The sequence below is a fragment of the Lynx canadensis genome, chromosome A1 (genome assembly GCF_007474595.2).
Source record: "Lynx canadensis isolate LIC74 chromosome A1, mLynCan4.pri.v2, whole genome shotgun sequence".
NCBI lineage: Eukaryota > Metazoa > Chordata > Mammalia > Carnivora > Felidae > Lynx > Lynx canadensis.
In genome coordinates, this window is record NC_044303.2 from 200,352,756 (window position 1) to 200,596,548 (window position 243,793).

Below are 243,793 nucleotides of genomic sequence, written 5' to 3' on the forward strand. Positions count from 1 at the left end.
TGAAGAGACTGACAGCAATAGACATCTGCTGATGGAACCCCCAGCAGCTGGAACCATAGGTCCTTCATTGAAAAGGCATCTGGATGGTACATTATAGTATAGTATAGTATAGTATAGTTCTACAAATCACATGTAGAACATAGCTATCAGTGTCAAGCAATCAATGAATCAATCAATAGCTGGTCTATGCATATAGTAGGTATTTAAGGAAATGGACTTTTTTTTTTTTTTTTAGTCACTTGATGATTGAATTTTATGTCTCTCTCTCTTTCATTTTTAAGCTGGGAATGAAATATGCAAATCAGTTTGGACTGAAATGCCAACAGCATACACGTCAATTCTTTGGAAATCACAATTAGCTAGTCCAAGAATCCTCTCACCTAAATACCAACACCCTTATTAGGACTAGGAAGAAAAGCAAAATGAAGCCAATAAAAGCTCTTCTGGGAACATTCCTGATCTGAAGAAGTATGAGCTCTTCAGGATGTGTCTCAATCATGTTGCATCTGCTTTAGGTGTTCAGTAACTGAGCCCATGTGAGTTTGAGTAAAACTGTGATAGGCAACAGCTCTTCTGAATCTGGCCTAGGCTCACTGGTGCGCAAAAGGCATGGTGAGCTGGCTGGTGAGGAGCACTTTATTTCTTTGCTTTTTTTTCTTTTTCTCCCTCTTCTCATTTTCTGTAACCCTCCCAACAGTATGTTGTATTTGAGAAACTGAAACAATAACTCCCAAATTCTGATTTGTGTAATTTTCAGAATATCTTTAAAGAAATCCTTAGAAGCAATGCCAAACTAAATAAAATTTTTTTCTCCTTCTGGGCTTCATTTGAAATGATTTATACAGAATATCTTTCAATAGTAATCTTTATGTTTCAAAGACTGAAATATTTATTTTGGTTTTGAAATAGTCTCACAGTCTTTGTCTTCAGAACTAAATGTCTTTGCAAATGTCAAATATTTTGCATAAGGCTTTTCCATATTTTATTAAACACTAAATATGTATGCATGAATAAAAACTTTACATTACACTTTGAAGTTATTAAGCTTTCTAAAATTTTATTTCAAACATACTCTGGATGTTAGTAGGCCTGATATACATGTGGTCATTTAAAATAACTTCTAAAACAGAATCATAATCAAATTCAAGACTTCCCAAACCACAGTATAAACTTGGATATAAATGTAAGCCAGATAATTTGCTTTTTACAGCTTCTTTATAGCAGGTTTGCTCTGAATCCTTTATTCCACTTTATTTCTTTAGGTGTGGACTTACGTATTTTTATTTTTAGTTCGAATGCCTCTGTTAGTTAAGAAGAAATCATCTTCGACAGGAGAAACTATTATATTTCCTCCATCTTATAGTTTGCATGAGCTAATTCCTTTGTATTTCTATTACCTTTGCAATCCAGACTACTTATAAACTTTTATCAACCAGCAGTCTATTATTAAATGTTTAAAAAGTTAAAAATAATTAAAGCAGTTTGGAGTGTACATTTCTCTTTGTGCTTGGATTCACAAAGTATATTTAAGGATAGTTTTGTCTGTTCTGCTCATCTAGTTACGATACAATAGTTGTTATAGTCATTAATCCTTATAAAGACAAAGAGAATGAAAAGGTTGTATTGATTGGATACAAAACTACAAATTAAATGCCAGATCAAAAATCAAAACTTGTATGCCATAGGACATTGGGAGATGATTTTATTTAAGTATTTGACTTAGATTTGTCATTAGCCTGAATTATAATGGGAGTTTAGGGGGCAGGGAAACACTGTTAGAGAATAGTTTCAGAATGGTGAAAGTGAATGACAAACAGAAATCACTCACCTCTTAAGTTTTATCAGGTGCAAGGGCAACATTTAAAAACGTATGACTGTTTTACAGCTCCAAAGTTAAAATAATTTATTACTTTACCAGATGTTACGGAATGACCATATCCGTGTCATTCCCTTTATTCATTTATTTATTTTTTCATGCGGGGAAATGCCAGATAAGTTGGGGGAAGTGAGCCTCCTATCCTACATAATCAGTATTTGTGGGGGGAAGAGGAAAGAAAAGATTTACTGATGACCATAATTTCACTACGAAATCACTAAGAAAATATTTCATTTCCAGGAACACTAACATAAAAAGAGAGCAAACTCATATATTGCTGATGATTCAGTGTTGGCAAGGAAGACAACAAAGGCTTTTTCTAACAATGAATCATACGATAATGTCATGTTAGGTGGCAAATAACTTAATTACTCTTATTAAATTACAATTCCAGTGGTCAGCTTATACGTTGCAGATGTGAGATACATAAAAACACATTTCGTATTATCACACAACATTTGGACAACATTTAGGTTTGCTTTTTCCATAAAACCTGAATGTTTTTCTCTGTTTTCTGTGCACTGGAGTTGAGTTAAAACATCTACTATTTCGTAATACTCTGTCTTCAACCCCTGTCTTAGTCTGCTTGGGCTGCTATAACAAAAATACCATAAATTGGATGGTCTTAAACAACAAACCTTGATTTCTCATAGTTCTGGATGCTGGGAAGTCTGAGGTTAGGGTGTGGACAGATTCTATGTCTGGTGAGTCCACTTCCTGGTAGTTCTCTTCTTGCTGTGTCCTCACAAGGGAGCTCTTCAGGATCTCTTTTATAAAGCCATTAATGAGAGCTCCCACTCATGAGAGCTCCAACCTGATGACCAAATCACCTCCCAATGGCCTTACCTGAAATAACATCACACTGGGGATTATGTTTAAACATGTGAATTTGGGGGAACACAAACATTTAGAAAGTAGCAGTGGATATAACCACTTTTTTTTTTTTACTCTTCACCAGAAAATATTTCAAACAATAAATTAAGATTGTTATTTTTTGAGGCACTCTCTGTAGATCACCCCTCCACTCCAGTTTGTGTTTGCAAATCTGTTAGACGCTGAGAAAATGTAATAGAATTAAAACATATGTTTCCTATTGGGGCTTCCTATAGCCTGTAAAGATTCTTTGTGCATATTTGAAAAAGGTGCCCCTTCCTCTGGCAGCCACAGCCCTGCACCAGGTCCCAAGGCCAGAGGGCAGAATGCAGGCCAGATTTCAGTGCCAGCTCAGCCTTCCTCTGGGTGCCTGTTTGGCATGACCTGAGCAGCAACATACAGGGCCTTGTTTCTACCTTCCTTTCCAGAGTTGGGGAGAATGACAGCCAGTCAACAGCTAGGACACTACATTACTATTTACATTTGGTAAATGCGAGATAATACAATATGAACTTGGAATAGAAACCCAAAGAAGATGAAAAAACACAATAGAGAGGGAGTCTGGGTTTACACTCTAAGTAAGTTTTATTTTATTTTGAAAAACGTAAGTCCACTTGGGTCTTGCTAAGTGTGGCTCAAGATAACCCTGGCTACCACTCGTTGAAAAGCAGAGCCTTCTTTCTAAAGTGTATGAGCTCTTCAGTTTCATGTACTCTCCAAGAAAGAAGAAGGGGACTTTCCAAATGGCTGATATCAGACTTTCCACCACACGTTGGCAGATGGAGGTTCAAGCCAGATCTAATTAAATCTGACAAAATCAAGAAATGCCAGGCATTATGCTAAGAATTTAACATGCATTTGCTCAAATGATCCTCAGAACACCCTATGAGGAAATTGCTTTTCATGTCATCCTCGTTTATAGTTGGAGAAACTGAAATTTAAAAGAAGTCAGTAACTTGTCCACAGTCACCAGCTGTTAAATGACAGAGCCTGAATTTAAACTGAGGCAGCGATCACAGGTATCACCACCTGGCTACACTGCCTGGCTTTGTCAGGTCTTATTCCACAAATCTTTGACTTTATAGTAGGCTCAGCAAGCAACTCTATGACCCAGCAGTTCCAATGTAAATCAGATGGACTTTCATTAAAATATTGGTATTATGGGGGAGCCTGGGTGGCTCAGTTGGTTAAGTGTCTGACTTCGGGTCAGGTCATGATCTCGCTGCTTGTGTGTTTGAGCCCTGCATCAGGCTCTGTGCTGACAACTCAGAGCCTGGAGCCTGCTTTGGATTCTGTGTTTCCTTCTCTTTCTTTGCCCCTCCCCTGCTCATGCTCTATCTCTCTCTGTCTTTCAAAAACAAATGGACATTTAAAAAATTTTAAAAAAAATTGGTATTATGAATAAAGTAAAAATAGTAATATATCAACATCAATCATATGCTTGTTATTTCTTGAGGCGGACAGATACTAAATTGGGTTTAGTTATGGTATATAATGCAAGATAAGCTTATGTCCGTATGACAGATGTGTAGCATATCATCAACGCATGCTAATGACAACATCTATAAAAACAGTTCAAATGTTTTTAAAAGCCCTTAAGGACTTTCCTGATCCTGTTTGTTAATTGGTGATCTTTTGAGTTAACATTTATTTTATGCCTTTTTCACATTACTTTCCATTCACACCTGCTATTCATGCCTTCCTTCTTCTCTAAGCGGGAAGAAGTCATGTGTAGGGGTCTGGGTAAGAATTAGGTATTATGTTTGAAGCCTGGGAACCCTTCACAAGAGCCTATAGGAGGTGATACTTAGCCTCATGGAAGGATCTTGCTGGTATGGGTAGAGAGTCTGAGGTGGGGGCCCTGAGGCATGAACCCATGAAATTCATGCACTGTAAAAGGTAGGAAGAGAAGGCCTCTTAAATGACTGGTATTGGACTCCACATTGATTTCTGACAGATTTATTTTCAGATTGGTGTTAATTAAATCTGAAAGAAGAAAAATGAAGAATGTGAAATTATCTCCACCCTGAATATCATAGGAAGGGGGACCACAGAATTTGTAATACAAACTGAGATCCTGTTGAAGGTAAAAGGACATTCTGTTGCTGTAGGCATGAACCGTGTCTGTCCCAGGTAAACTAGGAGTGCAACTCATATCTGCCATATCCATAGTTATTTGTCTTTGTTCAGTATTTTAGAGTTTGGTAGCATATCCATTACCATATATAGAATATAATGCCTATTTCACTCTATGCATTTGTATAATTTATAAAAATAATTCCCTGAGCATCAACTACCATAAGCTCAATTGAACAGCCATCTCCTTCTTTTTGGGTCCTCCTTTAAAAAATATTTCTACTTGAAGTTTATCAAGAGTCTCTCAACCTCAGAAATATGTACTTTAGTCTGTTTTAGAAATTGAGGTTATCCAAAATCTGGATCAGAAAGTCAAAAGTGAAAGGAAGAGCTAATCAGTGAAGTCAAGTATAATACGCCGCTCTCCCAAATAAACTCCTTAAATGCACACTGCTCAGTTGGGTCTTTAGAGCCCTTGATAATGTATTCATCTAGCCAGTATTCCTCCTGCTTTTTTGTCATCTCAACTCCTCTGCTCCTCCTCTGCATTTACCATACTTACCTTAATCTGCCTACTAATCTCCAAAATATCCTTACTTCTGCATTGGACTTTTGATCAAACTGAGAGGTACTGGAATGTCCTTCACTCCAAACCTCATCTGCCCTATATATGCCTAGCAGAAAACTATAAATTCTAGTTCAAATGATCAAATTATTCTAGTAAGATTATCTTCTCCTTCCTAGATGCCATGTTTCTGTGTTTCCTATACTATTTACCATAGGCTATTTACTATCTAGTCTATGGGTAACCATGTAATTTATTATCCAAATCTGGATATTTTTGAAAGTGAAACAATGTGGTAAAAATAATCAACAGGTAGTAATTGATGTATAATAGGCACGAAGCAAGTGAGATGTGTTATCAGCCGACTGGAGATTTTTAGATGTGTGCCTATCTGCTCCCACTGGAATGTGAGCTCCAAAAATGCAAGTATATTGGTCAAGATTGGTTAGGTTTATACTTTAGTAACAAACAATGCCAAAATTTCTGTGGCTTAATTTAAAAAAATACACAACACACCATCACACTTTATGTCCAGCATGAGGCAGTGGAAAGAGCTGATCCATACAGTTACTCAGAATTCTGGTTGGTAGAGGCTCTATCATTGTGGCACTATACCATCTAAAAGAACTTTCTTGATTGTCAAAGAAGGGGAAGAGCAACAAGGAAAGTAATGAGCCAACTCTTTCTATCCTTTGGGTTTTCTTTTACTTACAGATCATTGGTAGAACAAGTCACATGGTCTTGTCTAATTCTAAGAGGGCTGAGAAATGCAAGAAAGCAGATCAAATGTTTCATGAGCACCATTTCCTCTGTCAGAGAAAAGATCCTCAAGCGCTATATTTTTATATATTCGTATCCCTACAGTGCCAATCGTGGTGCTCCATGTGTAGAAAACACTCAACAAATGTTTGTCATATTGACTTTGTTGAATGGTTTGACTTGACCCATTTTGCTTTCCTTGTGTATGTTGTTTGCCCACTTTAAGAGGAAACCTGATTTTTGAAAGGTTTATGTCTGGAAAACTTACCTCTATATATCAGAAACAAATGTTTTAAAAATAAAACTGAAAAATAAAAAAGATAAGGAAAGGGTGGGAAGTGGTTCTCACCATGAGATACTGCCAGTCATAAACATATGGAGGCTCTTCTCTTTGCCAAAACATCTGTTTGCTGTTGTGTAGACATGGCCTCTTTGATGTGATCTATATTTAAAAAGTATGTTATTACATATTGATCTATGACTAAAGGTCACACGTGGAATCTTGTGAAATTTACTGATGGCTTTATCACTGGGAGGTCGAGAGTAAAATTCATTCAAGTAACTCTCAAGCTGAATTTTTGAGATTGTGCATAGAGCTGGGGATAGAAACATATATTTGTTCTGTACACAAAGCAGAGGTATTTCATGTGTGGTGCAAGACTTTTGGAGCATCTAACTGTGAGCAGACTTCATCTATGTCCACTCTGTATGAGAAGTAGGGAAGAAACTATCTTTGATATTGTTGACAGCTTTTAACTCTTTGGTCTTTGAATTTTTTCCTTTTTTCTTCTATGACTTTCTCCTTTCTACTTCTCCTCTTACCTCTGTAATTACTTTCTTTCTCTTTCTTTCCCTAGCTCCTCTTCCTCCAACTTCCAATTTAATATAGTCCTCAAGAGAAGTTTATCAACTTGCATGGTTTTATATGTCATCTTTCTGCAACACATCCAATCTCTATTTACAAACAATAAGTGAAGAATTACAGTTTCCCAGTGCTCAGTGTCTAGGAGATATCAGTATAAATTTAAGAAGGCATAAGTCTGGTTCTGGCCTTGGCATTATCTCCCAGCATGGACTTGGGGCAGATTAGTTACTGTCTTCAAGTTGTTGCCTTTTGTGTAAAATGGAAATTTGCTGTGCTTGTTTTTACAGAACTATAGTGCAGGTAAAATGTGAAAATGGTGAGAAAATACTTTGTTTAATGTATAGAGCTATTGAAAACATCACTGTAAATATTACCAAGGAAAACAAATCTAAAACTGTAGGCCTGAGCACTCTCCATAGCACCAATTCTGAATTTGCATCTATTTGCTGGACATTTATCTCCACATGGTTGTCTTCCAGGCACCTCAAATTCAACATTTTCAGAAGCAAATTTTCTGTCTTCTTCCCATGTTATTTCTCTTCCTCTTGTCCTCTGTCTCCTGAATTTCCACTATTAATTCAGGCATTACCATCCACCCATTTTTCTCAATTGGGAGCCTCAAGGTCATCTCTAACTCATCTCTCTACTGAACATACTTGCTTCTCCAATCAGTTTGTACATCTTGTGGATTCTTCCTCTAAAATGCCTGCCACAATTTCCTTCAGACTGCTGCCAGTCTTCTGCCCTGTTCAGATTCTGATCATTTTTCTTTCTCCTTTCAATCTGTCAACAGTGTATTACCTCTAGACCAATTATAGCTTGTTATTGGAGAGGATCAGTGGATGTTTCTGGGTGTATCCTTTTGCCAGTGCCTATAGACACAACCTATGGGATATAAGATTGATCTGGTATTTCAGTTCATTCTGATGTCACTATGGGCCTCAGAGTCTGTAGTTGTGGTATATTTCAGCCAACTGAAATGTATTCCCTTAAACAATATACAGAGGCATCCTTGAGGCCCTGGTCCAGGGGATTTGGTGCATAGTGAATCTTCTGCAGGAAGAAGTGGGCTGGTACCTTCCCTTAGTGCAACCGAAAGTTTACCTGCAAACAAGGACAATAATTATGGGATAGCAGCAATGCTACAAATCCCTACTGGTGTCACTTGTTTCCAAATTACTAATGTCCATGAATTACAATGGGATTTTTTGGTTGCTTAAGTTCAGGCAATGGTCTCTACATCCCATGTCTCAAGCTGTACACCTTTGTACCCTGAAATATATGTTTCATGTCAGAAAAATCTTGTGTTTACTTTGTGAGACAAGAAACAAATGAAGATAAAACAAAAACCAGCCTCAGAACGTTTTATTCTGTTTATTCTTCATCTGTATGTCTCCTAAAAACCCTTGTTTTTCTTATATAAAAACTTGTGAATCAATTAAAAACAACATTAAGTCTCACATGCAAACAATAGAGTTGCTCTTTCTTCTCCGCGTGTTTCAAATTAGTTCACTTGTTCATCAGTGAGAAATAAAGCAGTAGACTGAGATCCTGGCAGAGGCTAATCTAGAAGTATCAACATATTGAAAGATTAACACAACATTAAAACTCACAGTCAATAAATTTCTTTTCCTGGGAATTCATTTGAGATCTTCCACAATGGTGTATCTTAGTATTTCTGTAATGCTGTTTCTTTTACTTTCTGTTTGAGTGAAAGACTATAAAGACACTGACATTTCCAGTTTTATATTATTGAGTATATCAAGTTAAGAATTCATTTCCAAGTTAAATTTATAATCTTGGGATTAGTTTTGTTTTCTACCAAATCACAAAATTATAAAAATCAGTTATCACTTTAAAACTTCTTAGACAATTTATTCATTTACTTTCAAAAAGGCTTCTCCTCTTTACTAACAAAAAAGAGGTGATAAAGTTTTAAAATAAAGAATACTTACATAGCTCTGTGTAGTCATTGTTCTAAGCCCTTTACATATGTTAACTCATTTAATAGTCATACTAACTGTATGAAGTAGACACCATTATTTTGCACAATTATTTATGAGGAAACTGAGGCAGCATAAAGAAATGGAAAAATGATGACTCCCGATCTTCTATCCTGTCTTGTTCCAACATGAAACTCCAAAGACCCTCCAACTTACTCACTACATTTATTTATTCCTGTGTTCATTTAGAGTTACTGAGACATCATTCATTCATTCTACAAACATTTTTAAGCACAGGCTGTGAGCCAGGTCCTAGGTAAAACTGGAGAACAAAGATAATGGCACAGACCCTGCCATAGAAGAGCTCATAGTCCAGTGAGAAGAAAGACAAGCTAAAGGACAACTGCATGAGTGAGATAAGAGTAAAAAGAGCATGTAAATGGGACCCTCATGCCAGGGGTAGGAGTCAGGAAAGAAGATGAAGTGACCTATAACTTTGAGGTCAAGGGTGGGAGGACAGCTGGTACAGGAAGCAGACCACAGACAGCATGGAAACAGGAAAAGGCATTTGAGTAGATCTGTGTGGCTGGAGTATAGGGGCATGAGAAAAGAGCTTGAGCTTTGGAATCCAACTGAACTTAAGTCTTCTACTACTTATTTGACAAGTAACTTAGGACACTTATTCTCACCCTCAGTTTCCCTATCTATAAAATAAGGGTAATAGCTACCTCAAAATGTCATGAGGATTAAATAAGATAACACATGTATATTTGTTTCTTATGGCTGTTGTAAATACCACAAATTCGATGGCTTAGAACAACAGAAATTTATTCTTTCTTGGATCTGGAGGCCAGTAGTTTGAAATCAGTATCACTGGACTGAAATCCAGGTATCAGTATGGCTGCACTTCTTCCAGAGGCTCTGGAGGAGAATCCATTCCTTGTCTCTTCCAGCTCTTGGGGCTGCTGGCATTCTCTCGCTTTTGGCCACATCCCTTCAATCTCTACTTTTATGGCCACGTTTGTTCTCATCTTCTGTATCATTTCCTTCTGCCTCTTTCTTATGAAGACACTTATGATTGCATTTAGGACTCATCAGGATAATCTTCCTATCACAAGACCATTAATTTAATTTCATCTGCAAAGAACCCTCTTCCACATAAGGTAACATTTACAGGTTTCAGGTTTTGGGATCTGATATCTTTAAGGAGTCATTATTCAACCTACTATAATATGTAAAAGATATATTGACACATTAGAGCCCCTCAATGTATGCTAATTCCAACCGTCCCTATGTTATGCTTTAGCTGGGCCATTAATGGGTCCTAGTCTCTATGATAAGACTTTGTACCTGCTGGCCTTTCTATTTCTAAGCAAAGGTTAGACAACTTTGGTCTCCCAGACAAGCCTGTCACTATAAAAATAAAAGGAACCCAAAGATTAATAGCTTTGTGTTAATGCAGGAAATAATTCTTGTTTATTTTGCTAATGTAGTCCAAACCATTAAGATTATTGTGTTGAGGACCCAGTGGTACATTTCAGAGAGGGCTTTTCTTCCACGTTTCATTTTATCAGGCATGGAAATGGGCTTTGTACATGATTAGAGTAGATATATATTGATCTTTTTTTCTCCAAGCATTACTCATTCTTCTTTTTCCATCAGTGTATAGAGAGAATAATCACTGCAAAGGTCAAGTAGCACTTAGGAACAATTTAAGAGTCAAAGCACTAGGCCATGAGCTTTGGGATAATGCTCAAGTTTACACAGACTCATCAACTCTTACATTTATTTTGACAAAGAGACAAATATTTTCATAACTCACCAACCCTAAGTCAAGAGTGCAGACCACAAGGATTTAATAAAAAAATATTTATTGCCCTGAAAAAGTAAAAATTTGAATTCACTTACAAAATTACTATTAATGGAATAACGGAACAATTGGGTATCTAAAACAAATAATGACTAAAAGGATATATAATGTCAAGGATGTGACCTACTCCAGGTTCCAATAGTTGGCTTACTTGAAATTCTTTTACTTTGGCCACTGGGCCTAATTTTCCACATTAACAGTTTAAAAGTCATCTGTTTACTCAAAACTGTGTCCCCCAGTACATTTATTGCCAGTATATTTATGCCATATTGGTAGTCATCTTTATTACTCCCTTTTTTTCTTTTACTTGGATTATATCAATAAATATGTCTTAGGTATCTTCATGTGCTAGAGACATTAAGCTTGCCTCCAAGGAACTTTTAGTCTTAGCCTGAGTTTCCCCCCAAAAATCTGCGATAAGGACTGGAGGACAAGTAGTTTATGTGAGCAGTTGATCCCAAGGAACAGGAGTGTTGTATTACGAAGTTAAGATAGGAACTAAGGGAATACAAGTCTAAGAGTTTTGATCAAGCTGTTTACTGCTCTGGGCAATTGAGACTCAATCTTTGTTGGGACTCCCTAGGAGTTCATGAAGAATGTGCCTTGGAATTTTGGGCTTGGGAGACAAGAAAAGGGAATATTTGTTCATTGGTTCCTGTCCCCCACTGGTCAAGGGTTCCTTGTGCTTCCAGGTTTGTTCATGCTTCAGAATGTCTGACTGGCTTCCTACAGCAGGGATCCCAAGTGATGGTGGCAGAAAGGCACTGGGGAAGAAAAAGAGAGAGTTAGTGTGCTTAGCTGAGATGAATGAGGTGCTTCCATGTTACACTGGCAATAGATGATGGCTGCACCAGTGTCTGGACTGAAAAGAAAGGCCATGAAATGTGAGGCTAGGCACTATTCCCAATATCCACATAGCTGAGAATGCAAAAGCATGTGACAGCTAGGAACACAATATTACAGCTGATGCAGAAATTATTGTCAAAGGAGTAATAGAGATAGAAAGTATACTTAGGAGTTTATTGTACAGTTTTTTCAGGACTGCATATTCACAAAACTTTAAAAAAGGGTGGGTTTCAACCTAGGTCTTGAAGGAGGAGTAACATAGTGGACATCAGTTGTGTTTGCCGCTCAGCATCCACTTGCCCTTCCTCTGGTAATCAAATAAAGTTCCTTCTAAACAATGATTCCTGGGGTGCCTGGGTAGTTCAGTCAGTTAAGCATTGGACATCGGCTCAGGTCATGATCTTTTGGTTTGTGAGTTCAAGCCCTGCATCAAGGCTCTGTGCTGACAGCTCAGAGCCTGAAGCCTGCTTCAGATTCTGTCTCCTTCTCTCTGTTCTCCCAACTCTGTCTCTCTCTAAAATATAATAAACATTAAAAAATTAAAAAAAATAACTCCTCCTTTGCCCTTAGCCCATGTGCTTTGGCTTCCTCTAGCCCAGGGGTGGAGCATATGACAGGAGCCTATGTAAATCAGAGCATCGTGCTCCCTGGCCATTAAGATTGAATATGAGAGCGGTTACAATGAAGTGAGACTTGTCCTGAAATTTCTGGGGGAAAAAAAAAGATTTGTTCTTATTTGCTGGATTTAAAGTTAAAATGATGCAAGGTATAGACATTTGATATCTAGTACTTCTATCATGTGGAAGAAAAGTACAGTAAAACTACAGTATTTTTCTTTATATGCCTACACTGACCTTATAAATTTGTTGTTGGCTATTTATGAAAACTATGAAGGTTGCAATGTCAACAAAGGGTCTAAACCAGACTATCTCTGAAGGACCTACAGTTCCAAGCAAGACAAAAAAAGTAAAGATGAATTTGCAGAAAGAAAAAAAAATTAACCTGGATGCCAGGAAAATCTCTAGACAATGAGATGGTTACTTATTTATTTATTATATTTACTAGATTTGCCCATACTTATTAGCTTATGTCTAGCACAGTTGTGCATCAAACATCTAAAAGTTTGAATGAATGGCCATGTCTCACATTATAGCTCACAGTCTATAGTAAACATAAAAAGTGAGCTCAAGATGCAAATACAATTTCAAATAAAGCCAAACCAAAGCCCTAGGAAGGAAATTGGCTGTGGCTGTGCTGATTAAGATGCTGAGTGAAAGGCAGCCCCATCAAGCTCACTGTAATTTCAGATTCTGAATATGAACTGGCAATGCAGCTACTTTTGTATTCAGACATTATGTTTTCATCCGAGTTACCTAAACAGTTAGTAAGCCATGACCACATGTCTACACAATCCTGGCCCATGTCCTCTTTAATAGACTTTACTCTTAATATGCTAGGAATTATTGAAATCACATGAGCAGCCATTTGTGCTGATCACATTTATAGTCTGTATCTTACGGAAAACCCATATGGGATGGTCATTATTCTTGCTGGAAGTCATATTAGAAGTAGGACTATTACATTTATATATCTACAGAGTAGAAGTTAAATTAGAAGATTGAAGCTATTACCTTGGATCCACAACCTTGGGACAATCTGGTTTGAAGGTCTAAACTGTCCAAATCAATCCCTATCCATCCTTTCTTTACCCATGTTAGGTATTTGTGCATACTTAGAGTGCAATATGTATATCTGAAATAAATTAATGATGTAAAATGTAAATCTTCTTTCAGTAGCAGAAATTCACTTTGTGTCCAAGGACTGAGTAACACATTTAATATTTAATTTCTGTTATGTTTTACAATTAGATGATAAAGAAGCTATTTTAGAGATAATATCTTTGATCCCCAAACCTGATGTACAATCATCTAATGTATCTCCAGTTATACCAGTATGAACAAGAAATGATTTCTGCAACAGAGTAAAATTTTATTTTATTTCATTTTTAAAATTTTATTTTTTAAAAAGGAATGCCATGCCGGGTGCCTGGGTGGCTCAGTCGGTTTAGCGTCTGACTTCGGCTCAGGTCATGATCTCACAGTTCATGAGTTCGAGCCCCACATCAGGCTGTGTGCTGACAGCTCAGAGCCTGGAGCCTGCTTCAAATTCTATGTCTCCCTCCCTCTCTGCTCCTCCCCTGCTCATGCTCTGTCTCTCTCTCCTTCAAAAATAAATAAAAACATTAAAAAAAATTTTTTAAAAAGGAACACCATGCAATATTTGGCATAAAAATTGTAGGCGGTCACAAGATCAAATAACATGCCTCCCTCTAGCAGAACAAAGAATCATGCCCTGAACTAATGAGGAGGTGGCTTGATTAAACAAAAATATTTGGGTTTATTTTGGATTGGTTTAGGTTCTCAGGAATACCATGTTAACATAGGGAGTCATTTTGAAGATGATTTGGGTATGTGAAATTGCTCACTGAATACCTTAAACCTCTTCTGATGGGACATTTCACTACATCTGAGACAAGTTTGATTTTATTAAACTCCCGAGTCCCGTGTTTGGCCACATTGACCTGAGAGCATGATTAGAGTTAGAAAAGCAACTCTGTAAAAGCTGTCACCTTTCTACTGAACCATATCTGCGGCTCCCCATGTGTCTCTGGATCACATCTGTTTACCGAGAGGTCCAACCAATGTCCTCATTCACTCACATGCAACATCGGTGAGGGTTGCGTGTGTGTTCTGCCAGTATATGTTGGCCCCAAACACAAATTGTACTACTGTTAGCCTTGAAGTCAATGCAAAAGTGACCTGGATTCTATCTACTCAACTCTGTACATCAAAATAACTCCTATCCAAGTTCCTATCCCTGCAGCTTTACCTTCATGTTGGTAGAAAAAAACAAATACTGCATTAGAATTTTATTTTCAGATCTCAAGGCTATTTTAAGCTCGCTGAAATAATAAAGTTAGTATTTCTAGAAAAGTAAGCTCTTTTGGCAGAGAAGTTAAAATTTATTGGGTAAAATTAAAAGTCTTTCTTTCTCCAGAAGTGTATAAAGGTACATTTCTTCATAATTTATTTTCCCCACCAGCCCTTGAGACCCACAAATAGAGTTAATTTTTTTTTAAAGAGGAGTTAAAAAAGTAAGTGTGAGATATTGCCTTATATAATTTCAGCACATTATAGATAAAGAATATAGTGTGTTCGAATGATGGTACATACAGAATCCTACCCTTATTTACAAATAAATAGTTTTGCTTAATGTGCTTTCTTTTTGATAGCTAAAAATAAGATCATGCCTTTTCCTTTTAAGACTGGCATAAATTTTCTCTGCTTTGGTAACTTTGTCTAGTTTTAAAAAAGGATATCAACAGGGGCGCCTGGGTGGCTCAGTTGGTTGAGCGGCCGACTTTGGCTCAGGTCATGATCTCACGGTCCGTGAGTTCAAGCCCCGCGTCGGGCTCTGTGCTGACAGCTCGGAGCCTGTTTTGGATTCTGTGTCTCCCTCTCTCTGACCCTCCCCCATTCATGCTCTGTCTCTCTCTGTCTCAAAAATAAATAAACGTTAAAAAGATTTAAAAAAAAAAAAGGATATCAACATGTAACTATATAACTTTACTTTCACCTGAAGAATATTGCTGCAGAACGGCAGTGGATACACAATGATTAACATTGTGGTGACCTAGTTTGAGCCAAATTCTTTCTTTCTGCCTCTGAGGAAGAGAGAGGTCTGCAAATTACCACAGACCCATGGGAAACAAATGTAAGCAGAAGTCAAATGACAGCTTGTGATTGCAACCAGGACACCAGTCACACACCAATCTTTGCAAACACATTTATTTACATAGGAAGTAAAACAGACAGAAATATCTATTTTCAACATAGTATTTCTAAGCTAGAAATGATGTGGTACATGACTGGTATATACATTGAAGAGTAAATCAGGAATTTTGTTAGATGACTGAGCAATTTTACTTTTCTTTGGTTATCTATTTGTTTCTCAAAGAAAATGTGAACGTCTTAAGGCTAGGTACCATGTTGCTTCATCATCTAGTGTGCAGATTACTGTTTAAGGAATCCAACCTATGCATTCATTCAATGTATTTTTATTGAGAATCATTTACACTATGTTAAGTGATGAAGATAGAGTAGTGAATAGGGGGATGAAGAAGAGGAGGTCCCTACCCTAGGCAATGAAGTTGTAATCTATTTTATAAATTTGGAAGGAAAAGAGTCATTCTCCTGGCCAAGAGCATGAGATATTAGGGGCCTATACCTAGGAAGGGAAGCCTGAAGTTTCCCACCTAATTACTGGATAAGTAAGAGTCCTGATTCTGGAATGAAGTATCAGCATGCCTATTTTGTCTTATGCCTAAGATTTTTTTCTCTCAAACATTATCATCATTCAAAAAGTTAACAATTTATCTGCCTGACTTCTAAGTCTATCTCTCACTTGGTTCTAAACTTGAGTGTATAAGAGAAAGGTGATAGTATTGACCTCTTAAAAACCAAGATAGACTATTTCTGTCACTAACCAGCAGGATGACCTATAGTAAATTACTTCACTTCTGAATTTCTTTACCTGAAAATAAGAGTAGGAAGTGATTTCTGAATTCCCTGGCTGCTCATATATTCTGTGATTCTATGATTATGGTAAAAATTGTTTCAAAATGTGATTGATTAAAATTACTTTTTTATTATTGAGAGCTTAGAAAATTTGTAGCTTGAAAACTAGTTATTGGTTGTGCAGTGAAGTACTTAGGACTATGATCAAATTTGGGGAAATACCTGTCATATAAAGTTTATTTTACTTATGAACTGTTCCATATATACTTGCTCTTTGTTGCATTGTTGTAAGTTATGCCCTATAAACACAAGAATTCTGGGAAATTTTATTTTGTGTGATTTCTATAAAAAAGTATGACATATTTATCATATTCACACTATTATATTTTATTTTATTTTATTATTTATTTTACTTTTTAGAGCAATCTTTTTTTAAAATTTATTTTTAAATTTATATCCAAATTAGTTAGCATATAGTGCAATAATGATTTCAGGAGTAGAGTCCAGTGATTCATCCCCTACGTATAACACCCATTGCTCAACCCAACAAGTGTCCTCCTTAATGCCCCTTACCCATTAAGCCCAAGGGATATGGTGCATGTGCCCCCTTTGAAACAGCACACCTATATCCCTTGGGTAAATACCTAGTAGTGCAAAAACTGGGTTGTAGGGTAGTTCTATTTTTAGTTTTTTGAGGAACCTCCATACAGTTTTCCAGAGTGGCTGCACCAGTTTGCATTATCACCAGCAGCTCAAAAGAGATCCTCTTTCTCTGCATCCTCACCAACATCCGTTGTTGCCTGAATTGTTAATTTTAGACATTCTGACTGGTGTGAGGTGGTATTTTTTTATTTTATTTTTTATTATATGAAATTTATTGTCAATTTAGTTTCCATACAACACCCAGTGCTCATCCCAAAAGATGGCCTCTTCAATGCCCATCACCCACCCTCCCCTCCCTCCCACCCCCCACCAACCCTCAGTTTGTTCTCAGTTTTTTTTTTTTAACGTTTATTAATTTTTGAGACAGAGAGAGACAGAGCATGAACCGGGAGGGTCAGAGAGAGGGAGACACAGAATCGGAAACAGGCTCCAGGCTCTGAGCTGTCAGCACAGAGCCCGACGCGGGGCTCGAACTCACGGACCGCGAGATCATGACCTGAGCCGAAGTCGGCCGCTCAACCGACTGAGCCACCCAGGCGCCCCTGTTCTCAGTTTTTAAGAGTCTCTTATGCTTTGGCTCTCTCTCCCACTCTAACCTCTTTTTTTTTTCTTTTTTTTTCCTTCCTCTCCCCCATGGGTTTCTGTTAAGTTTCTCAGGATCCACATAAGAGTGAAAACATATGGTATCTGTCTTTCTCTGTATGGCTTATTTCACTTAGAATAACACTCTTCAGTTCCATCCACGTTGCTACAAAGGGCCATATTTCATTCTTTCTCATTGCCACGTAGTACTCCATTGTGTATATAAACCACAATTTCTTTATCCATTCATCAGTTGATGGACATTTAGGCTCTTTCCACAATTTGGCTATTGTTGAAAGTGCTGCTATAAACATTGGGGTACAAGTGCCCCTATGCATCAGTATTCCTGTATCCCTTGGGTAAATTCCTAGCAGTGCTACTGCTGGGTCATAGGGTAGGTCTATTTTTAATTTTTTGAGGAACCTCCACACTGTTTTCGAGAGTGGCTGCACCAGTTTGCATTCCCACCAACAGTGCAAGAGGGTTCCCGTTTCTCCACATCCTCGCCAGCATCTATAGTCTCCTGATTTGTTCATTTTGGCCACTCTGACTGGCGTGAGGTGATATCTGAGTGTGGTTTTGATTTGTATTTCCCTGATAAGGAGCGACGTTGAGCATCTTCTCATGTGCCTGTTGGCCATCTGGATGTCTTCTTTAGAGAAGTGTCTATTCATGTTATCTGCCCATTTCTTCACTGGGTTATTTGTTTTTTGGGTGTGGAATTTGGTGAGCTCTTTATAGATTTTGGATACTAGCCTTTTGTCCAAGATGTCATTTGCAAATATCTTTTCCCATTCCGTTGGTTGCCTTTTAGTTTTGTTGATTGTTTCCTTTGCTGTGCAGAAGATTTTTATCTTCATGAGGTCCCAATAGTTCATTTTTGCTTTTAATTCCCTTGCCTTTGGGGATGTGTCAAGTAAGAAATTGCTGTGGCTGAGGTCAGAGAGGTCTTTTCCTGCTTTCTCCTCTAGGGTTTTGATGGTTTCCTGTCTCACATTCAAGTCCTTCATCCATTTTGAGTTTATTTTTGTGAATGGTGTAAGAAAGTGGTCTAGTTTCATTCTTCTGCATGTTGCTGTCCAGTTTTCCCAGCACCATTTGTTAAAGACACTGTCTTTTTTCCATTGGTTATTCTTTCCTGCTTTGTCAAAGATTAGTTGGCCATACTTTTGTGGGTCTAATTCTGGGGTTTCTATTCTATTCCATTGGTCTATGTGTCTGTTTTTGTGCCAATACCATGCTGTCTTGATGATTACAGCTTTGTAGTGAAGGCTAAAGTCTGGGATTGTGATGCCTCCTGCTTTGGTCTTCTTCAAAATTACTTTGGCTATTTGGGGCCTTTTGTGGTTCCATATGAATTTTAGGATTGCTTGTTCTAGCTTCAAGAAGAATGCTGGTGCAATTTTGATTGGGATTGCATTGAATGTGTAGATAGCTTTGGGTAGTATTGACATTTTAACAATATTTATTCTTCCAACCCATGAGCACAGAATGCTTTTCCATTTCTTTTTTTTAAAAATTTTTTTTTCAACGTTTATTTATTTTTGGGACAGAGAGAGACAGAGCATGAATGGGGGAGGGGCAGAGAGAGAGGGAGACACAGAATCGGAAACAGGCTCCAGGCTCTGAGCCATCAGCCCAGAGCCCGACGCGGGGCTCGAGCTCACGGACCGCGAGATCGTGACCTGGCTGAAGTCGGACGCTTAACCGACTGCGCCACCCAGGCGCCCCTGCTTTTCCATTTCTTTATATCTTCTTCAATTTCCTTCATAAGCTTTCTATAATTTTCAGCATACAGATCTTGTACATCTTTGGTTAGATTTATTCCTCGGTATTTTATACTTCTTGGTGCAATTGTGAATGGGATCATTTTCTTTATTTGTCTTTCTGTTGCTTCATTATTAGTGTATAAGAATGCAACTGATTTCTGGACATTGATTTTGTATCCTGCAACTTTGCTGAATTCATGTATCAGTTCTAGCAGACTTTTGGTGGAGTCTATCAGATTTTCCATGTATAATATCATATCATCTACAAAAAGTGAAAGCTTGACTTCATCTTTGCCAATTTTGATGCCTTTGATTTCCTTTTGTTGCCTAATGGCTGATGCTAGCACTTCCAACACTATGTTAAACAACAGTGGTTAGAGTGGACATCCTGTCGTGTTCCGGATCTCAGGGGAAAGCTCTCAGTTTTTCCCCATTGAGGATGATATTAGCTGTGGGCTTTTCATAAATGGATTTTATGTTTAAGTATGTTCCTTCTATCCCGACTTTCTCGAGGGTTTTTATTAAGAAAGGATGCTGAATTTTGTCAAATGCTTTTTCTGCATCGATTGACAGGATCATATGGTTCTTATCTTTTCTTTTATTAATGTGATGTATCACATTGATTGATTTGCAAATGTTGAACCAGCCCTGCAGCCCAGGAATGAATCCCACTTGGTCATGGTGAATAATTCTTTTTATATACTGTTGAATTCGATTTGCTAGTATATTATTGAGAATTTTTGCATCCATATTCATCAGGGATATTGGCCTGTAATTCTCTTTTTTTTACTGGGTCTCTGTCTGGTTTAGGAATGAAAGTAATACTGGCTTCATAGAATGAATCTGGAAGTTTTCCTTCCCTTTCTATTTTTTGGAATAGCTTGAGAAGGATAGGTATTATCTCTGCATTAAATGTCTGGTAGAATTCCCCACGGAAGCCATCTGGTCCTGGATTCTTATTTGTTGGGAGATTTTTGATAACTGATTCAGTTTCTTCACTGGTTATGGGTCTGTTCAAGCATTCTATTTCCTCCTGTTTGAGTTTTGGAAGGGTGTGGGTGTTTAGGAATTTGTCCATTTCTTCCAGGTTGTCCAGTTTGTTGGCATATCATTTTTCATAGTATCCCCTGATAATTGCTTGTATCTCTGAGGGATTGGTTGTAATAATTCCATTTTCATTCATGATTTTATCTATTTGGGTCATCTCCCTTTTCTTTTTGAGAAGCCTGGAGAGAGGTTTATCAATTTTGTTTGATTTTTCAAAAAACCAACTCTTGGTTTCGTTGATCTGCTCTACAGTTTTTTTTAGATTCTATATTGTTTTTTTCTGCTCTGATCTTTATTATTTCTCTTCTTCTGCTGGGTTTAGGCTGCCTTTGCTGTTCTGCTTCTATTTCCTTTAGGTGTCCTGTTAGATTTTCTATTTGGGAGTTTTCTTGTTTCTGGATAGGCCTGGATTGCAATATATTTTCCTCTCAGGACTGCCTTTGCTGCATCCCAAAGTGTTTGGATTGTTGTATTTTCATTTTTGTTTGTTTCCATATATTTTTAAATTTCTTCTCAAATTACCTGGTTGACCCATTCATTCTTTAGTAGGGTGTTCTCTAACCTCCATGCTTTTGAAGGTTTTCCAGACTTTTTCCTGTGGTTGATTTCAAGCTTCATAGCATTGTGGTCTGAAAGTACGCATGGTATGATCTCAATTCTTGTATACTTATGAAGGGCTGTTTTGTGACCCAGTATGTGATCTATCTTGGAGAATGTTCCATATGCACTTGAGAAGAAAGTATATTCTGTTGCTTTGGGATGCAGAGTTCTAAATATATCTGTCAAGTCCATCTGACCCAATGTATCATTCAGGGCCCTTGTTTCTTTATTGACCGTGTGTCTAGATGATCTATCCATTGCTTTGAGTGGGGTGTTAAAGTCCCCTGCAATTACCACATTCTTATCAATAAGGTTGCTTATGTTTGTGAGTAATTGTTTTATATATTTGGGGGCTCCTGTATTCAGTGCATAGACATTTATAATTGTTAGTTCTTCTTGATGGATAGACCCTGTAATTATTATATAATGCCCTTCTTCATCTCTTGTTACAGCCTTTAATTTAAAGTCTAATTTGTCTGATATAAGTGTGGCTACTCCAGCTTTCTTTTGACTTCCAGTAGCATGATGAATAGTTCTCCATCCCCTCACTTTCAATCTGAAGGTGTCCTCAGGTCTAAAATGAGTCTCTTGTAGACAGCAAATAGGTGGGTCTTGTTTTTTTATGCATTCTGATATCCTATGTCTTTTGGTTGGTGCATTTAGTCCATTTACGTTCAGTGTTATTATAGAAAGATATGGGTTTAGAGTCATTGTGATGTCCGTAGATTTCATGCTTGTAGCCATGTCTCTGGTACTTTGTCTCACAGGATCCCCTTTAGGATCTCTTGTAGGGCTGGTTTAGTGGTGATGAATTCCTTCAGTTTTTGTTTGTTTGGGAAGACCTTTATCTCTCCTTCTATTCTAAATGACAGACTTGCTGGATAAAGGATTCTCGGCAGCATATTTTTTCTGTTCATCACATTGAAGATTTCCTGCCATTCCTTTCTGGCCTGCCAAGTTTCAGTAGAGAGATCGGTCACGAGTCTTATAGGTCTCCCTTTATATGTTAGAGCATGTTTATCCCTAGATGCTTTCAGAAGTTTCTCTTTATCCTTGTATTTTGCCAGTTTCACTATGCTATGTCGTGCAGAAGATCCATCCAAGTTACGTCTGAAGGGAGTTCTCTGTGCCTCTTGGATTTCACTGCCTTTTTCCTTCCCCAGATCAGGGAAGTTCTCAGCTATGATTTCTTCAATTACACCTTCAGCATCTTTCCCTGTGTCTTCCTCCTCTGGAATACCAATTATGCGTAGATTATTTCTCTTCAGTGCATCACTTAGTTCTCCAATTTTCCCCTCATACTCCTGGATTTTTTAATCTCTCTTTTTCTCAGCTTCTTCTTTTTCCATAACTTTATCTTCTAGTTCACCTATTCTCTCCTCTGCGTCTTCAATCCGAGCTGTGGCCGTCTCCATTTTATTTTGCAGCTTGTTAATAGCATTTTTTAGCTCCTCCTGGCTGTTCCTTAGTCCCTTGATCTCTGTAGCAATAGATTCTTTGCTGTTCTTTATACTGTTTTCAAGCCCAGTGATTAATTTTATGACTATTATTCTAAATTCACTTTCTGTTATATTGTTTAAATCGGTTTTGATCAGTTCATTAGCTGTTGTTATTTCCTAGAGGTTTTTTTGAGGGGAATTCATCCATTTTGTCATTTTGGATAGTCTCTGGAGTGGTGCAGAACTGCGGGGCACTTCCCCTGTGCTGTCTTGAATAACTTGCGTTGGTGGGCGGGGCCACAGTCAGACCTGATATCTGCCCCCAGCCGATGCTGGGGCCACAGTCAGACTGATGTGTACTTTTTCTTCCCCTTCTCCTAGGGGCGGAATTCACTGTGGGGTGGCGTGGCCTGTCTGGGCTAATTGCACATTGCCAGGCTTGTGGTGCTGGGGATGTGGCGTATTAGCTGGGGTGGATCAGCAAGGTGTAGGGGGGCGGGAAGGGTAGGCTCAGCTCGTTTATCCTTTAGTGATCCGCTTTGGGAGGGGCCCTGTGGCACCGGGAGGGAGTCAGACCCACCGGAGTGATGGATCCGCAGAAGCACAGCATTTGGTGTTTGCGGGGTGCAAGCCAGTTCCCTGGCAGGAACAGGTTCCTTTTGGGATTTTGGCTGGGGGATGGGCAAAGGAGATGGCGCTGGCAAGTGCCTTTGTTCCCCACCAAGCTGCGCTCTATCGTCAGGGCTCAACAACTCTCCCTCCCGTTGTCCTCCAGCCCTCCCGCTTTCCAAGGACAGCTGTTAACTTTCCAAATGTTAAGTCCCACTCGCTGTCCAAACACACTCTGTCCGGCCCCTCTGCTTTTGCAAGCCAGACTTGGGGGCTCTGCTTGGCCGGCAGGCCACCCCTCCACCCCGGCTCCCTCCCACCAGTCCGTGTAGCACACACCACCTCTCCGCCCTTCCTACCCTCTTCCGTGGACCTCTCATCTATGCTTGGCTCTGGAGAATCCGTTCTGCTAGTCTTCTGGCAATTTTCTGGGTTATTTAGGCAGGTGTGGGTGGAATCTAAGTGATCCGCAGGACGCGGTGAACTCAGTGTCCTCCTATGCCGCCATCTTCCCAGAAGCCTCCTGAGGTGGTATTTTATTGGTGGTTTTAATTGTATTTGGTTTTGATTTGTATTTCCCTGATGATGAATGAGTTGAGCAATTTCATGTGTCTGTTAGCCTTTTGGATGTCTTTAGAAAAGTGTCTATTCATGTCTTTTGCCCATTTCTTCACTGGATTATTTGTTTTTTGGGTGTTGAGTTTGATAAGTTCTGTATAGATTTTAGATACTAGCCTTTTATCTGGTATGTCATTTGCAAATATCTTCTCCCGTTCTGTCAGTTGCCTTTTAGTTTTGCTGATTCTTTTCTTCTCTGTGCAGAAGCTTTTTATCTTGATGAAGTCCCAATAACTCATTTTTGCTTTTGTTTCCCTGGCCTCTGGAGATGTGTCAAGTAAGATGTGCTGAGGACAAACAGGCTGTTATCTATTTTCTCCTCTAGGATTTTGATGGCTTCCTGTCTTACGCTTAGGTCTTTCATCCATTTTGAGTTTATTTTTGTGTATGGTGTTAGAAAGTGGTCCAGGTTCATTCTTCTGCATGTTGCTGTCCAGTTTTCTGAGCACCATTTGTGGAAACTGTTTTTATTCCATTGGATATTCTTTCCATTTGTCAGGGATTAGTTGGCCATATGTTTGTGGGTCCATTTCTGGGTTCTCTATTCTGCCCCATTGATCGAAGTGTCTGTTTTTGTGCCAGTACCATACTGTCTTCATGATTACAGCTTTGTAATACATCTTGAAGTCTGGGATTGTGATGCCTCCAGCTTTGGTTTTCTTTTTCGGGATTGGTTTGGCTATTCAGGGTCTTTTCTGGTTCCATAGAAATTTTAGAATGTTTGTTCTAGCTCTGTGAAGAATGCTGATGTTATTTTGATAGGGATTGCATTGAATATGTAGATTACTTTGCATATTATTGACTTTTTAACAGTATTTGTTCTTCCAATCCAGGAGCATGGAATCTTTTTCTGTTCTTTGGTGTCTTCTTCAATTTCTTTCATAAGCTTTCTATAGTTCTCATGTATAGATTTTTCGCCTCTTTGGTTAGGTTTAGTCCTAGGTATTTTACGGGTTTTGGTGCAATTATAAATGGGATTGACTCCTTGATTTCTCTTTCTGTTGCTTTATTATTGGTGTATAGAAATGCAACTGATTTCTGTCCATTGATTTTATATCCTGAGACTGCTGAATTCATGGATCAGTTCTAGCAGTGTTTTGGTGGAATCTTTTGGGTTTTCCATATAGAGTACCATGTCATCTGCGAAGAGTGAAAGTTTGACTTCCTCCTTGCTGATTTGGATGCCTTTTATTCCTTTGTGTTGTCTGATTACTGAAGCTAGGACTTCAATACTATGTTGAATAACAGTGGTGAGAGTGGATATCCCTGTCGTTTTCCTGACCTGAGCGGGGAAACTCTCAGTTTTTTTCCCATTGAGGATGATATTAGCAGTGGGTCTTCCATATATGGCTTTTATGATCTTGAGGTATGATCCTTCTATCTCTACTTCCTTGAAGGCTTTTTTCAAGAAAGGATGCTGTACTTTGTCAAATGCTTTCTCTGCATCTATTGAGAGGATCTTGTGGTTCTTGTCCTTTCTTTTATTGATGTTATGTATCACATTGATTGTTTTGAGGTTATTGAATCAGCCCTGCATCCCAGGTATAAATCCCACTTGGTCATGGTGAATAATTATTTTAATGTATTGTTGGTTCCAGTTGGCTAGTATCTTGTTGAGGATTTTTGCATCCAGGATCATCAGGGAAATTGGTCTGTCGTTCTCTTTTTTAGTGGGGTCTTTGCCTGGTTTTGGAATCAAGGTAATGCTGGCTTCATAGAATGATTTTGGAAGTTTTCTTTCCATTTCTATATTTTGGAGAAGCTTCAAAAGAATAGGTGTTTAATATTTGGTAAATTCCCCTCGAAAGCGATCCGGCCCTGGACTCTTGTTTTTTGGAGAATTTTTATTACTAATTTGATTTCTTTATCTTTATGGGTCTGTTAAAATTTTCTATTTGTTTTTATTTTTCAATGTTTATTTATTTTTGAGAGAGAGAGCATGGGCAGGGGAGGAGCAGAGAGAGAGGAAGACACAGAATCAGAAGTAGGATCCAGGCTCCAAGCTGTTCAGCATGGAGCCTGATGCGAGGCTCGAACTCACAAACCGTGAGATCATGACCTGAGCCAAAGTCAGAGGCTTAACTGACTGAGCCACCCAGGTGCCCCTTCTATTTCTTCTTCTTTCAGTTTTGGTAGTTTATATGTTTCTAGGAATTTGTCCATTTCTTCCAGATTGTCCAATTTATTTATTTATTTATTTATTTATTTATTTTAAATATAATTGATATCAAATTGGCTTCCATACAACAACCAGTGCTCATCCCAACAAGTGCCCTTCTCAATGCCCATTACCCACTTTCCTCTTTACTCCCCCCATCAACACTCAGTTTATTCTCTGTATTTAAGAGTCTCTTATGGTTTGCCTCCCTCCCTCTCTGTTTGTAACTTTTTTTTCCCCTTCCCTTCCCCCATGGTCTTCTGTTAAGTTTCTCAAGATCCACCTATCAGTGGAAACATATGGTACCAGATTGGCCAATTTGTTGGCATACATTTGCTCATAATACTCTTGTTATTGTTTGTATTTCTGCAGTTTTGGTTGTGATCTCTCCTCTTTCATTCTTCATCTTATTTATTTTGGTCCTTTCCTTTTTCTTTATGGTCAAACTGGCTAAGGGTTTATCAATTTTGTTAATTCTTTCAAAGAACCACCTCCTGGTTTCATTGATTTGTTCTAGTGGTTTTTTTGGTTTTGATAGCATTGATTTCTGCTCTAATCTTTATTATTTTCCATCTTCTGCTGATTCGGGTTTGGTTTTGTTTTCTGTTCTTTTTCCAGCTCTTTAAGGTATAAGGTTAGGTTGTGTATCTGAGACCTTTCTTCCTTCTTTAGGAAGGCCTGGATTGCTATATACTTCCCTCTTATGACCGCCTTTGCTGCATCCCAGAGGTTTTGGCCTGGGGCGTTATCATTTCCATTGGCTTCTGTCATAGACTCTGAGTCTAAAGTTCTCTTTTGTCTAGCAAAAGGGCGGACGCAGGATTAAAAAGAGAGATGGCTAATGTCTGGGAAAAAGACAAGAGCCCCAAATAAGGGTCCTTGCCCCATAATTATTCAGATTTATTCAGTTTGTAAGAAGGCTTGCAATCATGTAGGCATATACAAAGAGACAAACTAGGAACATTGACTTGTGGATGTGTGGGGGGAAAGGGGATTTTGAAGATATATAGTGTTTGGGGTTTGGGTCAATATAAAACAAAATCCAGGCTCCAAGCATATGGGTTGATGGTTGTTAACAGCAGACAGGAGGCGCCATGCTTGTTTATCTTTGCCAGCCTAGAGGATGAGACAGACGGGGGAATAACCTCAAGGTTAACAAGACACCTTTTCTTTGTTACTTATCTCCGCTCCAGGCTGCTTTGCCTGCAGTGCAGTGGTCCAAAGTTCAATTCACCAATTTACCTAACCTGGCCCTATTCTCCTATGAAAGCAGATTTCTGCTATAGTATTAAACTTGGGGTGCTTTCACCCTGAATATCTAATATTATGATTCCTATGTATTGGGCACCTTTGCACTGATTCTATTTCAGGCCTTTGCCTCTATCTCTCTATTTTGGGTGTTCATCACCCCTCACCCTAACCCTCCCTATTTAGGGGTGCCTTTGCACCTCCCTATTCTTGGCACCTTTGTGCCTCCCTATTCTTGGAGTGCCAATCTGGTTACCCAAACTTGGGTGTGAGCATTTTATGACTTTGTGTTTCTTTATGCCTTGTTAACCCATTGGTGTAGGCCCAGGGGATTCCTAAGCTTATCCCCCACAGGCTTCCATGTACTTTTTAATTTCCTCTTTAACTCCTTGGTTAGACCATTCATTCTTTAGTAGGATGCTCTTTCATCCCCAAGTATTTGTTGTCTTTCCAAATTTTTTCTTGTGGTTGATTTTGAGTTTCATAGTTTTGTGGTCTGAAAATATGCATGGTATGATCTCAATCTTTTTGTACTTGTTGAGGGCTGATTAGTGTCCCAGTATGTGATCTATTCTGGAGAATGTTCCATGTGTACTCAAGAAAAATGTGTATTCTGCTGCTTTAGGATGAAATGTTCTGAATATATCTGTTAAATCCATCTGGTCCAGTGTGTCATTCAAAGCCATTGTTTCCTTGTTGATTTTCTGTTTAGATGATCTGTCCATTGTTGTAAGTGGGATGTTGAAGTCCCCGACTATTATAGTATTATTGTCAACGGGTTTCTTTATGTTTGTGAGTAACTGATTTATATATTTAGGTGTTTCATGTTTGGGGCATTAATGTTTACAATTGTTAGATCTTCTTGGTGGATAGACCCATTAATTATGATATAATGCCCTTCATCTCTTGTTACAGTCTTTATTTTAAAATATAGATTATCTGATATAAGTATGACTACTCCAGCTTTCTTTTGGTGACCATTAGCATGATAGATGGTTCTCCATCCCCTTACTGTCAATCTGAAGGTGATTTTAGGTCTAAAATGAGTCTCTTGTAAACAGCATATACATGGATCTTGTTTTCTTACCATTCTGTTAACCTATGTCTTTTGATCTGAGCATTTAGTCCATTGACATTTAGAGTGAGTACTGAAAGGTATGTATTTATTGCCATTATGTTGCCTGCAGAATTGAAATTTCTGGTGGTGTTCTCTGGTCCTTTCTAGGTTTTGTTGCTTTTGGTGTTTTTTGTTTTGTTTCATCTTTTCATCCCTCAGAGAGTCTCTCTTAAAATTTCTTGCAGGGCTGGTTTAGTGGTCATGAACTCCTGTAGTTTTTGTTTGTCTGGGAAACTTTTTATCTCTCCTTCTAATTTGAATGACAGCCTTGCTGGATAAAGAATTCTTGGCTGCATATTTTTTGGATTCAGCACATTGAATATATCCTGTCACTCCTTTCTGACCTGAAAGTTTCTGTGGATAGGTCTGCTGTGAACCTGATCTGTCTTTCCTTGTAGGTTAAGGACTTTATTTCCCTTGTTGCTTTCATGATTCTTCCCTTGTCTGTGTATTCTGTAAATTTGACTAGGATATTCCTTGTTGAAGGTCGGTTTTTGCTGAATCTAATAGGAGTTCTCTGTGCTTCCTGGATTTTGATGACTGTGTCTTTCCCCAGATTTGGAAAGTTTTCCACTATTATTTGCTCAGATAAACCTTTTACCCCTTTTTTTTTCTCTCTTCACCTTCTGGGACCCCTATGAGTCTGATGTTATTCCTTTTTAATGAGTGACTGAGTTCTTTAATTCTTATATCGTGCTCTTTTGCCTTAGTTTCCCTCTTTTTTTTTTCTACTTCATTATTCTCCTTAAGTTTGTCCTTTATATTGCTGATTTGCCACTCTGCTCCCTCCATCCTTGCCACTATGGCATCCATTTTAGATTGCATCTCAGTTATAGCATTTTTAATTTCATCCTGACCAGATTTTACTTCTTTTAGTTCTGCAGAAAGGGATTCTATGCTTTTTTCAACCCCAGCCAGTATTCTTATTATTATGATTCTAAATTCTGTTCAGACATCTTGCTTATATCTGGGTTGATTAAGTCCCTGGCTGTCATTTCTTCCTGTTCTTTCTTTTGGGGTTAATTCCTTCATTTCATCATTTTGAAGGGAGAAAAAGAATCAATAAAAATTTAAAAAATAAATAAAAATTTAAAAATTAAAGCAACACACAAAAAATAAAATAAAGGATGCTAGATCCTAGGTGTGTTGTGGTCTGGTTGTTGAAAGCAGCTTTATAGAATAGAGAAAAAAGGGGATTGAAAAGAAAAGAAAAAAAGGAAAACGTTTGAAAATTTAAAAAATAAATAAATACAAGAAAATAGAATAAAGTGAAATGATAAAAGTAAAATTGAATTTAAAAAATTTACAAAAAATTTAAAAATAACAGAAAAAAATTAAAGAAAATATTTTTTATAAAAACAGTAAATAAAAATAATTTTTTCTCTTTCTGTTTTCTCTTTCAAGAATAAGAAAAGAAAAAGAAAAAATTGAATGATGGACCAGTGAACATTATGAAATACAATTGAAATTACATCCATTTTCCCCTGAAAGTTAAACTACGAAGCACTTCATAGTCCATAAACTAAGCAGGCGGAGAGACTTGTGGTGTTCCTTGTGGCGCAGTTGGATGGGGCTTGGTGTAACGGTTCTGTTCTCCAGTTGATGGCACTGGTTAGCTTACTGGGGTGGATTGTTGTGCACATGTACTGCATGTACATGCATGTGTTGGAGGGGTGAAAATGGAGTCACCCAGTCACCCGGTCTCTAGTATCAGAACTCTGCTCTCACTAACTGGCAGTCAAGCATCCCTCCTTTGTTTCTGGCTTCTGTCCAATCCCTACTTCCACTGTCTGTAACCAAGCCATCAGCCTTCCAGGTGGCACCTCCCTCCCAAGTTTTATCTTAGATGGGTCTGTTTCTAAACCCCTCATTTCAGAGGGCCCTGTGGCTTTGACCTGCTCCAACCCTCTGGGGGAGGGTCTTCCCAAACAATGGTCAGGTGCTGGTCTGCCCCCAGGAACATTCACATGACTGGGCTGCTACAGATTCCCAGAGACCACAACTGGGTGCCAACCTGCCCCAGAAAAAGTTTGCATGATCATGTAGCAGCAGCGTTTCGAGGATTATGGTAATTCACAATACATATCTGTTTCCAGGCTTCACCGTTAAAGTCCTTGTTCCAACACCAGCAAACGTGGTTGTTCTCTGGGGCCCAAGGGACCTTTGCCTGTGGGGAGGCCACACAGCCTCTATCAAATGTCCTCTCAGCAGTGAAACCGCCTCTCCCTGTGTGGCCTGAGGACCCCTCAGACCTTGCTGTCTGCTCCTGGGTATTTGCCCTTCCCACCAGAGCTCTGCCAGGTGTCGAGCTGTGGAGTTTCAGACTGTGTGCTCCCCTGTGTATAGTCTTAATGGTATTTAAGCCCTCTCCTTTCTCCTTTCTCCTTTCTCCTTTCTTCTTTCTCCTTTCTTCCTTTCTTGTTAAATTCCTTATGGGTGTTTCCACTCTTTCTTTTTCTCTCCAGCTGCTTTCAGGGAGAGTGCTTTTCCTGTACTCTCCCCCCTGTCTCCATCCTTTGTAAGCAAAAACAGTTCCCTACCCTCTTCAGTTTCTTTCTCCACCATTTCACCTCCCTGTGCCACATATCTGCTGAATTCTGTGGTTCAAGTTGTGCAGATTGTTTGTATTAATCCTCAGATCAATTTTCTAGGTGTGCAATGTGGTTTGGTGTTGACATAATTGAATTTCAGGTAGGAGAGAGGCAAAAAAACTTCCATGCTGCTCCACGACCTTGGCCCCTTGTCCTCTATTATTTTTTTAAAGTTTATTTTGAGAGAGAGAGAGAGAGAGAAAGTGCCTGAGTGGGGAGGGGGCAGAGAGAGAGAGGGAGAGAGAGAATCTCAAGCAGGCTCTGCGCTGTCAGCACAAAGCCTGACACTCAAACCCAGAGACGTGAGATCATGATCTGAGCCAAAATCAAGAGTCAGACACTTAACCGAATGAGCCGCCCAGGCACCCCTCTATTTTTTAATATATTCCTAAAGAAAAGAACCTCCCCTTTAATAAAGGATTGATAAGAAACAAATCTTTTCACAATTTACATGTCCGATGATTAGAAAAATTTCCCACAGGCTAGCTTCTTGGTCCTCCTCCATTGTCCACATACTACCAACTGCCATTGGAAATGTGTGAAATTGACCTTCTTGTGAATAGAAGAGGATAAATATGTAAGATGAGAGGCTTAAATTTATTAGTTCAAAATAATAACTTTACTCTAAAAGGATACTTACATGACAAAGCCATATTATGATACTCTTTGGCCTGGACCTTTCTACTATGACGTCAGGTGGTAAGAATATTCCTGGAAGCCATTCCTGTACTAATATATGTAGGAATAATTTAACTACACACAAAGTAATTATTAAATATATCAATATATACCTCTAAACTCAAATTAAGTATATCTTCAAGTTGGGTTCCCCTTAGCTAGATCTCAAGTATGCCCAGGACCACTCCAGTGCCATGCAACACAAGGATAAATATGAAAGATGGTGTTATGGACTGAATTGTATCTCTTAAAAAATCATATATTGAAGTCCTAACCCCCCAATGTGACTATTCTTGAAGATAAGGTTTATGAAGAGATAACTAAGATTAAATAAGACCATAAGGGTAGGCCAATAGGGTAATCTAGTAGGACTGATGTCCTTATAAGAACAGGAAGAGACACTAGGGATACTTATGTATATATAGAAGATATGCCATGTGAAGTCATAATGAGAAAGTGGCCATCAGCAAGCCAGGGAAAGAGGACTCAGGAGAAACCAAACCTGCCAACACCTTCATATTGGATTTCCGACTTCCAGAATTGCGAGAAAATAAATTACTGTTGTTTAAGCCACCCAGTCAGTGATATTTTGTTATAGCAGCCCTAGCAGACTAAGACAGGGGGGAAAGCTAAGTGGAAAGAGTCCATGATCTTAATTGATTTTAATTAAAATATCTTAATTCTAAGTTTTGCACAAATATATGACTGAAGTTCTGCTTCCACTCAAAATCTAGCAAGACACAAGAAAACATTGACCCCACCCAAACAATGAGAGAAATATGTACAACCTACAAACTCACAACTTTTCTTGAGCCTATCAGAGAGTGAGATTGCAAGGCAACTAGGTGGATTGAATTCCAAAGGTTGGTAAGCCCCTCCTGTGAAACATGGATATAGGAAGTATTTCACCTTTGACAAAGCATTGGAGGAAGAGACAGCCACCATAAAAAAAAAAAGGGTAAGAAGAGGGGAGCCTGAGTGGCTCAGTCGGTTCAGCATTCAACTCTTGGTTTCAGCTAAGGTTAAGATATCCATGCTGAACATGGAGGCTGTTTGAGATTCTCTCTCTCTCTGTCTCTGTCTCTCTCTCTCTCTCTGCTCCTCCCCCACCCTCTCTCTCTTTCTCTCTCTCTCTCTCTCAAATAAAGAAATAATTTGTTTTAAAAAAAGAGGGTAAGAAGAAAACAGCTGAAAACTCAACAAATTCTCAATAGCAAAGTCCAGGTTAACTTGATGGTTTAGAGAAGGGATCAACAAACCCCAACCCATATGCCAAATCCATCTTTCTGCTTATTTTTTATACTTTTAAATCACTGGGAAAAACTCAGAACAATAATATTTTGTGATATATGAAAATTACATGAAATTTAAATTTTAGTGTTTATAAATAGCTTTTTGGAACACAGCCACCTCATTGTTTACTTATTGTCTATGTCTGTTCTTGTACTACAATGGGAGAGTTCGTTAGTTGCAATAGACTGTATATTTTGCAAAGCCTAAAATATTTACTATCTGGATTTCTATAGGAAATGTTTTTTGACCCCTGATTTAGAGACCTATGAGCCCAGGACAAAAAGAAGTTGCACTTACTTGCAGGCTCTTTTCCATGCCAGGTCTTTACCATGTTCATATGAGAAAGATTGGGGCAGGGCAGGAGAATAGAAAAGTCCCTTGGCGAAACACAGATATAAAACTTCTTCCTCTTCCCCAGAACTTTCTCTCATATGAGACAAAAGTGCAAGTGCCAGGGGAGTGCCAGGAAATCCTTCCTCCTTCCAGGTCAGGAAAAGATTCAGTACCTCTGAGGGAAGGGTAGAAGTAAAACTCACCCAACACTACAGGAGATATGGGAAACTTTTCTACTACCTCAGTCTCTGATCTTTACTGAGGAAGAGGCAGAAGCAAAAGGCATCTATTGCTTTTGGAGAGTAAGGAAATACTTTCATGCCCTGGATTCTATACTTAAACAAAATAGAGATCTGCTCCCACTGGGTGAGGACTAATAAATTCCTCTTGCATAATAACTCTGAGCTATACATGAAGTGTTAGGCTGCAATAGGGGAAGAGATAGAAATGCCAGGTAAGTCTGTCTTCTGTGATACAGATGCACAGAGCCTACCCAGACTGAGGCAGAACTGGAACAATAGAGAATTATGCCTACCCACCATGAGCCTCATACTAATGATTAGCAGTAGCAATCTACTAGTTGGGGAGAGACAAGAACATACAAAGAGGCACTCTATATGGTGTAGGTGTATAAGACTTGCTGAAAAACATTGGTTGATCAGGTACACTGGAAAAGAAAAACCCTCCAGCTCTACAGGTCATGCATTAGGTACAAAATAGCAGCTGACCACCTCTGGAGGAATTTGAAATTTGTGGTGCGTTGAAAGTAACTCAATCAACAGCAAGCCCAAACTCAGTTCAAGTATCAAGTAAATTGACTTAACTCGCTACATTAACAGTGTTTCAGAAGAGGTATGTTCTCTTCCAACCATAAGTACTGTTTACCTCAGTCTCTACTGGTTTTTGTTGAAAGTACTACAGAAGGTACTTCAGAAAAATATTGAAAGTACTACAGAAAAATTCGAGACATATTTAAAAAGCAAGGGAAAAAAACTTGACCTATTGTCAAGAGAAAAAGTAGTCAACAGAAGCAGATGAAGAGATAACTCACATGTTAGAACTATCAAAAACTTTAAATAATTATAATCAACATGTTGAAGGCCTTATAGAGTAGATGAATAAAATGAATAAACACCTAAGAAATTGCAGCAAAGAGCTGGAAACTTAAAAGAAAAATAAATGGAAATCCTATGAATAATTCAAATAATAGAATTGAGTAAGTCCTTTGACAGGTTAATTAGCAGACTAGACACAGCAGAAAAAAAAATCAGGGTTGGTCAATAAAAATTATCTCAATTGAAACACAAAGAGAAAAAAAAACAGTAAAAAAGTAGAAAAGTGCATCAAAGAGATCTTGCCCACCATCAAATTGGCTAACTTGTGTAAATGGGAGTTTCAAAAGGAGAACAGAGAGAAAGAGTGAGGTGGAAGAAATATTAGAACAGTTAATGGCAAGAATTTTCCCAGATTAATGAAGACAACAAACCACAGATCCATGAAACAGAAAAACCCACAGGGGATACATATAAAGAAAAACACAACTGGGCATATCTTAGTCATACTGCTGTAAACCAAAAATAAAGAGAATATCTTAAATGTAGCCAGAATGAAAGAATTCACTGCATACAGACAAACAAGATAAGAACAATAGTAAACTTCTTGTCAGTAACTATGCATATCAGAAGACAATGGAGCACGATCTTTTGAAAGGTGGTGATGGGAGACCTCTCATGGCAGAGAAGACACAAATTACAAATTATGAATGTGAAGCATGAAAGAGAAGTCATTGGTTTAGATAGTACAGACATGAAGAGGATAATAAGAGACTATTTTCTGTCTTCTCCATTACTACTTCATGTACATAGATTTGACACCTTAGATGAAAAGGACAAATTCACTAAAGGCATGAATTCCCAAGCCCTTTCAAGAAAAAAAAAATAGATAATTTGAATAGCCCCATAACTATTAAATAAATTGAATTCATATTTAAAAAAAATTTATTGTTGTATTTTGGTAAACATTTAAGGAAGAAATAATACCAACTTTATATAAAATCTTTTAGAACGTAGAAGAGGGAACCCTTCCCATCACATTTTATGAGGTCAGCATTCCTCTGACACCAAAGCCACAGGTCAATATTCCCCATGCACAAATAAACAAAAATCTTCAAAATATTAGTAAACCAAATCCTACTATATATATTAGATGTGGTGAGGTTTATCCCAGGTATGCAAAGTTAGTTTTAATTAAATAATAAATCAATATAATTTACCATCTCCATATACTGATAAGAAAAAAACATATGTTAATCTCCATAGATGCAGGAAAACATTCAACTAAGTTGAACAACCATCAGTAGTAGAGGCTGCAAACTAGAATGCAAGAAAACTTCCACAGCCTGATGAATGACATCTACAAAACACCTGGAGATAACATCACATTAAATCATGAAAGAATGAATACTTTCTCTCCAAGATAGGAAACAAGGCAAGGACGTCCACAAAGGCATACAGGTAGGAAAGAAAGAAAAAAAAAGTCTTTATATAAAAATGACCTCATTATCTGTGTGGAAAAATCTGAAGAATTTATGAAAAAATTAAAACTAATAAGTGACATTAGCATGGTCAGGACACAGTTTTGCAGAAGAGCAAAGTCAAAGTCACTATACTGCCTGATTTTAAGATTTAATGTAAAGCTACAGTAATAAAAACCAGTGTAATATTAGAGAAAGAATAGACATATAGGTCAATTGAACTTAATAGAGAATCCAGATGTACCAAGTCAGAATCTGCATTTTAATAAGATTCACAGGTAATTCACATGTACACTCAATTTTCCCCTTTTCCTTACCCCCTCCTCCAAGATCATATCGAGTTCTGTCAGTTCGTACCTCTGAAGCAAGTCTCAATCCATCCATGTCTCTATTCCATGGCCACCTTATTCCAAGACACCACTTTCTCTCCTATACTACTGTGGCCTCCTGACTTTTTTGATTCTTCTTTTTTCCCCTATAGGCAATTTATAAAACAGCCAGAGTGATCTTCATGGAGTTTGTTTTCTAGTGGAGAAGACAAAATAAACATGTAAGTAAATAAATGAAAATAATCATTATTAACTGTAATAAATGCAAAGAAGGATATCAATATATGTGATAAACAGAGAGGAGGCTACTTGCCTCCTGTAGATGGAAACTATTTAAGTAAGCTTGGGTTGTCATAACAAAATATCACAGACTGTGTGGCTTGAACAACAAAACTTTATTTTCTGCCAGTTCTGGAGGATGGAAGTTCAAGATCAAAGTTACATCAGGATTGGTTTCTGGTGAAACCTCTCTTCCTGCCTTCTGGAGAGTTATTTTTTTGCCGTGTTCTCATCTGGTTCCTCTGTGCCCATGCAGGATGGGGGTCAGGGAGCATACTCTTGTATCTCTTCTTCTTCTTATAAAGATACCAATTCAATCAGATTAGGGCCCTTATGACTACTTAACATTAATTACCTCTTTATAGGCCCTATAACCAACAGTAATATTGAGGTTAAGGCTTCCCTACATGAAATTGGGTAGGTGGAGATACAATTCAATCCATTACAGGGAGATTGGGAAGGCTGGTCTGTAGAAGTGGCATCTGAAGATCTGAGATTTGAGGTGGAACCAACCATGTAAAGAATGAGGACAAGACCATCATGGGTAGAGGGAACCCATGGACATAGGACACCTTTACGTATTGGAGTTTTGGATTATCAGGAGGAAAAGTAAATCCAGCTGTTTCCATTCTGGTCAGAGAGGAGAGGTTACAATCAGACCTGTAATCTTCATATTTCTATTCAAAAGTCACTCTACCAGCATTTGAAATTGGCATTTGGACAAGGACAGAAAGAAAACAAAAAGAAGAAACCAATTACAGGCAGGTAAAAATTATACCTTTATTTGCAGTCCAGAGCTAACACCTCTCCCTGAGACTGGTTCACTTAAAAGCTGTCTCGGGGAGCCTGGGTGGCTCAGTTGGTTAAGCAGCCGACTTCGGCTCAGGTCATGATCTCGCGGTCCGTGAGTTCGAGCCCCGTGTTAGGCTCTGTGCTGACAGCTCAGAGCCTGGAGCCTGTTTCAGATTCTGTGTCTCCCTCTCTCTGACCCTCCCCCATTCATGCTCTGTCTCTCTCTGTCTCAAAAATAAATAAATGTTAAAAAAATTAAAAAAAAAAGCCGTCTCAATGAAGGATGACTTCTTGGGACATTTCATTAAATATTTGATGGCTATATGCCTATTCCACTGGTGGTGATTTAGAAGCATTACCAGTGGTGCCTGGGTGGTTCAGTACGTTAAGCTTGATTTTGGCTCAGGGCATGACCCCAGGGTTGTGGGATGGAGTTCTGCATCAGGCTTCTGGCTGAGCATGGAGCCTGCTTAAAATATTCTTTCTCTCTCTCTCTCTCTCTCCCTCTCTCTCTCTCTCCCTCTGCCTTGCTCCCCCACTTGCATTCTCTCTTTCTAAAATAAAATAAATAAAATAAAATAAAATAAAATAGAAAATAAATAAAAGCATTACCATGAAGGAAAATGCCTTAGACAATTCTAAAATTCTCATTGGCTGATGTACACGGAAATTCTTAATCTTAGATTAAGTCAACTGAAAAGTATTTGACATCACGTGTCAGCAAAAACTTCTTATTGGCGCCGCTTGCAGCTTTCCACTGTTTACCTAAGCAGCACCCAGCAGACTATGCTTGAGACGTGCTCCAAGGCAGGAATAGGGAATGTGAAACACTGAAATTTTTCAACATTTATTCAACCACACCCCATTTTCATTATCTCCATGCAGGGAGGTGAACAGAGAGAACTACCAAATACCACAATAAGCGTGATTTGTGCCTGATTCACTCTTTCCCCACTCAGTGTAACTGTCAACAGCATCACAGTGATATAAATAAACATTTTGCTGAATTCAGACCCAAGGGAGGGTTTCTTTCATGGCAGGTCTTTAAGGGATTGAAGTCTTAATTCACTCAGACACTCCATAGACTATCCTAGTATTACTTTTTAGCAACCATCTGACCAAAAATCATATTTGAAAAAATTATCTTAAATATTACCATAGTGCATAGATTCTGTAGTTTGTTAAAAAGAAATACACAAAAATAATACACACTATATGTTCTATTGCCAATGGATAAGTTGTATTCTTTCATAGATTCTATCTTGTATTCCTTTGCTATACAGTGTCATTGGTTGGTTTCTTAAAGGAACAGCCAAAGAAAATTAAAATTTAACTTTTTTTACATTGCACTCTGTGCTTACTCTACTTATATAAATGATAAGTAGAATAGAACTATGTTGCTTATGTAGTTTTCTGTGGCTTTATTTGTACTGTGGTTTAATTTGTACTTAATTGGACAAAACTGAAAGAGGCCTAAAAAAAAAAACTCTGAAAATCATTTGATTATAACTATTACAATCAAACAGAATCTTACACTTAAGATCCTGTGATATGTAAAAATACAGTTACACATGAACCTGAACTTTTTTTTTTTTAATTTTTTTTAACGTTTATTTATTTTTGAGACAGAGACAGAGCATGAACAGGGCAGGGGCAGAGAGAGAGGGAGACCCAGAATCCGAAACAGGCTCCAGGCTCTGAGCTGTCAGCACAGAGCTGGACGTGGGGCTTGAACTCACAGACTGTGAGATCATGACCTGAGCCGAAGTCGGACGCTTAACCGACCGAGCCACCCAGGCGCCCCTGAACCTGAACTTTTTAAAGTCTGTTTATGTATGTTAAAATGCATGTTTATTTCAACTCAGCTTCTTTTTAGTGAATATCATTTTTCTATTTCTGTTAAAATCACTAACAATCATTTAACTAATTATTTAGTGAAGCAGATTATCTTAAAACTAATGCTGTGGATTGATCAGTTTTAGGTGACACTTATTTAGTTGAAAAATCCACTTGCTGTAAATGTTTTCAGCAAAACCTGTATATTCTTCTTGGTTTTCTCCAAAGACCAGTTTTGGGATCTTTTTCTGTTTTGGGTTTGTCCTAATAATTTTTTTCTTACAAATAATTCCAAGTTTACTTTATTACAGATGGTATTTGTCTATAGCCAAAAATACTTTCCAAAATGCACCCTAGCTCAATAAACTAGTTTAAAAAGCATCTTTAATGAAAACAAACAGTCAAAACAGATTAACAATAATCAAAACCCCTAAGAGCATTGTAACTGGCTATTTGCACCTCACTAGTCCTAGGTTTTTGTTTTTTAATTAATCTAGGATACAAATGTGTAGGAAATAGAAAATCGATTGTGTGACTATATACGCAATTTAATGGGACATGGTGAGTTGAATGGCTGCCACCCGTATTGTGTTAAAAACAGGATTTTGCACATCTCTCTAAACTGCACCAGATAAAACTGACCATTGAGTTTACTACAGTTTAGATCACCAAATATGAAATAGTTTTGGCTAAAACCCTGGACAGTTGGTTGAATAAGCAGAAAAATTAATTTTTCTACACTCAGAATTTATCTTTAGATTTTTATATCACCATAAAGCTATGTTTTTAAAAAGATATCTTGAGTGTCTACTACTTATGAGTCACTGATGTAGATATCAGGGAACAAAATACATATGATATATTCTGTATTATATTAAATGCATGTTACATATATCATATGATATATATTTTACATGTAATGAACAAAATATTATATGGTTTCTCCAATCATTAATTAAAATATATAAACATCTGAAAGATAGTTTCATTCCTAATCTTCTTTTGTCAATTTTATGGGCAATGAATTGGCTTTGTGAAAAGATTGTTATCAGAATTTAAGAAAATGAAATAAAAATTCCATTTAAAAAATAACGTGTTAAACCAGCAGTGTTAAGTTGTTCTGAACATGTACTGCCACCCAATGGACATGTGCTCCAATGGCACTAGTATGTAGGTTTGGAGACCATATATCCTTTTGTGAAAGTAATACCATGTGCAAATCATTCATTGTGGTAGGTTTTTTAGTTTAGAATGAACTAGATTGCCCTTGGGGAGGGAGGGATGGAGAACTTTAGCTAGAAATGTTTTCTTCTCTAAACCCAGAAAAAAAAAAAAAACCTATTCAAAATCTGATCTGAGGTGACTAGTGAAATAGTGAAATTGCCTATAAATATCTTCAGTGATATCAAGTACCAGTGACTATCTCATAGAAACATTACCGACATGCAAATAGTAACCTTTTCGTGTTACGTAGAAGTTGTATCATGAATTGAGGCTGGGAAAAAACAATGGAATAGACCATAGGTCTTCTGCTGTAGGTCTCTAAATTTTCAGCCTGATCCTTTTATTTTGTATTTTGTATTTTGTTTTTGTTTTTGTTTTGTGGAATCAGACTGGTTTTATGTGCCAAAGATAGTTTGTAAAGAGTTCTGACTGCTCAAGAGAATGAATGGAATAGAATGTCCCTCAGGGTCCCTTCCACCTTCATGATTACATTTTTTTTTTTTTTTTTTTTTTTTATGACATTTATTGACAAATTGGTTTCCATACAACACCCAGTGCTCATCCCAAAAGGTGCCCTCCTCAATACCCATCACCCACCCTCCCCTCCCTCCCACCCCCCATCAACCCTCAGTTTGTTCTCAGTTTTTAACAGTCTCTTATGCTTTGGCTCTCTCCCACTCTAACCTCTTTTTTTTTTTTTTTCCTTCCCCTCCCCCATGGGTTCCTGTTAAGTTTCTCAGGATCCACATAAGAGTGAAACCATATGGTATCTGTCTTTCTCTGTATGGCTTATTTCACTTAGCATTACACTCTCCAGTTCCATCCACGTTGCTACAAAGGGCCATATTTCATTTTTTCTCATTGCCACATAGTACTCCATTGTGTATATATACCACAATTTCTTTATCCATTCATCAGTTTATGGACATTTAGGCTCTTTCCATAATTTGGCTATTGTTGAGAGTGCTGCTATGAACATTGGGGTACAAGTGCCCCTATGCATCAGTACTCCTGTATCCCTTGGGAAATTGCTCGCTCCATGATTACATTTTCAATGTCATTGTTCAAGCCTTTGACAAAAAGTATTTAAAGAGGGAAAAAATATAATTCACCTCAAAGGTTTTTAAAATGACTTGCATTAGATGCCTTTTAAAAGTTTTGTATAGGCATTTTCACATTTTTATTGACCCAGAACTTGAGATAACCAGCATATCGTCCCTTGGTAAATTTTTAAATAAAAAGGTGTGCTGATGCAGAGGCTTGCTTTGTTTAGGAAATCCATCATTCAGTAATTTCAAGTTCAATGATAATGTTGCTCTGAAGGCTCTTTATGTTCAAAATGCCACTTCCATTTTTCACGTAGGCCAAAGTAACAGAGAGGTTGGGGTATTGGATGGGACCTTGGCACGTAGGAACCAGAACTTCTTTTTTTAACTTTAGCTATTAAAAAGATCTTAGCTTAATAGTATCATTTTGGGCTTGCTGCAACATTCTCCAAAGCAGCAATTGCATTACTGAATTTATTGTTTGATTACTTTAGCACCCTAGCATAAAGGGAGTAATTATATAATAATGCATATTATGTGACTATTTAAGTTATAATATGCAATGTGACAATAGAGATTACATTATTTTAATGAAAAATGTTATGTTAAATTTCTTGTATAGATTTCCTGAACAAGTGATTGAACCTGGGCTTTGTGTAGGCTTTATAGAATTTTTCTGTTTATTGAAGTGTCAGAAATGACAAACAGCACTGAGTCATTCAATAAACATCTGTTGCATACTTATTATGTTCTCTGTGTAGATATCTTGTGGATATCTGTACATATGTATATAAAAATAAGTAACAAGACAGAACCTCTGCCCTGATAGGGAGGAACACTATTATGGTTTGGTAAGCAAGCGTTGATTTATAGCCTAAGACAGAAGTTAGTCCAAAATATTAATCCCATGTACTGGATGCAGAAGTGACGAGACATTACATTAATTGATCATCAAGTGAATTGTTACATTGTTGCTATAATTGAAAATGTCTCTGTTCCATTAAAAAATAACTATTACATTTTTACAAAAGTTATTCCAAGGATAACATCTTTTAGCCAGAACAAAGTTTCTGTGACCAAATCAGGTGACTTTAAGAATGATAAGGTACTTGGGGCGCCTGGGTGGCGCAGTCGGTTAAGCGTCCGACTTCAGCCAGGTCACGATCTCGCGGTCCGTGAGTTCGAGCCCCGCGTCAGGCTCTGGGCTGATGGCTCAGAGCCTGGAGCCTGTTTCCAATTCTGTGTCTCCCTCTCTCTCTGCCCCTCCCCAATTCATGCTCTGTCTCTCTCTGTCCCAAAAAAAAAAAAAAAAAAAAAAAAAAAAAAAAAGAATGATAAGGTACTCTACTCAAAAAGTTATAAATGTTGTAAGTATGTAAGATACATAGTAACACTCTAATGACAAATTAAACACATGGGAATACAATTACTTTGCTGGATCCTCATTAATAAATTTGTCTCAAAGGAAGTTGCTAAACCCTACAGGGGAATCTAGATACCTACTCAAGATAAAGGGCCACAGGGAAATCTAGATGCCTACTCAAGATACTCTTCTGTCTCACTTGCAATTCACTGGGATTGAGAATCACTGGAGAAGTACATGTAAATCTTGACCCTGCTTTTGAGTTGCTCAAGTCACAAAAGGATCTGTCCTACCCCCCTATTTATCTTACTTAGTCAAATTCTCCCAAGTGCAGAAATCACTTCCATTTTAATTCTTACAAGCTCCTCAGAGTACTAGTTAAAAAATTCCCTTTTACATTAATAGCTCTCAAATGACCTTGGAGTTGAAAACTTTCTGAAATTGCCCAACTGACTCCCAGAGAGTAATTTATGAAAAGGAAGTTACTGGTTTTGATCTGTGTGGGGCCCACTGTGTAGGTCAGAAAGTGAGTGGACTAATAAATATCTTTAGACTGTTCATGTTTTGGATCTTTGTGGACTATTCATATTTACAGGATTAGAGTTAATTCAATTTGCCTAATTTTTTTCTATTATCTCTAACTTTGACTCCATAATTAATAACATCAAGTACACATCCACTGTTTGTAGAACCCTGTCTTCCTTCTAGTTTTCTAATCCCTTTTAAGGGAGATATTTTGTTTTTTGTTTTTTGGGGTTTTTTTTGACAAAATTTGTATCTGTTCTTCTCCCATCCAATGGACTGAGAAAATGAAGTGTTTTATGGGGGAGAAATATTTAATGTGAAAAGATATCTGTTCTGTGACCTCATCTGGATTTTCTAATTTGGACAGTATATAATAAAATTGATTATTTTGGAGGATAAAAAAGACTGTTTGGATTCTTTTAATAAATCAGTCCTTTATAAATGGGCAAAAGAACACAACTAGTTAATGAAGGAGTAGCAGTGTTTCAAAAACATGTCATACTTCATGTTTATTCTTAGTAACAAAAATGAAAACATTTTGAGTATCTTTCTCCAGAACCACACTTATCTTCCACTCCCCACAGATGCACTCATAGAAATCACTTTTTCCTTTCTTTTGATTCTGGGACTTTATCTGTATCTTTAAGACCATGTAATGTTTCTTGTTTGTCTGTTCCTTCCCATGGTCATTACCCAATGACACCAGGTCCAGCCAACTTCCATCCACAAGGATCTGAGTTTGCCCATAGCTTATGTCTTCCAACTGTCCCTGATTTCTGTTCTCAGTTCTGTTCTCTGTGTCCTCAGCTGCAGCTTGTCCCTGGAACTTTTCCCAGTTTTAGGAAATAGCCAAGAGAAGCTGACCTACAAGATGAGAGGAATAGAAAAGAGATTTCCTCAGCTGTCTCCAATTCCCTGGACCTGTGGGGCTGTTGTGGTAGGCAATAGGAGCATGTCAACTTCTAGCAATGTCCTTCCACTCTAATTATGGGCATTAGTCCCTTGAATCTTCACAACAACTCCATAAAATAGATAATTCTTTTATAGATAAGGAACATGAAATTTCAGGAGGTTAAACCTCATACTCACAATGGTGCAGCTAGTAAGAGAGCCAGGATTTGAGCCCAGTTGCACCTGACTCCAGGAATCATGCTCTTAATCACTACAGGTCACTGCATTCTAGACACTCAAATGTATAATCAGCACCTATAACATTCAGCTTTACCAAGTGAAATACAATACAAATGACCTAATCAATTATATTTTATTTAATATATTTGGAGTTTAGAGCCTCTTAAATTTAACATATGAATATATAGTAGCTCATATTTTTGTATAGTTTTTGTGTGCCAAGCAAGGTACTTTACATATAGTTGATCATTTAAGTCTCATAACCACCATGTAGAAAAGCAGGTACTATTATTCTTCCCACTGAAAAAAGTTGAAAACAGAGGCACAGTATACTTAGATAATTTTCCCCCTATCAGAGAGCTGGGAAGAACTGAGAGTTGAACTAGTTATTTCTTTTCCACTGTACATTACCACTTCTGATAGAATTTTATGATTTTTATTATAAATGCTTCCTATGAGTAGATATTGTACAAAATATTGTTTATGTATTATGCATTGAGTTTTCATAGAAACCTGGAGAGGTGGTACTATTATCTACGTATTACAGCTGAACAAAACAAGGATAAGAGACTTTTGGTTATGTAATGGTAACTGGTAGAACTAGGATTTGAACCTAAATCTGATTGATTCAGAATTGATGTGTATGAGAAATAATCTGAAAAATAAGAGGGCAGTCTAAAATGGTGGCATAGGCAGACCCTGAACTCACCTCACATGGACACACCAAATCTGTACCTATATATAAAGCAATTCCTCCTAAAGAAGACCTGAGGGTTGATTAAACAGCTTTTGCACAATAAACAATAGAAAGACCATGTAGAGAAGGGTAGAAGAGATGGAGACGTGGTAACAATGGGAACCCCACCCTTGACATGGCACTTTGCAGTAGGGAGGGATATCACAGAGGGGCCCATGAAAAGAATTACCTTGTAGCACAATGGAAAAACAGTAGTTTGAAAAACAACTGTAAGTGAAGGAAATCCATTTGCTAAACCTAGTGCATTAGCCAAATGGGTGGGGAACTTCTAGAACTCTCTTTGTAGTCAAAGGTGCTGGTGAAGGCCACTTTTTATGTCTGCCTTCCACCTTGATAGTGCCAGCAGGAACAGCATCCACATGCTCTAAGTGGCCTGGTAGGCTACCCCAGCATGCCCTTGTCCATTGACCCACACCAGTTCCATCCATTTTGCCAAGGTGGCCCCAGCACAGTGCACCCTCGGAACCACTGGCCCATGCCCACTCTAACTTCAGCCATCCTGCCAGGGTGGCCCCTGCGTGGAATGCCCATAGGTCTCCTGAGCTATACTTGCTTCAGCTCCTGCTATCCTGTCAAGGAAGCCTTGGCATGGCATGCTGCAGGAATCCCTGGCCCACACCATCTCCAGACAGCCTGCCAAAGCTACCACACACACACAGTCTACACAGGTGACACCCTACACAAGGCCACTCCTTTAAGATAGGAGAGGTAGCTGTTTCACCTAATTCGTGGAAACAAACATAGAAAGTCCATTAAAATGAGGAAACAGGGAAATGTTTTAGATGAAAGAACAAGATAAAAACCCCAGAAAAATACCCTGATGAAATGGAGATAAGTAATTTACTTGATAAAAAGTTCAAAGTACTGGTCATAAAGATGATCACTGATCTCAGGAGAAGAGTGGAGGGACATAGTGAGAACTTCAATAAAAAGTCAGAAAATATAACAAAGAACCAATCAGAGCCAAAGAATATAATAACTGAAATGAAAAATATACTAAAGGGAGTCAATAGCAGATTAGATCATACAGAAGAATGGATCAACAATCTGGAAGATAGAATATGGAAATTACCCAAACAGAATAACAAAAAGAAAAAAGAATTTAAAAAAAAAGATAGTTTAGGGGACCTCAAGGAAAACATCAAACATACTAATATTCACATAATAGAGGTCCCAAAAGGAGAAATCAGAGAGAAAGGAGCAGGAAACTTATTTGAAGAAAGGTGCCTGGGTGGCTCAGTTGATTAGGTATCTGGCTTTGCCTCACATCATAATCTCACAGTCTGAGTTGATCCCCACACCAGGCTCTCTGCTGTCAGCCCAAAGCCCACTTTGGATCCTCTGTTCCCCTCTCTCTCTCTGCCCTTATCCACCTTGCTCTTTCTCTCTCTCTCTCTCTCTCTCTCTCTCAAAAATAAATAAACATTAAAAAAACTTATTTGAAGAAATAAGTGCTGAAAACTTTTCTAGTCTGGAGGGGAAACAGCTTCCAGGTCCAGGAATCACAGAGTCCCAAAGAAGATGAACCCAAGAGAGCCACACCAAAATCTATAATAATTAACATAGCAAAAGTTAAAGACAAGAAGAGAATCTTAAAATTAGCAAGACAAAAACAAATAGTCACATGCAAGGGAAACACATAAAACTATCACTGATTTTTCAACGGAAACTTTGCAAGTCAGAAGGGAGTGGCAAGATATAAAATGCTGAAAAGGAAAAACTTACAACCAAAAATACTCTACCTGGCAAGATTATCATTCAGAATTGAAGGAGAGATAAAGAATTTCCCAGACAAGCATAAACTAAGCAAAAATTCCAGAGGAGTTCATCACCATCATAGCAGTCTTACAGGAAATGTTCAAGGGTCTTCTTTAAGCACAAAAGAAAAGGCCATAACTGGAAATAAGAAAATATATGAAAAAAAACTTACTAGTAAAGGCAACTATATAGTAAAGGCAGTGGATTGACCATTTAAAAAGCTAGTATGAAGGTTAAAAATAGTAAAATCAACTATAACTACAATAAGTAGTTAAGGGATGCACAAAATAAACAAAAAGATGTAAAATATGACATCAAAAACATAAAATGTGGAGTAGTAGAGTGAAAATGTCATACTTTTGTCAAACTTAAGTGGCTATCCGCTTAAAATAGATTGATATAGACAGATGGATAGATAGATAGATGATAGATAGATAGATAGATAGATAGATACCTCATGGTAACCACAAACCAAAAACCTACAATAAATACACACACAAAAAAATAAGGAGAATGGAACTCAAATGTAAAACTAAAGAAAACCATCAAATCACAAGGGAAGAGAGGAAGAGAAGAAGAAAAGAATGAAGAACTACAAAACCGCCAAAAAACAATTAACAAAATGACAATGTGTACATACCTATCAATAATTACTTTTAATGTAAATGGACTAAATGCTCCAATGAAAAGATAAAGGGCGGCTGAATGGGTTAAAAAAAAAAAAAAACAAGACCCATCTACATGCTGCCTACAGGAGACTCACTTCAGATCTAAAGACATACAGACTGAGAGTGAAGGAACAGAAAAAGGTATTCCATGCAAATGGAAATAAAACAGAAGCTGGAGTAGCAATACTCCTATCAAACAAAATAGACTTTAAAACAAATACTATAACCAAAGACAATAAAGGGTATTACATAACGATGAAGGGGTGAATCCAAGAAAAGTATATAACATTCATATATATTTATGCACTCAATATGAGCAACTAAATGTATAAAGCAAATATTAACAGACATAAAGGGGAAAATTTCCAGTAATTAAAAAATTTTTTAAGTTTTTATTTTATTTTTGAGAGAGAGAGACAGAGTGCAAGCAGGGGAGGGGCAGAGAGAGAGGGAGACACAGAATCTGAAGCAGGCTCCAGGCTCTGAGCTGTCAGCATAGAGCCTGACCTGGGGCTCGAACTCACTGACTGTGAGATCATGACCTGAGCCGAAGTCAGGCGCTTAACCGACCAAGCCACCCAGGTGCCCCTACCAGTAATTAAATAATAGGAGGGGACTTTAATACATCACTTATATCAGTAGATAGATCATCCAGTCAGAAGAATCAATAAGGAAGCATTGGTCTCAAATGACTCATTAGGCCATATGGACTTAATAGGTATATACAGAACATTTTATCCAAAAATTGCAGAATGCACATTCTTTTGAAGTGCACATGGAGCATTCTTCAGGATAGGTTATGTGTTATGCCATGAAACCAACCTCAAATTCAAGAAGTTTGAAAACATATTAAGCATCTTTTTGACTACAGCAGTATGAAAGTAGAAATCAATTACTAGAAGAAAACTGAAAAAACAAAAAAACACATGGAGACTAAACAACATGCTTACTGAACAACCAATGGTTCAGGGAAGAAATTAAAGATGAAATAAAAAAATAACTTTGGACAAATAAAAATGAAAACACAACAGTCCCAAATCTTTGGGACCCACCAAAAGCAATTCTAAGGGGAAAGTTCATAGCAATACAAACATACCTCAAGAAGAAAAAACTCCAAGTAATTTAAACACAATCTAACTTTACATCTAAAAGAATTAGAGAAAGAAGAATAAACAAAGCCAAAGGTGAGTAGAAGGAAGACATTAGTAAAGACCAGAGTGGAAATACAGGGGGAAAAACAATAGAAATGATTAATGAAACTAAAAACTAGTTCTTTGAGAAGATAAACAAAATCAATAAATCTTTAGCCAGACTCATGGAGAAAAAAGAGAAAGCCCCCAAAATAAAATCAGAAATGAGAGAGAAGTTACAACTAACACCACAGAAATATAGAGGATCAGAAGAAACTACTACTAATAATTATGTGTCAACAAATTGGAAAACCTAGAAGAAATGGATAAATTCCTAGAAACATACAACCCACCAAGACTGAATCACGAAGAAATAGAAAATCTGATAGACCAGTTACAAGAATGAAATTGAATCAGTAATTTAAAAACTCCTCAAAATAAGTGTGAGACCAGACAGCTTCATAGGTGACTTCTACCCAAATTCAAAGAATTAGTACCTATACTTCTCAAATATTCCAAAAATTGAAGAGGAAGGAATGCTTCCACACTCATTTTATGAGATCAACATTACCCTGATACCAAAACCAGATAGGCACCGCAAAAAAGAAAAGTATAGGCCAATAGCCCTAATGAACATAGATGAAAAAATCCTTAACAAAATATCAGCAAACTAAATTCAACAATATGTTAAAAAGATCGTGCACCATAATCAAGTGGGATTTATTCTAGGAATCAATTATGGTTCAATATCTGCCCATCAATCAATGTGATATATCACATAACAAAATGAAAGATAAAAGTTATATGATAATCTCAATAGATACAGAGAGAGCATTTGACAAAATTCAACAACTATTTATGATAAAAACTCTCAACAAAGTGCATATAGAAGGAACGTACCTCAACATAATAAAGGCCATATGTGACAAACCTATAGGTAACATTATACTCAATGGTGGAAAGCTAAAAGCTTTTCCTCTAATATCAGGAATAACACAAGGTTGCCCACTCTCTCCACTTTTATTCAACATAATTTTGGAAGTCCTTGACATAGCAATTAGGCAAGAAAAAGAAATAAAAGGGATCTAAATGGGAAAGGAAGAAGTAAAATTGTCACTATTTGAAGATGACATGATACAGAAAACCCTGAAGACTCTACTAAAAAAACTGTTAAAACTAAAACATGAATTCAGTACAGTCTCAGGATACAAACTTAACATGCATAAATTGGTTGCATTTTACATAATAATAACAAGCTATTAGAAAAAGAAATTAATAAATCAATCCCATTTATAATTGCATCAAAAAGAGTAAAACATCTAAGAATAAATTTAACCAAGAAGGTGAAATACATGTATTCTGAAAACTACTAAGATGTTGATGAAAGAAATTGAAGACAACATAAATAAATGGAAACATATTTGTGCTCATGGATTGGAATAATTAATACTGTCACAATGTCCATGCTCCCTAATGTAATCTCCATTAAAATACCAAAAGCATTTTTCACAGAGGTAGAACAAAGAATCCTAAAATTTGTATGGAATTACAAATACCCTGAATTGCCAAAGGAATTTTTTTAAGTTTATTTATTTATTTTGAGAGAGAAAGAGTATTTATTTATTTTGAGAGTGCGTGTAAGCAGGGGAAGGGGGGAGAAAGAGGGGGAGACAGAGAGAATCCCAAGCAGGCTCCACACTGTCAGTGCACAGCCTGATGCAGGGCTTTAACCCATGAACTGTGAGATTCTGCCCTGAGCCAAAACCAAGAGTCAGATAGTTAATTGACTGAGTCCCACAGGTTCCCCATCAAAGGAATCTTGACAAAAAACAAAGCTGGAGTTATCACTCTCCCTGATTTCAAACTATACTACAAAGATGTAGTAATCAGAAAACAGTATAGTACTGGCATGAAAACAAACATGTACATCAATGAAATAGAATATAGCCCAGAAATAAACCCACACATATATGGTCAATTAGTCTATGACAAAGGAGGCAAGAATATATAATGGGGAAGAAGTCTCGTCTATAAATGGTGATGGGAAAACTGGACTTTTGCATGACTACATGCAAAAGAATTAAACTGGACTACTGTTTTACACCATATACAAAAATGAATTCGAAATGGATTAAAGACTTGAATGTGATACCTAAAACCATAAAACTTCCAGAAGAAAACATAGGCTGTAAACTCTTTAACATCAGTCTTAGCAATGTATGCATATTTTTGTCCAATTTCCTCAGGCAAGGGCAAGAAAAGCTAAAATAAACAAATGGGATTATAGCAGACTAAAAAGTTTTTGCACAGCAAAGGAAACTATCAAGAAAATGAAAGGCAACTTACCGAATGGGAGAAGATATTTGCAAATCATACATCCAATAAGGGATTAATATCCAAAATATAAAAGGGACTTATACAACTTGACATAAAACCCTCAACAACTCAATTTGAAAAGATGGGCAGAGGTCTTGAATAGGAATTTTTCCAAAGAAGACATATGGATGCCTAACAGACACATGCAAAGATGCTCAACTTCACTAATCATCACAGAAATGCAAATCAAAACCACAAAGAGATGTTACCTCACTCCTGTCAGATTGGCTTGAAAAGCCTTGAAAAGATGGTGCCTCCTTTGCAAAACATGAAGAAACATTAGAGACACATAGATAATTGTCTCCCAACACATATAACCAGTCTTGTAACAAACTAAATTTGTTGTTTACAAGGGGAAAAGAAAGACAAAAAAGAAGTATTGGTAAGGATGTGGAGAAAAGAGAATCCTTGTACTCTGTTGGTGCAATGTAAATTGGTGTAGCTGGTATGGAAAACAGTATGGAGGTTCCTCAAAAAAATAAAAATAAAACTACCATATGATCCAGCAATCCCACTTATGAGTATGTATCTGGAGAAAATAACACCAATTTGAGGAGACACTTGTACTCCTCTCTCTATTCATTATAGCATTATTTACAATAGCCAAGATATGGAAGCTATCTGAATGTCAACCAATACATGAATGACTAACAAATATATGGTATATAACACGATGGAATATTTCTCAGCCATAAAACAGCATGAAATATTGCCATTTGCAACAACGTGGATAGAACTAGAGGGTTTTATACAAGTGAAACAAGTCAGACAAAGACAAATACCTCATGATTTTATTTGTATGTAGAATCTAACAAACAAAACGAACAAACAACTAAGCAGAAAGAGGCTCATAGATAGAAAAACAAACAGAGAGGGGAGAGGTTGGGGGTGGGTGAATCAGGTGAAGGGGATTAAGAGGAACAAACTTCCAATTTTATTTTTTTTAATTTTTTTTTTCAACGTTTATTTATTTTGGGGACAGAGAGAGACAGAGCATGAACGGGGGAGGGGCAGAGAGAGAGGGAGACACAGAATCGGAAACAGGCTCCAGGCTCCGAGCCATCAGCCCAGAGCCCGACGCGGGGCTCGAACTCACGGACCGCGAGATCGTGACCTGGCTGAAGTCGGACGCTTAACCGACTGCGCCACCCAGGCGCCCCCAAACTTCCAATTTTAAAATAAATAAGTTATGAGGATGTAATGTACAGCACAGGGAAAATAGTTGATAGTATTGTGATAAATTTGTATGGTGACAGATAGTAGACTTATTGTGGAGATCATTTTATAATGTGTAAAAATATTGAATCACTGTGATACACACCTGAAATTAATAGATATTGCATGCCAATTATACTTCAATAAAACATAGTAATCAGTCAATTCCCCCAAATAACTTTAAAAATTGCTGAAGAGGAGATTTCAGAAAAACCTCCTTCATTCCTCTGGCAAGTCCATTCATCTTGAGTTTCACTTGAGGTCTTGCTTTTGCTCATGAGCAGTACTATTTGGAAGATGTAGTGTTTGAATCATAAAAAAATATTTATTGGACTGATTTCTGCCTATTGGTCATAGTTATACAGTCATGACATTAGCATTTTATTTTTACCTTACATTTGAGGGATTATATTATTCATTTTAATGCTTTGAGTCTTAATTGCTCACAGGTTGACTGTCACAGGCAAACCATTAAAATGCATGTCACCTTCCACCCACTTTATCTTCCTGGAGTCCAAAAACCTTTCTAGTGTGAGTGGTGTCTAGTCACCTGAGGCTATTTAATAGACCTGTTAATGCAATTCTCCTGGCTTTTCTGGAAGTGCTACCAGCTCATTCCATGGTGCTATTAAAGTGGCCTTACATGGTTATTGACCTGATGTGCCCCTCTGTGGTCTTGTTACAACCCTCTCCACTACACACTTTGGCTTTATAATATTTGCAAATATGTAAAGTTTCAATCTCCACTCTTGGAAGTGGCAGATTGTATTTGGGAATGAAAAGTACTGTGATTTTTTGTTACTTGCTCTTTTTTTTTTCTCCCTTCAGGCCAAATTTTGGACACTTTTCCTGTTTCATATTATAACTCCCAATTGTATCTACATTCTTATTTCCAAGTTGAGTTTCATTTCACAATTTTTTTTGCCATATTTCTAGCTCCTCTTTTTCATGGTGCATGATATCGTCTATCGTTACAATTTTAAACAGCTGCCAACTTAACACATTTATCAAACTAGCAGGGGATAGGGTTTACACCCCGCCCTTTACCAGACCATGAATAAAGATATTAAAATAACCTGGTTCCACTCCAATACCATAGAGACCTTACTGGACACCTTCCCCTGTCCAGGGATGGCTATTTATCACTGCTTTTGGATGTGGTACTCTGGCTTATTTTCAGCTCATCTGACAGGGCTTCCATACGAATAAATCTACTTCAAGAGAGATTTTTGTGTTGCAGTATATTAGCTGTGATATTAAAGATCAGTTCTATTAGGTTTACTGCATTCTTTCCTTCACAATGATCTTGGTAGTTCATTCAAGGGGGATTAAGTGTGCCTGGCATTATGCACACTGCATTTTGTTTAGAGTTCCATTACTCCAGATGTTCAGAATAAGGAGCTATGGGTAGTTCTGAGCAGAAAAGTAAAATATTCCCAGGCATCCCATGATGTGTACATAAATGCCAGAAGTGGTTGATAACTATAACTCTATATGTATATATTCATACATATGAATTTATATGTGTATATTCATATATGTTCTCTGAGAGAGCATATGGTAGTGTGTGAAGCAGAACTATGAAAGAGGCAAAGCACTAAACAGGTTGTCAAGAAATGTCTCTTCTACTTTAGGCTCTGATGCTGTATAGCTATTTGACCCAATTTAAGACAATGATCTTGTAAAGTCTCAGTTTCTACATATGTGAAATGTCTAGGTGGATCAAAATTATTTCTTTTTGTTTTTAATTTTTTTAAATATTTACTTTTGAGAGAGAGAGACAGAGACAGAGTGTTAGCAGAGGAGGGGCAGAGAGAGAGGAAAACACAGAATCTGAAATCCGAAACAGGCTCCAGCTCTGAGCTGTCAGCACAGAGCCTGATATGGGGCTCCAACCCACGAGCGGTGAGATCATGACCTGAGCTGAAGTCGGACGCTTAACCGACTGAGCCACCCAGACGCCCCAGGTCAAAATTATTTCTAATTCACAATGTGGCATCTAAATATAGCATTACATACTCTTTTTATCTTCAATTTTAATATCAGGGCAAACAACATCCTTTGAGATAGCCTGAGCAAACTCATGTTTGCCCATTTGACTCATGCCCATTTTACATTTGGCTTTTTTTTTTTAACTCTAGCACAAGATTAGGGGATTCAGGTTTTCTTGGCCCATAAGCAGAAAATAATTTGATTCTGGAACTAAACTATAGACTGGGAAGAAATGAGGGAAGTTGCCAATACCATTACTGGCAGAAAAGATGAGCTGTATTACATACCCTGGGATGGAAGATTCACTTTTAAGTTTGCTCCTAACGGTTCCTGAGAGTAAAATGGAAACTTCCTTGCCTTTGCAGAGCTTCTGATTTAGAGACTCACAGAATTTTACATCTGGGAACATATTTGAAGGTCAGCTATCTAGGCCTTCATTTTAGGAAACCTAACTTCTTATAACTCCCAGTGTAGGGCTCTTTCCTTACAATACAAGGGAGGAAAAATTAAAAGTTTATAGTAGAGGGGTAGCCCTACCTTCAAGTTTCACTTGGAACAGTACTGGGGACCTCCCACCTGCAGCTGGGTAAGCAAAAGTTAAAAGGAGGTGCCTCAGGCACCCTCTGAGAGGGAGTAGAGAAGAACGACAGGGTCAACCAACCCATCCCCACCCTAAAACCAGAGCAGAGGGCTTTGTCCTTGGATTTTCATGAAGTCTTAATTCACAATTTTAAGACAAATGGTCATGACTGCTCAACTTGGTGTTTCTCTGAGAGTTTATATGTAGTTCAGTGAAAACAAAGGTGAAGCAAACACTAAGGGGACATGCCTACCCTCCACCCCTAACCAAAACACAAGAGTTGCAAGGTTATTTATTCACAAAAGTACTAAGACCAAAGGAGAGTCTGTACTTTATTTAATCAAATGCATGTTATTTGCAAGCCAAGTTTCCCAGAGTAAATTATGTCCATTTCTATTACCAGTGAAATTTCTCTATTCTTTAATTAAATCATCTGTAACACATGAAGTTATGAGATGCTGAATGTTTCAAAAATTATACAAATACTTTGCCATTACTGGATCTTAAAAACAGTTTCATAAACTATTGAACATACTAAGAAAAAAGAAATAATCACCCATTTTTATAATAAATGTGTAACTGCATAGAGAGGTTACTGGGAGAATGCTTACCAAAGTATAAAGTGTTTATCTCAGGGTTTTAAAATTTTGGATAGTTTTTACTTTCCCTTTAAACTTTTCATGTATGGTTTAAACAGAATAAGTAAAAATTATTTTTTACTCTAAAAACACAAATCTTGGGGCTCCTGGGTGGCTCAGTCGGTTGAGCGTCCAACTTCGGCTCAGGGCATGATCTCGCGGTTTGTGAGTTCGAGCCCCGCAACGGGCTCTGCGCTGACAGCTTGGAGCCTGGAGCCTGCTTTGGATTCTGTCTCCCTCTCTCTCTGCCCCTCTCCTGCTCATGCTCTGTCTCTCTCTGTCTCAAAAATAAATAAACATTAAAAAATTTTAAAAACACAAATCTTACCTCTTTGAAAAATATTAATATAGGGCTAGCTTCAGGTGTCTACAGAATTTTGAGCTTCTGGTTCATGATAGGTACTTCCATTTCCCATACATTCAATCTCTTATTAAACCTTCTTTATTTGTTCCTCTTACAAATGAAACTCTTTTTTGAATGTTACTAATGATTTGCCCTTTTTAAAGACCTGATGTGTTGGGGTGCCTGGGTGGCTCAGTTGGTTAAAAGCATCAGATTTCAGCTCAGGTCATGATCTCGAGGTTCGAGCCCCCTGCTTCAGGCTCTGTGCTGGCAGCTTAGAGTCTGGAACCTGCTTTGGATTCTGTGTCTCCTTGTCTCTCTCTCTCTACCCCTCCCCCACTCACGCTCTGTCTCTGTCTCTCAAAAATGAAAAAAACATTAAAAAAATTTTTTAAAGACCTGATTTTTTGTGTGTATCTTAATTCCCTGAATTTTCTATAATCTAGGAACCAGCTGGCTACATATTCATTAAATATCTCTTCCCATAATTTTTAATGATACTGAAATCTTCTCCTCCTCTTTCTTCATCCTATGTGAACATTCCTCTATACTATCACTGAACTGTAGCTATATTTTTTTCCCTCACTTCTTTAGTGAGCCCATCACCTTCCATGATTCTAACTATTTAGGATTCTACCACATGGAAATTGATAGCCACTAGATGCCAGACATGGTGCTAGATGATGAAGATTCCATCATAGATAAGACACAGTATCTTCAAGGAACTCACAAAAAGGGGAGAATATTAGATTATCCAGCTTGTTAATTTTAAAGATAGAGTCAGACAGGGAAATGCAAGGAAAGAGTACTTAACCCAGTCTAGAAAGTGAGGAAAGTCTTCCTTAAAGAAGTGGTTAGTCATTTTAGAAATAGAACACAGCTCAATCAAAGGCACAAAAACATGAGACAGCACAATGTGCATGTAGAGCTATAAGCAACCTGGTATTGATGAGCCTGCAAGGCAGGGATGCCCACAGAGAGCAGACCATGGAGGGCCTTGTGTGATGTGCTGTGGACTGACTGGGTTTCCGTAAAATCCATATGTTAAAACCCTAACTCCCAATGTGACTGTATTTGAAAATAAGGTCTTTATGGAAGTAATAATGGTTAGACAAAGTTGTAAGGGTAGGGCCCTAATACCATAGGATTTGTGCCCTTATAAGAAGAGATACCAGAGAGTTTGCTCTCTTTTTCTGCGCCATGTGAGGACACAGTGAGAAGGCAGCCATTTGCAAGCCAGGAAGAATATACTCACTAGAAATAATTATGCAGGCACCTGATCTCGACTTCCACCTTCCAGAACTGTGAGAAATTAAATTCTTATTGCTTAAGTCCCCCACTGTCTGGTATTTTGTTATGGCAGCCTGAGATAAGACAACTAGGGAGTTTGGACTTCATCCTGCAGACCAGGGATTCTTCACAGAGAAGTACGGCTGCCAGGGGCATTTTGGAAATTTGAGAGAGGGTGTTATTTTTTGGTTGTCACAATGATTGCCAGGTGCTATTGGCATTTACTGGGTAGGAGACAGTTGTGGTAGATGTCTTACACTTCGTGGAGCATTTTCATGCAATTAAGAAATGTCCCATGTACAAGAAACATTTATGTAGGTGAAAAACCTATTTATCATTATCTGGGTCCAAACCAATCTCCATTTTACATGAAATTACCATGTTTTTATATAATACAGTATGCACTGAAACTTTCAGGAAGGCCACTGACCTATAAATTGAGAAAAAATGTATTTTAAAAATGTCCAGGGGTGCCTGGGTGGCTCAGTCAGTTGTCTGACTTGTGTTCAGGTTACAATCTCATGGTTCATGAGTTCAAGCCCCACGTCTGGCTCTGTGCTGACAGCTCAGAGCCTGAAGCCTGCTTTGGATTTTGTGTGTGAGTGTCTCTGCCCCTCCCCTGCTTGTGCTCTGTCTCTCTCTCTCAAAAAATAAGTACCAAAAAATAAATAAAATGTCTAAACATTATGCATGATTTCAGAAAACCATGTTGCCACAATAGAACCATTCTTGGTATTTGTCTTTCCAGTTTGTATACCTATAGCAGTCAACATATGTAATTGCCACATATGTGGTATCTCAACATATAGGTGTAAGCCTAAGCACTTTATTAGGTCTTTTAGTGGTTTTGTGCCTAGGCATTTACTATTGAAAGATATTTTATTATGTTACTTTTTAAAAATTCTCCTTCATAATACAGCTAGAAAAAATTCTAGTTTTTTACTTAGTTTTGTTTTAAATGTGTATAAAAAATTATACATTTATGTAACTGTATTTGAGGATAATGAAAAGGACATGGGAAAATATTTGTCATAAAAATGGGAGGATTAAGATCTACTGCTCTAGAAGATGGGATCCTTGTGAAGAATGTTAAGACAGATTTATATAAATCTATTCAGAGCCTTTACTTTTTTTCCTCTATCCCCAAGGGTTCAGAGGTGGAAAAGACACAGAAGTCCCCTTTATTACCTCCCTCTCACTCCTGGTACTGTTCCCATAAGAAATTTTTTTCAAGCTCACACTTTGAAAGTTACTGGATTGAGCCTTGGACTTAACTATTAGTGCCATAGACCAAACTTAAGTGGAAGCCACCACTTATTTTAAAATTACTTCAGCCAACCTCACCAAAACCCTGCTCCCTACTACTGCCAATTTCAGAGGGATCATGGTAACCCAGAGAACCTTCTGTCCCTTCTCTTGAGGATGCACTACTTCAGGGTGAACCAAATTCTGGAATCATAGTAGCCATCTTGGTTTTGTGCTCAGTGAGGGTAACAAAATGATCAATGTGTCCTTCAGCCACACTCTGTCACATACCAACAGCTCTGTGAGTTGAATATCAATTCCATCTGAAGGTCTTGTGGAGATCAACTCCCAGTTACACTATATAATTCAGCTTCTTTGCCCAAGGTCTGTGAAAGCTGCTCTGGGAAAGTCTTAGGGCTGTTCCATGCAATGAATGCATAATAAAAACTGAAAACATCACTTCTGCAGGCTGGTGGACTTTGCCTTGATGTCAGATATGAGACTGGCAGAAGTATTACATTTTATTCACCGTCTCTCTCATCCCTACAAAGAAGAATATGTCTGATGCTGGTGGTTCTGGCCCACCATCCTCTCATTGCTCCCTAAATCCTATAGCTGGAACCAATTCTGCTGCATGTTATGCTTCAGATCACTGATGGGGGTGTTACAATTTAGTGGATTTCCTGAAGGTGGGGGTTTGCTCCAGTTTGTGACAATAATGGATTCATTGGTATGGACTGAACCTTGATTAGTATGCCAGTCACTACATTGCTTGAGTAAGTGGTATATCCTCCAGACTACCTCAAGAGTCACTACCTCAAGGCTCTACCATTTGAGATGTACAAGAATGTCTTCACTGCTTGGTGGATTAGTGACCTAGGAGACCACATTCATTGAGAAAGATGTAGGGAAAATTCTGAGATGCTAAGACCATTGATCATGAGCTCCCCACATTAAACTTCAGTCTTTACCTTCTGGCTACAAGTTCCTAACTTGCTCTTCTTGTAAATGAGCTATACCTTCTGCTTTTCTTTAGAATGCTTCTGCTAGTGTTGTCTAGGTTCTCCTACAAAGCCCCATGTAATCCCTTTGCCATAGGATGTGAGTAAACATGCCACTTATAAGGAAGCATATTCCCCAGTTCTGGTGTCTTTGCCCCTATTTTCATCATGAGTAAAATTTTATGATAGACCTAAGGTCTATCTTCAAGCAAGAAGGTAGATACCACATCATCTTTTAACTGACCTCGTTTAAGCTTTTGCAATTTCATTGACACAGATTTAAGACAGATTTTCATGGGGCTCCCAACTACAATTGTAAGAGACATAGTATTTTGTGTGAAAAAAATGTTTGAGATGCTCTTTTCTGGAAATAGACTATGGCTTAAACGTGGTCATACTCTTTTAACTGGTATCAATTTCCCTGATTCCTAAGCCCTTGGATCAGATTGTCAGATGTCCTCCAGAGATTTTTCAACCTCATCTAATTTTGGAAAGGTGATAAATGGAAGGTCTTGCAGACATGCCTTGTCTAGTATGAGTATACTCTAACACTATGTGTAGTGGAGGCTGCAATGCCCCACCCAGATTCCCCTTCAGGAATGAAGGATTTATTACCCTAGCTGCTGGATGTGCTATCAAAAATAGTTTTGGCTGTCCGCCTTCTTCAGGATTTGCCTCAGCTGAAGAGAACAGCCTTAGTGCCATAACCCCTTCCTGGGGTGGACAATATTCAGTGTGAGGTCCCCAACTTGGGACTTCTAAGGGATGATACCATCTTCAGAGTAATCCAGAGGATAAGCTGAGGCTTCTATTGAGGCTGTATCCCAGATTGGCTTTTCCATTTGACTGGTTTTGCTTCCTCCCTTCCTTTTTACAGGTCTTGATCCCAAGAGCACTACCCACTAACATCCTATATGCCAATCTTTGTCTCAGAGTCTGCTTCCCAGGGAGAACAAACTTCAGTAGTTGGTTCCAGGAGAGAAAGCAGATGCTGAGATGTGATTTTGGGGCTGGGTCACCCACCATTGTCCTGAACTGGGAGAGTATGCATTAGACTTGATTCTGAGAGTACTGATCAAGAGAGAAGGAGCATAGGTTGAAAAATGGAGATATTGTTAATTTGGGACTACATTCCTAGGATACAGCATTTAATACTCTAGAGGTGGTGCACACTAGGGAGGTGCACACTAAGATGAACCATAAAAGCATGGGAAAGTGATGGCTCACTCTAAGTGAGTGGGATGCTATGGCTGATAGGAAAGAAGAGATTGAAAGGCACAGAGAAATGGGCATTCCATATGGCAGAAAACCCACTATGACTGGGTTGTACAGGAAGGCTTGGAGGATATACCACTTACTCAAGCAATAAAACGTGTGCTGGTGAGCAGGGAATTAATATCACTCAGAAGCTTCACTGGTGGCAAAATGATGGTAAGAGATGCTATCACAGAACTAATCTCAAAACGGTAATGTGGATGACAATACTGAAATAATATAGACCAGGTGTCACCACTTTACCAACAGACTCCAAGTGCATGCAATGACTATAATGAGTGGAAAGGAAGGATAGGGTGGCTAAACCAGACAGAGTTATGAATATGGTTAAAAGAACATGTGCCCCTAATGGCAAAAGAAATCAAGGATAGGTAATCAAGAAATTTGGCAATTTACCAGTTTTCAGATGTGAGGCAATTCTTAGAATCAGAATCCTCTGACAAAAAAATTTGGTACCCAGGAGGAAGGATTTGCAATGGTGTAACAAACATACATAATCATAATTCCCTAGTCCTTCCTAAAGGGACCTGCAGCCATATAATCAGGTAAATGTACCCTGGGATAAGGGGAAAACACATACATTTTGAGGACTTTTGGATACAGGGTCCAAGTTGACAACGATATATAGTAACCTGAAGAGTCTTCACAGGCCCTGGTTAGAGTGGGAGAATGTTAGGTGTAGGTAATAGAGACCTGGTCCTCATTTGGCTCCCAGCTGGGTCTCCTGGATCCATAGACTTTCCTGTGGCCATTTCCCCAGTCTCAAATGCGTTACTGAAATAAACAAATTGGTACTTGTGACAACCCATATTGGTTCCTGGGCCTCTGAAGTAAAAGTGGTCATAGCAGGAAAGGTCAAGTCAACCTCTGAAACTATCTTACTTACACCAAGAGAGCAAATAAATAACAATATCATAGCCTGGGGTTAAACCAAAACTATCTTTAAAGATCTAAAAGGTGCAGGGGTAGTGGTACCCATCATGTTTCTGATTAATTCAGGAATTTTGTTCCTACAAAAATCAGATAGAACAAGAGGATAACAGTAGAGTACTGTGAAATATAGGAGATAGTAGACCCTATCAGAGCTACTGTGTCAGATGTAATATCTTTTGCTGGATCATATTAACAAAAATCCAAGAATGTGGTAATTTGCCATTCATTTGCTGAACGAATCCTTTTTCATCCTTATCAGAAAAGAGGTTCAGAATTGGTTTGCCTTATTTGGAACAAGCCACATATACATCTTCAGTCTTGGCTCAGGGCTATATCAACTCTCTGGGCCTTTGTCATAATATAGTCTAAAAAGACCCAGGTTTAGTAGACCTCGTGCAGAACATCACATCAATGACATCATATTAATCAGACCATATGAGTACAAAATGGAAATACATTTGAAGGCCTTGGTAAGTTACATGTACTTCAGAGGGTGGGAGATAAAACTTACAGAAATTCGGGGTCCCACCATCATTTTAGGTATCTGGTTATCTAGGGCATGCTGGAATATCCCCTTCAAACTTGAAGCCACATATATTGCTTATTGTACCTCTCACGCCAGTAACAATTCTACTCCTATTAACATTGCTCCAATGAATATAGTTGGTGACACAAATACTGTCATATTTGAAAGGGGTCCAGCACAGGAAAAAACTTAGTCTCAGTTCCAAGTTGCAGTGCAAACAGATCTACTGCACTAACCATTGATCTGTAAGACACTGTGTTATTAGAAGAAGAGCTGGTGGGGAAAGACACAATATGGACTTTATGGCAAGCTTCAGTGGGGAAATCATAGTGTAGACCTCTTCAGTTCAGCCATGCCAACTGTAGTATAAAATCATATATTTTTCAAAAAATAGCTTCAGGTCTGCCATTGAGCCCTGGTCGAGACAGAGCACCTAACCACAGGATATCAGATGACCATGTTGCCAGAACTACTCTGAGTATTGTTAACCCTCCTAAACCCAAAAGTCAAGTGGGCCCAATATCAATAAAACTTTTTTCTTCTTTTAAAATTTTTATTTAAATTCAAGTTAGTTAACATTACAGTACAATATTGGTTTCAGGAGTAGAATTCAGTGGTTCATCATTTACATACAACACCTGGGCTCATCATAACACGTGCCCTCTTTAATACCCTTCACCCATCTAGCCTATCCCTCCCCCCTCCATCAACCTTCAGTTTGTTCTCTATATTTAAGAGTCTCTTATGGTTTGTTTCCCTCCCTCTCTTCCCCACCCACCATATGTTCATCTGTTTTTGTTTCTTAAACTCCACATATGAGTGAAATCATATGGTATTTATCTTTCTCTAAGTGACTTATTTCACTTAGCATAATACAGTATAGCTCCACTAACATTGTTGTAAATGGCAAGATTTCATTCTTTTTGATTGCTGAGTAATATTCCATATTATATATATAAAACCACATCTTTATACATTCATCAGTCAATGGATATTTGGACTTTATAGTTTGGCTATTATTCAAAAGGTTTCTATAAACATCAGGGTGAATATACCCTTTCAAATATGTAATTTTGTATCCTTTGTACTAAATACCTAGTAGTGCAATTGCTGGACCACAGGGTAGTTCTATTTTTAACTTTTTGAGGAACCTTCATACTGTTCTCCAGAGTGGCTGCACAAGTTTTCATTCCCACAAACAGCATAAGAGGGTTATGTTGTTTCTTGTAGTGTTAATTTTAGCCATTCTGATAGGTGTGAGGTGGTATCTCGTAGTTTTGATTTGCATTTCCCTGATGATGAATGATGTTGAGCATCTTTTCGTGTGTCTGTTAGCCATCTTGATGTCTTTTTTGGAAAAGTATTTACTCATGTCTTCTGCTTATTTCTTAACTGGATTATTTGTTTTTTGGGTGTTGAGTTTGATAAGTTCTTTACAGATTTTGGATACTAACCATTTATCAGATATGCCAATTGCAAATATCTTCTCTCATTCCATAGGCTGCCTCTTAGTTTGGTGATTGTTTCCTTCACTGTGCAGAAGCTTTCAATCTCAATATCAATAAATCTTAGTTGGAGGTGGTACCTCCAAGAAAAAATGCAAGTAGAACCAGTAGAGGAAATGCAAGTGCTGTGAGCTGGTAGCCCAGACCTCCATGTCATCTACCACTGTTGCTCTTGTGCCTTTCTCAGTTTACATCTATGGGGGAAATCATTTATTACCATGGAATGAAGGAGGAAAAAAAGGTCTGAACTTGGTTTGCAGATACATCAGGTTAGGAATGTGAATGCAAGCCAAAAATGGATGGTAGCTGTACTACATCCTCACTCAAGTGTGGCTTTGAAAGTCAATGGTAAAGGAAAGTCTTCATAGTGGACAGAAATTCAGGCAGAAGAACTGGTTATTTACCTTATGTAGACAGAGAAGTAGCCTGAGGTTAGAAATTACATAGTATACAGACTTAACTGGCAGTGCCAAATGGTTTGGCTCCATCTTCAAGAACGTGGAAATGAGAAAGTTTCAAGCTATAGACAAGTGAACTTATGCGAGTGGACATAAAGTGTGAATATCTTTGTATCTTAAGCCACTGGCCAAAGAAAACAGAAGAGGAACATAAATATCAGTTAATCAAAATGACTTAACAGTAGATATCAGCCAGACTGTGCCACTGGCTTTCCAATGCTGTCATAACGGACACATGAATGGAGCACATGAATGGACATGTGAATGTTGGCAAGAATGAAGGGTATGTCTGGGCCCAATAGCATGATCTTTTGAGGCTGAACTATTACAAAGACCAGTGGTGAATCCCTGATAGATTGTTAGATATGTGTACCTGGAACCTAGGAAAGGAGGGTAGGGTGATTGTATACACTTGGTATTTTATTAAGTATAGGGTTAGTATGTTATGGGCTATGATCAGGAGAGAGAATAAGGTAAAACTTAGGAACTAAGAATACTTAAAGGTCAGACAAAGGAAGAAAAATGTAAAGGGAGGCTGAAAGGGAAAAGAAATAAGTCAAAAGCCAAGGGAGGAGAGCTTCATATAGAAAAAATATGAACAGGGGCGCCTGGGTGGCGCAGTCGGTTAAGCGTCCGACTTCAGCCAGGTCACGATCTCGCGGTCCGGGAGTTCGAGCCCCGCGTCAGGCTCTGGGCTGATGGCTCAGAGCCTGGAGCCTGTTTCCGATTCTGTGTCTCCCTCTCTCTCTGCCCCTCCCCCGTTCATGCTCTGTCTCTCTCTGTCCCAAAAATAAATAAACGTTGAAAAAAAAAATTTAAGAAAAAATATGAACAGATCACGTAAGAAGTGGATTAGAAAATATACTTTGGTTTTAGCAACAAAGAGGACATTAAAATTTTTGGTTGAGCAATTCAAAGGAAAGTAGAGAACAAGGGACTTGAAATATAATTGGGAATTGAAGAAAGGAATACACTGAGTGTTGGTTGAGTTTTTAAAGCAATGTACTACTGTGGGAAAAGAACAGATAGGTGGTACATAAAGAGGAAAGTATTAAAGCTTTGAAATAGCCATGATAGAAAAATAAGTCAGCCAACTAGTACACAAATATAGTCATGCGGTGTTAAAGTGAAGCTAAAGTTGAAGTCCACAAATCTGCATCAGCACCAAGCAATTAGATTTATGTGCTTTTTCACTGGTGCTTGGCTTCTAAAGGTGGGGATCCACAAAGCACATGTTTGGATTATCTAGGAATTGCTATAATGGTAAAAGTTTTTACAGTGCATGTAGTGGGATAAGAAAAATGGGTCAGAATGTTCAGGGTGCTGGCAAGTGAGATAATAGTATGATGGTAAAACAAAAAAAGAAGGGAAACCGTGAAGAGGTAATGGAGGTGATGGTCTAGGAAGAAGAGGGAGGGTCCAGATGTCTAAGACCAAGAATTCTGGAAGCCAGGGAGTGAAAGAGATAGAGGGATGAGAGGTTATGGGCAGATGTGGTTGATACACTGGAGTTTATGCTTTCATAGGTCATTCAGTTCAAGCTGATGGTAATGTCTACCTTGAGATAACAGTACACCATGAAGTAGAGCGTTTGAAAGATCACCAGCCTGGGTAGCCAATGGCTAAAGTGCAATGAATCTAAAAACTATTAGAAGTTAGGAAGAAAACACAAGTTGAATACGTCTTCAACATAGATGCTAATGACACCCAGAATAATGATATTAGTTAGCTTTGAACATCCCGGCAGCTAAGGCACATGGAAGATCCATTATGTTCTTATCTTTTTTTTAAATTTTATTTTTTATTTTTTAAAATTTACATCCAAATTTGTTACCATATAGTGAAACAATTATTTCAGGAGTAGATTCCTTAATGCTCCTCACCCATTTATCCCATCCCCCCTCCCACAACCCCTACAGTAACCATCTGTTTGTTCCCCATATTTATGAGTCTCTTCTATTTTGTCCTCCTCCCTGTTTTATATTATTTTTGTTTCCCTTCCCTTATGTTCATCTGTTTTATCTCTTAAAGTCCTCATATGAGTGAAGTCATATGATTTTTGTCTTTCTCTGACTGACTAATTTCACTTAGCATAATACCCTCCAGTTCCATCCACATAGTTGCAAATGGCAAGATTTCATTCTTTTTGATTGCGGAGTAATACTCCATTGTATATATATACCACATCTTCTTTATCCATTCATCCACTGATGGACATTTGGGCTCTTTCCACACTTTGGATATTGTTTATTGTGCTGCTATAAACATGAGGGTGTCCCTTCAAAACAGCACACCTGTATTCCATGGATAAATGCCTAGTAGTACAATTGCTGGGTGGTAGGGTAGTTCTATTTTTAGTTTTTTGAGGAACCTCCATACTGTTTTCCAGAGTGGCTGCACCAGCTTGTATTCCCACCAACAATGCAAAAGAGATCCTCTTTCTCCGCATCCTTGCCAACATCTGTTGTTGCCTGAGTTGTTAATGTTAGCCATTCTGACAGGTGTACGGTGGTATCTCATTGTGGTTTTGATTTGTATTACCCTGATGATGAGTGATGTTGAGCATTTTTTCATGTGTTGGTTGGCCATCTGGATGTCTTCCTTGGAGAAGTGTCTATTCATGTCTTTTGCCCATTTCTTCACTGGATTAGTTGTGTTTTGGGTGTTGAGTTTGATAAGTTCTTTATAGATTTTGGATACTAACCCTTTATCTGATATGTCATTTGCAAATATCTTCTCCCATTCTGTCGGTTGCCTTTTAGTTTTGCTGATTGTTTCCTTCGCTGTGCAGAAGCTTTTATTTTGATGAGGTCCTAGTAGTTCATTTTTGCTTTTGTTTCCCTTGCCTCCGGAGACATGTTGAGTAAGAAGTTGCTGCGGGCAAGATCAAAGAGGTTTTTGCCTGCTTTCTCCTTGAGGATTTTGATGGCTTCCTGTCTTACATTGAGGTCTTTCATCCATTTTGAGTTTATTTTTGTGTATGGTGTAAGAAAGTGGTCCAGGTTCATTCTTCTGCATGTCGCTGTCCAGTTTTCCCAGCACCACTTGCTGAAGAGACTCTTTATTCCTTTGATATTCTTTCCTGCTTTGTCAAAGATTAGTTGGCCATACGTTTGCGGGTCCATTTCTGGGTTCTCTATTCTGTTCATTGATCTGAGTGTCTGTTCTTGTGCCGGTACCATACTGTCTTGATGATTACATTAAAAAAAATTACTTACCATGACCAAGCGGGATTTATTCCTGGGATGCAGGGCTGGTTCAATATCCGCAAAACAACGTGATTCATCACACCAATAAAAGAAAGAACAAGAACCATATGATCCTCTCAATAGATGCAGAGAAAGCATTTGACAAAATACAGCATCCTTTTTTGATAAAAACCCTCAAGAAAGTAGGGATAGAAGGAGCACACCTCGAGATGATAAAAGCTATCTATGAACGAGCCAACACTAATATCAACCTCAATGGGGAAAAACTGAGAGCTTTCCCCCTAAGGTCAGGAAGAAGACAGGGATGTACACTCTCGCTACTGTTATTCAACATAGTATTGGAAGTCTTAGCCTCCACAGTCAGACAACACAAAGAAATAAAAGGCATCCAAATCAGCCAGGAGAAGGTCAAACTTTCACTCTTTGCAGATGACATGATACTCCATGGAAAACCCAGAAGATTCCACCAAAAAACTGCTAGAATTGATTCATGAATTCAGCAAAGTTGCAGGATATAAAATCAATGCACAGAAATCGGTTGCATTCCTATACACCAACAATGAAGTGACAGAAAGAGAAATCATGGAATCGATCCCATTTATAGTTGCACAAAAAACCATAAAATACCTAGGAATAAATCTAACCAAAGAAGTGAAAAATCTATACACTGAAAACTATAGAAAGCTTATGAAAGAAATTGAAGAAGACACAAAAAAATGGAAAAAGATTCCATGCTTCTGGATAGGAAGAACAAATATTGTTAAAATGTCTACCCAAAGCAATCTACATATTCAATGCAATCCCTATCAAAGTAACACCAGCATTCTTCACAGAGCTAGAACAAGTAGTCCTAAAATTTGTATGGAACTGGAAAAGACCCCAAATAGCCAAAGCAATCTTGAAAAGGAAAACCAAAGCAGGAGGAGTCACAATCCCAGACTTCAAGCTATACTACAAAGCTGTAATCATCAAGACAGTATGTTCTTATCTTTTTTTAATGTTTATTTGTTTATTTTTGAGAGAGAGAGGGAGAGAGAGAGAAAGGGAGAGAGGGAGAGAGAGAGAGAACAAGCAGGGGAGAAGCAGAGAGAGAGAGAGTGAAGGAGACACAGAATCCAAAGCAGGCTCCATGCTCTGACCTGTCAGCACAGAGCCCGACACAGGGCTCGAACTCACGAGCTGGAGACAAAGTCAGATGCTTAACCAATGGAGCCACACAGATGCCCTGGTTTTTATCTTTTTAAAGAAAGTATCATATTGGTCTGACAAGATGCTAAATTCTAGAAAGAATGCATTTGGTGAATAATTTTAAGTATGACTAAATGAAGCTGATAACACTGCTTTAGGAGCGGCACCTGAGTTCTATAACAGACCAGGAAAGTACTACTACTATTCCTACCATGCCCAGCAACTAAGAATGCTCTTATCTTCTTTTCAAGTCAAAGTGTAAAATTGCTACTCTCTTAAAGTCCCCAAAAGACAATAGTAGGGATGTGCATAGGGGTTGTCAATCATGTGGCTAAGATGTCATCATAAGCCTCTCTGCTGCTTGAACCAAATTCCACGGTCAGTGGGAATTCAAAACCTTCCCAAGAGTTTTTCTGATTCCACAGGTTTTTTGTTTCTCTAGCCTCCCTTAACTCTTAGATTTCTCACTCACCCATAGTTTTTGACTCCAAAGTGAAATTCAGTCCTTTCCGTAGTTTTTGTTATTAAGGCAACCACAAGGAGATTTCTCAAATTAACTATTATTTTTTTAGTCAAAACTTATAGTTTACAGCATGTAATGGGTGGCAAACCAAGAAATAGCACATAGAATGCCATCTCAAAAGAGCCAAGCCATAGCCTGAATAAAGTTTTGCTTTGTCAATTCTGATTACATGTTTCTAAACTCTAAGACTTCATCATGACCATGATGATATCCAACTTTGTCAATTTTTTTTATCACTTGGTAATGCAAACAGGAACTTCTTTGCCTGTGAGTAGGAATTTTGTACCTACTGGTTGAAGGCATAAATATATATTATTTTGTTACTAAAAGGGGAATTTATAGGCCAGACTATTTATAGGCCAGACTATTTTTCTATCTAGCCTGAATAAACAGGAGAGGGCACACTGAAGATGCTGTGTATTGGCATAATAAAAATTTGCTATAGGGGCAAGAGAACTTCACTACATAAAGTAATTATAGCTACTATCTTTAAAGGAATTGGCAGGGGGCGAATAGCTGTCACAACTTGATTCTTCCAGTTTTATAACAGAAATGATCTTCTTAGGGACTACCCATTGCAGCAGTACTTGATATTGTTTGCAGAGTGCACATGTGCTTAGAGAGTGGTGGTGTTCCCTCCTATGTATCAGGATAGATAAGCAACTAAAGTATGCTATGATGAAGAGAAAATCTACCTATTTGCCAAGTGCATATTGCTTTCAACTCTTGTCCTGATCAGATCCCCCCCCTCAACTAATCAGTAGTACTTTTATTAGCTTACGTAGGTGGATGCCATTTGGCAAATTATGAAACAGTTTGTTATGCTTTTTAAAAAGTCAATAATACAACATCTGATTCTTGTTAACAAAAAGTTTCTTCCCTTGAATACTTTCATTACTTTTGACTGTGGATTTATAACCAGTTGTTATTTCCATTGACTAACCCAACTTTTCTAGTCTCTGGTTCTGTGTAACTGGAGCCCAGTAGACTTAATCACATTTAAAGATGACTTAAGTAGCTGAACTTTGCCTTAGCTTGAAACTGTGAGTTTAACTGTGCCTTGATATGCATTAGCTGCCTAATCAATCACTCAGCTGGCTACACATTGTACTGTAGGAGAATTTGTCTGTATGTTCATGTGAAATATAATGGAAATCGGTTCAGAAGAATACCCAATGGACTCTCAAATCATTAATTTTTGGATTAGGCCTTTACTTTGGCAACATGTGTACAAATAAACAAGCATGACTGAAATTAATTTATTGCATTCAAGAGACATCTGTAATTCGGCAGTTACTCGGCGAGAAAGAATTAAACAATTTCAGCTTTGACCATATCCCTTTTTATTCCAGCTAAACAAACCTTGCCTTCCTAAATTACTCAGATCCTCTCTTCCAGCTGATAGGAAAACAAAGGGCCTCATAAATGAGCCTTTCTTTGTATTTGTAAATTTTAATACAAATAAAAACACAAGGATGGCATTAAAGTGTCATGAAAGACCAGTTTAGAGATAAATTAAAGACTAATACTAATTGCCTCAAGTAGATCTTGGGCATCTGTGCCAAAGTATTGCAGCACATGCTAAGTGAGAGAACAGGAACTGAGCTCATCCCCTTTCAGTTCTGAAATGTGAAGGCTGGTGTACAAATCACCTCTGAATATCTCATGGATCCTGGAGAGGCATATTCAACAGGATCTTATTTCAGATTTTTTCCACTATTTTAATTTAGTTCCCTTAAAAAGGGGGGGGAGCTATTACCAAAGAAAGGTGAAAATGCAGTATGTAAGATTATCATAGTGCCATCTTATCTCATTTAGGAACACTCTCACCAAAGCTGTCAGCTGGCTAAGGGGTGAGTTGGCCTCTTCTGATCCAGGATAAGTAACCAAAAGCTAAAGGGCAATCAGAAATATGTCAGGATAAATGACAATCCTACTCCAATGATTGACAACTTAATGTTCCAGTGTATTTGAGAGTTCTGCCAGATTAGCAAACTTTTTTTTTTAGTTTATTTATTTTTGAGAGAGAGAGAGAGTGCACACGAGTGGGAAAGGGGCAGAGAGAGGGAGGGAAAGAGAGAATCCCAAGCAGGCTTTGCCAGCACAGAGCCCAACACAGGACTCAAACCTATGAACTGTGAGATCATGACCTGAGCCAAAAACCAAGAGTTGGGCGTTTAACCAACTTGAGCCACCCAGGTGCCCCAAGATTAGCAGACTTTTTAATCCCAGATGACTGACTGGGGAGATGTGTTACTGGAAGGCTTGCAGGAAGAAGGGAGAGGGAGAGAGAGAGAGAGACAAAGATAAATCCAGGTGGTAGGATAATGGAAGAGGAGGAGGAGGGAGACATTTAGTGATGATGGAAAGAAGCCATCAACCTGTGAAAAATCAACCTATAGAATGGGAGAAAATATTTACAAACCATGTATCTGATAAAGGATTAATATCCAAAATGTATAAGGAACTCATACAACTCAGTAGCAAACAAATACATAATCTGACTTTAAAATGAGCAAAATACCTGAATAGATACTTGTCCAAGGAAGACATACAAACAGATGTATGAAAATGTGCTTAACATCACTAAGCATCAGGGAAACACAAATAAAAACCACAATGAGATTAGCATTTAACACCTTTTAGGATGACTTTTATCACTTATGTACTCTGGCTGGGGTGGACAAGAAGATGAAAAGATATTAAAAATGCATTTTTTCTTTGTACATAAGAATCCTTCTGTCACTTGGTATTGTTTTGAGAATTTTGTGGAAGTAAATTGAATGGAATAAGTTCTAGTTATTGAATACCCACTATGTATTTGCTCTTACAACAACATTATAAGGACACTTATCTGGATTTATCAGGAAACTAAACCTCCAAGAAGTTAATATGATAAGAGATTTGCTCAAGTCGTACATATAACAGAAGTAGAATTGGGGTTGACTGAACCTGGATCTGGCTTCAAAATCTCAAGATGTTATACTGCCCTCTCCAAAGTGCCAAACTTCCCTGACTGCAGATTAAAATCTCTGCATTAAGTATTTAATCATTCAAGGAGATTATGTTTCTTTAAGAATGAATATTTCATTATATGAAAATGTCATCTTCTTGATATGGGTTCTATTCCACAGAAAATTATTTTCTAGATTCAGTTAGGACTTGGATTATAACAAAGCAATGCAGAAGGCAGACGTAAGGTCAGAAAATCCATTTAGCATTGTTTGGACAATTTCATGGCACATAATTTGTGCTTTTATTTTAACTTAAAATGTTAAAAATATGAAATGATTATTGACCTATGAAGTTCAAACTAATTTGTAATCCATTTTGTCTAGAAAGGATTTCAGTTCACTTGAATAGTTAGCTAAGTATTTTTTACTTCATCTCTCCTAACTAGATTGTTCTAATCTTTGGGGCCAGAGAATATCCTAGCCATCTTTATTTCTCCAGCAGTACCTATAGTTCCTGATACGGTAAGTGACCAACATTTGTTGAATTATTCCTGCTGAGATGACTTAACAATGGAGTGTACAAAGAAGGGCTTCTAAGAAAAGAACTGTGCTGATTGTCTCTCAAAAGAAATAGAATATTTTAGAATCAAGGCTAGGTGGAATGATTCAAGATGGACACTCTTTACAGATTAGTAGATGACCCTTTCGAGTCTTCAAATATCAGTAACTCCCATTGAATGAAAACATTTTTATATTTTAAATTTATCACTTTATGAATATGTTTCCAGGTCAGCAACAATTATTGTACACTTATATTATAATCGGTATTATTATTTCTGCTCTTTTATAAGGGAACAAAAGAGACAGGTGCACTGAGGATGCACACAAGCTGTATTTATTCCTGGGCCCTGCTTTTATCTGTTAATAATTGTATTGGCTACCTTCTGCTTGTATTTTTCTTGCTTTTCATTTGTTAGCAGCACTTGTTTATACTTTGAGAAAATAAAAAGGGTGCCTCATAGAGTTTGGTTTTACTTTATTCTTATATTTTCACTTGCACAATATGAGTGCTATAATTCAAATGGCAATTCAAATTCCATACTACATTATATATATTTAATACCATATTACCTGTGATGGTGAAAAACACAAGGTGAGAAATTAATAAATAATGATGGATTAAGAGTTCACTTGCTGTTGACTTTTGACAAGTTATATCACCCATCTAGATTTCAATTTTAGCATCTGAGAAATGAAGAGATTAAAGCAAATGATATACAAAGACCATTGAAACGTTACCGTCCTATGAATGACTGCACAGTCTAGATTAGTTCATTACCTCTGTTTTTCCACTAGGAGAGTCAAGTTACTTGTATCACGGGGTAGATGAGTTTAGAATATAGCTTTTGCATTTCTGTTTTTCTTAACCAGAGGCCAACTTCAGGGTAAATTATATTAAGGTATTTTTTGTAGTAGTATAAATACTCTTCCTTCAACCATTTAGGATAGGCCTAGAAAGATATTGTTTTTGCCATGTCATTTCCCTAATGGGGCAAAAGCTTTCAGGAGTATTACTGCTCTCACTGATACTCAAGCTATTCTGACTATTACAAGAATTTTTTAGCTTCCTAAAACTGCCCAGTAGGGTGAAGAAATAGCCAGAATCAATCTAACTTTAGATGAAATCATATACTAATCCAAACACAAGTTAACTTGGAAGAGATTAGTCTTCACAGTGAACTTCTAGACAGTCTGTGAAAGTAGTTGCTATTTTTCCTAAGGGTATTGGGTGGGGAGGCTACCTAGCTACAAATTATACGATGAGAGCTTGTGAGTCGGTAAATTATATCTAAAAGATTATTCGTGATATTCTTTTGTTACACAGAACAAATTTCCAGCAAGAAAATTACCAGGGTTGATATCTGATACCCAAGCAAGTTAAATGACAAAAAGAGAGAGAGAGAGAGAATGGGAAACCTTTTATAAGTGCCAATAAAATACTCACTGTTTCCCCTACTTTAAATGTAATTTCTTTTACTTTTTTTCTTTTATGGGCTTCACTTTTCTGACTCTGGTGATATGTAATCAAAGATGTAATATGCTCCAAAGATGGAGATGGATTGCAAAAGCCAGCCAGGGAATTTATGTTAATATTTTAGGCTACCCAGAGGATTAGAAGATATGTCTTAGGTGTCTAGGGTTTATGAAATAAATTTGGATTATGTTTTTAGCAATGGGTAACTAACACTTTGCATATACTCCTAATATACACTGATATTTTATTGAGATATAGAAAAATCTCTAAATATCCCCTCAGGTATCTGCTTGCTCCAGAACACTCACTGTTGCTTCCTTCAATTAGCAATGAAATAGTTGATAATCACTGGCAGATGACACTAATCAACTCTGTAAATATGTTTTAAATTCATTTGAGTTTTATATGGAAATCAGTATGTCCTGAGTTGTTACCTTCCATCCAAAGTGTAAGTACCCAACTTTGAAATTAATGTTTAAGCATATGCTTATGTATTAATATTTAGATTTTTTAAAGAAAATTTACATATAGTTTAAATTAAAAATGTCTCATGAATGAATGAATGATTTACTGTTTATATCTTATTTTAAGAAGTTTTGCTGTAGTCTTATAATCTGTTCCAATATTGTGTGCTACTGTTGAAAGAGAACAATGAATATTCAGAAATGTCATTGCCTTCCCCAGACAGCCTGACTTTTAGAGATTTTTGTTCTTGAAGGTTATATACAATTCTGGAAGTTTATCCCATGAGGAGGTTATGGCCTTTGCAGCCTCTCAAATACAAATAAAGACCACTTTCTAAACTGTGGTCACAGAGATTTGCAACCACTCAAGTCTGAAGGGCAGGTTGAATTGATGTGCCATTAATTAGCTGACTCTCCATACTCTGCATTTATCAGACAGCCCATACTGACCTTGACTCAAAGAGAAGAAGGGTGACTGGCATTTACAGTGTGATTTGGATGCCAATGGATCATTTTAGTGTGCAAAACATTGGAACTTGGTAAATAGAGAAAGATTAGTAGACAGGTAAAGAGATGTATAGATAGATGGACAGAGATCACCAGAGATGGTTTTTATGATATTGATTTAATAAACCACAATGAGAAGTAATTATTTTTTAAAATACCTCCTCCAGCCAATCTGTAGTTTCTGGGTTTTGGTAGAAATAATAGGTGCCTGGGACTTTTCTATGCCCTAATGAGTGTCAGATGTTAGGAAAATCACCTGAGTGAAGTTGACAGGTCTGCACCAGGAATTCTGCTTGTCTCTAAGAAACTTCCCAGGTTGTTTGATACCTGTAATACTGTTATCAAATTGTACTTGAGTTCTAAGTGCTAGTTTGATCTGAGGCATAGCTTCTTCTGTTCGTAGTGATTTTATTGTGACTACAGGAAAATCACGATTGAAGATTATGTTGCATGCATCTGCTTTGTATAATGCTTTATTTCACTTGGAAAAAGTTCAAATGTTTGAGTGACCATAATTTTTGAGTGTTATAGACAGACAAATGAGGCTCTGGAACTTCAAGAGATAATAAGGAAGTGTTTCATGTTTTAGGGATAACTGAAAAACATCCCTCTATTTATATAAGATGTGGTTATCTTAGAGGGCACACTTTGTTTGCTTTCTCCCTACTTTGAGCCAACATACACATCACTCTGATTTCCTGGAGTTTCTTCACTCCTCTTCCTGCCAAATTATATCCAGTCTCCTTTCAAAACTATTTGTAAAACACACATCCTTCAGGGAGCTTTCTGGTCTAACCCCACCAAGTTCCAGTCACTCATAATATTCCTGTTGAGTTTTACTTTTATTTTTAAAGATTCAGTCATTCATTTATTGATTCATTTACTGATTCATTATATGCACTATGCTAGGCATAGTTCTAGGCACTTGAGATATATTAGTGGACAAAAAAGATTTTGTTCTTCAAGAAACTTGTATTTCAGTTAAAGAGAATATGGTGGTTAATTTCATCTGTTACTTTGGCTATGCCATGGTACCCAGATATTTGGTCAAACCAAATGTTGCTGTGAAGGTATTTTTATAATGAGATTACTCAGACTTTGAGTAAAGCAAATTACCCTCCATAATTTGGGTGGGATCCATCCAGTATTTGTAGGCCTTAAGAGAAAATGAGTAAGGTCTCCTGAAGGATGAAGTATATTTCTAGACTGCCTTTGGACATCAGCTGCAACATCAAATCTTCCCTGGGTCACTAGCCTGTTCACCTGACTTGCGGAATTCAAACTTGCCAGCCCCCACAATCAGGTGAGCCAATTCTTTATAAAATTAGTCTCTCTCTCTCTCTCTCTCTCTCTCTCTCTCTCTCTCTCTCCACACACACACACACACACACACACACACTGTTGGTTTTGCTTCTCTGGAGAGCCTTGAATAATACAGAGATACATACAACAAATAATAAACATAATAATTAACTTATATAGTGTATTAGAAGATGATAAATGTGAGAGAAAAACATGAAAAAAGTATATCAGGGTAAGGAGGGCTGGGAATGTTGAGAATGAGAATCAGGCTGTTTTATTAATTATAGGAGTCCTCATTGTGCATATGAGATTTGAGAAAATATCTGGGATATTTAAGAAGATACTGGGAGAGTTAGCCAAGGGTGTCTCTATGGAAAGAGCATTTCAGGCAGAGCAACTAACTGGAGCAAATTCTTAAAGGAGGAGTGTGTCCGGTGTACTCAAGAAATAGCAGGGACGTCAATATGGCTAGAATGGAAAGCACAAAGGCTGAGTAGTAGGAGATGTAGGCAGGGTGGTAACAGAAAGCCAGATGAGTTAGAGCCTCACAGCCCACTGTAAGTGAGCCATTGTAGAGTGTTGAGCAGAAAAACGTGGTATGATTCCGATTTATGTTTTTAACCAAGTTATTCTTGCCTTCCGTCCTAAGAATAGGCTTTAGAGACCAAGGGTAGCAGCAGGGGCATGGGTTAAGTAGCTATATCTGTCAGCTATTGCTCAGTAACAAACCACCCCATACTTTAGTGGCTGAAAACAAGAACCATTATTTAGCTTACAATTATGTGGGTTGGCAAATTAGGCTGGGCTGAAGTCAACTACAGGTCAGCTGGGTGGCTCTGCCTCAGGGAGCTGCCTAGCTATTGGCTTGGACAATAGGGATGACTGGGCCATGTGCTTATTCACATGATGGCAGCAAGGTTTCAAGGGAACAAGCAGAAGTGTGCAAGATCTCTTGAAGCCTAGGCTCAGAACTGACACGCTATCACTTGAGGGTATATTATATTAGTTGAAGCAAATCAGGAGGTTTACACAAATTGAAGAATTGGAGGAACAAATTCTGTATCTTTCTAGGAGAAGCTACAAAGCCACATTACAAAGGGGCATGCTATAGAAAGGGGAAAAATTGCTGCCATTTTTGCAAACAATCTACCTGGAGGTTATTTTGGATATCCAGGTGAAAGATGATGCTTGCTTAGGCTAGGGTGGTAGCAGTGGAAGTGGTGTGATGTGGCCACAGCCCATTTCTGTTTTCAATACTGAGGCAACAGGATTTCTTGATGGATGGTAGAGAGGAGGAAAAGAGAAGAGTCAAGGGTGAGTCAGAGATTTTCAGCCTAAATTACTAGAATGATGGAGTTGCCTTAACAGAAACAGAGGAGATTGTATCTGGGACAGAGTTCTGAGAGAAGATCAGGGCTTTCATTCTGCCATGTTATTTAAAGTGTCTGTTAGACATCTAAGTAGAAATGTGAAACAGTTTGATCCTAAGACTAACACTTGAGAGAAAGGTTTAAGCTGGAGTTCTCAGCAAGTAGCTAATATTTAAAACCGTGGGACTGAACAATATCACTTCAGGAATGACTAAAGATAAAAGGAAAGGACCACGTATGGAGCCCCAGAACTAACACACTAATACAAATACAGTACTTATACTAATACTGTAGTATGTTAGGAGTTCAAGAAGAAGAGGAAGAACTGATAATGGAGGCTGAGAAAGAGCAGACGTTGACATGGGGAAAAACATCCCCAAAGAGTCCAGTGTCCTAGGAATCAGGAGAAGACAATGAATTGGAGAGTTTAAAATGATTGTGCCAGTTGCTCCAGACAGATCACCTGAGATTATTACCAGACAGATCATTTGAGGACTGTTGCAAGAACAAGCTTTGGGACCTTTTCTGCTATATTTTCTATCAAGAAAATATTTCCATCTGGACTATCACAGGAGTGGCGGTGGTAGTAGTAATAGTAGTACTAGGAATGTCATGGTGGTGGTAGTAGTCATAGTGGTAGCAATGGGAGCAGTAGTGTAGTAGCAGCAGCAGCAGCAGCAGCAGCAGCAGCAGCAACAGCAGCATGCTCTGGGTATGTGGGGAAATAGGTTCTACTTTACATAAATGGGTTGGGGAAAAGCTTAGGGTGGAAAGCTGCCACCCTGGGGCAAAAGTTCACGAGGTTAGCTAGCAAGATATCGTAATGGGATCACGAGTAACTTCCTATGTCACCTGTGGGAAATTACTTTCTCTCTGATGCCATGATATGATTGTGCTTTGATCACAAACTCCACTCACTGCCCAGACCCTTTGCTTATTACACATACAAGTTAATGACTACTGTCTGATGGTTTTCTCCGCATTCACATGTGTAAGATCTTGTTTTCTTCATGTTCACCACGTGGGTAATACCTTGTGTGCTGAATAAATATGGAGATGAAACCCCTGTTCGGGGCTCTTGTCTCCTTCCGGACATTAGCCTCTCTCATATTTAATTCTGTGTCCGCCCTCTGGCTGGACAAGAGAGAACCCCGGACTCATAGTCTGTCACATAGGTAACTGTTCCATGTGCTTCGTGTGGATTATCTCAAATCTTCACAATAATTCGTTTCTTTATGGATGAGGAAACTGAGTCACAGAAAGTTAACTAATTTTTCCAGAGTCACACAGCCACAAGTCACACATAGACATGATTCCAGAGCCTTTTCCCTCACCACTCTGCTATAGTGACACTCAGGAATTAGGAGCAGTGGCCTCCTTGGTGCTGTGGTTACAACAAATTACATTTTAGGCATCAGATTCAATCATCATGTGTTATAAAAGCTAGGCTCCTGGTCCTATAACCATTCTTCTAGCATATCTTGTTTTATTTATTTAATTATCTCCATATCAACCTAAAACCAATTTAAAGCAGCTTGTACAAACTATTCAATATAACTAAAGAATAAGCAATGGGTTGGGGCAGACACCTTGCTTCCATCAGTCATCCTAATACCTGGCATACTTGTGGTAGGGAAATGATCACTTTTAATTGCCTCAAAATTTGCTTGCCAACGGATTAAGAAGGTAATATGTAAATTTTGATGAACTCTTTCATAATAGTCCATGTTTTTCATAGAATGAATGGTAAATGTCCTTTATCATTAAGTATAAACAGCATGTCAACTTTTTGTATTTTATATAATCAAAATATTATCCTTGAATTATAAACACATAGTTGTGATGATACGAAGAATGAATAAAGTTTTTTTCCAATTCAAATTTGTCCTTAGAATCACTTCTATTTCATATTTCTCTAAAAGAGATGTTTCTTCCTATTCTTTCTAATAATATAAAATTCTTTGACACAGTACAAATATATGCCTTTGGCCATATATTATTTTTGTCATAGTGACCATTTAATTTCACTGTAGGAAGTAATCAAGCAGAGGTGATGGTGGGGTATCCAGGTAGAGATGTCTGTAGGCGAGTAGGTTTGCATCCATAACTTTGGTCCAGTGTTACCCACCTATAGCACAGTGTGGTGAACAAAGTGTGATTTTAAACCCACTCAAAGCCAGGAGAAGAAAACTGACACAAACTCACATTCCTGTCATCAGACTCTGCCCCACTTGGAACTGAATACATGTTTAAAACGAGACATGTTCTTAATCTTTCTTGTTGCTTCCAGTCTTTCAGATCTCAAATTCACTCATTTTACCACCACCAGATCAATCATATTGAAACCTCACTCTGTGTTGTTTCTTTTCTGAAAATCTTTAACAACTGTCTATTGCCTATAAGACCCATACACTCCCCTGCTAGTTTGGGAAGGTGGCTAACTAAGGCATCAGCCATCCGCAACACTTTTCTTCTTTGCCGTCCCTACTATAAAGTCTGAAAAGCAGAAACCTTTTTCTCTGCCTCTCTTTCAGCTGGAAGCTGTGGATTCATTTTTAGACAATGAGATAAAAGACTAGTAGGGATCCCAAGAAAGACTTTGCTTTTCTGATTAAAAGAAAATATGTGGTGGTTACTACTCTTTCTTTCTATTTTGTGCCCTCAATGTAAATATAATGCCTGGAACTTCTGCATCCATCTTGTGACATTGAGGAGACAAATATAAAGACAAAATGTCCCTAAGGATGGCAGAACAGAGGTATAAAGATCCTCGTCCATGAGAACTCCGTTGAGCTGTTGACACAACCCTCAGATTTCCTGCTTCTAGATTTCTATATTAAGAAAATAATAAATGTCTATATGTTTTCATCAGGTTTTCTGTTTTCTGTCTGTAGATGACATTATTCCTAACTAATACAGCTTGGCATTCAGACACCTACGCTATCTGATTTAAAGCTATCCTTCCATACATATCTACCTTTCCTACTTGATCCCTGTGTTTCAAAAAAAATCTTTACTAGTCTCCATTCCCAGAACACTTCCTAGCCTTTCCTGCTTCAGTGACTTAGCTGATGTTATTTCTTCCACTTGGAATTCCTTTTTTTGTATTCTTCCACTAACACCCCCCTCCATTCCTTGTCACTAGTCTTGCTATATAGTCTTGGATGTCCAGCTCACTTGTCAGCTTTTCCATGAAAACCTTCCTGATCTTTCTGGAGATGATAGCTCCTTTCTTTAAATTCCAGTGAAAGTTGACCCTGTCTAACAAAGATCATACCAAGCCCCAAAATATAATGACTTATGTACATGTCATCTTCTAACTTGTAATTGTTCACTAAAATTTGACCGATTGTCATTATTTCCCCTGAAGGTGGGGGGGGCGGTTTAAACTTAGGTGTTCAATTTTTTTTTTTCCTAAATGAGTAGATGAGTGAATAAAGGAAATGGGTTCTCAGTCTCTAAATTATAAAGTAGTTTGTAGCAACAGAATTGAGAAGTGATGATATAGAGAGGACTCCCTGGATAAAGCCAAAGAGCTGAGTATTCCTTCCCCTGTAGAGGCCGTGAGAAGTTCCATCAATTATGGGACAGCCTAAGTGAGGTTTTGGTCAATTGCAAGAAATGAAGCAACTCTTTGGTCTCAAGTCCTATTTTGACTGTTGGGTGGTTGTACTTTTCTGCATCATTTTTGTTACATTTAATGAGAATTTGGCACATAATTCTATATATTCTACAAGGAAAACTGGGCCCATAAAATATTCTAATTAAAAATTGTATTCTTTGTGGTTTTATTCACATGTTTTCTTTGTATTATAACCTAATATGCTTGCTTAGAAAAACACATTTCATTGTTTTTGAGTCATTTCTCCATCTTGAGTTTATTAAACTTGAATTAAAAGTATTCTAAAAACAAAGCTCTGTTTTCTACACTGGAACTTGAAAAACTTTTGAAACTAAATAAAGTTAAAATTCAAAACACTAAGCAAATATAAGTTAAAAATGCTAAGGCCTTGCCCATCTCAAATATAGACATTTATTATAGTCATTTTGTCCCTTGGTCTTTTCCAGGTGAGGCTGATTAATGTGATGTTAAATGCCTAATATTAGGTAATGAATTAAGTTACTTGTCCTATGCCTAGCCCCTTCCCACCCACTTTTAGCAGCAAAGGGTGGCTGAGGATAAACAATTATGTGAGTGGAAATAAATATACTTACACATGTGTATAGACAACATATCCATGGCCTTGAAGAGAAAAGGAGAGAGAGAAAGAGAAAAGCTTTGGGAATAAAATCTTTCCAATATTTGCTTCTCTCTCCCCATCATGTTTCATAAATATGTATTACAGAAGAAACAAAAATGCTTAGCAAATAAGGAAAGCCCGTTAGCACTCCCTAAGGGCTGCTGTCACTACTAGATCTTGATGACAGCCAGGATTCTGAAGAAATATATCTAAATCATGGACTTTTTTAAGTTAAGAAATCCAGAAAAGTCATAGGTCCTGATTACAGATTCTGGCATGAGCTCAGTAATAGTTTTTAGACATAGTGTCCTTTCAGTTGTAAACTCACATATGGGTCCTTTACTGGCCAACTTCAGAGCCAATTTCTTCATGCAAGCCTGGAACTCTTATCTATTCCTTTCAGATCTTTCAACAGTTTTTAAGGAGTCAGCCTTCCTTCTTTCCAGAAAGCAACCACCCATTCTTTCAACTTCATGTCACTAACATTACTCATCACAGAGGAGGAATAGACAGGGGTAATCATATTTTTAAAAATATTTTGGAAACAGTCCAAAGGTTCCAAATTTCTTTCAGAATTTCTAAGTAGTTCCCTAGTCTGTGGCTGTCACTTTTCCCAGACTTTATCGTAAGTTTTTTAACTTTGTTTATTCATTCATTCACTTCTTTATTCACCAAATATTTGTCAAGCACCTACTATGTGGCGGGCACTGTTCTGGACTCTGGGAATACATCAGGAGACACAATCCTAATGGAGTTTGCATTCTAATGGAAAGAGATGACTATAAGCAAATGAAAAAAAAACGATATACCAGGTAATGATAAGTAATATGAAGAAAATAAGCAAAATTTTGGAAAAAGAGAAAGCTGAGTGGGAGGATCGCTACTTGCATTGTTTGGCCAATTAAGGATGCCTAATAATGGGTACCAAGCAGGAAGTAAGGGGTGCACTATGCAGATACCTGGGAGAAGAGCCTTTTAGGCAGAGCAAACATGAAGTGCTAAGGTCCTGAATACGTTGATGTGCTCAGGGAATGGCTGGAAGCCAGCATGGCTGGAGCAGAATGGGCAAGGTGTGTGGAACTGGAGGAAATGACATTAGATATGAGATGGTTGAGGCCATATCAAGACCTTTCATCCATTTTAAGGGTTCTGACATGTATTCCAAGTGAGATAGGAAGCCATGGAAGAATTTTTAGGAGAGGAGTGATATGATTAGATGTAAGTCTTTAAAGGATTAAAAGGATCACTTTGGCTGTATATTGAGAATGGACTGTAGGGATCAAGTTGAGAAGAAAGTAGACCAGTTAGGAAACTACTACAATAATTCAAATGCTAGATGTGTTCTTGTCTTAGAAATTTATATATCCAGCCCTGTCTGCATTAGATGTTTAACCAACATGCTCACCTCACAGCCAGCTTCTGGGTTGTAGCATTTCCTCAGAAAAACCATTCATAACCTGCTCAGATCTCACTTCTGTACAGGGACCAGCATCCTTTTAATCTACCTACATTCAATTCAGCTGTGTGATACTATCCTAGGCAAGGAACACATTCAGCATTTTGGCCCTCAAAGGTTCTTCCTCTGGGCTTTAAATGTTTTTGAAGGAGCCTTGCATTTGTATCTTTCTCCTCTTCCAAAGTGTCTTTGATACCTCCACTTTTTATTTTATTTTATTTTATTTTATTTTATTTTATTATTTTTAATTTAAATCCAAATTAGTTAGCATATAGTGCAACAATGATTTCAGGAGTAGATTCCTTAATGCCTCTTACCCATTTAGCCCATCCCCCCTCCCACAACCCCTCCAGTAACCATCTGTTTGTTCTCCATATTTATGAGTCTCTTCTGTTTTGTCCCCCTCCCTGTTTTATATTATTTTTGTTTCCCTTCCCTTATGTTCATCTGTCTGATCTCTTAAAGTCCTCATATAAGTGAAGTCATGATATTTGTCTTTCTCTGACTGACTAATTTCACTTAGCATAATACCCTCCAGTTCCATCCACATAGTTGCAAATGGCAAGATTTCATTCTTTTTGATTGCGGAGTAATACTCCATTGTATATATATACCACATCTTCTTTATCCATTCATCCACTGATGGACATTTGGGCTCTTTCCACACTTTGGATATTGTTGATAGTGCTGCTATAAACATTGGGGTGCATATTCCCTTTGAAACAGCACACCTGTATCCCTTGGGTGAATACCTAGTAGTGCAATTGCTGGGTCATAGGGTAGTTCTATTTTTAATTTTTGAGGAACCTCCATACTGTTTTCAAGAGTGGCTGCACCAGCTTGTATTCCCACCAACAATGCAAAAGAGATCCTCATTCTCCTCATCCTTGCCAACATCTGTTGTTGCCTGAGTTGTTAATGTTAGCCATTCTGACAGGTGTACGGTGGTATCTCATTGTGGTTTTGATTTGTATTTCCCTGATGATGAGTGATGTTGAGCATTTTTTCATGTGTTGGTTGGCCATCTGGATGTCTTCCTTGGAGAAGTGTCTATTCATGTCTTTTGCCCATTTCTTCACTGGATTAGTTGTGTTTTGGGTGTTGAGTTTGACAAGTTCTTTATAGATTTTGGATACTAACCCTTTATCTGATATGTCATTTGCAAATATCTTCTCCCATTCTGTCGGTTGCCTTTTAGTTTTGCTGATTGTTTCCTTCGCTGTGCAGAAGCTTTTATTTTGATGAGGTCCCAGTAGTTCATTTTTGCTTTTGTTTCCCTTGCCTCTGGAGACATGTTGAGTAAGAAGTTGCTGCGGCCCAGATCAAAGAGGTTTTTGCCTGCTTTCTCCTCGAGGATTTGATGGCTTCCTGTCTTACATTGAGGTCTTTCATCCGTTTTGAGTTTATTTTTATGTATGGTGTAAGAAAGTGGTCCAGGTTCATTCTTCTGCATGTCGCTGTCCAGTTTTCCCAGCACCACTTGCTGAAGAGACTCTTTATTCCATTGGATATTCTTTCCTGCTTTGTCAAAGATTAGTTGGCCATAGTTTTGATACCTCTTCCATCCTTTGGTCCATTTTTTTTTTTCTTTTTAGTACTCTTGGTCTTACCCAAAGCACATTCAGCATATATATGTTACTGTATGCAGGATCAGACTTTAGTTGGAGCTCATCTTTTTACTGTTCTCAGTGTGCCTGAAATGAGTCTTTTTGTAGCTGAATTGTGAAGTGCAGCAAATGCTCATCATAGGAGCACCAGTGCCTCATTCTTTAGCATTAGCAGAATTTGTCCTGCTTCCTCTACCCCTCAGACTTCCTACAAAGTTCCTATTTCCAGTCTGAGAGATGCCTCTGGTCCAGAGCTCATTTTAGGAGCAGTAATGATTGACAGGCCCTGAGCCTTCATTCCATGTTTCAGTTCAGACCACCTTCTCTCATTACCTGTGCCAGAGGTTGCTGGCAACCCACCAGCCATATCAGCTCACAGATGTGTTTCATTTGGCCCATACAGTGCTGTTTAAAAATTTTGAATAATTGCCAACACTTAGAAATGATGAGACTTATATAAAAACCTGAATTTTTCATTTCTCTTGAAAAACTGGAAGGCTCGGCTAAAGTAGGTATGTACACTCACATAGCAACAGTAAACTGGGGTTGAGTCACAGCTGCATCATTTGATGAGGCAGTTCCCCACCCAGCCCAGCCCTTTTCACTGGTCACATTCCCTGCTTGCTGGTCCCTCTAGATATTTGAGTGCAAAGCCTCTTGTTCTCCCATATCCCACTAACCTTTCCAAAAATTATTCTAGAGATCTCCAGTGCCCTTGAAGAATTTTTAAGGATGAGAGTAATCATTTAAAATTATACCTTGAAATAAAATTAACAACACCTTTCAACATAGAAAAGAATAAGAGATAGAACTTTCACATGGGAAAGTGGCCAGCTTCTTGTAGCTTCTCAAAATAAAAATCTAAATTGACACCTGGCTAGTTGTCCAGTTTAATGCAATCTGTATAACCACTGGACATATACCTTGACCTTCCCCTTGCCCTAGCCCTTCCCCACCCCATTCTAGCAAAGTCTCCTGAAATACAATTTATAGAAAGACCAACAGCGCAATGCAACTGTAAACAGATATACTGGTGCTGGATTTGCCATTGCTACTTCTGACCTAATGCCAAAGTTTTTATTGCCCCCTTGATCCATTTTCAGGTGTCTGGATAGTGAAGGCAGAATTCTCCAATATCCTATCCGAGTTACTGGGCAGGCTCAACTCAAAAGGTTTTATTTCTTCCAGTCACTGCCTTCAGCCATGCTTCATTCGTTTTCAATTTCTTGTCACTTAATACCATCTGGGATAGGTCCCATAAATTTCCAGTCACTTTGAGCCATTAAAACTCAGTTATTTTAAAGTATCAATCTCAAATTTGATTTAAATCCCTTCCCTTCTTTGTGATCTTTCTTGTGTGGTCCATATATGAGTCCTTCAGAGGAGATCCAGCCTGAAGTCCACCGCTTCCACCTCCCATTTGTTTATACCACCACTCTACAGGCTTTTGTTATTGGAGGCCCCTTGCCAGGAGGTCACCACCGTGAGCACAGTAAGATGCCTAAAGCTGCTACTTTATGCAGTACCCACTTGACTCTCAGTCAAATCGCTCATCTTTGCCACCAAACAATAGTAGAAGAAACTGCTCTCTCTCTCCCTTTTGCTCTTTCTCTTTAGATGCTTTCTTCCCACTCAGATAAGCTCAAGGAGAATTCAGCCAGTTCACTGCCTAAGCAGACATGTCACCAGGGCATCCAACCATTTGGCCCCATGCTCTGAGCTGTTTTTTTGGAGCCTCCTGGTCTTTTGCCTTGGTGACAGGAGCACCCTTATCTTCTCTTTGGTGAAGGAGGAGTGATCATCTCTCATCGAAACCCTATAGTTTCCCTGAGTGCAAGGAATCCATTGACTCTCAGCCTTTCCTCTGCCCATCAGACTGGAGGAGGGAGGCAGTCATATGCGGGAGGGTCAGTTCTGCAGACTCTTTGTAAGTCCCGAGGGAGGTGTCTGGCTGCTCTCTTCAGAATGCAGGGACTTCATGATTTCATATGTGTTGTTCTTTGTTCTGAGACTTGCTGCCAAGTTAGGGAAAGCCTGCTTAATATCCTGCTACACAGTGTTGTATTTGAGCTGGCTGAACCGGCTAGGGCACCTCCAGTTATGAATGACAGAGAAGCTGACTCCAAATGGCTCTGCCAGTAGGAAGTGTATTGTCTCACATAACTAAAAATGTCAAGTGGAAAGACCTGGCTTCAGGCCTTATTGATTCCTGACCTCAGTGGTATCCTCAGCATCCCTATCTCTACTCTGTTTTCTCTGGGTAATAAATGGTAGGTGGAAGAGTCTTAGGGATCTTATAGAGACCCACTGAAGGCTTACACCATTACACACCCCCAGAGGAGAGTCTGCTTGCCCAGTTGCTCAAATAAAAATCCTGAAATGTGGTTTGGGTCGTGTGCCCATCCTTGACCTAGTAACAGTGTTCAGAGATGGCTGATGATACTTTGAGAGCCAGTTAAAATTTGGAAATAACTTTCCTTCATCTCTCCCACTTCCTATGATATCCATCAAAGGAGACTATAGATTTCCCAGATCCACCCTTGTCCAAACATAATCTGAGAACACTAGATATACTCTAGGACCTGAGTGCAAGGTGTAAGCCTGGCAACATCATGGAGTTAATGCTGGGTTTCAGAGAGACGTGAAGAATAGTGGTTAAAAGTTTAGGGGCTGGGAATATGACAGACCTGCATCCAAATCTCAGGCCTATTAGAGCAAGCAAATCTTCGGGAAGTACTTAATTTCTTTTCAACTCAGTTTTCTCAGCTATTAAGTGGGAGTATTGATAATACCCAAGTTATTGGGTTGCTAAGAGGATAAAATAAACGTGCATGGTACAATTATTATTGTATAATGACTGACATGATTAGGTGCTCAGTAAATATAATTTGTTTTGCTAAGTACTTCCTCTTTTGTAGATAGAGGCCTCCACTATGGAAAAACATGCTAAATTATGAAAGTTCTCGGCAGTTACTAGAAAGGACCAATTTGAAACTGTTATCCCAGGGAGTATACAGATTTTTCTGCCAATTCTCATGTTATTCTTTGCACATAGCAGGTGGAGGGCTCAGCGTTAAAGATGAAGGTGGAACAGACCTAAGCACATAAATGTCTTAACTATTGAGTGTGTGTGTGTGTGTACTAGGAAGTTCATGCTAGGATTGAACTAGCAAAGAATTACTGGTCATTTCCAAAGAGCAACATAGGATATGTTGGAAGATCTGCCAATCCTAATTCATCTATGAATTTAGCAATACTCCCAAAGCAGTGCTAAGGCCTTCTACTCTTAGTTTTTTTTTCCACAAAAAGGGGAAATTCAGGCATTTTTGTTGTCACTTAAAGCAAGCAATCTTGCCAAATTTCACTTTTGAAGCAAATTATAAAAATATTGATAGCATGAATTCATATTTCTAAAATGCATTTTAATATTTAAAAAAAATTAATAGTGGACTTTAACATGAAAGATTTCTTTTTTCTATCTACTAGGAATTGCACCTTTCTGAAACTTAAAATGTTATTTTCTTGAGAGACGGTGACAGTGAAGGCAAGCTTCCCAAGTATACTGTGTGAATTATGTTGAAATATTTTGTGTAACTACATAAATATAAAATATAACAATGGCCCATTATTTCAAACTGGCCTTCCATTTATTCTGAGAATAAGATAGCAATTGGTGCCCTCTTGTGGAAGTGATTATTTTAGGTGTTGGAAAGGAAAATCTATATACTATTGTGTTATACCTATCATAGATGTGTTTTTTTTCCCAGGCACTTTTGATTACTTGAAATTAATATGTACTTTTGTTTATCTCTGACGTTCAGGAAATGCTTTTAACATGTAGCATAATTATGGTCTTCGCAGATTTACACTGTAAGACTATTTTTTCTTGAGTAGATCTTGATCTGTCATCTAATTCACCTGTTCTAAGAGCTTTAATCAGAGCTCCTTTATGTACATTTACACTTTACCTCAAAAAGATGAACCAAATAAGTGTATGAAAATACAAATGAATGTGTTTTTCATAGTCTTTAACCCTGTTGTGTCTCCATCAGTCTATTTCCCTCTAGCATCTGCCCTGCCAAAGTTTCTCTTGATGGTTTTCCTCCAACGATAGCTGGGGTAGCTGACCCAGCTACTGAACAAGTTCTGATCAAGTGGGAAAGCCTCTGCAAACTTCATGGCCATGGCCACCTCCATCTCCTTAGTGGGTGGTCATCCTTGGCGTAAGTCATCATACAAAGGAGAACAGTTAGACTGACCCAAGAATTAAAGTGATTCCTGAGCTATAGGATTCTCTGGTATTCAAGGAGTAGCTGGCCAACTGCTGAGTAGGCATATGGCAGAAAGCATTCAAGCTTAATTATTTGAACTCAGTGATCTTCACGGTCTCTTTCAACTCTAAAGATTCTACAGCTCTTCTTTTTAACCTGATGGCCACCCCCACTGAATGAACTAACCACTTCAGTGGCTCTTCTTTAGTCTCAAGGTGGCTATATAGATTTGAACCTACTCCTCACAGCATTGGTCTGTACATTCCTGTGGAATTGCTCTATCAAGTAAACCCTCAGAACCTTTAAAGGACCAATTAAAGTGTATGTTAATCAGGGAACCAGACCATAATAGAGATATGAAACCCTTTCCCCATTAATTTTAAACAGTTATAATCAAGGAGTGTATAAATTACCTCTAGCAGGAAATCGTAAGGCATAATTATAGGTGGGATGCTGATTCAGATAGGAAAACAGGCAATGTAGAAAGTACAGGTGCATATATTCAAGGGAAATGAAGCATCCTGGGGTAAAGGTCAATGTGTGGGCTTTTGTGCTTTGGGGCACAAAAAACCCAGGTACCAACTCTAGCTCTGTTACTTATTAGACAAATGATACTAGGTAAATGTCTGAGCTTCCTTCATCTGTAAAATAACGAGTATACTGACATCGAAGGCTTGTGGTAAGAATTAAATGACATAAAAAATGCAAAGCACAGAGAGTGGTATTTAGCACATAGAAGACTCTTGCAAAATGCTATCTATTTTTATTTTTGAAAATTTTTCAATATTCTTTTATTTGTTTTGAGAGAGAGAGAAAGAGAGAGAGAGAGTACAGCAGGAGAGGAACAGAGTGAGAGAGAGAGAGAGAGAGAGAGAGAGAGAGAGAGAGAGAATCCCAAGCAGGCTCCATGCTACCAGCGCAGAGCCTGACTCAGGGCTTGAACTCATGAACCACAAGATTGTGACCTGAGCTGAAGTCCAGAGTTGGACACTTAACTGACTGAGCCATCCAGGCACCCCTAGCTATTCTTATTAAGGGGCAGAAATAACATAAAAGGTGAAGTCATGGCCAGAAAGGGCCCTGGATGTTTAAGGCCTTAATAGGCATGGAGAAAAATCACTAACCGTTTCCTGTATATAACTAAATTGTGTTCATCACTGAAGATCTCTGATAGGCTTACCTTATAAATCAGCAGACTATGTCTCCATCTTCCCAAATACTTTATCTTTGATTATTGACTGGGGCACATTTTAATCTCTTAGCATTTGGATTCACACAGTGTAAGCAGTCTTAGCTGACTCAGAATTATATATCTATATGAGCAGAACACTGTAATTTGTACCTTGCTGGGCTTTTCATTAGGACATTTCTGAAATCTGAGAGCTAAACCTTTTAGGAAACAACAGCTTTAGGTCCCCAGAGTGAAAGATCTATGTAGAAGTTCGATAGATGAGTCCTGACTCTTCGTTAGTTCAAAATCCAAACTGTAAGATTGGTCAGCTTTATAAATTGGGTGATTACAATGTATTCAATAGAGGATAATTTCAGAAGGCTTAGTAGCATTCAAAGGATGCATAACTTGAGACAAATTCTATTGGGAGGATGGTATTTGTAATTATTAGCTAAAATGGTGCCATCATGTGGCAAGAGCAAAAATAGCATGCACTCAGCCAATTCTGAAAGTAACAATTTTTGATTGACTTAATTAATTGATTTTGATAATTGGATTAATTGATCTTAATTTCAGTTTAAAATAATGATATTTTAAATATTATACTTTGATACAAATGAAAACTTTATTATTGTTTTTTAGTTGGATGACTTTAAATACACATAATTCAAATGTGCATAAAATATAAAAGCCTTTTAATTTAATTTCTGTGATCTGAACCTAATGTAGACAACAAATGATAATGTTGACTTTGAAGCTAAACGAAGCATGAATAAGTCTGGCCTTGGATAATGTTAAATAAATATTAGATTGTTTTGCTTTACTTAAAATTCTACTAAATAATTCAATTGATTCCCTGAGTAAAAATAAATATATAGCCTGCTAAGAGAATTGACCAGCATTAAAAATATAAAGGCAAGGTTTTGTGGTCAGCATGGCAGGCTGACTGCATAAAGTTGACAGCATTTGAAATGGATACATTCTCAATGAGTAAGAGAGAGAGACAGAGACGGAGAGAGAGACAGAGAGAGAATGAATGAGGTATCAGTGAATACCTGGAAGAAAAAGAGCAGGTGGAAGACTGGTAACAAATGGGGCAGAATAGAAGGAGTTGTAACAGGCTAGAATATCTAAGATGGATAAAGGTGAGGAAGTTTAGATTAGGCCTCAGAAAACTGGAGCGGAAGAAAAAACCCAATGGTGTATGGAAACGAGAACACAGAGCAAAAACAAGATTTTCAAATTAAAGTCTATACTTAGAAAAGTTGACCCCTAAGTTCCTAGTCACCACCCTCTCTGTACGCACAGAACTCCGGGCCGCCAGACACTTATGCCCCCAGAAACAAATTGGTACGTATCCTTCTGGCTTCTATTACAAAATGCTATGGAAGAAGCCTCTTCTGGCTAAGATTAGTAATATGGGCAATATTTACCCTTCCAATTGAAACAGCTAAAAAAGGTAGACAATATATATGAAAGAACAATTTTCAGGATATGGAGAAAACCTTAAAAACAGAGGGGGCGAAAGGCACAGTAGGTATGGATAAACAAAGGTAAAGTAACAGAAGATACAATAAAAACTAGAATGCCATGGAGAAAGGGTTTCAAAATACCAAAACAAAACAAAACAAAAACCCAACCTCGAATTATGCAGTTGTTGGATATAGTGTTCTGTGTGTCAGTGAGATCAAATTGATTAATTGTTGTATCCAAATCTTCTCTATTCCTACTGATTTTTTTCTGCTTGTTTGTGTGTCAGTTGGTAGACATGTGTTGATAGACGTGTGTTAAAAATCCCCAACTATGATTGTGGATTTATCTACCTTTGCTTTAGTTCTGTCAATATTAGCTTTATGTATTTTAAAGCCATGTTATATGGCATATTACAATTTAGGATTGTGATACCTTCCTCTTCAGTTGAACTTTTAATTATGATGTAATATCCTTCTTTATCTCTTACACTTCTTACTTTAAAACCTGTTTTTTCCTGGGGCACCTGGGTTTCAGCTCAGGTCCTGATCTTACGGTTGTGGGTTCGAACCCCGCATGGGGCTCTGCTCTGACAGTGCAGAGCCTGCTTGGGATTCTCTCTTTCTCTACCTCCCTCTCTGACCTTCCCCTGCTCTCTTTCTCTCTCTCTTTTTCAAAATAAGTAAATAAACTTAGCAAAAATCTATTTGGTTTTTTGTGAATATAGTCACACTAGCTTTCTTCTGGTTAGTGTTTGCACACCATACCTTTTTTGTTCTTTTTTTTTTTTTCTGATCTGCCTGCTCTCTTCTTGGGGTCTATTTCCCTGAACCAAGGTTTGGAAAGTATCTTCAAGGAGAAAGCTGGAATGAAGGTGAAGCTTACCACATGTGCTTTCCTTCCCTCAATGACCTTAGCTTTTGCAATTCAGTGCTTGCAGACAGTTGTTTACTGTATCTTTCTAGAGTTTAGATTTTTGTGAGAAGGTAAGCCTGAATCCAGCTACTCCATCGTGACCAGAATTGGAATTGTCCCATCTACTATGTAGCATCCAACATTTTTCTTTTGCTGTCTTTCTTATTTTCTTTTTCCCTTGTGGGTTTATCCCCCCCCCCCCGTTTTTCTTCCTTTTACCATAATTTTTCAAGGAAGAAGACTTGTTCGTACATATTCAACCTGCCAGGTTTAATAAGAAACTCTTACCTACGTTAGGCTGAAGTTTTACCTGAAATTGGATCCTTGCACACTTGCTTGCCATCCTTCCCATCCCCCATTTTCCCTTACTTCTTAACCAATAGTTTCCTAAGATCATTTCCTTAATAAAGACATGAATCCTCATTTCAGCCTGTGCTTCTGGGGAACCAGGCCTAAGGTATTTTATTATATGGTAATATTTACCTCATCAATTAAAATGTATTTATATTTTATGACCATAGAGTTTCCATGATTATTTAAGCTTGGTTATATATTAAAGTGGATTCAAAGTTTGCCACCAATCTTTTTTCACAATGGCTTTCATTTTATTTCTTCTTTGATTAGATTTTATTTGGAAGAAGGTTTTATAATATGGTACTATGTATAATATATTTCTCCAATTCTTTCATTTTTTTTTTTTCCAATTCTTTCATTTTTACCTGTTGTCTTTATCGTTGAATGACAATATGTCTGAATGTGAAAGATTTTGGGCTCAGTTCTTTCCTTTAGCAGCGGTCCATGTCTTCTGACACTAAATGTTACTGTGGAGAAATCAAAAGGTAGTTCAATCTTCTTCCGCTTCTAAGTAACTTAAAAAAAAATTCTTTTTGAATACCTGAAGAGATTGTATCCTTAAAACTCAATAAAAACAAGAAACTATTTTTTTGTCCATTATGATGTTTCAGAATTTTATTAAAATACACTGTGCCCTTAGAATCTGTAGCACAAATTCCTCCTTTATTTGGGAAAATTATCTTCTATTATGATTTAGAATTCATGTCATGTTCCTTTTGTTTAGATTTCTCATTCAGGAACACAGCTTGTCTTTATGTTCTGTGGTCTCTATACCTACCTTATATTTATTATGTTCGCTGTAATTGTTTAGCCTCCTCTTTTTCTCTGCGTTCCTTATGATATGTAATAGTCTCCAGAGTTTTTTCTAGACCTACAGTTCAATAAATAGCTACTAGCCATATGTGGCTATTTAAATTTAAATTAACTGATAATATTTTAATGTAAAATTCAGTTCCTTGATTGCACTGACCACGTTTTATTTAAGTGTTCAGTAGTCACTGTGGCTACTGTATTGGATAGCACAATTATAAATCATTCCAATCATTGCAGAAAGTTCTACTGGACAGTGCTATTCTATACCCATATTTGAGTCTCTGCTGCTTGTTGTATTTATCCTCTTTCTTACATATTTATTGCTTTGTTCTGTACTGGTCACATGTTAGTCTTCATTATTTCCATATAACCTTTATATATATATATATATTTTTTTTTTTTTGAGAGTGAGCACATGCATGCAGGTGGGGGAGGGGCAGAGGGAAAGGGAGCTAGAGAATCTTAAGCAGGCTTCATGTGCAGCACAGAGTGCCACGTAGGGCTCAATTTCACAATTTTGAGATCGTGACCCTGATATCATGACCTGAGCCAAAATCAGGAGTCAGTCGCTTAACTGACTGACTGAGCCACCCAGGTGCCCCTCTGTTTTGTATTTTTAACTTATCCTTGAAGTCTTACAGAAATGTGTGTCCTGGTAAATTCTCTCATAGTGTAAAGTACTCTGGGAGATTTTCCCTTTGCAAGGGGTTTGCTTTCTACTATATGTTTTCATCTATCATTTGCATGCTACATTTTTTCATATTTTAATGTTTGCTGAAATATATTTTCCCTTGTTTTTTATACTTTGTTTTCTGTTTCTCATTTTACTGATGCTTAATGTGAAAAGATTTGTCTAAACGTATTTATGCTGATTACAATGAGGCTAAATTCTCCTTTACCCCACCTCTATCTTTTCCCCTCATTTTATGAACAATAATACAAGGGTCAGCAAATTAGGCCTGTGCTACAAATTGGCTCATCTCCTAATTTTGTAAATAATTTTATTAAAGCAGAGCCACACTCCTTCATCTATTAGTGTCACTGGCTGCTTTCCTGGTGCAATAGCAGAGTGGGGTAGCTGTGTGACAGAGATCACATGGCTTGGGTGGGTTGTCTAAATATTTACTATCTGACCCTTTACAGAAAGGGTTTGCTGACCCCTAAGGTACAGAGAAAGAAATATCAATAGCCTGAGGGTAAGGGGTGGAGTGAGTAAAGAGATTTTTCTCAGCTAGGCCTGTATGCAGCCCCTACTGATAAAAACCAGGCTCTGAGTTTTTAAGAGTCTCTTATGTTTTGGCTCCCTCCCTCTCTAACCATTTTTTTTCTTCCCCTCCTCATGGTCTTCTGTTAAGTTTCTCAGGATCCACATAAGACTGAAAACATATGGTATCTGTCTTTCTCTGTATGACTTATTTCACTTAGCATAACATCCACGTTCCATCCACGTTGCTACAAAAGGCCATATTTCATTGTTTCTCATTGCCACGTAGTATTCCATTGTGTATATAAACCACAATTTCTTTATCCATTCATCAGTTAAAAACTGAAAACAAACTGAGGGTTGATGGGGGGTGGGAGGGAGGGGTGGGTGGGTGACGGGTATTGAGGAGGGCACCGGTTGGGATGAGCACTGGGTGTTGTATAGAAACCAATTTGACAATAGATTTCATATTAAAATAATAATAATAATAATAATAATAATAATAGAAACATTAAAAAAAAACAGGCTCTGTTCTCTCTTGCAGTTTTATTCAAGGTCTTCATCTGGGTTAACTTCATAATGCCCAGGATATCCCTTTACATCCAGGGATGAAGTTGGGCTTCAGATCCTCCTCAACTTCTAGTTGGATTTGGGCATCTGAAACTTGTGCCACTTTTAAGGAGAGGCATCCCCACTGTGGTTTTACCTTGTATTCAGGCAGTGGTTTCTACTTTCAAATTGCTCACAGTTGTGTGATGGGTGAGGTTGGCTCTCTTCTTGAACACCTTTAAGACAAGGGTTCTGGGCTCAGCCTCTTCCTGCTCCTGCAACTGCCTCAGATCAGTATATATATATATTTTTTAATGTCTGAAGGGATGGGTTTCCTATTTTTATAAAGATTTTTGATTCACCGACTCCCCTTTGGTAAGATTTTTCAAATTATTGCTTTCCTCAGTTGTCCCTCTTAAAGAGTATTAAGAAAGTGAGTATTAGGAGCTCTCTAGAGCCTACACCATGCTCCTTAAAAGAGCCTTATATTTTTTATTGGCTAACAACCCCTGTGTGGTGTCTCTATTTTTTTTTTTTAAACTATTTGTTGTGCATATGTTAGATTATGCAGAAATGAAATTTGGAGATCTGGTTTTGGTTTTCCTCTGCCACCTAAAACTGACAGATTGGATTGTATATTGGTTTTAGAATATGTTCAGTGAAAAGCTGACCATTTGCAAAAAGCTCTTTTGTATTTACTTTCCACATATAATGTGAAGGATTTGCAAGTGGAATACCTAACCACAAGGGGGCGTGATTTTTTGACTTTCATTTCTTTGAATAAACTAACACCGTGTATATATATATAGTGTATGGCTGGGTTTTATGTTTTCACTGAAAGCAACCAGTGACTATAATTACACAGAAGAGTGTGATATGTTGTGAATAATTTCATTCAATTGCAAAACTGCATCAACAATATTTTGTATACCTACAAGGTGCAAGGTACCCATTAGTTGGGCAACCTGTTAAAACAAGTATCTCCAGATGACTTTATGTTGAACTAGGCTTTCAAAAAATAACTACCGCATTATTAATTTAAAAAAAAAAGTTTATTTATTTTGAGAGCGAGCGAGCAGGGGAGGTGCAGAGAGAGGATGAGAGAATCCCAAGCAGGCTCTGTGCTAGTAGTGCAGAGCCCAATGAGGTGCTTGAAGCCATGAACAGTGATATCATGACCTGAGCTCAAACCAAGAGAAACCAAGAGTTGGACGCTTAACCCACTGAGCCACCCAGGTGCCCCTGCATGGTCCATTTTTATTTTTTTAATTTTTTAAAATGTTTATTTAGTTTTGAGAGAGAGACACACAGCGTGAGCAATGCAGAGAGAGAGAGAGAGAGAGAGAGAGAGAGAGAGACAGAGAGAGAGAGAGAGAGAGACAGAAACCGAAGCTATTAGCACAGAGCCCACCACGGGGCTCAAACTCACGAACTGTGAGATCATGACCCAAGCGGAAGTCAGAAGCTTAGCCGACTGAGCCACCAGTTGCCCCCGTTTGTTTTTAAATGAGAAGTTCAAATACCACCAAAAATATATTAACGTTATTAGTCAAGTGTCTACAGATCTCAAACCACACAGTTGAAACTTCCTCAGATATTTTCACTTTTCACAAGTTCCATGCATATGGACTCAGACCTGAAAATCTATTCCTTCTATTTTTTTAACATAGTATATGAATATAGTCTTCAACTTGTTTAAAGTCACTGAAGGAAGTAGCATTTCATGAGGAGTTCCTGATAATGGGGTAAAATACATGACCAGATACCTAGGACTAGATACTATTTAACAGCTGAAAATTATGACAGAAAATATTTGGGAAAAATAAGTAATTTATTATCTCACATAATTAAAAAGTCCATGGATAAGGCTTCATTGGTTTCCTTTTTAAACTTATTTGTGCTCAGCCTCCTCAAAATGGCTCTGAGCAGATGCAGAATCATATCTTTAAGTGTGTGTACGGGGCACCCGGGTGGCTCAGCCGGTTAAGCATCCGACTTCAGCTCAGGTCATGATCTCACTGCCCATGAGTTCAAGCCCCTCCTCACCGGGCCCTGTGCTGACAGCTCAGAGCCTGGAGCCTGCCTCGGATTCTGTGTCTCCCTCCCTCTCTGACCCTCCCCCATTCATGCTCTGTCTCTCTCTGTCTCAAAAATAAATAAACGTTAAAAAAAAATCTTTTTTAAAAAAGTGTGTGTATGTGTCTTTGTGTGTAGCTTTCCACTGAAAGTAAAAATCCAAACTGGTCTTCGGGATCTCCAAGGATCTGTATGTCCAGTTCCATTTATTCCCTTCAAAATCATCTCACCAGGCTCTCTCTTATTCATTCATTCATTCATTCATTCACATTTGATTCATTCATTCATTTAACATTCAGCCACAGTCCTTTCCTACCCAAAGCCAGGTTGCCTCATTCCCCAGCACTGCACAAGGCTGGCTCCTCTCATCCTTCAGGTCTCAGCTCAGGTCAGGTGATGTTCATTCCCCTCTGACCCTAACAAACCTGCTCCTTGTAGAGTTTGCTCCTTGAGCAAACCTGCTCACAAACTGTCCTTACTTGTTTTTTTTACATTTAGTGTCTTCCTAACTAGGATGTAGGCTCCATGAGGCAAAGACCTTAATTTTATCGTTCACAGTTGTGTCCCTGGTGCTTACATAACAATAAGCATTCAATAAATATTTATAGAATAAACAAATTACTTCTAAAAATCAAGCAACATAGAAACTTACAAAGAAGAAACCAGAAGTATTTTTTAATCCATCCATAATTCCGCTACCTGGATACAGTAACTATTATCACTTGGTGAATGTTATTCCATCCCTTTTCCCTGAGCATTAAAGTTCCATAGATATAATCGTTAAATGCAATAGTACTATGTACTATTTTTCTTTATTAGGTTTTAATTTTTACTTGAATTTAACAACAAAATTACTCAGGTGAAACTGAAGGAATTACAAACCATCAGATCATTATTTATTCACAAGATACAACTCCCCCTAAAAGATCCTTCTAAAATTCAGAAACAAGATTATGAAAAATATTCAGAGTCTTGAATCGATATTTTGTAACTACATTCCAATTTTGGGCAGTTTTATATAACTTTTTTTTTATTATGTCGGTGTTATTTACATTTTATTCCATAACCATAATATCTCACAATTGACCTCTTTGTTTAATAACAATTAAAAAAAATGTTTATTTTTGAGAGACAGAGCGCCAGCAGGGGAGGAGCAGAGAAAGAGGGAGACACAGAATCTGAAGCAGGCTCCAGGCTCTGAGCTGTCAGCACAGAGCCCGATGCAGGCAGGGCTCCAACTCACGAACCCCGAGATCATGACTTGATCCAAAGTCAACTGATCGGTCAACTGAGTCACCCAGGCGCCCCTATTTAATAAAAATTTAAATGGATTAAAATCTCATCTTCAATTGCTTTGTTTTTACTGTTAACTTCTTTAATACTGAGTTTTTAGTTTCATTGTTCTTTTGATTGACTGGATTTCTGCCTGACTATAAGGATGGCTCTTGAATATTGTATTTTTTTGAGTTTTTGCAGATTTAGGAGTATTAGGCTTTGGCCTTTTACAACACCCACGTGGCTCTATGCAACATTTTGGGTCATGCTTTTATTCTCAGCCTCTTTTAGATATCGCACCATCCTCTGGCATTAGATTTCACAGAGAAGTCTAAGGCCCTTGTCGTCATTCCCTGTTTTCTGGTTTAGCAACTTTACAGGAATATATGTTGGTGTTAGTTCTTGTCAATTTGTCCTGCTGTGGACTACCACCTGGTATCTCCAGCCTCATTTTCAATACTTCCTTGCAGGGGGCATGCCCACCTTGCCAACTTTGTCCTTCTATGACCTCATGATGCCGCTCTATATCCCTCTGACTTGGCACAGGTTAATGAAATTCCCTCATCCCTACCCTTACTCTGCCATTCACTGCTACTTATTCTAGTTGATTTAGCTCAAGCATGCCTTCTCGTGAAGATTTCTAGACTACATTTCTCAGGTGACCAGCCACCTTCCCCTTTCCACCCCCATGAAATGTTACATGTACCCCTGGCATTACTTTTGGTACACTGAGTTACCATTAATGGTTAATGACTGTGTCACATTCAGCACTGTGAGTTCCAAGGGGAGGGGCGCCTAACTTATAGCCACAAAACTATGTAAGCGGTTTAAAACAGAGATCTTGTTGATTAAAAAAAAAAAAAATTGGAAAGGTTGAACGGATACATGGCAATTGAACACATTACTGAGCAGCTAGTAAACCGTAAAAGTGTAAATCTGATACAGTTCGAATACTCTGATAAGCTGAATGCTATGCCTTTAAGGGACATTAATCGTATACCGGACGTCGGGGTAGATAACGGGTGTCAAAGTCAAACCTACAGGTGAGTGAGTGGGAAAGCCGAACTTCCGTAATGCAGGTGACAAGTGTCCAGTATGGTCCGGTGTTTGCTCTCCCGCACCTCGGTCTCTCATCTAAGAAGATGAGTTTGAACGGCCAGCCCTTCCCCCATTTGGTGATACCTACAATTGAAGCTCGCCACCCCTCCCCACCAGCGAGTAACAATTGAATTTTTCTTTAAGCAGTCCGCGGCTCCAACGCAGGAAGGCGAACAGCAGCGCAGGGATAGTTTTGCGCATGCCCTGTAGGGGCGGAAAGAGCCGTCAGGTTGCGCCTGCGCTCTCAGTCGACTTTACTCCGCCTCCGTGGCCGCGGTACCGGTTCAGGGAATCCTGGCGGAATGGTGTTGCGGTGCCAGGTAAGGGTGGGCGCCTTTCCAGATGCATGAGCCCCCTTTTCTTCCCTTCACAGACCCGGCCCTGCTCAGCCGGATCCCTGCCGAAACCACCTTGGTCGAATCTTACGTCCAGGGCCGCAACCACCACCACCAATGTGGCCCCGCCGGGCTTCGGAGGCTTTGCTTGGGCTGCCTTAACGAAGGTCAAGTTCTCTCGCGAACTCTTGGTCTCCGAGGTGCCGGCGTTAGAGGTTTCTAAAGGCACCCTCAGAACCTTTGCCTCCATGCTTCTCAGATTATACGTTTTGGCGAAGACAGTTTTCAAATTAAAAATGCACTTAACTGAGAATTCTTGTAAAAAGAAAAAAAGGGGCTTCATATAAGCATTTGCAAGCCTCTGATTATTTCATAGAGAAAAATTTGCACAGTGGAACAGGTGGGTCATTTTACTTGGCCAGATTTCTTAGATACCAGGCTGACGGCATAGGTTTGTCCTAGGAAATACCAATTTATCTTGTATTTCAAACCCACCTGCTTTTACAAATGTCCGGGTTTGTATGTTGCATAACTTAATCCTTTGCAGCTGGGTTCAGTGTAATGTGGACTTGAATCAAAGGTCCTATGACAACTGTGAAAGACGTGTGTCGCTTTTTTTTTGTTATTTATTTGTGTAATTTATCGCTTGACTCAGACATCTGTTCACCACTAAGGGTTTATAAAGGGTGCTATAATTTTATGTGGAATAAAGACTAACTTCATGGTTTTTAAGAAGATACCGTTAGGGTTTTAGTTGTGGCAAGCTTACATTCATAAAACTAAAAATCATCTGGAAATCAGTCTGAATTGTGCTTAAAACATAAAGAGTTTTCAAAATTTGAACTTGTAGTTATACTAACATTTTTACGGATGATTTAATTTTCTCTAACTGAAAATTGGTCTTTGATTCAAGTGATTGGAAAGCAATAGAGCCCACCGAGACAGAAAAGGTCTATTATGGTTATTGTTAAAGGCATTTTCTCTCCTTTTCAGGTTGAAGTGTTGTATTTTGCAAAAAGTGCTGAAATTGCAGGAATTCGCTCTGAGACTATTTCTGTGCCACAAGAAATAAAAGCATTGCAGCTGTGGAATGAAATAGAAGCACGACATCCTGGGTAGTTAAAAATTTTAGAATGTTTATGATTAACAATTTTTAAATATTTAAAAATGAGTAAATGATTAGAGAAAAAAAGCTGATTTTTATTTCCATGCACAATTCAGAAAGGGTCATTAGTTGTATTTTTCTGCAACTACTCCAAAAATCTTAAATTCTGGTATCTAAAAATGCATAATTTTTTAAGGTTAAAGGTATTTTACTAAAAAATCCACAGTGAGCTGGGATACTGCCAAAGGGACATGATTTTATTTGCTTATATAATTTACAAAATACTAAAAATGTGGATTCTGCATTTTTATAACATTAAATGAAATTGTTACAAATTAGGTTGAAAACGTGTGCTTTGAATTTTATGTCCTGCCCCTTCTTTAGAGAACTCAAAGTAGAAATTTCTAAGATTAAAAGAAAAATGAAAGATCACAGACCTTAGCTACTGTTGAATTTGCGTTTTTGCAATGTTTAATATTTTTCTGGTTCTTGAAAATGTGTAATTTACTGCTGTGGTTCCTACCTCAAGTCCTTTTTGCAACAAAAATGTACTTACAGCTTATTTAAAGGTGTTCTAGGAATATTTTGTCATTTAAGTCTGTATAGATTTTTAACTAGCAAGTCTTAGTGTAATGTAAAAGATAGTCCAAAGTGTGGGTTTATAAGAGAAAATTACTTCTTGATTTCATGTCTTTTAACTTGCTCTGAAAGTGTCCTGATAATCATTGAAATGAGGTGGGGCTTCTGTTCTGCTTTACTTTTAACCTTTTACCTCTTGAGAGAGACCTGGTTTTGTAGGAAAATTCTGAGATACACTTAGTATACTTGTATACTCAGAAGATCTCCTGGGGAGGGCACGTACTGATTAGAAAATTTCTTTTTCTCTCTCTCTTTTTTTTTTTTTGACCTGGTCTCAATGTTGTCTAGTCTAGTATTTTGGGGGTAGGGGGGTTTGTTTAACTCCCCAAGGCACATAACCTCCATTAAAGAATAGTTAGCATTTTACTGTGTACTTTGTGGTGAATAAGTAGGTTCTTCAGTGAGTATGTGCTTTCTCTGCAGAGTGTGAATTGGCTTAATTAGTAACTTTGCAGGTGATGCCTCATGAAGTAATATTTATGGCTATTTTTAGTTGCAGCTGAAGAGATTGGAGATCTAACACTGCATTGATACTTCCAATTACGCTTTTTCCCCTTCAGATTGGCTGATGTCAGAAATCAGGTGATATTTGCTGTCCGTCAAGAATATGTCGAGCTTGGAGATCAGCTCCTCCAGCTTCAGTCAGGAGATGAAATTGCCATTATCCCCCCCATTAGTGGAGGGTAGTGCTCTTGAGCCACTTGGGTGTGTGAGGTATGTTTTTCTTAACCAGTCTTGTGGAGAAGGATCACAAAGGCGATAGTATACTCTTGGTAAGTCTGCCTACACCAATAAAGAGTTGGTGCAGACAGACCTGTGCATACCTGCCTTTCATCTCTGCATCTGTTCTCTTGTAAGCACTTTAATATAAAGTCAGTTTGATATGTTCATTCTGTTGAATTCAGATGGTTTATGGAAACTATATTATGTGTCAGGCACAGCGCTGGATGCTGGAGTATTAATATTCCTATTTTGCAGAAAGGAAAACTGAAATTCAGAGAAGTTAAAAAACTTGTCTACACTCATAGCTACACCATAGCTAAGAGGTGGCAGAGCCAACATTTGATTTCAGATTATTGGATTCTCTGTACTTTTTCACAAAGATGCTTATTAATCCAGGAAAATAGCCCTCTTGGGCACAGAGAAATGTGGAAAAATTGCATAGCCAGAAAGTGAAAAGATCACTGTGCTTAGTAAGAAAGCTTACCATTTTCCAGGTAGAAAGAAACAGCTTTATTATGATAGCTGTGTTGCAGGTAGCTCTGGGACCCATTGCGTCTTGCCATCTTTACCAATAATCTAGAAATTAATGATTATCTTCAATTAAAGAGTTTTGGCGAGTTAGGAATGAAAGAAAGCTTTCTTAGTTTAATAGGGCTTTTCTCCAGAGTCAAGAGTAAATACCATACTCATTGGCAAAATCTTGGCCTCACTAAAGAACGAAGCGTACCCAGGATGCCAGTTTTTTTTTTTTCTTCACCTGTTTTTTTCTCCACTTTGCTGGAGAGCAGTGCCCCAAAAAGTGAGGAATATATATTGCAAAGCAAATTGCCCACAATACTGATAAAGACTGGATCTTTCTTAGTCCTCCTGTTTGGAAATAATGGAATTTCTTGATTTGTATCTCAGTTTTACTTGGAAACTGGTCACCATATCACTACCATGATTTTAGAAAAATGCCATTTTTCAGAGTTTGGAATTTATTCAGAAACAGTATGCTGCCATTAAACTGTGTGTGTGTGTATGTATGTGAGAAAGAGAGATGGGAGTTCTCTGGAAATAGGAAGATTACTTAACAGCATTGTGTATTGTTTGAAGGTGTCTGAAAGGATTTGTGACATGGTTTTATTTATTTATTTTTTAATATAATTTATTGTCAAATTGACTAACATATAGTGTGTAAAGTGTGCTCTTGGTTTTGGGGGTAGATTCCCATGGTTCATTGCTTACAACACCCAGTGCTCATCCCAACAAGTGCCCTCCTCAATACCCATCACCCATTTTCCCCTGTCCCCCAACCCCCCATCAACCCTAAGTTCTCTGTATTTAAGAGTCTCTTACACTTTGTATAAGAGGGAGTCCCTCTCTCTCTCTCTTTTTTCCCCTTCTCTTCCCCCAAGGTGTTCAGTTAAGTTTCTCAAGATCCATATATAAGTGAAAACATATGACATCTGTCTCTGAGTGATGTATTCCACTGTGCATAATAGCCTCCAGTTACATCCACGTTGCTGTAAATGGCATGATTTCACTCTTTCTCATTGCTAAGTAGTATTCCATTGTATATATAAACCACATCTTCTTTATCCATTCATCAGTTGATGGACATTTGGGCTCTTTCCATAATTTGGCTATTGTTGAAAGTGCTGCTATAAACATTGGGGTACATGTGCCCCTATGAATGACACTCCTGTATCCTTTGGATAAATTCCTAGTAGTGCTATTGCTGGGTCATAAGGTAGTTCTATTTTTAATTTTTTGAGGAACCTCCACACTGTTTTCCAGAGCAGCTGCACCAGTTTGCATTCCTACTAACAGTGCAAGAGGGTTCCCGTTTCTCCACATTCTCGCCAGTATCTGTTGTTTCCTGAGTTGTTAATGTTAGCCACTCTGACCGTTGTGAGGTGGTATCTCGGTGTGGTTTTGATTTCTTTTTCCCTGATGATGAGTGACATTGAGTGTTTTTTCATGTGTCTATTGGCCATCTGGATGTCTTTGAAAAAAGTGTCTACTCATGACTTCTGCCCATTTCTTCGCTGGATTATTTGTTTTTCGGGTGTTGAGTTTGGTAAGTTCTTTATAGATTTTGGATACTAACCCTTTATCCAGTATGTCATTTGCAAATATCTTTTCCCATCCCGTTGGTTGCCTAGTTTTGTTGATTGTTTCCTTTGCAGTGCAGAAGCTTTTTGTCTTGTTGAGATCCCAATCTCAACATTTTTGCTTTTAATTCCCTTGCCTTTGGAGATGTGTTGAGCAAGAAATTGCTGTGGCTGAGGTCAGAGAGGTTGTTTCAAGCTTTCTCATCTAGGGCTTAGATGGTTTCCTGTCTCACATTTAGGTCTTTCATCCGTTTTGAGTTTATTTTTGTGTATGGTGTCACAAAGTCGTCTAGTTTCATTCTTCTGCATATTGTCCAGTTAGTTCTCCCAGCACCATTTATTAAAGAGACTGTCTTTTTTCCATTGGCTACTCTTTCCTGCTTTGTCAAAGATTAGTTGGCCTTACATTTGTGGGTCCAATTCTGGGGTTTCTATTCTATTCCATTTGTCTATGTGTTTGTTTTTGTGCCAATACCATACTGTTTTGGTGATTACAGCTTTGGGGTAGAGGCTAAATTCTGGGATTGTGATGCCTCCTGCTTTGGCTTTTCTTTTTCAATATTACTTTGGCTATTCAGGGTCTTTTGTGGTTCCATACAAATTTTAGGATTGTTTGTTCTAGCTTTGAGAAGAATACTGGTGCAATTTTGATTGGGATTGTATTGATTGTGTAGATTGCTTTGGGTAGTATTGACATTTTAACAATATTTATTCTTCCAGTTCATGAGCACAGAATGTTTTTCCATTTCTTTGTGTCTTCTTCAGTTTCCTTCATAAGTTTTCTATGGTTTTAGCATGCAGATTTTTTATATCTTTGGTTAGGTTTATTCCTAGGTATTTTATGGTTCTTGGTACAATTGTAAATGGGATCAATTTCTTGATTTCTCCTTCTGTTGCTTCATTATTGATGTGAAGAAATGCAACCGATTTCTCTACTTTGATTTTGTACCCTGTGACTTTACTGAATTCGTGTATCAGTTCTAGCAGCCTTTTGGTGGTCTTTCAGTTTTCCATATAGAGTATCATGTCATCTGCAAAAAGTGAAAGTTTGACTTCTTGTTTGCCAGTTTTGATGCCTTTTGTTTCATTTTGTTGTCTGCTAAGGCGGGGACTTCCAACAATATGCTAAACAACAGCGGTGAGAGTAGACATCCCTGTCATGTTCCTGATCTCAGGGGGAAAGCTCTCAGTTTTTCCCCATTGAGGATGATATTGGCTGTGGGCTTTTCATATATGGCTTTACGATATTTAGGTGTGTTCCTTCTATCCCTACTTTCTTGAGGGTTTTTATGAAGAAAGATGCTATATTTTGTAAAATGCTTTTTCTGCATCTATTGACAGGATCATATGGTTCTTATCCTTTCTTATACTAATGTGATGTATCACATTGATTGATTAGCGAATATTGAACCAACCCTGCAGCCCAGGAATGAATCCCACTTGATCATGGTGAATAATTCTTTTTACATGCTGTTGAATTCAATTTGCTAGTATCTTAAGTTTTTTTTGCATCCATGTTCATCAGGGATATTGGCCTGTAATTCTCCTTTTTTGTGGGGTGTCTGTCTGGTTTGGGAATCAAGGTAATGCTGGCTTCATAGAATGAGTCTGGAAGTTTTCCTTTTGTTTCTATTTTTTGGAACAGCTTTAGAAGGATAGGTATTAACTCTGCTTTAAATAAACTCTGGTAGAATTCCTCTGGGAAGCCCTCTGGCTCAGGACTGTTATTTGTTGGGAGATTTTTGATAACTGATTCAATTTCTTCACTAGTTATGGGTCTGTTCAAATTTTCTATTTCTTTTTGAGTTTTGGTAGTGTGTGGGTGTCTAGGAATTTGGCCATTTCTTCCAGGTTGTCATAGTATTCTCTGATAATTGCTTGTATTTCTGAGGGATTGGTTGTGATAAATCCATTTTCATTCATGATTTTATCTGTTTGGGTCCTCTGTCTTTTTTTAGAAGTCTGGCTAGGGATTTATCAACTTTGTTTATTTTTTCAAAAACCAGCTCTTAGTTTCATTGATCTGTTCTACTCTTTCTTTGAATTCTATATTGTTTATTTCTGCTCTGATCTTTATTATTTCTCTTCTGCTAGCCTTGGGGTGTCTTTGTTGTTCTGCTTCTAGTTCCTTTAGGTGTGCTGTTAGATTTTGTATTTGGGATTTTTCTTGTTTCTTGAGATGGCCTGGATTGCAATGTATTTTCCTCTTAGGACTGCCTTTGCTGCATCCCAAAGGGTTTGGACTGTTGTGTTTTCATTTTCATTTGTCTCCATATATTTTTTAATTTCTTTTTTAATTTCCTGGTTGACCCATTCATTCTTCATTTTTTTAAATATGAAATTTATTGTCACATTAGTTTCCATACAAAACCCAGTACTCATCCCAACAGGTGCCTTCCTCAGTACCCATCACCCACCCTTCCGTCCCTCCCACCCCCCATCAACCCTCAGTTTGTTATCAGTTTTTAAGAGTCTCTTATGTTTTGGCTCCCTCCTTCTCTAACCCCCCCCCCTTTTTTTTTCTTTTCTTCCCCTCCCCCATGGTCTTCTGTTTCTCAGGATCCACATAAGAGTGAAAACATATGGTATCTGTCTTTCTCTGTATGACTTATTTCACTTAGCATAAGGCTTTCCAGTTCCATCCATTTTGCTACAAAAGGCCATATTTCATTCTTTCTCATTGCCACGTAGTATTCCATTGTGTATATAAACCACAATTTCTTTATCCATTCATCAGTTGATGTACATTTGGGCTCTTTCCATAATATGGCTATTGTTGAAAGTGCTGCTATAAACACTGGGGTACAAGTGCCCCTATGCATCGCACTCCTGTATCCCTTGGGTAAATTCCTAGCAGTGCTATTGCTAGGACATAGGGTATATCTATTTTTAATTTTTTGAGGAACCTCCACACTGTTTTCGAGAGCAGCTGCACCAGTTTGCATTCCCACCAACAGTGCAAGATGGTGCCCATTTCTCCACATCCTCGCCAGCATCTATAGTCTCCTGATTTGTTCATTTTAGCCACTCTGACTGGCATGAGGTGGTATCTGAGTGTTTTGTATTTTGTGGTATATGAGTGTTTGTATTATGACTTGTATTTCCCTGATGAGGAGCAACGTTGAGCATCTTTTCATGTGCCTGTTGGTCATCTGGATGTCGTCTTTAGAGAAGTGTCTATTCATGTTTTCTGCCCATTTCTTCACTGGATTATTTGTTTTTTGGGTATGGAGTTTGGTGAGCTCTTTATAGATTTTGGATACTAGCCCTTTGTCTGATATATCATTTGCCAATATCTTTTCCCATTCTGTTGGTTGCCTTTTAGTTTTGTTGATTGTTTCCTTTGCTGTGCAGAAGCTTTTTATCTTCAGGAGGTCCCAGTAGTTCGTTTCTGCTTTTAATTCCCTTGCCTTTGGGGATGTGTCAAGTAAGAAATTGCTGTGGCTGAGGTCAGAGAGGTTTTTTTCTGCTTTCTCCTCTAGGGTTTTGATGGTTTCCTGTCTCACATTCACATCCTTTACCCATTTTGAGTTTATTTTTGTGAATGGTGTGAGAAAGTGGTCTGGTTTCAACCTTCTGCATGTTGCTGTCCAGTTCTCCCAGCACCATTTGATAAAGAGACTGTCTTTTTTCTATTGGATATTCCTTCCTGCTTTGTCAAAGGTTAGTTGGCCATACTTTTGTGGGTCTAATTCTGGTATTTCTATTCTATTCCATTGGTTTCTGTGTCTGTTTTTGTGCCAATACCATGCTGTCTTGATGATTACAGCTTTGTAGTGAAGGCTAAAGTCTGGGATTGTGATGCCTCCCACTTTGGTCTTCTTCTTCAAAATTACTTTGGCTACTCCAGCTTTCTTTTGATTTCCAGTAGCATGATATATAGTTCTCCATACCCTCACTTTTAATCTGTAGGTGTCCTCAGGTCTAAAATGAGTCTCTTGTAGACAGCAGATAGATGGGTCTTGTTTTTTTATCCATCTGATACCCTATGTCTTTGGTTGGAGCATTTAGTCCATTTACATTCAGTGTTATTACTGAAAGATATGAGTTTAGAGTCATTTTGATGTCTGTAGGTTTCATGCTTGTAGTGATGTCTCTGGTACTTTGTGGTCCTTGCAACATGTCACTCACAGAATCCCCCTTAGGATCTCTTGTAGGACTCGTTTAGTGGTGATGAATTCCTTCAGCTTTTGTTTGTTTGGGAAGACCTTTTTCTCTCCTATTCTGAATGACAGACTTGCTGGATAAAGGATTCTCGGGTGCATATTTTTTCTGTTCATCACATTGAAGATTTCCTTCCATTCCTTTCTGGCCTGCCAAGTTTCAGTAGATAGGTCTTCCACTAGTCTTATGGGTCTCACTTTATATTTTAGAGTGTGTTTATCCCTAGCTGCTTTCAGAAGTTTCTCTTTATCCTTGTATTTTGCCAGTTTCACTATGATATGTCGTGCAGAAGATCGATTCAAGTTACATCTGAAGGGAGCTCTCTGTGCCTCTTGGATTTCAATGTCTTTTTCCTTCCCCAGATCAGGGAAGTTCTCAGCTATGATTTGTTCAAGTACACTTTCAGCCCTTTCTCTCTCTCTTCCTCTTCTGGAATTCCTATTATACAGATATTGTTCTGTTTGATTGCATCACTTAGTTCTCTAATTCTCCCCTCATACTCCTGGATTTTTTTAATCTCTCTTTTTCTCAGCTTCCTCTTTTTCCATAATTTTATCTTCTAATTCACCTATTCTCTCCTCTGCCTCTCCAATCTGAGCTGTGGTCACCTCCATTTTATTTTGCACCTCATTTATAGCATTTTTTAGCTCCTCCTGACTATTTCTTAGTCACTTTAGTCTATCTGTAGCAATAGATTCTCCGCTGTCCTCTATACTTTTTTCAAGCCCAGCGATTAATTTTCTGACTATTATTCTAAATTCTTGTTCCTTTATATTGCTTAAATCGTTTTTGATCAATTCGTTAGCTGTCGCTACTTCCTGGAGTTTCTTTTGGGGAGAATCCTTCCATTTCGTCATTTTGGATAGTCCCTGGGGTGGCGCAGAACTGCAGGGTACTTCCCCTGTGCTGTCTGGAGGAACTTGTGTTGGTGGGCGGGGCCACTATCAGACCTGCTGTCTGTCCTCAGCTCACCGCTGGGGTCACAGTCAGACTGGTTTGTACCTTATCTTCCCTTCTCCCAGGGGCAGGACTCACTGTGGAGTAGTGTGCCCCCCGTCTGGGCTGCTTGCACACTGCCAGGCTTGCGGTGCTGCTTTGATGGGATTTGGCATGTTAGCTGGGGTGGATCTGCAAGGTGCACAGGGGTGGGAGGGGCAGGCTTAGCTAGCTTTGCTGTCGGTGGTCACCTGCGGGAAGGGCCCTTCAGCACCTGGAGGGAGGCAGACCCATTGGAGGGATGGATCCATAGAAGCACAGCATTGGGTGTTTGCTCAGGGCAAGCAAGTTCAGTGATGGGAACTGGTTCCCTTTGGGATTTCGGCTGGGGGATGGGCAAGGGAGATGGCGCTCGCCAGCACTTTTGTTCCCTGCCGAGCTGAGCTCTGTCTTCCAGGGCTCAACACCTCTCACCCCCGTGTCCTCTTGCCCTCCCACTCTCTGAGCAGAGCTGTTGACTTATAACATTCCAGATGTTAAGTCCTGCTGGCTGTCAGAACTCATGGAGTCCGGCCCCTCCGCTTCTGCAAGCCAGACTTCAGGGGCTCTGCCTTGCCAGGTGGGCTGCCCCTCCACTGCCCCGGCTCCCTCCCGCCAGTCTGTGTAGCATGCACCGCTTCTCCATCCTACCCTCTTCCGTGGGCCTCTTGTCTACACTTGGCTCCGGAAAGTCCGTTCTGGTAGTCTTCTGGCGGTTTTCTGGGTTATTTAGGCAGATATGGGTGGAATCTAAGTGATCAGCAAGACGAGGTGAGCCCAGTGTCCTCCTGTGCCACCATGTTCACACCCATTCATTCTTTAGTAGGATGTTCGTTAACCTCCATGTATTTGGAGGTTTTCCAAACTTTTTCCTGTGGTTGATTTCAAGTTTCATAGCGTTGTGATCTGAAAATGTGCATGGTATGATCATTTCTTTTATATTTATTGAGGGCTGTTTTGTGATCCAGTATGTGATCTATCTTGGAGAATGTTCTGTGTGCACTCGAGAAGAATGAATATATCTGTCAAGTCCATCTGGTCCAGTGTATCATTCAGGGCCAGTGTTTGTTTATTGATTTTATGTCTGGATGATCTGTCCATTGTTGTAAGTGGAATATTAAAGTCCCCTGCAGTTACCACATTCTTACCAATAGGATTGCTTATGTTTGTGATTGTTTTATATGTGTGGGTGCCTCTGAATTGGGTGTATAGACATTTATAATTGTTAGCTCTTCTTGATGGATAGACCCTGTAATTATGATATAATGCTCTTCTTCATCTCTTGTTACAACCTTTAGTTTAAAATCTAGTTTGTCTGACACAAGTATGGCTGCTCCAGCTTTCTTTTGACTTCCAGTAGCATGATAGATGGTTCTCCATTCCCTCACTTTCAGTCTGAAGGTGTCCTCAGGTCTAAAATGAGTCTCTTGTAGACAGCAGATAGATGGCTCTTGTTTTTTTATCCATTCTGATACCCTGTGTCTTTTGATTGGAGCATTTAGTCCATTTACATTCAGTGTTATTATTGATATGAATTTAGAGTCATTGTGTTATCTTTAGGTTTCATGCTTGTAGTGATATCTCTGTTCCTTTGTGGTCTTTGCAGCGTTCCACTCACAGAGACCCCTTAGGATCGCTTGCAAGACTGGTTTAGTGGTCATGAATTCCTTCGGTTTTTGTTTGTCTGGGAAAACCTTTATCTCTCCTTCTATTCTGAATGACCGGCTTGGTGGATAAAGGATTCTTGGCTGCATATTTTTCCTGTTCACCACATTGAAAATTTCCTGCCACTCCTTTCTGGCCTGCCAAGTTTCAGTAGATAGGTCTGCTACTATCCTTACGTGTCTACCCTTATAAGTTAAGGCCCGTTTATCCCTAGCTGCTTTCAGAATTCTCTCTTTGTCTTTGTATTTTGCCCGTTTCACTATGATATGTTGTACAGAAGATCAATTCAAATTATGTCTGAAGGGAGTTCTCTGTGCCTCCTGGATTTCAGTGTCTGTTTCCTTCCCCAGATTGGGGGAAGTTCTCAGCTATGATTTGTTCAAGTATCCCTTCCTCCACTCCTTTCTCAGTCTCTTCTTTTTCTGGAACTCCTATGATACGGATATGATTACGTTTCATTGATTCAGTTAGTTCTCTAATTCTCTCCTTGTGGTCCAGAATAGTTTTATCTCTTTTTCTCAGCTTCATCTTTTTCCATATTTTTATCTTCTGTTTTACTTATTCTTCTCTCTGCCTCTTCAGTCCTCACTGTTACTGCCTCTAGTTTATTTTGCACCTCATTTATAGCAGTTTTAAATTCATCATGAGTATTTTTTAGTTCCTTGATCTCTGCAGCAATAGATTCTCTGCTGTCTTCTATGTTTTTTTCAAGCTCAGTGATTAATCTTATGACTATCATTCTAAATTCTTGTTCAGTTATATTGTTTATGTGTTTTGATCGATTCTTCAGCTGTCATTTCTTCCCGGAATTTCTTTTGAGAATTATTCTGTTTCATCATTTTGACTAGTTTTCTTTTCTTTCTCTTTTTTTTTATTGATCAAAGTCTATTGTAAATTTATTTTTTTTTAATTTTATTTTTAATTTTTTAAAATTTACATCTGAATTACTTACCATATAGTGAAACAGTGATTTCAGGAGTAGATTCCTTAATGCCCCTTACCCATTTAGCCCACCTCCCCTCCCACAACCCCTCTAGCAACCTTCAGTTTCTTCTCCATATTTATGAGTCTCTTCTGTTTTGTCCACCTCCCTGTTTTTATATTATTTTTGTTTCCCTTCTGTTTTGTCTCTTAAAGTCCTCATATGAGTGAAGTCATATGATTTTTGTCTTTCTCTGACTAATTTCACTTAGCATGATACCCTCCAGTTCCATTCATGTAGTTGTAAATAGCAAGATTTCATTCTTCTTGATTGCCGAGTAATACTCCATTACACACACACACACACACACACACACACACAGACACGCTACCTTTTATTTATCCATTCATCCATCAGTGGACATTTGGGCTCTTTCCATACTTTGGCTATTGTTGATAGTGCTGCTGTAAACATAGGGGTGTCCCTTCAAAACAGCACACCTGTATCTCATGGATAAATGCCTAGTAGTGCAATTGCTGGGTGGTAGGGTAGTTCTAGTTTTAGTTTTTTGAGGAACCTCCATACTGTTTTCCAGAGTGGCTGCACCAGCTTGTATTCCCACCAACAATGCAAAAGAGATCCTCTTTCTCTGCATCCTCACCAACATGTTGTTGCCTGAGTTGTTAATGTTAGCTGTTCTGACAGGTGTAAGGTGGTATCTCATTGTGGTTTTGATTTGTATTTCCCTGATGATGAGTGATGTTGAGCATTTTTTCATGTGTTGGTTGGCCATCTGGATGTCTTCCTTGGAGAAGTGTCTATTCATGTCTTTTGCCCATTTCTTCACTGGATTAGTTGTTTTTTGGGTGTTGAGTTTGTTAAGTTCTTTATAGATTTTGGATACTAACCCTTTGATATGTCATTTGCAAATATCTTCTCCCATTCTGTCGGTTGCCTTTTAATTTTGCTGATTGTTTCCTTCGCTGTGCAGAAGCTTTTTATTTTGATGAGGTCCCAGTAGTTCATTTTTGAATTTTGGCTAGTTTTCTGTCCCTTGTGTGTTTTAAAAGCTTGTTATGTGGCCTGCACCTGTGAGCACTACTGTATTAAAGAGGGATCATACGTTGTCCAGGGCCTGGCCCTTCAGGAGCTGTTTTTTGGAGTGTTACTTGCTCTCTGTTGTTGTGACTCTGGTTGCATTTTCTCCCTACTCGTAGTGATCCTTTGGACCCTCCACCAGGTGTGCTTTGATTTGTTCATTGAAGTAGCCCTCGAAAAGAAAACAAAGAAACAAATACAAAAAGACAAAAAACATCAGCTATAACAAAACAACGGGGTTGAGGCATTGTTGATGGAAGAGGTCTTATCCCATACAAAGAGAGAAATGACAGCGGCGGGGAAGAAGAAAAGAAAAGTGAGCAGGCAGAGAAACTCTACAGCTTATTCCAGAGAGAGAGGAAAATAAAGAGATATAGAACAGGTATAAAGAGAATAGATTAAATATGTCTGCTTAGATAAACCAACAACCAGAATAACCAGACTACAGGAGAGAAGAAGTAAGAAGGAGAAAAGGAAGAAAAATAAATAAATAAAATATATAATATATACATATATAATAAGAATTGTCCAAGAATTAAATCAGGCAGTGCAGTACTGCTGGGTGCCTTGGAACTGGTGGCAGTGCTGATCTGGAGGAGCAGCTCTCTGGTTTGTTAGTGTCAATCCCGCTTTGGTAGATACACAGTTACCAGGTATGGAGGGGCATGGTTTGGTGTAGGCAGCTCCCGCCTCCACTGTGGGGCCCGCAGACCGATCCCTGAGGACCCATCTTGGTGGTGATGGGGAGAAAAACGGCGACACCACAGTCTCCGCTCCATCGTCCGGCTGTCCCAAACCACTCTGTTCAGACCATGTTTGCAATGCTGCAGGCACGAACAAGGCAGTTTGTTCTGCTCCCCCGACCCCATGCCTCCCTGGCGCTCGGCTGGGACTTAAACCCCGATGTTTTACAGATTCTTTCTCCATACACCTGGGATCTGGGGAAGTGCCACTCGGTGCCACCGATATATGGCTTATGGCTGGTGGGCGCAGGCAGTCTTTGTCCTTTGAAAGGTTATATACCTTCTTCCCACAGCACTCCAGGAAGGGGATTGCTTTCTCCCACTGCGGACTGTGCCTCTGAACTAGTTACTGAGCCTGGGGAAAGCCCCGCAGTTAGAGATTGGATCTTTCTCCCTCCCGGTCTGTGGTTTTTCTCTTGTTCAGATACAGTCCTAGGCTTCCCCAGCCTCTGTTTCTCTTCCCTTTGTCTCTCCGCAGAAGGGGATCCCTTCCCTCAATGCCTACACGGCCTGTTTTATCTCTTCCAGTTTGCAGTCACGCATCTGTGGCCTGCCAGGTTGTCCCCATGGGTCCCTGGAGACATCTTTGTCACTCTGCAACCCTGACTCTTGGAATTCGAAGTCCTTTGGCCTTAATGCTGCTGTGTTTGAGAGACCAGGGAACGTTGGGTCCCCCTACTAATACACCATGTTGGATCCCCTCCCTAACATGTGGTTTTAGAATCCACATCCTTACAGAATCAAAGTGGTACGAATTTGGTATGGTTTGACGTTCACAGACCATGTTCAGGTTACTTGTAAGTTACTGTAAGAAGCTCAGCTGCCATGTACAGGAGGTTGAAAGATCCTGGAACCCAGTGGAATGTGAATATTTGTGCTTTTCTTTCTTTCCAGTAGCTGGAAGTATAGGGAAAAAGACATTGGATTTAGTGGGATTCCTTGGTTGGAACCACATTGACGGAGTGCTTAACTCCCCTGAGCCTTCTCTCTCTTGCCTTTCATTGTGAATGAAATCCCGCAGGATTTATGATTATATCCAGACTCCTCATCCGGCAAGACCCAGCCCACGTGCCCACCCTCAGCCCATCTGTTCTCTCCCTCACATCCTGAGCTCCAGCCTCCCTGCAGGTTCTGGAGGCTTTGTATTTGCCATTCCCTGTCTCTGCCTGGGGGTCTGTTCTTCTGTTTCTTTACAGGCTGCTTTCTTTCAGGTCTCACCTCTCTATAGTATGTCTTCAGAAAGGCTTTCTTTGACCCTCTTAAATAGCCCCTTCCCCAGCACCCATGCTCTGTCTCAGAACCCTGTTTATTTGTATAAGTTACCCCTATTTATATTTTTTGTTTATTGCTTTGTTTCTCCCATTCCCATAAGGTGCCCTGAGCGCAGGAGGCAGGTTTTTTGTTCCCTGGTCCTCGTCTAGTGTGTGGGGTTAGTCACTTAGTGAGAATGTAATAGATGCTTGATAAATGAAATGAGAAATGCATGGCAGAGGACTTTGTAGGACATCTGGTGATAGGCACGCAGTTCATTTCCTTATTTCCTCAGTTACTTAACTGGGATTATGCCCGGTTATGAAATGAACTGAGTTCCTGTGGAGTCACCATTGCTTCTGTTCTCCCTCTCTCCCTTCTGGATAAAGAAAAAACCAGTTCTAGGTGTGGTGCATGGTGATGTAGTGATCAGAGGTGATATGTGTGTGTGGCTGAAGGTGTCGATGTCTGACCTATACCACGATAGGAGATAAGAGTAGCAATTCCAGAATTTGGAATAAAGTGGCATATGAGGTAGATTACAGTTCCTTTTATATATCCTGCTTGATTCATTTGGAATATTTATAAATATGTTGAGTTTTGCTCAAATTTTACACTTATTTTTATCATTCAGTTCAAACCATGACTTCTATCACATCTAATGTACAAAAAATATAAATTGAAACACAGTGAGTTGGGTGTTTTGCCTGTAGTACCAATGTTAAGGTTTGTTAATATCTTCCAGGAAAGATATGAATGAAATTGAAGAGAAATCTAAAGATATAATAAAATTCACTGCTGAGAAACTCTCCATAGATGAAGTCTCACAGTTGGTGGTTTCTCCACTCTGTGGTGCAGTATCCCTGTTTGTAGGTAAGTTGTGATTTTCACAGTGTGGGTTGACTGCATAAGACAATAGAAATCACCAAGTGTTTTCCATGCTCAGTGTTAATAGAGGATTTTAAGATACTAAGAGCAGTAACCCATGGTGGGTAGACACTTTTTAATTTTTATTCAGATTCAAACCAACCTGTGTTAAAGGCATTAAAAGAGTAGAATAAGAGTCATTATTTTCAAGGAGAATTCTGTATGTTCCAAATATTGAGGGGAAAAAATGGTGGTGATACTAACTTAATGATAGTCCTGGGAGCATAATGTTTCCCATCCTGGTTTGTCCTATGAGTATTTTTGATAACGTTTGCCTCATTAGCGACATTGTATTTCCTCATCTTTATGATAATTATTTTTTGGTTTTCTAACCAAATGTTTGTTTTTAGAAAATTTGAAAGCAATTTGTAGGCAAATTGGTGTGCTGCTGAAATAATCCTTTTTTTCTATTAATGTGTTATTTCTATTGTAAGGAAACCTTAATATTTTTCTTTTTCTTTCTTTTTTTTTAGGGACTACAAGAAATAACTTTGAAGGGAAAAAAGTCATTAGCTTAGAATATGAAGCATATCTACCAATGGCGGAAAATGAAATCAGAAAAATTTGTAGTGACATTCGGCAGAAATGGCCAGTCAAACACATAGCAGTGTTTCATAGACTTGGGTATGATTTCCTTTAGCAATTAAATAGTTAATTGCATTTGTTTTCCATCATTGTGCTGATTTTAATTCTGGAATCGTCTGTAGGAATCCTATATTAGCATGAGAGGAAGGTTTGTGTATTACTCTGGCAGACAGGCAGACAGTGGATAGCACCTCAAGGGCTGTTTGTTTCATTGTAACATCTGGAGAGTGCCTGATGCTAAAACAAAGTCCAAATGTGCCAAACTCTAAAAGGCCTTGTGCAGACACAAGGCCTGTGCTAATGTGTGCTAAAGTCCTTGAGGCCTTTTAAGAATTGTTTTATAGTCTGGACTCTATTTGTATGATAAGTCTGTTAATAGATTTTTTTTAATGTAGTGCCTTTGAAGGTCATTAAATTAGTTGCCTGTTTATACCACTAAGAAGAGTGGAGTTCTAGACTTTAAAAAGAGCCCAGCAATTGAGACTCCATTTCTGTTATATTACATTAGTTGTTATTTTGTTATTAAAAACTAAATTTCATCAATTCTATTCTTTAATATTTGTTTCTGTTTAATATGCTAACAAATTAGGCACAACCTCAGCATCCCCTCTGCTGAATGCAAACAGGATAAATTACTGTTTTTTAATTAACCTGAAGTTTAAAGTAGAACTGGATATTTAGTTGTAAGAATGCTTTACTGGAATTTTTTTTCATGTGTTTAATATCCTTTAACATGTGGATTCAGAAGAGATGGCAGTTTTTCTTCTTCATTTTGTTAAAGCTTAGTTCCAGTGTCGGAAGCAAGCATTATCATTGCTGTGTCCTCGGCCCATAGGACTTCATCCCTTGAAGCTGTGAGCTATGCCATTGATACTTTAAAAGCCAAGGTGCCCATATGGAAAAAGGTAAGGAAATATCTAATTTTGCCATTTGGACATGGTTTTTCTCACAAATTGTTTAAAAGATAAGGAATGAGATTACATGTAGAACTTGTATTCTAGGGTCTTCCCTGACTCTATAGAATCATGTTTTCTTTATCTGAAATAGTATTTATGTAATATCTCCTTTCCAAAGTTTGTTAAACATGAAAAGTACATGCCCCAAAGAAATGCATGGCACAGATTAGGCCTCAATAGTTGGTAACAATTGGAATTCCTTGTCTGGACTTTTCCATTGGTTCATATATGAATTCATTCACTTTGGATTAGAATTCCCTTGAGTTAGTCCTGTGGAGAGTGATAATAATGCACAGCTGTTCAGCAATAGGTAAACAAGATTTCTCGAGGCAAAAGAGCAAGCAACGTTCTAGAATTTCTTCTTAGGAAAAAAGAGTGGGGTATTGCCTCTTTGGAGAAAATGCATAGTGAGTGGATTTTCAGACATAAATAGGAAATTCTAGCTCGTTTTCTGTCAGCACATCAAACCAATCAGTAAGAGCGAATCTCTGGTTAAAGAGGACATTCTGAAGGGATGAAAAGACTCAACTCCTTAAGTTCTTCCATGGTGTAGTAACAGTAACAGTGGGGTTGTTCTGAACTCTCAAACTTATAATTGCCTTTAAGAGTCTAGAATTGCCCACAGCATTTTGGCTGGGTAGCAAAGCCAAGGAGGGAATTAACGTCTCAGATCAGAGGGCAGAGCGTGTCTTTCCTAGGAGCCTGCTGGCTCCGTTTGTGGTAGAGATGAACAAATTGGACTCTTACACAGGACCTATGAAACCCAGTGACCATGTTTTCTGAATAAAAACTGAAACTGGGGTGCCTGGGTGACTCAATTGGTTAAGCGACCAGCTTCGGCTCAGGTCATGTTCTCACAGTTCGTGAGTTCGAGCCCTGCATCGGGCTCTGTACTGACAGCTCAGAGTCTGGAGCCTGCTTCCGATTCTGTGTCTCCCTCACTCTCTGCCCCTTCCCCACTCATGCTCTGTCTCTCTCTCAAAAATAAAGTTGTTTTTTGTTTTTTTTTTTTTAATTTTTTTTTTCAACGTTTTATTTATTTTTGGGACAGAGAGAGACAGAGCATGAGCAGGCGAGGGGCAGAGAGAGAGGGAGACACAGAATCGGAAACAGGCTCCAGGCTCTGAGCCATCAGCCCAGAGCCCGACGCGGGGCTCGAACTCACGGACCGCGAGATCGTGACCTGGCTGAAGTCGGACGCTTAACCGACTGCGCCACCCAGGCGCCCCAACTCAAAAATAAAATTTAAAAAAATTTTGAAATGAATGAAAACTGACACCTGTTCTTATAAGGGGATACTTTGGGATTTGAAGATAGGATTTGTGACAGAAAACAGTCTCTGTGAAGCTCAGCTATGGTGGCTTTGCTTTGAACAAAGCTGCCACCATTTTGATAGACTACATGAGGCAGTCTCCTGAATAGAGTGAGTCAGGGAGAGCATTCTCCATTGAGTTGTGAATCTGGGTGGTAGAGGTAGCTTTTTTTTTTTTTTAAATTAATTTTAATTTAATTTAATTTTTTCAGATAGTACAAGCAGGGGAGAGGGGCAGAAGAAGAGAACCTTTTTTTATTTTTTAAATGTTATTTATCTTGAGAGAGAGAAAGAACACATGCATAGGGGAGGGACAGAGAAGGGGAGAGAGAGAGAGAGAGAGAGAGACAGAGAGACAGAGACAGAGAGAGACAGAGACAGAGACAGAGACAGAGAGAGAGAGAGAGAGAGAGAGAGAATCCTAAGCAGGCTCTGTGCTATCAGCGCAGAACCCAACAATCCATGAGAGCATGATCTGAGCTGAAATCAAGAATCAGATGCTTAACCTGCTGAACCACCCAGGTGGCTTAAGAGAGAATCTTAAGCAGGATCCATGCTTAGTGCAGAACCCAACGTGGGACTTGATCCCATGACCCTGGGATCATGATCTGAGCCCAAATCAGAAGTCAAACACTCAACCACCTGAGTCATCAGGCACCCCAGTTGATCTCCTTACCAAGGAGAAAGAATGGACAGCCTGCTCATAGAAAGTAGATGAGAGAGTGGGTCCCTGGAATAAGAGGGTGGGCAGGATTGGGGCATCCTCTCATCTTTATACTTCAAGGTCTAGCTGAGCTTTCTGTTTACTTTTCTGTCTGCAGAGGTTGAGAGGGTATATACAGTGTTCAGAGGAAGGTCGAATTTGGATTTCTGTCCCTCAGAAATAGGATTTGACTGGAGATTGAGAAGAAAGATTGATACATTCTTATTCCCCTCCCTTCCGAGTATCATCTCAATTCGTGTCGGGTTCTAGTCCCACCTGTGCTTTGAGATCATTGGTGAAATAGCCGGGTAGGCAGGTAGGTGGGGCACACACTTACAAAGCAATTGTCAATTGTCTCTAGGGTAGAGCCCAAACCTGCTTAAGAACTTCTGTGGGTGGTCACTTAATTTCACACCTAGTGGAAATATCCCATCAGCCTGTGGAAAAGCATTATATAGAAATGCTGAAGTAGATGTGTTTGGAAAGAAAAAAGTGTTTAAAATTATTAAAGACCTTGCATCTTCCCTGTGTAACCTTGCTCAGGCTGTCTCCTGACATGGTCCCAAATGGAATTGTTTATTCCATTCTGTGGTTGTACCTTGCCTTGTTAAGTCTTCATGTCAGTGTTTCTCCCACTGGATTGGGGTCCTTAAGTGGAGGGAACAGGTTTATTCAGTTTTCTCCTTTCAGTGCCTCAAACAAATGTTTATTGGATTGTTGGAAGAGTAGCAGATTTAACTAGATTCATTTACCTGAATTTTTCTGATGCAGTTGAATTTATTAAGCCACTCTGTTTTGAATACCTGTTATGGTTCTGTTTTTCAGGAAATGTATGAAGAATCATCATCATCTTGGAAAAGAAACAAAGAGTGCTTTTGGACAGCCAGTGATTAATTCACACATTTTTTTTTAGAGAACTAAAATTAAACTTGGTAAACTGTCTTTAATCACATTTTGATTTTTCTTTTCTAGAAGTTAAGCTAGTTTACTGAAACACAGTCTCTTGTGTTACACCAGTAGGACAAAAGGGAGAAAAAAAAAATGAGTGTTAGGATGAAGGCTTATGCAGGAGCCACAGATTGAGGAAAGACTTCAGGGAAAAAATGGTAGAGTAAATTTAAATGTGAGGAAAGATGCCTGTGGTAGACACACCATTCCATGAAGTAGGAAATTCAAATTACTTATATTTTTTTTTTCAATGAGAAGCAAAATGAAAGCATTTTATTTTCTTTGAAAGTAATAGTAGATGGTCAGTGAGTGAAATATTTTGTGATTTTGTGGATATTTTTGTCCTTTGGATATAATGTTAGAGTTCTAGTATATTTCAGTTTATTGTGAGAAGCAGTGGTCAAGAAGCCAGTAGTTTGAGTCTTGATCTCATATCCTTGAATGAACCTGTTGGAGAATTTGAAAACAGATTCTTGGATGTCTCTCGAATCTAGCTGCTACTTCTGAATCCCACTGCCGCAACTCTCGTCCAAGCCACCGCTCCATTTCTCTTGGACCGTTGTTGTGGCCCTGCTGACAGCACCCCTCCTGACACTCTTCCTTCTCCCATGTGGGTCATTTCATCCTCCTCAGAGCCTTTGGAGAGCTAATCCCATGCTGGAGCCCCACAGTCCTCACCGTGGTCTATGGTCTATATGCTTGGGCTCCCGCCTGCCCCTCACCTTGCTCCAGCCCCCCTGCTTTGCTCTGGCTGGTATGTAGCAGGCTTATCTGTCATAGAGTCCTTCCTTGTCTCTTTGTCTGGAATGCTCTTCCCCCAGATATTCCCATAGTCTGCTTCCTCACTATTTCAAGTCCCCAGTTAAATGTTCCCTCCTCAGAGAGCCTTCTCTATCTTATTTAAAACCGGAATCCCCTTCCTTTATCCTGCCTTGTATCTTCTTGTGGCCCTTAATGCTACCAGTTGTACTGTATCTATTAGTTTATTCCCATCACCAGACTACAGACTTCTTGAGGTCAGGGACTTATCTCTGCCAGGTGTGCCCGAACCACTACCATGCACCAAAAAGTGCTGTTGGTGTTGAGTATTGTGCTCCAATTAAACACACCTGACACGTGTAGCTGTAGCCCTTATGCGTGTGTAAAGGTATCTGGTTAAATGCATGAGTGGGTAGGTTTCCCCTCCACTTCCTCCCCCTGGGCCATTCTGTAACATCTTACTTAGTTACTTATTGGGCATGGAGTTTGTGAACATGGTATCTTAAGGCAGGAATGATTTATGATGTAGTTAGTTGCTGACCCAGCAGAGGGCAGTAGAGCCAGGGCTAAGGTAAGAGCAACTTGAGTGAGGTTTTTAGTCGGTTACTTTTCTATGCAAAAACTGCATGGAGCCAAAAAGTTCAGTTTAGTTAGCCTTTTTCTTTAAGTTAGGTCAGAGTGGTTCTTAAAGTAGTGTCTGACTTTGAGTACAATTATTTCCATTGTTTAATTGGTATCAGAGTTTAAAATATTAAGGGTTTAAGTTATACGATAGGATGAGGATGGAAGTTTTTTATAGTTTTTAAAAGGTGATGTAGAGTAAGTAAAAGGAATTACTTTTAAAAAAATGAGTAAGTATAAAACTATTTTCCAGTTTGGGAATACGGGTCTATTCTGTGCCAGAGCTAATGTTCTTTTTGTTCATGGTTGTATTTTAATGTACGATGTGTACGAGACACACTGTGATGGTTCTGCAGTCAGTGGCCCTTACGACTTGGTTCACCGGGACTGAGATGGGCAGGGCTGAGGAAGGCGTCTGAGCAATCACCTGATGCGGGAATGGGAGACACGTGTGTATCCATGGAAATGGAAACATGTGCCACCCAAGCTTTGCATTAATGTGCCAGTCTGTACAGTGAGGGCCAGTCGGTAAGCTGGATACGTAGCTTTCACAACACCTAATACCTTTAGCATATTTAATCCTTAAAATATTTAAACCCTCCTGCTTACTACTAAAACTAGAGTAAAAAAAAAAACCCTGAATGTTTTGGCAAGTTGCAATGGTTTGGCCAACTTTTTTTTCTCTCTCTTCCAAGTACATGTTTGGAGAGAGAAGTTGTGCTTTAGAGCAGTGCTTCTCAAACTTTCAATATGGAACGTGATTCGTTGGAGAATCTTGTTAAACTTCCCTTCGGATTCACTTCTGGATGCCGTGGAGATACACATTTGGTAATGGGCCCCAGATGATGCAGGGCTGCCTATCTGTGGACCACACGTTTAGAAGCAAGGTTTTACATCTAGTCCGTAAACTATGAAGGCAATTGAAGGTTCTTACAAAACAGCCTGTGGTCACTGCTAGTAATGTAAGAAATTAGATACATCCTCACTCTTACATGGAGTCTTGAACGTGTTCTGAAGCAGGGTGAGTGCATACGATAAATACACTGAAATATACGAGCCATAAAATCAGAAGTCCAAAGTCAGTAACTTTATTTTCAAAACAACTTTAATTATAATTTAGTAATGTGGTATGAAGAGTGGTTTATAATTAAAAAACACTTTAGAGTCTCATTCTTAGTTAAGAGCTTTTCTCGTTAATGTTGATTACTTTTCCAATGATTTCTCAGGAATCAAATGAGTTGTGCAACTTGATGAACATGATACATTCATTTTTATATTTTTGGAGAGAAAAAAGGCAAAAACCAGTTAATCAAAAACAAATATACTTAATCACATCTTAAAGATTTATACTTTACATGAAGGAAAATATCCAAGATCCTTTCTCTTTAGAAAATGTACAATTCTAACATAGTCGTGCAATATATACATTTTATCTGTCAAAATAAACCAGGTACAGATGAAAATGTAGCCATATGTAAATATAAAAAAACAGTTTCATCCTTTAAGGTTCGAAGAAGTAGTTAACTTTTTATTTCAGACTTTACCCTCATGTTTATCTTCTACCTCTAGATGTTTAGTCTTTCAAGTTGTTTAAAATGGGTATTTGTTAATACACATGAAGGGCATAGTCCTGAAAAGTCATGAATGCAGGTATTTTTCGTGTGCAAATTGAAAAAGTAAAGTTAGGCCACGGTTGAGGGATCCTATTTTCTGTTTAATGTCTTAATCGATATATATATTTTTTTAAGTTTTTTGTTAGAGCGAGTCGGGGAAGGGTGGAGAGAGAGAATCCTAAGCAGGCTCCGCACCATCAGCGTGGGAGATTTTTAATAACTTACAGCTGTATATCAGGAGAGGGAAATACATTATAAAATTATACCTTTTATGATAGTTTTTTGTATAATCACTTATGTGATTAGGATAAATTGGGTTTAGTTCTTTTTCACAGTTAATAATTTCTACTATTTTATAAAGAGAACACTGCCAGCTAGAAAAAAAATCTCCAGTTCTTTTGCTACTAAAATGAATGATGCACAATTTCAAGTCTCAATGCAGCTTCTTTACAAACTATTTTACTATTTTATATGGCTTGTGTGGCAGCCATGCATGAAGCAACTCTTTTTAATCACATTCTACAGATCTTGTCTATATATACCATTTATGAAATGGAAACTTTAAGATGGTGTTTTTTAAGCCCCATATTACACTTACTTTTAAAGCAAAAGTAAGGCTGACCAGGAATACATAACTTGTTTTCAAGCAGTGGGGTTTTGTTCTTTGATTTCTTGGCTAAATACTCGCCTTTGCTTAAAAGTGTTGGAGAAATACTCCTCACTAGAGCCCCTGCCTCAAATCTGTTGCCCATTTAGGCCACTTGCTCCTGGCGCAGTGCTTCTCCGTTGGGGTGACTTTTGCCTCCCAGGAAGTGTGATACAGTGTCTGGAGATACTTGTGTATTGTCACAACTTGGGAGAGAGGATGCTCCTGGCACCTGGTAGCTGCCAGGGATGCTGCTCAACACCCTACTGTGCACAGGACAGCCCCCTGCAAGGAGTCACCCAGCCCCTTGTCAGCAGGGCCAAGGCAAAGAAACCCTGCTCCAGTGGAATAAATGGCACAGAGACCAGTGGCTAAGTTTTTAGGTTGTAGTAAGCCAGCTGCTTCATGGAGACAGTCCTGACGAGGTACACTACCTAAGCCCCGGCTTGGCCAAAGCACTCAAGCTCGCCGTGGGCATGACCTCAGTTTAGTGCTTCTGTAAGAAAGGCGAGGCAGAGTGAAATAAAAGGAATGACCTGCTAGAATTCTTTGTATAGCACCCCAAAGAACTAGTCTGTATATGTACACAGTAGTTACATGGTTTCTTAAATATTCTTTATCAACTTAGGTTTTTCCTCCACTCTTTAAAAAAATTTTGGGCTCAAAGTATTTGAATCCACACAGCTGTTATAAGAATTGGGCTTTAGCACGTCTAGAGATAGCCAAAGTTATAAGCCCCTGCCATTTTATGGCTGATTTTTTCCACCTGGTTTGTTTTGCTTTGTCAAATACAAAATAAGTTACCAGACAACACAGATAGCTCTAGATAGCTCGAAGGAGCCAGGCCAGAAGAGCAGTTGGGCCTGAGGCACACAGGCACGTACTTGTTTTCAAAGTCAGGTTTTTTGAGGATTGTCTGTAACTGTAAGAAATCCAGATCTTCGACTTTCAAAACTAAAAGCATTGCTGCTGAACTCCAACCCAGTCTTCTCATTTTATAATGAGGACAGTGTAGTTTAAAGAGGCCAAGTGATTTGTCCAAAGCTTTAGGTATGCAGTTTCTGACATTAAATAGTTCCCACTTGCCTTTGCCTCTGCCTTTCTCCCAGTCCCTCCTGGAGAGTGTGTGGGCTGAAACAAAAGGTGCAGGAGAAACGGGTGGCGTTCCAAGGCAGTCCATTTACGTTAGTGACTGGGATGCTTGTTAAAATATGGACCACTGGGTTTCATCCTCTTTTGACCAAATAAGTGTTCCAGGAGTTGGGACCTAAGGAGCTACCTAATGAGCATACTTGCCCAGGTGGGAGTCATTCTGAAAGTTTAAGTCCTCCAGCAACACACAAGCACAGAGGGTGCACCTGCTAATTTGGGGGCTTCCAAGGTCTCCTCATAATTTGCAAATTCCCGAGTTTTGTTTTGTACTTTGTTTGCACTGCCTGAAATTCCAACAATTAGAAATTCACCGTGGCTTATTTTTCTTACTTGTTTAGCAATAAAGGAAAATAGCTCCCTGGAGTTAAAGGGATTATTCATGCAAGTAGGTAAGTGAGATGATTTTTCTTCCTCACACCTGGTGTAGAGCAGCTGCTCCAACGAATTGGAGATTTGGATGAAGGCCAAAGGGAGGTGGCTAACCCTGAATTACTAGAGAGGAAGGCACGCCTTAGTGGGCTTCTAGAAGATGGGGACACCAGGAGGTAGGTGCAAGAGTGGTTTAGTACGGAAGGAGGAAGGATGCCAAAGAAATTACTCCTCTTCCATAAATTCAAACTAGGTCCCCAGGCAGTCAAGTCAGCCAGTTATGCATGGTGAAGGAGAAAGGGAACTTTCTACTTCTTTTGGCACAGGCTGGGCCTCTAGTAGATAGGGTTTTACCATCAATGTTGTGATACAGATTTTAAACAATTTTGCATTTGACTTCTAAACTACCCTCCCAGCCCCCACCCCCTTAAATGGAGGTTTCCTCTGTAGGAAGCATACTCTAGGCTCCTACCAGGTATCCAAGATTGTTTTGATAAATAGATCATAGCAAAAAAGGGACTCTGAGAAGGCCGACAGCAGCGAATTATACCTTACTTCATTAACAAAAAGGTCACTTCAAATAACCTCTGTGACAGCTCTGGATGACCAGCATAAGTTGAAGACCTGTGTTGTCTTTTTCCCCCCATCAACCTCAGTATCCAAGCTAATTATATAGCTAGGCCAAGTACTTCCACTCTTGTGGTCACTGTTTAAAAACAATCACTTTAAATGGTTGGGGTTCCCCCCACCAAATCTGAGAAAGGTTCTATTTTTCTTTAAGACTTCTCATGTTTGGAAGCATTTCATGTTTCTGACACAATGCACATTATGTAAACTCTGGACCAGCCAGTGTAAAGGTCACTCCCTGCCCCCACCCCCCGCCCATATAAAATACGTCTTTTACCCTTTCTACTCCCAGCGCCCCCCCCCAAAAAAAAAACCCAATTTCTTCTTCCCAAACTGACCTGCAGTTTTCGTAAAGTATCAGGCGAGTTTTACCGCTTACACATAAAGCACTGGGATTTAAAACAAATCCATTCACGCAAACAGCAAACCCTGGCTGTGCTGCCACAGCTCACGTTGCAGTGAGACCGCCGTGGGGCTCAGCTGTTGAGTTCTGTGGTCTCGTCAATCTCATCCGCAGTTTTGGACATTTTTTCATATTTTCTTTTGAAGAAGCCCAGCTGTAAGGTGATGTACAGTTTTTACCACGTGTGAATTATTTTGTTATGGGGCCTCAGACCCCCTTGGTTGCCCACTAAAGCCCCTGTGGGAATCTCTGGGGCTCTGGAGAGGATGATGTGCAGACTATGACTTGGGCTCAGCTTTTCAGTGAGGAAATAATGCACAGGATTGAACTGAACGGCATACATTTTCCAGGGTCTGGTTTTTTTGTTTTTTGTTTTTTGTTTTTTTTTTTTTGGTACCTGAACAAAACATTCAGGGGTCTGGATAAAAGGCAGGTTGGAAAAAAAAGTATCGGGATCCAGACCTCATTTTATATATTGGATATAAAATGCTTACTGATGGTTTTCAGGAACGGATGTGAGAATTTGCAAATAAATTTGCCTTTCCTTTTCTCTTATGATGGAGGTAGGTACCACATAAAACTTAAGGTTACTGTTTGATAAGGAAATTCAAGACAGATGTATTCAGGAGCCCCATATTTTTAAGTATGGTAATTTTCTTACCTTCCATAAAACTGCAACCAGAGCTAATAGCAAAACGATTCCAGCAATTACACTTCCTACTATAACTCCAGTTGGTACTTCAGCTTTCTCATGGGGTTTCATTATCGTAATGGGAATCTGTAAATGTATGTATATATGCAACAATTGAATTAACTAATGGTAGCATCCCCAAAAAAGTGAGATGGTTTATTCAAAGTCTCTGATTTTATTAATGGTGGTCTAGAAAGGTGATGTCACTCGGTCAGGATCTCATTCCTCAGCTAAACATTGTGCAGTACAATTTCTAGAGAAAATGCTTCTGCAAAGTACAGGCAAAGAATACAAGTTTTCTAGTTTCCTCCCTTTAATTGTGTCCGTATTTAGTGGTTATGTCATCTCTGACAACTTTAGATGCTTTATTTATGAAATAGGAACTTTAGTTTCTGGCAGACAGTCTCATTGTCAAATGACAGCATTTGGAGTCCAAACTTGGAAGGGGGCAGGGGTGGCCAAGGACCAAACAAATCAACAACTCAGATGCCTTGTGATTAAGCAACAGCAGCTTTGTACCGGGCTTCTAAATATTGATTTCACTTAACTCTCACTCAAGAGTACTTGATGTGCATTGTTAAAAAGTGATAGTTAATAGCTCAGGGCTCAAGTTGACCTTTTCAGTGATAAATTGTCCTGGAGGCTATGTGTGCTCCTTTATGTCCACTTCCTGGGAATCTTTGTGACTCTGTAATAGAATGGCAGCCCTAAGAGTTCTAATGGTAAAATACCGTATATTTTATATACAGTAAAACCTTGGTTTGCAAGCATAATTCGTTCCAGAAACATGCTTGTAATCCAAAGTACTTGTGAATCAAAGCGAATTTCAGGAACCACCAGCTCAGTTGTGACAGTGGGATGTTCAGCATCACGGACTACTCCTATGGTAAGACATCGCTCGTTGATCAAGTTAAAATTTATTAGAAATGTTTGCTCGTCTTGCGGAACACTCGCAGAACAAGTTATTCACAATCCAAGGTTTTACTGTATGTATGTGTGTATATATATATATATATACGTATATATATACGTATATATATACGTGTGTATATATATATATATATATATATATATATAGTGTGTATGTGTGTGTATGTATATATATGTTTTTAGTTACAGAAAGAATCCCTACCATTTCCTCCACAAAGTGTATTAAGAATACTAAGAACTACATTGTGGGCAAAGCAAGGTAACAAAAATCTTACTGATTGGTTGAATACTACATGACCATGGCAGACAAGCTGCTGCTTATCACAGAATTTATGAGTTGGACTAAATTTGAGTCTGGCCTTTTGGTAATTCTGTTACTTCTCATTTGTATTTTCAAGGGATAAAATAAGGCTTTATAAATTTAGGAATAAAGTAACTGAATTCATATAGTTCACTGCTTAATGGCAGTCATATCTTTACTCTCCATTCCAGAATCTCCCAGTCTGGGGTCCATGGAGCCAAAGGGATCCACGAGTATAAGTTTATTTCTCAGATTTTTAAATGGACCAGAATTCAAACAAATTTAAGAATCACTTAATCTACCCTATAGAGAGATAGGTCAGATTATTATCTGGATTCCAAATATTCAAAAAATCATCTAGAATATTTGGATTCAAAATCTAGTTTCATAGACAATTAATAGTTGGCCTTTGTTATTTACCAATATTGCTCAGAGAAAACCAAGAAAAAAAATCTAAAGGTTCATTAAAACTGTTAATTTCAAATTATAACTTATTTACTAGTACTTTCTGGAAAAAAAAAAAAAAAGACCTCAGCAGATATTCAGATAGTCTGAACACTACATTTTTCTAAAATGAACTGTTAAAATATCTATATTACTGCTAAGTTCATAATACTTTGAATTTGAAGTCCACATTTCCTTTGGCTCCATTTCTGATTTTCCATGCCCCAGCCTCTGAAGAGTGGGTGTGGGCCTTGACTGAGGGTCTTAAGCCAGAGGCCAAACAGCATCCTCTTTTGGAATAATTTCCCCTGGGACCAGAGTGAGATACCAGGGCCGTGTGTGAGCCTTACTCTCAAGTATGGAGAGAGGTCCAGAGTTCACAGGGCCATTGGCTTTTTAATGGCTACAACAGTGGACTGAGGCCAGCTGCCAGGCTGGTCTTTGGGATAGAGTCTTAAACTGGCTTCTAGTTTGTAACAAAAGCATTAGGAGGAAAAATGGAAAGGGCTCTGCCAGCAGATTAGCAGAGCATGGAAATCCTGCTCTATCTAAATATGGCATATTCCAACCAGAGGCTCACTGCAAAGGAAAGTTGTCCTGTGCCAGCCTTTAGAACAGTGAGCCTTTGTTTTCTCTAAAAGTGCATTTCTTTGCAAGATGCTTTTTTTGTTTTATATCAAGGGGAACATTTATAATTTTCTAGACTATAAGAACTAATGAATGGACCCTATACACAGTGCCAGTATGTAGCTATAAGGAATAATAAAAAAAAATGCCCTCTAATAAATGCCTTATTTATTAAGCATACTTAAGCACTTTCTCTTTAAAAAATACTGTAAAATAAAATCTATGATTCAAATAAGAATGACCTGAATGTTATGGCCTGTGACCTAGACTGTTTTGTGAAATCAAAAGAAGGAAGGAAGAGCTGGTGGTGCTGGTTTAGGCACGGAGGAAGGAGTCACAAATAAGATGAACCCCCTCTGTTGTGCCTTCTGCTGCACTGTCACTGCTGGTCCAGCTTTGCCAACATGGGGAGGTGGGGGTGGGGAATGCGGAGGACAAGTACTTCACTGGACTTGTTTGAGTAGCAGATACCTTTGCCAAAAAGCTCAACCTCACATCAGGTTTTTAGAGTTTCAGTTATATTCTATAACCATGTAGGTGAGAAGAACCACTACTCTCAAGTTTTCAGAAACGGAATGCCTACCAAAGACCAGTGCCTGCTAGGAGTGATAAGGTATACTCACCGTGACTGTGTTTTCTTCGATCACATATATCTGAGGGTTATAGGTGTTTATTTCTGCAGATGCGGTCAGCTGTACTGTCTGGAAAGTTGACTGGAACATAGAAATAAAAAACATGTTTTATCTTAGCAGAAATGAACGCATGAAATTGGTATGTTTATTTCTGCTAAGGGAAAGGACAAGAGCAAATGGCAGCTCTGAAGACTCCAGAATCTTGGTGTTCTTGAGTTGGTGATCTGTGGAGGACCACACATGAGAAGGACCTGGGAGACTAAACACGTGGGGTGGACGGGCCCTGCCACAATCGCAAATTAAACCTCAGCGGGAAGGGGGGGTGCGGGTGTTGGGGACGAAGTCCAGGCATTGTAGGTTAAAAAGAGCTCCCCAGGTCTAACTTGAAAACAGTTAAAAAAAAAAAAAAAAAACCCAAAAAACAAAGGTTTAGAAATGAAGCTTTTAATTGGGAAAGATCACAGTTCAGATTTTTTAAAACTTTATGAAGTTTTTCAACATGAGGGAAAGTTGCAAACTTGATGTTTTTATAGATTTACCTAAGTCAAATAATGGAATGGAAAATCAAATTAAAAACAGTAGAAGTACACTTAGACTTGACCATGCATGTCAGCAGCAGACACCCTGAACCTTTTGTCAAGCTACATAATGAGTAATTTCAGGTTTCCTAATCTAAGTGTTTCTATAAAAAAAAATACTGTATTTGGTGCAGACATATACGAAGGACACAGATTTTATGCTGTTACTAGTAACCACCTAACTTGAAATAGCTTTTACATGTATTCCTGGATCTAGTTACAAGAAAATTCTTTTTCAATGGATACGTTATTGATGTGTATTTTGTTTTTTTCTGTAATGCAGTTCTCAGGACTGATGCTTGCTTGAAATAGCATACAATGCCCAGATTGGAGAACTGCCTTCATATGCTCTGGCTACTAGGATTCAGTTTTTCTGGTTACCAAGGCACATGTTTCAACATACTACATGAGGTAATTTGCTAAATTATATCTGGGAGCCAAAAAAAGAATGCATATCCAAAAAGTGAGCGATTTATTTCCTCCTCCTCCCCCCCCCCCCCCCGCCGCCAACTCCGACCCCCCAGTCTCTGATTAGTCTTAATTTTCTCAAGATAGAAGATTGCATCAGAAGTTACCCTGATCATTTGTATCTTAAACATATTATTGGGGGAAACGTTTAGAGTATTGACAATTGTTTCCTTAAAAAAAAAAAAAAAAAAGCAGGTAGTTAGGTGATGCTGGTTTCACAGTCCCTGTAGACTAAAAAGAATTTCTTTACACTGACCTACCTGCCCTCCCAAACCTGGCCCTTTGCGCAACTGTGTACATGATATCCTGCAGGGTTAACAAGCAGTGGTAGTTACACCATGCATACCTGAGAGAATGAAGTAACACACCAGCTGGCATTCAACAAGGCTTTGCCTTAGAAATGGCAGCCAACAATGCCATTGGAAGCCTGAGCGATCACTTTGTGAGGAAATTACTTGCAATGTTCACTTGCACTGCATCAGAAAAAGGGTGAAAGGCAGTATGTTAATGGGCTCTACTACAGGAAATGAGGTTCATATTTCAGACTGGATCTCCTGGGTGGTCTGAGAACATCCATTTGGCTGTTGAAATAGCCAGAAACAAGGTGAGAGTAAACATTTGACCTTTCGGCAAAGAGGAAGATGTGTAGGGTGTGACAGACAATAACTCTCATGGGAGTTTTCCATCTTAACCATAACCACGTCAAAAAAGCGTAAATACATTTCTTCAGAAATTTGCTCCCAGAAATGAAATTGCTGCTCTTGAAAACTTTCGGGAAGTTGCTTTAAAAAGTTTTACCGTTCGGGGCGCCTGGGTGGCGCAGTCGGTTAAGCGTCCGACTTCAGCCAGGTCACGATCTCACGGTCCGTGAGTTCGAGCCCCGCGTCAGGCTCTGGGCTGATGGCTCGGAGCCTGGAGCCTGTTTCTGATTCTGTGTCTCCCTCTCTCTCTGCCCCTCCCCCGTTCATGCTCTGTCTCTGTCTGTCCCAAAAATAAATAAAAACGTTGAAAAAAAAATTTAAAAAAAAAAAAATAAAAAGTTTTACCGTTAAAATAATACAGTTTTACACAAACTCAAAAAACCCAAATGCTTTTTACAGAGCCGGCACAAATGCATTTTGATGCACAGTTTTCCTTCCCTGCTGGCAAAGGTTGCCAGGAAAACATTCCTTCCTCAGATCCAAGGAGATAAGAACCAATTGGTGAAATGGGGCACCAAACTGCATCATCTGGGATGGTGGTGTAGCTCACTGCATGCTTCCCATCTTACAGGATTTGGAGGTATCTGCAAGCCTTGCAAGTAAATGTAACTAACAAAAGCCAGCAAGAAGAAAACCGAGCTCCTCCTCCACACACCTACTTCCCTTTTCCCCTCCCTGCCTTTCACTGTTCCTCTTTCTGTTACGTCTTTATCCACGAATATTGCTTATATTGTGGTTCCATGGACGAGTTCAAAGGGAACTTAGTCTTCTAATCTTAAGACTCCACAGCAGGGAATGGGATTCTTGCAGAGATCAAGAAGCGATTAGAAAACGGGGAATAGAGTTTGGTTGGTAAGCACCTCGAGGACTGATTATTTGTTTTAAAAAAAATCCAGAAGAGCCATGAAGACCCCCGGCGCAGGGTGTTTCAGACTAATTTTTTGCTGCCTCGATCAGAGCCAGTGTTGCTAAAATGAATAGCTATCTGCTTACCCAGTCTGCTTTAAGAAGCCCTGTCTATCCCTATATTTGTCATACCTGGCTGAGATTCTGGGCTACTGAAATCTCTGCCAAAAGCAGATATGACTACCACAGAGTCATACCTGGGAAATGGCAGGAAACCTTGACATTGTTTTGACACCTTCTTTAAACTTTTCATGAGACAAATGATTGAAAAAGTTGTGTGTACACTGGGATTTGACCAAAGAAAGGGTAAAACAGGAGAGCAGAGTAGTCCCATGGCTCTAACATAGGAAGATGGATCCTGATGTTGGATTCATCTGCGTGGTGGGTTGAGATCAATTAGCTGGGAGCTCAAGGAGGGAGACAGACATAGGCACTTTGATTTGGGCGTGGTACAGGTGACTAGGGAGTCAGAAATATCAAGAGCATGAGGATGAAGACAAAGCAGGTGGCTCATTGTACCCCAAGACAGCACAGGGGATCCTGACGACATGTCAGAGACTGATGTCGTGGGTTGGCATGGAGTCCATGAAGCTGATGTTTTACAAGCACCCCAGATGATTCTGAGGCACAGCCAGGTTGGGCAAGCTTTGGAAAGGCATGGAAGCATGTTGGCTTCCAGGATATAATTGCTTGGAGTCATTTGGGCACTGCTGATATTAGCCAGAATACTACTTTTGTCAAAGGGTATGAATTTATTGACAGTGAACCCCTCTGCTCCCTTGCTATTGATAAACCCAACAAATAAAGCTTATACTTACTGCCGCAAAAGTCCCATTCCAAATTCTGGTAGACACATTAAGGAAGTACTCTCCTTTGACCTGAAGGTCTTTCAGCCAGCAGGTAACATTGCTACACGTAGCACTTCTACAGTTCTTTCAGGTTGAAGTCAATGGTAAAAGGAGAGAGTTAGTATGGACTTTAAAGAGTAAATGCTAAAATTTTAAAGACAGATAAAACCCAGTGCTGGGCAGGATCTAGGGAAACAGACAACCTCATGAACTGTTAGTAGTCATAGCCCTTCTTCAGGAGATTGTGTCGCTTTGCTTCAAAAGGTAAAAGGTGCACACTCTGCCTGGCCATTTCCCATCTGCATGGAAGGCCTCGGGAGATAACAAATGTGTGGAGAAGAGTACATCGAGCCTGTTTATTGCGTCACTACTTCTGAGAGTAAACACACCCCCCAAAATGAAATAATTGTGTTTATCCACAACATACTAGGTAAGTAAGTTATCGAATATACATGCACAAAATGAAGCACAATTTAGTCATTAAACATAATTGATAAAGGGATGCCTGGGTGGCTTGGTAGGTTGAGCCTCTGACTCTTGATTTCGGCTCAGGTCATGATCCCAGGGTTGTGGGACTGAGCGTGGAGCCTGCTTATGATGGAGTCTCTTCCACCTGTCCCCCTCCCTCTGTCCCCTGCTCATGCTCTAACAAAAACAAAAACATAGTTGACAGTGACACAATCGGTGGTTGCCAAGGGTTAGGGAGGGATGACTACGTGGGATGCAGAGGAGTTTTAAGGCATTGAAACTATTCTGTTAGGATACTATAATTGTGGAAACAGGTCATTATACATTTGTGAAAATCCATAGACTATCTGACATCAAGAGTAAATCCTAATGTAAACTATGGACTTTGGATGATTATGATGTTGTCACTGTAGGTTCATCAAATGTACCGCTCTGATGTGGAAGGGGATTTGGACAGTGGGGGCAGAAAGTAGTTGGGAAATTCTGTACTTTCCGCTCAGTTTTGCCATGAACCTCAAACTGCTCTAAAAAGTAAAGTCTATTAAAAATGTTCAGTGACCGAATGACCTATAAAAAAAGGTAGCATGGTCGATTTATGTAACAGTGTACATGTATCTTGGTATGGATGAATACTTAGAGATGTAGAGAAGGATATTCATTAGATACTGAGTGGCCAGCTGTTAAGTTTCTAGAGGACTTTAGTTTCTTTGTAGTGTTTTTGTGCTGTTAGTTTTAGGTTGTTCACAGTGATCAGTTACCCCTTTTACAAAAATCAAAACATTTTCACAAAAATAAGGAAAATGCTCAAAGGTATAATATTTTGGCATACTCTGAGATGATTTCTCCTGGACATTTTTACATACTACTGTTTAGATATGTCATATTTACACTGTAATTCTACTATAGTTACTTTAAAAAAAAATTTCATTCTCCTATTTTCCTGTACCCCCCCCCCCCCCCGGTCCCATTCATCACAAAACCAGTGCAATAAAAGAAAACCAGAATTTCTGTGTTGTTCTTAGAGGAGAACTATGGTTTGTTTAGGGTTACTGTTTGCTAAACATTTACTATTTGAGTACTAGACTAGCCTCTTTCTCAAAGAAAGGGGCATAGCTCTGGAGCAGGAGATAATGAAATATTGGAAAACAGAGAAGGCGGCTAGAGAGGCGTTTTAAGCAGCTAAATAAGATATCAGTGATGATGTGGAAGGGAGATGTAAGGAGCTTCACCTTCAAAGCACACACATGCTGCCCTCACAGCTCTTTGCAATGCTTACAAAGCGCCTGGTACAAAACAGTAGTTTCACATGGAATCCTTTGGATTTCGTGAAATATGGAACATGTATTTTTTATTACCGGCATAAGTAATAGTCCCAATAACCTGGATTTGAGAGTGTATTTTCTAAGTCTTGATTCATACAGTCCATCAAAGCCAAAATGAGAAAGTTCTACCATAAGAGATGGTAGGAGAAAAGAAGTGCATTGATTTCCAGGTCAAACAATAAATCACCCAAGGAAACTTTCACCCTGTTAACCTGTCCTCACCAATTCTTTTATGTGCCGGAAATTTTCATTCTTGAAAGATACCGAAGAAGCTGTGTGTCCTATTTTCAGTGGATTTATTTCAGCATTACAACTGATGTCACCAGCCTGCAAAGAAGGACATCAAATCAGTCTCAGGAAGCAAAGTGATCTGTGATGTTCCTTTTAACATGTTAGGAAATCCTGTGGTCACATGTCTGGGCGGGGGAGGGATCATTAGGTTGCTTTCACATCACTGACCTGGCCACACTTCTTGTAGTCAATTAACATAAACTTGGAAGTATTCAAATCCTCCTGGCGCCACTTGGTGGGGCAGCACGGGTGCTTACCTGGTACGTACTAAGACCATTTGCAGTACCAGTAGGTTGTGAGTGATTTGATTCAGGGTTCTTTCCTGTGCCCCATTTTAAGATTTCGATTTCCGGTAGTTACCTATGTGCACCACAGGAATAACCCTACTGTAGAACCAGCTCTAAGTGCCAGACTAAGGCTGAGCCAGTGTCCGGGGATTTGGCTACACAGTGCTTCTGAACCCAGGCTGCATGTCAGAACCACTTGGAAGTGGGGGCTTTTATGGAATCTCTGGTGCTGGAGTCTTAGCCCTGGAGATTCTGATTTAATTGCCTGGGGGTAGGCCTGGGCCTGGGCATGAGGCCCAGCTGATAAAAATGAGGAACAGGGTTGATCACTACCAGGTGGAAGGCCAGGCCAGCGTCTTAAAGACTAGCTACTAACTGCAGCTGTGTAGACCAATTGTTCTGTGGTGGGTTCGACCTCATACTTGTCAGTGAACTAACTACTCAATGGACAGGGCTCTGACAAAGTCAGATCTTCACCTGGCCAAAACAAGGCCTTAGGAATAATTTCTACCATCTGTAATTGTTTCCTTATAACAGTATCCTGCTTCTGATAGGACACTGACTGCTAGTTTCCTGGCACTCAGGATGCAGAACCTTTATCTTCTCAAGTTTTCCATCCATAAGATCTGAGACATGATCACCCCAACCTCATGGGGTATTTCCATGTTGAAAGTGCACAACTTTATAGGCAATTCAGTTGCCCTTACCTGATCTGTGTGCACCCCAGTCACATACATCAACGGGTTCTTTTCTTTGGTGTATTGAGGGATGTGGATGATCACGGATGCCATGCTGACTGGAACACTTCCTGTTGTTACCTATGTAATATGGAAGAAAACATTCTGGTTAGTGCTAGATCATGCACATGTTGCAAAGAAAGTGATCAATAACCTCTGTGTTGATGGAGGGCAACTATTAAATGGTAAGACTGAGGCCATTTGAAAGTAAGCCTTGTTACTTTGCAGTCACACTCGGGTCTGTGTGTCTCACCTCTCAGTGGAGAATCTCAGCATCTACAGTTTGAACTCGTAAGTTGTGACTTAGGAGTTTGTTAAAAACACCTGCTGTCTGTTGAGCCGGGCTACCAGGGCTGAAGTCCCATTTGGCCCCTGACTGGCAGTGTGGCTTGGGCAAGATACTTAACCTGTCTATCCTTCCGTTTTCCTCATTTGTAAAATAAAAAGAGTCAGCAACTTAGTATGTGCAGACAGCAGTTGTTCGCATGAGTGGGGAGTCTGTTCTAATTGGTCAGAGATCACGTCTTACTGGTTGTTAAACATTTTAAACAACAACCATAGAAATAATAGTTCTACCAACGTTATAACTGGCCTGCAAAACAGGTAAAGCACTTGGTACAAATGCTGATACTTTTTAACCTCTATGAATGTTATTTTATTGTTACTACTGATTGACTAAATATCCCATTAAAGAAGTAGTTGTGAAATACTAGCCACATGATACAAATTCCAGTATCTGGATCACAAATCAGGACTTCTAAAGATTTTTTTTTTTAATCACCAAATCTTAAGGTTGTAACCATGTAACTAACTAGCAGGAAATGTAAAAATAAAATGGTATTCATTTAAGGTCGTGGATGAATTCTTTTTACATTCCAAATTTTTTGTAATTTATTATAAAATAACAACTTTTTCAAATTTCCCTTTATGTAATTGATAACAATCTTTAGATTAATAATTGCTTACTAATAGCCAATGGAGACTGGCTGAATGAAATTTGGATACAAATGGTTAGCTTGTCAAGTAGAAGTGGTCTCCAAGGATAAATTGGCATATTTATTGTATTCCAGAGACTTTTGACCACAGCAATAACATTATATTAATACATTGTTGATTAATAGTAAACATTTACTTTCAAAATATATCCATTATCTTTTATCCAGAACACATAGCTATGTACAAAAGCCTCAGCTATTTATTAAGAGTCTTAGTGATTCTCAAAGTACAGCACCTGGACCAGCAACATCAGCTATACCTGGAAACCTGTTAGAAATGTACATCTTTAGGCTCACCGTAGACCTACTGAGTCAGGAAGTCAGGATGGAGCCCAGTGATGTGTCTTTAACATTCCCCCAGGTGATTCTAATGCAGCTCAAGTTTGAGAACCACTGGTATATTTCAACATTTTACTTTCTTCTTCTCTTCCTGGCTTCCTTATTTTTTCTTTCCCTTTCTCCTGATTATTATTTTTTTTAATGTCTATTTTTGAGAGATAGAGACAGCATGAGCAGTGGAGGGGTAGAGAGAGAGAGGGAGACACAGAAACCGAAGCAGGCTCCAGGCTGTCTGCGCAGAGCCTGATGTGGGGCTCGAACTCACTCATGAGATATGAGATCATGACCTGAGCTGAAGTCGGATGCTCAATCGACTGAGCCACACAGGTGCCCCATGATTTAGTATTCTTTTGACAGGCTTACCAACCTTAACAGAGAAGACGAACTTTGGACCAATATCTTCAAAACTGTGCACGACAGAAGGAACATTCCCATCCGAGGAGACTTCATAAAAATTTATGTTGGTGGATCTGTTGGATGATGTTTGTCAAGTCAAATATCTTAGTTTTGCTGTTGTTCTTGAAGCTTAATATTTCTTTTATTTAAATACCTTCTAGCTTATATTAAAAGTAAAAGTTTACATTAAGGTATGAAAGCTTGCTATTTGTAGGCTTATGTTTCTCAGGCTAAAACAAATTCCTTAAAAACCTATCCCTTCATGATCTTTCTGCAAGGCTCCTTGTGTTATATGTTTATCAGTTGTAAATTTCCTAAAATAAGTACGAATGTATTCCTTTAAAACTGACAGACCCCAAGGTTGCTATTATACTGACTGGTGTATTCATGCAGTACACACTTAGGCCTTGTTGCTGGATGAATGGATTTATAAGCCAGAGGATTTTCCACTTGGGTGGCTGAAATGCAGTGATAGGATTTTAGTTCCTGCAGTATTTGTTATTGGGTGCTTGTAAAACAGGGCGTACATTTTCTTTTATCATTCCTTCTCCCTATCCTTCTCTATTTCCAAACCAATTCTATTGCTTTTGGTCTGAGTTGAGGTTGGTCATGGTTTTCCATGACTAGTGTAGAAATCACCTTTCTGAGGGCTGACCCAGAGGTTTTATTAGACTAGGCCTAGAGGTATTAGATGATTTGACCTCTTTGCTTGGAATTGCCAACTAGGGTTTCCAAGTGAAGTGAGGACCAGATCAGAGGAATACCCACAGGACCACTCAAATTGCAACATAACTGGATACCCTTCCCTCTCCTCCCCACTCATTTCTGGCGCTGAAGCTGGATTCCAACCAGGATAGCTTCATTAGGACTGTGGGGAGTGGGAAACAGGCGTAGGAGTCTGAAAAGCAATAGTTCTTCCTACTATGCACAACATAACTGCATAACTGCATATTACCTAATTCTTGGATGTTGACTCTATTTCCTAAAAAAATTTGAATTGGATATTTTCTGAGATACTTTTTGGGTTTCTTTACTGAATTCTTGTCTTTATGTTTAAAAAATTTCCCCCCAAATTCTCAAAAGGAAAATATGTCATAGGTAGACTTAAATAGATGTGGCATCTGTCAAGGTTATGTAGATGAGAGGGAACAATGATTTTTCAGCCTTACATGGAAAATGGGAAAACTGACTAGAATTTGAAACAGAATGTCTGGCTGTATATGCATGATTTATTCTCTTTACCGTCCAGAAGACCTTTGTGTACCCCCCTAAGAACAGTTTCTAAATTAGTATGTTCTGTTTTTGCATTTTAAAGAGCTCTGACATTTTTCCATTTGTTACTTAAGTTTTCCTTAAGTTACTTAAGTGTGGATGATCAATGTATTTATAAGCAGTTAGCTATACTCAGGGGGCTTCTGTTTTAGAAATAATTCTATCATGATTTCCACCCATAATACTTGCACAACATAACTGCATATTTATCAAAGTGGTTGCTAAGGGATACACTCAATGACTGGGTAGGATTTTTTCACAAAGTTTGCAAAGATGTTAATTTTGGTGTTTTTGGTTTGTTTTTTTTTTTTTACAGCACTACTTGTGATGGTTAAACAAAATAAATATGCAAAACAACCAAATAGCTCATTAATCTTGAGTTGGATACATAGATCATGATCCAGCCAGGAATAGAATAAGTTAGATCTGTAGGTCCATATATATAAACTTCTCTAAGATCATATAAGAAAAAGTGAAATTAGGAAGGATTTTATTCCATTTGGGTAAATATGTGTGCATCCGTGTTACATGAATATATCCTGGTAGATAAACAAACCTTGCATCTGGAAGGTATTCAGAAAATAGCTGAGTCATGTATGGGATGACCAGAGCCAGAGGAGGCTGGAGGCATGACTTCACTTTATGGTATATCTTTTTGTAATGTTTGGATTTTCTGTCCATGTACATTTAATGTCTTTCTTTAAAAACAAATCCAGAGGAATGATCTGGATGGTAGGATTAGGAGCCATTTTAGTTTTTACACACCATAATTCCCCATATTAATTTTTTTCACCTTTCAGGTATATTTTAAAGGACATCAGACGGTCCAATTTAAAATCCAATTTACCATCACAGAAATACAGAGCTAAGATATTACTGAAAGTGAAGTCCCACTTTCATCTTGTATTTATTTCATGTTGGGAAAATTGTCTGGAAAAATTGGCCATGGTGTGAGAGTGGAATCATGTAAAGGTTGTATTGAGCTAAAACATATAGGATAAGAATCAATGTAGGTAGGGAGAGAAGAAATCAGGTAATGTGGTAATCTCAATCTCTCTGGATGCACTGGTCTTCCATCCTTTTATCAACAGTGCAGGTCCTTTTGGAATCTGCAGTTACAGATTAATTTTTCAGGGATGGATGACTGGGCTGGATCTGTTTTTGCTTTTGCTGTTTGCAGTTCACTTGATATAGGAGCATTCTTTCATCTTTGCTCATGTGTCTCTCACTCTAGACATAACGACACATTTTCCTTTTTGTTTCTGCTCGGTGATCTAGTGCGTGATCTATGTGTTCCATGCTTCTGGGGGTTGGGGTGATGTGGCGAACTGGACAAGTCCGTCACTGAACACTGTTCACACCCTGGCTTCTTGGAAATACAGTGCAGTGCATTTTCCAGGCACCACTGAGCTGTGATAGGAAACTGCCTTCGTGCCTCACTAGGTAAAGAACTCTGGTTTCCAGCCTCAAAGGTGGGCATCACCTGCAGGTTGGGTACCTGCATGGCTCTGCTCTAGTGTGTCTGTGCCCGTGAACCTGCTTCACTTCTTGGTGGGGGTTAAGGTGATGCATCACCCTATTAGTACCTTTGGTATCCCACGTGTTAGCCACTTCTCAAGACACCTGTTTCCCTGAACAACTCATGATAGCTAGTACCAACTGGTATCATTTTGCCCCTGCTCCCAGGTACACTTGCTCTGGCCAGGCAAGGTAAGGGAATAAAGCATTTCTTCATAGATGACCTCATTGGAAAATGCCTCGTTTCCTCTTGGTGGGAAGAAACCCATTATGTTAAGTCAGGAGTTTTCCACCCAGAAGCTAATTTTCTATGATTCAATGTAATGTTTATGGTGGACCTACTATGTGCAGATCATTGTGCTTGGAGTTCTGGTGTTTAGGGGTGGGGATACCGCTTGAGAGCTCATGTGGATAGTAGGAAGAGGCATGGAGAAGAAAGTGGTGCCACCTCCTCAGGGTCCGGAGAGTTCTGCTTGGACCCTTTGGGAAGGTTGGGCCCTCATCTGAAGGGCTGCAGAGGAAGTGCCCTGCGGCCTGTGGCAGAAAGTTTGCTCCTCTGTCTTTCTGGCATTGCTCTCGGTCAATAAACCTAAATAGCCGTGTAAGGTTTTCCTAAGGACTGACTTGTCCCTAAACTTCCTCTGTCCTATTTGACGAGGGAGAAACCTTTAATTCAAATTTTCCAGTTAAGAATAAACGTAGAGAGTCATGAGCCAGATGTGTTCCACACCGAGTGATATCAGTGGCCACAGGCTACTCACGGTTTCACCCACCTCGTTATGTGAATTTCGGCGTCATACAGCAGAGGGATTTTGAAATTGACCAAATTATCTGCCTTGTTTTCTTCAGAGCTTTCGCTATTGGAACGAACATTAGGAAATTACTTAAAGAGAACTATTATTGAAGTCATCTATCATCAATTCAAGACTTCATTAGGTTTTACCTTAAGGCTTGGAAACTGACAGATGCCTGATTCTGAAGGTTTTGAAGATTGAAGTCAAAGTTAATCATGAAAGTCACCTATAACCAAAATTAAAACTCATTAATTTATGGTGGTTGTACTCAGAGACCAATTAAAAAAATGGTTCCCAGAAAAGCAAACTCACTCCAATTTGATCTGGATTTTATATACCTTAAGCTTTCATCTTTGTAGAATATCTATTTGTCCACCTTGCTTCATTTAGCATGCCTCCCCTTTAGAATCAGAGGGCTTACCTTTCAAGTGACATGTATAGATCATCACATCACAGGCATATCTCCTTCACTGAATTTGACAGATCTGTGTTGATGTGAAACTTGCTTAGCAGGGGGTAACAAATGATATCTGTGACTCTGTACATCACTCTGACCAGTGTTGGTCAATAAATTAAAGAAAGAGAGAAAGAGAGGGAGAGAAAGGGAGAAACGGAGCGAGGGTGGGAGGGAGGGAGAGAAAGGGGTGGGGAGGGAAAGGGAGAAAGAAAGAACTCTCCATATTGTATGTGCTTTTGAAACGAATTACATGGGAGAAAATCCCACTTCTATTAATAATTTACAACATTCAGATATTTTAAAAGCTTCCTCTAAATACGCAGCTAGTTCTTTTGTAAGGACTGTCAAATAACGTTACCTAACAAAGAAGGTGGAATGGTGGGGTGAATTAACACTAGTGCCAAGGAGGGACCAGTGTGGATTTGAGGATGAAATGCAAGTTGTACCTGTTGCTCTGTCTTTAAAGCTGGGTAGCCTACATCACAGGTAACAGACTTCTGAGAGGAAGCAATCTGGCATACGACTTCTGTCCCATCAACCTGAAAGACACCAAGGAAACAATGACCAATCAGTATTTTGCATGTGTGTGTGCACACGTGCTTGCATACATGCTGGAAGATGTATAAACCACATGGACATCTTAGCAGTAGAACTGATTCACACTGAACTAACCTATTGTCCCCCAAGACTTGAAAATCTTTTACTGTCCACATAGCTAATATACTATTTTTATTGCTAACAGGACACCCAATAAGCCAAAAGTGAGGTCAAATACTGGAATTTTCCCCCAGAAGTAAATCCTAGTTCTTCTATTTCCAAAGCACAGAATAAATTTAATATTTAGAAATGCTATCTTTATTACATACCTTTCTCTCAATATATTTGAAATTAGTAGTTTCAAGAAAAGAGAACAAAATCATATGTTGGTGTTTGTATTTTAAATAACTTAAAGAATCTTTTTTAGTTTTCCTTGGGTTTTTTTTTTCCTCTTTGAAATAAGAAGTTCTTATTTGGCACAGGAAATTGAAGCATTGAGGTCAGAATAGATTTAGAATGTTAAATCTGTTAAGTTTGTGTTGACTTTAACTTGGATGAAACCATTTTTAATCCTTTTGTCAAGTAGGGAATTTGGGAAATCTCAGCTTTTCCCTCCTCTCCCGTTCATTGCTTGGTGGCAGAGGAGGGGCCAAAGGGGCGTGCATGGCCAAGTGTGTTCCTGGTATAGTGATCAAGTCAACATGATTAACTGGCCTCGCTGGAATGCATCATCTTGGCAGTAGCATGGCCTGTGGTTACAAAGCCTGGACTCAGCTGTGGGACTCTCATTTCTCGGAGCAAGTGCAGCTCGAAGGATCTGTGCGGCACCACAGCGGCCTCCTCACACAGATGGCTTGAGAAGAGTTATGGTAGGTGTCTGGCCAAGTCTCAGGGCAAAGGAAAAACTGACCAAGCTGTGAAGCAGGACTGGTCTAGATACAGGGCCAGGCTATGTTCTCATGTGGTTTAACTAGTTGGGAGCCCCAAAGTTGGGACTGAGCACACTGAGGGGTAAGGTGCTTCTTCAGACAGCACACGGCCCACCGGGATCTGAGTGTGAAGAAGAGGGCCAATTAACAACAAGCGGGAGACACAAGAGCAGTGAGCACAGGGTGTCATCACATACCGGCATGGTCCAGGAAGCGAAAAACAAGTTTTCTGAAAAATCAACAACAATTCCAGTGTTGTAGGCACTTTCCCTTTTGTTTTTCAGCGTTACTAAAAATGTTAACCTTTTGTTTTGGTTGCTGACAATAAAGGGTTGATCTCTGTTACAAGTGAAAAGGAAAGGAAGAAAATTATTAAGGTTAATAGGGCCAGTGTTCAAATCCTTCACTCATTTTAAAAATAAGAAGATAAAACTCTTTAGATTTGGAAGACTGAGAAAGTTGTTTAATAAACTATCTTCATAGTAAAATGATACAGACAACAAAGAAGTCAACGCTATTGGAGTTTCTTCTTCATTGACTTTAATCACATTGTAGGGAAAGGAGCCATCCAAATACAAATTTTTTTTATTTCTTGTTGTTTTACTCCTATAAGGATGGTAAAAACTGAAGTTCAAATTTTAAAGATCTTTATTAGTTATGGATGTTTCTTTTGCAGTAAAAAATCTCCACAAACACTCACTTGAATCAAGAGACCTATTGTGTCTTATTTCTATGTTTTACGCTGAGCTCTGAAGCAGACTTACTGAGCAGCTGACAGCTGTTGGACATCTAGAACTAGATCAGAGATGCAAACTCCATCATCCCCACATTCCTTGTAGAAAGGGATCTACAAAAAAGGAAAAACAATCCTACACATTTGCTCTGGACTTAAAAACCAAATTGTGGAAGAATATATGTAGTATTATTCCATTTATATAAAGCCCAAAACCATGCAAAAATAATATTTGGGGAATATAAACATGGTTAGCAACACCAGGAAGAAAAAGCATTGATAAATGCAAAATGCAAGGTGATGATTTGCCTCGGGTAGCAAGAAGAATGTGGATGTGATGGGGATAGGGAGGGATACAGAGAACATAGGTATTGGTAACATTTTTTAAGTGGATGGTGAGCACAAGGTGTTTGGCTTTATTGAACACCTCTAGCGGGCCAGGCACTGCTCAAGGGGCTGGGAATAGAGCAGGGAAGACGACAAAAACTGCTGTCTTCGTGGAACTCGCATGCTGATGAATTTCACACAGACGAGTGTTTCATTTAGAAGACTAACAATTGAAAAGTTCTGCCCTAGGTAGCTTTCAAACAGTACCGCAGGGACCGTGAAGCTTTCTTAGCCAGTCTGAATTCCAAGGAGGGCAAAACGCACTTACACTGAAGACCTTGGCCTTCTCAGAGTAGGCTTCGAGGGCAGGGCTGGTGCCAGGGTTTTCCAGACTGACGTTGACACACAGATCCAAAGAGCTGACAACATCAGAGGGCTTCTAAACACACAGAGATACAATGAAGCAGTTTTTTAGGGCACAGCAGCTTCAAAACAAGAAAATGACGACAAACGTGTTCAAGATTAAGAACACAGTCTGCTCTCAATTATGTGGAGTTACCCTTGTTTTGAATTTTCAAGACTCTGGCTTCTTTACGGTCTTAATTCTGCTCTTAGCCTCTTCACTATTAAGAAACCTAGAGACTTGGGTTCAGTAAAAATCTGAAGCAGCATATCTTAGTTAAGCTTGTCAGTGATCTCGCTATTCATACACAAGTAGTTTATAAATATTTAGAGGATCTGCCCAATTTTAATGCTTAAAGCATCTGTTGGGGCACCTGGGTGGCTCAGTCGGTTAAGCATTCGATTTTGGCTCAGGTCATGATCTCATGGCTCTTGACTTCGGGCCCCGAGTCGGGTTCTGTGCTGACAGCTCAGATCCTGAAGCCTGCTTCAGATCCTGCGTCTCCCTCTCTCTCTCTCTACCCCTCCCCCGCTCATGCTCTCTATCAGTACATGGTTCTTGGGTTGTTGGCTAGGTCTTTCCAGTTCCTACTGCCAAGATTTAAGATAGTCTTTAGATATCCTGACCAAATCTTTGGGAGGGAATATTATGACCTAGATGGGAAGGTGCTCAGGGCCAGTGTCAGACAACGACAAGAGAACTCCCTTCCTTAGTCAGAACCTAACTTGCTCTGCAAAGCCAGATAAAGGGGATTCCCACATGGGAAACTAAGTCCCCCAAGTTTTGGCCCTCATGTACGTGAGAAGCGACACTGCCTCTTGCATGCATTAGATGAAGCGACTATCACTTGGCAGTCATTAAAGCCGACTCTACCCAGCTACAAGCACAACTTCTCCACTCCGCCTGCACAGCGACTTCACTCTGCCCTCAGTTCTTGTCAGGAAAGAACAGTATCTCTACAAATGGTAAACCCTAAAAATCCAATTTGCCTTTTCCTGATTAGTGCTATTTGTTATCACCTAGTCCATTCACAGGCAGGATTTACTCCTGCCGTGAGCCCTTTTGGCGGGCAAGACTAGCATGGCGTCCTGACTGTAAGGAGAGGTTTCCTCAGCTGGCTGCAGGGTTGGCGCACAGAGTGGGTGTGGTGTTGATAGCCAATATACTGTGTTAACTGAAACAAGATCTCTGCACTGACCCAAACCGCATACATCTTCTAAAAACTTCACAAGGACACATTTGTGTGAAGAGGATATATATATGAATGACAGCCTGGCTGATTTCATTCCCCCAGAATGGACTCCACGTTTTATTTGATCTACCACTCAGCGCAAAAATAGAGAATGAGAGCCAGCTTTTATCCCTTTAAAGAATCTGTATAGTCAGCATCTTAACAAAAAAGGTCCAGGCCTTCATAAATAAGACTTCTTTCATATGAACAAGAAATTAAAACAATCAATGGATTTTAATTCCTGTGTTAACTTTGTTTTTCCAAATCATACTTAACATTTTTTGAGATGGGATCTCTGTATCATCAATCTATATCAGAAATATCTGGGAGTACTCCTCAAATCTGCATATTCCTTGGACGTTCAAATCCAGATTACTGGTGGTGAGGACCCTGAATATGCATTTTATAAACTTTTTTTTTTTGGCAATTCTTATACATTTTAAATGCTGAGACCCATATTCTAGGAAAATTCTTAAGAAGTTCTTTTAAAACTGATTTCCTGAGGAAATCGCACTTTCAAAGACCATTACATGGTTTCTAGGGGGAAATATTCATATAATTTATAAAATAAATTTCCTGTGGGAAATTTTCCCGAGAATTTTTCCTACTTGTGAGATTTTCAAAATTCATGTGAACTGTAGTAAGTGTGGCATAAGACTAGAATAATATTTACCTCATAATCTACCTTTCTTGTCCTATATTAATTTAAACCCAATAGTGGAAATCAAAATTGGCATTGTTCATTTCAGCAGCTTAAAATAAAATTTTTCCCTGATAGGAAAATGCTGAAATAAAATTTACTATCTACTGAAAGCTCTCCCTGGTAAACATTTAAGAAAGCACTGTCTTTGATTTCTTTAACAATCTTATTTTTTTAGCCTTTTGGTTGTAATTCCAAATATTTCTATGCTATTAACATATTAATAGAATGTGACCATATATTAGCATAAAGATAACAGGATTTCCTGCTCATGAACTTAGACAAGAAAAGCATTAATTAGAAGGGCAACCATTTTCTAACTTGTAAGCTTCGTTTTTAGACTTGGACCATTCATTAGTCTCTAAGAGGAAAGGAGGTGACAGAGATGACGGAGACCTTACCTGTATGTGGATGATGTACTCAGAGCAACTCTGTGTTTGACTTACTATCATATTCTTCTGCAGGCATCTTTCATTATTTTCTTTAAATAGCCCCCTGGAGGTTACTCTGGATGAATATAGGTCTGCATCAATTGTGATGTTGTATATAATGGCTAGGATAAAAATCACAAAGAAATGTTAGGACAAATAAACTTTTACAGAAAAACCATCCCTGCCTAATTGTATCTTACTGGGTGAAGTCAAGGACTTCAAGAAAATATAAAAACAGTCTTTACATTGATGGATTGTGAACTGCAGACATTTGTAATTCACACTCTGGTGTGACGTAGGTGACTGTGGATACAGAGAGAGTGATTCAAAGAAGCGTGGCTTGAAGCAGTGGGGAGAAAAGTAGACTTGACCGAGGAAATCTACTGAATGAATTTGGTCAAATCACTCACTTCTCAAGCCTTGGTTTCTTCACCCCTAACATGGTGATATGTCAAAGAAAGAAATAGCTACCGAGTACCTACAATTGAACACATTCTTGTATGTTATCTTATACAAGTTTTACTATAATCCCAGAAAGTGGATATTATCATCTCATTTTTCAGGTAATAAACACAGTAAAAGAGGTAAAATAAACCAGCTGTGTTCACAACAGCTAGGGCATGGTCAGAAATAAAACTGCAGTAATTAAAAAAATTTTTTTTAATGTTTTTATTTATTTTTGAGACACACACACACACACACACACACACACACACACACACACAGACTGTGAGCAGGGGAGGGGCAGAGAAAGAAAGGGAGACAGAGAATCTGAAGCAGGCTCCAGGTTGGGGCGCCTGGGTGGCTTAGTCGGTTGAGAGTCCAGCTTCAGCTCAGGTCATGATCTCACGGTTCATGGGTTCGAGCCCCGTGTTGGCCTCTGTGCTGACAGCTCAGAACCCAGAGCCTGCTTCAGATTCTGTGTCTCCCTTTCTCTCTGCCCCTCCCTTGCTCATGCTCTCTGTCTCTCAAAAATGTATAAACATTAAAATTTTTTTTAAAAAACGAAGCAGGCTCCAGGCTCTGAGCTGTCAGCACAGAGCCCACCACGGGACTCGAACTCAGAAACTCTGAGATCATGACCTGAGCTGAAGTTGGACACTTAATCAATTGAGCCACGCAGGCACCCCAAACTGGGGTAATTTTGAAATCAGAATTCATTCTTTCACTTTCCATGCAGTTGTGAAGATTAACTAATTTGAGTGTTAACTGAGATACTCTGAGGGAACACTCTCGATGCTTAGTTCAGGGAAGGCATGCAACTCTGCAGGAATAAGTTTGGAATCCAACGGACTTGGTTTGAATTCTAATTCCACCATTTATGAGTTCTAGGACTTTAGGCAATTTGTGTAACCTCTTTGAAACTCCATTTCCTCATCTATAAAACAGAGATAATACTACTAACCCAGGGAAATGAAAATGAAAAAAATGCAATAAAAACTGATGTCAGTTGCCAATACACAAAGTATCAGAGCCTTCAACTAAAGCTATCCAAAATTGAGAAAGAAAACCTGATATTATTCAAAGCATCAGCTGTCTTATCTGGGCTTACTCTATCTTATGATTTTCAATATTTTAAAGATTGAATAGACTTCCCAAAAACTTTAATTCCACAGGTTACATTTAAAATACCTATTAGAGATGTATAGTTTTTCTTGCTCCAAGAACTTAGTGAAATTCACAAAGATAGATAAAATAGAAGTGAATCAAATGAACTAAAACTAAGTGGTGAAAATAATACAAAGAAAAAATAATGCCAGGGAGGGGAACATAGCTAGGACAAAGTTAGTATACATGATCATATGATTTCTTTTTTTTTTTTTTTTTTGTTCAAGTAGTCTGGTAAAAAGGTATAGTCTGATGGGCATTAATTTTTTTTATGTTATTAACTTTTAAAATGGAGTGAGCATCTGATACAGTAAATAACAAAGACCATATGCTTTATAAGTTTAGTTTTCAAAGTTGTGAAGATGGGATTCAGGTCTTACATACTCTTATTGCCAAGCAATTAAGTGACAAATGATCACAACTGGCTTGTCTGTGTGGATCTGAAGACATCAAGGAAAAGGTACCCAATGGGAAGAAAGAGCAAGTTGAAGGGAAGGACATTCTTGAAGTCTGCTTTCGAGTGTCTGGTAACAGAGGAGTGAAGCCCCGTCAAAAAGTGGAAGATATAGGAGGCAAATCCATGCTTTCAGGCCAGGAGAGCTAACCAGCCAGCTATTTCTGCCAACTAATATATTTCCCAAATTCATGTTTTAAGCAGACCAGCCACTTAATGTCCCCCTCCCCCCCCCACACACAGTTTTTATTGAGATGTAAGGGAGATGTAAGGGAGTTTTAGTTGTAGAGTGCAGTTATTTTGTATATGTAACTATTGGCAAATGATTACAATAATGTTCATTAACAGATCATCCCCTCACACAGTGCCAATTCTGTATGTGTGTGTGTGTGTGTGTGTGTGTGTGTATGAGAGAGAGAGAGAGAGAAACGTTTAAATCTGCTCTCTTAGCAATCTTCAAATGTACAACACAGTACAGTATTGTTAGCTATAGTCACCATGCAGTACATTACATCTAGCCACTTAGCATTTGTACGGGAATGGTTTTTGACTCAACTATCATGGCTACTCAAATGGACCTGCTCCAGGGCAGGTCTGTGAGATGTGCTACTCAAAGTTGGGTCAGCATTTGAGTACCTGAAAGGAAAAATGCCAGATAGATACAAAAAGTAGGAAACTATGGAAGACATGCCAGGATGGGAATCCAACTTCTGCTTTGTGTTTTTAGCCTATGTATTTCTTGGTATGAATCATGACAAAGGCTGAAAATATTAGAGGCAGGTTAAGTTGGTTTGCTAACCACTTAATGAAACACTTGTAGGAACTGCAGGTGCCTGAAGTGTAGAGCCAGACTCCGAAGGAAGGAGGATTAGAACCCATGAAAAAGCAGCAAATGAAAGAAGGCAGTGTTTGATTGAGTGCTAAATCAATTGCTATGCTCTGTGGGTGCTGGAGCAGGAGAGACGAACGTGAGGGGCAGTGGTTAGAAAGGACTCGGCCAAGTTCTGGAAGAGGACTTGGCTGGTCCAAGAGAGAGATGACAGTTTGTCCAATTTTCCTCATTCTCGCCTTCTGACAGGTCACATATCAGAGTTTTATTCACTTCACTGCATTAGAGCATTTAAAACACTGGGTACAAACTACATACTGGTTTATATCTTCTCTCTCATTATTTCACGCATATTAATTTCTCAAAAATAGGAATATTTGGGGGGCGCCTGGGTGGCTCAGTCGGTTAAGCGGCCGACTTCGGCTCAGGTCATGATCTCGCGGTCCATGAGTTCGAGCCCCGCGTCGGGCTCTGTGCTGACAGCTCAGAGCCCGGAGCCTGCTTCAGATTCTGTGTCTCCCTCTCTCTCTGCCCCTCCCCTGCTTATGCTCTGTCTCTGTCTCAAAAATAAATAAAACATTAAAAAAAATTAAAAAAAAAAAGAATAGGAATATTTGGTACCTGTACTGAACGCTTCGTATCTAGGCCATGTCACAGCTGACACACAGCATACTAATATGGGTGTATACCAGCGTCATGTGTGTGTGCCCAAGGTTTGGGGTGAGGAACCGATGGGTAAAAGAAACTTGAAGGATAGAGCTGAGCAAGCCTGGGACTAGATCACAGCGATAGTAACTTTCTGTGGCAGAATGTGATCTTCTCGAGATAGTGAAGGGAAGATCTGATCAAACCTTCCATGTCTAATTAACTATGCTCAGGCACCTCAAAGGAGTGGCAACTGAAATGTCTGCCAGACCCTTATTTCTTTTGGCCTAGAAATCCAAAGTATAGGTGACATTCAGGACTAAAACTCTACAAGCACACCTATCTCCACACAGATTATTTCAGGCCAACTCACCCACTTGACTGTTTTGCTTAGTAGGTCTAAACTTTGCACTGAAACAGAGTTTGAGTTTTATGTCAGCATTCTTGTTGACCAAAGTAATTTTTTCTGGCGTGAAGGAAGCATCCACAGATACATCAGCGATACTCTGTGACCTGAAAGACATAAACGGAAACAGATATTTTCCTGCCAAGTGCACACGTGATAACCTTTACCTAGAGGACCCAGGGCCAGCATTATCTAATCATTCTCTGCATGATCTAAGCACTTTAGTGCTATTTCATATTTGAAAGCCCTAAAATAGCATCTAGGGATAATGTCTTTTGTGTTTTGTGACTGTATTGCCAGCCCAATCCACATTTAGTATTTGTTTAATGCATGCATGAGTGCAGGACGTGAGTCTGCAACCTCTTTGCAAATAAATTTCCAAAGTCACGGTCCCTGTTGTGTTTTGCCAGCTGGAAGCAGTGATGTCTCCTCTTCCCACAAATGGAGGGGACAGAGCGGGTGGCAAGGTGGGGGTGGCAGGGCTGAGGAGGGTCTCCCTGTCGCCTCCCTTAATAGTTGCCACCGATTCTTGGATGTGTGGCTTATGACCATGATGGTGGCAACTAGCGTGACACTAGAAAGTGGCGGAGGCATCTCTCGGGCAGGGTGCTACACATTTCTGACTCTGGCACAGCCCTTTAGATATCTGAAGGGCTTTGCCATACACATGGCCTCATTTGCTCCTGTAACAGTCCTGTGAAACAGAACAAATATTGTCTCCCTTTTATTGGTGAAAAAGTCTGAAACAAAAGAGAAAACATTTGGTAACTTCTCACTTTACTGAGTAACAGTTAGCAAGTAAGAAATTAGAACCCATGGTCTCCTAGTTCCTCTGCCAGTAAAATTGTCAACTTCATCATAATGACTCTTTGTGTACACGCTCCAGTATTTACAAAGCAGCAAGCAGAAATGAGTAACTTCATTGTTTTGAAAAATACAAGAAGATGCAGAAAACATTTTTTTTTTAAATTTCAGCAACCACCTGAAGGACTTGAGTCAATTGAAAAACTGACTTAATTAAAACTCATTAATCAGGTACCTATAAGGCCCCCTAGTAAGCAGTCCTAAAATATCCAATAGCAAATGCAATGTGTCCTCAGACCTACAAGATCTAAAATGTCTATGTGAATGTTTTCTGTAAGTCAATCTCTTTCTTTAAGTCAATCTTTTATCCCAGTGTAGATGGTGCCACTGATTTAAAAAACAAGTTTACAAAATCATTTCAAATTATTCTCAGGAAGTTACCCAGAAAATCCAGTCTCAGCACCTTGTAAGAATGTGACCAGAGAGGTGCCTGGGTGGCCCATTTAATTAAGCGTCTAACTCTTAGTTTTGGCTCAGGTCATAATCTGATCTTTGTGGGTTTGAGCCCCATATCAGGTTCCACACTGATAGCATGGGGCCTGCTTGGGATTCATTCTCTCTCTCTCTTTCAAAATAAATAAATTTTAAACAAACTATTTAAAAAATTTAAAAAAAAATGTGACCACAAAATGGCATGAACCTAGCTTGACTAATCATTTCAATAAATTGATCTGACTCCATGTATCTTGACTTGTTTGAAGAATCAAGTCCACCTTCAAAGAAAAAACTTTGGTCCTCACTGACTATATTAAAAGGGAGTGTCAGGGTATCTGGCTGGCTCACTGGTGGAGCGTACAACTCTTCATCTCAGGGTTGTGGGTTCGAATCTCACTTTGGGTGTAGAGATTACTTAAACAATATAATCTTTAAAAAAAAAAAAAGGAGTGTCATAGGATAGTAATAATCCAGGCTACCAAGGATGAAGCCCACCAAGATGGCTCGAGGGTGGTGTTCACTGAAACATGATTTCTAATAAAATTAAAAAAAAAAAATAAGTCATGTGACTGTGTTATCATACCTTGTGTTTCTCTAGTAGCACACTACTCTTAACTGATTTTATTCAGTAAATACATTTTATAATTTTTCAGTCTTAGATATCATCCAGGAGTTTTTTCCCCACATTAAGTTTTCATTAAGATGATGCACTCAAAATAATGCATTTTGTCTTTTAAAAGCACAAGTGAAATATTGTAAATAGTTCAATAAGACTCTGAAACAACACATAGATATGTGATGTTTTTCTGTTCTTGAAGTATTTGGACTTTTAAAGCACATTTTTCAACAGAGACAAACGAATGAATGAAATATATTTTTGAGGAGGACTCTTGATCAAATTCTTAATTTCCTTCTGATTCCAATCCCTGGCCAACCCCATATATTTATTTTTGTCCTTGAATCACATAGCCCTGGAATCCCTTATTGTTCCTCCCTGCTCTTCAACTCCTACCGAGGTCAATGGGAGGTCAGCTAAACCTAAATAATGGCTTCTTGTTTATGACTAATAATTTCAAAAGTTACTTCATAACCACATGAGAAATTACACTTTACTTGTGTGGTCTGAATGTTCAGTATTTTTTAGGGCATTCTCATGAGGTTTCCTTTCTGTGAGCTGAGGTAAGGCTATTTGAAAGATAATATTCAGTAATATCTTGGATACCATTTCAAAGCCTTTGTCTTTTCTATGTACTTTTTCTGCTCACCATATAGAGAAGAGGCACTTGATGGCAACACTAAGCAAATTTTTTTTTTCTCCCACGAGGAAAAACACATTTCTTCCTTTATATAAACCATGATCCATAAACGTCCTAGAGTCTTTTATATTGCATGTGGTATTTCCACAATTCCTGCACAGCTATCTGCTGCTCTACTTAGCAGGTCATTTTTTAGTTAGCTAGTTTGTGTCTGGCTCTCCATGGACTCACCAGAGCTGAACCACTTGTCCAAAGGCACCAATGGACACATCAGTGATGGAATCCCCATTTAAATCACTGTAGCCATCCAAAGATCTCCCAAAGTACTGGAGATGGCTCCTAAAGGCTCCATCAGATCCCAAGATTTTCTGAAAGAGCAAGTTTGACATGAACTTATAATGCACAACAACTGAAGTAGAAAAAAGGAGCTTTTATACAGCACTGTTAGATTCTCTATATAGCCACTTCTCAGGTTGTTTTATTCTCCACAAAATTCCATTGGTTTTTCAATCACAGCCTTTCTCATCGGTTGATCATTCTTGCAGCCACGTCAAAGAACCAGCATGAATCTTTTAATATAAAAATCACAAAGCAGAAGGAGATGAGTGGACAGAGTGGGATTTGAAGGTTGTGATTGCTCTCTTAGCCCACTTCCTTCAGGACTTTACTGGAAAGTTGCCTGATAAATGAGGTCCTCTTGGTCACCCTTTAGAATATCTGATAACTGGGGCGCCTGGGTGGCGCAGTCGGTTAAGCGTCCGACTTCAGCCAGGTCACGATCTCGCGGTCCGTGAGTTCGAGCCCCGCATCAGGCTCTGGGCTGATGGCTCAGAGCCTGGAGCCTGTTTCCGATTCTGTGTCTCCGTCTCTCTCTGCCCCTCCCCCGTTCATGCTCTGTCTCTCTCTGTCCCCAAAAAAATAAATAAACGTTCAAAAAAAAAAATTTAAGAATATCTGATAACTCCCATACCTGAACTTTAAAAAAAATGTTTTTAAATTCCCTATCATTTATGATGGTCTGAACCACTTTATCTCATTTATTTTCCCTTAGTCTTGACAAAAACGTAAGATCCACGAAGAGCAGAATTTTATCTGTCCTGTTCTTTATAGTATATCCAGAACCTAGAACAGGTTCACTAAGTAGTTGTTTGATGAATGAATAAAGTTCTAAAATAAGTGTTATAAATTGGATTGTCTGCATGGTTAGTCCCTAGCTCTCACAGGATGATACTCACACGTCAATACATCACCATGAAACTCACGGATTACCTGGGAATACTTCATGCGAATGGTGCCCTCGTAACCATTGTAGATGTACACAGCTCCAGAGTTCTGATTTTCCAAAGGTGAACCGACTATTACATCATTAAAACCATCCATGTTGATATCTGAAAGAGCTGCAATCGCTGAACCAAACCGAGCATTTTCAACACCCTTAGGGCCTTCAAGAAATTGGTGCCAATTCAAAACGCCCTTGGAAAGGGGAAAAGGGGATGATTAAAGCAAAACCTGATAATTTTTATCATTACAATTCACAGCAAGTGATGCCCAAACCAATTTTTAAACTGTGAAAAGTAGACAATTTTGAATCTAGATTTCAAAATCCTCTACTTATGATGAGAATCATACCTAAGAATTCTAGCAAGTAAATTCATAGGATATGTGCTCATAGACCAAAGTGAAAGGAGGGAATTCTCTTTACGGTGACTGTACAACCTACGTAAAACTATCCATACCTTTGGCTCCTTTTCCCCTAAACATTAGACTCTTTACCTGTTTCCAAACCTTTTGATTTAAAATTTGCTGATGAAAATATACTAGTATCTTAAATAAAATTAAGGTGGAGACACAAAAAAACACAGTATCTTAATTTAGACCTTTACTTAAGAATTACTGAAGAGTGGCATAACTATAATGGGATAGGAAGTCAAAAATGAGACAGGTAGGTTCTGGTCCAAGGTGGCAACCCTGAACTCACTTCCTCCATGGAACATACCAAATTACACCTATTAAAAGGATAATTCCTCCTGAAAAAGAACTGAGGGCTGACTGAACAGTTACTGAACAACCAAAGATAGAAAAAATGGCAAGAGAACAACAAGAGAGATGGGAGCACAGTAACAAAGGGAAACTGATGCAGTGGGAATGCATAGTACTGAGCGACCAGGAACAGATTCCTCTATTCTTGGCACAGAAAATAAGCCACAGTTTACAAGAGCAATTAGCATAGAAGATGTGGTGTGTGTGTGTGTGTGTGTGTGTGTGTGTGTGTATACACATACACACGTATATGTACATGTACCTGTATATGTACAATATGTATACATGTATATGTATATGTATAATGGAATATTACTCTGATCAAAAAGAATGAAATCTTGCCATTTGCAACACCATGGATGGAACTAGAATGTATTATCATAAGCAAAATAAGTCAGGCAGAAAGACAAATACCATATGATTTCACTCATTTGTAGAATTTAACAAACAAAACAGATTAACATAGGGGAAGGGAAGGAAAAACAAGGTAAGAATAGAGAGGGAGGAAAACCATAAGAGACTCTTAACTACAGAGAACAAGCTGAGGGTTGCTGGAGGGGAGGTGGGTGGGGGATGTCTAAATGGGTGATGGGTAGTAAGGAGGGCACTTGTTGGGATGAGCACTGGGTGTTATATGTAAGAGATGAATCACTAAATTCTACTCCTGAAACATTATATTATATGTTAACTAACTTGGATTTAAATAAAATTAAAAAGAAAAATAAAAGCAATCAGCATATAAAATAGACAACACTAGAACTCTGCCACATGGTGGAGGCAGTTTTAAAAGGGCCAAGGAGTGGTAGCGACACTCTCTTCCCTTCTATCTTAGAAGCACAGACTGGAGCAGGGTCCGAACACCCTAATTAGTGGGTTCGGATGCCATAACAGGCAGCTCTCAATACTATTAAACAAATTTTTTTAATGTTTATTTTTGACAGCAAGACTGAGAGTGCATGTGCCCGAGTTGGGGAGGGGTAGAGAAAGAGAAGGGGCACAGAATCTGGAGTAGGCTCCAGGCTCTGAGCTGTCAGCACAGAGCCCAACGTGGGGCTCATACTTGGGAATGCTGAAATCGTGACCTAGACCGAAGTCAGACACATAACCAACTGAGCCACCCAGGTGCCCCATGGTCTCAGCACTATAAATGGCAGGTCTGGTCATCACAGGGAGCTTGCCACCTCAGCAAGCCCAGGGTCTGCAAGCCCACACCAGCTTCTGTGGTACCAGGACACAGAAAATAAGCTGTGGAATTTTAGGGCTCCCTTTGTTTTTGTTTTAAATTTAATTAAAAAAACCAAGTTTTTATTTTTAAATTTTTAAAGTTTAAAAGAGTAACTAGCATATACCGTCCAGCTCCAGCCAGCCAGCAAAAGCCACCAAGCACACACAGTCTGCACAAGCGGACACCATACACAAGTACCATTCACCATCCTTCAAGTTCAGGAGCAATAGCCATTCTCCCTAATCCTCAGAAACAAAGTCAAGCAAAATGCAGAGACAGAGGAATACATTCCAAAAGAAAGAAGGAAAAACCGTAGAAAAAGAACTAAATGAAACAGATAAGCGACATGGTGGATAAAGAATTTAATGATTGTGAAGATACTGGGCTTGAAAAAAACGTGGAAGATCTCAGTGCCACTTTCAATGAAGACATGGAAAATATTAAAAAGAGCCAGAGTTGAAGAATATAATAACTGAAATAAAAACACACTAGAGGGAATCAACTGTTTATTAGAAGATGCAGAATATACCAGCAACCTGGATGACAGGGTAATGGAGAGCATACAAGTTGAACAGCAAAAAGAAAAAGGAATTTTTAAAATCATGATAGATTAAGAGAGCTTGTGGACAACATCAAGCAAACATTCATATTATAGGGGGTCGGAGGGGGAGGGGGAGAGGGAGAGGGAGGAGGAGGAGGAGGAGGAGGAGGAGGAGGAGGAGGAGGAGGAGGAGAAGGAGGAGGAGGAGGAGGAGGAGAAGGAGGAGGAGGAGGAGGAGGAGGAGGAGGAGGAGGAGGAGGAGAAGGAGGAGAAGGAGGAGAAGATAGAAGTGTATAGAAAACTTATTTGAAGAAATAAAAACTGAAAACTTCCTTAACCTAGGGAAGGAAATAGACATTCAAGTCCACAACAAGTTCCAAACAAGATGAACCCAAGGAGGTTCACACCATGGCATATAATAATTGAAATGTCAAAAGGTTACAGATAAAGAGACAATCTTAAAAGCAGCAACAGAGAAACAAGAAGTTACTTAGAAGGGAAAAATCTATAAGACTCTCAGCTTATTTTTTCAGCAGAAACTTTGTAGGCCAGAAGGGAGTGGTATGATATATTCAAAGTGCTGAAAGGAAAAAACCTGCCACCAAGAATAATCTACTAGGCAGGGTTATCATTCAGATTTGAAGGACATACAAAGAGTTTCCCAGACAAATGAAAGATAATGGGAGTTCATCACCAGTATACCAGCCTTACAAGAAATATTAAAGGAACTTCTTTAAGTGGAAAAGAAATGGCCATAATTAGGCCTAAGAAAATAGTGAATAAAAAGCTGTACAATATGACAACATATACATAGAATGTGGAGAAGGGAGTAAAAAGGGAAGAGAAGGGGAAAAAGAAAAAGGTTTTCCCTTCCCCCGTTGGAATGTGTATGAACTTAAATGACCATCAAATTAATGCAGACTGCTATCTACTTATGATGTTACGGTAACCACAAACCCAAAACTTATCATACATACAGAAAAAGAAAGCTAACACTATAGAAACTCACCAATCACAAAGAGAATGGGAAGAAAAAAGGAGAACAATAAAACAACCAGAAAAATTTAAAAATGACAAAAAGTACATACCTATCAATAATCACTTTAAATGTAAATGACCTAAATACTCCAACCAAAAGACATAGGGTGACAGAGTGAATAAACAAAACAAAAGCAAACAAACAAACAAGACTCATCTATATGCTGCCTGTAAGAGATTCACCTCAGACCTAAAGACACATTCAGACTGAAAATGAAAGGATAGAAAAAATATTCACCATGCAAGTGGAAGTGAAAAACAAAGCCAGGTAGCAATACAATATCAGACAAAATAGGCTTCAAAAAAAAAAAAAAAAAGACCATAATAAGAGACAAGGCATTCCATAATAATAAGGATCAATCCAACAACAGGATACAACAATTGTAAATATCTACACACCCAAAACTGGAGCATCCAAATATATAAAGCAAATATAAATGGACAAAAAGAGAGAAATGGATGGTAATACAATAATAGTAGGGGACTTTAATATCCCACTTACATCAATGGATAGATCATCCAGATGGAAAAAACAATAAGGACAGTGTCTTTGAATGTCACATTGGACTAAATGCACATAACAGATATATACAGAACATTCCAACCCCAAACGACAGAATACACATTATTTTCAAGTGCACACGGAAGATTCTGTAGAATAAATCACATGTTAGGCCATAAAACAAGCCTCAATAAATTTAAGATTGAAATCATACCATGCATCTTTTCTGATCACAATAGTATGAAACTAAAATAAATCACAAGAAAAAAAAAAAAAACTGGGAAAAAACACATGGACACTACACAACATGATACCAAAAAACCAATGGGTCAATAAAGCAAAGAAAAAAAAAACATGGAGATGACTGAAAATAAAAACACAATGGTCCAAATTCTTTGGGATGCAGCAAAAGCAGCTCCAAGAGGGAAGTATACAGTGATATAGACCTGTGTCAAGAAATCAGAAAAAGCTCAAACAAACAATATAACCTTACACTAAAGGAACTAGAGAAAGAAGAACAAACAAAAACAAAAGGTGAGTAGAAGAAAAGAAATAATAAAAATCAGAGAAGAAATAAATGGCATAGGCAAAAAAATAAATAAATAAATAAACTGAGTTGGTTCTTTAAAATGGTAACCAAAATTGACAAACCTTTAGCCAGATTCATCAAGAAAAAAAAAGGACCCAAATAAGAAATGAGAGAAAGTAACAACTGACACCACAAAAATATAAAGGATTATAAAAAAATTATAGACCTACAAACTAGGCAACCTAAAGGAAATTGGTAAATTCTTAGAAACATACAATATTTCAAAACTGAACCAGGGAGAAAAAGAAAATATGAACAGACCCATTATAAGTAACAAAACTGAACTGGTCAAAAAAACACCAAAAAATAAAAAAAATCCAGGACCAGATGGATTCACAGGGTAATTTTACCAGCCACTTAACAAAGAGTTAATACCTATTCTCCTCAAACTATTCCAAACAATGGAAAAGGAAGGAAAGCTTCCAAATAAATTCTACAAGGCCAGTATTACCCTGATACCAAAACCAGACAAAGACCCCACAAAAATAAAACTATAGGCTAATATTCCTGATGAACATAGATGCAAAAGTCCTCAGAAAAATATTAGCGAATTAGCAACAATACATTAAAAAGACCATTCACCACAATCAGGTATGATTTATTACAGGAATGCAAGGATGGTTCAATATTTACAAATCAATCAATGTCATAAACCACACCAACAAAATGAAGAATAAAAATCATGGTCATCTCAATAGATGCAGAAAAAGCATGTGACAAGATTCAACATCAATTCAAGATAAAAACTTTCAAAGTGGAGTTAGAAGGAAGACACTTCAACATCATAAAGGCCATATATGAAAAACCCACAATAATATCATACTCAATGGTGAAAAACAGAGTTTTCCCCTCTAAGGTCAGGAACAGGATAAGGATGTTCACTCTCATCATTTTTATTCAATATAATACTAGAAGTCCTAGCCACATCAATCAGACCAAAAAAGAAATAAGAGGCATCTATGGGGGTAAAGAAGAAATTAAATTGTCACTATATGCAGACAACATGATACTGTATAGAGAAAATCCTAAAGACTACACCAAAAAACTACTGGGAGCAATAAATTCAGTAAAGTGGCAGGATGAAAAATTAATACCCAGAAATCAGTAGCATTTCTATATACTAACAATGAAGCTGCAGAAAGACATTAAAATGTCATTTACAACTGCACCAGAAATAAAATATCTAGGAATTAACTTAACCAAAGAGGTGAAAGACATATACTCCAATCAGTATAAAGCACTGATGAAAGAAACTAAACACAACACGAACCAATGGAAACACATTCCATCATGCTCATATTAATATTGTTAAAACGTCCATACCACCCAAAGCAATCTACGCACTGAATGCAATCCCTATCAAAATACCAACAGCATTTCTCACAAACTAGAACAAATAATACTAAAATGTGTATAGAACTACAGAAGACCCTGAATAGCCAAAGCAATCTTAAGAATGAAGCTGGAGACATCACAATTCCAGGTTTCAAGATATACTACAAAACCATAGCAATAAAAACAGTATGGTACTGGCACAGAAAGAGACACACAGATCAATGGAACAGGTTAGAGACTCCAGAGATAAACCCACAATTATATGGTCAGTTAATCTATGAAAAAGGAGGCAAGAAGAGACTGTGGGGGAAAGACAGTAGTACTAGGAAAACTGGACAGCTACATGTTAAAGAATGAAACTGGACAATTTTCTTACACTGTACACAAAAATAAACTCAAAATGGATTAAATACCTAAATGTGAGACCTGAAACCATAAAAATCATGGAGGACGACACAGGCAGTAATTTCTCTGATGTCAGCAATAGCAACATTTTTCTAGATATGTCTCCTGAGGCAAGGAAAACAAATGCAAAAATAAACTATTGAGACTACACCAAAAATAAAAAGGCTTCTGCACAGCAAAGGAAATCACTGACAAAACAAAAAAACAACCTACCGAATGGGAGAAGATATCTACAAATGAAAGATCCAATAAAGGATTAATAGTCAAAATATATAAAGAACTTCTACAACACCAAAAAAACCCAAACAATCCAATTAAAAAATGGACAGAGAACCTGAATAAACATTTTCCCAAAGAAAACATAGATGGCTGACTCATAACAAGATGCTCAACCTCACTCATCATCAGGGAAATGCAAATAAAAACCACAATGAGATATCAACTGACATCAGTTAGAATGGCTAAAATAAAAATGACAAGAAATAACAAGTGTTTGCAAGGATGTGGAGAAAAAGGAGTGCCCTTGTGCACTGGTTGGTAGTATGGTAAATTGGTGTAGCCACTGTGGAAAACAGTGTGCAGTTTCCTCGAAAAATTAAAAATAGAAATACCATATGGTTCAATAATTCCACTATTGGATATTTGCCCAAAGAAAGCAAAGACTTACTTGAAAAGATATATGCACTCTTATATTTATTGCAGCATTATTTACAACAGCCAAAATATGGGAACAACTTAAGTATCCATCAATAGACAAATGAATAAAGAAAATGTGTCCACATATGTGTGAGTATTACACAACCATAAAAAAGGAGGAGATTGTGCCATTTGAGATAACATGAATGGAAATGGAGGGTATTATGCTAAGTGAAATAAGTCAGAGAAAGACAAATACCATATAATTCTACTCATAAGTGGAATCTAAAAAAAAAAAAAGTAAATGAATAAATAAAAAGCAGAATCAGACCCATAAATACAAAGAACAAACTGGTGGTTGCCAGAGGGGCAGGGGGTAGGGTTGGGCAAAATAGGTGAAAGGGAGAGGGAGATACAGGCTTCCAGTTATGTAATGAATAAATCACAGGAATAAAAGTCACAGCATAAGGAATATAGTGAATGATATTATAATGTAAAAGGACAGATGGTAGCTACATTTGTGATGAACATAGCGGGATGGGACGTGTAAACTTGTCAGATCACTTTGTTATATACCTGAAGCTAATGTAACATGGTGTGTCAACTATATTCAGAAAAAAAAAAAAAAGAAAATGAGATTGTTAATGTCACATTATAAAAAAAAATAAGTCTGCCTAAAATTTTTTTTCTTGTAAAAGACAGGTTTTTTTTTTTTCCAGATTTTGAAATCAAGAATGGAAATAATTCATGACTTCACAAGAGAGCAATGCTCCTCATCCATGAAACGGGGTCAGTGTTGATTCTTTCTTCTCTATAATAATCTTATGGAAATCACTTTGTTATGAAGATTGACAAAGTATTATGAGAACTTCTCATCTTCAACAATGATAATTCAGAATATTTGACAAGAAACATTTAAGAAACTAGGGTTTTGTTAAATTTTTAAACAATTATATTTGCCCCTCCCTTATTGAATATTCAATTACACATCTTTAAATGCTTTAGAACTGTTTTAATTGCTTCTATCTGAGAGCTAATGTTTACATTAATTTAAATAAGTAAGGTAGGACAAACTACCACAAAAGCAAAGCATAATATTTATTATATTAACATCAGCTTCTCTTTTTTCCATCCTTTCTCTAATTTTCTAGGTCAACTTGTGCTTTTAATTTTGGTTTTCTTTTCAGTTCCGAGTTCATTATACTTCTGGGCATGGACTTAGAGAGCATAGTCCAGTTAGTGTATGCTAAGTTTTATGTGCAAGGACTAAAAATTCCAAGAGCTGGGTATACGCATACCTAACTGCTACACTAAGCAACAGAATTTGACAAACTAATGTAGAAAACATCCAGGATTATATGAAAGTTTGCAAAGTGCCTGGTACAATTTGACTTTTTCACTGTAAAATGTGAACAGGATAGTTCTGTTATTATGATCTCTTCACAGTAAAGAAGAATAATTGAATGAGATACTTAGGAAATACACAGACATTTGTGTGTGCATGTACATACATTTCAAAAATGATGTGCATTTATATAAGGATTTCATTTGTACAGTATAGATTCAAAGACCCCTCATGGAAAATGGCAGTGCACTATACATGTAGCTTTTTCTCTACAGGTTATGCTTTTTGATGTGATTTTTAAAATTTTAATGGTGACATCCTCAAAATGATGAAATATAAACTATACTACATATGAAAATGATAATTCAAGGGGCGCCTGGGTGGGTCAAGAAGTTAAGCGTCCAACTCTTGATTTCGGCTCAGGTCATGACCTCATGGTTCTGGAGTTTGAGCCCTGCATCAAGCTGTGCAGAGCCTGCTTGGGATTCTCTCCCTCCCTCCCCTCCTCTCTCAAAACAAATAAGCTTGAAAAAGAGAAAATGATCATTCACTGATTCTTCTGCAAAAATGCAGATTAATGTTTTATTTACCAATATTAAAGCAAATTCAACTGAATCAGTTTAATACTTTTTTTTTTTTTACCTTTGTGATAGTAAACAGGTAGACTCTTCCTTCCTCTTTCTTTAAGTCATTCATGTACATCGGTGCACCCACCAAGAGCACATCTGTAATGGTGTCTTTATTCACATCAACTGAACACAGCACGCTACCAAAATAGGAGCCAATCTGTAAGGATAAAGCATATTAACCTTAGGATTCTTATGACTCATATACTCTTAATGTTATACTGAACTTTCATTTACTCATTCAACAAACAGAAATAGAGCACTTACTACCTGTAAGGTACTAGAAACATTTAGATAACAGTCCCTTCTCTCAGGTTGTATCATGATGTAACACTTGGTTCTTAAACCTTAGTGTGCACACAAATCACCAAGAAAGACTCTGAATGGGTGCAATCTAGAAAACGGTATGTTAAATAAGTACCCCAGGTGTTTCTGGTGCTGGTGGGTCAAAGACCACATTTAAAAGAGAAACATTTAGGAGGTTTGTGATGTGTGTCATAGAGAAAGGCAGGAGGGGGAAGAGGGAGTTGGGACAAATGACTCTGCCTGCCTGTGCAGTTAAGTAGGTTGTAATAGAGGCAATGGCCAAATGCCGTGTGATCAGAGTGCAGGTGTCAGGAAGGCTCAGAAAGATTGAGTGTTACATAAACGGCATCTCAAAAAACAAGGAATTTTCTAGGTGGAGAAGAGTGGGCAGGCATGTGTGATGTAAGTGTCTGTAGCATGATCTTGCACAAGAGACAAGTTCTCAGATACATCAGGACAGGGGAGCAGGTGGAGATACAATGAAATAAGAGAGGCCGGGAATCCGAATGCTCATTGCACGCCTATGTGAATACCTCTTAAGGATTTGGCAATGAACAAGAAAGGATTCATCCTATAACACGGTCATTGTTTTTCCTCACAATAAAATCATGGTTCTTTAAAATTTAAAGAGAGCAAAGTATGTGGCCATAGCTGGTTTGTGGTCAAGGAAGTCAAAGACTCAGGTTCTCTTACTCCTGGAAAATCCATAGACAGTAGGATCACACTTAATTCCAGAAAAGGGAAAACTAAATAGCTGGTTTCTCTAACTCCAGGAAGGAAAATTTGTTGTCAGAGATCAGGGTTGCCTATTTGAAACATGTGCCAAGCCCATGGGTTAGAGCTGCTTGGTGAGGAAATAGGAATCTATTCAGCTGGCCTTTGTTCTAGTCAGACATGACTGGGAGTCATCACAGGTTCTGACTATCAAACTGTCATGTTGAGAGGAAAGTGGTGGAAAAGAGAGTTGCTTTAATTTTAGAAACATCAAAGCCACAGGACACCTTGACAGGCCCAGATATAGTAGCCCAGTCTTGACAACGCTATCCTGCTCCCGTCTTCTCACTTTTCCTCCAGATCATTGACTCCTCGCAAGAGCTTGCCAACAAAGCTGTGGTTAGGACCCAATAATACACATGTAGTAGTAATTTAGGGAGTCAAAAGTATGCAGCTGGATATAACCAAACAGCACAGGCTTTGAGTCTACACACAACTGGGTTTTAATGACAGCACAACCCCATGAAACCTCTTTGACCTTAAGAAGGTAAATGCCCAGTTACCTGTTAGAAGGTGACAGATCTCAGTATTGTGAAGATTTAAGGAACCTTCAAGTGAATACAGGTCACAGAAGCAGCCACAGGGTAGGCACTCAATGCTAGTTTCCTTTTCTTTTAAATTTTTTTTAACGTTTATTTATTTTTGAGACAGAGAGAGACAGAGCATGAATGGGGGAGGGTCAGAGAGAGGGAGACACAGAATCCGAAACAGGCTCCAGGCTCTGAGCTGTCAGCACAGAGCCCGACGCGGGGCTTGAACTCACGGACCGCAAGATTGTGACCTGAGCCGAAGTCGGCCGCTCAACCGACTGAGCCACCCAGGCGCCCCAACTAGTTTCCTTTTCTATCAACTCCCCACTCCTCATCTGCTCTGGTTGACCCCACGATTAATTTCATCTGCTACAAAATGGACTTTACCTGGTCACCTCGGTGAGCCTGAATAACGGTGACATTGCCATTCTCGTCAACACTGTATAGCACTATCTGGCCAGTGTAATTTGCCCGAGGAGCACCAGCAACAAAGTGAACATCTTTTCCGGTAGAAATCGCAGCCACAGAGTAACCTAGAGGAGAAGGACTTGCAGAGGTAGGTGCTATTGAAGAGCTCAGCAGATGGGCTCCCAAAGTTAGTAGCAATGACCAGAGGTCCTTTTTTTGTTAGGAGGCAGGCGTTAGAAAGTGGAGGAGGGTCAGTAACATACCCTCCAGACTGAGAAGGTATTTTGATACTGAAAAACGAAGCAAGCCACTCCATATCGTTCACATAGAGTTTTATTGGGGGTAACTTACCCAGCCGGGGGGAAGGTGGGGTGCAGACGGACAGATGATCCAAGCCATTACACAACTCTTCTACGCAGCTATTCCCCACCCCTACTCAGGCCTTCATCTCCAGTTTTTATGTAGGGAGGGGCACGGTGGTGAGGTCACAGGGTAGTTACCTAAAGCAGCACCATGTGTGCACCACAGGATGTCTGCTAGTTGTCTAGAGTGGTGCCACCTGTCCCAGAGGGCACTCTGCTGCTTATCTTCTAAAGTGGTGGCATCTGGGGGGCGCTTGGGGGGCTCAGTCGGTTAAGCATCTGACTTCACCTCAGGTCATGATCTCACATTTCTTGGGTTCGAGCCCCGCGTCGGGCTCTGTGCTGATGGCTCGGAGCCTGGAGCCTGCTTCGGATTCTGTGTCTCCCTCTCTCTCTGCCCCTCCCCCGCTTGCACTCCGTCTCTCTCTCTCTCAAAAAATGAATAAACATTAACAAAATTGTTTTAAGTGGTAGCATCTGTGCACCAGAGGGGAGAACAAGACAGAGGGCCAAAGGTGAAGTCAGTGTGATCCGTGCTCCCTCAGGGCGATGCCCAGATCTAAGTGTGCTCCGCACGGGTGCGACACCTACCTGTAAAACAGGCCCTAGATTCTGGGTTGTCCCATCAGCCCCTCATGAACTTGGCACTCAACAAGTATTTTTTGAATGAACAATTACATGGATTTAAAAGGTAATGGAATGCAGTGGACAGAACATAGGCTATGGAGTCAGACAGTCCCAGGTTCAAATTCTGGATTTGCCGCTTGCTAAGTTGTTTGCCTTTGGGCAAGTTATTAACCTCATTGGCTCTCAACGGTAAAATGGGAATAATAATACTTTCTTCAAAGGGTTGTGGGAAGGATTTAAATGTTTATGTAGATAGAATAGCCAGCTCAGGAAGTGTCCCATAGTAGGTACTCAAAATCAGTGGCTGCTTATTATAGGAACCAAAAAGACTAAGAACTCTAAATTAATATAAGACTCCCATTTACTATATTGGCTTCTAGGAACTATTTCCATTTGGGAGAAGTGCAAGCACTTCCCAGGAATAACTACTGCTTGAATAGCCAGAAGACATCAGTAAGTGTAATACAGTACGTCATTAAATAGTTATAGCCAAGGTCTGATTTGCAAAGAGGCAACATAAACATGTGTAATAAATATAATAATTAGATGACACTTCAAGGGCTTTGCTTAATGGATCTTGAAATTCAGAGAGGGACTAGTTTTTTCAAAATTGTTTTTAACCTTTATTTATTATTAAGAAACAGAGAGAGACAGAGCATGAGCAGAGGAGGGGCAGAGAGAAAGTGAGATAGAAACTGAAGCAGGCTCTAGGCTCCGAGCTGTCGGCACAGAGCCCAATGTGGGGCTCGAACTCACAAACCACAAAGTCATGACCTGAGCCGAAGTTGGATGCTTAACCGACTAAGCCACCCAGGCGCCCCCCAGCAAGGGGCTAGTTTAAAAAAAGGGAGCTTAAATTTTCTGAGTCAAATGCTGCTATGCCTTACCTAAATATGAACTGTGATTTTTATCTTGCAGAATTTGGTCAAAGGCTTGTTTAGGAAAGATCATATGTCCATGAGATGTCTGCTGGACCACGGTACCACTCCAGCCATAAGCTCCTACTGCACCCAGCATCAGAATATCCTAAAATAAATGAAAAATGAAGACCATGAAAATAAACCATGTTTAAGGCACGAGAATGCAGGGGAGGCAAAACATTGAAATAAATGGTCTAGAATTAAGGAGAAGATGATAAAGTAAAATGTATATGAATGTATGTCCAAATTGATATATGCCCAAATTGTTTTAATATATTTTGTGCTGGAGAAAAGTCTTCCCTGAGGCTATGTTACCTTGATACATTCTATAGATAAATCTCTACTATGCTACAAGAGAAGCACATAGCCACCTTCCAATTTGCATTCAGAGGCCCCCATCTGCAAACGCCAAACAGTGTGAGCTATTAGAAAGAAGTCAGAAATGAGCCTCCTGTCTCACATAGTCATAAGAAAAGTTCACTGTCGGATGTGGGGCATGCTTGAGAAAATAGGAAGTGCAGCTGGCAGAGGAAGAGAGGTGGGGCGTTTCTGCTGTCCAGGCACATCATCCTGGCAGGCCCCCTTCTGACCTATTCTATTTTCAACATTCTTTCTCTTTCCTCTTGGTCACTTCTCAGATGTTCCTCCATCATCTATATCCTATCCCATCTATTTGAAAATAGCTCAGCGATGAAAGGTAACTAGGGCAGAACATTCAGTCTACTTGGTGGAGAACAGCCACGGTCAGCACAGCAGGGGTGGGGGGCGGCACACAAGAAATACAGGCTGCTCTGAGGGACTCAACATCCACCCAAACAGTCAAAAGCGATACATCACCGCAGAAGGCAGGGTTGTCAGGATGGGATTTATTATTTTTTTCAGTTTTTGATCTTAGATCGTAGAAAACACCAAAGTTACGGATTTTGGATTGAAAAATATAAGCCATTAAAAATACAGCAGGTTGGAAAATGATGTGCCCATTTTGAGGACAAGAGACCATGAAATGAAGGGAATGACTGTCATAAATGTGGGACTGTGAATCAGGGGTGCAGGAAAGGACTGCAGGAAGTGTACAAAAATCTCAGGAAGGTGTGTGCAAAATTCTCTGTGTGGGGGTTCATTTACATTTTTTTTTCCGGAGGGAAAAACCCATAACTTTTATGAGTGAGTATCTCTAACGATTGGTGATCCAGAAAAAGTTAGCACCTTTTATTCTCGAGAAAAAAACCCCAAGCCGTTCCTGATCCTTGCTTCTGGCAATCAAATTCTCTGAGTTCATACTGTTCCCTAGGCTTTTCCAGTGTCACTACGTCTGGACCCCTTTACTATCCCACCAGGACCCTGAGCAGAGTTGGAACCAGAGCCCTAGGAAGTGGATGTTTATGACAAGGAAGAATGGATTTTCTGAGCTAAGAAGACGTTGCATCTCACATGTGTCCTAACTCCTCACTTTTTCACCTATCTTCTGTCTCTGCTCTTAGAAAAGAGATACTCTGGCAACTCAGAATTCACCAATGGCAGTGCTAACAAGAGTTTGTGTGTCTTTTTTTAAATAAACTTTTCTGGTAGTTAATTGATTTAAAGGAAATTCCTGCAATGACAATCCCTTGAATTAATACAGTGCTTGTCCTTTGGAGCATTTTCTTTCTTTTTCCATAAAAACCTCTGTGAAACGCGGAAGAGAAGGCATTGTTATCCTTCACTTTTTAGTTGACAAAGCAGCAGCACAAAGAAACTAAACAACTATGACTGAGAAGCTGAACATTTGCTCACTACATGGCTCCTTTTTCCACTCTCTCTATAAAGCCGCTGTGCCCAGAAGTGTTGAGCCCAATGACAGCATGGCTGGAAGTTATCTGAATACACACCTTTTGAGGAGAGTAATCTGCGCTGAATCCCACTTGTGACATTTCCATCTGGAAGTTGTCCCCTCCTTGAATAGTACCTGCAAAATGTAATTTTGAGAATTATATTGCTGCCAATTTTTAAATCAGATTTTCAAACACACATGCACACGCATATGCACGTGAACATATGCACACGTATGCACACACACACAATGTTCTCATGGTCACTCAAAAATATTCTGGGATGGAGAAATCACTAAGAAGTATTCTAACATATATGGGAACCCACAATACTTCCAAGATAGTGTTTGAAGTTGGTCTTAATCTTGATTATGCATTAATGCGTTTACTTGTATGCTTAGGATGTTCTTGATATCAAAAACACTCAATATAGGGGATGAGGTAAGACAAAAACTGAAGTCATGGCCTTTTTTAAAAAAAGTTATTATTCCTAGCTAAGAAATTAACTGAATTTTTACCTTTTAAATATCGGTACTAGAGGCGCCTGGGTGGCTTTGTCGGTTAAGCGTCCGAGTTCGGCTCAGGTCATGGTCTCACGGTCCGTGAGTTCGAGCCCCGCGTGGGGCTCTGTGCTGACAGCTCAGAGCCTGGAGCCTGTTTCAGATTCTGTGTCTCCCTCTCTCTCTGACCCTCCCCCGTTCATGCTCTGTCTCTCTCTATCTCAAAAATAAATAAACGTTAAAAAAATTAAAAAAAAAATAAATATCGGTACTAATAAGTGTACACATATCTCAGATGCAGTTGGAAGAGCCAGGTAGCTGACATGTCATGAAGACTAAACAGACAGATATTTGGGTGAGGTTTCAGGATCCGGGATTCAAACTGAGTAGGAATTTTACCAGTTGGGCAGTTTGTCCTACTTCTACATATGTGCCTGCCTCTGACACCAGAGCTGTAGGACTCGGTATGGTCAAAATGGTTACATTTCACTAATCTTCACAAAAAGGAATAAGTTCCTAGACCAACAATTTGACATAGAGAGTAATATATATAATATATAACATGACACAGTCACTTGTTTAGAAGATGTAATAATTTACAAAGGATGAGAAGAGATTCATTTTCTTTAAGATTTTATTTTTAAGTAATTGCTACTCCCAATACGTGGCTCAAAATCACAACCCCGAGATCAGGAGTCACATGCTCCACTGACTGAGCCAGCCAGGTGCCCCAAGACAATTTTTAATAAAGTAGCGCAGTGCTTCCCCAAAATCCATAATAGCAGGTAAGGCACAAAATCATTGCTAATTGGCATTTAGGTTGAATTGTGATTATTCATGTCAATGCCACCACAAACAAGTGTAAGTTGTACCATAGGAAGCCAAATAATTTTATATTATCTCAGAGCACATTGGATTTGGATTTTGATGCTGATTTAAACAGCTTAGAAGTATCATCAGATGTTTAAAGAAGCAATAATATTTTTTGGATAGAAGACTCCAGTGGACAATCAGGAAATAAAGATAAGACTCAGGAATTAATGCTTAATTTATGCAATGCCTCTGGACCCAGCTTCTGAAAGATACCTGATATATAGCAGGTGCTCAATAAAATAGGCTCTTTACTGCTGAGAGTTATTTGAACTAATGACCAGGAACCAGAATTTGGATCATGTGGGATTTTTTACCAACTGGGAAATGTGTTCCAAACAGTGAGTTCTTAAACATGGAGTATTTCTACACCGACTAGACCTTCCAAGGCCATATAAGTAAATTATTGTAGATCTGGTAAATAACATATTTCCTTGAAATCTGAACTATTAAAGATCTTCACTATACTTTTCTAACTTAAAAAAAATTTTTTTTAACCTTTGTTTGTTTTTGTGAGACAGAGAGAGACACAGTACAAGTGAGGGAGGGGCAGAGAGAGAGAGGGAGGCACAGAATCCGAAGCAAGCTCCAGGCTCTGAGCTGACAGCCCAGAGCCTGATGCAAGGCTCGAACTCATGAACCGTGAGATCATGACCCGAGCCAAAGTCAGCACCCCTATACTTTTCTAACCTTAAATGTATACATGTTTGTTGTAAACAAATTCAAGAATTTCAGAAATTATATAATAGGATAGAAAGACAAAACTTTTTATGATTATAAAATATGCAGTGTAAAAAGTTGTAAAACTATTTACAATTATAATAGATATTACTAAATTGCCCTCCCTCCAAAGCTATACAATTTATAATCTTATCAATAGTATATGAGCTTCTCTGCTTCCCCAAAATATCTCCAAGATCATATATTACTAATCGTTGTTATATTTTAGGCACAAAGTAACATTGACTTAATTTATATTTTAAAACAATTACTGAAATTGGGAATATTTTCTTATGTTTACTAGCCATTTGTATCTTATCTTCTATAACCTACTTATTCATGTTGTCTACTTTTCTTACTGATTCATCGGAGTCCTTTCATATAAGGTATACAAGTTAACATTATTAGAGTAAATATACAGTAATAAAATCAAGAATTCTCGAAAAAAGTTTTTGAAAGATGGAGTTCTTTTACCTTCAATGCTAAAAATTTGTTCTCCTAGTGTCCCAGCCTTTTCTAGTAGAGCTGCTTCATCAGACACGTTGAAAAAATATCTTTCTGTTGGAATACTGGCAATTGCTTTAATTTCTTTTATTAAATTTTTGGTGTCAAGGGCATTTCTGTTTAAGTACCCAAGAACCTTGAAAATAGAGACAGAGAGAAAAAAGGTCATTATAGCTATACTCCACTATCCCATTATACTTTCTAGTATTATATTTCTGAACAGAATAGAGCCTCTGGAGAAGTAAATCCATAACCCTGTAGTCAATGGGACTGAAAATCAACAAGACGTGGAGACAGAGTAAAAATTTTCTTTTCCTATAAAGCTGTGAGCAGCCAATGAGAGCGTGCGGTCTTGGGAAGTGATGTTACAAAGGAGCACTCACCCATTAACTGAAAGACAACTAAAAAGAAAATCTACTTACCGCTATGCCAAACCTCAGTATATTGTCATTGTTGCATTCATCAATCACGGCCTTCAGCATTGAACCGTCATGTGATTCACCATCAGTTACAACCACCATTACTTTGGTAGCACCTGGCCGTCCTCCAGCAGCTGCTGCATATGCAAAGTCTCTGTGGCAGACAAAATTAAAAACTCACTATCAAAAGATGAAGCTAATATGTGGACCTCTGGTTATAAATTTAACTTCTTCATGAAGTTAGTTCTGAAACTAACTTCTTTGAGCATGACCTATTGTGACTTGGAATTTATCTCTATGTCAGTTCTGGTGACATATTTACCTACATTCTATTTGCAGCCTAAAGGGAAATAGATATACATCTTGCATAGTTTTCATGGTATATGCGTGTGTGTGTGCGTGTGTGTGTGTGTGTATTTGTGTGCACGTGCATGTATTTACATCAAGAATCCTTAGAATTATCTTCTGATAAGAAAAAATTCATTAATACTAATTAACAGAGCAAAGATATTCAATCCTGTCACCAATTTTACTCATTGGATCTGCATTTACTTTTCAATACAAAATTGTTCTTTAAAGAGTAATAAGTACAGTTGATAAAACAATTTCAAAGCATTTGGAAAGATATATATATATATATATATATATATATATATATATATATATACACACACATACATACACATGTGTGTGTGTTGAGAGAGAGAGAGAGAGAGAGAGAGTGTGTGTGTGTGTGTGTGTGTGTGTGTGTGAGTGTGAGTGGGGTCTGGGGCAAAGACAGAGGGAGAGAGAGAATCCCAAGCAGGCTCCCCTAACAGCGTGGAGCCTGATGCAGGGCTCCATCTCATGAACCATGAGATCATGACCTGAGTAGAAATCAAGAGTCAGATGCTTCACTGACTGAGACACCCAGAAGCCCCTGGAAAGGTATAAAATAAAAATGTAGGGGCACCTGGGTCTCTCATCAGTCAGTTAAGCACCTGACTTCAGCTCAGGTCATGATCTCACAGTTTGTGAGTTCAAGCCCCACGTTGGGCTCTCTGCTGTCACTGCAGAGCCCGCTTCAGATCCTCTGTCTCCTCCTTTCTGCCCCTTCCCTGCTCACATGCCCACACACACACTCTCTCTCACAAATAAACATTTTTTAAAAATGTGACACCAAGCCACTGTTCCAAAGGAAACCACTTTTATCAATTTATGTTTCCTTATAGAAAACATTTTATTTAGATGTATGTGCATAGTCTATTCCTCAAACATTCACACAAATGGGGCTATAGTCTATACACTTGTTTTTCATGTTCATGGAGCTCTTTCTATACCAGCACATACAAAGCTCTCCTTTTTTAATGGCTGCATAATATCTCATTATTTGGGGGTAACCATAGTTTAACCAATTCCTCATTATTGTGCATTTAGGGCATTTTGAGTTTTACAAGTAATACTGTAATAAATGTCTTTGTGTATGTATCTCAGCATACTTTTCCAACTGTGTCATTAGGATAAAATCTTAGTAGTGAAACTACTGGGACAAAGGATTTATACATTTCAAATTTGGACAGATATTGCCAGATTGTCCTCTAAAAATTTCCACCAATTTATATTACGATAATGTAAAAAAAATGCAAGTTTCTCCATCTCCTTTCCTTAACAATGAGGATTATTAAACTTTTAAATTGGGGGCATTTTGATAAGTGAGAAATAATATATCATTGTTTTAATATGTACTTTTTCATTATGAAGAGATAATGAGCATTTTGTATTAGCCATTTATATTTTTTCTCTATGAACTCTTGATTTTTCTTTATCTTTGTCCATTTTTCTTTGTATTGTTCATTATTTTTCTAATTAATAAGATCTTTGTTAGTCAAGAAAATTATCTTTTGTCACATATATATATATTTTCTTCAGTTCATTAATCTTTTAAATTTTAGTGGTATATATACACTTCTGTATAGAAATTTAATATTTTGATACAATTTCATTAACTTTTTATGTGTTTATTTTATATTTGACATGGTATTTTAAAAGGATTTCTTATCTCTATGACTTGTTTCTTTTTTTTATTTAAAAAAATTTTTAATGTTTATTTATTTTTGAGAGACAGAGAGAGACAGCATGAGTGGGGAAGGGGGAAGAGATAGAGAGGGAGACCCAGAATATGAAGCAGGCTCCAGGCTCTGAGCTGTATGACTTGTTTCTTTTAATCACCCAGTTTCTCATAGTCCTTTAATAATTCCATTTTCCTAGATTTAAATTTTTGGCGCAGCTGAAATTTATTTTGATTTGACTGAGTCAGGGATTCAGCTTTATTTTGTTTTTAGATGGGTATCCGGTTGTCTAATAACATTTTCTCTGTCTACTGGATTCTCTTTTTGTATTTCTTTCTGAGGAACGCCACCCACTCCTTTGGACTACCTACCACCTATATGATGACACCTGAAAGTCTACATCTTTTTCCATTTATTTCTCTCATTTCAAATTTATGTATTCAGTGCCTGCTAAATATTTTCACCTGAATGTGTAAAGGACACTTTAATTTCAGTATGTTTCACACTGAGAATATCATTTTAATCCCTAAAACTTTCCTGTATTCTATATAGAATGTAGAAGGATAGAAAAAGATTTTATATTTGTCACCCAAATTTGAATACAGTACTTACATGAAATATTTTTTGAGTGAATTATACTCTTTATGAACTCATGCATGATTATAAGATTTCTGAGGGTAGAAACTGTGCCTCATTTGTTCTGATTACCTTCAGGTCTTAGAATAATAGATGATAACCATAGGCACACAATGAAATAAGATAAATGGAAAATGGCAATATTTACTAAAACAGTGTCAGAATTCTATTTGATGTTGTAAAGAAACAGACCAAAAAAAAAAAAAAAGAAAGAAAAGAAAAAGAGAAAGAAAGGTAATTAAATTCTGGAAGATGTGAGTAAGCAGTTAAGTGATTCTCACTCAGGGTGCCTGTGTGGCTCAGTGAGTTAAGTGTCCGACTTTGACTCAGGTCATGATCTCATGGTTTGTGAGTTTGAGCCCTGCGTCAGACTCTGTGCTGACAGCTCAGAGCCTGGAGCCTGCTTCAGATTCTGAGTCTCCCTCTCTCTCTGCCCCTGCCCTGCTTGCGCTCTGTCTCTCTCTCTCTCAAAAACAAACATTAAAAAAATAATAAAAAAGTGTAAAAAAAAAAAAAGAAGTTAAGTAATTCTCTTAACAGCAGCAAGATTTCTATTAGCTTGGGAAATAGTGTAAGGGAGAGATGATAGGGAGAAAACCGAAGTTCTAAAAGGACAATAAAAGCTAAAAAAAAGTCACATCTTCAGACAGTGACCATTCTTCTTGAAAGAAAAGCTTACCAGGTTCCCAGGCTCCTTACAGGGAAAAATACCACATCCATACTTTCTGTTGAAAACACAAGCCCTCTGCAGTCTGTAGCTTCTTCTAGGCCATTTTCTATGTCAACCTACTCTTCCTCTGAGTCTAGTTTACTGGATTATAAAGGGCACTTCACCAAAAGGCAATGGACTGGCCAGCAGAGATAGTGTGGCCCAAAAGAACATCTCAATGGGGACAATAGAGATTAACCAAACCAATCATATCTTCTCATCTGCTTATGAGACATATAGGGAAAGTCAATGGTTGATAGAAACAGCAACTACAATATACATCCAGAAAAATGAGCGGATACAATAGGAAATGCAGAAATAGAAAGGACAGGATGTGGTGACTGACCAGATGTGTGCGATTAAGAAAGAACAGAAAGAATAAAGAAAACCAGCAAGTGTTTACTTTGAATGCCTGGGGGAAAGGTGGTAGCATGAGTCAAACGGCAAAGTCATGAGCATGGGTAGGGAAAAGAATAAGGCTGGTTTAGGATGTATTGAATTTGATAAGTGAGCCAACACTCCAAATTAAATATACCCAGCATCAACTGAATGCCTGTGTGGATTTTTGGGAGGGAATTCAGAATGACTACATAGCAATGCGGTGACCCACACAGGGCTAATGTGGATGCCATGAGAGTGGAGACAATGCCCAAGAGAAAAGAGCTATAAAAAAAAAAGAGGGCTCTGTTTAGTAAAGAAAAAATGGGAAAAGGAGCCAGTGAAGAGGCAAAATTGTTGACAAAAAGCTGGCAGGGATTCTAGAAGTTTGTGATGTCATGGCAACTGGGGCTGGAATAGCAGTTTGTGTTCGTCGTCAGCAAATGGCAAGGGAAGCTAAAGATGATGAGGTTTGAGGCAGGACCACTGGGTTGTTGGCTGATAAAGAGAGCTACGTTCACCTGGTGGCAAGCCATATGTTTCAAGGAAGTGGAGGGGGGGGAATAGACAATTTTTCAAGGAGTTATGGTAGTTGAAGGAAGAAATGCACAAGATGACAAAGGCAGGAGGTAGGCTTAAAGGAAGGTGAAGTTATTGTTCTCATTTATTTTTTAACAATAGGAGAGTCTTTAGCATTTTTGTAAAGGTATATGATTAAAAGGAGTTCTGAGAAAACAGAGACACTGAGCTAAAAATTAAGAGAGGGTTATACAGTTGTAACATTCACACCACCCGGACTGTAATAAGTGTAGTGAGCCCATTCCATTCAATTCATACTCCAAGTTCATAAACATTTAAGATTCTATGGCCCTTCTTAATGTGCATGAAGGGCTCCATTAGCTCAAGTTGTCTGTGGCCTTGATAAATACTAACAAATAATGGGAGATTGCTCCATTTCCTACTTAACCTAAGGTCTTTTAATGTTGTTTCCTTTACTTTATATAAAATCTTCTTTAAAAATCATGGAATATTTTATAAAAATCCTAGAAATCTAAGACTTTAACATTTCATTTCCTAGTGCCTTCTCAAAGTGTTCAAATGACAGAATGTTTGAACTTTTCTTAATTACTTCTGATTTAAGTGTGGGCACTAAGTATGTTATTTTTCTTTGTCTCTTTTTCTTCTTTCTTACTTAAAAGCACTTCTATTTTATCAAAATATTTGGGCTATTTGCATTATAACTTACTTTGCATATTGAATTGCTTTGAATGTATTTGTGAGATCTCCACCAAATTGGTATGTCCGGGATGTTGCTTCAATCATTGCAGCTTTGGTTTTGAAAGTGTTCAGGTTAAATACAACTCTTGGTATGTTGGCATACTGAATTAACCCCACCTTCAAGAAAGCATAAGTTTATTAAAGGCTTGTCATTAAGTTATAAATAATTTCTAATTAACCAATATAAATCAAAATCAAAAGTGCATTTGAAGTGGGCTGATAGTATTTGATATGTATTTTCAATTTTGTTCTTAAGAATAGCTATTTTTCTTCCAATGGAATGACTTCTTTGTTAGAGGCTGTTAGTTACAGCAGTAGTATTTGTTGATAAGCAAGATCATGTCCTATCATATATGATTTGGTTCTCAAGAGTAATATTTATAGATTTTTGACTACAATAGTTATAGATTATCTAGTAATGGATTTTTAAGCAGTGCCTTATAATATTTTAATATGGATAATATTAGAATCCAGTTCATAACAGAAAGATTAAAATGATATAAACTTTCTGATCAACAATGTACATATACATGTGAACAATTATAAGCAGTCATAGATGGAAGATAACAGCTCATCAATTAAAAACAGGTGCAAAATAAACAAAGAATTATATTTGAATATGAAAGAAAAAAAGAGTGAGCTAATCAAAACAGTCAATTTGAATGCATTTATTGTTCTGGATTTCCTCTAATCACAGACTTTAGCATCTTTGGAAGAAAGCTGCTATATGTGCAAGTAGGCAGGAGGTTTTTGGCCTTCAGAGAAAATGCCATTAGAGAGAGTCTCATCTGAGAAATCTGACAGATGGAACAACTTCTGAACAAGGTTGGGGCACATACCCTAATTCTTTAGACCAAGAAGGCCAAATACTTCTATTAATGTCCTTATTCTCAGCACTGAAATCATCCTCTGTGCATAGGAGTTGGGGGCTTCTAGAATAGGAAGTAGCAATAAGAGGTCAGTATTGTAAAGGGGTCCTTAAGATAGAGGTCAGTATGTAAGGAAGGTGGAAAGGGCAAGGCCTGGATTTCTGAGTTCAATCAGCTACTTTTGCTAGGAAGCAACTAAGTAGGCACTGGGAAGATGTGAAAAATATATTTTTGGAGCCTTCTCTTTAGGACAGGATGTAAGACTTGAGATAGAGGACAGGATCAAAAATCACTCTATAAATTTCAAAGTCTAATATGAGAGGAAGATGGTATGACAGTCCCAAAACTCCTGTGTGAGAAAGGGGAATAATGAATAGAAGACTTAAGGAAATGTAGTATATTAGGACTTACAGAAAGGTCAAATTTAGATGGTAAGAAAAAGAGACTATGTAAATCACCTCTAGAGATGAAGAAAATGCATGGAGGTAGGAAGACAAGAAGAGGAAGGCCATGAATTCCATTCAAGAGACTATTAAATATAGTAAGTCATGTTATGGGGTAAGTCCATTTAGAGATGGATAAAACAAGCAGATACCTAGGAAAACTTCTCTTATAATGGGACCTTAACAGGATGCTATCCAGAAAGAAATGCTATACCTGGTCTTATTCATAGAATTTTCTGGTAAAAGCCCACAGTGAAACCTCCAAAGATTTGGTGAACATTAATGTCCTCTTAGTATTGAAAAGCAACATCAATGGAAAATGTATAATAATATTTTGTAATACTGTACAGGAAAGCAGAAAATCAAATTTCAATATAGCTAACTGTGAAGCATTTAGGGGAAGATGTTCCAACAATTGTTACTAGATGTTGGACACAAGGCATCAGATGACAGGAACAACCCAAGAATATACACTGGGAACTCTGTCAACTGGCTCTGTTGATATTGGTTCAACCAGAATGACCGTGAAAGGGCAAATCCAATAGGAGAGAAAGAAAGAAGACCCAGAACTTTAACAATAAATGTTATTCAGTTTTCTGGAAGCGTGAAGCTTCTGTTCCTGAGTTTTGGATGCCTATCTCAAGAAGATAGAAAAGCAAATTAAAGACTCCTTAAAACATGGAGAGCTATACAAAATTATTAAAAAGTCTTATTCTGTGTAAAAAAGCAAGGGCTGAGTAAAATATGATAAAAGACTAAAAAATAACAAGATAGGATTATGCTGTTTATAGACTTAAAAATGTTCATTTTTGAGAGGGAGGGAGAAAGAGAGAGAGCATGTGGGAGTATGTATGGGGGAAGGGAATAGAAAGAGGGGACAGAGGAGCTGAAGCAGGTTCTGTGCTGAGAGCCTGATGCAGGGCTAGAACTCATGAACTGTGAGATCATCAGTCTGATGCTTAATGGACTGAGCCACCCAGGTGCCTATTGACTGTCTATTGACTTCTCTACAAAAATCCCAGAAATTCAAGGACAACAAAAGAAATTAATTATTAGTCCAAGTGGCTGTCAAGAAAATAATACATATTGGATTTTAAAATGTATTGATAAATTCATAAGTTATAGGAGGGAAAAATAAGCAGCTGAAAAAGATGAAAATGCTGCATCCTATATCTGATGCCTGTCAGAAATAGAAATCTAAGCTCAAAGACCAACACTGGGCAACGTCATAGACAGAAAAACTCAATGTAGTGCAAATTTCAATTAACTGTCAAGGTTAACATTAAATGCATTTAATGTGGGGATTTGACAAATGCAAATATTAAGACCTCATATCTAACAATATTTTCTTAGAAAGAAATCTGTGGGTTAGTGTATGTATTATTCATGTCCATACCTGTGTCTTTGTGGGGCCTATATCCAGGCCTTGGACAAATTTTTCCAAAAAATTCTTTACTGCATCCCAGGGATAAATACTGTTTGACTCATCACATACAACCACAACATCTATGAGGGAAGGGCAGGCTACACAGGAAAAGATGAAAGAAACAGATTTCCATTGTTAATTCACTCTTCACACTTATATGCAAATAGGACAAAGTAAAATGGACTTAAGAGGGGTTGGGTGGTACTTGATAAATCCCGCCTCTGCCCTTCATGTAAGGTATTGCTCGGACCCTCTGCACATTCATCACTTACTCTGAACTGCAGGTGCAAAGCTGGCCAAGAGCTGAAAATTGGGACTGATATCAGAACAAACACCAGTTGCATAATACTGGCTTCCGCATTGCTGTGCCCACAGGGGACCACACGTCTTCAAAGAAATGAGAACAATGACAAAACACATGGAAAATGTTAGTCTTCTACTTCTCCATTTGTAAAACTTAGAGATCATTTCTTTTTTCTTTCTTTCTTTCTTTCTTTCTTTCTTTCTTTCTTTCTTTCTTTCTTTCTTTCTTTCTTTCTTTCTTTCTTTCCTTCCTTCCTTCCTTCCTTCCTTCCTTCCTTCCTTCCTTCCTTCCTTCCTTCCTTTCTTCCCCCCCCCCCCCCCCCCAGAGATCATTTCTATGATTTCACAAGATACTAGAAATTGTCAACTCTTGAAACTATCAGGTCAAAAAAGCCTCTGAGAGAAAGTGCCTCAGAAAGAAAGGACAAACAGAAGGGAGGGAGAAGATAGCAGCTGGGCTGGGAGACAGGTGTCAGCGGTGTAGGGAGGAGACCCTCAGGTCACCGAACTAGAGAAAGGAGGTGCTTTCCTTCATCTTTTGTCTCTCAGTTATCTGGACTTCAGGGGCTTTATCTATAAACGAGGATAATCATATCTACTATCATGCAAGGTGTTGTGAAGATTAAATGGTTCTCTAGATGTAAAGCATTTAGAACAGTGTGGGGTAAATAACACATGGCACATAGTTGTTAGCCAGCATCACTACAGTTGTTATTCTTTTTTTCCCCCCAAAATTTATTTATTTACTCACTCTGACGGAGAGGGAGCGCAGGGGGGTGGGGTGCAGAGAGAGAGAGAGAGAGAGGAAGAAGAGAATCCCAAGCAGTCCCCATGCTGTGCTGTTAGTGCAGAGCCCGATGGCGGGGTGGGGGTGGGGGTGGGGGTGGGGACTCAAACCCATGAACTGTGAGATCATGGCCTGAGCCGAAATCAAGAGTTGGACGCTTACCCGACTGAACCCCAGGTTTCCCTACTGTTATCTTGAACAAAGGTTATACTATTCACTTTTACTATTGTATTATATGTATACTACCACTTATTCTATTCAGTGGAAACCATAAACCCACAAGCCCCAGGATCAGGCAGGAACCTAAGAGTGCTCTGGGCTGGTATAGATGCCATGGTAAATGAAGAGTCCAGGTGTCATACACAAGGGCAGGCCACCATGGCTCCTGCCCATTGCCAGCCTTGCCAGATCTTCCAAATTTTCAAGGAGAGTCCGAGAAGACAAATTCTTTGGGAAAGTCCACTAAATAAACACAAATGAGGTACATGAACTGCTAGCTTTTAATGATGTTATAAAGTATTTGAGGACTTCTGATTCCCCTATTTCCACTGCCTAAAAGTCATCCAAGCTGGCACTTGTCTCCTTGCCCACATCATACATACTCCAATTCTTAATATCTCCATTAACCGAACCTCAGATCTTTCCTTTTCATCAGCCTTTCAATGCCAAGAACTCCTGACAAAATTGTGATTAAATCACACCAGAAAAACATTACATTAAATCCTGTTAGAACTGCTAGATGTAAAAGGAGAAAAATGGGAAAGAGAAGTCTAGTTAAGATCCTAAAGAGCATCTACAAAGTTTAACATTATGTAAAGCTCTGGTTCAATTATTAAAATTTAACAAAAAAGTATGAACCTGCAAAAAAAAAAAAAAAAAAAAAACAATTGGAAGAATAAAAGGGAATCTGTTTGACCCAGTTTAATTGTTGGTTGCTCAAAGGAAAAGCAGCTGTGGTCATAGTTCATGCTCAGTGAATAATCCATAGTTCTTGCTCCTATAACACTACTTCATGATGCCAATTAGTTAAGGGAAAAATCACAATTGATGCCTTTGATTAGTTTACCAAATAATGAATACCAATTATATTGATTAGTATAATCAATCCCCATCCCCAAGTTGGTTTTTTAAAATCACCTTGAAAAATAATAACTCAGGAAGTGTTCAAGATTTTTTTTTTTGTTTTAAAAGCAATGGAAAACAGCATTAAGAAGTTGAAATTAGAATATGCCAATTGTTAATGCCAGAACTACATTCCTGCTTTAAGCCCAGAACTTAAGCAGTTTCAAAAAAATGTGATGATTGTCAGCCTTTTCCACATAATTCTTGAGTATCTTAAGATTTTGACCTTTTAGGTATGTAAAGGAAGCTTTGGATTTTTTTTCCCCCTCTCTCTCCTTCCCTCTCTCTTCCCTCCTTCTCTGCTTGCTACATTGGTTGTTAAATTAATCTCTTAAATTCTCTTGCAATTTTATTTTACTTTATCTGAAGTTACAAATTGAAAATTTAGAAGTACGTCCTGTAATCCCTATATCTCAATATGTTCCTTTTCTTAAATTTATTCAACCTCAAAAGCAAATAAGCAAACAAAAAGAGACGAAAACAATCCTATTTTTCAAACTTTGGAATATCATGAACGATGAAGATTCATTGCACTATTTATTTATGCTTTGAATTACACATATTATAAGTAATATCTGAGTTATTGAGTAGTGCCAATGTTTGAATACTAATATCTATTAGTAAAAGGAGAATGACATTGTTCAAAATTAATTATATTCTTAGAATAGTTAAGTTATACATCTAGGCTTTTGAGTTAGCATGTCAATGGTATAGACATAACTAATGTAAAGTTAAATTAAGTTTTCTATGGCTATTTTAACAGGGCAATAAATATAACTAGGATCATCTATATGCTGGTGGAAATGTCTAGTAAGATTGGGTTTTTATTTGCCTCAAAAACTTTTTTTTTGGCATGTGATGGTTTTCATTTTTTTATATAGTCAAATTAATCTTTTCAACAATTTCCTATATTATTTCTTCTGTTAGTTCCAAGCTTATAAATTTTCTAAAATTTTCATTTTCTTCCAGTTTTTTATATTAACTCTAATCCACTTGAAAGTATATTTGGATATACAAGTTATTAACCAATTAGTTGTCCCCAAACCACTTGTTAAAGAAGGTATTTCTATTTCACTGACTTGTAATGTTTTCTCACAGCATTCTAGAAACTCAATGAGAATAAACACTAACATGAAATAAGATGAGGGACCAAGACATGACTTAAATGATATCAGATTTGCCAAAGGGTTATAGCAAATGGTTAAAGACAGAAATACTCTTCAGCCTGGAAATGCACTCTCTGAATTAGCAGTACCTATCTTAAAATTCCTAATGGGAAGAAGAAACAGGACCTGGAATTATGTTGTTATCAACAAATGCTAAGCACACTTTCCAAGGGCAAAGGATTGGTGTTCTTTTTGCTGCTTTCTTCTAAGACATTCTATGGCAATGGTTTCACTGGGTATCTTAATAAGCCTATATACCAATAGATAGGTATGTCACGTTGGATATCCACATGGTATGATTTATCCCAAAGCAAACTCTAATATTTAAATGTCAAGATTTGATTTGATAGGTGGGATGGCGAGAAGACACTAACTTCACACTTTCTTGAGACAGATGAGAATTTGAAAGGTAAATACTCACGAGAAATCCTCCGGTTCCTACATTCCTTGTGAGTGTCAAGCCAAGGCTCATGTTGGTTTTCATTTCGGTAACATTGGGAATGCTTGTGGCAGCTTTCAGAGAAAAAGATTTTAAAAAGTGAATAAATCGTTGCCATTTATTTAAAGTTGTTAAAAAAAAACCACACTCATGTTTATATGTAGCATTGAGTTTAGTGTCATATATCCAGGTACTCACGTTGTATATTCACACGTAGAGAAATGAAGGACCTTCAGTGATCTGGCAGCTCATACATTTAAATGTGTGAGGCTACAGAATGTAAGATATTGGGGGTGGTATCTGAAAGGGCATGACTTATAGGCATTTAAGTTTAAAATTTTTAAAAACAAAGTGCTAGCCAAACAAAACACATCTGAGGACACTATTTGGTCTCCGATTTGCCAACCCCCACTCTTTTCAAGGTCACAATGGCTCCATGTAATGCTTTATTCTGGATCAGAAAAAAATATCTCTAAAGTGTTATTTGAAAACAGCATATATATACAGAGAAAGACAGATACCATATGTTTTCACTCTTATGTGGATCCTGAGAAACTTAACAGGAACCCATGGGAGAGGGGAAGGAAAAAAAGAGGTTAGAGTGGAAGAGAGCCAAAGCATACGAGACTCTTAAAAACTGAGAACAGGGGCGCCTGGGTGGCTCAGTCGGTTGAGCGTCCGACTTCAGCTCAGGTCACGATCTCACAGTTCGTGAGTTTGAGCCCCGCGTCGGGCTCTGGGCTGATGGCTCAGAGCCTGGAGCCTGCTTCCGATTCTGTGTCTCCCTCTCTGTCTGCCCCTCCCGCGTTCATGCTCTGTCTCTCTCTGTCTCAAAAATAAAACTAAACATTAAAAAAAAAAAAATTAAAAAAAAAATAAAAAAAAAAAAAAAAAAAAACTGAGAACAAACTGAGGGCTGATGGGGGGTGGGAGGGAATGGAGGATGGGTGATGGGTATTGAAGAGGGCATCTTTTGGGATGAGCACTGGGTGTTGTATGGAAACCAATTTGACCATAAATTTCATATATTAAAAAAAATAATAAAATAAAAAAATAAAAATGGCATATAGTGGAATCTGGCCCAAAGCAGTAGTGAGTGAATTTTAAAAGGAAATTGTGAAAGGATGCTCAAATCACTCATCATCAGGGAAATACAAATCAAAACCACAATGAGGTACCACTTCCCGCCTGTCAGAATGGCTAAAATTAACAACACAGGAAACAACAGATGTTGATGAGGATGCGGAGAAAGGCGAACCCATTTGTATGTTGGTTGTGGTGTAGTCACTCTGGAAAGGAGTATGGAGGTTCCTCAAAAAATTAAAAATACTGGGCACCTGAGTGGCTCAGTCAGTTAAGTGTCTGACTTTGCTCAGGTCATGATCTCATGGTTTGTGAGTTTAAGTCCCATATCCAGCTCTATGCTCTCAGCACAGAGCCTGCTTTGGAACCTCTGTCTCCCTCTCTTTCTGCCTCTCTCCCACTCATTCTCTCTCAAAAATAAGTAAACATTAAAATAATTAAAAATAGACCTACCCTATGACTACGATTGCCCTACTAGGTATTTATCTAAAGGATACTAAAATGCTGATTCGAAGGGGCACATGCACCCCGATGTTTACAGCAGCACTACCAACAGTAGCCAAATTATGGAAAGAGCCCAAATGTCCAACAATGGATGAATGGGTAAAGAAGATGTAGTATACATATGTGTGTGTGTGTGTGTAAATATATATATACATACATGTATGTATATATATATATTGGAATATTACTTGGTGATCAAAAAGAATGAAATTTTGCCATTTGCAACAGGTGGATAGAACTGGAATATATTATAAGTGAAATAAGTCAGTCAGAGAAAGGCAAATACCATATGATTTCATTCATATGTGGAATTTAAATAAAATTAACATAGAGGAAGGGAAGGAAAAGTAAGTTAAAAACACAGAGGGAGGCAAACCATAAGAGACTCTTAAATACAGAGAACAAACTGGGGGTTGTTGGAGGAGTGTTGGGTGGGGGAATGGGCTAAATGGGTGATGGGCATTAAGGAAGGCATTTGTTGGGATGAGCACTGGATGTTGTATTTAAGTGATGAATTACTCAATTCTATTCCTGAAACCATTAATACACTATATATTAACTAACTTGGATTTAGAAAAAAGATTTTAATGTTTATTTAGTTTTGAGAGAGAGAGAGAGAGAGAGCAGGGGAGGGGCACAGAGAGAGAAAGAAACACAGAATCTAAAGCAGGCTCCAGGTTCTGAGGTGTCAGCCAGAGCCCGATATGGGGCTCGAACTCACGAACTGCAAGATCATGACCTGGGCTGAAGTCAGACACTCAACCGACTGAGCCACCCGGGTGCCCCCACTAACTTGGATTTAAATAAGATAAATAAGAAAAATAAGAAAATAGAAGAAAATGATGAGACTAGCCATGTAAAATAATAATCCCCAACTTCCTCTCTCCCACTCAACTAGGGCATCATCCACTGACTGTATCCATTCTTGAGCTGTGGAACATTGCAATTCTCCTCAACAGTATTATTTAAACATTAAATAATGTTTAAATTTGTTGGCTAATCTCTGCCTAGCCAACATTAACTTTAACTTACCCTCCTTGACCCAGGGCCATTATTTTATTAGCTTTACCTAAAGGTCATTCTTGGAAGTCCTCTTTGTTGTCTCTTTCCTTTGTGTCTTCAAGAAAGGAGCAATCTTTCTAAGACTAATTTTCCCATGGACCAGTGATGTTAATTCCAACCAGTTAATTCTACTCTTGATAGTTACTCCCTTTCATCACCTCCTTCTACTCTCCCTACAAATAGGATTATTTGTTTTTATCAGGAAAATCTTCATTTAACCCTGCTCCTCCATCCGTTTTCCCAACTCTCCTTCACTACTCAAATTCTGTAAATAAAGGGCTACTTTTACTTGTAGAACTTGTTCTTGCCTCACATGCTCTTAAATTCTTTGTGATCCATTTCTCCCCTCAACTCTATTAGATTCATAGTCACGGTAAGAAATTTGCAAAATGTGATCTGCTGGAGTGCAGAAAGAAGATAACAGAACTGCTATGTGTATGTTTTTATTCTTTTAAATTTATTTTTTGATTCATTAATTATTTTTCTAGTTTCAGGAGTAGAATTAGGTGTTTCATCACTTGCATATAACACCCAGTGCTTATTCTTTTTGTTTCAAGTTTTTATTTAAATTCTAGTTAGTTAACATGTAGGTTAATATTGGTTTTAGGAGTAAAACTTAGTGATTCATCACTTACATATAACACCTAGCGCTCATCCCAACAAGTGCCCTCCTTACTACCCATCACCCATTTAGACATCCCTCACCCACCTCCCTCCATCAACCCTTAGTTTGTCTCTACAGTTAAGAGTCTGTTTCCTGGTTTGTTTCCTCTGTTTCCCCCCACCTCTTCCCCTATGTTCATCTGTTTTGTTTTTTAAATTCCACATATGAGTAGAATCATATGGTATTTGTCTTTCTCTGACTGACTTATTTATCTTAGCATAATACACTCTAGCTCCTTCCACGTCATTGCAAATGGCAAGATATCATTCTCTTTGATGGCTGAGTTACAATAGTAATTGTAATTGTATATATACTACATCTTCATATCCATTCATCAGTAATGAACATTTGGGCTCTTTCCATAACTTGGCTATTGTTGATAATGCTGCTATAAACATCAGGGTGCATATGCCCCTTTGAATCAGTATTTTTGTATCCTTTGGATAAATAACTAGTGGTACAATTTCTGGTCATAGGATAGTTCTATTTTTAACTTTTTGAGGAACCTCCATACAGTTTTCCAGAATGGTTGCACTAGCTTGCATTCCCACCAATGGTGTAAGAGGGTTCCCCTTTCTCTGCATCCTTGCCAACATCTGTTGTTTCCTATATTATTAATTTTAGCCATTCTGACAGGTATGAGGTGGTATCTCATTGCAGTGTTTATTCTTTTAAATTTATTTTTATTTAGGAAGATAATAAGTCAGTGCATGCATATAATTTTTAAAAAATAAAAAGTATGGGAGGGCCTGTGTGGCTCAGTCAGTTAGGCATCCAACTCTTGGCTTCAGCTCAGGTCATGATCTCACAGTTCATGGGTTTGAGCTCTGCATCGGGCTCCCTGCTGACAGTACAGAGAGTGCCTGGGATTCTCTCTCCTCTCTCCCTGCCCCTCCCGAGCTCTCTCGCTGTCTCTCTAAATAAATAAACTTAAAAAAATATATATACATATATATATGAGATGAGTATTCAAATGTTAGAGGTGATATGGTACACTGGGGGTGATATAATAAAATGTTTGAACTATATAATAAAACCTTTGAGCATTCACTCCTAATGTGTACATTTTTATTATTTTTAGAAATAGTATGTAAATGTATGTTTATAATATGTATTATATATGTCTTATATAGATGAATGTTCAAAATGTTTGAAGAGCACTGATCTAGTTCACCCATTATCTCCTTAAATAAGTTAATGATCTGTACTCAGTCTTCATACCCTTCAACTTTGGTAGCATTTGACACCACTTAAGTTCCTTCCACCTCATGTTGATTAAACTCCTATCTAGATGCTTGTTGCTAGAAATTAGGTATACAAAGAAATGATGCTAGAAATTAGGTATACAAAGATGTATAAGAAACATGCCCTTGATTCTAAGTCCCAATCACTATTTTTGAATCTCTACTTTCCCTTGATTCCCTAACATAGATTTCCTAATCTATTTTAGTTCTTCAGAACTCTAAAACTCGTCAGTGCTGGGGTTTTTTGGCATGATTAAATTGAGTAATTTTTTCGATGCACCAGGAAATATTGCATGGAAATATGACTTATTTAGCTTTTTAGTCTTGCACCTTTAATAACTTTATGCATTAATAGAAAGCCTCTGAGATATGGATAATTAAAACAGCAATTCCAAGCACAAAGGATCCAAAATGATGACTTTTTTTTTTCTTTTAGAATGCAATTACTTAGTCAAGACCAGAAACAGAGTATTTCTCCTTACTTCTAAATGCAACCCTGGTACTGACAGGTGTATACTTAATAATTTGTTTTGAGGAGGGAGAGAGGTATGGATAAACTTAGATGTCTGTAAGGAATCAGCAAAACAATCTTAAACATTAATGGAAAGTGGTCCACAGTCTAGGGCTAGATGGTCCACGAGGCAGCACATTTCCCATGCATCTTGTTAAATCAGGTCTTCAATCTGTATTGAAAGACTGGATGCAATTGGACCTCATATGACTACAGATACAAAGGTAAAAAAAAAAAAGCTGTCTCTATTTCTTTAAGACAGAATTATGATTGATTTTGTTATTGTTTTTTAGTTAGGTTTATAACAAATGAGATCTTGTTATTTGTAAAAAATAATATTTCTAATTACCACTTACTTTGCAGATTCAGTTTTTCACATGTAGCAGTGGACAGATCAACAGGACATTTATACACGTCTCCCATTCGGTTCTCAGGAAAACCACTCCAAGGTGAACCAACCAGTAACCTAGAAAGAGGAATTTTTTTTCATTAAATATCAAATGTTAGCTATACTTTCTTAAAGATTAAAACTGACCACTAAACAAGGAAAAAACCCACATTTAATTTCAATTTTTAATAAGAAAATAGTAATTCATATTTGTTCAGCTATAACCAGTTCTTTTTCCTTTCCTCTTAGTTGGCCCAAATTCTTAAATGATTTTAATATTTTTTAAATGATTTTAAATTTTTATTTTTTTTTATTTTAGAGAGAGAGAGTGTGAGTGGGGGAGAAGGGCAGAGATGGAGAGAGAGAGAGAGAGAGAGAGAGAGAGAGAGAGAGAGAGAGAATCTTAAGCAGGCTCCATGCTAAGCCCTGAGCACAGGGCTCAACCCCACGACCCTGGGATCATGACCTGAGCTGAAACCAAGAGCTGGATGGTCAACTGACTGAGCCACCCAGACACCCCTTCTGATCCTGATTCTTGATGAATATGGGAAATACATTAGAGAAATATAATGCAGGCCACAAATGTGATCTGCATATGTAATTTTAAATTTTCTACTAGCTACATTAATACAATAAAAAGCAAAGGTGAATTAACTTAAATAATATATTTTCTCTAACTTGATATACAATCATTATAAAAATCATTCATGAGATATTTGACATTCTTTTTTCCATACTAAGTCTTTGAAATTCAGTGTTCAGATGTTAATTTACATAGGGAGCAAATGAATTATCTAAGTGGTTTTACTGTTTATTGTCTATATAAGGGGATCCTTAGCAAAAACACAGAGCAAATATACTATGGAGCTCTCCTTCCATGTAACACATCAGTAGCCAGAATGCAGGAAGCAGAGTTTAGAGACTGGTGCTCACATCCTTCTTTGATTAGTTTTATTTCCTACAGAGCTTCTCCAACTAGAGACGATTTCCCTGTGGAATCATTCATCTAACATTTCTGGTCACAGAAGAATGGACAGAAAGAGTCCATGCAAACAGCCTGATCTTTAGAATCTGTAGTAGGTTAATTACTCAGCAGCATCCAGTTACTAAGAAAGCACATTTGATTCAATGTTTTTTCCTTGTCAAAGTTGGGAAAGATGAGACGAAACAAATTCTTTCATGAGGCTTCTGCATGAATGTTTTAGCATTATTGATTAAATAACATGTGCCTCACACTAAGTGCCACAATGAGTACAGAAAGATGAAGGTGTGCTTCTATCTACTAAATCCAGTAAAGCTGTTTAAAATACATGCCAAGGAAAACAATAACAGTACAAATGAACAGAAATATAGAAATAGGCTTCCCTCTGGAACAAACATTAAAATGGTCAGAGGATACAAAAATGAATACCAGAGGATGAAGGTGTCAGTCATTATTCTCAGCAGAGGGAAGAGTATGAATACAGAAGAAAGAGGAAAATACAGATTATTTTGAAAGACAGTTAATGATTCACATAGCTAGTGAGAGCCAAGTGTAACTGATTCTGAAGCCCAAGCTCTTAACCCTTAGGTTATTCTCCTTCCTCTTAGCTACAAGAAGGCCTGGCATAGGGCCCAGATTGGGAAAGCTATCTGAACAAATGGGTTGGGTTCCAGAATAATCAAGGAATAGAAACTGGAAATGATGGTCAAGCCATACCTACTGTGATGGGGGTGTGGCTGTGTGGCGTATAAGGACGCTGTGGACAGGAAGGACACCAGCCAAGGTCATCTGGTAAGCACACATCCACACTGTAGGCCCAGGCTGTACTGTTCATAATATAGGTAAGGGCAGAGTATGTTCAAATAGTACTAAATGTGGTAATTCGGGTGACTTGTACTGTGCACATTTTCCATCCATCCTCACCAGCCCAAGAGAAACACACTGCAGAATAAAAGTTAAGTGTTTCTCATCTAACATTTAACCATCCTGTTCTTCAGAGCCTTTGGCAGTAAAGCACCATCAGCTACCTTTTTCTCAATGAGAAAGCTCAAAAGGCTACTTGCTTTCTCCTATTGCCTAAGTGTTCCCCAGATACTCTCCCCTTCACTTCCTCCTGCCTCATCAAAGAATTCAGGATTTGATAATCTCACACTCAGGAAGGGTTATGACATCTCCACTATTGTTGTGAGGGCCGTGGTCTCCTACATTAATCGGATGGGAAGAAGAGGGAGAAAGAAGTATCTGTACAATTGTGTGCCTCTTAACAAAAAGGATGTGAAGGTACTTGAAATTCTCTCAAAGAATACATAGATCTCTGGCAGTATTATGCCATATTAAACTCTTAACACAAAACAATAGAAAACAGTGGAAAAACAGATCATTCCGGTGACCAGTAAAGAACAAGGGTGTCCTTATCATATATGACTCATTTTTTAAATATGGTGAACCACATTAGTAAGACGCCGACAGGTCATGCTAGTGACTGCAGAGAATGTTTCATAGAGCATTGCTAACTCCTTGTTGGCAACATTTCCAGTAGACTCTCCTCCTTGCTTTCACCCGGAGGCCTCAGTGAAATTCTGATTCCTGACAATTCATCCTCATAAGGAAAGGCTATGACATCACTAGTGGCTGCTCCAAAGGAATTGTGACATTCTTATATTAATCAGACAGGAAGATGAGGAGGCTGGTATATTTATTTATAAAATCTTATGTAATCAGCTGTAACAGGAAAAAACATGCCAGGAGAGAATGTTACAAATGTGAAGAATAGGATAGGTTAGTGAGTAAATCCTGCTGAAGTATGGCAAAGCTTCTTTGAAGTAATGGACTTAACTTAATCACAACCAGACAAAAGAGCTGCATGAACAGTCGTGTGTGCTGATTCTGAAAACAAAACAAAATCCCAAGACATAAACTCTTTTCTCCTGCAGTGAAACTGGGAATTCTTCCAAGATGACTTAAAATAACACTTACTGTTCAATTATCTTGTGGGGAAATAGTGATTATGTAGAGTTCCAAAACATAGCCAATTTGCCCACCTCCAGTGGAATTCAAAATACTTTGTTTAGTTAGTAAACAGTATTTATGGTGGTGTAGGTAGTTTTAAACCCACAATCCAGGGGCTGTTATAAATATCTTCCTTTGGTCCGTGAGTCTATAAACTCTCCAAGTGTTCCTTTAATACTAGCGATTTTTCTAGAGATTATTGACAGAGGTGTACTTAAAATAGTAGGGCAAAACAAGTTTTATTTGATGCTACCGATGTTTATTGCGATCCTGCGAGGATGAAATTTTGCACCACACCAGGGGGTACCATTTCCATATAAATAGTGTGCCCTGGCCTTGTTAAGTATGCATCCTGTGAGGTTGTACATGGTGGCCAGACCTACTATGTGCCAGACTCGATTCTAGGCACTAGGGATACATCAGTGAATAAGTCAGTCAAAAATTACTGGTCTTGTGGAACTTACATTCTAGTGGGAAAAGATAGGCAACTTTAATAAGTAAATAAAACATATCATGATGGTGATCAGTGCTCTGTGGGAAAAATGAGCAGGAGAGTTAGGAGTACAGGAGGATTCTCACACAGAGTCATGACACTGAGGCTTTTCTTTCCAGGAAGCAACTTTATTCGAGCCGGCACTGCTCAGTTGGGTTTGTACCAGAAGAACTGCACCCCGAATGCCACGTGGTGTAGTTTTTTTTATACATTTTCTATTTCTTTGTCTCCATATATGGTAACACACAAACAGTCTGATTAAGTGGTCTCATGTTACAAAGTTGTGAGGGATGTTGTCACGTACACATATAGACAGGTTGCCTTGAGGTTTTTTTTGTTTTTTGTTTTCTCCTTGGGGAGGGGACCCTCCCACACGGGTGGGGGTGGAAGGTGTTGTAATCTTTATTAGAATGGTCAGGGAGGCCTCACTGAGAAAGTGTCATTTAAGCAAAGACTTGAAGGAGGTAAAGAAGCAAGCCATAAAATTCTGGAGGAAAAATAATCCAGGCTGTGGGAACAGCAAATGCAAAGGCCCTGTGGCTGGTCTGCAGTGATAAGGAGGAATGTGGGAGGAGATGTAGTCAGATGGGTCACAGGACCAGATCCCATAAGACTGGTACGAAATTGTAAGAACTTGGCTTTGCCTCTGAGTGACATGAGAAAGCCACTGGAGAGTTTTCAGCACAGTAGTGATATGATCTGACATATTTTAGAAGGGTTTTGAAGGCTGCTCTGTTGAGAATGATTGCCCTGGGGTAAAGGTGAAGCAAGTGAAGCATTTTGGAAGCAAATGCAAAATTCAGGCGAGAGGAGATGAGGGGCTCATGAGAAGTGATCTTATTTTAGATGTATTTTGAAGGTAGGGCCAGTAGGATTTCTTGAGGTTAGTTTTTAAACACACACACACACACACACACACACTTTCACCCCCCCTACACACACACTCACCCCACACACAAATAATCAAGGATGATTCTGGGTTTCTCTGCTAAGAAACTAAAAGGAACCAATTAGTCATGATTAGATAAGGGGGCTACTATCAGTAGAGCAAGATTTTGAGATAAGGTGAGCTTAAGAGTTCAGTATGAGGTATTTTAAGTTTGAGATGTCTATCAGACATCCAAGGGGGATATTTACTTAGGATTAGAAGCCTATTGTATACAATATATTAATGTCAGAAATTTCAAAGTCTATGAATACACAGCATATAAACATAAATATTATTCCTTACATGGTTTAGTTTTAAGCCACTGACAACACAAGGGGTCCGGTGAGTTCTATATAGCTAGTTGCTTCCTGCTTGTAATGCAAAAGGAGTTTTATGATGGAAAGGGGAAGACTTCAAATCTCTAGGAAGGAGGAAGACAGGTAAAGAGAGTTCATTTTTAGCTCCTGGCTGGGAAATGCTGTTGTTATAAATTTAATAGTTAAACCCTTTGGCATGTGTTAAAAGGAAATTTTAGTTTCTAAACTTTATTATGCTACTTCAGACTCCGTTGGCTGCCAGATTGCTTCCTTAAATAGTGGGATGGCTAAACCCTCAAGGTCTCTCAGTTCCCTAAGGTGAAGTCCACCAACCTCATTATTGCTAAAACATCTTAAGCCTATTCTGTTTCATAAGAAGCCTAGAAATTAGCTTTTGCACTGGAAACAAATGAGTCAATAAAAGCTGATTCTGTTACATTGACTCATCCAACATGAGGTTTTCCTAAAGTTAAAATCAAAAGCTGATATTTTCAATTTAAAGCCTTGTGATGACATAAATTCCACATTCTTGGAAGGAAAGGAATGGTCTTAAGACCACCATATTTTTATAAATCAAAGCCCATGAGATAGTACCTTTCAAACAAGGTTCTTTGGCAGATGGTTGTTTTATGAATGAGAAAATTTGGAAAAGCAACATTTATGAACTGCTTTACAGTTTATAAAGTACGTTTTATGTACATTGTCTCCTTTGATGCTTGTAAATTCCCAGAGAAGTCAAGTGTTACAACTATTCCTGTTTTCCTATGAAAAACCAAGTCTCAGTGTCTACTTGGCAACAAAGTCTAGAGCTGCACCTGTGTGCTTTCATTCCAAACCCCTGATTCTTTCTATCATAGTAAGTTCTGTTTAGAAGTCTCCCAGAGAAGAGATACTCATTGTCTGCCCATCCTATTGGCTATAAACAAATTAACAAACAGTTCCAACCTGTGCCACTTAGTATTCCCTAAATCCCTTGTCAGATGGGGCTAGACTGATGGAAAAGTTTCAGACAACTGGCCACCAGGAAGGTGCGCATGTGTAAGCCCCATTCACCTTTGTAAATGAACTTTGTTCCAGGAACAGACATTCAGGCATTAACATAGAGGAAAGCTTTAAATTATAAGCCAAGCTAGTGAGGCGTGGAGAATTTTCCCAGATCACTGCAGGTCTCCAGATATTTGAGAGCAGCAGATCCAACCCCTGTGCAAGTCACAAAAGATGGGTGTGTATGTGTGTTTGTTTGTAGGTATATGCACAAATTTGTGTCCAGAGTGGGGGAAGGGAGAAGCAAGTCAGAGCAGGGATATTTAAAATGGCTTTTCTACTATAGATTTTTATTTATGATAAGTAACACCAACTATGGAAAAAGTCTAGCCATAAAGATTATTTTAAAATGGAAAAGAAATGAACAATTATGGTGTAACAAATATATGTGGATCAACACCAGGGTGGCCCATGGGGTTCTAAAAGGTACTTGGTTCCCTATTCATTCTGCCCCTAGAGAAGGTCCTTGTTGACAAGAGACATGCCATTTTGCACATCCATATTAGTCGTGTTGAGTGATGGCTTAATTATATGGCAATACCATAATTATTTATAAAAATATTGACAATAAATTTTTAAACTTAAAAGTGTAAGACTATTACAGTCAGACTTCTTATGCCTTTCCAGAAACAAAAATTAGAGTAAGTCACAAGTTAGTGAAAATAACATGGAATGGAAGAACAAAAAGGAATATATATGTCATGGGTTTAAACTAAAAGCAAACCCTGTGAATAAACAAAGTAAGCATGTTAAATGGCCCTGCCAGGCTAACCTAATGGCAGGAGAATTTTATCTTTGGAAAAAGACATAAAGGATGATATTGGCTAATATTTAAAGGCCACAATGAAAGACAAAGACATGATTATTTTGGAAAAGGGATCAGAATAGCATTCTTGGCCAAGAAGAAGAAGAAATGGACTGAAGCTAATCCAATATGCATGGAAGTTAATTGATGACAGATGAGAAACGGTTGAGAAACAGGCAGTGGAGAGAGGTAGGGAAAAACTTGTTACTAAAAATCCTGATTTTCTTCCTATGTATTTTTACACAGTGCTGAGGAGAGTAACTCACACATGCATAGTGGTTTAGTTTTTGTTTTTGTTTTGTGTTTTACAGTGGACATAATTTATTTTTTTAAACAGTGGACATAGTTTATGTTTTTTAAGGTTTTGTTTTATTTTTTAAAGTTTATTTATTTATTTTGAGAAAGAGAGACAGTACGAGCGGGGGGGAGGCAGAGAGAGAGGGAGACGGAGAATCCCAAGCAGGCTCTGCACTGTCAGCATGGAGCCAGATGTGGGGCTTGAACTCACAGAACCATGAGATCGTGATCTGTGCCGAAACCAAGAGTCAGACGCTTAGCCACTTGAGCCACTCAGGAGCCCCAAGGTTTTATTTTGATTCCAGTTAGTTAACATACAGTGTAATATTAGTTTTAGGTGTACAATATAGTGATTCAACATTTCCATACAACACCTGGTGCTCATTGCAAAAAGTGCACTCCTTCATCACTCTATTTAACCACATCCTCCACCCACCTCCCCTCTGATAACCATCAGTTTGTTCTCTATAGTTAAGACTAGTGTTCTCTCTCTCTTTCCCCCTTTGTTTAGTTTCTTAAATTCCTCAATGGGTAAAATCTTATGGTATTTGCCTTTCTCTGAGTTATTTCACTTAGCACTGCACTCCATCCATGTTGTTATAAATGGCAAGGTTTCATTCTATGACTGAATACTATTCCATTGTGTTTACATACCACATCTTCTTTACACATTCATCAATAGATGGACACTTGGGCTGCTTCTATATCATGGCTATTATAAATAATGCTGCAATAAACATAGGGTGCATACATCCCTTTGAATTTGTGTTTTTGTATTATTTGGGTAAATACTCAAAGTAGTGTGATTGCTGGACCATAGGGTAGTTGTATTTTTAACTTTTTGAGGAATCTCTATACTGTTTTCCACAATGGCTGCACCAGTTTTCATTCCCACCAACGGTGCAAGAGAGTTCCCCTTTCTCCACATCCTTGCCAACATCTGTTGTTTCTTGTGTTGTGTTTAGCTGTTCTGACAGGTTTGAGGTAGTATCTCATTGTAGTTTTGATTTGCATTTCCCTGATGGTAAGTGACGATGAACATCTTCTCATGTGTATGTTGCCATCTGTACGCCTTTGGGGGAACTGTCTGTTCATGTCTTATGTACATTTTTTAGTTGACTTGTTTTTTGGGTGTTGAGTTTTATAAATTCTTTATATATTTTGCAAACAAACCCTTTATGGAATATGTCATTTGCAAATATCTTTCCCCATTCCATAGGTTACCTTTTAGGTTTTTTTTTTTTATTGTTTCCTTCACTATGCAGAAGCTTTTTATTTTGATAAATCCCAATAGTTTATTTTTGATTTTGTTTCTCTGGCCTCAGGAGACATATCTATAAAGATGTTACTATGGCTGATGTCAAGAAGTTACTGTGTGTGTTCTCTTCACACATTCTTATGGCTTCAGGTCTTGAATTTAGGTCTTTAATCCACTTTGAATTTATTTTTGTGTATGGGGTAAGAAAGTTTCTTTCTTTTGCATGCTGCTGTCCAGTTTTCCAAACACCATTTATTGAAGAGACTATCTTTTTCCTGCTTTATTGAAGATTAATTGACCATATAGTTGTGGGTTTATTTCTGGGTTTTCTTTTCTGTTCCATTGATCTGCGTGTCTATTTTGATGCCAGTACCATACTGTTTTGATTACTACAGCTTTGTAATATAACTTAAAGTCTGGAATTATGATGCCTCCAGCTTTGCTTTTCTTTTTTAAGATTGTTTTGGCTATTTGAGGTCTTTGTGGTTCCATACAAATTTTAGGATTTTTTGTTCTGTGAAAAATGCTATTGGTATTCTGATAGGTATTGCATTAAATGTGTAGATTGCTTTGGGAAGTATAGACATTTTAACAATATTCTTCCAATCCATGAGAATGGAATGCCATACCATTTCGTTGTCATTTTCAACTTATTTTATCATTGTTTTATAATTTTCAGAGTATAGGTCTTTTACCTCTTTGGTTGGTTTATTCCTACAGTGGTTTATTTTTTGAAGTACTTCACTTTTTTTTAAAACTAACATACAGGTTTTATTTCACCAGTGAAGTGCTTTACTTTTATTCTCTCACGAGGTGCTCAAAACATTCTGGTTTGGTAGGGATGGCCCTCTCTTTGTGCTCCAGAGAGGGCATGTGACTTTTTCTTTTTTTCCAACGTTTTATTTATTTTTGGGACAGAGACAGACAGAGCATGAACGGGGGAGCGGCAGAGAGAGAGGGAGACACAGAATCGGAAACAGGCTCCAGGCTCCGAGCCATCAGCCCAGAGCCCGATGCGGGGCTCGAACTCACAGACCGCAAGATCGTGACCTGTCTGAAGTCGGACGCTTAACTGACTGTGCCACCCAGGCGCCCCAACATGTGACTTTTTCAAAGTCAGCCAGCTAGTGGTGGGGAAGCTGAGGGTAAAACCCTTGCGCTCTGGCTCCTGACTTATATGGAAAAGCCCTGTGCATGAGAGAATGAAAAGATAGGTGGCAACTGTCATCTCTATTCAGGCAACACATTTTGTAACAGAAATTTTAATTCAAAGTACTAAATGAAGTTCATCTTACTTTATAAAGTTTATTTGACAATTATAATTAAATAATTTTTTATAAATGCTGATTACCTCCTGCCACTCTCCTCCTTACATACTTACAAAAATATGTATGCTTGGAACATCTTATCTCTGCTTTGCATTACTACCATATGCACATTACTTCTTAGCTCTGTAGTCTCAGGCAAACTACCTAGCCTTTCTAAGCCCCAGTCCCCTCATTTGTAAATGGAGTAATAATTTTACAAATCTTTCAGAGCAACTGTATTATGTGTCTGGCAAAGAAAGAGTACTCAGTACTTTTCAATACTGTAAATACCAGTAAATACCAAGTACTGTTATTACCAACATACATACAGCGTAATCTTTCATATCTGTTATAGAATTGAATGTTTCTTATTACTTATCTGAAATCCTCTTCCATATGTCTTATAGACAAGTATTATCCATGTACTTATAACACACATAGAGCTTTATTAATATTTTTCTTAATTATAATGTTAGAACTATAATATAAGTTCATACATAAATGGAGTTTTTTATTGGCCATGGCACATGTTCATTATATTTCTCTTCTTAAGGAACAAGCACGTACTAGTCCTTGCTGACACAAGAGAATACTTCTCTCCCACTGGAAATACCCCTTCGTTCCCAGACAGTTCTCGTTACACAAATGGCTGTAGGGTTCTAAGATTTTTGAGTCATAAAATGAGCTCAGACTGTTCATGCGACAGGCCTTCAGATTAGACAAACAGAGACAGTGCATATCACCACAAGCTTCCAGGAAATGATTTTAAACATATCTCAATCCTTTGTATAATTGCTTCTGATAAAAATTGCATCATCCACATTTAAACATCCTGTGTGTATGATGAGGGCCTCAATGTGCCACTGAAGGGACAGCAGACCACAGCTTTACTTCCAGACACAGGGGTGCTCCCTTGCTCTGCTTGGGAGGTAATCTTGCTTGTCAAACGATCCAGCTTTTTTGAGACTGTTCAAAAAGCTCTAGAATTTTCAAAGCCACATGACCACTATTTCTAGAGAAAAAGCCACAGTGTAGTAAAAGTATAATAAATAAAACTGGAAAAGCATCAAGACCATTTTGTTAAGATCTTGTACATCCCAATGTAAAATATGCCTATAAATTCCTAGGAACATGAGCCATGTGGAAGCTGAGGTTGTATTTGAAAAACAAGGAGTGTGATTTAAGAAAACTCAGACTAGAGCCTTATGTGAGTTGTCAGAAGGAAGGAAAGGGCTGAGAGACAGAGATGGGGCTCAACAATACAGATTGTAAAGAAAGTCAAGGAAAGAGGAGGAGAAACTACCCAAACAGCAGCTTCAGAACAAGCAGTAAGAGAGTAAAGAAAATAAAGGGATGTATGTGTGTATGTGTGTGTGTTTTGTGTGTGTGTGTGTTATATAAGTCTAGGAGAAAAAGACTCCCAGTTATTAAAGGAATTCACAGCAATCCCAGTTTCTGTGCCCAAAGTTAACTTGACTAGTATCAGGAGGCAAGTTAATATTTAAACAGTCCTTTCCACATCTGCTACTTCCATAATGTCTGTGCAGTTGTCATAAATTAGGAGCGGAGAAGGGCACTGTGCCAATCGTCAAAACAAATAGGCAATTCTGGATTCCAAGTTTCGTATTATTTTCCTTGAGCCTGAGTGCTGTGAGGGCGCTTGTCCTAACCATGGGCCACTCGGGCACTAGAGTGGGAAACACCACCACATGGATCCTGTGACAGCCCTGCCCCCTGTGACAGGCTGATGAGAGAGAGGCCAGGAGCAAATCTTGCCCTCAAGTGTCTCAGGCTTCGGGAGGAGAAAACGAGCTCTTAATAGTAAGTTAACACTATCAGTGGCACTGAAAGAACACCAACATTATTAACCATACGGGGTTGGCCCTTATTACGTCTCTGGCATGACTCATGGCTGCCCGCTCTGCATATCAGTCTTTCTCCATGGCTCTACTCCACACTCCTTAAAGGTAATTCTGGTGTTCTCTACTTGGCACTTCACGCAGTGTCCAGCCTGTGGTGGATTAGCAGATCATGTTCACTACTTGGCCTCTTCTGCTTCTCCGCTTCAACAAGGCCGGAACAGTGGAAGGACAGACTGGCATGCCAGGCCAGCTTTTGTTCTCTTTCCTTCCAGCTTTGCACTGCAACGGGGTTTAGCTTCTCAGGTAATACAGGCACTCTCCCTTCTTCTCTTTTTGTGCACTGGGATACGCTCTTACCAGCTGGCTTCAGACAGGCTTGAGGGAAGTAAGGTCTTGATAAGCCTACCGTTACTTATTCCCAAAAAGCTCTACACTGGAGTTAAAAGCACCAGCTGAGCCAATAATAGAGTGATGCCTTGTTTCCCAATAGCCATTGTCCTGTGTTTATATATATCTCAGGAATGTCATGAGAAGGCCATGGTAGGATTTAGGAATGTTTAGTGTCTTTGGTCTGGCCATAACCCTATCAGCACCAGAATCTCACCATAAGTTGCTAATACACTTGTCTTTTAACAATGTTTTGTATGCTCAGAGAGAATCGTGGAGGGAGAAAGGGGGTATGGCTGCTTCTCACTTTCCCAGGACTCTGCCTGCTAGATTCCTGTCAACATTTTTTCCCTGTTGGTCTTGTTCAGCTTCCAACCTGTAGTGGGCCAGTGGTTGAGTTACCTTCCAATCCTTCATAAGCTTATTGTCTCTAATAGCATCTACTGCTGATAGTGTCTCTTTCTCTCAGATTTGTCTTGTCCCAGAAAAACTTTCACTTAAAAAGAACAACCTCAAGCTTGATGGCAGATTGTCCTCAGCAAGGTCATACTTATGAAGCAGAACATCAGAGTCCCCCCGAAGGTCTCGTTCAGTTCAGACCTAAGTCAAATTACTATGGTTCACTTTGTAGAGTACCTAAAGTGAATAATTTGGAAATGGGACTTTCATTCAGTCATTCAGCAAACAATTATTGATCCCCTACTTGGTGCCAAATAGCACTCTGGGTTCTGGACACGCCATTGAACAAAAACAATGTGCCTATACTCAGAGACAGGGCAGAAGAGAGACAATGGGAGTATAAACATGTAAAGGTGATTTCAGATAGCAATAACTACTATACAGAAAAGAAATCTGCATGGAAGGTGGGAGAGTGGCTGGGAGGTGAGCTGAAGTGCTCATGTATGTAGTCGTGCTCTGAAAGGTCTCTATAAAGAGGAGACATTTGAGCGGAGACTGAAAAATGAGAATCCACCAGCCAAGTGAAGATCTTGGGAAGACTGATCCTTCCAGGAAAAAAGCATGGGCAGAAGCTTTGAAGCAGTGATGAGCTTAGTGTGTTCAAGGGACAGACAAAGGACAGAATTCATAGGGCTTAAGGGTGAGGGGGTAAAACGTGAGACAGGACAGGCAGACTGAGACCAGGTCAAGGAAGATCCTTTTTTTTAAAAAAATTTTTTTTTTCAACGTTTATTTATTTTTGGGACAGAAAGAGACAGAGCACGAATGGGGGAGGGGCAGAGAGAGAGGGAGACACAGAACCGGAAACAGGCTCCAGGCTCTGAGCCATCAGCCCAGAGCCCGACGCGGGGCTCGAACTCACGGACCGCGAGATCGTGACCTGGCTGAAGTCGGACGCCTAACCGACTGCGCCACCCAGGCGCCCCAAGGAAGATCCTTTAAGGAATTTTAATGTCATCTGATTGCAATAGGAAGCCACAAAGGGTTTTAATCTCGGCAGTGACATTATTTGAATCATGTACTTGACAGTTCACAAGGCTTCCCTGAGGGGTGAGAAGGGAAGCAGCAGGTGGGCTGAGAAGCAGTTGCCGCAGTACCCGCAAGGGCTCATGTTGGCTTTGAGAAAGGACTGCAGGGATGATGGGGGAAACCCATGGTCTGTTATCACATGTATTTTGGTTGTGGCATCAGTAGGACTGGTTAATGGATGAGATATGGGGTGGTGACAGAAAGAGAGGAGTCAGGATTTTTGGTCTCATCAGCTGGCGCAGACAATCAGATATTTGTTTATGTTTGATATGTTAAGCCTGGTATGTCTACTAGGCATTAATGTAGTGATGTTTGTTATGTGTGTCCGCAGCTCAGGGAAGAATCGGGGCTAGATATGTAAAATTGCGGGTCATCAGCAAATTCATCTGCCAGATTCCAAGGTCATACTATACCAACTATAACATCTGTCTAGCCTTTAACCACAGTATATGGTTATCAAAGCATAATAAGATAACTGTTAGAGATGCGCTCTCATATCCCAAATGATAATAATTGCTACTCTTTGGGTTTTCAACCAGACCGTTATTATCCTTTGGGATGACTGACAAACTACAACATACGTTGCTTTCCAAGTCTCCTCATATTAGTTAATGCTTTTGTCCTGACTATTCATCTCCTCCCCTTAAGACCCTCTTAAGACTCATGATTCACTTCCTCCAAGATGTCTTTTGAGACAGTACCCTCTCGAGTGATAATTTCATTTTGTTTCCCTATCACACAAATAGGCATGCTCCAAAACGTGAATAATTTGGATTCTAAATGTTTCTTAGAATTCAATTTTTTTTTTTAGTTTTTTTTTCAACGTTTATTTATTTTTGGGACAGAGAGAGACAGAGCATGAGCAGGGGAGGGCAGAGAGAGAGGGAGACACAGTATCGGAAACAGGCTCCAGGCTCTGAGCCATCAGCCCAGAGCCCGACGCGGGGCTCGAACTCACGGACCGCGAGATCGTGACCTGGCTGAAGTCGGACGCTCAACCGACTGCGCCACCCAGGAGCCCCAGAATTCAATTTTTTGAGCATCAAACTGAAGCTCACACAGAAAAAAGATTATTAATTATAGCTCTTATTTGATAAGCCAAAAATAGCCATTCAGTCATTGAAAAGAACTCTAAAGGATCCAGATTGGAAGATCCAGGGTAATTCTGAAACCTTCTGCGGCAACAGGAAGATAAGGTTCTAAAGGCAGGACTCTTGTGACCAGTGGACATCAAGACTGGCAAGGGAGGAGCTAAAGTTCTTCTACCTAAAGACAACTTTCAGAATCGTCTAATTTCCCCTGCATTGATTTTCATTATTTTAAAGGGAAACTTAAACCAGCAATGGGGGGGCATATATTTCCATATCCTTGAAGGTAGTTGATATAAATGTAACCATGGTTTAAATGTAACCATTACACAGCATTAAAAATTGGGAGCACTTTTAGGCAAAAATGAACAATGCAAATGCACTAGAGAAAGGGAACTGCTATTATGAATTTACTATGGAATAGTTAGGGAAAGTTTTCTATCTAGGTTTTTAAAAAGTACCATTACACCATCTCATTAATTATCAATCTGAAAGTTATCAACTCTCAAGGAAAGATCCTTCATTTAAGGATATTTGAAGATATCCATTAATAATATATTCATGTACCAATTTGAACAAGCAGTTGGAGCCAAACATTAAATTTATTTAGTATTTGTATTGAAACCATAGAGAGAATATTCTTACCAGTTGCCTTTTGGATTTATAAACTGCTGCACAGCATAGCCAAACTGCTCACTTGAAGGACCGGAAAATATCTTTGCTTCTAGGAGACCAACGTTGTATGCCATACAATTTAAAATGCCTATTAAGAAAAATGAAAACATAGTCCATATTTACAATTTGTGAATATAGTTTTGTAATACAATTCTCAAAGACCACTTAAAAAAACCTGTTTTATGTAATAATTGTTTTCCTTATTAGTGTTTACCAAGAACACTATTAGTGTTTACCAGTACTTATTTGGGGTTCTGATACCATGCTAAAAAATTTTTAATGTTTTATTTATTTTTGAGAGACAGAGAAAGAGACAGAGCACGATCAGGGAGGGGCAGAGAGAGTGGGAGAGCCAGAATCCAAAGCAGGCTCCAGGCTGTCAGCACAGAGCCTGCCGTGGGGCTTGAACTCATGAACTGTGAGATCATGACCTGAGCTGAAGTTGGATGCTTAACTGACTGAGCCACCCAGGTGCCACCCATGCTAAATACTTTATATACATGATTAAGTACCCCATTCATCCTCATGGCAACCCTAGAATATGATTATTAATATTATATTTGTTTTGCAGGAATTTCTAAGGTTCCTGAAGAGAAGTGTGTCTCACACGTGGAAAGAAATAAGGGTGAGGGCAGGATTTGAACACAGGGCTGTCTGATTCAACAGCTTGAATTCTTAAACCACATATTACCTCTAGGGACTTTTAAATAACTCTAAGCTGTTCAAAGGGCTGAAGGCTATCTACTTTTTCTCTTGAATCCCCAAGAAGATTTTGACACGGACTTTGTATGAAATGTCTGCTGGAAAAGCACTGCTGATTACCTCAGAGAAGGAGGAAAAATCACAGCCCTTTGAAAATTGTATCATTTTCTTTCATAAGAGATCATTTTTGAGGATGAAAATGTAGAGAATGGTGTCCTATCTCTTTTATTCCAGTGAGAACTGTCAAAAGTGGTTTTGGCTTTTGATGCTTCTTTCTGAATGCCCAAGAAACGATAATCATTTTCAAAAACAACAAAGACCCTGATAGGATAAAGCCTTGCTAGACTTTTTTTTGAAAAACATTGTTTGTGATGGAAAGGGAATGAGGGGAAAGAGTACGGTTGATAGCTGTCCGTCCTTCACTCTGAAGATAGAAGGATGTGTGGATATTAACGCTGTCTGTGGGAAGGGGAGTATGTTTCATCCTGTTTGAGATCTGTTTATTTTTGCAGACACCGAAGGCAGAGTGGGCTCTTTAAAACTGACATCCAAGTTCTACTAATATGTGTTTTCATGAAAGAATATCCCACTTTCTGGACAGCATTGAAAGGACGCAGTATTTCATCAATCTATTGTTACAGCCACTGGAAGGTTGGAGGAAAAGGGCTTGCTATTCCACTGTGCCTGTGCACTCCTGAGAGCAGAGTGCAGAGTGCGCCAAAGGAACTATGAGGTCAGTGATAAAGCTTTGGGAACTTAAAGTAATTAATGTGCTTCTCTATGTGCCAAAGCCATTCTACCATCTCTTGTTCATTCAAGAGAGCTCAGCCTATTATTTCTTAAAAAGACAGTCTGCCAGGAAGAGGACAAATAATAATTCTGAAATACTCTGCAGCAAAATCTACACAGCTCTACATTTGCAGATTTTCTCTTTAACATCTATTTCTCATATGCACCACTGCTCCTTTTTATTTTTCAGGAAATACAATGCAAAAGAAAATAACATAGGAAACTAAGGAGGGAGCTGGAATAGACATAGAATACTGGGGTCTTCAATCAACAATCCTGGTGTTTATCTTCACCCTACTGTGCAGAATGCGATAAACACTATTTAAATATGTTACCAATGCTCTAACATACTAGTAGAAGCTTCAGGAAATGATATCAAATGTCTAATGCTGGAAAGACCACATATGACCATAATGACTCCTTTTAATTCATTAGACCTATTTGATTAGACTTCAGCAGATCAGGTAATGACATGAAATCACACTGGAATTCATTTTATCATTTAGCAGCTAAATTTCAATTTATGTATATACACACATATATACATATGTATACCTATATTTGTATATTAAATATACATATATGTACATACATACACACATATATAAAATATTGTTCAAAAACACAGATCATTCCATCTCTCTACTTAAAATACCCCAGTGTCTTTTATTAACTAATTAATTCTCAAGTATAGTTAACACATGTTATATTAGTTTCAGGTGTGCAGTATAATGATTCAACAATTATACACATCACTCATTGCTCATCATGATAAGTATACTTTTAATCTTTTGTATCTAGTTCACCCATCCCCTTGCCCACGTTGCCTACCTCCCATTTGGCAGCCACCAGTTTGTTCTCTGTGTTTAGGAGTCTGTTTTTCTGTTTGTCTCTTTTTCTCTTTGTTTGTTTTGTTATTTCAATTCCACATATGAGCAAAATCATATGGTATTTATCTTTCTCTGACTGATCTTTTTCACTTAGCATTATACCCTCTGGGTCCCTCCATGTTGTTTCAAATGGCAAGATTTCATTCTTTTTTATGGCTGAATAATATTCCACAGCAATATTTTACACACACACACACACACACACACACACACACACACATACAAACACACACACACACCTTCTTTATCCATTCATCTACTGATGGGCACTTGGATGGCTTCCATATCTTGGCTATTGTAAATAATACTGCAGTAAACGTTGGGGTACATATGTCTTTTTAAATTAGTGTTTTTGTATTCTTTGGGTAAACACCAGTAGTGGAGTTACTGGATCATATGGTAACCATATTTTTAAGTTTTTGAGGAACCTCCATACTGTTTTCCACAGTGGCTGCACCAAATTACATTCCCACCAACAGTGCATGAGGGTTCCTTCTTCTCTACATCTATGCCAAGACTTGTTTTTACTTGCTTTTTTTTTAATTTATTTACGCCATTCTAACAGGTGTGAGGTGATATCTTATTGTGGTTTTGTCTTGTGTTTCTCTGATGTTTAGCGATGTTGATAATCTTTTCAGGTGTCTGTTGACCATCTGGATGTCTTCTTTGGAGAAATGTTTGTTCATGTCTTCTGCCCATTTTTAATTGGACTTTTTTTTTGGTGTTGAGTTGTATAAGTTCTTCATATATTTTGGATATTAACCCTTTATTGGATATATCATTTGTAAATATCTTCTCCTATTCAGTGGGCTGTCTTTTTGTTTTGTGGATGGTTTCATTCAGTATGCAGAAGCTTTTTATTTTGATAAAGTCCCAATAGTTTAATTTGCTTTTGTTTCCCTTGCTAGAAGAGATTTATCTATAAATTCTTTGGTGTTGAGTTGTATAAGTTCTTCATATATTTTCTATATTAACCCTTTATTGGATATATCTATATCTATAAAATTTATCTATAAAAATGTTTCTATAGCGATGTCAAAGAAATTATTGCTTATGTTTTCTTCTAGGAATTTTATGGCTTCAGGTCTCACATTTAGGTCTTTAATCCATTTTGAGTTTGTTTTTGCGTATGATGTAAGAAAATGATCTAGTTTCATTCTTTTGCATGTTGCTATCCAGTTTTCCCAACACTGGTTGAAGAGACTGTATTTTTCCTATCGTATATTCTTGTTTGTTTTGTTATAGAAATATCCCAATGTCTTATCAGTGCACTGACAATAAAATCCAGTTTTCATACCATGGTTTCAAAGGTCATTCATGATCTGACCTTGTGTAACTGGCTTCACTTTCACCACCCTCTTTGCTCACTATGTTCCAGCCACTCTGGCTTTCCTTCTGTCCTTTGAGCACAAGCAGCTCATTCTGCATTATGGCCTTTGCAGCTGCTTGACCCACTGTCTACATTTTCTTCCCAACTCAGCAACCTATGTTGGGAATTTTCTTCCCAGCTCAGTATCTAACCTATTTACTACTTAGGTCTTTGCTCAAACAGGTCTCTGCTCTCTTCATAGAGACTTCCCCTGACTCCTCTGTCTAGCAGCAACATCCTACTCCATCAATACACCACTATCACAGCACTAGTTATCTGAAATTATCTTATGTATCTGCACTGTTTTGTGTCTGTCTCTGCCTAGTAAGACCTAAACCCCTTGAGAGCTCAGATCTTATTTCTTTTATTCACTCTTTTTTTCTCAGCACCTAGTATAATATTTGTTGAATGAAATGAATTTTTGATTAATATATGCTCTTCAATGATAATTTGGAATATAGAGAAAATTAGGAATAAAGCTCACTCATAGTCACATCATCTTAATGCAAGTGCAGTGAATTTGGATATATTTCCTTCCAACACTTTTTCTTCTATTATTCCAATTTGTATCATACTATTTTTTTAAATTTTTTTAACATTTATTTACTTTTGAGAGACAGAGAGAGACAGAGCATGAGCAGGGAGTGGCAAAGAGAGAGGGAGACACAGAATCTGAAGCAGGCTCCAAGCTCCAAGCTGTCAGCACAGAGCCCAACGCAGGGCTCGAACTCACAAACCATGAGATCATGACCTGAGCCCAAGTCGGATGCTTAACCGACTGAGCCATCCAGGCGCCCCTGCATCATACTATTTCTTAACGCTTATGTCTTCTTACTTCTTTCAGAATCATTTTGACTCATTTGATGCCTCAAGAAACCTTGTGAAAAAGCAAAAATGTAGCTATTATTGCCATTGTACAAATAAGGTTAGATGCCATTCTTCCTCAATGTCACACAATTGGTAGCTGAGCTCGAAGTCTTGGTCTGGCTCATTTTCTCAGCCTTACTGTCCAGAACTTCCTTCATCAATGGTCTGCTCAATTCCTCACAAAACAGGTCATTTCCATCACCATTCCTTATCCCATTGATCCCAAATCTCTTCTTTCCTGCTAATTCAATTCTCCCTTCAAGACCATGCCTCTTTTGATAAATCTGGACAATTCCAATTTATTATACTTATTTCTCTTCAAATATATATTTACAACTCACTATGTCATCATTTCACAACTTAGCCTATGATAATTAGTTTATAGTAAACTTAATGTAAGTATTCTGTCTAATCCAATATCTATTCCTTCTTTGAAGTCCCATTATGTATAGAAATATGTTTCTATGTCTATCCCATAACTTAATTGAATAATATGGAAAATAACAACCATATTTGGTTCATTATATTCCCTTTCCTCACAACCATGCTTATATGTCTATACCCACTAATAAATGGATCATTCAAAACATATTTATCCAGCTCTTTTGCGTCAGGCATTTTCTAGGTCCTGAGGATATAACAATGAACAAAACAGACACTATCCCTACTGTCATTGAGCTTTATTCTGGTAATATGAGTAAAAAACTAATACATCATAACAGGATGAGTATTAAATTTCAGAGAACTATAAAGAACTCTGAACCAAAAGTTGATAAGAGGGTAAATCTAAGCCTGAAGGCTTCACAGAAGAGGTGGCAATTAATCTGGATCTTAAAGGATGAGTTGAAATTTACTACATAGAATGGAAGGCAAAGGTCATTCCAGGCACAAGGAATATCCTGCTCAGTGGTATAGAGATGTGAAGGACAAGAGTATGGAATAAAAAAAATTGGCGCAGAAAGTCATAGACTGTTTCATTAATTTATACATTTCCAGTTCTACATTAGATGCAGTGAGTTTCAAGGTGACTTGAGCTTCGCCCTGCTAGGGGCATATTATTACCCAAAGTATAAATCTTCCCTCCTGGTCCTTATGTGAATGCCTGTGAATGCAATAATAGTGCAACAAACTCAAAGGATTTATCCAGGGTAACCTTGCTGTGCATTAGTTAGCAGTAATGAAGTCCAAGCATTCCAGTGAATCTCACTAAAATTTGCTGCAAATATAAGTCCTGTATCCCTGGATGTCTAACCAATCTTCACTATGTCCACAAACGTCTTTGGTTATAACCTGGCTTGTTGCCATTTTAATACCCATAGGCAAACCAGATAAGCACAACTTGATTAATGCAGAATTCTTTTTTCTTTAATTCATTTAAAAAATTTTTAGAGAACCTTCTGCCTGGATAATTCTCACTCATCTATGAAGTAACTTTGGGGGGGAACCTTAATAATTTAAGAATTAGTTTCACAAATACGAAATTCATCCTCTTACTTTATTTTGGAAACCAATTTTAAATTATAAGATAATTCAAAAGAGAAATATATGTTTAGGGATTAGATATAGTTAACCCAGTTTTGTTCTTAGATTGTAGTGAGGCTCAAATAGGAACAAAATCTTTTGAAAATAAGAGCAGAAATAAATGCATAAAACAAAACAGGTCATTCTATACTCACTAACAAAAATTTGGCAGAGGAAGTTTATTGACTTCCAAAATACTATTGTAAGAGATTAATGACACATATTTATGGTAAAGGATGGCAGAAGGAGGGTCTAATTTGTGTGACCAATGCATAATTTAAGCATATCTCAGTATGTTGAAGGGCTGGTGGAGCAGGCTTTTCATGGAAGGGGTTCATTTGCAGAAAGGTCCAGGGTAATATAAAGGAAGAAATTCATGTTAAGAGAATCAAGGCCAAAAGCAAGAGGTAGATTTGGGAAGAGTGGGGCATTTTTAACGAGGGTGATTAGATTGCATTCTGACCCATTCCTGCAGATGTATGCTGGCATTTTAGGGGGGCAATGTCTCTGTTAAATAGTAAACAAAGACACAAGAACACTGGGGCGCCTGGTGGCTCAGATCATCATCTCATAGTTTTGTGAGGTCAAGCCCCTTGTCAGGCTCTGCACTGGCAGGGAGGAGCCTGCTAAGGATTCTCTATCTCCTCTCATTCTGACCCTCCCCGACTTACACTATCTCTGTCTCTCTCAAAATAAATAAGTTAATTAAACAGAAAACATAAAAACTCTTCCAGCTGTAAAATAAATAAGTCATAGAGATGTAATGTACAGCATGGAGAGTACAGTTAATAACACTGTATTGTATAGCTGAAAGTTGCTAAGAAAGTAGATCTTAAAAGTTCTCATCATTAGAAAAACCTTTGTAGTTATATGTGGATGGATGTTAACTAGACTTATCATGGTGATCATTTCACAGTATCTGTGTATAGAGAATCATTATGTTGTACACCTGAAAGTAATATAATGTAACATGTCAATTACATGTCAATAAAAAATAAAATCCAAATTAATCATCATATATATATATATATTTATACTTATTTATTTATTTATTTATTTATTTATTTATTTATTTATATAATCTAGCAGTCACCAAGACACGGGGCAACATGCTTAGGGGACAATGGTTCCCAGGAAAACTGTGCTTGACAGTCCAGGAGAAACGCTCTCATCTAAATCAGGTGCGGGTGAGACTCCAGGTGTGATCTGTCCTGGGGCAAAATTTCCCTCCATCTGTGGGTCTATGAACCTTGAAAATGAGTTGTCTATTTCTAAAACACAGTGGTATATACACAGAAATAAACTCAAAATGGATGAAAGACCTAAATGTGAGACAGGAAACCATCAAAACCCTAGAGGAGAAAACAGGCAACAACCTCTTTGACCTCAGACGCAGCAACTTCTTGCTTGACATGTCTCCAAAGGCAAGGAAAATAAAGACAAAAATAAACTATTGGGCCCTCATCAAGATAAAAAGCCTCTGCACTGCAAAGGAAACAATCAACAAAACTAAAAGGCAAAAGACAGAATGGGAGAAGATATTTGCAAATGACATATTGGATAAAGGGCTAGTTTCCAAAATCTATAAAGAACTTACCAAACTCAACACCCAAAAAAACAAATAATCCAGTGATGAAATGAGAAGAAGTCATGAATAGACACTTTTCCAAAGAAGAAACTCAGATGGCCAACAGACACATGAAAACATGCTAAACATCACTCATCATCAGGGAAATACAAATCAAAACTGCACTGAGATATCACCTCACATTGGTCAGAGTGGCTAAAATGAATAACTCAGGAAACAACAGATGTTGGTGAGGATGTGAAGAAATGAGAACCCTCTTGCACTGTTGGTGGGAATGTAAACTGGTGCAGCAGCTCTGGAAAACAGTGTGGAGGTTCCTCAAAAAATTAAAAATAGAACTACCCTATGACCCAGCAATAGCACTACTAGGAATTTATCTAAAGGATACAGGAGTGCTGATTCATACAGGCACATGTACCCCAATGTTTACATCAGTGCTATCAACAATAGCCAAATTATGGAAAGAGCCCAAATGTTCATCAACTGATGAATGGATAAATAAGATATGGTTTATATATACAATGGACTACTACTTGGCAATGAAAAAGAATGAAGTCTTGCCATTTGCAACAATGTGGATGGAACTGGAGGGTATTATGCTAAGTGAAATAAGTCAGTCAGGGAAAGACAGATATATGTTTTCACTCATATGTGGAACTTGAGAAACTTAACAGAAGATCATGGGGGAAGGGAAAGGGGAAAATACTTTCAAACAGAGAGGGAGGCAAACCAAAAGAGACTCTTAAATACAGAGAACAAACTGAGGATTGATGGGGGGGGCGTGGGGGGGGAGGGGAAAATGGGTGATGGGCACTGAGGAGGGCACTTGTTGGGATGAGCACTGGGTATTGTATGTAAGTGATGAATCACAAGAATCTACCCCTGAAACCAAGAGCACACTATATACACTGTATTTTAGCTAACTTGACAATAAATTATATTAAAAAAAATAAAATACAGTGGTGTGATAGGTATGTGACAGACATTTCTATTTCAAAAGGGAGACTTTAGAAGGGATGAAGGGTCACAGGTACCAAGAAAGTTTAACATAGCAGGTCATATTCCATTAGGTTCCAAGTCTTGAGAATAATCCTCTGTTGCTCAAGGCACTGTCCTCTGGCCTACAACAGTTCTACTGGTCTCTGCTTCTCTGTCCCCTTCAGTCCAAGGTGGCAGCATTTCTGCTGAATCAACATTCCTAAAAGCTGGTAGGTCTCCTGTGTACATCCTGGGGATCTAGGCCATTATACAAGAGAGCTCTCCACAGATCTTTCCTGGATAATTCCGTCTCTATCCCTGGCCTCTGCTGAGATGGTTGAGAGGATCTGTGAATCACATGCCTAATCTGTACTGCAAAGTTTTCCAACCACACCCTTGGCCTTCTCTTCAGAGCAACACTTGCTTAACAATGAGTCTCCTAATATTAGCTTTTATTTTTGTAATCTGGATAGGCTGAGAGTTTCTTATATCATTAAGTACTGTTCTGTTTTGTTGGGAAGTTTCTTTCTCAATTTATCTCTTTCCTCTTGCATTTTACTACATTCATTAAGGAAAAAGCAGGCTGCACCTTCAACATTTTGCCGGGAAATCTCCTCCGCTAAACATTTACATTCATTGATTGAAATTTCCGCTTTCTACACAACTGGAGGACACAGGTAGCATAAATTTTCTGCCACTATGTAACAAGGATTACCTTCCCTTCAGTTTCTGATAGCGGGCTCCTCATTTCCTTCTGAGAACTTCACCAGAAGTGGTTTCAACATTCATGTTTCTACCAACAGTCTCTGAAAGGCAATCTTCAAAGATCCTCTATCCAAATAAGGTAATATTCATGGATTTTTGGGAACTAGGACATAGTCATACCTTTTGGGACTACCATTCAAATTCATACAATGGGTATGCCAAGAATGTAAGATCCTGACTGCTATTTACCTGGTCCATTTTTCAGGGTTATGTGTGTAGTGAGCAGCCTTGATAGATTTCCCTCCAGGACAAAGAAAAGGCTTGCTGACTTCTTGCTGTAAAATATACATTCCTCTCTTGTAATGAATGCAACCTAGTGTGTATGTAGGCATCCATTCGGACCCCTTCACATACTCTCCATGAGACTTCATGGGGAAGCGAAAGGGTTGCTGATATAAAATTCTCATGAGCATGCTACTTGTTGTGTGGTGAGTAATAAAGTCCTTTGTCTCCAACTCAGGAATCTCGTGTCATCTGTCAGCATCAACGAAACAGTAATAGCCTAATGTATTACCTTCTACATAGGGCAAAATCAAGTTCTAGACCTGACAGAGTGGAGAACAAAACTCCACAGTCAGGAAGCTGGAGGTTGAATGACAATGAAAATGGATACCGCCTGGGAGTTCAGAAAAATCTTGGGAGAGCACTGTATTTTCCTATAAGAGTGGAATAGGGATTTGAATGAGTCTTATCTCAATTTTTAGAAGCAGAGAGATTCTGGCTGACATCTGGGTAATAATTCCCTGCCTCATGGTTTGTGTCTACTTTTTTTTTTTTAAGAAAACAGTGTATGCATGTATTATTTATTTGACAATTACTCTGTATTCATATTAAAGAAATACATGCATCACTTCTATGACCAGAGATAAATCCATTAATATATTATTAAGACTAATGGGGTGTTATGGATGAATTGCAACCCCCCAAGTTCCTCTATTGAAATCCTAAGTCCTAATGTGATTACATTTAAAAATAGGGCCTCTAAGGAGATAATTAAGATGAAAAGAGGTCATAACGGCGGGACCCTACTCTGACAGGGCTGGTGTCCACATAAGAGGAAGAGTACCAGACAGTTCTCTCTCCATGTGCTCACAGAGGTAACGCCGTGTGAGGACAAAACAAGGAGGCAGCAGTCCACAAGTCAGAAAGGAGGTCTCACCACAGACCAACCCTGATGGCCCCTTGATCTTGGATGACCAGAACTATGAGAAAATAAATTTCTGTTGTTAAAGCCACCCAGTCTGTGATAGTTTGTTAATGGCTGGCCCAGCAGAGTAAGAGAGGGAGAAAAATTATATCAGAAAATTTTAATATACTCTTCTGAGTTTGGAAGATAATTCTGTCAGTCCATGTGTGTGCATTTCTAAATACAGGAGAGATATATACTAATTCCACTTATATCTTTTAAAGTTCATATTTTGCGTGAAAAAAAATCCAAGTTTTTCCCTGACAAAGTAACTGCATCGATCCTTGGACTGGTGTGGCATGTAGATGGTTTCGAGGACCTTTCACATTTTTTGATCTTGCAGGCAATAAACATCTTCAAAAGTCTACTGTAAATTCTTCTTAAATTCATTTATTATGACTTAGTGCTTCCTGACAACTCAATGGATTCTCTTTTTTTTCGTAAAGAGAGGGAGGGTGAGTTGCCATCTGGCAGACTCACTATCTCCTAGTGGCCAAGAGGACTGGGAGTACCCACTCCTCTATTCACTTTCTATTTTCACATTTTATTCCTAAATTCCTTCCGTGTGAAAGGAGAAATCCTCATTCTCCCTCTCTCACAGAATAGCATTTTTGCACATTTAGCAAGTCAATGCCTGCTGAATAACTTGCTCAGTAACAAGATACGCCTCACATACCCTGAGGCAATGTATGGAAACAACAGGCATAACTGAAGTGAATATTTCCTCTATTAAATCTCTGTTCACAGGCCACTTCTCTATAAACTTTGGTTCTGGTCTTCCTCTCCAATTCATGCCTACATACACCCTTATTCTAACTCCCTTGACACTCGCCATTTGCATTTCTTACTGTGGTGGACTGCCTTGAAAAGTTACTCCACTGTTCTCCTGTGTGAATTCCTCCTGGAGAGCTGTGTCATCATTCCCTCCCCACCTGTCTGATCTCACCTCCTGCCCTATTCCTTCAGCTCACTCAGCTGGACTCTTCCTTAAACACACTCTGATTTCTAGCCTTTTGCATAGCTCCCTATGCATGGAATATTCTTTTCTCAGAAATTGTCACGTTCACTCTCACTGCCTTTGTGTTCGCATCAAACATCAAGCTATCAGAGCTGTCTTTCCTCACTACCTGTGGTGGTCAGGTGGCTCCCAGTGATACCCCTCTCCTGTTATTCATGTCTTTGTGTGATCCTCTTCCCTGCGACTTCAAACCTATAGAAGTGAAGATTCAAAACAGAATCGAATGCCCTAGGATATATCACTTCTGTGATTACATTACATAAGATTGTAACCTCTGTCTTGCACACAGATGCACTCTCTCTTTATCTTTGATGAAGCAAAGAGGTCCACAGGATAAGGAACTCAGGGCAGCCTCCAGTGAAATCCAGCCAGGAACTGAGGCCCTTAGTCCAGCAACCCAAGAGAAAATTAATTCTGCCAACAATCAGAAGTGGATGCCTCCTCGGGTAAGCATTCAGATCAGGCCCCACCCCTGGTCCACACCTGAGTGCAGCTTTATGAGATGCCTTGAAGCAGAGGACACCGGTGAAGCCAGGCCCAAATTCCTGACCCACAGAAACTGTAAGATAATAAGTGTACATTATTTAAAGTCATAGCCCGTGTGGTAATTTGTTATATAGTAATAGGTAACTAAAACAGGGCCCCCTGTAAAATAATACATGCCCGTTTTCCACCCCTGCCCAACCTTCTCCATCTCCCTTACTCTGCTGTATTTTTAATAATGCATAACTACCTCACATGTTGGAAATCTATCTTTTTTATAGAGATCAATGAAGACCAGTTGTGTTAATAAATATAAATTCTGGACTGGTTCAAAGCAAGAGGCTTGAATGCAGGCTACTGAGAAGATATACAGATAGATGGATTACAAGGTAGATTAGTAAGTACGTATACATATAGGTACACACATGAAGAGACAAATATACAGACACATTTTTTACTAGCATTTTAGAGAACACTTAACTTTGGTTTTTATCTAGCTAGAGGAGAACCCTAAAAAGAAGATGGACTATTTTGGGGGGTGATGGGATAGCAGAAGTCTGCCAGTGCTAGAAGTACAAGGATTTTTTTTTTTTTAACTGAAAAATCCACATACTGGGGAAGACCAACAGTATTACCATAGTGCCTAAGTGCACAGGGTTTGAATAGCTTGGTGACCTTGGGCACGTTCCACATCCCAAATAAGCCACCACTTCTTCACCTGTGAAGAAGATATAATACAGAAGTCTACCTCATCATGACCAGACGATGCATATAAAACTCTCTACCCAGTGCCTAGCAAGTGATGAGCCCTTAGGAAAGACAGCTATTTTTGCTTGCTTTGTTTCGTTTACTATTAGTGTCTATATGTTACTGAGGATAGTATACTTTTTGAAGAATTTAAAAAAGGCCTACCAATCTGTAATCCCACCTTTACCTCTACCATGAAAAAATATCTTAAATGAATTGCCATTTAAGTTTCTGAGAACTGCTGTATAATGGGTGGGAGGATGTCACATTGCTGTATTTTGCTGAGGCATACTCAAAGTATACCACGAAAGCCAAGAAAATATTATCAGTCAGTGGATCCTCCAGGAAGCCACACAAGCAGGAAGTGGGTTTACTCAGATCCCGACTTTAAACTTTGAAAACAGGCTTTAAACTTTAAAGTGGAGCTAATCATTATTTAGAATATGCATGACAAAATCAAAAATGGTCATCGGTCACATTAGATCATTTGAACACACACACACACACAACCACGGGAACTCATTTTCAATAGCTTTGTCTTCAGGCTAAAAGGACAAAAAATGCAGAAATAATGTAGCCCTCTCCTGCCCCTATAAAAAGCCCAAAGCAAGTAAACATAGAAATGATAGGCCCTCTAGAAATGACCATATATTGTATACAGATTAAAGCTCTATTATAACTATAGTGCTTTAGAAAAAAAAAAAAAAAGGTAGTGCAAAATCCAAAAGGATAAAGTGACCCTCACAACTGCTTTTGGATTAAAGTAGCACAACACTTTCCTGCTTTCATTAAGAAAGAAAAATGTAATTTTTTCTTTAAAAGACTTTGTTTTCAGTGTAGGGGCATCAGGGTGGCTCAGTCAGTTAAGCTTTCGACTTTGGCTCAGGTCATGATCTCAAGGGTTGGGGGTTCGAGCCCTGCGTTGGGCCCTGTGCTTGCTGACAGCTTGGAGCCTGGAGCTGCTTCAGATTCTGTGTCTCCCTCTCTCTCTGCCCCTGGCCCACTCGTGCTCTGTCTCACTATCTCACTCACAAATAAATAAAACATTGAAAAAAATTGGAAGGCTTTGTTTTGAATGTTAAGTATTACAATTCAGTAAGGATCTAGGTGCTACCCTTTTCCTCCACAGGTGATGTTAGAAATGGAAAAGCAGAGCTGCCTTGAATCCTCCAAGTTCCCCAGGGTCGGACGCTGCTGCCATAGGACAGGCACTATGTCCCTTAAACGGGTCTCTTCAATAAATGAATGATGATCAAAATAGTGAATACTAAATATATGGATTTTTTTTTTAAAATTAGCCTTATATATGCTTTTCCAGTTTGCAAAATACTTTTCTATTCATAATCTTATTTGATCCTCCCATTGACCCAGAAAGGTAAGGAATAGTTTGCCTATGATGCGCGAAGTCACTCGGAACAATGGCGTTTGGTTTTCTCTTCAGGGCTGGAGTTCTTTCCCTGATGCCATGAATGTAAATGTGCTTAATCCTGGCACGCTTTGTTGTATTGCACTTTATTGAGCTTCACGGATGTTGCGTGGTTTGTTTTGTTTTTTGTTGTTGTTGCTGTTTTTACAAATTGAAGGAGTGTGGCAACCATGTGTCAAACAAGTCTATTGGCTGCATTTTTCCAACAGCATTGGCTCAACTTCATGTCTCTGTGACATATTTTGGTAATTCTTGCAATATTTCAAACTTTTTCATTATCATTATTATATTTGTTATGGTGATCTGTGATCAGTCATTATGACTTGCTGAAAGCTCAGGTGATGATTAGCACTTTTTAGCAATAAAGTATTTTTAAGTTAAGGTAAGGACTTTTTTGGACATAATGCTATCATATACTTAATAGATTACAGTATAGTATAAACATAGCTCCTGCATACACTGGGAAGCCAAAAATTTACTTAACTCACTTTTTTGCCATATTTGTTTTATTGTAGTGGTCTAGAACCGAAGCCCCATTATCTCTTATGTATACCTGTTCATGTTTGTTTAGTGTAGTGGCTCTCAACTGGGAGAATTTTGTCCCTTGGGGGAATTTTGTAATTTTTGGACATATTTTTGGTTGTCCCACTTGGGGTGGTGGTGGCTACTAGTGTCTAGTGGGTGAAGGCCAGTGATGCCACTCAACATCCTATAGTGCACAGGACAGCCCCTCCACCCACCCCCAGCACATCCCCCTGTCCTGGAAGAATTATCTGGCCCCAATGTCAATAATGCCCATGTTGAACAGCTCTGATAAAAACGATGAACTATCTCGTAAGCACTATTAAGTTGATTAAGTTGTGGTGGTTTTAAAATCTGTCTGGGAATTACTTGACACTCTTCTCATCAAGAAAATAAGTCTCCTCCCTCCGAATCTAGGTGAGACTTTGTGACTGCTTTGATGAACAGAGGCAATTGCATGATTTCTGAGTCTAGGTTAGAAAAGACCATGCAGTTTCTGCCAGTATATTGGGAGGGACACATGCCTTTGGATCCCTGAGTCATCCTATAAAAAGCAGGCTATCAGAGAATGCCAGGATGGCAAGACCACTTGCCTACCCTCTAAAAGAAAGAGCTGCCTACCCTCTGAAAGTAACCACATGAAAAACCTCAAGCCAGAACTATCCAGCCAAGCTATTCCCAAAATCCTACTCAAGAAACTATGAGAGATAACAAATGATAGTTGTCATTTTAAGCCACTAAGTTTTAGGATGATAGATTACATGATAATAGCTAACCAGAACAATCTCCAAATTCGGTCACTCGAAGTCAAGTGCTCTGGCAAACAGAATGTCTTCTCTCTTAGGGAATGTGCTTCCCCTAAAGGGTTCTGTCCCATGGAAGAACAGAAGTCTTAACCAGAGGACTGCCACTCCTCAAGTGAAATGGATTTTAATCAGCCTGTGGGAAATAGGTGACCAAGGGTGGGGGGTGGGGTTTGTCAAAGAGATTTTCAGAAGAAATTCTGAAGAGCCTTTTGAAATGATGGATAGCACACTGCAGGCTGGAGTCCTGGGCATTATTCATTTTAAAAACTGATTATTATAAAGCTGAGGCATTTATTAGATGATCTTTTGATGTTCTTCTAGGCCTAACTTCTAGAATATTCTAACCTACACATATTTTTCAAAAGATAGGTATATTTAAAGAGTAGCTTCAAAGGTGCGCCCTGACAAATATAAAGAATGAGAGTTAAAATAAAAAGGAAGCATCACTTTATATCCACCAAGCTGACAAAAAGTTAAAAAAAACACTACAAAAAGTAAAATAAAATCCTAATGTTGGTGAAATTTGTAAATTCACACATTATTGATGCCTACACTGTTCAATATGCAACAAAAGCTAAAAAATAGCCGTAACATTTGACCCAGTAATGCCTCCGCTGGAAATTGTCCAAAAGGAAAAAGGAAAGAAAAAGCTTCTTGTACAATGATATTTATAGCCACATTACTTACAGGAGGGGAAAAATCCCACAGGAAACAACCTAAATATCCAAAAATGAAACAATAGTCATGATATGGCAGGATGCATTATTGCAAAGTTGTAAATATGAAGCCCATATAGAAAAGTATATGTAAAAGATATCAAGTGACCAAAAAAGTAAATTGTTCATTTCATATAGATGGTAGGTATATCTATAAAAATTACTTTCACACTTATAAATATCAAAAGAAAGAATATAAATATATTTCTGTTAAGATGAATATTTTAGTATAGGTCACTTTCCTGGAAGACTATTAAAACATTCTGCTTTAATTACCCAAATTTAGTATTTTAATGGACACATGTACCTCAAAGTTATCTGAATTCTGGTTTTATGTTTATTTTTATATATTTTTTTACCAATCATTTTTTTTTGGGCACTTACTATATGCCAGGTCCTGGGAATACAATGATGAACAGAACTGAAGGTGATTTTAAAGAATGTATTCAGTGGGAGAGAGAGTCAAGCTGAAGCTAAATTATGGTGCTGCTTTATGAGAACAGAATAGGCGAATGGGAAAGTGCTTGGGGGGAAAAAAGACGTCAGTGATGTCCTAATACTTTTATTCATCTTGTTACTTTTCAAGTACAGCTAGCCTGGTTGGACATTTCAAGACAAAGAAGAGATATTTTAGGAGCAAACAAACTCAGTCAAAGACGTGAAGGGAAAAAAAATCAATGAAAGAAATATTTTCGCAAATGCAGATAAACCTGCAGGTAGAGGCATTTTTGCATACTCTAATTGGAAAGAACTAGGAAATTTTCATCTTGGCCTTCATTCAGAAAATGTGCCTTTAATTCACGCCACAGTGACTGCCCTACATGTCTCATGCAGTCATCACTCATTCGACAAAATTCAACTTGGCACAAGTGAAAAAGACATGGCCCCTGTCTTCTCAGGGTCTGCAGTCTATGTGGGTTAGAGCTGTGTAAGCAGGCTTTTGAGATAGAAAGTGACAACTGCTATGCATGTGAGGAGGATACCCAAACTGGACTGGGGTTAGGAAGGTTTCCTGGGGTGCATGAGCCTTGATGGAATTGACACATAAATGATGTGCAGAATAGGGGTTGGGGCATAAAGAGTATTTCAAAAAGAGAGAACACGGACAAAGGTAAGAAAGAGACCATGGGGCTGTACTGTTAAAAAGGTTAAGGTCATATCTCACTTAGACCATAACAAAAAAGTAGTAATAAAATGGTGTCCTATAATTTGGGGGCAAAAATTAAATACTCTGATAATAAAAGGGTTTCTTCCTCTTTAAAAATGTTTTTATTTATTTTTGAGAGAGAGAGCAGGGGAGGGGCAGCGAGAGAGGGAGACAGAGGATCCGAAGCAGGCTCTGTGCTAAGAGTGGACAGCTCCATGTCAGGCTCAAACTCACGAACCATAAAATCACGACCTGAGCCGAAGTCAGACACTTAACTGACTGAGCTACCTGGTGCCCCTAAAAGGGTTTCTTAATTACTATGGACTATGGTCTGAATGTTTGTGTCCTCTCCCCCCCTCCCCCACCAACTTCCTATGTTGAAATCCTAACCCCCAAAGATTATGGTATTAGGGAGTGGGGTCTTTAGAGGTGCAAAGGCTTCACCCTCATGAATGGGATTGGTGCCTTATAAAAGAGGCTCCAGAGACACTCCAGCCCCTTCCACCAGCCAAGGAAGAGGCCTTTCACCAGAATGTGACCACGCTGAACTCCCAGTGTCTGGAAGAGTGAGCAAAAAATTTCTGTTTATAAGCTGCCCAGTCTGTGGTATTTTGTTATAGCAGCCCAAATGGACTAAGACATTGACATAAATTATTTAATCACCTTTCAATTTTTCATTAAGGCTTTTTTTTTTATTCAGGCTATTTATTACATTTTTATACTAAAAAGAAAACAAATATCACATAAAAGTATCTCCATTTCCAAGGCTAAGTTATTCTTTTTTTCCCCTCAACAATGTTAACAACTACATAGAAAAATTAAGTCAATTGCTGTAAAATATCTATTTATATACTAGCATTTGGAATATGGCTTAGGCAAGGTTATAAAATCCAAAATATTCAGTGTCCATATTCTAACAAACATCCACGAAGCTATTTGGTGAAAGGACCTGAAGGTAACTGGTAAACAGTTTGGAATAGAGTTATCTGACTGAGCTGACCAGAAGCCAGATTGAGTTCAGTCTGCATTTCCACACGGTATCCATGGGAATGAGATCAGGCGTGCACAAAGACAAACAAAGGCCACCTTCAAATGAATGGGAGAGAATGACAACTGCCAATGTTCAAGGCACCCATGGGCGCAAGAGCTTTGCTCATGCTTTTCAAAACACAATGAAATAATCTCTTACACTGACAATACAGTGTCCATCACTCCTTTATTTCCATGGCTCTGTTTAAACATTAGCCTCATTTTTTATACAGAAAGCCTTTCAATGATCAGGAGTTATGTATGGCTTCTGTAGTAAAAACTGTCCCTAGTCACTTTAAACTACTAAAAGGAAGAACTACAGTTACCCTTTCAGAACACAGAATAATAATGCGGGAATCTTCACTCACAAGATCGCACAGTTGCCATGAGCTGTTTGGACAACAGAACAGACAACTCTTTCAAAGGAAGAACAATATATTTGAAAATTATGAACAGTCCCAATATTCTATGGACCTGGAAACATTAGAAAAATATGCAGTTCAAGTTTATACTGGTTGGTAAATGTAATTTATGTGTACAAGAATCAGCAGGCACAGACTGGAAAAAATACTTGAATACTAGCTCTTTGGATTAATCACAACTTCAACAAAATTAAGAATTGACATTAATTTATTTTCTAATTTATATAATTAAATGAAAATGTTTTAAAACACTGTGAAAACACCATTGAGTTACACAGAATAAAAGCCTTCAATATTTTACTAACAGAACCTTTCAAACCCAACTCTAATTCTCTGGGTTATATGGGACTATGATTTCGAAAAGATGACCTTGAGAATCTTTATTATACTGGATAGAAATAAAGAACTAAAAGCTTAACTGGAGAAACATACCTGTAGCTCTAAAAAAAAAAAAAAAAAAAAAACCTCTGTGTGATTTTAGGAAATCTGACTAAAGCACGGATATTAATTCTGCGACCAGAATTGGAATATTGTTATATATTATGTACCCTAAAATCCACGCGAAGTTTATTAATCACAGCTACATTAGTGCAGTAAGTACGTTCTAAAACAAAAATAAATACAAGGGCTCCTTCATCAATCCAAGTGGCCACACTGGAGGGCGGGGGGTGCCTATTCCCACAACTTGGCGGTCTCCCTCTGCACCCCTCACAGCCGTCAATTTCAGCTTGGTCTCATCAGCCCATATCCTCTCCATGTCATATGCCAGAACCTACTCTGCCTTCCCTATATGGTCATCTGTGGCTCCCAAGCTGTTGCCAGAGCTGTTGCTGTTGTGGCCATCCCATTCCATCCCCCCTTCTCTGAGACCCCTTTGCCATGAATATCAGTGCTCCTCCTCTCCCCCAGTCTCTCCTGTGTTAGGGACTCTTGCCACATACAGATGCCTCAATGCAATTCTCAAAAAGCACAAGTGGACCATGCAATGCCATAAGCAATAGAAGTAAAACAAAAAACAAAAAACAAACACAAACACAAAACACCTCATTATAATAATTGTTATGAAGTCTCTCCCCTCCTGGCCCTCAGCCACTCCCTCTTCTCTTTTACTATCTAACTTCCTGACACTGTCTGCATTTCCTCATGGTCTACTTACTCCTCAGCCTACCCCGCTCTGGCTTCTGCTTTTTCATGCCATGGAGACTGTCCTCATCAAGGCTGTCTAACATGCTTGACTTCTGTGAATATGATCTTACTGACCAACTCTTCCCTCTCAAAATATTTGTGTGGTGCCCCACTTACTGTAGTATTCTTTCTACTTACTGCTCCCACTGCTCTTTTCTCTCTCTGGCATCTCCTCTTCCTCACCTGACCCTCTCAGGTAGTCCCTTGGGTTGTGGACAATTCTGTCTTCTGGTCTCTGCCTGACTCATCAATGCTGTGTCTTCAGTGACTCTCTAGATGCCCCTGACTCCTAAATCTCTAGCCCCTGTTGTCCTCTCTCCTGCTTCTAACACTGCTCTATCTATAACTATCTACCTACTAGACATGTGCTCCTGAATGTGTCTAACAACGTGTCACAGTGAACTGATTATCTTTCTTGTCTAAGTTGCCTTCTTTCCTTGCCTCCCTGTCTCAGTCAGTAGCACCTCACTGAGTTGTCCACACCCAAAACCTAGGCCTCCGTCTTATCTTCTCCTTCACTTGTTGCCATTGTATAAATCAACCACAAATCCTGTCCATTCTCCCTTGCTACCTTTCAAATGCATCCCCTGTGATCCTTCCCTACTGCTACTGAGTTTTAGCACCATCATCTCCCAATAAAACTAAGACCAGAACTATTTCTTTCCTAAGAAAGGTAGTGCCTTCAGTCTGGCCTCCTTTCAATCCACCATCCACCCTGCCACTGGAGTGATCTACTCAAGAAACCATCCGATCATATCACTCCCCTGCTTAAGGCCCTTCAAAACCTTCCCATTGTCCTCAAAAATCCATGCTCCTGACTTCCATTTACAAGGTCATTTATGGTCGGGTGCCTGTTAACCTCTCAGCTTTCACCCTCTGTGAATACCTTGAACAGTATGTTCTGGATATAATGGCTTTCTCCTTTCCTATTCCAGTATCTAAAACATCTGACCCAGGAACTTGGAGACTTGGGTCCTCTCTCTGGTTATGTTACTCTATTATTATCACTGACAGCCATTTTAAAAGGGGAGAACTGGACTCTGACTTCTGCAGTCCTTCACAGCGGATCCAAATAGTAAAGATTCTTTCCTGTCCTCGTGAAGACTTGTGGGGAGGTTTGCTACTTATATGCATCACGATGACATTTCTCCATCCTCTGAACTCAACATTAAGTTCTGTACCACTCATTTAGCAATGAATTATATGTGACCAAATGGTAACTATTACGCTATAGAAACTTATGGTACATATGTATGTTATAAGCATAAACTACAAAACAACATAACAAAAACAACATAACCACATTTTAAATCACATAGACTTTTTTTTTTTTAGGCACAAACAGGTAAATGACTCTAAATTTCAGTAATTCAGAAACTCAAAGACAATATCAAGGACCTGCTTTCTGTCTCTCCACAGGGCTAGTGTATCGGCTTTATCCTCAAGCTAGCTGACATTATGGTTGTAGGACAGTTATAGCTGTTGCAAGCTTCACATGACCTGGCAATACATTTCTTAACCAACGTCTCTCTTAAGAATGAAAAATTCTTTCCCAAAAGTCCCCAAGCAGATTTCCTTCCACATGTCATTGTAATTACATGCCCATGTCTAAATCAGACATTAGAGAGAGGTATGAGATGACCAGGAATGGCTCAGGGCAACCACCCTTCAAGGTCCCCTTGACCTCCTAGCTGTGCAGAGGAGGAGATAACCCAATAATTGGACTTCTGTCAGAAAGGAGGATGGAAGGGTCTGAAGTTAGTTAGGTAGCTTCCAGGGACTGAGACAATGTCCTTCCCTCATGGTTGGACTTGTTTCCAAATAGCCTGTAAACTCTTTGGACCATGTTTCAAGTTTCCTATAGTTGGGCCTAGCAGGTTTCCTTGCATAAAAGTTGCTGCCTAAAAATATGTTCAAATACTACTTTTCTGGAATTCACTGTGGCCAGATCAACAAAGCACCTACAGGTCATCTGAAGGGGCATCACAGGAATCACCTTCATATACAGAATCTATTGTTGTCTCAGGATTTGAGGTATTAAGTTTTTTCTCTTTAGAGAGACATTCTTCTACGTGTTCTTCTAGGTAAATAATCAGTCACCATAACAAAAGAAAAAAAAAAAAACACAAAAACCATCCTACCTCAGTAACTCCCCAAGCTGAGCAAGGCTAATAGTCCAGATTAAAACTTTTGACTCTAGTGGTAACATTCTTATGACATCAGGATGATATTTTTGGTCCCAAATATTTTTCCCATTCTTCCTGAACTTCTTTATTTGACATATTGACTTGGATTTGTGTCTTTATTTTTATGAATGTCTAAAATTCCATTATTAGAAGCTCATCTCTTTACATTAATAGGCTTCTGCCTTTTAATAGGCCCAAGGCTGTTAACACATTAAGACAGGAACAGACATCACCTACTTTAGAGGGAATTCATTCGAGCTGATGCATTCACTGATTCTTGGTGTCGAAATGTACCTATCTTGGTGTTCATCTCACAACAACGTGATATAGGCAATACTGGAATTTTAATTTCTCAGGAAAGAGGAGGTACAGTGCTAACATTTAAGCAATTGCTTCCAAATATGTCTATATATCAGAAATGTGTGAATAATTGTCTTTAAATTCTGATCCTGAGCCCCAAAGCACGAATTTAAATCAAACAGTGGCTTGTGAACCAGGACTTCTGAGAGCAAAGCTTAGTCGGGGTGGGGCAGGTATAGCTGGAGAGCTATGGGGTGGGAGGTTACTTTATCAGAGGGTGGTTTAAGGCTGTGAAGGTGCTGAGCATAAGGGGGAAGAGGTGGTTTAGGGTTGGTTCCAGAAATTAGAGGTTACCTCAGACTCCTCTTTTCGTTATAAAATATAAACTTCCCTACTTTATAATTTTGCTTGGCTTTGTCTCTACTAACACAGGACAGTGGTAAATTACAAAGGGATAAGGGGAGAAGGGAAAAAGCATGAAGGCAGTGAAGGCAAAGGGAACAGTCTGGAAAATAGCACTAAATATGGTCTGATCAAGTGCAGTCAGAACACAGAAGGATGTGTACAGGTGTATGTATGTGGCTTTGGGGTGTGTGTATCATGTATGGGCCTATGTGCAGTACATGTACCCGTGTTTGAGTCTGTGCAGGAGGAGTGTAGCAGAGAAAAGCCTGAATCTGGACTTCACCCTTCATGAGATGGGGAGCCACCAAAAGTTTGAAGCAAGGGGTTGACTGGATACAGATGAGTGTTTAGAAAGATAACACTAGTGACAATGAGAAGAATGGACCAGAAGGATGAGAGCAAAAAACAGAAAAAACACTTTATAGTTGTCTAGACACAAAGAAAGCAAGGGTGGTGGCAGAAGTTATAGGAGGTGGGGAGGAAAGACAGAACTTGGAGATGGGCTGTCAGCCTGAAACACGGGAAAAGATCCCCGGGTTTAGCGTTTGCATGATTATGTTGCCATTACACGATAGGAGACGATACAGCAGAGAATTCTGGAGGGCAGGGGTTGACTTCAGTTGAGGATGCATTGAGGACATGCTTACGGGACGTCCAGGTGGAGATATTTGGTAGCAGATGGAAATCCCGATCTGGAACCAGGAGAAGAGTCTGGCTGGAGATCCTGACTTGAGTGGGGGAACTAGCCCAGAGAGAACAGGTGGAATGAAGACAAGGACCCAGGATGGAACTCTAAACACCAAGGACTGGGCTAAACAGAGGAGCCTGTGAAAGAGAGTGAGGAAGAACCACCTGGAAAATAGGAAAATAGGGAGACTAGAAGACAGAGGTAGAGGGTGTCTCAAGGGTGTCTCAGGAGGACAGAGCTGCCAAAATACATATTAAAGGAAGGATTTACTTATTCTGAGAGAAATTAGAGTATTTACAGCTTGAAGGGAATTAGAGAAAGGATTTGAAGGTACTCATTAAAGAGGCAGTGACTCCGGGGCAGGGCGCCAGACAGAGGGAGAAAAGATGAGGATTATCCATGGCCTGGCAGCATACGAGGATTTAAGTGCCATCGTGCATTTTAAAATTACATTTTCTTTTCCTCTGTGGACCTATTATTTAGACTATGAATTATCTGGACCCCTTACAGTCTTTCTTTTCCATCCTTTGCCTGCCGGTTACGATTTCAATGACTGCAGGCACTTAAACCAAGGGGTGATCAATGCGAGGTGATAAATATGAAACTGAACCCTGAGCACTGCTTTTTCTTAAATACCCATGAGAAGGTTTACAGAAAGTGTATTTGACTCTAAGTGTTAAAATGAGATTCGAGGGTTTTAAGTTTCTACACTGGTTGGCATGTATACTGGAGAGGAGGTAAGATGTATAAACACACACACATATGCTTGTTACATTTTCATTTTTGATATGTATTTATATTACACAATTGTACGGGTATATAATTTATAAACAACTATATGTGTGTGTGTAGTAATGATGACTATTCAAAAATTTTACACAGAATAATGCCATAAAAAATTTCAGCTATCACTGACCCAGACATTCAATTATTCATGTTAATCTTGGATATTCGTGGTATCAGCAAATCACGTTGCTTCCCTAGGAACCTGGATTAATATCACAAATGACAAAGCTTTATTATGAGTACCTTGAATTAAGAGAAAACTTAGTTCTTGAGTATGCAAGTAACTGAAACAGGAGGAAGGAATAAATGTAAAAAAATATTTGTACAGACGTCATTTTAAATCACCCTTGCTTGCTTGCACTGATTTGTCCTTATTAACTAACTCCAGGTTAAGAATCTCTATACCTGACTTCATGCCTTGCAGCAATACATTCCACTAAAGTATTTCTCACTGCTCTTTAAAAAACAAGCCTCAACACTTCAAAGATAAGAAAATGATGTTATGTTTCCATAGCTTCTATTAATAATGGGTAATTAAAGAAAGATGAAAAGCTTGGATTTAAATGTCTATTAGTACTTGGGAAGGTTGTGGTGTTCCAGGGACTGATTTCAATGTGACTCCAACTTTATCCCAAACCCCCAGATTAAGGTTGATGGCCGCCCAAAACACTCTTAGGGGCCCAGCACAGAATATCTGTGAAGCACCAGACACAGAGTTAGACGGAAAACCTAATAATGCATAGTCTGTGCTGGGGGTACGGATGGTGGTGCTATTTCTCTGTTATCTTTGACTGGAAGTAAATGCTACAGGGTTATCTAGATTAGGTTTCTTCCAGAGTAACAAATAGCATGGCTAAATGCCTCAATGGAGGATAAGAAATATTTGTGTATATTTTAGGAAATACTTATATTCTTTGTAAAAACACTTCTTTTGATAGCTGTTCAAACTACAAAATTTAAATTAAAAAAATTTTTTTAATGCTTATTTTTATATTTGAGAGAGAGCTCTCTCACAAGTAGGGCAGGGGCAGAGAGGGAGACACGGAATCTGAAGCAGGCTCCTGGCTCTGAGCTGTCAGCACAGAGCCCTACGTGGGGCTCAACCTCACCAACCCGCAAGATCATGACCTGGGCCGAAGTCAGCCGCTTAACCGACTGAGCCACTCAGATCCCCCTCAAACTACAAAATTTAAATGCGACTCCCCCCTCCTCCCACCAGTAAACTAAAGTTCCGATCGTAAGCACACACCAGGCTCTGGAAAGATCTGGAGGAGGTACACGTGAAGGATGATGGTCACACAACTTTGTGCAAAAGGAGTCAGGTGATGGGTGGGTCCCACTCTCACCGCCCTGCAGCTGGAGCTATGGCCTCGGTTAATTCTCTTGTTGGCAGCAGCTGAGATCAAGAAAGTAAAAAGAACTTTTCCTGGCCTAAGTTTACATTAAGTTGAACAGAAACGTTACAACAATTGGAGGAAGGCAGAAGGGAAGGAAGAATTCCCATCTGCCAAGCATTTAAGAGGCGCTTGGTTTCTCCACGTCCCCTAAGGGAAGAAACGTCAGTGCTGCAGCCTGAAGAAATGGGAGCATACTTCACACCCTTGGGCTGAAAAACAAGCATTTGGGGCTCCCAGACTCTTGCAAAGCCAGCAGGCATCGCGCTGGGGTGGTGCATGCTGCTTTCCAGAACCGGATTCCTGGGACCCTAAGAACGCTCGGGTGCGGATGCTGGGCGGCACGGGCAGTCTAAACCACGCTGCGGGACTCTCGACCTTCAGGACACCCCTTAGTCTCCACTGCCCCTGTGCCTGTGTGTGCGTGCGCGTGGCTCTAAAACCAAAGCGCGCAGTGAGCTGACTTTGAAGGGTGCTTCACAGACAGGGTGAGTCAGGCTTTATGGGGACACCAGGCGGGGGAGAGAGGGAATGGGGAGTCTTTCTCTACACAGCTCCGGATGGCTGGGAGCCGGGGTCCACGTGGAATCCAGCAGAGAGGCGCGCTGCCTGCGCCCCACATACCGCAAACTCCTCCCTTCTGCGCCCAGGCCCCGCGCAGGTCCCTCCAGCAGCTGATGGAGAGCGAACTCCCCGCTTACCTTGACTGAGCACTAACACCAGCAACGGCGCGCCCCCTGTCCATCCTGGCCGCATCCTGAGCCTGCCCGGGGACGGTAGCTGCTGCTCTCGGTTTGCAGAGGGACTCCAGAACCCGGACTCTTCAGAAGCCGTCCCGAGAGCTTTTCTCCCCCGCCGGGGTGAGGACGGAGAAAAGTTGCCTGGCCGCTCCTGGGGCGCCAAGGCCCGCCCCGCCCCGCCCCTCGGCCAGGCTAACACCGGATCTGCCCCGGCCCCGCCCCGCCGAGCCCAGGCCCTGCAGCCCCGCGGGGCACCTGCGTTGCACCACACCCTCGGAAACCGCACCTTAACTGCCCTGAGAGGTCCAGGTCCTGGGACCGCCGAAGCTGCGGGGCTGGGATCCGGGCGCCTGGCCCCTTTCCTGCCCTGCACTGGACTGGCGGGGCACACCCGACGGGCGGGAGCCGGCCTGAAACTACGCCGCCCCCTGATGGCCTGCAGCCCGCCCCGCAGGAGACCCCCGGTCTCCCACCCGGAGAACCTTGCTGCTTGTGCAGCCCTTCGTGGCTCCAGGCTCCTGGAGCCTGGGGAGCTCCAGAGGTGCAGAGGTGGGGAGCAAGGGCAGCCGCGAGCCCGAAGCCACGCTTTTAGGGGTGGCGCGGTGCGTGGCATTCTGTGCTTTTCTCAAGTGGGTGGAGAAACGGACAAAAATAAGTGCAGAATGACCAGGTTAGAAACTAACTCGACAGGAAAGAAGATCTGCACACAAGTGATGATTATCCGAGGTATATTTAAGCAAGACCTGTCGCAAGAGCACCGTGTGTGTGTGTGTGTGTGTGTGTGTGTGTGTGTGTGTGTGTGTGGAGTTCTCATTCATTCCTCTCCCCCAAGATAATAAGCAGCTGATGTGATTACTGAGTTTAAGCGATTTACTAAAAGACACAGAGACGAGTGAGAACCCATATATGAAATTGTGACTCTTCCTCTTTGTCTGTATTACACTGTGACCACTTCCTTCCATTACTTTAGTCTCAGATCTGGAAAAAGGACATTCTATAACCCTATCTGAGATTTTTACTTGCCAACCTAAGAAATAGGATATTCACTTTCTTTAAATCTGGTTTTTCCTTCGAAAGTTCACTCACAAATCCCCAGCACATTACTGAAACCAGAATTCTTCCAGGGACTTCTTTTGTGAAATAGTCAAGTGTTTTAATAAATTACAATTAAAGAATTACTAGTCTAATCATTATTATCGCCATTCCAAATCTCTGTGAAGCAGGTAGTATGAGCACTGTGTGATGCTTGGGATATTGCCACTCAGAAGTAAAGTGGGGGACGCCTGGGTGTCTCAGTCCCTTGAAGTGTCCACCTCTTGGTTTTGGCTCAGGTCCAGATCTCACGATTGGTGGTTCCAGCCCCACATCCGGCTCTGTGCTGACTGCTTGGTGGAGTCTGCTTGGGATACTCTTTTTCTCTCCCCACCTCTCTCTTTCTGCTCCTCCCCGCCCCCCCCCATATAAGTAAATAAACATTTAAAAAAGAAGTAAAGTGGTTCAGGGTGGAAGGACTTAATTGGTAAAAATCAAATGCTCCCCTTTACAGCTGAGGCTGGAATCTTGAATTTTTAAAGTAGTAAATCGTTATTCGTCAGCTGCTCCTGTTTATCATCATGACTATAAACCCAATACTTTGAATTCAAAATGTATAGCCCCTGGTTGTTTCCTGTTTTCTTATCTGTCACTTACTAATTCTACTGAGTAATCCTGACAAACACTCGAAGGCATTTTTTTTTTCCTGACCTGTCTATAGTCCTCACCTGCTTACTAAGACTCCAGATATCACCTGAGAGCTCTTAGGTGGCTGCTCACTAACCCTGACCCCCAACCTTGACTCTCCTCACAGACTTCTTGCAGGAAGTCAGCCAGGTTTCAGGGAGATGAATATCTGTCTGTTTCCTTCTGACTCACTGAAATGTGAGTAAGTGTTTGGAACAGACCCTTGTTTGGGAGGCAGTATAGTTCCCTTCATGTGAGACAGGAATCTGTGCTTTGTCTCTGGGTGCTCAAGAGGAAAATGCTCCCTTCTTTGCTTTTGTGCTCAGAGCTGGACAAGTTAACATTATGCTGGCATGAGGTACAGATAAATCAGGAGCTATATTTTTCCAGAGCAGGCAAAAATTTCAAAGTTCAAGAAACAAAGAGTCATCTCCTGCCCCACATTAATTTTAAAACTATAAAGCATTCTTGAGAAAAAGCAGTTTGAGAACTCATGCCTTAATCTTCTTAGGAACGATTCTGACTAGGTGTTGGACACCACATTCTGAGGAAATAAAATTAAGGCGGGGCTTTTTGAACTCTTTAGTCTCAGGGAGACCTTTACACTTAAAACCACTGAGAAACTCTCAGATGAATGGATAAAAGATGATGGAGATATATAAATGTTAATATATTTCACATTTCATAAAGTCCTTTATTGGGCTGGCAGAGCTGGGAGCTGCCCTTGGGGTGGGGTCCCAGTCCCAGTCTGGAGTCTACAGGTCTCTGGTGCCCCTGCCCCTGTTCCTGACTGGGGCAGGTGGTCTCCTCTGACAGGCTACTTAGTTTGCTCCTTAGGTACTCCCAGCTCTCCTTGGAGGGAGCCACTGAGAGAGCCGACATCACCATTATGATGCCTGAATTCCAGGACCTGTGGATGTGAAAGTTGAACTTTGGGGGTGCTGGGAAATGGGGTATCTTCAGACTGGTCTGCTCACACACACAGTGGCTAACTAGTCTATGGCTGGGGGAACTACCTCCTCAGACTTCCAAGGGACAGTCTGGCTCTTGTCACTAGGCCCCAGCAGCCCCTGGTCATACACCAGGTAGACAGTGCCCCCAGCCACACTGCCCTCGATGAGAAACATCATCAGCAACCACACTTGGGGCACCATGGTTGCTCAGCTCTGCACACAAGGACAAGATGATGGGATATTACTCAGCCATAAAAAAGAAGGAAATCCTGCCATTTGCAATGACATGGATGAATCTGGAGGACATTATGCTAAGTGAAATAAGCCAGACAGAAAAAGACAAATATTGTAGGATCTCATGTGGAGATCTCATGTGGAGATTTGCATGTGGAATCTAAAAAAGTCAACTCATAGTACAGACACTAGAATGATGGTTACCAGGGCTGGAGGTGAGGAAAATGGGGGGATGTTGGTCAAAGGGTACAAACTTTCAGTTATAAGATGAATAGTCCTGGGTGTTTAGTGTAAAACCAAGTGACTATAATTAATAATATTGTATTGTATACTTGACGCTTGCTAAGAGATTAAGTCTTAAGTGTTCTCACAAGAAAACAAACAAAAATGGTAACAGTGAGTGATGGATATGTTAATTATCTTGATTGTGATAATCACATCACTATGTATATCAAAACCTACTGATGTACATCTTTGATATATACAAGTTATAATTGTCAATTATACCTTAATAAAGCTGGAAAAATTATTGAGGATCCCAAAGAACTTTTGTTTATGTGGATTATTTCTCCCCATATTTACCATGTAAGAAATTGAAACATACATTTTCCAATATTTATGTATTAATTCATTATGTATTAATTCAACAATAAGGCTCTTATGTGTTGACATAAATAGCATATGTTACAAAAAATAACTATATTTCCTCAAATAAAGAAAATCATGAGAAGAAGAGCATTGTTTTACATTTCTGCCAATCTTTTCACTGTCTGACTTAAAAAATAAACACTTGGAAAAAAAAAACACTTGGATTCTCATATCTGCTCCTGCACCCAATCTGTTGCGATATGTACTTTCAGTCAAATTATATGAATTAATTTGGTATCACACACATGTAATTGAAAAAAACAGGACATAATTGTGGATATTCCTTTGATACTGCCCTCAAAATCAACAAGTAGTAGTTTCCTAAACGCTAGTTCTAATGTGGAATCTGAAACCACATCAATAAACTTTTTCTACCCTAGTGTTGATTTGCAACCTCAAAGTTCCTGGGGTTAAAATTTGAAACTGGCCCCCATACATGGAGGGCAAGGAGAGAGAAAAGAAAAAGGCAGACCATTTCAGATTGGGCAGTGACAATTTTAATAAGCAAGGGAACTTATATACTTGGCTTGTCTGGAGTGGCTACAAAATGAGTAAATCTCCATACTTGCTGCCAGAATCTTAAGTTTATGTAGAGGCCTGAACAAGCAGGGTTCAGTCATTTATACAGTTGAGATGGTCTCAATAACACCTTACTTTCTCAAAGTTGTGTCCCTGAAGTGGCTTCTAGTGTGGAAACAGTAGGCAGAACATATGTTTCAGGGACAGGGGAAAGGATAAGAAGTCTCCAGTTACCTGGGTCCATCTTGCAGGTTAATCAGCAGTCACATCCTCTTAGTAACTTCCTCCAACACATAGTGCATTAAAATTCATTGGTCTGTTGAGCACTTTGAATAGATCTTTTACTCATGCAAGGTTTTGTCCCATCATGCATTGGTCATTTGGAAAATGTTGGTTCACTGAGTTATGCAGATTTTCCAATAATTGACACATTTCATTACACAATATCAAAATAATCGTATTTTCACCTACCTCATTAGAAAAGTCTCTATATATTGGGAAGCTGTCAAGCTCATGCCAGCAGACACACATTTTTCAAAATTCCAACTTCCATTTGAAAGCTTGAATTTTATCATTAGCCATGCATACTATCAGTTGTTCTGTATGAAATGAAAGGCCCACTTCATTCATTTTTGAGAAATGTCTACCAAATACCCAAGTCTGAATAGTTATAGTTTGTCTATCAGTGTTCTTTCAAGTAAAACTCGTGTTCCATGAAAAACACGGCTAGGGGGGCACCTGGGTGGTTCAGTCAGTTAAGCACCCAACTCTTGATTTCGTTTCCGGTCATGATCTCATGGTTTGTGAGATCAAGGCCTCTGTTGGGCTCTGTGCAGACAGCACGGACCCTGCTTGGGATTCTCTCTCTCCCTCTCATTCTGCCCCTCCTTCTCTCTCCCTCTCTTTCAAAGTAAATAAACATTAAAAAAAGAATGTGCCTAGTTCCATTTATAGGTCCTTGAGACAACTACCTGATTACAGGGTGCAGCATAAGCATGTGTATGCCCACATCTACTCATGCAAAATATTTAAAAGACATGTACTTAAGGTTTGAGACTTAATAAAGGTAGTTAATTTTTACTGCTTTGTCAAGGACATTCTTTTTTTTTAATGTTTATTTTTGAGAGAGAGAGAGAGAGAGAGAAAGCATGGGTGGGGAGGGGCAGAGAGAGAGGGAGACACAGAATCCGAAGCAGGCTCCAGGCTCTGAGCTGTCAGCACAAACCAAACCATGAGATCATTACCTGAGCTGAAGTCAGAAGCTTAATCAACTGAGCCACCAAGGCATCCCCTGTCAAGGACATTCTTAAGTGAAACTAGCTTTCTCCTTCCTCTCTCCCTTCCTTCTTCCCCTCCTTCCTTCCTTCCTCCTTCTTCCTTTCTTCTCACCTTCCCTCCTCCCCTCCCTTCCTCTGTCCTCTTCTCCTACCCTTTCTTCTTCCTTTCTCCTCCCCCTGCCCCCTCCCTCTCTTTCCTTTTCTGTGAGTATCCAGTGGGGAAAAATGAGATATTTACTCTTATTGATGATCACTGTTCTCGCACTGAAGGCAAAAGTGAACACAGTGAAAAATGCAAATAATGTCTCAGTATTAGTATGAAAATAGTTTTGACCTACTGACTACCTCAAAAAGTCTGGAGACACACAGGGGCCACATTCTGGGAATTGCTAAGGGATGGAGCGAGGCTTCTCCACTCTTTTCTTTCCAACCCTTGGCTGGGGGTTTTTGGAGAGGAGGCTCAGATGAATTTTCACCAGTGTTCTCTCTGAACTCTTTTTATCTTCAAATCCAGCTCTTTGCTTATTTCATTCCCCATGTACAATCACCTAAACCAGAAACCTCTGCTTTCCATCCTCAGGGCTACCACCATACCATGTCAATTTTGTCTTTACACTTAACATGGTTATCTATCCATCCCTACTTTCTGTTCCATTGCTACACTCATTAGTTCAAGTCCATTTGATCTCTCCCCACAATGGCAGTCTCTTATGCAATCTCTCTATGCTTCCTCTTCTCCTGTCTCCACTCCACTCTATGCTATTATCATGATTCTCGTTCTAAAACACAGGATTTGTTGAAAATCTTTGGAAGTCTACAGGATGAAGTTCAAGCACCTTAGTGTTTAAGCTCTCAGTTGAACCTCAACCTGCCTCTGCTGTCTCTCTTACCAAAACTCTTTTGTATCTATTTTGGTATGATTTGACTTTAGTTATGTGGATACTCCACTTTCTCACTTAAATCCTAGATCTCTGAAGTCTTATATGTTTATATCCTGTCTAGTCCTGTACATGACAAATAGTTCCTAAAAATAATTGCTAAATTGAAATGAATTTCTGAAGAGTTCCACCTTCTTCCACCTAGACCTGAAAAGGGTGGGAAATATGAAATTCTATGTAACTCCTGGAAAATTTGAAATGAGGTAACCAGTGACTCCTCAAATGTTACCCAGTAAATCTATGATAAGACTGAGTAAACTTCAGAATCCATTGAATTTGACTCACCTACATGTTTTCAGGCACTTGTTGAGTTGTATGATGTCCCAAAATAAGAGAGGCATTTCTAACTTAAATACAAAACAAATAAACAAAACTAAAATAATTCTATGTTCCTCAGGCCCTGGACCCATCAATTCATCTAAGCATTTTATTCATACTTTTATTCTAGCATTACTAAAATTGACTGTCCTTATTTACTTTCATGTGTGTAGCAGACATGCAAAGTTAATCTGCCAGCTCTTCCCACAGGTTGTTCTCAGAGTTTGCCATGATCTTCCTCTAGAAGTCATCCTGCCTCCTAGTGATATGGAAAGACACCTGACCCAAACTGGATTGATTAGATTTTCTGCTAGACAGTGATATTCAGCATACAGAGATTTTAGAGAGTCTTTGCTGACCACAGGGACTAGGAATTCATGTTCACTTGGGGCAGCCATTTTTTAAATAAGCATAGAAAAAGCCAATTAGCGGGTATTCATAGAAACAGAAAGGAGAGACCAAGACACTGAGGCATGCATGAATTACAGAGAGGGAGAGAGAGAAAGAGAGAGGAAAGTTACTTTAGTTCTTTTTCTGATTCTATTTTCTGTTTCCAGTCATTTGGGAGCTATGGCTGCCCTTTCCGTGAAATTCCCTGGTATCTTCCTAATATTTTCTCTTTATTTTTCCTATTGGACATCCTTGAGGACAGTGACCATGTCTCATTAACCTTACTCATAGTCCCCAAAACAGGACCTGACACAGAGTTGGTGCTCAGTAAATGTTTCTTCCACTAATGAATAAACACATTTGTTCAACTAACATCTGACTCACTTATTAAGATGAACCAGAGAAAAGAAGAAGTTAGGAAGTATATCCCTAAGAACATGGAAAAGTCCAGTAAAGGGAAAACATTGTTCCCCTGTACTTCAGGGATTTTTTTGTGGTTTGTTTGTTTGTTTGTTTGTTTTATTAAAAAATGTGTCATATGATGGCTTAGACTAGCTATATGGCTATTCTTTGCTGTCTCTGGAAAACTTGGATGTTTCAGTTAGACATCAGTTATTTTTCAAGCCAGAAAAATAAATCTTACTTTAACTAGCCTAAGGTAAATTATTGAAAGGATATGAGGAAATTTCAAAGACAGAGAGAGAGAGAGAGAGAGAGAGAGAGAGAGAAAGAGTCCCAAGCAGGCTCCATGCTGTGAGTGCAGAGCCTGATGTGGGGCTTGAACTCACAGACTGTGAGATAATGATTTGAGCTGAAACCAAGAGTTGGACACTTAACTGACTGAGCCACCCAGGTGCCCCTGAAGTAATCTTGATTGTACCATTTAGATTGGAGTCTATGCTTTTAGATGGAAATACATTTCAAATGTTTAATATCAAAAAGTTAAACAGAGCCAATTTTGCCATTAGAATTTACTTGACTGGTAGGCCATTGGGCTTTGTTTATACATCAAAAGAATGAAATCAGTGAAGATGGGAGAGCCTCAAAGATTTGGAACTTGTTTTGCCAGGAAACTCAGTCTTAATCATTAAATCTTTTCTGCTTCTACATTCTCTATTATGCTATATGAGAAAGCAAAACTTCTATTCTTGGCTCACAAACTTTGGTCTAGCTTGTGGTCTTCTAGTATTTCTTTAAGTTTCCTGCATAGTTCTCCTCTGGACTTTTACCTCTCTTTCCCTCTTACATTTTTATAATTTCTAACATGATCCTTTTCTTGGATTAAGATGAAAATCTTGCAAAAATTTCACTTTTTTCATTTATTCATTTACTTAACATATATTTACTTAGTACCTACCATGTGCAAAGTAATAGTCCAAGCACTGTGACAGGAACCAATGTCACCTGGCTGTCCTCAATAAGCTTGAAATCTCATTACCAGATATTATCTCCAGAGTCTAGCTATAGATGAAATCCTATGAGGTGTATGAGCAGAGAATATGGAAACTTGGTGTGACTTATGCCATTTAGTGGGATGAAAGAATATTTAGGCACATTTTCTTTAGATTCGACATGAACTTTTATAAAAGTCGTTATATGGAAAGTGGCTTCTTCCATCAAAAGTCTCTAGATCTAAAGGCAAATGAAGATGTCTCAAGACTTAAATTTGAGGAGGGGGGCTAACATTTTTAAAGCCTATAAAGCCATACATTTTCACATGTTACAGTATGATATGTAGGTAGTTTTCTTGGTTAGAGTTGCGGCCCATGACATGTATGTAGAAAGTAGTGACTTTCACACATTTATAACTGAAACTCATCAGCCTTGCCAGTTTCTGAGTGCAGATGAGATCCCATTCATGCAAAATGTCTAAATGTCTTCCTCTCACTGTCCCCCTTATATATGTAGGCCCTTAACCCATGAACTATTCCTTGTGTCCATGGGTCATGACATATACACGTACACTGGGAGATCAGTGGTTTAATTGCTGTTGGTCCCTGCGCTTGAGGTCCATGCCCTCCCTCACCACTAAATGGGCCTAGATCCTTTTCCATTTTACAAACTTGTGATGACTTAATGCTTTCAGATTCCTTGGAACTCTGCTTTAAAATGAGGAGGCTGCTACTCCTCTTAGACTGATATTCTCTTAGAGGAATCCCAGAAGGCTTGCCTATGGCCCAGGCATTACATGATCCAGTCAGATTCACCTGCAGCCATTTTTTTCCCTCCCCAGTGCTCACAGGATGCATAACTGTGTCCAGGGTAATTTAATCACAAAATGTTAAAACAAGTTACCACATTAAATCCAGAAATACTATTTCCTTTTGACCTTTGGCTCTGTTTTTGAGGTCTGGCTCAGAATTTTTTCCACCATATTTCCTTGCAAGTTGGCTTCTGTTCTTTTCCATTCTCACTTTCTCCTTCTTAGCTACCTAATTCACATGACATATATGATTAAATCTCAGCTCCAGCCCGAGCACAAACTCTTCCATACATCTATGTAAACATTTTAAGATAGAGAGAAGGGTTATAATTGTGTTTTCCTTTAACAGCTACACTGAGAGATGACTAACATCAGAAACCGTACTCTTTAAGTTGTTCAATTGATAATCTAGCAAACATAAGTATATTTTAATGCACTTTAAATATAGGAGATGTTGAAAATAGGTGTGGGGATGGGTGAGGGGGTGTATTACACATGCATGAATATTGTATGTCTCCAACTAGAGGGCCCAGAGGAGGCACTCATAGAAGGGCAAGCTAACTTAAGATCCCAGACAGAGACTGGAGGGCTAGTCTGGCAGATCCATACATCTATTTGACCTATGAGACATCCATGGAAGGATTACCCCTAGGAGACAGTAAGGTGTAAAACATTAACTCAAGAAACAAGAGGTTTTCAAGGGGCACAGTTAATTTGAGTAAAGCAAGGTGTCAGTTCTAAATCATGGAGGGCAGTGTGGATAGTAAAAGGATTATAAAACAAAATGGTAAACACGGTTCTATCATCCCAGTGATAGAGTAAAGATAGTGCTATATTTTGGGCTAAGTTATGACATAAATGGAGTGGTAAATATTCTTCTCATTTAAATTGAAACATTACTGGATCATGAACCAGAAGAGGGACTGACTACAAGTCACTGAAAGGGTTCCAAGTACACCACCCCAAAATACGCTACTTTGATATAAGGATCATTTTGAGCTAAAGTCCATAGAGAATAAGCAGACACAAGAAAGTCTCTCTAGTTTTTCCTTTCTACCAGGAAAGGCAGGACAATTCTTAATCACCAGAGACAACTCTAGACTCTTATCAGCCTGGAGAGGGCACCAGAGAAATCTATATAACCGACCTTATTCATTAGCCCTTAACTTTTATGAGTTTCTCCATATATTTACCTTTTCATTATTTGTCCCCTGCTACAAGCCCAAACCATTTTTCGTCTATCTTGTCATTTGTCTACAAAATTGTTGTTCTTTGTTAAGGTGCTACATAATCCCCAAATTCTAACCAGCCCTTTGAGTTACCATAATGAGTTTCCCATGTGTACATGGATATATGTGTTAATAAACTTGTTTTTCTTGGTAATCTGTTCTTTGCCCCTCTAACTCATGGGGCCCTAGTCATAACACCTAGGAGAGTAGAGGGAAAAAGTTTTTTTCCTCCCCCAAACCACCAAACCTGTTCAGGTGATCAACAAGAGAAGACAACAATGATAGGGGCGCCATGTCATGCAGTCTGGGTTGAAAGTTGGGACCACCATGGTAGTTAGAGCAATCAAAGAAATGACATGAGGACAGTGTTGCTGCTAATTGATATCTGTGAGATACACATTCTGGTAATCCACAGAAGATCAGGAAGAAAGATTTGGCCCAGAGTTCCTATACATCTCCAAGTAGCACTTGAGTCAGAGAAATCTTACTGTAATACGATAAGCTAATTACTACATGCTTCAGGCTGAGAATCCAAGATATACACACATCTTCTTGGTATGTTATACATTATTGTGTATAAGTTGCCTTTTATTTTTATTGATAGTATATTTCCATCCCTACCTCCGAAATTAAGGTTACCTTATATGTTCCTCTTATTGGTTCTCCATATTTGTAGCAAAGCAGCAGAACTTCCTGTATTTATCATCTTTGGGTTGTAGGCTGCAGAGATGAATTGGTGGATGAAGAAGAAGATAAG

At 38.8% G+C, this 243,793-nt stretch overlaps 3 protein-coding genes and 1 long non-coding RNA gene across 5 annotated transcripts; 1 reads left to right on the forward strand and 3 right to left on the reverse strand.

Annotated features, from left to right (window-relative positions):
• Positions 1-25,974: 25,974 nt before the first annotated feature.
• Positions 25,975-40,785, reverse strand: LOC115508276. The gene is made up of 2 exons (XR_003966973.1): positions 40,736-40,785; positions 25,975-26,018 (listed from the first exon to the last, which is right to left on the reverse strand). It is a non-coding gene; the product is annotated as an uncharacterized LOC115508276 (long non-coding RNA).
• Positions 40,786-101,155: 60,370 nt separating this feature from the next.
• Positions 101,156-120,946, forward strand: MOCS2 (molybdenum cofactor synthesis 2). The gene is made up of 6 exons (XM_030330070.1): positions 101,156-101,245; positions 102,435-102,588; positions 116,257-116,384; positions 116,912-117,062; positions 117,805-117,928; positions 120,820-120,946. Exons 2-6 carry the CDS (start codon positions 102,482-102,484, stop codon positions 120,886-120,888), a joined length of 579 nt encoding a protein of 192 aa, XP_030185930.1. The 5' UTR covers positions 101,156-101,245; positions 102,435-102,481; the 3' UTR covers positions 120,889-120,946.
• A 2,441-nt stretch (positions 120,947-123,387) lies between these two features.
• ITGA2 (integrin subunit alpha 2) lies at positions 123,388-233,072 on the reverse strand. 2 transcript variants are annotated; one of them, XR_003971848.1, is made up of 31 exons: positions 232,570-233,072; positions 205,924-206,041; positions 190,981-191,090; positions 185,539-185,630; positions 182,012-182,126; positions 181,710-181,837; positions 178,970-179,118; positions 173,956-174,106; positions 173,504-173,669; positions 171,000-171,076; positions 169,099-169,237; positions 167,202-167,347; positions 165,221-165,364; positions 156,192-156,395; positions 155,154-155,290; positions 152,335-152,474; positions 148,396-148,547; positions 145,989-146,099; positions 145,365-145,447; positions 144,798-144,939; positions 143,581-143,673; positions 142,827-142,903; positions 142,657-142,740; positions 139,065-139,167; positions 137,334-137,444; positions 136,271-136,375; positions 134,229-134,342; positions 130,749-130,838; positions 127,794-127,910; positions 127,068-127,286; positions 123,388-126,017 (listed from the first exon to the last, which is right to left on the reverse strand). XR_003971848.1 is itself a non-coding variant. In XM_030330057.1 (30 exons), exons 1-30 carry the CDS (start codon positions 232,622-232,624, stop codon positions 127,206-127,208), a joined length of 3,534 nt encoding a protein of 1,177 aa, XP_030185917.1. In that variant the 5' UTR covers positions 232,625-233,072; the 3' UTR covers positions 123,388-127,205. The 2 variants fall into 2 exon arrangements, 1 of the variants encoding a protein (XP_030185917.1); XM_030330057.1 differs by having other exon boundaries at positions 123,388-127,286.
• Positions 233,073-235,002: 1,930 nt separating this feature from the next.
• Positions 235,003-235,548, reverse strand: LOC115522321 (MICOS complex subunit MIC13-like). The gene is given in 2 exon segments (XM_030328118.1): positions 235,003-235,325; positions 235,328-235,548. Coding segments are annotated over 2 exon segments (477 nt in total). The 5' UTR covers positions 235,482-235,548.
• Between the last annotated feature and the right edge of the window lie 8,245 nt (positions 235,549-243,793).

Excerpts from the sequence above, each read along its gene's own strand:
- MOCS2 (XM_030330070.1), top strand. The coding sequence starts at position 102,482 with ATGTCGAGCTTGGAGATCAGCTCCTCCAGCTTCAGTCAGGAGATGAAA. Across the intron at positions 116,385-116,911 it reads TGCAGTATCCCTGTTTGTAG|GGACTACAAGAAATAACTTT; the intron begins GTAAGTTGTGAT and ends CTTTTTTTTTAG. Across the intron at positions 117,929-120,819 it reads AGGTGCCCATATGGAAAAAG|GAAATGTATGAAGAATCATC; the intron begins GTAAGGAAATAT and ends TCTGTTTTTCAG.
- ITGA2 (XM_030330057.1), bottom strand. The coding sequence starts at position 232,624 with ATGCGGCCAGGATGGACAGGGGGCGCGCCGTTGCTGGTGTTAGTGCTC. Across the intron at positions 181,838-182,011 it reads CTTTGCACCTGCAGTTCAGA|CCTGCCCTTCCCTCATAGAT; the intron begins GTAAGTGATGAA and ends TTTCCTGTGTAG. Across the intron at positions 136,376-137,333 it reads CTGGGGTGCACACAGATCAG|GCTGGTGACATCAGTTGTAA; the intron begins GTAAGGGCAACT and ends CCTTCTTTGCAG.